This window comes from Phascolarctos cinereus, unplaced genomic scaffold (genome assembly GCF_003287225.1).
Source record: "Phascolarctos cinereus isolate Bilbo 61053 unplaced genomic scaffold, phaCin_HiC Scaffold_8;HRSCAF=390, whole genome shotgun sequence".
Taxonomy (NCBI): Eukaryota; Metazoa; Chordata; class Mammalia; order Diprotodontia; family Phascolarctidae; genus Phascolarctos; species Phascolarctos cinereus.
Window position 1 is genome coordinate 69,175,959 of NW_027556291.1, and position 241,693 is coordinate 69,417,651.

The 241,693-nt window shown below is 47.7% G+C and overlaps 8 protein-coding genes and 2 pseudogenes across 16 annotated transcripts; 8 read left to right on the forward strand and 2 right to left on the reverse strand.

Annotated features, from left to right (window-relative positions):
- The first annotated feature begins 2,914 nt into the window (after positions 1–2,914).
- On the forward strand, positions 2,915–3,358 carry LOC110201540 (large ribosomal subunit protein P1 pseudogene; annotated as a pseudogene).
- A 24,752-nt stretch (positions 3,359–28,110) lies between these two features.
- On the forward strand, positions 28,111–28,850 carry LOC110201562 (neural proliferation differentiation and control protein 1-like; annotated as a pseudogene).
- A 10,109-nt stretch (positions 28,851–38,959) lies between these two features.
- TMEM187 (transmembrane protein 187) lies at positions 38,960–51,859 on the reverse strand. Its single transcript, XM_078147828.1, is given in 4 exon segments — positions 38,960–39,924; positions 47,767–47,778; positions 47,780–47,830; positions 51,743–51,859. Coding segments are annotated over 4 exon segments (978 nt in total). The 3' UTR covers positions 38,960–39,126.
- A 1,191-nt stretch (positions 51,860–53,050) lies between these two features.
- Positions 53,051–82,288, forward strand: HCFC1 (host cell factor C1). Its single transcript, XM_020977225.2, is given in 28 exon segments — positions 53,051–53,326; positions 61,526–61,674; positions 61,988–62,148; positions 62,874–63,082; positions 64,026–64,110; positions 65,304–65,410; positions 65,643–65,822; positions 65,919–66,281; positions 66,681–66,841; positions 67,367–67,564; positions 68,043–68,267; positions 68,534–68,638; positions 69,394–69,613; positions 70,025–70,167; positions 70,333–70,471; positions 71,063–71,283; positions 71,900–72,985; positions 72,987–73,583; positions 73,585–73,660; positions 74,043–74,206; positions 75,278–75,830; positions 76,430–76,765; positions 77,325–77,440; positions 77,527–77,661; positions 78,078–78,263; positions 78,861–79,158; positions 79,802–79,865; positions 80,052–82,288. Coding segments are annotated over 28 exon segments (6,579 nt in total). The 5' UTR covers positions 53,051–53,064; the 3' UTR covers positions 80,092–82,288.
- A 17,430-nt stretch (positions 82,289–99,718) lies between these two features.
- RENBP (renin binding protein) lies at positions 99,719–106,121 on the forward strand. Its single transcript, XM_020977303.2, has 12 exons — positions 99,719–99,952; positions 100,117–100,220; positions 100,630–100,705; positions 101,156–101,231; positions 101,418–101,419; positions 101,453–101,623; positions 101,908–102,132; positions 102,311–102,392; positions 102,766–102,941; positions 103,364–103,495; positions 105,728–105,815; positions 105,907–106,121. Exons 2-12 carry the CDS (start codon positions 100,120–100,122, stop codon positions 105,975–105,977), a joined length of 1,200 nt encoding a protein of 399 aa, XP_020832962.1. The 5' UTR covers positions 99,719–99,952; positions 100,117–100,119; the 3' UTR covers positions 105,978–106,121.
- Positions 106,122–106,461: 340 nt separating this feature from the next.
- Positions 106,462–114,084, forward strand: NAA10 (N-alpha-acetyltransferase 10, NatA catalytic subunit). 2 transcript variants are annotated; one of them, XM_020977280.2, is made up of 8 exons: positions 106,462–106,623; positions 107,378–107,476; positions 108,004–108,062; positions 109,933–109,978; positions 110,125–110,240; positions 110,574–110,618; positions 112,595–112,679; positions 113,744–114,084. In XM_020977280.2, exons 1-8 carry the CDS (start codon positions 106,603–106,605, stop codon positions 113,978–113,980), a joined length of 708 nt encoding a protein of 235 aa, XP_020832939.1. In that variant the 5' UTR covers positions 106,462–106,602; the 3' UTR covers positions 113,981–114,084. The 2 variants fall into 2 exon arrangements, with proteins under 2 accessions (XP_020832939.1, XP_020832940.1); XM_020977281.2 differs by lacking the exon at positions 107,378–107,476.
- Positions 114,085–117,978: 3,894 nt separating this feature from the next.
- Positions 117,979–136,334, forward strand: NUDT16 (nudix hydrolase 16). Its single transcript, XM_020977243.2, has 3 exons — positions 117,979–118,255; positions 118,379–118,654; positions 136,038–136,334. The coding sequence occupies exons 1-3, from the start codon at positions 118,118–118,120 to the stop codon at positions 136,200–136,202; spliced, it is 579 nt and encodes a 192-aa protein (XP_020832902.1). The 5' UTR covers positions 117,979–118,117; the 3' UTR covers positions 136,203–136,334.
- A 267-nt stretch (positions 136,335–136,601) lies between these two features.
- On the forward strand, positions 136,602–160,433 carry ARHGAP4 (Rho GTPase activating protein 4). Of its 4 annotated transcripts, none has more exons than XM_020977240.2 (23): positions 136,605–137,670; positions 146,165–146,372; positions 146,541–146,703; positions 147,670–147,732; positions 148,090–148,281; positions 149,228–149,356; positions 149,446–149,667; positions 151,161–151,262; positions 151,439–151,630; positions 151,733–151,817; positions 152,432–152,459; positions 153,022–153,124; positions 154,198–154,258; positions 154,515–154,592; positions 154,687–154,821; positions 154,939–155,044; positions 155,345–155,575; positions 155,843–155,916; positions 156,127–156,373; positions 156,644–156,733; positions 157,225–157,377; positions 157,510–157,609; positions 160,036–160,433. In XM_020977240.2, the coding sequence occupies exons 1-23, from the start codon at positions 137,604–137,606 to the stop codon at positions 160,231–160,233; spliced, it is 3,027 nt and encodes a 1,008-aa protein (XP_020832899.1). In that variant the 5' UTR covers positions 136,605–137,603; the 3' UTR covers positions 160,234–160,433. The 4 variants fall into 4 exon arrangements, with proteins under 4 accessions (XP_078004099.1, XP_020832899.1, XP_078004098.1 ...); XM_078147972.1 differs by having other exon boundaries at positions 156,148–156,373; XM_020977241.2 differs by lacking the exon at positions 157,225–157,377 and having other exon boundaries at positions 136,606–137,670.
- A 3,255-nt stretch (positions 160,434–163,688) lies between these two features.
- On the reverse strand, positions 163,689–168,343 carry AVPR2 (arginine vasopressin receptor 2). Of its 3 annotated transcripts, none has more exons than XM_020977221.2 (4): positions 167,766–168,343; positions 166,927–167,004; positions 165,006–165,845; positions 163,689–164,633 (listed from the first exon to the last, which is right to left on the reverse strand). In XM_020977221.2, the coding sequence occupies exons 2-4, from the start codon at positions 166,949–166,951 to the stop codon at positions 164,428–164,430; spliced, it is 1,071 nt and encodes a 356-aa protein (XP_020832880.1). In that variant the 5' UTR covers positions 166,952–167,004; positions 167,766–168,343; the 3' UTR covers positions 163,689–164,427. The 3 variants fall into 3 exon arrangements, with proteins under 3 accessions (XP_020832880.1, XP_020832882.1, XP_020832883.1); XM_020977223.2 differs by lacking the exon at positions 167,766–168,343 and having other exon boundaries at positions 163,689–164,156; positions 164,405–164,633; positions 166,927–167,417; XM_020977224.2 differs by lacking the exon at positions 167,766–168,343 and having other exon boundaries at positions 165,006–165,842; positions 166,927–167,417.
- A 21,446-nt stretch (positions 168,344–189,789) lies between these two features.
- L1CAM (L1 cell adhesion molecule) lies at positions 189,790–239,544 on the forward strand. 3 transcript variants are annotated; one of them, XM_020977249.2, is made up of 28 exons: positions 189,790–189,887; positions 200,974–201,024; positions 205,170–205,424; positions 210,673–210,778; positions 211,092–211,288; positions 212,103–212,225; positions 212,382–212,552; positions 214,110–214,221; positions 214,541–214,725; positions 215,052–215,183; positions 215,299–215,442; positions 216,213–216,324; positions 216,793–216,959; positions 217,124–217,280; positions 217,566–217,690; positions 217,889–217,990; positions 220,094–220,291; positions 220,631–220,701; positions 228,976–229,195; positions 229,384–229,496; positions 229,814–230,018; positions 230,099–230,221; positions 230,720–230,896; positions 231,503–231,622; positions 234,829–234,990; positions 235,730–235,864; positions 236,574–236,646; positions 237,972–239,544. In XM_020977249.2, the coding sequence occupies exons 3-28, from the start codon at positions 205,349–205,351 to the stop codon at positions 238,204–238,206; spliced, it is 3,741 nt and encodes a 1,246-aa protein (XP_020832908.1). In that variant the 5' UTR covers positions 189,790–189,887; positions 200,974–201,024; positions 205,170–205,348; the 3' UTR covers positions 238,207–239,544. The 3 variants fall into 3 exon arrangements, with proteins under 3 accessions (XP_020832908.1, XP_078004133.1, XP_078004134.1); XM_078148007.1 differs by lacking the exon at positions 200,974–201,024 and having other exon boundaries at positions 189,795–189,887; XM_078148008.1 differs by lacking the exons at positions 189,790–189,887; positions 200,974–201,024 and adding an exon at positions 204,351–204,374.
- The last annotated feature ends 2,149 nt before the right edge of the window (positions 239,545–241,693 follow it).

Here is a 241,693-nt window from a genome sequence, read left to right on the forward strand (position 1 = left end):
CGAGAGAATGTAGTTCATCCATCTGGGACAGGGGACTTGAATTCATCAAGAACAGCTATGTCCTTGCCATCTCCTTACTTATCTTGGGCATCAGTTCCCTACTGGCCATTTCTGCTGTGTCATTTCCTGGACAAAGGTCATTCTCCTTGGAAGAGAAAACAGAAGCAGAATAACATTTCAGTAGCTTGGTCTTCTCACTCTTGTAATACCTAGCAAAATAACAGCTAACATTTCTAAAACTCTTTAAGGTTTTCCAGTCACTCTACATACACACACACACACATACACACATATACACACATGTAAATGTATTTATAAATGTATACATATACACACATATATGTATGTATATATGTGTGTATATATGTATACATATATAAAATCTCATTCAATCCTCACAACAACACTGTGAAGTAGGTTCTGTTATTACCAGATGAGGAAACTGAAGCTGAGACAAGTTAAGTGACTTGCCCAGGGTCACACAGCTAGTGAGAGTCTGAGAATAGTTCTGAACTCAGGTCTCTCCTGACTCCCAAGTCAAATCTAGCTGCCTAACTGGTATTGTCCCATCCACCCCCAAGCAAAGATCCCTTTTTGGAGCTTCCTTCTTCTCACGGTATTGCTAAAAACCAAACCAAACCAAAAGGATGCCACCTTTATTGTTGTCCTCAGCTTAGAGGCCTTGCCAGCATCAGGCCATTCTGAGTGTTAGCACTCACTCCTGACATTGTTTTTAGAGGACTGTGGCATGTTCATTCATTCATCTTCTGTTATCTGGCTTTGTGGCTATCTTCTGTATGTTTTCTTTTTAAAATTGAAGTTGACTGGGGAGCTCCCTGTCCACCCACATCAGTTTCTTCAGATATCTCTTATTCCCCCCCCACACATTGGAACTGTTTCCATTTGTGCCTTCAGAATTTTACTCTTGAGCATGTCCCACCCCTCCTGGCCTGACTTGCTCTGGAGCATTTGACTCCATCTGAAGCTTTCTCTACTCCGAGCCCTTGGAAGTCTGCTTTCCCAAATCTAGATTTCCTCTTTCTGTATCACAAACTCTCAGGTGGAGTGGCCACTTCTCTCCCCCCCCCCACCAGCATTCCTATCATTTCCACCCCAGCAACCATTTCCTCCCTGTTAGTGACAACTGGATCCAGAAGACATTTTCCCCCTTGTTGGCTCCTCTACCTTTTGAAGGATGAAATCATGACAAAGCCAAGTCAGGAAGGAGAAGGAATCAATTCTGAAGAGAAAAAAAAAACCCTGAAAGTCTTTATGGGCAATAGAAAAACTTGCCAGAGTTTTTTTTAAAAAGTAAGCTTGTTTAATTCAGGAAAAGATGCTTCATAGGCAAACGGTGCTGAGGCTGGATTCCCAGTGTTTCTGCATCCACAGAGCCACCACCCTAGCTCACACCAGCTTCCTAACTGATCTGCACGCTGTGGGTCTCTCCCCTCCCTAATCCATCCTCCACAAAGCTGCCAAATTTAAATTCTTCTAGCACAATGATGACCATATCATTCCGCTGCTCCATAAACGCCATTGAATTCCAGTTGCTGCTAGGATCAAATGTACTTTCTTCTGATTAGCCCTAAAAGACAGTCACGTGGCAGCAAGGTGGCTCAGTGGATAGAGCACCAGCCCTGGATTCAGGAGGACCTGAGTTCAAATCCAGCCTCAGACACATAACACTTACTAGCTATGTGACCCTGGGCAGGTCTTAACCCTATTGCCTAGCCCCCCCCAAAAAAAAAAGACAGTCATGCCTGCCCCTGTCCAACTTTTCTAGCCTTACATGCTTCTTTTCACATGCTCTACTGTCCAAACAAACTGGGCTTCTTACTATTGGTGACACCCAACATCTCTTCTCTCTGTGTCTTTGCACTGGTTATCTGCCATTCCCAGAATTCTTTCCTTCCTTACCTCCATCTCTTAGGTTCCCTGATTTACTTGAAGATTCAGTTCAAGAGCCACCTTCAACATGAAGTCCTTTCTGAGCCTTTCAGCTGCTAGTATTCCCCCCAAAAAAATTCCCTAGCATTTATTTTGAATTTACATATATATGTATATACACATACGTACATGTTGACTCTGCAAGAAAAAATGTAAGCACTTTGAGGGCAAGCTTGGATTGTCATATTTTTGTCTTTGTGACCCCATTGCCAAGCACAGTGCCTGGCACATGTTAGGAACTTGATAAATGCTTATTGGTTAATTAATGTCAGGTCCAAGGTAGGGATCTAGTCAGTGTAACTCATATTCAAGAGGGCATCTTGTGTGCTGTATGTGTGTGACTCCAGATTGGTAGAGAGAGTGATGAATGTAATGTGACTCATAAGGAATGGAGTTGGTGGGAGAACTTTTGAAGAGGAAAGACATTCTTTCTTCAAGAGAAAGATATGTATCTCCACTTCCCTAGCTTTCATTCTCTTTTTAACTCTCTGAAGTCTGGATTCCAACCTCATCCTTCTACCAAAAGCACTCTCTCTAAAGTTACCAGTCTCTTAATTGCCAAACCCAATGGCCTTTTCTCAATCCTCACCCTTCTTGACCTCTCTGCAGCCTTTGACCCTGTCAATCACCATCACTCTTTAGGTTTTCATTACACTGCTCTCTCCTTGTTGAGGGAATTAAAACAGCAAGTGGTTAATTGTGGGAAATGAGGAAACCACACTGACTCCCCTCTTGTGACTCAATTCTAGAGCTAGCTCAACTCCCTTTCTATTCAGCTATGGGTCTGGTCCAAGGTCTGTCCTGTGAGAAAACTTTATTCAATTGTGGGAATTGGGAGAAAATCTTATTGCATTGTTTGAACTTAGCTCTGCCTGGTTGGGAAACCAGACTGTTGTGATTTCATGGTGTGTCTCAAGGAATTCAGAGTCACTCTTCAGTTGTCTGTAAGGTGCTCGGTTCTTCTTTGGAAGCTAAGGTCGCGTTGGGGTGACTCCTCACTTCATCCGGAGACTAGCGGCACTACAAACAAGTCTCTCCTCATCCTTCTGCTGAAATGGCCATCTCCGAGCTCGCTTGCATCTACTCTGCCCTCATCCTTCACAACGACGATGTTGCAGTCATGGAGGATAAAATCAATGCCCTCATTAAAGCAGCAGGTGTAAATGTTGAACCATTCTGGCCAGTATTATTTGCAAAGGCCCTGTCCAATGTCAACATTGCAAGTCTCATCTGCAGTGTAGGAGTTGGTGGACCTGCCCCAGCAGCTGGTGGTGCTGCCCTTGCTGGAGGGGCAGCTCCTGCTAGCAAGGCTGCCCCAGCTGAGGAGAAGAAGAAAGAGGAAGCAAAAAAAGAAGAATCTGAGGAGTCCAATGATGACATGGGCTTTGACTAAATATTTTTTGTAACATTAAATAAAAAGCTTAATTCAACTTAAAAAAAAAGAATTCAGAGTGAGACCACCGCTAATCCAAGAATAGGCATTTACTGAGGATTGATGCCTCTCAGAAGTGGGCTAAGTTCCAAGAGGAACCAGCAACTTAGTAAGACAACACAGGCAAGTTTATAGTATAAAGACACTGATTTTTGTTTGTTTGTTTTTGGTTGGGTTTTTTTTTTTGGCTAGGCAATGGGTTAAGTGACTTGCCCAGGGTCACATAGCTAGTGTCAAGTTGTCTTGGGGTGGATTTGAACTCAGGTCCTCCTGACTCCAGGGTCAGTGCTCTGTGCCACCCAGCTGCCCCTCCCCAATGATACTGGTTACACAGCAGGAATTATGAAGATTAAAAAGGCAGGAGGGGTTTGTTAAGGGATTAGGTAATAGTGGAGGGGTCCCTTCTATGGTTTGGTGGTCAGACATCCTGGTCATGCTGCCCTCTGATTGGCTAGCTATTGTGGTCCTGTCTGGTCAAGATGGATAGTTAGGTATTGTGGTCCTGTCTTGGGCTAAATGGATGATGTGATTGTGGTTGGGTATAAGAACACACCTGTTCAAATATGTGAATTAGATCTGGGGGCAGTAGCTGTATTGAGTCTGGGGGCCTAGGTGTGGCTAAAGCCAGATTGTGTGGTTAGATCAGGACGTGCTTACCGTTCAGTGGGGCCCATAAAGAAGTTAGAATGTTGGGGCTGGGGGAACTTTATTAGGATTCCATCAGGACCACCCCTACCTGCTGCTTAGGGACGCCTTAACTAAGGACCTCGGTTGTGCTGACCAGAAACCCAGTTAGATACAAAGACTGACACAAGGAGTTTTTTGACAACTGTACATCTCAAACAACCCATATATCTTACCCGAAAACTGGCCCCATACTGATCAATCAGTCACTGTTTTCATGTTCCTTTGGCTGTTTGCAGACACTTGGGGGGAGCGGGACACCTCTTTTTCTGAATTCAGGGAATTGTACCTGTTCACTCTACCTCTCCCAACTTGGAAAGTCCCTAATCTTTCCTCCAGTTAGAAATCAGACTACCTAATGTTATTTCCTAGTTGATTGTTTTCTTTAAGTTAATTGGTCTTATTTGATTAATTGGGGTTTTTTCTCATTTGGGGGGGAAGCAATCCGGGTTAAGTAACTTGCCCAAGGTCACACAGCTAGTAAGTGTCTGAGGCTGGATTTGAACTCAGGTCCTCCAGACTCCAGGGTTGTATCCACTGGGCCTCCTAGCTGCTCTGATTGTTTTTAATGCATAACAATCTGTCTCTCTATATATTCAGGGTCCAGCGCCAAAGCTGATTTGTTGGGCAATTGGCATGCATTGCTTAATAAATCGATATGCTCAGAAGCTCAAACCTTTGTTTCCTTAGTCATTTCATCTTTCATCTACCACATGGTTCTCCTCCTACCTCTCTGGCCACTCACTCCTTTTCAGTCTCTTTTGCTGAATCTTCACCCAGATCATACCTACTAACTAGGTATTCCACAAGGTTCTGTCCTGGACCCTTTTCTCTTCTCCCTCTATACTATTTCTCTGGATGATCTCATCAGCTTCCATGGATCCAATCATTATCTCTATGCAGATGATTCTCAGATCTACTTATCCGGCCCTAAGCTGTCTCCTGAGCACCATTCTCTCATCTTCAGTTGCCTACTGGACATCTCAAACTGGATGTCCTATAGACGTCATGTACACATGTCCAAAATGACTCATTATCTTGTCCCCAAAACTAACTTCCTTATTACTTTTGAGGGCACCACCATCCTTTCAGTGAGGTAGGTGTTGTTATCACTCCCACTTTTCAGATGATGAAACTGAGTCCAAGAGAGGTTTATCAACTTGAACTCAGGTCTTGCTAACTCTAAGTCCAACTCTTTATCCATTGTACCAACTAGCTGCTCAAGGCATGTGACTACAGCTTCTAGAAAAAATATGTAATCTTATAGAAAGTGTCAAGTGATTCTGTATGCATGCAAAGGCCGATAACACAAAATCTTAAAGTCCTGTATCAGGAATACATTCAATACAAAAGGAAAAGATGGGGCGAGTGCATGACATAGATGGACAGTCTTCTGGGGCAGCTAGGTGGAGCAGTGGATAGAGCACCAGCCCTGAAGTCAGGAGGACCTGAGTTCAAATCTGGCCTCAGACCAAACGCTTGACACTTACTAGCTGTGTGACCCTGGGCAAGTCACGTAACCCTAATTGCCTAAAAAACACAAAAACAAAAAAGACAATCTTCTGGCCGTCACAACAAACCTAGAAAGCAGGCAAAAGTCAGCACAGTTATAGGCTATTATGGAAGCAGCATGGAAAGGTGGGTAGCCTTGAGTTCTAGTCCTATCAATGGCACATGCTGTTTGTATGACCCTGGGCAAGTCACTTAAACACTCAGCTGCTCTAGGAAGCTCTCTAAGACTCTAAGTTGCAGAGAAGGTTTCTACCTGCATTGGTAGAGGGATTTTCCTCACTTGGAAGTTCCTTATGAATGAAAGCACAATTCCAACTCCTGTCTCCATATGGCAGCCAATATATGCCTGAATTGTGACCAGTTGCTAAGAAGAACAGAATGAGAACATGTTTGGTTGAAGTCAGGAAAATCCAACTTCCACTAACCCTAAAAGTTCCTTTAAAAAAATCTGAAAGTGTGAATGAACTAGAGAAGAAAAACAAGAAACTTGTAATGTCCAAGGATCAGAAACCTGTACTTGGAAATATAAGGGATCAAGAGAATAGAGTCCCAACAGTTGGAAGCAAAACCACCACCACCACCACTGAAGCCAACCAGTAGAGTACGGCCAAAGAGGGAGAGCTGTCTTCTTCTACAACTCTGGCCTAGATGAGCACACGATGATAGAACAGTGGTGTGATGGAGCAAGCTTGAACCAAAAAGCCAACTGTTAAATTTTCAGTGGGAGTATTTACAAACCTTGAAAATCGGCAAATGCTACCAATCAAGGCTTGACTTACTGTTTTGTTAATTATCTAGTCATAAGAAAGTAATGAGAAAAATAGGAAAAATGCAGATTAAACTTAAAACTATCATGCATACATTTTTTTTCTAGAGAGCTGGTTGTTAAACATTTACCAGCACATCCCTAGATAGAATGCAGCATTGCTGAGTCTTTGGGACTAAATGCTTTGGGAAACGGTCAGGACAAGGGCCAGAGGTCTCCTAAGACCCTGAAAACAATAAGCCTTTCTCACTATCAATTGCTTATGGATCTCTTCCATCTAGATTCATGGGATCATGTACAGATGAAATAAAGAAGATTGACTTTGTGGCACACACTGCTGTACTAGATCTTTAGTGACTATTGCATTCCAAACATTTTATGAGAAACATTGAAGGAAAAATGAAAGCGCTAAGACTCAGTGGACCAACTGATGAGGATTGCATGACATTTAGGGTACATCAGAATAAGGCTAGAGTTTCGTAAAGAAGTTGTTGATGCCAACACTATGGCACCAGAACATAGCACAATGCCTGGCACATCATAAGTGCGTTTATTACAAATGCTTCTTGATTGAACTGCTAGCATTGATTGAAACTAACTCCAGCCTAGTCAAGATATTAGCGACCACCTGGGACCCAGGTCAGAACACTTTAACCATCTATACCACCTGTGCAGAAACTTACAGGACGTTAGAGGTAAGTAGGGGCTCAGAACTTCACAAAAGCACCAGCTGGCTATAAGAAATGACTAAAGAGATGGTTTCAGAGAAACTTCTAAAGACTTGACTAATCTGATGCAGGGTGAAATGAACAAGACCCAGAGAGCAATTTATACAGTGACAGCAACATTGTAAAGACATATGACTCTGAAATCAATGGATCGATGCAGTGACCAACCATGATTTCAGGGAACCAATGTTGAACCATACTACCCATGCCGTGAAGGTGATGGACTCAAGATGCAGAATGAGCAGGGGTGTGCTGGTAAATGTTTAACAACAAGCTCTCTCTCTCCCCAGAATAATATGCATAACACATTTTAAAGTTTAACCACCATTATTAATGTTTTCTCCACTTCTTAAATCTGGAAATCAACAAAAACAATAAATCAAGCCCTGATTTGTAGTGTTTGATTATTTCCAAGGGGCGAATGCTCACACCGAAAATTTAACAATCAGCTCTCATCAGCCAATTTGAGCTAGCTCCAGCACACCTATAAGAATGAATTTGGGAACTTATTTAGCTTGATTGAATATTTGCTACAATAGGTTTATTTTTCTTTCACTTGCAGGAAGAGTATTTGGGGAGAGAGGAGGGCTAGTGATAGAGTTACTAAAATGGACAAAATAAAAGGGGGAAAGAAGAAAAACAAGGAAAGAGGGTCATTAGAGTATTTTTTAAATATACAGAAGGGGGGCAGCTAGGCAGCACAGTGGATAGAGCACCGGCCCTGAAGTCAGAAGGACCTGAGTTCAAATCCAACCTCAGACCAAACACCTGACACTTACTAACTGTGTGACCCTGGGCAAGTCACTGAACCCAAATTGCCTAAAAAACAAAAATAAATTAAAAACGTACAGAAGAGGACTAAAGGAAGGTCAGTGGGAAACACAGACTAGCAGAGCTGCTTTGGAAAGAATATGTTGAATCAAAAGAGGCTACCCCCACCCATATGGTATGGGATGCAGAGGGCCTCCATGTTAGACAACATAAGTATGTTTCAAAGGCTACTCTGTGTGCCTCTGTGTTGGGAGACCTGAGCATGCTATAGGTTGTATGGATTTCTCTGTGTTATCCTCTTTTTCCTGTTCTGATTTGTGTATGGAAAGGCTTATCTTCTTTCGTGTTTAAATTCAATAAAAATAATAGTGAGAGCACTGGTTGATGTAACTCAGAAGTGACCTCGAGAAGCCTGAAAAGTAAAAGGATCCATTGAAAGAGAAGCTTGGCAGAAGGATGGTGTGGTATAGGTGAGATCCCATTCTAAGAGGGAGATGTAAGCTATAGTACAGAAGCTATTCTCAGAATCCCCTTCACTGACTCCCAATATTTCTTTTTTTGTTTGTTTTGTTTTGGGTTTCTTTCCTTCACAAGGCAGTCAGGGTTAAGTGACTTGCCCAGGGTCACACAGCTAGTAAGTGTTAACTCTCTGGTCTGAGGCCAGATTTGAACTCATGTCCTCCTGACTCCAGGGCTGGTGCTCTATCTCTATCCACTGCGCCACCAAACCACCCCCCTCCCAATATTTCTGAGGGCAACAGAGAAAGAAGAATCTTTCTCGTAGTGATGGATGACCTCAGGAGACATCTGAAAGAGCTCTAAGTCAATGTTGTCTGCACAGATCCCAACACTTCATGAGCATTGCTTACAGAAGAATGGGTGTTGCCGGGCCCCTTAAACTATAACTACCATGATTCATTTCCCAGTGTGTTGTTTGTGGTTTCTGTGACCTCTTGTATGATGTACATAAAGTTATATTAGCTTCTTAGAATTTTGTAACTACAAGCACCCTCCTTTCTCTGAAGGATGCAGCAAATGAATCGATCTCCTGCAGACGCCCATTCATATGCAGCTCTAGTCATAACTGAGGCCATAGCCTTCACATCACCATTTTTGTGTACTGGATGTTCTCCATAAAATCTGAGTGAGCATTCCTATGAAGAAGAATCCCAGGGGGGAGAGACGCCAATCACCTCCTCCTTTGATTCTCATTCCAGGGAGGAGCCCAACATCCTCCTCTTGGCAATGACCAGTGACTTAGAGGCAGAAGTCCCTGGGAAAACATATGCCATATCAGTTGCCTAATATCCTAGATAAAATGGGATAAAATGGGCACATGATTTAGACAAATGGGTACATGATTTAGACATAAAGGGTGATACTAACATCCTAGATAAATAGGTGGTTTTGTTTGCTTTTGGATTTCTTTTTCCTTAATTCCTCAAACCAGCTGAGAAGGCTTTTCCCATCTCCCCAATTCTAATAGGTAAGGGTCCAAATGGTTCCATTGCATCTGGGACCTTAGATGAGATCCTCCACATCCCCCTCATAAACTGACCTTGAACCAAATCTTAGGTACCTCATCCCTTTCAACTGATTACTGAGCTCAAAGATCCCAAAGTGTAAATTTGGAGGCAAAGGTAACAGAGAACACCTTCCTCCCTACTGATCACCATCCTGGAATGTAGGAAAAAGGAAAAAGCATCCCTGACACACAGCAGAGATAGGACTTTTCCTGTGTACAAAAAAGGGAAAGCTGGGAAGCAGTCTTGGAGAGGTGCCACCTTCCCCCCGCCCCATCTAGATATAGATTTAGAGGAAGCCCAGAACACCCCTCCCATCTCCAGTCCTCCTGAGGCCTCGATCAGAGACCCAGAAAGTCTTTTAATAAATCGCAGAAGTATTGTGCGTGGACTTTCCCCTCTTCCTTTCTCTAGTTCAAATGATCACTCCTTTAGAGAGGCTTTTGTTGGTAAATGTAGGAAGTGAAATGTGTAGACAAGGGTAGGGAAACTAAGTTTTCTCACATTAAAACTTCTCCAATCCATAGGGAGCCCTCATTGGAACTGCTGCAGTGACTGGTCCTAATTCAATGGAAAAATATGAGTCTAATCCTCTCTTCAAAAAGCAGCATGGGATAGTGGAAAGGCACTAGATTTTGTAGTCAGAGGTCCTGGGTTCAGTGGCTCTCTTATTTACTACCTGTGTGACCTTAAGCAAATCACTCAGTTTCTCTGGGTCTCAGTTTCCTCGTCTGTAAAATGAGGAGGTTGTACTAGCTGGTCTCTGAGGATCTTTCCAGCTGTAGATCTATGAGTCTATGAAAGCACAGTAGGCCATGTCGATAACCATGTCGATTATACCCTACAACTCACACATGGGATTGAGAAGGGAAAAGAAAGCGGAAAACAGGCCAAGATAAGTCACTGAGAAGCACCGAGGAAGACACTTTCCCCCAAGATGGCGCTGAAAGCGAAGAAGGAAGCAGTTGTCCCCCCCAAGACAGAAACTAAGTCTAAGGCCTCAAAAGCCAAGAAGGCAGTGTTGAAGGGTATTCATAGCCACAAAAAGAAGATCTGAATGCCCCTCACATTCCTGGCGACCCAAGACACAAAGACTTTGATGGCAGCCCAAAATCCTCGGAAAAGTGCTCCTGGGAGGAACAAGCTTGACCACTATGCCATCATTAAGTTTCCCTTGACCACTGAGTCTTCTATGAAGATGATTGAGAACAACACCCTGGTCTTCATTGTGGATGTCAAGGCCAACAAGCCTCAGATAGAGCAGGCAGTAAAGAAGCTGTATGACATTAACGTGGCCAAGGTCAACACACTGATCCTGGCCTGATGGAGAGAAGAAGGCCTATGTCTGACTTGCTCTAGACTATGATGCTTTAGATGTTGCCAACAAAATTGGAATCATCTAAACTGCGTCTGGCTATCCCGCTCCAACTACAATAAAAAGTTTTCCAGTAAAAAAAGAAAGAAAGAAAAAAGAAAACAGGCCCAGCAGCTGACCCAGAATAACAGATGTGTCCTCAATTAAAATTTAAGCTGCTTGTGACCCTTAGGCGAAAGCAAGTATGGTGTGGCCTCAGTGTGCAGGGAATTCTGCTGGGAAGTAGGGGGAGGGTGCTGAGACTGGAGTCTGGTGAGACCTGAGTTCAAATCTAGCCTCACTTACTAGCTGTGAGACCCTGAGTAAGTCACTTCACCTCTGCCTGCCTCAGTTTCCTCTATTGTAAAATGTCGATAATAACAGCACCTACCTCCCAGAAACGTTGTGAGGACTGAATGAGAAAATAATTGTAAAGTGCCTAGATCAGTGCCTAGCTCACAGTAGGTACTTAAAAGATGCTTAATCCCTCCTTCCTTCCTTTTCCTCAAGGAACTCGAATCTAAGTGGGGGGGGGGAATGAGGGCATACACCCATATAAACACACATACCCAGCTAAAATAATGAAAGTCAAATATTGTTACTGAGAAAAGGGTTGGGTTGCCTGCCTTTGTCAGCTAGGTGCCAATGAAGCTTTTCCTTCCTCCAGACTGCCTCCTGTGTGCCTCTCACCCAGTTCTAGTCTCTGTCCTATTGGCGGCTGGTCTTGTGAAATCTAAAATGTCATCGCTGAAGATTGTGTAAAGCCAAGACAACAAAGTCTCATTGGGTGCTGAGTCAGCAGTGGGGGAAGGTGTGGTCATTCATCACCATGACTCAATAGGCAGCAGGAAGGCTTGACAGTCACGGAAACTGAGCCAGGCTGGTGGTGAGGGCATTTCCTGCTACTCCAAAAAAAAAAACCCTTTAGTAATGATTTTAGGGAAGGGGAGTCCTCCTCGAGGCTGGTCACTATAGATGAGAGCCTGGCATCCCCCTACTACATCTAGGCACTCCACTTAAGCTGAAACAAATCCTTATGAGCTTTTCCCACTAATTCATCCAAAAGCCAAATAGTCGAGCTCTTTTTCAGGAAATTCAGACTCTCTTCTGGAATCATTCGATTTGGAGACCATTGACAGTGAGCTGCTGGTAAATATTTAACAACCAGCTCGCCGGGGGGGGAGGGAGGGAATGTGTCAACTATACTGTTTTAAGTTTCATATGCATTATTAACATTTTCCCCTCCTTTTCTTAAGTCTAGTCTATCAAGAAAACCATCAATCAAGCCCTTTTTGTAGCACTTGCCGATTTCTAAAGGGTAATTGCTCACACTGAAGTTTTAACTATCGGCTGGGAGCCTTTTTGAGGCGGCTCCTGTACGCTCCTGATCGTGAATTTGACCCATTTTTGCCATTGCCTATGTAACCTAGGCATATCGGAGCATGCCCAGTTCTCCTAACATGGAGGTTTCCTTGAGAAGCCTGTTGAGCATGCTCCGTTTTCCTCACGTAGAACTCGCTGCGTCCCGTATCACGTGGTTGGGGTTCCCTCTTTGATTGGCTGCCTTCGGCTCTGAACAGTTCTCACTCTTTTTATTGGGCTCTTTCCGTGTACTCCCTTCCGCAGTCTCCGCGGGCTGAATATCCCATTTCCTCCGCAACGCGGTGACAGCAGAGGCATTTCCTTGCCTTGCAACTTCCCTTTTCTTTAGCTCAGACTCCCAGAAATGAGCCTGGGTGGCTTTTTCTGTTCTGTCCTCCTCCCCTGAAGGTGCCCAAGATGATCCCCGCAGGACCCCAGCGTTCAAACCCTGACGACCTTGGCGCTAGGACTGCGGAGGGGGGTGGGGAGCGGGGAGGGGCTGGTGCAGCCAGCCCGCTGGGCATGGAAGCCCCGAGAAGCCAGGGCGCCTGGGACCTGAGCCCGAGCAGGGTTTGCACTTGGAACGAGGCCCGTGCTCTGTGGGCACCGAGCTAAGCTAGGAAACAAATTCCCTCCTCTCCCCCCCCCCCAAACTAAGCTAGTGCAGAAGGGGCAGGGGAATGGTGTCTCCTCTGTGTGCGTGCGTGCGTGCGTGTGTGTTTGTGAAGTATGTTTGTACATTTGTGACTACGTCTTCTGAAGTAAATAGCCCTTTGTAAAAACTAATCTGATCGTCAGTGGCTAAACGGAACCCAACTTCTACACTTGGGGAAAACACCAAGGAGGGGGAGGAGCTTGAGCTATTTGCACAGAGCCTAGATAGCTTCGGTCTCCCTTTACGGTACTGGAGACCTCTAGGAGGGAAATGGTAAAATCTAACATGCCTAGCCTTTTGGGGGGGGGAGGGCGGCAGGGAGAGGAACTTAGTCGAGTCTGAATTACACGTTCCCTAAAACGAGGAAATCTTAAGTCCTTGAGAGTAAGGACTGTTTCATTTTTTGTGTTTGTATTCCGAGCGCACAGCACCGTACCTGACATGTAACCGTGGCAGATACTTAAAGACTGCTGGAGGATTAATTTGTAGGACCGGAGGCATCATTTCTAAAGAAAAGACATCTTTCTGTTAGGGGGGATTGGGGGGGAGGGGACGACTTATCTAGTAAGGAAAAAAAAATGCATTACCGAGGCCAACTCCTCCCTTCTGCCTTCAGCTCTCAATCTAACCAGGATTGAAAGTACAAAGTAAATAAGGTTAAAATAATAATAATTCTCCACACATAGCTTTTAATGGGAGCAAACTTTGAGTAGTGAACCAAACGTTAGGATCTACAAAGTCATGTTTTCTGCTGAATTGCAGACTTCTTGTCCAACCAGAATCAGTTTAAAATTATTCCTTTTAAACAAATACGAAACAAAACAAATTTCCATGTACACAGCTGAACATAAGAGAGGATTCAATATAAAACAAATTTCCATTTCACGAAAAGCTATGTAATAAATCCTACATATTTTTCAAAGCAACCCAGCTTTTCTATGCTTCCTTATAGGTTTTCTTTTGTTCTCTCCTGTGCACTTTTATTTTTTTTCTCCCTCCCCTGCCTTGGGGAAGGCTACAATTAAACATATATATGCATATATATCATATATATCCATAAACATACACATACATACATATACACACATACATATATGTAAGGCCATACTATGCATATTTCTACTTGTCAGTTTTCTGTTCCTTCATAGGTCCAAATCTTTCCTTCTTCATTTCTTTTTCTTTTTTTTTTTTTTTGGCAATTGGGGTTAAGTGACTTGCCCAGGGTCATACAGCTAGTAAGTGTCAACTGTTGGGTCTGAGACTGGATTTGAACTCAGGTCCTCCTGACTTCAGGGCCAGTGCTCTACCCACTGCGCCACCTAGCTGCCCCTAGCTCATCATTTCTTATATCACAGCAGTATTTCATCACAATCACATACCACAACTTATTTAGCCATTCCCCAATTGAAGGGCTTCTGTCATTTTAGCCAACCAGAATCAACTGATAAATTTATCAAGCCTTTATTATGTTCCAGGCTTTGTGCTAAGTGCTAGGGATATGAGGAAAGGCAAACATAGTCCCTGCCCTCAAAGAGCTTATGTTCAGAGGGAGAAAATATGCACATGTGCAAGTCCAATACTAGGTAACCTTAGAAGTGAAGCATGTCTGTTCTAGCCCTCTCTCTCATCTACAACTCCCCTTAGAGAGGGTGAATGGCCCCTTCCAAGGCTGTAGAGAGATTAAGAAAAGGCCATTGGATTTCACAATTCAGACTTCACTGGTGACTTCGGACATTCACTTTCAGTTGACTGATGAGGTCAGGTCCCAAGCTAGGAAGTGAAAAGGGAAGTGGAGGCACAGACTATAGATACTTTCTCAAGGAATGTGGCTGAGAAAAGGATGTTTTACTTCTCCATCTCAGCCACATTTCTAAGGTCCTTTTATTATACCATTCCAAAGCATAGCTAGCCTGAATAAAGGACAGAAGACAGCTCTTCTAAGAATGTTTTTCCCCCAGCAGTATTGTGGGGAATGTTTTAGACCCGGAGCCAGGACGACCCACGTTCAAATCTTGCCTCTAACAGTAACTGTGGGGCCCTGAACAAGTACTTTTCCCTCTCTGGGCTTCAGTTTCCTCCTCTGTAAAATGAGGGTGTTGAACCAGATGGCCTCTGAGATTCTGACAGGTCTAGATCTCTGATCCTATGCTTCAAAGAGCCAGGGTCTGGGCAGCTAGGTTGCACAGTGGATAGAGCACCGGCCCTGAGGTCAGGAGTACCTGAGTTCAAATCTGGCCTCAGACCAAACACTTGACACTTACTAGCTGTGTGACCCTGGGCAAGTCACTTAACCCCAATTGCCTAAAAAAAAAAAAAAAGAACCAGGGTCTGAGTCAAAGTAAGCAGATGGTCAACTAAAGTAGCAAAGCATACGATGAGCACCAAATGGTCAGTATAGACAATAAATGGAGTTCGTAGGACAGAGAGAAATGACTTGGGCAGGCATTGTCCACTAGAAAAAATCAAAGCCAGAGGAGGTCTGAGAGACCATCTAGTCAATCCCCCTCCTTTTAAAGATGGAGAAACTGAAAGAGAATGAAAGTGACTTGCCCCAAAATCACACAGGTACGTAGTAAACTATCAGAACCAGGATATAAACCCAAGCCCTCTAACTCTATTGCCGAAAGAAGGAACTGAAACTTGAGTAAAGTCTTTGAAGGAACAAGAGAAAATGTGCAAAGTAGAAGAAAAGCAAAAGGCAGGAATTCATATATAGCTACGTCCCAGTTAATGTGAAGATGAGTCATCTGAAATGCTTGCATTATTCAAATGGGCTAGAACCAGTGACCATATTTTACATCATTATAACTTCAAATTTGAATATGTCACCATTTGATGGGAGTCATTGTTCACATTAATCAGGTTCCTTCTAGGGACCAATGAATAGTCAATAAACAATAGTCAATAAACATTTATCAAGCACCTACTATGTGTCAGACACTGTGCTAAGTAAGCACTGGGGAAACAGCTCCCTTATTTTTATTCAACACCCCCAGTTGCACCTGAGGCTACTTACTGCTCCCCTGGATTGATCTGGCACCCCCTAGGGGGCAGTATCGCTCACTTTGGGAACCTATGGATTACTATCTGTATTTTATAGATGAAGAAACTAAGGTAGGCAGAGGTTAGGTGATTTGTACAAGGTCACCTTGCTGCTAAGTGTCTGAGGCCAAATTTTAATTCAGATCTTCTAAGTCCAAGCCCAGTGCTTTATTCACATTCCCACACCCGATCCTTTACTATATTTCAATTCAGTTCAATAAACATTAATGTAACATGTGCTGGGATTTGAAAGAAAAATAAAGTTAACAGCTTCTTCCCTCAAGGAACTTGCATGTTATTAGACTGATATTATTTTATTGTCAGTCAATAAACATTTATTAAAAGTCTGCTATGTTTAAAAAAAAAAAAGAATGTGCACAGCATTGGTGGTGGAGGAGGGGGACTGCATCAGATTTGGGTGGTTCTCAGAGGTGGCAGTGGTCATAGCAGGCAGATGTAGGTGCAGGTGTGAGGGTGCAAGTGTTGGGGTACAGGTGTGGGAGAGTGGTCTGGTCCCAAGGTGTGTCCAGGTGGGGCCGAAGCATGAGGAGAGCTGAATTAGTGACATTCCAGGATGTGGCTGAAGACTTCACCTGGGAGGAGTGGGTCACTTGGAGCTGACTCAGAAGAACCTGTACAGGGATATGATGTCAGAGAACTATTAGAACTTTGTCTCCTTTAGAGCCCTTCAGCCCCCAAACCTCATGTGATCTCCCAGTTGGAGAGAAATGCACCATGGATACAATAGACAAAAGCCCTGAAAGGTATTTGCCAAGACTTTTTTATTCAGAAGACCAGATTTGAAACAGTCAGCTTCAGGGGAGGCAGAGCCAAGATGGCAGAGAAAAGGCAGCGACTTGCCTGAGCTCTCCCTCAAACCCCTCTGAATACCTTTAAATAATGCCATAAAACAATTCCTAAAGCAGCAGAACCCACAAAAGGACAGAGTGAAATAATTTTCCAACCAAAGACAACTTAAAAGGTTGGCAGGAAAGGTCTGTCAAATCTGGATGAAAGTGGAACACAAGGGGCAGCTAAGTGGCGCAGTGGATAGAGCTCTGGCCTTGGAGTCAGGAGGACCTGAGTTCAAATCCAGCCTCAGACACTTGACATTTAAGCAAGTCACTTAACCCTGATTGCCTCACCAAAAAACAGGAAAAAAAAAATTATCAATGAAAACTGCCTTGATACCCTTAAATCACAGGGTAAAATAGAAATTGAAAAAAATCCACAAATTACCTCCTGAAAAAGGTCCCAAAATGAAAACTGTCAGAAATATTATAGCCAAATTCCAGAGCTCCCAGGTCAAGGAGAAAATATTATAAGCAGCCAGAAAGAAACAATTTAAATATCATGGAGTCACAATCAGGATAACACAAGATTTAGCAGCTTTTACATTAAAGGATTGCAGGGCTTGGAATATAATATTCCAGAGGATTACAACCAAGAATCACCTACCCAGCAAAACTGAGTATAATCCTTCAGGGGGGGAAATGGACATTCAATGAATAGAGGACACAGATATTGCAAACAAATGTAAAAAGAAATAGTAAATATACACTTTACAGCCCATAACACAATAAATAAAAATAGTAATTGGTTTAGGGATCACAAACAAAAAACACATACCTAAATGGAGATTAGCAATGAAATCTTAAATAACAAGTGGGTCAAAGAACAAATCATAGAAATAATAAGCATGTGAAGGAAATAATGATAATGATGAAATTAAATACCAGATTTCTGGGATGCAGCTAAAGTAGTCATCAGGGGGAAAGTCCTATCCTTGCAAACATACATTAACAAAATAAGAAGAGAGGATTAATAAACTGAATATACAGTTTCTAATTAGAAAGCCAACAAATAAAATAAGCACAAAAGGGAAGGTTTTAAAAATTAGAGAAGTGGATAAAATGGAAACAAAAAAGCCATAAAAATAATAAATAAAACTAAAAGCTGATTCTTTGAAAATACTAATGAATTTGATAAATCTTTAGCTAATCTGATTAAAAATAAAAGGGCAAAAAAATCAAATCAATTAAATAGCAAATGAGCAAGGTGAAGTCACAACAAACCCAGAAGAAATAAAAAGAATAACCAGAACATATTATATACAGTTATATGCTAACATAACTGAGAACACAGAAGTAGAGGAATACCTTCAAAAATATAAAAGACCCAAACTATCAGAAAACCAGCTAGACTAGATCTTAAATAACCCAATCTCAGAAAAGGAAAATGAACTAGATATCAAGGGACATGAATTCAAAAGAGAGTTCTATCAAACTATTAAAGAACAATTGGTGCCCATACTTTACAAGTTATTCTCAAAAGTTGAGAAAGCACTCTGCCAGAATTCTTTTATGAGACATAGTCCTAATATCCAAACCAGAGAAAGATAAAACACAGAGGGAAAACTATAGGCCAATATTATTAATTAATATTGACCCAGGAATTTTAAATAAAATCTTGTCAGACTATGGTGATTTGTCCAAGAAGTCATTTATTGTGACTAAATTGAATTTATACCAAGAATGCAATGGTAGTTCTACATTAGGAAGACAATCAACATGATCATATTAAAAGCCAAAACATCCAAAACCACATGATTATCTCAAATGATAAAGGTAGAAAAAGTCTTTGACAAAGTACAACACTTTTATGCTAAAAACTCTACAAAGTACAGCCATAGAGGGATCTTTTTTAATACCATAAAAAAAAAAATCTACAGCTAAAAGCAAGCATCAGATGCAGGGGCAACACTCAAAACTTTTCCAATAAATACAGTAATAAAGCAAGGACATCCCTTCTTCCCATTATTATTTGATATAGTTCTAGAAATGCTAGCAAAAGCAATAAGACAAGAGAAAGAAATTAAAGGCAGAGCTGGGGGGAGGGGCAGTGAACTGGGAGCAGGTCTCTAAGCTTATTAACTGGGAACCTTTATGCAGCAAGTTTCACAACAAATCTGGGAAGTATTTATTCCAATTTCCATTTCACAAGTGAGGAGCATGAGGCCTGAGTTAAATAACCTTCCCACGGTCACATTGTAACCCCAGTTCAAGTGATTAGTACATCATAAGACCAATTACAAAGTGCTCCTTAAAGAAATAAAGAATAATTTAAAGAGCTGGAAGAATATTCAGAGTTCATGAGTAAACCATACCTATATAACAAAAATGACAATACTACCAAAGTTAATTTACATTTTTGATGCTATACCAACCAAATTACCAAGAGGATACTTTATAGAACTTGATAAAAGAAAAACAAATTTCATTTGGAAAAACAAACGATTTAGACTATCAAGAGAAATGATGAAAAAAGATAGGGACAAAGAGGGAACAGCACTTCCAGACCTCAAACTACATTATAAAACAGCAGTCATCAAAATCATCTGGTTTTGATTTTAAAAATAAAGAAATTAGATCATTGGAACAGACTAGCCAAGGGAGAATCAGAAACAATGGAACTCAATAACTCAATGTTTGATAAAGTGGAAAACACAAAGCACCTGGGAAAAACCTCCTTATTTGATTAAAAACTGTTGGGAAAACTGGAAAGCATTCTGGTAAAAATTAGGCTGAGAGCAACATCTTGCACTAGTGGTGTCAGCATCAAATAGAAACAGCTCCCTGCAGACTACATATTGACTTAAAGGCACTCAGAAGTTTTGCCGAGCCTCTTGGGACTTATAGGCTACAAGTTTAACACCTCTGTCTTACACCATATTCCATAGTACATTCTAAATGGATATGCAACATTAATATTCAAGACCATGCTATAAAGAAAATAGAAGAGAAACAGATCATATACCTGTCATAACTATGACTAAGAGATGCGTTCTTAGCCAAACAAGGGAGAGAAGCAATTACAAAAGATAAAAGGGACAGCTCTGATGACATGAAAGTGAAACATTAATACATTGAGGATAAGAAGGAAGTGGTCAAATGGGAAAAAATCTTTCTGAAAGGGTTTGGTATGTAAGATGTATAAACAATTAATAAATATATGCACAAATGTTCCAGGCCTGAATCCGGGTTCCAATCTGGGCTGGTCACTTAACCTCTTTGGCCCTCAGTTTTCTCATTTGTAAGAAGAAGGGGTTAGATTAGAAAACCTTTAAAGTCCTTTCCATGTCTTTATCTATGGTCCTATAACAAAAGATGGGAATAGTCAATGTTGGAGGTGCTGTGGAAAGGTAGGCATATTAATACATGGTTGGTGGAGCTGTAAACCGGCACAACCATTCTGGAAAGCAATTTGGAATTAGGAAAAGAAAGTAACTAAAATGTCTGTGTTCTTTGACTCAGAGATCCAATTTTCTAGGTATATACCCAAAGGAGGTCAAAGGCAGAAACAGTAGTACCATATACACTAAAATATTCATAGCAGTGCTTTTTGTGGTAGCAAAGAACTCGTAACAAAGTAGATGCCCATCAATTGTATTATCTTGCTGATCAGAATGTGAACCCAGTGAGAACAGGGACTGTCTGTTTGTATCTCTGAGATTTAACACAGTGCTTGGCATATATTGTTATTGTTGCTGTTGAATCGTGTCCTATTTGGGGTTTTCTTGGCAAAGATACTGGAGAGGTTTGCCATTTCTTTCTCCAGCTCATTTTACAGATGAGGAAATTGAGGCAAATAGGGTTAAGTGACTTGCCCAGGGTCATAATGCTAGTTAGTATCTGAGGCCAGATTTGAACTCAAGTCTTCCTGACTCCAGGTCAGGTGCTATATCCACTGCACCACTTAGGTGCCCACTTGGCACATAGCAATCGCTTTGTAAGTACTTTATTTGTGAATTCGTTCTTTTGGGGAATTGCTGAACAAGTTGCGACACATGGATGTGATAGAATATAACTGTGCCATATGAAATTACATATGTGAAAAATTCAGAGAAGACTACAAAGACATATGAACTGATAAGTGATACATATGTGAAGTAAGCAAAACCAGGAAAACAATACAATGACGTTTTTAAAAAAATAATGCTGTTATTATAATGACTAGGCATGGCTCTAGAAAAGAAGAAATACCTCCTTTCCTTCATTAGAGAGATGGGGGAACTACATTTGGGAATATTGCACCTGTAATCAATGTCCTAGTTAGTTTTGCTCAATGGATTTTTTTTCTTGGGTTTTTTGTTTTGTTTTGTTTTGTTTTTCGTCTTTATTACAAGAGATGGCTCACTGGGTAAGACTGGGGAGGGATATATTCGGAAAAGAAAGTGATATGAAAGCAAAAGGAATCAACAAAAATAAGATAGCATTAAAAAACAAATCGAGTAGGAAAAAACCTGTTTTAGAAAGATTATTTTGGCAATATTGTATGAGATGAATTGGAAGCAGAATGTTAGAAAATGCATAAAAGTCCACACATAAAGTGATAAAAGCCTGACTGGACTAGGATGGTAGCAGTGAGATTGGAGGAGCAGTGGAGTGGAAGAGTGCTGAATTTGCAATTGGAAATCTTGTGTTTGAATGCTGGCCCTATGACGTACTAATCATGTGACCAGGAGAAAGTTATTTAATTCAAGTCTGGTGTACCTCACTTGTGAAATGAAAATCAGAATAAATATTTCCCAGATTTGTTGTGAAAATTGCTGCATAAAGGAATCCAGCTAAGCTCAGAGACCTGCTCCCAGTTCGCTGCCCTCCCCCTAGCTCTACCCTACCTCCACCTGCCACTTCACTGCCCCCTGCTGTGCTGATGCACCCTACAGTCACACCTACAGTGCCTGTACCACATCTTGACATCATGATTGGCCTCTGGGGTGAAAAAGACTTGGTAGACTCAGACACAGCCCCTCACTTGGCATCAAGGAAGTGGGTTCTCACCATGAGCAGGTTGCTGAACAATAGGATAGGGAAGGAATGAGTAAACAGTAGCTGCTATTGGGAATGGCACTACTGGTGTTCCATGAAGTAAAGTGGGAGCCATAGACTGTGGCTGTGGGAGATCAGATTGGAGTAGAGCTGGACTTGAGCAGGAGTGGGGAACCTGCAGCCTCGAGGCCACAGGTGGCCCACCAGGTCCTCAAATGTGGCCCTATAATGTCAAAGGGCTGCACTTGAGGACCTGGAGGGCTACCTGCAGCCTCAAGGCTGCAGGTTCCCCACCCCCGGACTAGAGTATAATAACTATCACAACAACAATAATTATTATTGATAATATATAACTAGCTTCTATGAAACACTTCAAGGTTCACTTGATTCTCAGAACAACTTTGTGAGGTAGATGAGATTTTTATCCCCATTTTGCTTTGAGGATCTTTCTCAGGAGGTGATTGGCAGATTCCTTCAATTTCTATTTTACCCTCTGGTTCTAGAATATCACGGCAGTTTTCCTTGATAATTTCTTGAAAGATGATGTCTAGGCTTTTTTTTTAAGGCAATTGGGGGTTAAGTGACTTACCCAGGGTCACACAGCTAGTAAATGTCAAGTATTTGGTCTGAAGCTGGATTTGAACTCAGGTCCTCCTGACTTCAGGGCCAGTGGTGTATCCACTGCACCACCTAGCTGCCCCCAGGCTCTTTTTTTTTTTTATCATGGCTTTCAGGTAGTCCAATAATTTTTAAATTATCTCTCCTGGATCTATTTTATCCCCATTTTGCAGATGAGGAAACTGAGGCTGAAAAAGATCAAGTGACTGACTTAGGCTCTCACAGCTAGAAAATGTCTGAGGCAAGATTTGAACTCGGTCTTCCTGACTCCAAGTCCAGTACTATCTAGGAGTTATCTGCATCGGGGCAGCAGTTGAACCCATGGAAGCTGATGAGAACCCCTAGAGAGAAGAGAGGGACCAAGACATCCATGGATATAGATGATGATCCAATGAAAGATATGAAGAAGTGGTCGGAAAAATAGAAGAACTAGAAGAGAACCAGAGTCATAGAAACTCAGGGAGGAGAGAAGAATGTCCAGGAGGAGACAGTGGGAGACAAGTGTCAAAGGCTGCAGTGAAGTCAAAAAGGACGAGCACTGGGGGCAGCCAGGTGGCTCAGTGGATAGAGCTCCAGCCTTGAAGTCAGGAGGATCTGAGTTCAAATCTGGCCTCAGATACATAACACTTACTAGCTGTGTGACCCTGGGCAAGTCACTTAACCCCAATTGCCTAGCAAAAAGCAAAAAAAAAAATAAAACAACAAAAAATAAAAAATAAAAAACAAAAAAAAAAGGAGGAGGACTGAAGGAAAAGGTCATGAGATTTGGCAATCAAGAGCTCACTGGTCATCCTGGAGAGCTCCATTTCAGTGGAGGGAGGAGATCAGAAGCCAGGCTACAAATGATGAAGGAGTGGGAGGAGAGGCAGTGGAGGCAAGGCTAGAAGCCACTTTTTTTTTTCTAGGCTTTTGGCTGAGAAATGGAGCACAATGGGATATTGAAGGACTTGGGACTTACTGAGACTTAAATGTAACAGGACTTAAACTATGACTACTGTGATTCATTTCGTAGTGTCCATGACTGCCATGACTTTTGAGCTCACTGCTCAGAATTTTGTAACTACAAGCACCCTCCTTTCTCTGAAGGATGCAGCAAATGAATCGATCTCCTGCAGACGCCCATTCATACACAGCCATAGTCATAACTGAGGCCATAGCCCTCACATCACCATCTTTGTGTACTGGATGTTCTCCATAAAATCTGAGTGAGCATTCCTATGAAGAAGAATCCCAGGGGGGAGAGACGCCAATCACCTCCTCCTTTGATTCTCATTCCAGGGAGGAGCCCAACATCCTCCTCTTGGCAATGACCAGTGACTTAGAGGCAGAAGTCCCTGGGAAAACATATGCCATATCAGTTGCCTAATATCCTAGATAAAATGGGCACATGATTTAGACAAATGGGTACATGATTTAGACATAAAGGGTGATACTAACATCCTAGATAAATAGGTGGTTTTGTTTGCTTTTGGATTTCTTTTTCCTTAATTCCTCAAACCAGCTGAGAAGGCTTTTCCCATCTCCCCAATTCTAATAGGTAAGGGTCCAAATGGTTCCATTGCATCTGGGACCTTAGATGAGATCCTCCACATCCCCCTTATAAACTGACCTTGAACCGAATCTTAGGTACCTCATCCCCTTCAACTGATTACTGAGCTCAAAGATCCCAAAGTGTAAATTTGGAGGCAAAGGTAACAGAGAACACCTTCCTCCCTACTGATCACCATCCTGGAATGTAGGAAAAAGGAAAAAGCATCCCTGACACACAGCAGAGATAGGACTTTTCCTGCACAAAAAAGGGAAAGCTGAGAAGCAGTCCTGGAGAGGTGCTACCTTCCTGCCCCCCCATCTAGATATAGATTTAGAAGAAGCCCAGAGTACCCCTCCCATCTCCAGTCCTCCTGAGGCTTTGATCAGAGGCCCAGAAAGTCTTTTAATAAATCACAGAAGTATTGTGCATGGACTTTCCCCTCTTCCTTTCTCTAGTTCAAATGATCACTCCTTTAGAGAGGCTTTTGTTGGTAAATGTAGGAAATGAAATGTGGCTTTGATCAGATACCCAGAATATCTTTTAATAAATCTCCTTTGGGCACAGAAGTATTGTGCACAGACTTTCTCCTTTTCCTTTCCCTAATTCAGATGATGAGTTGAGCTACCACTTAATCAGTCCTTTGGAGAAGCCTTTGCAGCTATATGTAGGAAACAAAATGGGTGAAAGAAACTGATTAATTCTCCTTCTCATTGAAAAATTCTTCAAAATCACATAGAGGGTCATTATTCAAATTGCTTCAATGAGTGGCCCTCTTTTATAAGATGATAGCTTGAGGGGATAATGATAGGGTCAAGAGAGAAGTTTTTTTTAAGGATGAGTGAGAACTGTGCATGCCTAAAGTCTATTAATAACTGGGACAGACATGGCTCTGCTATTGCGTAGGGCTGAAGGCTAGGTTGGCTTCTCTATTTTAAGGTCAGTATCTATGCTTCAAAATACTTCCCAAACATGGAGCAGCTTTCAACACCCCTATTAGTTTACACACTTTGGGATGGGGCAAAGGCTAAGTTTGCCAGGTACACTCCCATCTGCACTTGTACAGCTATGCCGCCTGACCATGCCGCACACATGGAAAGAAAGAGGCATTTGTCTCTGACTTGTACATCTTCAGAGAGAGGAAACCCATGCTTGGAGGCCAGGAGGGATCCCTGGAGACCCAGCCTTCAGATTTCAAGATCCAGACATTGAGCAACATTTGCTCTGCTGCCAACACTGAAGGACTTCCAATCCTGCCAGTCCTTGTCCCCACTTGTTTTCCATAGGGGTTTGCCCACAAGTTAAAGTTGTGCAAACTTTCCTCTTTCTCTGCCTAGGTCTGGCCACACAGCAGATGGCACTGCCATCACTGAGTCTACCCCTCGAAGCTGACCTTTTTTTCTAGGCTGCTAATTTGCTATAACATTGCTCACAGCAGTATTTCTCTTTGCTCCTGATAGTTTCCATGTTTTTGAGTCAACTCTCTGAAAATTAGACCAAAAATCTAAATTGTAAATACCAAGGGAACTAAGGGAAAAGACCAAGCCACCCAATTCTCAGCTGCCACCTGCAGCATTCAGCCCCACAGGGAGGAACACCTTAGACAAGAAATAACGTTTAGAGCTAGAGTCAATCAAGTAACAAACACTTTTAAAAGCCTACTTTGTGCCAGGAACTGGGAACAAAGACACAAAATGACTTCTTTATGACCTCTCAGGTTCCTCCCAGCTCCAAATCCAACCATCCAATATTGCGCATCACTCAACGATCTCACTTTCCCAGATATCGAGGCAATTATCATTCATGAGGTTGGCAATCCAACTTGCTCCAGTCCTCCGCAACAGAGTTCTGGCTATCATTGTGGGCTAGGAGTATTTGCAAATGCGTCTGCAATTCCCTCAAACAGCCTATAATGGATGTATTTTGTACTGTATCGACAGAAAGCTCCAGAACATCTTTGTCTTGGCTACTGACCTTGCCCCCCCATCAGATAAGAACAGCTTTTTTTTCTAAGTCCAACAATAGCTCTTCATCAGGCAGGTTTTTGAAAAAGTCTTACGGTCCTAATGGGTAGCAGCTGTTCTGGGCTAAAGAAGGATGCTTCAGAAACCACTTAGGGGGATTAAAAGCACATCTGTCGCTCCTGGGTTTGCCACATATAGAAAGGGGCTGCTGAAAGCAGACTGTTTGGGAGAAATTGCAATGGAAGGGCCTCCAGGACAGGAGAATGGTCTTTGAACCCCTTGCACTTGCTAGGGAAAAGCTGTCCAGAGTACTTCTTTATGGACTAGACCCTCAAGCATCCCTTTCCCATCCTTTATTTCTATGGTTGGCTGTTTTGATGTGAATCCCCGTATCTCTGCCCCTGAGGAGTGCCTATGACTCATTAAAGTTGTGTTTTGGGAGGTTCCTACATCAGCAGAGCTATCCAAATAACTATAAAGCTAAAGATGCGGCCTATGAGAGACTGTGAGTCCCTAACGGAGGCCATCTTTAACAAATAAGAAAAGCAAAATGTCAGGTCTCTGTTGTCTGGTTTTGTGTGCTTTCTCCTACTTTTGAAAACAAAACAAAAGAAAACTGTTCTGTTTGGATGATGGCACACATTTCTTCACTGGGAAGAATTATCATTGGTCTTGAAAAACTCAGTCATGGTGGTTTGTTAATCCAGGTTCAATGTAGGAAAGAGGCTTTGGAGTGGACGGGCACTTAGAAGTCACCTAATCGAACTTTCAGTTTACAGAGGAGGAGGCCACAGTGCGGTACAATGGAAAACATAGTGGATTTGAAGTCAGGAGACCTGGCTTTGAATCCCATTTCTATTACTCAACACGTGAATGGTCTTGGACAAATCACATGACCACTCTGGGCCCTGGTTTCCTCACCTGTAAAATGTAGCAGAAATAGGATTTATATCCAGTTCCTCTGACTCCAGAGTAATTGTGTTTATTCCACTGGAATCCTGGAGCATAAATGCAGGGGTAGCTCATGTAGGATCCTGGAGTAGTAGGAACTTTAGCAATCACCTACTCCAACCAAATCATTTTCTAGATTAGGAATATAATCCAAAGGGGCAGCTAGGTGGGCTGCAGTAAATAGAGTGCTGGGCCTGGAGTCAAGAAGACCTGAGTTCAAATCTGGCCTCAGACACTTTCTAGTTGTGTGATTCTGGGCAAATCACTTAACCTCTGTTTGCCTTAACCCACTGGAGGAGGAAATGGCAAACCATTCCTGTATTTTTGCCAAGAAAACTCCATTATGGGGCAGCTAGCTGGCATAGCGGATAGAGCACTGGCCCTGAAGTCAGGAGAACCTGAGTTCAAATCTGGCATCAGACCAAACACTTGACACTTACTAGCTGTGTGACCCTGGGCAAATCATTTAACTTCAATTGCCTAAAACAAACAAACAAACAAAAAAACCCTCCATGGACAGTATTGATGTGATGTGGTCCATGGGGTCATGAAGAATCAGACATGACTGAACGATTTAACAACAAAAAAAAAAGCCCAAAAGGAGAAAATTACTTACCCAAAGTTACACAGCTAGTAAGTAATACAGCCTGGATTTGAACATAGGTTCTTAAAACTCCAAATCCAGTCTTCTTTGCACAATGACACTCTGCCTCTTGGTTTTTGTTTTTTCAAAAGGGAATGTGAGAAGCTGCAGAGAATAGCAGCTAGTGTACCAGACGTGGAAAAAGCAAGACCTAGATTCAAATCTCCCTTGGGACACTTATTAGCTCTGTGACCATGAGGAAGGCACTGAGCCTCCGTTTCCTTATTTGTAAAAAAAGATGATGGTAATACCTCTAGTACCCACTCGAAGGGAAATAATACATGTAAATTATTTTGCAAACCTTAAGGCACTATGTAAATGTCAATTATTAATATGGAGAACACTTTGTATCATTCTGGCTGAAATCTTACGTTTTTACAGAACTTTCATTTGCAAATGTATCCCTCCCCCCAAACAAAGCATGATCCACATCTAGCAGTATATACAATATTTTACATAAAATATATGTGATATGTTTTATAGTATATGCAATGTTGCAATATACAATATTTTACATAAAAATATATGATATGTTTTATAGTATATGCAATATTGCGATATACAATATTTTACAGCCCCTCCCCTAGTTCTGCAAAAGGGGGAGGGAAATGGATTTTCTCAACTCTTCTCCAGGGACAAGTTTGGTCATTACAATTATGAATGTTCAGAACACCTGCTGGCTTCAGCAGCTGAGTGAGGTACTGAGTTGTTGTGCCTCCATTTCTGGTCCTGTAGGTGTAAGTAGTAGACACTCTCCAGCTGTCCAGCATATGGTAAAGAAGGGCATACCAACCCTATGGTTTCTGCTCTTCAAAATTATCCTGGGGGGGGAGGCTGTGCAGTGCCAGACACTTCCTGCCCCCAAAGCTTGGACCGTACCCTGAGGAGGAGGGCCGTATGCCCACCCAACTCTGGTGCCTGTAAGGCCCTGCCTCTGGCCCTTTGTGGAGGATTGCCTTGGTCACTATATCTCCCAAAAAGATCAACCTAGAGGTAAGATGCAGCTCAGAGCTTCCCATTCATCTTAGAGGCCTATGATGTGTGGCCTGTGGATTCCCCCATACTCATCCAGTGACATTTTCATTCTCATGATGATTATGGGCTGATGCCATGGCTATATCCTGTGGCTGGTTGTAGCTGTGGTCTGCTGGTGCAGGTTACAAAAGAAAGTGCATTTGGCTCAGAAAATAGACCACTCCTCCAAGTCCCAGAAAGTATATATGGCTCCAGGCCTAAGGCAGAAGCATGCCTGAGGCCAAGAAACTCACCCAGAGCACCCAGATGCTTCACTACCAGCACCAGAAGCAGCAGATGCTGTTCCCGGAGAAGCATAAAGAGCAGCCTAAAATGATGGTCTCTGGGTCCTCTGAGGAAAAGAATGACAATGGAGACATCTCTGTGTATGAGTGTTCTGGCCTGGCTCCTAGGAATGCCTTGCCTGGAAAGATGGAAGCGAAGAACCCAATATTTGACAACACTGCTCTGGGTCCTAGCCCCAGTGCTGCCTCTAGTCCTCAAGCCACCAGCGGCTCCTGACCTGGCCCTGGCCCCCATCTCAACTTGGGCTCTTATGCAGGTAGGGTCTTGGACTGGCTCCTACCGGCTCATCGGGCCACCCTCCCTCCCTCCAGCCTAGAGGCCCCTAGATCTCACCAGTGACCAGCACCCTGCCTTCTCCTGGCCACTGGCTCCAGCCTGATAAGGGGATCTCTGGAGGTGCTGGGGTTGACCAGGGATGGGGGTGCTTAGGACATTTCCCCCATATTATGAAGAAAAAACTAAAAGCACAAAAGCCCCAATCCCAAGCTTTGCTGTTTGCACTAGTTCTGGTTTCCCTCCTGCTTGGTCTCTCTTCACCTTCCAATGTTAGGAAAAGAAGATGAGGAGGGGGGTGAGGCAGCCACGAGCTCCCCTCCCCATAGGAAGTGTGTGGGTCTGTCCCCTCCCTAATTCTCTTCCCTCCCTAAACCTCTTGGGCCTGGGGAAAGTTGCTTTGTAATAGTCTCCCCACCTAACTCAGAAATCCCTATATCTAGGGCCCTGGCCATGCAGGGGACACAGGACTGGGGAGCGATCTCAGTCTCCAGGAGTTTCTTCCAAGAGCCTCTGGGACAGGGCGTAAAGCCACTCATGGCCTCCCCTTCAGTGACAGAGTGCCCCAATCTTTTCATGGCCCTGTGAACCTGGCGTGTAGACTCTAGTCATTCTGTCCTCCCTTCTCTTCTTCCTCCAATCCTGCCCAAAGTGATTCTGGCTCAGAATCCAAAATGGGACAGGGTGGGCATTGGTGTCAGAGCCTGGGATGGGTGCCTAGAAGGTTCTCAGTCCTCCGGACCTGTTTTCCTCTCCTCTGCATCTTCATCCTTCCCTCTCCTTGGCCCTGTGTCCTCTCCCTGACTATGCCTGTGGCCTGGCCTGTCCATTCCTGCAACTAGTTCTCACTGTAAGACCTCTTCTCTTTTCCCCTCCCTCTGCTTATAGCCAGGATTGTATCCACATCCATTTTGAAGCAAAAATAAATTTTACCAAAACAATGTTTCAAACAAAAAAAATTATGCATATTAAGTTTCTTTCCTTTTTGGGGGGTGGGGGATGGGGGAGGGTGGTTCTTTCCATTTCCATTGACATGGACATTGTGGCTGTTGTTTCCCCAATTTCAGCCTCTCCCCCTGCTTCTCTGAATTTATCATACTCATCACCTCTTATGGCACAGTTATATTCCATAACACCCACATGCCGAAGTTTGTTCAGCCATTCCGAAGTCAGTTGATGAGCATTTATGAAGTTCTTCCTGCGTGCCAAATAAGCTCCGGGTACACAAAGAAAGGCAAAAGACAATCCCTACCCTCAAGGAGCTCCCAATCTTAAAAAAAAAAAAAAGAGCAGCCAGGTGGAAAATGATGAGATAGCCTCTCTCTGCTGGCCACTCTCTACCCTCTCTAATCAGAAGCCAGAAGTACTGAGGAGGTGTGAATTGCAGAGCTGATGTGATCTTGCACAATGAGTTTCTGGAGACCAAACCAAGATGAAGCCCAGGAGAGCAGCCAGGTAGGAAATGATGAGATGGTTGCCCTCAGTGGCACCCTCCAGAAATGGAGGCTCAAAGAGAACCTTTTGATGGGCACCCACTTTGTTTTTATAGATCTTTGCTATCACCAAAAAGTGCTGATATAAATATTTTGGTAGATATGGGAACTTTCTGTATTTGGTTGCCTTGGGGTTTCCTTTGGTTTCCTTTCTGACTAGCAGATTACTAAAGCTGGAGAAAAAGCAATACAAAGTTTGGTGTCTCCTATGTAACAGCCCTTCTGTCAAGGACCTCTCTGCTGGGTCCTCAGAGAACATCTAGGCCAACAGTTCTCAAACACTTTGGTTTCAAGACGACTTTATACGCGTAAAAGCTATGGAGGATGCCCAAAGTGGGTTAATGTGGGTTATATCTATCGATATTTACCTTATTAGAAATTAAAACATATTAATATTATAATGAAAGAGTTTTGACCTCACAGACCCCCCTGAAAGGGTCTTGGGAAGACCCAGGAGTCCCCAGACTGTACTTTGATCTAGCAAACCCCTCCTTTGACAGAGGAGGTAATGTCATGTGACCTGCCTGAGGTCATGTAACCTCCATTGTGATGGAGTTAGTGCTAGAGCAAGTCTAAGGTCCACGTAAATCTAAGTCCAGTATACCCATCAATCAATTGATCAACCAGGAAACATGCATTTCTTTAGTGTTTACTGTGTATCTAAAGGAACTGTGGTAGACTCTGGCCAGCATCCACCCTCAAGGAGCTTACATTCCCTGGAGGACAACAATAAGGACATATACAAGCATATGCAAAATATATACATACATTCAAGATAATTGGGGAAGAAGAGGAAGGCAGTAGCAGCAGGAGATCAGGAACAAACTCATCCCTTTATTTTTAATATTTTCTGTTCTTTACAAGCCATTTCCCAATTGATAAATGGGCAAAGGATGTGAACAGGCAGTTTTTAGATGAACAAATCAAAGTTATCTATAGTCATATGAAAAAAATGCACTAAATCACTATTGATTAGAGAAATGCAAATCAAAACAACTCTGAGGCACCACCTCATACCTATCAGATTGGCTAATATGACAAAAAAGAAAAATGATAAAATGTTGGAGAAGATGTGGGAAAATTGGAACACTAATGCATTGTTGGTGGAGTTGTGAACTGATCCAGCCGTTCTGGAGAGCAATTTGGAACTATGCTCAAAGGCAGATAAAACCATGCATACCATTTGATCCAGCAGTACCACTTCTAGGTCTGTATCCCAAAGAGATCATAAAAAAAGGAAAAGGACCCACACGTGCAAAAATATTTATAGCAGCTCTTTTTATGGTAGCAAAGAATTAGAAATTGTGAGGGGATGCCCATCAATTGGGTACTGGCTGAACAAACTGTGGTATACGAACATAATGGAATATTATTGTTCTATAAGAAATGATGAGCAGGCAGACTTCAGAAAAACTGATACAGAATGAAATGAGCGGAAGCAGGAGAACATTGTACACAGTAACAGCCACACTGTTCAATGACTAACTTTGATTGATATGGCTCTTCTCAGCAACGCAAGGATCTAAGACAACTCCAAAAAGACTCATGATGCAAAATGCTATGCACATCCAGAGAAAGAACTATGGAGTCTGAATGCATATGGAAGCATACTATTTGTTCTCCTTTTCCTTTGTTGTTTTGTTTTATTGCTTCATTCTCATGTTTCCTCTCATTAATTCTAATTGTTCTTTACATCATGACTAATGTGAAAATATGCTTAATAGGAATGTATAAGTAGAGCCTATATCAGATTGCACACCGCCTTGGAAGGAGAGGGAGGGGGAAAAAATTTAAAACTCAAATTCTTATGGAAGTGAATGTTGAAAACTAAAAATAAATAAATTTTTTTTAAAATTGCCTTTACATATAATTGGAAAAATAAAATACTATTAAAAAAGAAAAGAAAAAATATTTCCCATTGTACCTGAGGGTAGAATTGGCCAAAAAACAACAAACAAAACCCTACAGAAAAGCAAAATAAAGCAAAATGTTTCTAAAACCAAACAAAAATCCAGAGATCTTTCTGTTTCTTGACATACAAATTCCTGGTTTAGACACTTGGTTTCATCTGAAAGATCTCACGGATTAGGTCAAACTCACCTTGTGGGGAATAAACATTTCTATAGCACTTACTATGTGCCAGGCACTGTGTTAAACACTTTGAACAAATATCTTATTTGATCCTCACAACATCTCTGTAAAGCAAGTGATATTATTAGCTCCATTTTATAGTTGAGGAAACTGGTCACACAGCTAGTAAATCTGAAGACAGATTTGAACTCAGGTGTCCCAACTCCGGGCTCAGCACTACCAGCTGACAGCTACTTCACTATGGGATATGTTCAGGAGCACTAGCACCTCTGGTGGGAGGACTTGCCAAGCCCTTTTCAGGGCTGCTCATCCACCTTTGGTGTCCACCTCTCACCCAGCCCTCACCTGTGGCTCCAAGAAGCTGTAGCATGCACAGCAGCCACCCCACTGAACTGTGCAGGCCAGGGGTGGGGAACCTGCAGCCTCAAGGCCACATGTGGCCCTCTACATCCTCTGAGTTGGAGTTGGGGTCCCAGACACCTACCTCCCCCCTTTCTCATTATATACATGAGGTTTGGGAATTTTCTGGCCAAAGAACATCCAAAGAACTAGGGGGGCTCTCCAGGATGACCAGTGAGCTCTTGATTGCCAAATCTCATGACCTTTTCCTTCAGTCCTCCTCCTTTTTTTTTTTGTTTTTTATTTTTTATTTTTTGTTGTTTTATTTTTTTTTTTTTTGCTTTTTGCTAGGCAATTGGGGTTAAGTGACTTGCCCAGGGTTACACAGCTAGTAAGTGTTATGTATCTGAGGCCAGATTTGAACTCAGATCCTCCTGACTTCAAGGCTGGAGCTCTATCCACTGAGCCACCTGGCTGCCCCCAGTGCTCATCCTTTTTGACTTCACTGCAGCCTTTGACACTTGTCTCCCACTGTCTCCTCCTGGACATTCTTCTCTCCTCCCTGAGTTTCTATGACTCTGGTTCTCTTCTAGTTCTTCTATTTTTCCGACCACTTCTTCATATCTTTCATTGGATCATCATCTATATCCATGGATGTCTTGGTCCCTCTCTTCTCTCTAGGGGTTCTCATCAGCTTCCATGGGTTCAACTGCTGCCCCGATGCAGATAACTCCTAGATAGTACTGGACTTGGAGTCAGGAAGACCGAGTTCAAATCTTGCCTCAGACATTTTCTAGCTGTGTAAGCCCAAGTCAGTCACTTGATCTTTTTCAGCCTCAGTTTCCTCACCTGCAAAATGGGGATAAAAATCTCATCTACTGGGGGCAGCTAGGTGGCGCAGTGGATAGAGCATCAGTCCTGAAGTCAGGAGGACCTGAGTTCAAATCTGAATTCAGAACAAACACTTGACACTTACTAGCTACATGACCCGGGCAAGTCACTTAACCCCAATTACCTAAAAAGAAAAAAAAATCTAAAATCTCATCTACCTCACAAGGTTGTTGAGGATCAAATGAGATAATGATGTGTAAAGCACTTTGTAAATCTTGAAGTGTTTCATGGAAGCTAGTTATATATTATCAATAATAACTATTGTTGTTGTGATAGTTATTATACTCTAGCCCAGGGGTGAGGATGAGGTTTGGGGAGATAGCTAGAGGCAGATGGCTCCATGTAGGAACACTTAGTCCCCTTAATAAAATGATTTATTCTATAAAACTTGGACTGAGGCAAAGGACCACACTTGAGGATGTAGAGGGCCACATGTGGCCTTGAGGCCACAGGTTCCCCACCCCTGCTCTAGTCCCAGTGGTTCTGTGAAGTCTTCCCTTTCTGCCCCAGCTATCAGGGAGCATATCCTCCTCTAAAACCCTATAACATCGACACATAAGATCTAGGAGAAATATAAGGGAAACATTAAAGACCAATTAGGAGGGATTCAATAGGGTCAAACTGTTTGCTTTGTATATGTGAAAATATTAGTAGTACTCTTATGACTGTCATCATTATTTGGGTAGTTTGAAAGAAAGGCTTGGACTGAGCTGTGTATTATGGGGAAATTAAAAAAAACTGTATAGAGAGATAAAAAGGAGTAATTATCTCATACAAATGAAACATGAAAGGAAGAATCAATACAGAAGAAGCAAATGGGAGAAGGGGGACAGCAGGAAGTGCTAGAACCTTACTCTCATCAGAAAAGGGTTAAAGAGGAAACAACATATATCTCTAGAAGGCTATATTGTAAATAAAAAAAAAAAGAAAGAAAGAAGAGGGCAAGGGGATAGTGTGAGGGGAGAGGATAAGGGAGGGACTCCTAGAGGGGTGGGTAGGTTAAGGAATAGGAGGGCAACGTAGCAGGTAGAAGTAAAGCAGAGGAATGAGGATGGATAGGGTAAACAGGGAGAGAAGGATAGAGAGGAAAAATAGATGGGGGGAAATAAACAATAAGTAATTATAATAAAATGTAAACGGGATGATTTTACGCATAAAACAGAAACAGATAGCTGAATGAATTAAAAATCTGAATTCAACAACATATTGCTTTCAGGAAACACAATAAAAATGAGAAATACAAACATAAAATGAAGAGCTGGAATAGGATTTATTATGTTAAAAAAAAATCAGGGATAATAATCATGATCTGAGACAAAATTAAAGCTAAAATAGGTTTAATTAAAAGAGAAAAATAGGGAAACTACATTATGTATCCCCAATATTATTCAATATTGTTTTAGGCTATTTAAAATAACTAAATAGTATAAAACACTTGAAAAAATACTGGCCAAAACAGACACAGGAACTACATGAACATAAACATAAAACACTCTTTATACAAATAAAGTCAGATTTAAATAATTGGAGAAATATTCATTGTTCATGGGTAGGTAAAGCCAATATAATAAAAAATGACAATTTTACCTAACTAATCTATTTACTTACCGCCATCCTAATTAAATTACTAAAAAATTACTTTACTGAGTTAGAAAAAATAATAACAAAATTCATTTGGAAGAACAAAAGGTCAAGGATTCCAAAGAAACTAAGGGAAAAAAATATAAAGGAAGAAGATTCAGTAGTACCAGAACTTAAACTATATAATAAGGTGAAAGCATTGTTGAAGTATAAAATAGATAATTTCAATTATTTTAAATTAAAAATTTGTTGTATAAATAAAACTGATATAGCCAAGATTAGAAGGAAAGCAGAAATTTGGGAAAGCATTTTCATAGACAATCTCTCAGATAGGATATGATTGTGATGCAATACTGCTGTGATATAAGAAACGATGAGCTGGTTGATGAAGAAAAATAAGGAAAGACTTGGACCTATGAAGGAAGATGCTATCCACATCCAGAGAAAGAGCTGACCTGTAGAAATATGCATAGTATGGTCTTACATATATGTGTATAATTATATATATATATATGCATGTTTATTTGTATATATAAATATACACACACACACACACACACACACACACACACACACACACATATATATATCTCCAAATTTAATTGTAGCCTTCTCTAGAGCAGGGAGAAGGGGGGAGAGAGGGGAAAAAAATACAAAGTGCACAGCAGAAAACAAAAGAAAACCTAGAAGAAAGCACAGAAAAGCTGGGTTGCTTTGAAAACAATACGTAAAATTTATTACATAGGTTTTCAAGAAATGGAAATTTAGGGGCAGCTAGGTGGCACAGTGGATAGAGCACTGGCCTTGGAGTCAGGAGGACCTGAGTTCAAATGTGGCCTCAGACCAAACACCTGACACTTACTAGCTGTGTGACCCTGAGAAAGTCACTTAACCCCAATTGCCTACAAAAAAAAAGAAATGGAAATTTATGGTTTTATGTTAAATCCTTTCTTATGCTCTGCTGTATACATAGAAATGTTCTTTTTTCTCTTCTCATTTTGCATTTAAGTTTAAAAATGAATAAAATTTTAAAAAATAAAATCCTACAATACCAATGGTCTCCAAACTTTGGGGATACTATACTCCTATTGGTAAAAAAAAAATTTGAGCACATTTATAAGTTAAACATCCACAATAATTTATAAAATACATGCAGATTTTTAAAGGATGAAATAAAGTGATTTTCCTAAAATAGTTTTTAATTTTTTCATTAATGATGTTGTTCAGTTGTTTTCAGGCATGTCTGACTCTTTGTAGGCCCATTGAGGGTCTTCTTGGCAAAGATCCTGGAGTGGTTTGCCAATTCCTTCTCCAACTCATTTTACAGATGAGGAAACTGAGGCAGACAGGGTGAAGTGACTTGCCCAGGGTCACACAGCTAGTAAGTGTCTGAGGCTGGATTTGAACTTAGGTCTTCCTGACTCCAGACCAGGTGCTCTATCTACTGCACCAACTAGCTGCTGCAACTTTATGTATATATCCTACTTTTTCAACTCAAAGGGACTATCTTTGTGTCCCCAGCTGCTAGAACTCATAATACATACTCAATCATTCAATTAAACAATAAAACAGTGAGAAACAGTATAGCATAGTGGATACTCAGAGCAAGGAAGAATCGAATTCAAATCCCACCTCTGACGCATACTGGCTTTGTCACCATGGGCAAGTCACTTTAACTTCTCAGTCCCTAAAGCAACTCTCCAAGATGAGAAGTTTCAGAGTATTGGTCTGCATTAATAGGGGAGGAGCCAACCATTATCTTCCAACATTCCCCAATTCCCTCTGCTATAGAAGTCATTGGCAAAATATCCTCCCCACCCCCCCAACCCAGACCCACTCTGACCTCTCAGTTACTTTTGGCTAAGTCAGTGACAGGTAAGAGGCCTGCCCCCTCAATGCCTCCCCACCCCTTTTCATTTTGGGTTTACCAGACATGGAAGGGTTGCCACAGATCCTGCATCTCATTACATTATCTTTCCCCTCAAACACACCCCTCTCCCAAATTGCCCTAATATTGCCCAGGGCACCACGATCCTTTGGTCATCCAGAATCACAACCTCAGTGTTGTCCTCCCTCCCTCCCTCCCCCCCCACCCCACTTAGCCAGTCAATTTTCAAATCTTCTCCTTTCTACCTTCACATCTCTTGCATCTGTCCCCTCTTCTCAATCACCCTCATCATAGCAGCCTTCTGATTGGTCTCCCTGCCTCAAGCCTCTCCCCACTGCAATCCAACCCCCACCAAAGTAATTTTTCCTAAAGTACAGTTCTGAACACATCACCCTACTTATCTGAACTCCAGTGGCTCTGTATTGACCCCAGGATCAAATATTACTCATTTCACCCGTTTAAAACCTCTATTTCATAACATACATGATTTTTAGTATAATAGTACAGGCATGTAGTTTCTAAGTATAGACACACTGGGGGTGCACGCTCAAAAAAGTTTGGAGACCATCTGTCTATGGATTGGAAGGGCGATGCTGAAATGTCTCCCTCATCTAAAGCCTACTTCAGAAATATAGGAGGCATGGAGGCCAGCTAGGTGGCTGGATAGAGCCACCAGCCCTGAAGTCAGGAGGACCTGTGTTCAAATGTGACCTCAGACTAAACACTTGACACTTACTAGCTGTGTGACCCTGGGCAAGTCACTTAACCCTAATTGCCTAAATATATGTGTGTGTGTGTATACATATGTGCAGATATATACATATACATGTGTGCATATGTACATGTATACATATATATAATATACATATACACATACACACACACACATATGAGGCAGCTGGGTGGATAGAGAGCCAGCCCTGGAGTCAGGAATATGCTAGTTCAAATCCAGCCTTAGACACTCACTAGCTGAGTAACTCTGGGAAAGTCACTTAATCCTGTTTGCCTTAATCCACTGGAGGAGGAAATGGCAAACCACTCCAGTATCTTTGCCAAGAAAACCCCATGGACAACATGATCCATGGGGTCACAAAGAACCAGACATGACTGAATTGGCTGACCAATTTCAGAAATGTATTTAATGTCTGGCATGTACATCTGCACTCAAGGGGATGGAATTTCCAGTTCTAGGCAACTGGAAATTGTTAAACATCCCATCCAAAAATTCTAAAACCACAATTACCTGCTCTATTACCCTTCCCACCCATCTCTGCTCTCACCTCTGCTTACAATTTTGCTGTCCCATGCTGCTGATTGAGCTTTCATTTATTCATTCGTCTTTGTAGCAAATGGTTACTGGGTCCCTAATGTGTGTCCAGTACCTTATGTGAGGTAGATTAAAGAATGCATAATTCTTGCCCTCCCTAATTTATGGGTAGTTTTCAGGGAAGGTATGCAAGAAGATGGACTAAGAACCCACCTATATTTCACTACTGACAAAGCTTCCTGAGGGTAGCAACTACTTCATTTTTTAATATCTAAAAAAAGTGTCCTTCACATAGTTAGCCCTTAATGTTTGTTGAGTTGAATAGATTTACACGAACTATACATGAGTCTATATATTTCTCATATAGGTAGATATTTGTATATTTCCAATAAATGTGAAAGTCTAGTGAGGCTATTTTGTTATTCACTTGTCAAACGTGCTAATAGCGTAGGTCAAGATCCAAGTGTAATCTTGGTGTCGTCTGTGGTAAGAAGAGTCTTCATTTTTTAAATTAATACATTTTATTTTAACGGCCATGAAAAACATGGACAAAAGAAACGAGGAAAACAGAAAATGAACTGAGCATAAACATGGAATGAATGTATATACTTGGCTGGAACACTTTTTCAAATGTATGTATTAACTAAAACACTCAAGATAGAGGCTTTTTTAGTTCTTTTCCTCAGCAATACGTCTTTGGGGACAGCTGAAGTGTGTCAAGAACAAAAACGCAAAGTGGAACTGCATGATGTCGCAAGTTTTGGACCAGAAGTGTCCAGTCAGTTCCCTGAAGAGAGGCCACTGAGCAAGCCAATGGTCACCCAGCTTAAGGACAATGAAGCCCAGGCAAGACATCAAAGCCAGGCTGATATATGTGGCAGAGACAGGATCCCCATATTCCTGGTGTACATGTATGGCACTCCATACAGCAGCAAGAATGTGACATGCTAGGGCTATATCAAATCCAAGATGGTGGAACAGGGTAAGGCCATAACTGGCTAGGGATATACACTCAATACAAAGGAACAACCAGGGCTGCCAACCATCCTCTAGGTAGCGGCACCAGACGACTGGCCAAGCAAAAATAGGCAAGGTAAACCACTGGTCCAGAACAGCAGAGTGATGAGTCTGGGTCCAGATGCGTACCCATTGAATAGGACCATATAGCAGGGCCATGCCTGCAAAGACATCTTTCAGGTAATGGGCCTGTCTCACATCTTCATCATTTCCTATGACTTTCTTATTTTTCAGAAGCCAGTAGCATCCCAACAGCAGGTAGCCCAGATTAATGACAGAATTGAAAGGCATGGCTAGAAAGGTCGGAAAGGATTGAACTGGAACCTCTGCATAATATTCATAGCCAACTTCAGTGAAGATATCATCAAACAGCCCAGTGCTGATAATGACAATACATAAGCAGACTGTAAGAAGCACGTGGATCAAGGCCAGGTAACACTCTCGTTTCATCTGTAACAACAATCAGTGCAAATCCTTATTACATGGTCAAATAGAAACCTTTGTTAATTCTTTCTGAATTAAGATCAAAGGTTTATCATAAAATATATTACCCCTACAATTAAATCTGCAGGGAAAAACAAAGTCTTTAATAAACTGAACCTTCTAAGTTTTCTCATAGACAGAAGCTGTGGCAGCTGGTTAGTGCCAAAACAGAAAACTTCCTTCTCTTTTTCAGGTTTACTTAAAGTTTATATTATCAAAACAAGAGCAAGTGTCTGTCCACACAATGCCTCAGTAACCCCTCACTTTTTTATAATTGGAAAAAAAAAACAAAAGTGAAACTAAACCTACACAAAACATTTAGGTTTCATTTGTTTTTTCTTCTCATGAAACCTAGTCTTTACTTTCTTAGAAGCTTTACCAGGTTCTTTCCTATGACATCTAAAATGTCTCCTTTTTTGCCTCCATCAAGCTCATGGTCTTATTTTCCTGTCTATGGAAGACTTTAAAATTTTCTAGGTATCTGTTGCTTAAAATCTATTGCTAAAAAATTAGATATATTTATTCTCAGAGGATTTGGCTTAAGGGGAGAATCTATCTTACCCTACAGGAAGATAAGGGGGGAAGGGGACATGAGAGCAGGGGGATGATAGAGGGGAGGGCAGATTGGGGGACGGGATAATCAAAAGCAAACACTTCTGAGGAGGGACAGGGTCAAAAGGGAGACTAGAATAAATAGGAGGTAGGATAGGATGAAGGAAAATATACTTAGCTTTTCACAACAGGACTACTATGGAAGTGTTTTGCATGACTACACATCTATAGCCTGTATGGAGATGCTTGTTTTTCCAATGAGGGTGGGTGGGGAGGGAGGAAGGGAGAAAATTTGCAACCCAAAGTTTTAAAAACATGTTAAAAATTTAAAAAATTAAAAATTAGAAAAAAATAATTAGATATAGATAGGTGGATAGATATATACATATAAGTGTGTACCACTGATACTTTTGGCAAGAAAAGCCCAAGACAGTCCAGACTTGTGGTCTCTTCAAGTTTCTCCCTTCAGGTATGCCAACATAAGGCAGTCCCTAAAACTTGGAATTCCTTTTCTCATGGAAACAACATTACAAATAGTGGTAAAGTTCCCAGGGCAGCCTACAAAAGCTTTTTAACCCATAATGCAGTTGAATTACAGTAGTAGTCTAAATCCTGGGTCCTAGGAGAAAGGTGTTCTTCTTCTTTTCTGATCAGGATCAAGCATAGCGAAAATTTTTAAATATTTATACTCCTGGCACCCTCTCTCCTCAAACTGCTATCCAATGCCACCCTAATGCCCTAAGTCCAATGTTAAAGCATCCCACTCAGACCAACTTCCCTTCACAAATGACTCTAAACTTCAAGATCACTGATCTTCCTTCCCCATCCCCCATCAACATTTCCATTTCCTCAGTGTGAATACATCATCTCATTAACCTTACCAGAGTCATCAGGATTTTTTTGAAGGATGTTTTTTAACCCAACTGAATATCTGATCAGTAGAAATTCAGGCAAAAAAACCAAACAAGTGAAAAAAATTCAGGCACTGGGGGCATGATGAAAAGAGATATTCTTTGGGGGGTGGCTATCGCCCTAAGCAAGTGAACCCCACCTAGCAGTCACTCCCCAGCGTCAGATCCTCTGCTGTATTTCTGAAATTTAGATTACTCCTTTGGAGGCTACGACAAACACATGATGACTATCAGGTGAGCTGGTTGCTTAAGCAGTTTCCTGTACATAAAAGCAGCAGCCAGACCATGTGAGAGAAGCTGAGACTTCAGTGTACATGCAGCCAAAGTATATAAAACAGAATAAAATAAATATCAAGTTACTGTCTACCTAACAGATGAAAAGGTCTGTGTGTGCATTGGCCTCCTAACATTCTACAAAGCAAACACTGACATATTATCAAAAGGACCAATAGCCATGAGCCTAGGAAGCCTCTAAACGGCTTTGCTTTTATCCTGCCTTCTCAAGTATATTAAGCACAAAACCAAAGCAAGAAATGCTCAAGAGTTTGCTTTATGACAAATTGTTAGGGGTTGTTTTTTTTTTTCCCCTTTTCAGGCTATAAATAGTTTTGGTATTGTCACTGGAGAACAGAACAGGAAACACAAGCCTATCTTTCCTGGACAAAAATCCTAAAAGGTTACATTAGAAATTCCTTAATATGAAAGTGGCTTGGGCCAGGAAAAGGACAGGTAATTTGTTGCTGGAAATGAAAATATTTGTTGGAATCACCTCTAGAAGACTGACAGGACCACAATATAAAAGGGCTCAAGTTCTGATCCCAGGGCTAAGAGAAAGCATTATGCTGAAGCTTCACAGTTGAAGATGGCATTCCTCACAAACAAAATACTTGTCCAGAGACTGTTTATCCAGAAACTACAAGCATACAGAATATTGTACAAATGGCCTCTGTTCAGCCAAAACAATCTCACAAAGTTCAAACACGAAACCTAATGCACTATACTCAAAGGAAAGTCCCTTGAAATTAGGGTTAATAAGCTGCCAATCAGATGGAGTGAAAGCTGGGTATGCCTGCAGCTGACAAGGATGGAAAAAACTGAAAATTTCCCAAAATAAGCCTGGAGCCCTAATACCCTGCAGGCTCTGTAGCCTTTGATGTTATACACTGATATCTAACAGCAGCAGCAGAAAAGGTCCCGGCCTTAGAAGTCAGGAGATTTGGGTTCTCATCATGGTTCTGCCACCAAGTAGCTGTGGGATTCTGGGCAAGTCACTTGGCCTTTCTGGGTCTCAGTTTCATCATCTTCTTTGTCTTTAATAATCAATTTTTTTATTTTTAAAATTTATTTTATTCTGAACTTAAGAAATAAATTTTAATTTTAATAACAAAGGAGGGGGAAAAAATCTTATAGATAATTTCTCAGATAAAGGTCTCATATCTCAAATACGTAAAGAACTTTGTTACATCTATAAAAATACGAGTCATTTCCTAATTGATAAATGGTCAAAGGATATGAATGGGCAATTTTCTGATGAAGAAATCAAAACAATTTATGAAAAAATGCTCTAAATCATTATTGATTAGAGAAATGCAAATTAAAACAACCTTGAGATACCATTTTGCACCTATCAGATTGGCTAAGGTGATAGAAGGGGAAAGCAACAAATATTAGAGAGCGTTGGAAAAATTGGGACACTAATTCACTGTTGGTGGATCTGTGAGCTGATCCAACCATTTTGGAGAGAGATTTGGAATTATGCCCAAAGAGTTATTAAAGTGCCTATACCTTTTTTTTTAAGGCAACTGCGGTTAAGTGACTTGCCCAGGGTCACACAGCTAGTAAGTGTCAAGTGTTTGGTCTGAGGCCGGATTTGAACTCAGATCCTCCTGACTTCAGGGCCGGTGTTCTATCCACTGCACCACCTAGCTGCCCCTTGTCTATACCTTATGACCCAGAAATTTATTGCACCTGAAATTGCAGATCCATTACATACAACTTGTTATTCCTTTCAAATATACAACAAAGTTATCATGTGACTTTTTTCCCCCTTCCCCTGCCACCCCAAACTTTAAGATAGCTACCATCTTACCACACATACAAATCTATATGCACACACACATATATATATGTGTAAATGACATATATACATACATGCACACATACATATACATACACATATATATGTATGTATGTCAGTTCTTTTTCTGGATTCAAACAGCATCTTCCTTCATAGGATCTTTGCAGTTAATTGGGGTACTTCTAATAGTCAGAATGACTTGGTTGCTCAAAGCTGTTCTTAAAACAATATTGCTGTTACCGTATATAGTGTTCTCTTGGTTCTGCTCATTTCACTCTCCATTATTTCATACAGGTCTCTCCATGCTTTTCTAAAATCAGTGAGCTCATCATTTCCTATAGCACGATAATACTCCATCATGAACATATACCACAACTTGGTTCAGCCATTTCCCAACTGACAGGTATCCCCAAAATTTCCAGTTCTTTGCCATCACAAAGAAAGCTGCTATAAATATTTTAGAACATGTACGTTCTTTTCCATTTTTCCTAATCATCTTAGGAAACACACCTAATAATGGTATTGCTGGGTCAAAAGGTATAGGCAGTTTTATAATAACTCTTTGGGCATAATTCCAAATCTCTCTCCAAAATGGTTGGATCAGCTCACAGATCCACCAACAATGAATTAGCATCCCAATTTTTCCACACGCTCTCTAACATTTGTTGCTTTCCCCTTCTATCACCTTAGCCAATCTGATAGGTGCAAAACGGTATCTCAAGGTTGTTTTAATTTGCATTTCTCTAATCAATAATGATTTAGGGCATTTTTTCATAAATTGTTTTGATTTCTTCATCAGAAAATTGCCCCTTCATATCCTTTGACCATTTATCAATTGGGGAATGACTTGTATTTTTATAAATGTAACAAAGTTCTTTACATATTTGAGATATGACACCTTTATCTGAGAAACTGTCTATAAAATTTTCCCCCCAGTTTTCTGCTTTCCCTCTGCTCGTGGCAACATTTGTTTTATATGCACAAAAACTTTTTACATTTTACATCTCACAACACTATTGCTTGTTTGTTCATTAATTTTTTACCTATCCATATGTCTAATAGGTCTTATGTTCCATGTTCTTCAAATGTTCTTGTAATATCTCCCTTTATATCTAGGTTATGTACTCATTTTGACCTTATCTTGGTAAATGGTGGAAGACATTGATCCACGCCCAATTTCTGCCAGACTGCTTTCCAGCTTTCCCTAAAATGTTTACCAAATAATGAATTCTTATCCCAAAAACTTAAGTCTTTACACTTGTCAAACACTGAGTGACTATATTCGTTTGCTGCTGTAGATTGTATGGCTACTCTGATCCACTGATCTACCTTTCTATTTCTTAGCCAGTACCAGATAATTTTGATAATTACGGCCTTATAATATAGTTTAAGATCTAGTACTGCTACACCTCCTTCCTTTACATTTTTTTCCATTAGTTCCTTTGATATTCTTGACCTTTCGTTCTTCCAAATGAATTTTGGTATTTTTTTCTAGCTCTGTAAAATAATTTTTTGGTCTACTTTCCTCATCTTTAAAATGAGATGGTTGGGGTGTATTCTCTCTAGGTTCCTCCTCAGCTCTACCAGCCTATGACATGATGGTTCAGAATTAGGGTCCTTAGTTTAGCCCCCTTCCATGAGTGCTGCTAGCAGTAAAATGGGCAGCTAGGTGCCACAGTGGATATAGCATCTGACCTGGAGTCAGGAAGACCTGAGTTCAAATCTAGCCTCAGACACTTACTAGCTGAGTGACCCTGGGCAAGTCACTTCACCTTGTTTGCCTTAATTTCCTCATCTATAAAACGAATTGGAGAAGGAAATGGCAAACCACTCCAGTATCTTTACCAAGAAAACCTCAAATGGGTCATGAAGAGTCAGACATGACTGAAACCACTGAACAACAGTAGCAGTAAAATACCTCACAAAATCTTAAAAGGGTCATTTATGAGGATGCACTCTGTTCTGTAACAATGATTGAGCCACTATAGGAGAGAAACCTGACTGGAAAACATGGGGTTATGGTACAGCCCAAGAGAAACTGGTGGGGAAGGAGAGGAAGAAAATAAAGGGAATTGGGTCTCAAGGACAAGGGGCCCTATAGAGTTCCCACTAACAAGAGGCCTTACAGCCCCAAAGCTATTTACCTTCCCCTCAGTCCCCTGGAGCTCCTGCTTGTCACTGCTTACACACACACACACACACACACACACCCTCCTCACAACCACCCAAGGGCTCTTCAACGTGGAGGAGTCTCCACTACCCAGGGGACTGTGGGCCTGAAGCCAGAACTACATTAACTCAGGAGAGGGGACTTCTGAAATATCCTCCTGAAACCCTAGGCTGGGATTCTGAAAATATTTTGCCACAGAAACTTTCTTACTCATTGTAGTTAAGGTCCAGTTACTATCAGTACAATAATATTTTTCAAGTATATTATTAAGGAGACTGCTGTGAGAACCTTATGTTTTATTGAAATGTCTTCCAAATTCTAAACAACTTAGTTACAAACTTTTTTTTTTTGGCTAGGCAATAGGGTTAAGTGACTTGCCCAGGGTCACATAGCTAGTGAGTGTTATGTGTCTGAGGCTGGATTTGAATTCTGGTCCTCCTGAATCCAGGGCCGGTGCTCTGTCCATTGCATCACCTAGCTGCCCTATATTTCTTACAAATTTTCAAAACACAACTTTTTGTTAAGCCAGGGACTGACTGTATTTTAAGGAGCTAGGGAAGTATGCCATATTTTAGAAATATTTCTGTTTAAAATGGCTTACATAAAAAAAAATTTAGTGAGCTTCAAAGGAGTAAGTTCATATTCTCCTCAAAAGAGAAATGAAGAGGCAATGCACCCTCTTCTTTGCAAAGGTGGAAGCCTAAGGGCATGGAATACAGCTTGCCATGGAATGAGTTGTTCAATGTGTTGATTAGTTTTGCTAAACTTTTTTCCCCCTCCTTTTTATTCTTTCTTACAAGGAATGACTCTCTGGAAGGGATATACTGGGAAACAGAAGTGATGTAAAAATAAAAGATATTAATAAAAAGTTAAACAAAGAACAAAAAAAGGAATTGGCTTTAGTTATCTGGGAAACTTATTTATTATTCAGGGGACAACCTAGGATTGTCGAGAGTTAAGTAGTTCTACGATATCTTTTCCTTCTGAATCCTCAAGTTGCTTGAGCTTCTTATGGTACTTGCCATATTCTGCTTTGAACTATAATTATTTGTGTATTTGCCTCTCCCCCAATAAACTCCCTGAGCAAAAGGATTTGTGTCTTACTCATTTTTATATCCTCTGAAACACCGCACCAAAGAGCTTTCTTCGGGTAGGTACTCAACAAAAAGCTGTCATGGTGAACTGAATAAATGAGGTATTGCTCTACATGACAGTAATAAGAGGCAGCAAGGTAGAGTGGAAAGAGCACTGGATTGGGATTCTGGAAAAACCAAATTGTGACACTAGCTAGGGGGATAATAATAGCCAAGTCACTTAAGTTGTTAGAGCCTCAGTTTCCTCATCTACAAAAATGGAGTATCTACCTTGTGGGGCTATAAAGATCAAATGAGATAAATGAATAGAAAATATTTCATGAAAGTTCAAGTGCTACATAAATTTTGATTATTTATTATTATCCTATGAGAGGCAGTCATGGCTTAGTGGATAGAGAGGTGGCCCTGGAGCCAGGAAGACTTGTGTTCTAGTCCTGCCTCTGACACATACTGGTTGGGTGTCCTTAGGAAAGTCACTTAATTGACCTTAGCCTCAGTTTCCTTTAAAATGGGAATAATAGTACCTACCCCAGGTTTGTTGTGAGGATCAAATGAGGTAATATAGATTCAAGCACTTTGCCAACCTTAAAGTGCTGAATATATGTTAGCTTTTATCATTATTATGTATTATTATTATTATGAGAGGCAGCCAAGTGGCTAGAAAGCTGGTCTTGGGGCCAGGGGGATCTATCTCAGTCCCATATCTGAGACCCTCAACAAATCACTTAACCTTTCACTGCTCTGGGCAATTCAGTCTTCCAGAACTAGAAGAGAATGGAGTTGAATATACAAGAAAACCTGTGGAGAAACCATTTTGGCTTCAACTAAAGTTGAAAGTATTTACAAATAAGTATCTACCTTTGTGTTTTAGTAATAATGTCTCTTGAACATTTTGTTTTAAAGATTCAAGATTTTATGGGGTTTCGGTCATCATTATCATCAATGATTACCATAGAAGACTGTAGCTATAGAGGGTGAAGAAAATTGGGCTGGGCATGTACTGACCCTATAAGTTAAGTCTCTTAAATCCCTGAAGAATGATGGTTTTCTTGTCAGTTGCCTCTTTCCCCTAAAAGAAAAAAATTCCCATTAAAGATCCCAGTAAATCAAATTTCTACTGTATTATTAGTTGCATTTTTTTAAACATGGGGAATCTGAGGTAGAACCAGTGGAAGCAATCTTATTAGACTTTCTTCCTCAACATATTTAGTACAAATGCCCTTTGGGATGATGTTTGCCATTTCTGCACTGCCTTTACTCATCCTATCCCCTGCTAGACATTTTAAATTCTTCACTAGGGTTTGAATGAACCTTCCTTTGGTGATCTGGTTCAGTTGGGCATCAAGCCATCTGAAAGAAGTTCCCTCCAATTTTCTTCAGGGAAATTATCCTGGAGTCCACAGTTAAGACATATCACTTCTTCTACTAGAATGCCCCTTTATTTCAGGTTCTTAGATTTCATCCCACCTTCACACTTCCCTTCCTGCAGTTTTCTGCGCCCAAATATATGTCATTATTTCTGGATTACCAACTCTTCTGTTTTCTAACTTCCCAGGAGCACTTAGTCTTGTGCCCTCCTCTCATTTTAGCAGATGAAGGGGCCTCAACCTGAAGATCTAGTTCTTACTAAAGGTACAGTCCCTAGAACACCCATAGACATCATACAAGGTGAGGATGGCCTTAGAGGCTGAGGACCAAACCAGGCTCCTGGGACGAGTGAGGTGAAACCTGAAGTTCTAGGGATGAAAGGGGTGGGAGGAACGGTAAGGATAATACTGGGATGTCCCTGAAGCCCCCAACTGTTCATTCCCCAAATCCAAGCTTGCCTGTGGGTAATGAAACTTCCTCAGATACAGCTGAGAGCTGAATTCAGCCAGGTACGTAGTCTCTCGTTCGCTTCCTTTGCTGCTGACGTAATCAAATGGAGCAACCTAGGACCCCTAGGTACAAAGAGAAAAGTGAGAGAAAAGTTCTGACTTGGCAACTGTTGGTTATGGCAGGTTTGGGGGGCAGAGGCGCCTGGAATCTGGGATGATGGATTTAGAACTCGAATCAAAAGTTTTCTCACGTAATCTAGTTCAACTCCCTCATTTTCCACAAGCACCGATCAGAAATCAAGTAATTGGGGTCAGCTAGGTGGCACAGTGGATAGAGCTCCAGCCTTGGAGTCAGGAGGACCTAAATTCAAATACTTACTAGCTGTGTGACCCTGGCAAGTCACTTAACCCCAATTGCCTCACCAAAAAAAAAAAAAATCAAGTAATTGCTTATTTTCGAGGCATGCGGCACCTGTGGAAGCAGCCTCCTGCTTCCTAGATCAGCACTCTTTCCACTAGTGCATCCAGTCTTCCAAAGCTCGTCCAAATGGAGGCTGCTTCTAACGGGCCTCACTAGCCCAGCCCTAGCTCACACTCGTCCACTTTTATCATGAACCACCGGAGTCTCCCAACGACTTTCTCAGCCTTTAATCTTTGATCCGTTCTTCGCCCAAGCAACCAAACTGCTCTTTTCTAAGGCAAGATTTAGTGACTGTTTTTTTACTTCGGGGCTCAAAGAACCTCGCCTCCCGACTGGCTTGGCAGTCAAGGCTTTTCCCAAACCTTTGCCCCATCGGGACCTCCCGGCGGCAGCGGAGCCTCCACTGGTCCCCACAAGCCGGTTCGCAATCACTTTTCTCCCGGAGCCTGAGCCGCGCCGCCGCCCCCCCCCCGTCCCGACGGACGGCACCCCGGGGCGGCGTGAGGGTGGACCCAAGTTAACTGGACCGTGCGAGGCTAAGCCCAGCGGCGGGGTGGGGGGAAACGGGGGCAGCTCCACCAAGGGGGCGGGGCGAGCACTCCACTTAACTGAAGGGGCCTTACGTCAGTGGGCGGGCTACTACCTCCAAGGCCCAGTTAATCGAAGGAGGTAGCTACCTCAGTCGGTTGGCGGGCTCCAGTCAAAGGGGCGGGGCTTACCCAGCTCCGTTAGTAGCCTTCAGTTAATGCGGGGGGGGGATTACATCAGTCAGTTAGCCGGCTCTAGGTAACAGGTGGGGGGCACGGTTTTTCAGGAGGTTACCCTCAGCGAGGGCTCAGGGGTCAGGCCGGGAGGAGGGCGCTGTCCACTGCAGCCTGGAAGGGGCGCCCTCGAGGGCCCGGAGCTTACCTCAGAGGGGCTCCGGCTCTTTGGGCCCGCGGTGGGCGGCACCCACCTCAGTCTCAAGGAGAGGGAAGGAGGTGGTGGCAGCCAACGTAGCCCCCACAGGCCTCCCTTCCCTTCCGTTTAACTTCTACACACCTGTCAAAGAAGAGGAGCGGTGTCAGGAAGGGCACCCAAACGATTCATCGGCGCCCGACCTGACCGCCGCCCTCAGGGAAAGCAATCCCGGTTGGAAGTTCGAATTCGAAAATTGTTACATTTTGAGGTCACGCACGCGCAGAACCCGGGTGTGTGTGGGGGGGGAGAACCACTGTCGCTAGGCAAAGTTGGCAGGGGTGAAGGGTTGTTGCTAGGAGGAGAAAATGGCGCCTGTGGCCGAAGGAGAACGGGGATTTGCTGAGTGCTTGTGAGAAGAAATTCCCGAGAATGCTCCCCCCCGCCCCCCACAGCTTCTGAAGGAGAGGGAGCAGTCCAACGGACGGTAGCCCGGGACCTGGACTGCATCCTACTCCCTATGTGCCCCTCCCCATCCGCCAACATCCGCGGCCCGCACCGCCATTTTTGTTCCGGTGAAGGGAAGAGAGTTTGAGAAGATGGCGGCTAGCCACTTACTGCCTCCGCCCCTCCCCCCATTTAGTTGGCGCGCAGCGATTCAGCTAGTCAAGGCTGCAGCCTTCTCCACGAGACTATACTCCTTCTTTCTAATGCCCTGGTATAGAAATAAATGGTCCTGAGCCCGTCAGAATGAGGCAGCCCCGACGTTCACTACTGGGGCTCGCAGGAAAATGGCCGGTGGCCTGAAGGGGGCGGGAAGGAAGAGAATGGACAGGGCTCCAAGACCACCATTTTCTTCCCTAAAAGGGGAAATCCAGGGTTCGCAAGGCGTGGCGGGAAGGGAGGAGTAACGGTCGCGCACCCTTGGGCAGCTCCAATCTTTGTTGGCAGCGAAGGAAGGCGGGGGCAGGGGGGAAGGCCGGCCCTAGGGAGTGGCCAAAATGGCGGCTCCCTGTTAAGAACGTGAGAAGTAGCCAATAAGCCGGCCGCCCTTCCGGCCTCCGCCAGGTGTCGGCTTAGGGGGACGAGCTCTGTCGCCGAAATCAGGCGCAAGGACGGGCAGCGTGGCATCCGCTTCGGCCATCTTCAGCCGCAGTGGCGCTGAGGCGCTCCACATGGGCAGCTAGCCGCCATCTTTGTTATGAAGAGCTAAAATGGCGGCTCCCAGGCAACCGAGGCTACGTCCATATCAAATTGCAGCCCATTTCTTTGGCTCCACCCTCCCCCGCCTCTTAATTTGGGTATAAAGTAATGAAGTCCCTCCAAGTGGGAAGGTGGTGACACGTATGTCTCAATCGCATGCCCAGCTCCATCCAGAGCGGCCTTGGCAACGGCAGCTAGGGATGCCACATCCTGGCACTTGCACCAGCGCAGCCATGTTTGTTTTCAAATGCACCCACATCACGCCCGCTTTCCTTCCCACAAACTTGACCACCCTCATCCGGGTAGTTCCATCACTGCCATGTTTGTTTTGAGAGGCGGAAAAAAAAAATATGGCAGCTCCCAGCTACAAGGCATGACTCCAAATTCGCTTTGCGTTTGGCACTGAAGTAACTCTGACCCCCTTGTTTCTAAGTTGCCTGCTCAACTCCCAGTGACTTTCAACACTTTTCATAAGGCGACTGGCCCGGCCGAGGTCTGTCACTAAACTTTTCTACTAGTGTTCATCCGGGTACTCCGGAGCGCGCATATATAAACACAAAAACACACACACACACACAGACACACACACGCGCGCGCGCGCGCCCCCCCCATCTTCCTAGTGTTGTTGGAGGAAACTACTTACTGTCGCTATAGGAAAGAGGGGCGGGGCTAAAATGGCGGCTCCCAGGGAGGAGGCATGAAACCCCGCAGGATGACATGGGTCCAAAAGGGCCCTGAAGGGGAGGAGCGGATAAAACATTGCTAAGCTTCAAAAAGTCCGCTGCGGAATTGCCGAAAGATTTAGGGTTGCCGGTCCCTTTAAGGGCCCTAGCAGGGAGGGAGGAACGAGGGCTGGGGGGAGTGACGTTCCTCAAACCCCGCCCTCCCGACCAGCCGCCGTCGCCATGTTTAGTTGTTGCTTCTCCACTCAAGATGGCGGCTCCCAGGGAGGAGGCATGAGCGCCCTGAGTCTACCGCTTTCTGTGCCGTACAGCTGCTACCTTCGGGCTTAACTTCAGCGCTCTGCAGGGCGCAGAGAGGGGAGCAGGGGATCCTCGCGAAGGAGGACGCGGCATTGCCGTTGTCCTTCTTTTGCTCTGCTGCTGGGGAAAGTGAGCCAGGAGGAGAGCAGGGGGAAAGGAGGAGCCGGTCCCAAGATGGCGGCTCCCAGGGCAGTGGCGGCGGCCTGAGCTGCAGGGCTGGGCTGGGCTGGGCTAGGCTGGGGGTGCCAAGTGGCCGCTTCGGGCTCCGCGCGCACACGGGCCAGAGGGTCCGGAGAGCTCGTGGCCGCCCCACTGGCTGCCCTCAGGCTTAGGTCAGGGTTGTAGCGTAGGCGGTTGCGTCAGGGAGCCCGAAGCGGGCGCGGGGCCGGCGGCCAGGGGAACCGTCCCAAGATGGCGGCTCCCAGCAGCGCGCTCTGAGCGTCAGAGGCGCCCGCGGGAGCAGGGCTCGGCGCGTCCTGTCGGCTGCAGCGCCCGCCCGGGGAGCCGAGCAGCCAGTGCAGCTCAGGGGGAGGTGGGCGGGCTGCCGGGGCTCGGCCATTTCCGGCGGAGGAGGGCTCAGCCCGAGGAAGGGAGGCGAGAGCGCGGCTGCACAAGATGGCGGCTCCCAGGGCTGGCTTGTGAGGCGGAGTCGCCGGCCGGGCCATTGGGGCCTCAGAGCCGAGGCGGACGCGCTCTCAGGGGGCCGAGGCTGTTGCTGCCGCCGTCGCTGCTGCTGTTGCTGCCGCCCCTATTTACCGAGGGCGTCGCGAGTGCTGAGAGAACGGGGAGTCGGGCTTGAGTACGGGGGGGGTGAGTAACATGGCAGCCTCCATAGAGGCGGCCGTTGCTGTGTGAGCGGTTTCGCTGGCGCCCCGAGCTCCGCGGCGCCCACCGGACTGAGACTGCTAACTTTTCCACCGCCTCGGCCCGACTCGAGCACCCCTACCCTTCCCCTCCGGTGTGCCTGCCCCTGCCCCGGGCCATGGCTTCGGGCCTGCAGCCCGCGGCGGTCTCCGCCTCAGCCGCCTCCGCCGCCTCCTCCTCTGCAGCCGCCGCCGCTACCGCAGCCGCCGGCAGTTCAGTGGCTCAGCTCCTGCAGCCGCGCTGGAAACGTGTGGTAGGCTGGTCGGGACCGGTACCGCGACCCCGCCACGGCCACCGCGCCGTGGCCATCAAGGAGCTCATCGTGGTGTTTGGTGGTGGCAACGAGGGGATCGTGGACGAGTTGCACGTGTATAACACTGGTGAGTGCGCCCTGGGGCTGGGGGGGGGGGCGCGGGGCAGCGTGGCGGGGCCGGGCCGGGCTGTCCTGCTGCTGCTGCTGCTGCTGCCGCTGCCGAGCGCCCGGCTTCCTTCCCGCTCCCGCCCCCTCCGCCTTAACCCTGTCCTTCCCCTGTAGGCGAGAGTGCGCCTGGGCTGCGGGGAGGAGGCGGGAGTGGGAGCGGGAGCGGGGGCGGGGGCGGGGGCCGGGGCCGGGGCGGCAGCGGGACTGGTGGGGCTGATGCGTCCCGGGAGCCGGGGGTGAGCGCGGGCGGGAAAGCCGCTGTTTTGCTTTTCCCGCCTCTGAACTCTTGCTGCTGCTGCAGCCGCCGCCGCTGCTACTGCTACTACTGCCGCCGCCCCCTTTTTATCTCTGTCTTGTCTGCCTTAGCAGTGAAACAGTGACAGCTGCCCCCCACAAACACACATTCCATGCCTGGGGGTGGGGGTCGGGGGGGGGGTGGAGAGCAGTGATGTTGGGCAGGTGCAGATCTGCTGCAGGGCTCAGCCCTGGAGGCGCGCGACGCGGGAGCCTCAGCTCCTGGCTACTTTTTCCAGCTAGCTTTCCTTGCTTAGCACGACTTTCCTGCAGTTGCTTGCACTGCTGGGGATAGCCATTTGCTAACTAGAAATCTGTTGCTCCAAAAGGCTAAACTCAGGTTGGCGGGTAAATGTTGTGAGGGCATGCATCTTGGCTCAATAATAAAAGCCACAATAGCACTAGCTGGCCAGAAAATGGGCCTCCCATCACTGTGCAAGCAAAAGTCCGTAACAGGGAACCTCCATTCACTTGTCACTAAGTCATTTCCCACAGCCCTATCTTTGGAACCCCTTTGAGGTTTAAATAATAGTATTCTATGCTGTGAGGAAACTCACTTTTGCCATCAGGCTTCTTGTACCTCTGCATTGGGGGGTGGTTATCTTTTCCTACCCCTGATGTGTCCAGATTAGGGCCGGAGTGTATCCTTCCAGCCTCCTAGTTTATTAAACAAGGCAGGCCTGACATCTCTGGCCCAAAAACTGAGAGCTTTTCTTCAAAGCTGGGTATGTCCTTCCTGCCACTTGGACTGATTTAACTGGAATTAACCTACGTGAAAGGACTGCTTAGCACGTAGGATAGCTGTGAGCCAAAAGTTGGGGGTCAGGCTGTGCAAAACCTCTATTAAGAGAAGGGTTAAGCTTTGCAGAAGACAGTGGGTGGAGTTTTGTGGGGTATATGAGGAACAATGCTTAAAGACTAAGGAGAGCAAAGAAAGGGAAGGCTGGCTCCACTGTCCCTTTTTGGAAAAAGTGCTTCATGTTAATTGGCGTGGAACTAGGTTAAAATGCACACAGAGAGGAATTGATCCCACCTTTTTTTTTTTAAACCAACTTAGAAATAACTTTTCTTCCATGTTCCTTAAGCTCATCTTGTTAACAAAGCCTGTAACGTACCAGGGCACAAATGGGTGGTCAGGCCTGGCAAGAGATGGGTTTGGGAATATCTTTGTGTCTGGGTTTTAGGGGTGCTCTGAGGACAAACCCTCTCCTTCCTTGAACTACCTGATGACGCTGTGATGCCCAGCTGCCTTTGCTGCCAATGTACAATTGACTGGCAGGCACTCAAATACCCTGTTACTTTGTGTGCCTGGCATCATTGCCACTAGTGCTGGCTTTGGTTTGAGGGGGAGCTAAGAGGAAGAGGTTTTGAGCTAGGCTAACAAGACTGCTAAATAGGCAGCATAGTTAGAGTGCCAGACTTAGAAAGACCTAGTTTCATATCTTGCTTTTGACCTGTGACCCTGGGCAAGCCCTCTAACCCCTGGGAACCTCACTTTCCTCATCTGTAAAATGAATAACAGCTGTGACACTTACTCCCTGAGCAGCTGTAGAGTCAAATGAGATAATGTTTTGAAGTTCATGTTCCCTGTGGCGCTCTCTGTCCCCCCTTCTTCCCTCTCTCACTCTCCTCTCTCGATTTCTATCTCTCATCCCCACCTAACCCCCCCCACACACACACACCCCTAGCTATCATTGATACTGTTCAGGTTCTTCTTGCCCCATATTACAAGGCAGTTCTTTGGTTTGTACTTAGGCATTCACCCCTGCCAATGTCAACTTTCTCTCTCTCTCTCTCTCTCTCTCTCTCTCTCTCTCTCTCTCTCTCTCTCTCTCTCTCCCTCTCTCCCCCCCTCCCTCCCTCTCTCTCTTTCTTTTTTGAGGCAGTAGGGTGAAGTGACTTGCCCATGGTCACACAGGTAGGAAGTGTTAAGTGTCTGAGACGAGATTGGAACTCGGGTCTTCCTGAATCCAGGGCCTGAGCTCTATCCACTGCGTCATCTAGCTGCCCTAATGTCAGCTTTCAAGTGCAGATTGCTTAAGTTTTTGGTTCCTCATCCGAAGCATCTCTGCACACTCCCTAGAGAAAGGGACCTTTGTTTCAGGGGACAGGGTGCAGTACAAACCCAGCTGCAGTTAGAGGAAATAGTGGAGCAAAATGAGATAGGAACAAAATCAACTTCTCAAGTACCAGGCCTGTTTCAGATATAACTTCTGAACAATGAACAGTTCTGGAAATCCTATTCAGATGAAGTCTGGAGCAGCCTCCCTAACATCCAAGCTCTCTTCTAGAAAGTCAGATGGGAACCTAATTAAAATGGTTCCAAAACCAGTGCTCACCCCTTTCTGGGCCTCCTGGGAAGTGTGCATTTTCATCAACATCTGAAAATGGGGCACTTGTCTAGGGTCTTGGGGGCTTTTTAGGTTAGATGCAGGCCTTGACCCTCTGGAAGTTCCAAAGTGAGACAAAAAAAATCACCATTGCAAGGCATGTAGGGCCTGTAAGTGCATTATTAACTAACACACACACACACACACACACACACACACACAAAATCTTTGGGTACCCTAGGTAGTGGGCACTTGAATGTAAACTGTCAGAGAAGAGAGGGAATTTACTCTTTCACATAAGGACTAACTTCATGCAGGGCTAGTCCAAAGGAAATTGGAAAATTAAATAGAGTAAACCCACATAAATCATCAGCATTTTTGTTTGCTAACAAAGCCCAACAGCAAGAGACAGAAAGAAATTCCATTTAAAATAACTATAGACAATATAAAATACTTGGGTTTTTTTTTAATTTTTGTTTTATTTTGTTTTTTGGCTAGGCAGTGGGGTTAAGTGACTTGCTCGTGGTCACATGGCTAGTAAGTATTATGTGTCTGAGGCCGGATTTGAACTCAGGTCCTCCTGAATCCAGGGCCGGTGCTCTATCTACTGTGCCACCACGCTGCCCCACAATATAAAATGCTTGGGAGTCTACCTACCAAGACAAACTCAAGAACTAGATAAACACAATCATAAAACACTTTTCACACAAATAAAGTCAGATCTAAAGAATTGGAAATTGAGGAATTAAGATGATAATAGGAGTTCATGCTTATTACTAGAGTGTTTCACTCATGAGGTGATGGGTACAATAGATATCATCCCTATTTGATATGTGTGGAAACCAGGTATAAGGAGCCCAAAGGAGTTGACAGGAGGTGTTAGAGGTAGGATTTGAACCCAGGGCTCTCCTACTCAGTGCCTAGTACTCTTTCAGCATGCACTGCTGCTGCTGCTTCTCCTTCTCCAGATGGTCCTTGGTTTTGCATATTTGAAGAGGCTTCCTGTAGATGACAGAGCAGATTGCTTCTCCAACCAGGATTGGGAGGCAGCAGTGATAAAGAGTGAGCTCTCTGTTTCTGCAGGTATCTGAGCAGAAGCTAGATGATACTCTGCCAGTATATGAATTAGAAAATTGATGAATGACCCAGTAGATTAAGCTGTAGCATTTTTCAAGATCCCTGCCAAGCCTAAATCTGTCATTCAGTGCTTTAACATGTGGTACCTATGGGGCATTTATTTTCAACCTAATAGGTACAGTTGAGGACTGGTTAGCTCAGTGCATTGCTTGACACTTTTAAAAGATCTGTGTTGAATTGGAGGTGAGTGAAAGGAGCATGATGCTGCCATAAGTTTAATCTCAGTCTGGCCCAGTTAGTTTTGCCGTTTCCTAGTCACAAATTACATCCCTAGCTGATCATTCCAAAGTCGTGTGGAATCACTTGAAAGCTTGGACACTATTAGAAAAAATAACTTGAAACACATATCTTCCTGGTGATAGGGTCAGTAGCAGACGACCCCTTGTTTGATATGGGGAAGGTAGTATATGCCATTCTGGCCATTCTGACCTGGGGAAGATATCCATCCTTTTCCCTTCTCTTCTCCACCTCCCCCCCCTTCGTTTCCCCAGCTATCAAATGAATAGGGTTGAACTAAATAACTAAATGTCCTGAGGTTCCTTGTAGCTCTGAGACCTAGATGATTGATAGCTTCCTGCTTTCGTTCTGATCAGTGCCAAAAACTCAGTGTTTTGGACCTCATAGGGTGGGCCTATTCTCTTTCTCCCAAGGGTGGGTGAAATTGCTTTGACTCATTATTTACAGATTGTTTTATACCTGCTTTTATTGTTTGGCTCATCTATCTAGAAGATTGTGGGAATTTGCCTGGTAGCTTTAGCATTTGTGGCTCTCTGGGACAGGGGTGGATTTGTTCTGTGAAGTTTGGATTCAGTCAAAGGGCCGAACTTGAGGACCTAGAGACTCACATGTGTGGCCTCGAGGCTGCAGGTTCCCCACTCCTGCAGGCCTAGGAAATATGGGGAGAGGAGGTATCTTGGGCGAAGAAGATGAGAAAAATGTTAATATAGATATAAGCTGTAGAAAAGCTATTTAATTAATGTAATTAAGGTGGGGGGGGCTGTTACCCAGCATGCAATAAAGGAGTATGTAAACAAGTCCAACTGAAGCTATTTGGTTTGGAAGAGTTATACTCACCCAGCTGCTTCCCCCACTCCCCGTGAATTTTCAATAGTTCAAGATGGCTGCAACTTTGAAAATCTAAGTGATGTCCTGAGGGCTGCCTATTTTTAAAATAAAGTTGAAATGTTTGTGTATGCTTCCTGAGACAGCCCTTCCACAGAGATTTTGCACTGGACCTTTCTTCAGATATTCTTCCTGAATCTTGTGAGAAACTTCTTTAGGAAAAAGGAGGGGAAATAATTCTCCAAACCTTATTCAAGGGATTTTTTAATGCATATTTTATTTTTCCCCCAATTACATTTTAAAACAATTTTTTAAAAGTTATGAGTTCTAAAATCTCTTCCTTCCCTCCCCCCCATAAGCTATCAGATAGGTTATACATGTGCAATCGTGTAAAACATTTCCATATTAGTCATTTTTGTACAAGAAAACTTGAAAAAAAGAAAAAGAATGAAAGTGAAAAATAGCTTGCTTCAGCCTGTATTCTAACAATATCAGTTCTTTCTCTGGAGGAGGATAGCATGCTTCATCATGAGTCCTTTGGAATTTTCTTGGATCATTGTATTGCTGAGAATAGCTATGTCATTCACAGTTCTTCATCTTTCAATATTACTGATACTGTGTACAATATTCTCCTGGTTCTGCTCACTTCACTTTGCGTCATTTCATGTAAGGCTTTCCAGTTTTTCAGAAACTGTCCTGCTTGTCATTTCTTATAGCATAATATTCCATTACAATCATATACCACAGCTTGTTTAGCCATTCCCCAATTGATGGGCATCTCTTCGATTTCCAATTCTTTGCCACCACAAAAAAAGCTTCTGTAAATATTTTTGTACATATGAGTCCTTTTCTCTTTTTTTATGATCTCTTTGGGATACAGCCCTATCAGTGGCATTGCTGGATCGAAGGGTATGCACAATTTTATAGCCCTTTGGGCATAGTTCCAAATTGTTCTCCAGAATGGTTGGATCAGTTCACGACTCCACCAGCAGTGCATTAGTGTCCCATTTTTCCCACATCCCCTCCAACGTTTATCATTTTCCTTTTTTGTCCTATTAGCCAGTCTGATAGGTGTGAGGTAGTACCTCAGAGTTGTTTTAATTTGCATTTCTATTAGAGGGATGGGGGGGGGCAGGGGCAGGGCTCAGCGCTGCCTAAGAAAAGGAGTTGTTTGGGTAGAGAAAGCACAGGTGGTGAAGCTGAGACCTCCAGGCAACTGTGGTAACTCCTGGTGAGGCTGCTGGAATCAGGTCATGACCATGGGCTTCTTAATCCCACCAACCCTAGCCTTCACAGCCACAGTCAGAAAAGAGCAGTTTATATGTGGCTCAAAGCAGCAGCTTCAATCTATCTCACTGTCCGTTTACTCTGCCTTTGAACACTAACTCAAGGGCTGAGGATGGAACACTTTATTTCTTTTGTGAAGCAGTTGGCTTGTGGTTCACCCTGGCTCTTTGTACCTTTCCCCTCCCACCCCCAACTGGAAGCCACATAAGCTTTCAAAGATGTTTGGCTGGCCTGTTGAGGTGCTGGTCTCTCTGACAAGGTGGGATGATGAAGCTCCTCCAGGCCTTTCACCATGGTCCCTGCTGATCTCACTGGTTTATTGGTACTCCGGGTAGTAGGGTGCCTTGATTTAGTGCAACCTAGGCTGTTCTGGTGGTGGTGTGGGGAGATCCCATTGGAGATGTGTGTGTGAGCATACAAACACTCATGAAACACACACACACACACACACACACACACACACACACACGATGGGAAGTGGTTTGTGGTATATTGTCACCACTGAACAGTCACTCTGCTCTTGTGAGAAGGGGTTGATTAGTCCTTTACTCAGCCACAAAAAAAAAACAAGCTCTCCACTTAATTTCCCCCTTTTCTTCCATTTGCTTAGTCTCCTGACTGAACCCCTGGAAAAGAAGCAGTCTGCTTCCCCTTGTGCTCAGCAGATGTGCGGACACCATTGATTAGCTGAGCATCTCTGCCTCATGACAGAGAAGAAGACTCTTTAGCTTCCAAGTACAGAGGATTTAGGCCCTGAGTACTCAATTAGGCAGCAAGTGTTTTTAAGTGCCTTCTGTGTGCTAAGCACTGAGGATACAAAAAAAGACCAAAATAGCCCCTGCCCTCATGGAGCTCACATTCTAGTGGGAGCAGGGAACAGCGTAGGAATATTGAAGAAGGTAATCACTTCTAGCTTCTGGAGCCTGGGAAAGGCTTCTTGTAGTGGGAGGATTTGGAGTTACGGGGGGAAGGGGGGGTCATTGCCAGCATGGAGTACACCCAGAGAAAAAGCATGGACACGGGAGCTGGAGTGCTATGTTTGAGGGACTGCAAGGAGGCCAGTCTAGCTAGATAGAGAGGGTGTAGAAGGGAGATTGAAAGGGTAATGAAGAACTTTAAAGGCTGAGCAGCAGAGTTTCTATTGGTGGTGTGAAGGGAATTAGGATTCTTACATAAAAATCTAATCTATTAGTATATTCATCACACATATAACCATTATTATGAAAATCCTAATTCCTGACTCTATCCTATTCCCTTCACAGTGGTAATAGGGTACTAATAGATCTCATTGAGCAGGGATGGCAGAGGCCAAGCTAACTTGAGAAAAATCACTAATAGCCAAGTGGAAGCTGGATTGACGTGTTGAAAGACTGGAGGCAGGACAGTTATTGCAGTAGTCTAGGTGAGAAGAGAGGCCGGCCTGAGCTAGGCTTCTGGTTGTAGATGACTGGAAAAGAGATGCATTCAATAGAGGTCTTTAGATAGAAAGGACAAGATTTGGCAACAGATTGAATATATGGAGTGAGTGGGAGAGCATCATTGAGGTTGATGCTGAAATTTCAAGCCTGAGGGAATGGGTTCTGTTGGGCAAACTATTGAACATTATAGCAAGATGAGTAGCCAGTGGTAATCCAGTGGAGAACAGGAGAGATTCGGGGAAGAAGATTCCCAAAATCAGGTTATGTTACTCAGTAGCTTTCTTCTTACGAGGAACTTGGCATGAAACAAAGTCATTTTCCAGGCAGAACTAGCTGGGCGTTGGAGGAGAGGGGTGTGTGTGTGTGTATGTGTGTTGGGAGGGGCACTACTTCAAGACTCTGAGTGGGAGGAGTCCAAGCTGACCACCCAACTACCACCACCTACCACCCCTGAAATCTGTAGTGTAGCAACATCTTCCTGTGTGGTTTATGAGGTCAAACAAGGGGTAGTGGTGGAATGGTTTTAATGCCTTGGTCAGTAAGGGACAGAGAAGAAATGGTAGGATCTTCAGCCTCTCCCCAGCCCAGAGTCTTTCCTGAGCAGTTCTGACTGTTCCTGCTTCTTTCCAGCAACCAACCAATGGTTCATCCCCGCGGTTCGAGGGGACATCCCTCCTGGCTGCGCAGCCTATGGCTTTGTTTGTGATGGGACTCGCCTGCTGGTGTTTGGTGGGATGGTGGAGTATGGGAAGTACAGCAATGACCTCTACGAGCTGCAGGTAACAGCCTGGCCTAGGGACCTTTCAAAGGTTGGAAGGATGGGGGGGGGGGCAGCTAACTTTCTCAGACATGGCGAGTAGGTGGCAGAAGTAGGGAGGCTCTGAAAACATGCTGAACCAATGTTCCTCAGCTAGCTCGGCTCGCCCAAATGAGGGCCTCCTTGGCGGGGTGCAGGACCTCAGAATCTCCCTGCTCTAACAAGCAGGTGGCTGTTGGGTTTCCCTGGGGGCTACACCCTCTCTATCATGCTTCTCCTCTGGGCTCTGACCATTTCTTCAGTAGGACTTGATACCCTTTGTCCTCTGGTTACAGGCAAGCAGGTGGGAGTGGAAAAGGCTTAAAGCAAAAGCCCCCAAAAATGGGCCTCCTCCGTGCCCTCGCCTTGGGCACAGCTTTTCTCTCGTGGGCAACAAATGCTACCTGTTTGGGGGTTTGGCTAACGACAGTGAGGATCCCAAGAACAACATTCCGAGGTGAGGCTTTTCCCTTTGGCCGCAGAGTCCTCTGAGTCAAGGCTCCAAGGCCTCATGGTCCCAGACATGAAGCCAGGAGCCTCAGTTGGTGAGGAAGGACCTCAATTGAGGTGTAGTGACTAGGCTAGGATTTCTTAAGGATCTCTCGTGCAGCTGCCTTGGCACAGTGTCTTTGTTCTAATACCTAGACACTCAGGCCTTTCAGAGCTTGAGAATCATGGAACAGCTGAATCATGATTCGAAGCTATGAAGTGAGGAGGTGGGCCGGATCTCTGAACGTCCCTTCCAGCTCTGACCTACATGAATTGACAGTCTAGCCTGGGGAAATAGAATTTCAGGGATGCAACCCCTCCCCACACCCCCATAGAGGTCTAGTTTGCCTTTATGCTTAGCCTTGGCTGCCTGCAAGTGTGGTATTTTCCAGGGCCTTAGGCCAAGGGGCCTTCCTGTCTGGAGATGTTCTTGTCTCACTCTGTACAATGCCTAGCTCTGTGTGTCGGAGGGGCAGAAAGCTACCTGGGGCTTCAGCTCACTTTGGGAAATTGATGTGGGACCCTTCCCAGGGAGAAGGTGGAATGGGAAATAGGAGTGAACTTGGACTTCTGGCTTTTCATAATTCTCTATGCAGCCAGGTCTGCTCTAGAAATATCTGGCCTATAAAACCTACTGCCTAGGTGGACGTATCAGTGAATGTTACAACTTAATCGGACTGCTCTCTTTTTTAGGTACTTGAATGATCTGTACATCCTGGAGTTACGACCAGGCTCTGGCGTAGTAGCCTGGGACATCCCAATCACTTATGGGGTCCTGCCACCCCCCAGGGAGTCCCATACGGCTGTAGTCTATACAGAAAAGGACAACAAGAAATCCAAGCTGGTTATCTATGGGGGAATGAGTGGCTGCAGGCTTGGGGACCTCTGGACCTTAGATATCGGTAAGGATCTAAAAGGAAGAGTTGGCTTCTAGCTAGTGTCTAGCATCTCTGGAATGTAAGAGGCAAGACTTTGGGCAAACAAAAGTACGTCTTCGTTCTCTTTTGCTGTTTTGGGCAGAACTTCTCTGAGTGGTTGTGTTTTTGTGTGGTGGCCCTTATCCAGTCAGTTATCCTTAGAACAAAGATTTCCAGCACTTCCTGAGGTCAAAGAGCAAGCTTTTCTACCTGCCCCCCCATTGCACATCTGCCTAAAGAGGCTTCTCTGATGCTGCTAACATACTTTCCCGCTTCTGGAAGAGAGCAGTGTCAGGAGGAAGAGGGCTGGCTTCACACTGGCCTGTTGGCTTATGTGGAATCAGCCTGAGATTGGGAAAGAGTGTACATAGATCGGGGCCTCCTCATGCTGTCCACCCCACCATCAGGACTGTGGTCACTTAACATGCAGCTGTGCCTAGAGAAGGCTAGCTGAGCCAGGAAGGAGCTTGGAGACTAGGCTAGGGGGGATGGAGGGGGGGGGAGGGCGGTATCCTTGAGAAGAAAATACTTGATGGGGCAAGGGGATGCCAGTCCTTCTCTTTGAAGGGTTGGCATATAAAAGAGAGGGAATAAAGTAGCTTTGGGTTGCCAAAAAAATTTTTTTAAAGCAGATTTTCAACTTAACCTGAGAGTATCCTCAAAACTAGAGCTGGCCAACAGCAGAATTTGGGTGGGTAATGTTTTCCATCAATTGAGTTGTTCAAGTAGAAGTGAGACAACCAGTTAGGGGTGCTATGGAAGGAGTTCTGCAGTGGATGGGAGACTGGACCAGGTAATATCTAGTGATTCTACATTCAGTGCTCTCCTCCCCACAGAGAGTGTCACTCTGGGCCAGCAGGGCTCCCTGTAGATTAAGTGCATTTTCTTAGAGGTTGGTAGAAAATTAAACTCTCTCTTGTGTGTACAGAGACCCTGACCTGGAATAAACCTACTCTCAGTGGGGTGGCTCCTCTTCCTCGAAGTCTTCACTCTGCCACCACCATAGGAAACAAGTGAGTCAGTCATCTTCCCCACTGCCAATTCCTTCCCTTTTATGCCTTGTTAGCCCACTGTCCCAGCAGACCCTGAAGGCCAAGGATGAATGTCTTCATTCAGTGAGCAGCTTCCCAAGGCTATTGGTTCTGTGTTTGGGGAGTTGTAGGATTGTATCCCCATGGGATTCCACGTCTTTCCAGAAGGGGGCATGCTTGGGCCTGGGCTTTCAGAAAAAGTGAATGCCCCACTTACTGAAATACTTAAAGTAAACCCAAATAAAGAGTCGTCACATGCACAGAGAAATGAAAACCAACAGGCCCATTACTGGGTCATTGAGGCAATAGTGAGGCCAGAGCCTAAGAGAAGCAAATAGCTTAGGGTAATGGCGTGGGAGTCAGGAGTCTCAAGTTTTTTAACCAGGCAGTGAGACTGTGGACAAGTACCAATGTCTCTGGACCCAGTTCTGTTGCCCATAAAATAAAGAGGTTAGACTTAACTATCTCGGGTTACTTCTGGCTTTAATGTTTTGTGTTCCTATGAAAAGACAAGGAGAGAAATAGAGAAGCTATTCTGTGTCATGTATAGTGGGCTGGCCTTGGAGTCAGGAAGACCTGGGTTCAAATGCCGCCTCTCACACATTCTGACTTTGTGGCCTTGGGCAGGTCACTTCATCTCTGTGTGCCTCACCCAATTCACTGAGACCCTAAGTTGCAGACTAGCTGCATTAGTAAGAGTTTTCCCACTGAAGAGTTCCCTATCCCAAATAGAATCACCAACCCAGACAAAAAGGAGCTTGATTCTCTCTGGAGAGAGGGTTAGTTAGGGAGAGAAGTGGTCAGTAGGGAACTGTTAGGATGCCCTGCCTACATTAGAGGCCTTGCGCTCAGTCTCAAGTTGGCAGATTAGGGAACAAGCCTACAGAACTACTGGCAGGATGCTACCTGAAGACCTTTGCCCCACCCCCAGGCCCTCTGGCCAAATGGACTCAGAAGGAATTCAAGAATGGAGGGGATTGGCACTATTGTCAGGAAGTGAAGTGAATGAGTGTGTTCATAGGGATTCAGTGAGGAGCTTTAAAATTCTAGTAAAAGACTCAGGCCCAGAGGTGAGGAGGAGCTGAGAAGTCAGCACGCCAGGAGGCAGGCTGAAGGCTTTACCCTGGGAGAGTCTGGCAGCCCGTCACCTACATGTCCTGTCCTCCTTCCTCCAGAATGTATGTGTTTGGTGGCTGGGTTCCTCTTGTTATGGATGACGTCAAAGTGGCCACACATGAGAAGGAGTGGAAGTGCACCAACACACTGGCCTGTCTCAACTTAGGTATAACTCTTAGGCAGGTGGGCTCAACGTTCACCCAGGGAGGGCAAGGAGTAGGGACACCCTCCCTTTTCCCCATCCACATTGGGCAGGAGGCAGTGCGGGGCCTGGGCCCAACAGGACAGTCGGACCCTGTTTCCCCTAGAACCAGTCCTGAATTCTGCTGCAAAAATTCACAAGACTTAGAGTCTAATGCACACTGATGGTTTCCTCATCCTTCCCTCCCCTGCCCCAGACACCATGGCATGGGAGGCTATTCTGATGGACACACTGGAGGACAACATCCCCCGGGCTCGGGCTGGGCATTGTGCTGTGGCCATTAACACCCGACTCTATATCTGGAGTGGGCGAGATGGTTACCGAAAGGCGTGGAATAACCAAGTCTGCTGTAAGGACCTCTGGTACCTAGAGACAGGTAAGGTGACTTTCTGAAGCAAGCCAGATTAGGCAGGCCCAAGGGTTTCACCAGAGGCATTCCACTCACTGCTTTCTGATGTGTTTGCATTTATAGAAAAGCCTCCTGCCCCATCCCGGGTGCAGCTGGTCCGAGCCAATACCAACTCCCTGGAGGTGAGCTGGGGAGCAGTGCCAACAGCTGACAGCTATCTCCTGCAGCTCCAGAAGTATGACATTCCTGCTGCTGCTGCTGCTGCCACCTCACCTGCAGCCAACCCAGTTCCATCTGTGCCTATCAATCCCCCCAAGAGCCCTGCCCCAGCTGCAGCAGCCCCTGCCGTGCAGCCACTGGCCCAGGTTGGCATTACACTGCTCCCACAGGCAGCTGCAACCCCCCCAACCACCACCACCACCATCCAGGTCTTGCCGACAGTGCCTGGCAGCCCCATCCCTGTGCCCACCACAGGTCGGACTCAAGGTGAGCCATATGGCCACGTGTTGAGCTGGCCTCTGCCTGGTTGGGGAGAGCAAGGGAATGGTCTAAGGGAGACCTGACTCTGTGGACAACTGAAATCCTTAGCAGAGGATGGGTCACTTAGTCAGATCTTAAACTGTGTAAGCATTGTGTGAAAGGAGGAAGTGGTCCAGTCTCTACCCTGAGGGTGATTTCAGTCTGAGAATGGCGCAAACAAAACCAGGCACCCAACTAGGAACAGTGGCCTAGAGCTTTAACCATCCAGGGGGGCAGTGACACAGGGGCACAGCTCATTTGGTGGGGTCAGCCTACAGAGACTCCAGGAAGGGGCCTCTGCTTTGCAATCGTGTAGTAGGCGTGTGCTCCTGAAGTCCAGCATACCCAACCCACCTTTGTTGGCAGGTGTCCCTGCTGTTCTCAAAGTGACCGGCCCTCAAGCTACATCAGGAACTCCCCTGGTCACTGTTCGACCAGCCAGCCAACCTGGAAAAGCTCCAGTTACTGTGACTTCGCTGCCTGCTGGTGTCCGAATGGTTGTGCCGACACAAAGTGCCCAGGGGACAGTGAGTTGATGCCCAGTTGGCTTTGCCACGAAAGGATATTGGAGAGAGATCCTCTGTTGCCCTTGGAGGAGAGCTAAGAGTCTTTCTGGGACTTGGGAGGAATGGCTGGTGCCCTTGGAGGAGAACACAGAAAGAAACTAAAAGCCTTTGCAGGCCTTGGGAGGAATGGCTTGTATCTGATTGAATGGTTCTTGATAATACAAATAGGGAGTTTGATGATTTAAAAACCTTGTAGCCAGAAAAGCGTCCAGCCTAGCCTTTGAAATGTTACTTTGGGGTCAGGAGAAGGACATAGCAGCCATAATGCAGATCATTTGGGCCCCTCCCCTTGCTCCTGGTTGTGCTGAGGGGAGAAAGGAGAAGGAAATTCTAGGAGGTAGCTGTTTTACCGAGAGCCCGTTGAAATACAGGAAAGTGGCCTCTACGTCCTAGACCCATAGGCCCAGAAGGCAAGGCAAGGGACAACTCGAACTCAGGACTCCACCCCAAGCCAGATCTTCCTTTTTGTTTCTCTCTTTTTTTCAGGTGATTGGCAGCAACCCTCAGATGAGTGGAATGGCAGCCCTGGCTGCAGCAGCTGCAGCCACCCAGAAGATCCCTCCTTCCTCAGCTCCCACAGTACTGAGTGTCCCTGCAGGGACCACCATTGTTAAAACAGTAGCAGTGTCTCCTGGCACCACCACACTTCCAGCCACAGTGAAAGTGGCCTCCTCGCCAGTCATGGTAAGCCCTTGTCTGCCTCTGAAGGCAAATAACCTTGTGGCTTCTCCCTCTTCTGAGTGGAAGTAAGATGTTCCAGGCACTACAGTGATCCTCCAGGCTTAGGAAAAGGAAGCAAGTGTTCTTGGAGTTCTGAAGGAGAACAGCAGGCTTTAGTGAGCAGAAGAAAGTTTGTGATCTGAGAGAGCTTCTAAATTGGGGATATGGGAGTTTCTACCACATGGAGTAACTTAGGCTTAGTCCTTCCCTAGGATTCAGGGAAACCTAGACTGAACTCTGTCCCCAAACTATGGTAGCCATGACCATTTGATTGATATGTCTGCCTTCCTTCCACCCAAAACCGTTGATTGTGAATTAGCCACAAAGGTCTTATAGCATAACATCTGGAGCTCTTATTTTTAATTTTTTTTTTTGAGCCTACTCAGGTATTATCTGTCCGTAAAATTGGTGCTTCACATTGTCTCTCTTCTCTCTACCTCAGGTGAGCAACCCAGCCACCCGGATGCTAAAGACAGCAGCAGCCCAAGTGGGCACATCAGTGTCCTCAGCTGCTAACACTCCCACCCGCCCTATCATCACAGTCCACAAGTCAGGCACTGTGACTGTGGCCCAGCAAGCCCAGGTGGTGACCACCGTGGTTGGTGGGGTCACCAAAACCATCACTCTGGTGAAGAGCCCCATCTCTGTCCCAGGGGGCAGTGCACTGGTGAGTAGCAAGCTTCAGTGGGCCAGTGTCCAGACCAAATTCCCAGTCAGGGGCTTAGGACCTGGGTCAGCCTGACTGTAGCTAGATGCTACCACTTGGTTTCTAGTGAAGCCTCTGCCCTATTTGTCCTGACTTTTTTTTTTTAATCTTTTTAAAAATTAGATTTTATTCTTTTTCCACTTAACAAAAATAGTATATATAAGCAAAACAAATGGCCTAATTGGCCATGTCCAAAATCTCTATCTCATCTCCTCTTTACTTTACAGATTTCTAATCTGGGCAAAGTGATGTCAGTTGTTCAGACCAAACCGGTTCAGACCTCAGCAGTCACAGGCCAGGCTTCTACTGGCCCTGTGACTCAGATCATCCAGGTAAACAACAGCCTAGGGTAGCAATGGGGGAGATGGGGTGGTGGGTTCATCCTTGTAAAAGTAATTTTGCAAAAGGATCATAACGGGTGCCTTTCCAGATTTGTGGCACTTCCCTAGTAAGTGACCGAAAGAGAATTATAGATGATTTCTTTTACTAAGACTGATTATCAAGATTTGAGTGTTTGCTATGGAAACAAGGGGGTGGGGGGTGGGGAGGGTGGTAAAAGGCAGGGAGAATGAGGAGGCAAGTGTCTGCCCTGGAGTAGCTCAGGGGAGAGACAAGGCTAATGGGGGTGGATGCTAAGTGCCATGTGAACTAAGATCAGTGAAACTTGTTTCTTCCCAAAATGCCCCAGGCCAGGCCATCAGCACGTAGCAGTAGCAGGAACAGCTAGCATTTAGACCGCGTGAAGGTTTGCCAAGCCCTTTACAAACGTGATCTCATTTGAAGGAAGAGAAAAGGAGAAGAGTGAGTGGCCTGGGCTGCCATTCTTTACCTGCGACTACTACAAACATCACTTGTTACATTTTTTCCAATCAAAAGAGGTTTGGAGCTAGGGCAGGCGCACATGTGTGTATGTATGTATAGAGATTGTAAACAAAAACTGGCAAGAAAGATTCTGATCAGTTCTCCAAGGTGATAGAGCTGTCCCATTCCCTGCCCCCAAACCCAGGCTAAGGGATGCTAAAGAGCATCGGTGCCTGGCTAGAATGGTATTTTCTCTCTCACACCCTACTTCTGCCCTTACTCTCAGACCAAAGGACCCCTGCCAGCGGGTACCATTCTGAAGCTGGTAACGTCAGCAGATGGCAAACCTACCACCATCATCACCACCACCCAGGCCAGCGGGACTGGAACCAAACCCACCATCTTGGGCATCAGCAGTGTCTCCCCTAATACCACCAAACCGGGCACCACCACCATCATCAAAACCATCCCCATGTCGGCTATCATCACCCAGTCCGGAGCGACGGGTAGGGGCGTCGGGCAGGGGCCGCGCGATATGTACCCGAATACAATTACTCTCCAAAAGTCACCCGACACAACATCCTGGGTGTCCCCCAATGGGCTGAATTCTGAGTCGGGGTATAAGGTCCAGGCTGGTGAGTAACTGGATTACGAGGCTGGAGAGAGCAAATGGGGCAGTTTGAAGTTGTCTTATTTTCCCTTTTTCTTTTTTTTTTCAAGCTTTTGGGGGGAGGTGGCAGGGTAGCTGTGACTCTTCCTTTTAGGACACTTGGAGGGGTGGAAGGTAATAGACTTGGGAGTAAAGCACCAACTGAGCCACAGTTGGCTGGAGGTGGGTTTTAAGGGCAGAGTTAGCAGTTATCTTCTACCAAAGCCTGACCAGGTACCGGCTTTCTTTTCCTGTCCTCTCCTTCCAGGTGTAACTAGCAGCCCTGGCATCAAATCTCCCATCACCATCATTACCACAAAGGTCATGACATCAGGCACAGGCACACCTGCCAAAATCATTACTGCTGTCCCCAAAATCGCTACTGGACATGGGCAGCAGGGCGTAACCCAGGTATGGCATTCCTACCACCCCCCTGGCATCATCCTAATTCAGCATTAGGATGCTCTTGTCTTCTTCCCACCCTTTGAGAATATCTTGAAGCTTCTTCTGCCTTTCTTGGGGCATTCTGGAGTATTTGCCAACGATTGCTCAGCCCTCTAAACTTTGGCATTATAGGTGGTGCTGAAGGGAGCCCCTGGACAGCCAGGCACCATCCTTCGGACAGTTCCCATGGGTGGGGTGCGGCTCGTCACCCCAGTCACAGTATCAGCTGTCAAGCCGACTGTCACCACTCTGGTGGTGAAGGGCACCACAGGTATATGTCTGGCAGACAGGAGGGAATCAGGTTGAGCAATTGGCCAGCCACTGCATTCTGCTCATCTAATCCTCCTGCCACCTCACAGGAGGGGAAAAGGGGAGAATGGCATGGAGGCCATGTGTCCCTAGGTTTGTCTGGCCACAGAATCGGGTGTGGGACCCAGGTATCCTCCCTTGAGGGCACCATTGAGCCCTTAGATGCTCCCAAGCCCATTCCGATATCATGCCTTCACACTCAGCTCACTTTCAAGAGCTTCTTGGGTCTTTCATTTTTCTCTTGCTTTTTCATGTCCCACACTCAGTGTATTTACCATTACAGAATCCCCCAGGGGACTGTTTTCTCCTGTAAACTTAGATTCCTGCCAGTCTCGACTCCAGGAGGCAGATATTTTTTCCCTGGTACCTGCCATGTCAGTTATGTACTTGCAGGAACAAGACCCACCAAACCAGTCTTAGCTAAGAGGGAGCTGAGAGAGAGAACAGGGGGCTCTTCAGCTCCCAGGGGTGGGAAGGAGAGGCAGGCAGGTAAGCTGGTAAGAATAGCTGGGAAGAAGTGGCCCCATTTCATCTGTTTTCCCCTTCCCTCCAGGAGTCACAACCCTTGGCACTGTGACCGGAACAGTGTCCACCAGCCTCGCTGGAGCAGGCGGGCATAACACCAATGCCTCCCTAGCCACTCCAATCACCACCCTGGGGACCATTGCCACCCTTTCAAGCCAGGTGATCAATCCTACAGCCATTACTGTGTCAGCTGCCCAGACCACTCTGACAGCGGCAGGAGGGCTCACCACCCCCACCATTACCATGCAGGTAGGCCCTTCCTCCACTGCCACTCAGCCAAACAGCTCACCACAGAACTGATCAGTACAGTAACATGGTGAGCAGGCCAGGCTGGATGCAGGAGAGCTGAATTCTCACTGTACAACCCTGGGCAAATCCTTGGCTCTTAGCTTCCTGTTATTATCTCCCATCTAACCTCACATGGCAGCATTAAGTAAGGTGAGGGGAGAAAACCCCAGTGCCATGTGGATAAGACTTTCAACATTTCACTAGCGAGTGGGGTATGGTCTCCTGGATTGGGGGCGGGAGGAACACCTGACTTCTGTGTTTGTGTAAGTGACTTCCTTCATTTCTCCACTCTTCTCTCCCTCCCTGTGCACCCCCCCCCCAATATCTTCCTGGACTTCAGAAGTAGGACTCCCAAATGAGCCTGAAGGGCTGGGGTTGGCTTTCTCACAGTGCCATATCCACTGCACATGCCAGCACTGTGCATCCCCAAGGCTAGCACCACAGAAATGTAGGAGACTGGCCTGGCCTCAGAGCTGAGCCAAGATGGAGAGAACTTGGGAGGATGGGAAGAGAAGGGGATGGCGTGGGAGAAGAGACTTGATGGACTCGGGGGGTTTCTACTTGTGTTTTTTCCTAGCCTGTCTCTCAGCCCACTCAAGTGACGTTGATTACCACACCCAGTGGAGTAGAGGCCCAGCCAGTACATGACCTCCCTGTCTCCATCTTGGCCTCACCTACAACAGAGCAGCCCACAGCCACAGTTACAATCGCTGAATCAGGCCAGGGCGATGTGCAGCCCGGCACTGTGACACTAGTGTGCTCCAACCCCCCCTGCGAGACCCATGAGACGGGCACTACTAATACAGCCACTACAACCGTAGTAGCAAATCTCGGGGGTCTCCAGCAGCCAACCCAGGTCCAATTTGTTTGTGACAGGCAGGAGGCAGGTGCCTCATTGGTTTCTTCAGCAATGGGACCGCAGAACGGCAGCGTGGTGCGGGTCTGTTCAAACCCCCCCTGTGAGATCCATGAGACAGGCACCACCAACACTCCCACTGTGGTCAGTGCCAACCTAACAGTCCCCACACTGCTAGGGGCAGGGCAGATTGTGTGCTCCAACCCCCCTTGTGAGACCCATGAGACAGGGACCACCAACACGGCCACTTCTAGTATGGCTGGGCAGCACATGTACTCCAACCCCCCAGGCCAGCCCCAGGAAACAGGTCCCGCCAACATAGCTGCATCGAACATGGCTGGGCAGCAAGTATGCTCAAACCCCCCCTGTGAGACCCATGAGACGGGTACCACCAACACAGCCACTACCGCCACATCCAACATGACTGGGCAGCGTGTGTGTTCAAATCCCCCGTGTGAGACCCATGAGACAGGAACCACCAGCACTGCCACCACTGCCATGTCCAACATGGGCTCAGGGCAGCCAGCAACTGCCAGCCAGCAGCGTGAGACACATCACACTCACACAACCAACACCCCCATCACAGCCCGATCCAATATGGGCACTGGGGAGCCTGAGGGAGCGCAGGTTCCCACCCAGGCCCCGTGCCAAACCCATCAGACCAGCGCAACCAGCACCACCATGACTGTGAAAGCTACAGAGGCACCATGTCCAGCTGCTCCCCAGGTTTGCCCCAGTCTAGCCTGTGAGCCTGGTACCACCACCACAGGTTCTATGGGGCCACCAACTCAGAGCAGCTCAGCTAGTGGGGGGTGGTACCAGCACAGGCTTAGGGCAACTAGCCTTCATCAGCCGGCAGTCTGAGGTACAGCATACCCATACAACAAACACCCCGACTACAGCCCGGTCCACCATGGGCGCTGGGGAGGCCAATGGGGTACAGGGGCCCACAAAGCCCCCATGCCAAACACATCAGACCAGTTCCACCAGCACCACTATGACTGTGAAAGCCACAGAGGTGCTTTGCCTGGCCGCTGCTGCCTCCTCCACCTGTTCCAACCCACCTTGTGAAACGCATGAGACTGGTACCACCAACACAGCCACTACCTCGAATGCAGGCACTCTCCAGCAGGTGTGCTCCAACCCACCCTGTGAGACCCACGAGACTGGCACCACACATACGGCCACCACTGCCACCTCCAATGTAGGCTCCAATCAGCCTGGGCAGCAGATACCTGCTAGCCCTCGTTGTGAGACTCACCAGACCACCTCCACTGGCACCACCATGACAGTCAACTTTGGTGTCCCACCCTCTGGGGCCAGCCCCTCCCAGAAGACCCTGGAGGCAGCCTTAGATTCTGCAGCAGCACCAGCCCCCTCCCCAGGGCAGAGGGTGTGTACCAACCCCCCCCTGTGAAACCCATGAGACAGGCACCACACATACGGCCACCACTGTCACCTCAAACATGAGCTCAAACCAAGGTGAGTTAGAGGCAAGTGATCTTCCATTCAGGCCCCCAACCCTGATTTTAGAACAGCAGTCTTTGGAATGGGAGTTCCCCAGGGGGAAGGAAACTTGGATTTGCTAGACTCTTGGCCCCCAAGTCACATCTTAAGATACCTCTGTGATGAGCTGGGCGATGAGGAAACCAGCCGAAAGTCTTAAGGTCATGTACCTCCAGAGTGGCACCATAGGAACTAGAACCTTACTTCTAACTCAGGCTTCTTCCTTTGGGCCCCACGCCTCTTGTCCCACTTCTCCAGAGTCTCAAGGGAGAGGTGGAAAGTATCATTAGGCCCTTCCTTCACTGAGTGTACCCCAGCCCAGCTTTCATTCCCAGCCCACCTATTTCCCTTCCCACAGACCCACCGCCAGCTGCAGGCAATCAAGGGGAGCCGGAGAACCCCCAAGGAGAAAGCATGGCCACCACCAGCTCCGGCACCATCACCACAACAGTGTCTTCCACCCAGACCCGAGCTGTGACCACTGTGACACAATCCACACCAGTTCCTGGTCCCTCAGTGCCGGTGAGAAGCCATTAAATATTAGCTTTCCCTTTCCAAACCAGAGGGCTTGGGGCATACTCCTGGGCAAGGCTCTTATTCCTGGCTCCTCATGTCCCGTTCTCCGTGAAGGAGCAGTGTACTTCTGGCTACCAGTGGGGCTACCGTGGGCCTCGGAAAGAATGTTTGGGTTGAACCAAGGGACGACCTGAATACAGGCTGAGATCTAGCCCTGGCCTGGCTATCCAGCATCCCAGCATACAGTTGGCATCCCCTTGCCCTGTTCCCAAGAAGCCCCCCACTGACCACGGGCTCTTAGTTCTCCCTTAGCCATACGGATGGATTCACTCTTGCCATTGTCCCCAGCTGGACTTTTAGCAGTCCCTTTGCCTTAGTTGTCTTTGGAATTGCCATTTAGCAAATTCTGAATCTGCCTTTTCCCCAACCCCATGTGGCCCCTGGGGTGTTGAGTGTTGACCGTGCACTGGTCTCTTTTGTCTAGTCTATCACTTCTTCCTCCTTCTAGTGTGACATCTCTTGTCTCCAATCCTTTATCTACCGTGTGTGACACTCAGTGCTTTCTCCCTGGGTGTAGAGGGCAGGGCGCTACACACCCATGCCATTATTTTGGCAGGAAACAGATGGGATGGAAGAGGAGCAACTTGGGTGGGGGGAGGGCTGCCAAGCCATGCCCAGCAGGTCAAGAGGCCCGAGGGCCTAGAGAGGCAATCATTGCTAAGCAGCAGTGTTGGCTTTCTTTCCTAAGCCCCCTCTCATCTCAGCAGCAGCTTAGCTACAAGGAGGCAGGATTTGGAACTTCCATTTTGTAGAGGTGAAGCGGCAGAAGCTCAGGGGTTACTATGGTTACAGAAAATGAGTTACCAGAACCTTGGCACTAGAACTTATGTCCCCAGCCCTTTTATCCACATCAAGGCCCTCCCAGTAGGTCGGTCTTGCAGCTTTCACAAGTCTACCTCCCTACCTCGTGCCTCAACAAAAGCATAGCATTTTAACATTTCCGAGGAAAACCTTAGGACGTAAATGGTTTGCTATTGTTGCATCTCATCTGACTGCTGCCTCTCTCTAACCTTGTAGAACATTTCAGCGATGACGGAGATGCCTCCTGATGCCATGGCTACAGAAGCGTCTGTCTCAGCCACAATAGCGGTGGCTGTGACTGGCACAGACGCACAGGAGGTGGCCCTCTCGGCCACAGACATTCTCCAGCCCTTAGAGGAGATCCCATCTGAGACAGAAGCTCCGCAGCACCTCTTACAGCCCCGCTCTGCTCCTGGAGGGGAACAGGCTGAGGGCCCATCAGCTACTCACAGCCCTGACCTACAGGCAGCGGTGGACATGAGTGGGGCTGGGGCACATTCCCCAGGCCAGGAGGCTGCCAGCTCAGCAGTAGTGACTGCTGTCATGGTACAGCCACAGCCGCAGCCCGAGGTGGACCAATTGTCCCTGCCCCAAGAGCTGATGGCTGAGGCTCAGGCTGGCACCACGACCCTTATGGTTACAGGCCTTACCCCAGAGGAACTGGCAGTGACAGCAGCAGCTGAGGCTGCAGCCCAGGCAGCAGCTACTGAGGAAGCCCAGGCCCTGGCAATCCAAGCTGTGCTCCAGGCAGCCCAGCAGGCCGTGATGGGTAAGTTTCTGGCAGAGGGAATGTAAGTAGAAAGGGACTCTGGAGCCACCCATACTTGTTTTAGGGTGCTGCCATGCCATCTCTGCTGACTCCGGAGTCAGTGAGGTGGCAGTGACCTATTTATTAAGGGGCAGTGTGATATAGCAGCCTGGCATGGAGGCCTGAGAGAGGGCCTGCTATAGATAGGCCAAAGCTCAGAACCAGCATACGCAGAGATCGGAGCCATTTGAGATCCTTTTGGCTCTAAGGTTTCAGGGGATTGAGTGGGTGGATGGCAGGCAAGAGAGACCAAGTGTGGGTAGAGGTTTGAGGATGAGGTAGCAGTCTGAGCAGATAGACTAAGCAGAAGAAGCTGCCAAGAGCAGCAAGAAATGAGGGTGGTAAGGTGCACAGTGTTAGTTTGCATTGTCCTCTCATTAGGTGGTGGGTGGCACTGGAATGGGGTGGTCTCTGCTGCCAGCCTGGCAGCTTAGCTCTCTTCCCCAAACCTGGGGGAGATAAGGGACCAAGTGTGCTAACTGCCACCTGGGGAGTTGGGTCTGATGTCATTCCTGACTTGGCTAGAGCTCTGATTGGTGTTCCCTTTGGCTCTGGAGCAGGTGCTGGTGAGCCAATGGACACGTCAGATGCAGCCGCAGTGGCACAGGCAGAGCTGGGGCACTTGACAGCAGAGGGCCAGGAGGGGCAGCCTACATCCATCCCCATTGTGCTGACCCAGCAGGAACTTGCTGCTTTGGTGCAGCAGCAGCAACAATTGCAGGAGGCTCAGGCCCAAGCCCAGGCTCAGGTGCACCATCACCACCACCACCTGCCCACTGAGGCTCTGGCCCCTGCTGACAGCCTCAATGACCCAGCCACGGAAAGCAATGGCCTCAGTGACCTAGCCAGTGCTGTCACCAGCACTGTGGCCCTTCTGCCTTCCACAGCAACAGAGAGTAAGTGGGCACCTTGGCCACCCGAATGGAGTGTTGGCCAGGAGTAATGTGGGGATCACTCTGGGATCCTTCCAGTGTTGGGGCCTGGAATCGATCTTAGGGAACACAGTTCTGGTTGCCTGCTGTCAAGCTCCCCCCCACCCCCTGCCATCACCTTCAGACCTAAGGTGACTTTCAGCCCTTTCCTCAGGGAGCAGACAAAGATAAGAAGCCCCTGGAGGCGGCCGGCCTTAAATGTTTGCCTGTGTGGGGTGGAGTGATTTAGAGGGAAGAGACCTGGATTCAAGACTCACACCCCAGGTTTCTCTCGAAGTCCTCTTCGCAGTGAAGTCCACTTCACAGTTCTTCACAATGAGAAGAAAACTCATTTAAGGAAGAAGGCGACAGCCTGAAAGCATGTGCCCTTACGTGTCAATGGCAAAGGCCCTGCCCCAGGGGCCTGTTGCCTCTGGCAGTCTCCGCAGGGCCAGGATAGCGGCTGTGGAAGAAGGTGCGGGGCGCAGGATGTGAGAGCCAGGTCACCTTAGGACCTCTTTCATCGGACACTTTGTTTTCCCAGGTTTGGCTCCGTCCAACACATTTGTGGCTCCTCAGCCAGTGGTGGCTAGTCCAGCGAAACTCCAGGCAGCTGCTGCCCTGGCTGAGGTAGCTAATGGCATCGAGTCACCAGTGGGGGTGAGTTGGGTGCGATGGTCCTTAAGGGAACACAACCCCTCCAGATGTCCTTGAGGTTCACTCGATCCCTTGATTGTCTTCCCTAGAAACCAGATCCCCTGCCCCCACCCATGAAAGCCACAGCGAAGAAGGAAAACCAATGGTTCGATGTCGGGGTCATCAAGGGCACCAACATGATGGTGATGCATTATTTCCTGCCTCCAGATGATGCCCCGAGTGATGTGAGTGCCCCCAGGAGTGTTTGTCCCCTAACCTCAGGCCTGGGCCTGGGTGTGACACAGAGTTACCCAAGGTTCACTAGTAACTGAGTTCTTCCCTGTTCCACTGTCATGTTCCAATCCCCGCCACCTCTTGCTAATGAATAACCCCACTTGACTGGAGTCAGATGTCAGAGTCTGTTCATTAGGTACAATGGTGGAACCAGAGAAGAGTTTCAGCCACTGTCGTTTAGGTGCTAAAACAACTGGGGAAGAGGGGCAGTTATTCCCTTAGTTGAGGCAACAACTTATAGGTCCTTTTTGTATTAACTCAGATTATCAGCTTCTTTCCTCTATCCTGCACCCACTGAAAGGTGGGAAGCCAGGCAGGTAGCCTCAGCTGGCTAACAGTTAGCTATATTTTCCCTTCCCTTACCCAGGATGACTCAGGCACTATCCCTGACTACAACCAGCTAAAGAAGCAAGAACTCCAGCCAGGCACAGCCTACAAGTTCCGTGTCGCAGGTATCAATGCCTGTGGCCGGGGGCCGTTCAGCGAGATCTCAGCCTTTAAGACTTGTCTTCCTGGCTTTCCTGGGGCTCCCTGTGCCATTAAAATCAGTAAAGTAAGTATTAACCTGAATCAGTCCTCTGTACAAAGCACCAGAGACAGCTGGGAAGGCTTATGGTGAACAGAAGTGGGTAGTGTTTGCTTGGGAAGTTTCTGAGCTGGGAGTTGGAGGGGTGCAGGGATGGGGTTGAATGCAGGAAGTATGTTTGTCTGCCTGGAACACAGTCATGGGAAGGCTGAGCAGCAGTGTGGTGTGTGAGCCCCAGACTTCAGACATAGTCCTGGTGGGATTACTGGTCCTACTAATCAGTTGCATGATCTCAAGCGAGCCACCATCTCCTTTTTAAGCCTCAGTTTCCCTACTTAGAATGTGAGGTTGAACTAGATCACATCCCGTCTATGAGTGTCTTGCTATGATCTAGCGGAAAGTGGGGTAGGGGAGCATGTAGCTGCATTTCAGGGTCCCAACCTGTCTTAAATTCTGGATCTTTGGTTAGTTACTGCTTGTTCCCTCTTCTATAGTAAAAGCATTTGTGTAGTGGCATTTTCAGGATGACAATGGTAGCCTTGAGCCTTTGGTTTTTTACTTCTCTCTTTCTCTCTCTCCCTCCCTCCCTCTCTCTCTCTTTCTTTCTCTTCTGCCCCCCCCAAGAGTCCAGATGGTGCACACCTCACCTGGGAGCCACCTTCAGTGACCTCAGGCAAGATCATTGAGTACTCAGTATACCTAGCCATCCAGAGCTCCCAGGCAGGTGAACCGAAAAGCTCAGCCCCAGCTCAGCTGGCCTTCATGCGGGTCTACTGTGGGCCCAACCCGTCCTGCCTGGTGCAGTCGTCCAGTCTCTCCAATGCCCACATTGACTATACCACCAAGCCAGCCATCATCTTCCGCATTGCTGCCCGCAATGAAAAGGGCTATGGCCCTGCCACACAAGTCAGGTGGTTGCAAGGTAGGCACTGTCCATGGGAGGGGAATCAGGGGCATCTGGGCAGGGTCTGGCAATAGGTTGGGCTTCTGTCAGACAAAGAGGTTTGTGCTCTGTAGGTCATCCATTATGCCATGGTGCTCTGCCTCCCCTCCATGGGGGCAGTAGAGGGTTATTATCTTAGGAGAGACAAAGAAGATCTAATCTTTCCCCTTGAGGAGCTTGTAGTCTCATGGAGAAGACATTTGAGGAAGGGAGAGGGCAGATAGAAGGAGACTAGGGGAGGGAGGCAGCAAGAGCCCCGTTAAGGCTGGGGCTGAGGTTACTGATTTTTTTTTTTTTTGAAGCTAGTGTGTGTGTGTGTGTGTGTGTGTGTGTGTGTGTATAAAAAAAATATGTGTTGATCCAAGGTGATTCCCAACTTGAGTCCTGAATGGAGAGCCTGAAGAAGGGGCCGTATGCTCTGATGAGGGAGTTGGGGTGCCAGCACATGGCATTTTATGTGCAAATGGAAATGGTGGAATTGAACAGGTTTGAGAACAGCACAGCACCAAACTGCTGTCAAACTTGTGTCTGCCTTGAGGCCTGATCTCCTCATGTGTCCATGCCACCTCGTCTCACCACTCCCATTTACCCCCTTCTTTCCATCCTGTATCTTCTGTTGTAGAATCTAGCAAAGACAGCTCCAGCTCAAAGCCTGCCAGCAAGCGGCCCTTGTCCTCGCCAGAAATGTAAGTGGGGCCTCCTGACTATGGCTCGTGAAGGCTTGGGGGGTGGGGTGACGGGATGGATAATGGGGGCGTAGATCTTAGCTACACTTGCGGGGGGGAGATGCTGGACACTATTGATAGGAAGGTCTTGAAAATCTGAGAGAAACATTGGGAGCCTGTCCTAATTCTTCTTTCCCTTCTCCCAAGGAAATCTGCTCCAAAGAAATCCAAGGCAGATGGCCAGTGAACGGCCCCTTCTCCCAGATGCCCGCCCCTCTCCCCGGCCCCCTGTTCTGCTTCAGAGATGCTGCCTGCTGCGCCTTGTGCAACTTCTCCCTCCCCTGCCCCTCTACCCCGGCACCTTTGGAGCCTCCCTCTGCCCAGTTTTCTTGCTCTCCGTTTTTTTGTTTTTTTTAAGGGGTGGGGAGGACAAGTTATTATGAAGAAAGCACATTTTAATGTTGGGTTGGGAAGGGAGGAAGAGGAGTAAAGGCCTTCACACACCCTGGCCCCCTATGCTGAATTGTGCATGCAGTCCCAAGCCTCAGAGACAGTAGGGGGGCCCCTTGGGAAGGGGAAGAGGACAAGGGGCCCATTGGCAGCCTCCCTCTGCCCATGGATGCTTTCCACAGCAGCAGTCCCATGTAGGTTTTATGCTTGCTCCATATTCATAACCTTTGAAAGAAAAACTAAAATTCCTTTTTAAAACAAACATTTCTTCATTCTTGGTTTCCCTGGGGTTGTAGAGGAGACAGGTATGGGTAAGGAGGAGGAGGAGGAGGAGGAGATGAGCCACAAGAAAAACAGAGGGCACCTAGCCTTCCTCCTTCCCCTCCTCCTCCTCCCCATCCCTCCCTCCCAACCTCACGGGCATCTTTTGTCTTTTTATTCTTTTAGTTTGCAGCCACCCAAGTTCCTTAAACTCGCCTCAACCCTGTTCCCTCCAAGCCTGTGATTCCCCAGGACCCTGGCATCACAATCTGCTCCCCTCCTACCCCTGCACAGAGCAGAGGGCAGTGTGGGGGGTATGGCTTGGTCTAGAAGCTGCTTTGTAATGCCACACTAGGGTGAGGGAGCCCCAGACAAGTTAGGGTCAGGGGAAGGGAGGAACTGTCATCATTTTTTTTTTAAGTAAAAAAATTGAAGAAATGAAGCTCATTTTTATTACTATCTTATAGTATGTGGGGCTTTTTTCCCTTGGGGGGGGATGTCTTTTAGCAATGTACAAAATAGATTACTTTTTTTTTTTCTGGTTTAGTGTCAGTCTTGGCAGGGATATCCTGGGGGCACTAAACTGGCCAGGCTGAGGAGAGAATGGCACCCCTAGTTAGTGCCCGCAGAGACTTTAGATAACTTTGGTTTCTCTTGACTGCAAACACATTGCATGTTGCTGGTCCCTTAACCTTCTGCTGGTCCATTCCCCTGAAGGAAGAGGGTATGTCAGGTTAATTGGAAGGAAGGAGGCAGTAGCAACAAGGCACACAGCAAACCCAGGCCCCCCGATTCACCAGGCAACTTGGAGGAAATAAGTGAACCCTAAATTAGGCTGGTTTTCAGCAAAGGTGTTAGAATATGCTGCCTCCTCTGTCACCCCCAATCCCTTTATGTTTGAGCTTCCTCTAGACCCTGCCCTAACCATCTAGGGCCACTTCAAACAGGAAGTGTTTCTGGTGCAAATGGGGTCAGAGTAGACAGCTGCCCCTTTCTTTCCCCTCCCCCAAACTTTTGTATTTTGGGGAGAGAGGGGAATTGAAAGGGAAGAGTGGAAACTTGGATTGGAAGAGGTTGGAGTTTGGTAATTGGAGGGGGTTGGGGTGCTCTTTCTCAAAGCCAGCATCTCCGGCCTACAGATTCCGTGAATTTGTAGGCCTTGCTCTTCCAGCTTCACCCACCTGCTCTCCTGAGGAGTAGAGCCAGTGAGTCGGGAGCCAAACTCAATGTAATAAGGCAGGATGACTGTGGGGAGCCAAGCTCCCTAGTGCCCAAAATCTGCGTTGGCAAAGTGAGCACTTTGAAAAATGCCATACAAAAAGAATTTCAAACAAATAGCCAGACTCAAGGACCTGGCTAGGGTCTCTCCTCAGTTCTTGGGCCAGCCTGGAAAGGTAGTGACTGATATCCTTTTCCCCACTCACCCAAGGTACCCTCTTCACCCCTCTGCTGTTGGGCCCTACAAAACTGCAGGGCCCCTGTTCTTTTGTATTATAGTATATTTCACTGTGGACGACTTTACTGTTTAGTCTCTTAGATTCCATTTGCCTGGTCCTGCCATCTGTTTTTCTTCATCTTCTACCACCCACCCCCTTTAATTTCTCGCTTTTTTTTTTTTAAGAACAGCTGTTCTATCTTCCATTGTAGAGCCCCCTCTCCCTGTGACTCAATATTACCCTAGTGCTATGTTGTTTGTGCTATTTTGAACAATAAAATACGTTTTTTTGAAATAACCATGTGGTTGTCTTCTCCCCCACCCACAATCCTGGAACTCTCCAAAGATCATCCCCAAAGGCCCAGAGGTGGAAAACATATGTTCCCGTGCTCTACCTCTGCTCTCCAAATGGAAAGTACAGTGCTTTGTTTGGGTTACTCAAGTCATGGGGCCCAGCTTAGAGGGAGTTTCTAGCCTTCCTTTGGAGTAAAGCTTGCTGGGTATGCTTTGATACCCAGGAAGACTAGCTTCAGAGTCCCACTTCTAACCAGCTATTTGGCTTTGGACAGGTCACTTTCCGAATCACAGTTATCCCATCTGTGAAAGGGGGGAGGTGACAAAGGTGACTTTTAACATCATCTAAGGGGCCACTTTAGGTTATATCTTGAAGAAGTAATGTCTTACAATCCATTGGGTCCGAGTTCCCCTAGTATAACATGGAACTGAGCACATGGACCAGGAGGAAAGGGGTGGAGGACAGGGTCCTGGGTGTGGGACAGAATGTCCTAGGGTGTCTGGGGGTGATGTAACTAGCTGCTTTGCTACTTCAACTTCCCCTGCTCAGTTCCCTCTTTGCATTCTGCTCTGAGGAAGAGGGAACCAAGACAGGGACCTACCAACATAACACATTTGGGGACAAAAATGAGTTACACTCTGGAGTTCCCTCCTCTTCTTGCTTATGTCACCTGCTGTTCCTCAGTTTCCCAACTTGATCAGGGAATGCTAGAGGCAGAAGAAACAGATCATTGAGTCCAATCTCATCTTTCCCCAGCTGGTTAAAAAGTGAAGGTTTCATACCATGTTGATTTCAGAGCTAGGTCTAGATTAAAGTCCCTTTTGTACCTGAATTGGGCTTCGAGCTATCCTGAAGGCTCAGGATGCTTCATTTCCCTTTAACAGGTCTGAACCCACAGGGAAGGATTTCAGCTTGCCCAGTCTGAAGCTGGGATCCCTCTCTGACCTATCCAGAGCCTTCCCTTGCCCTCGTCCCCTCAGTTGCCTCTTTCTGAGGCCCAGCCGAGGAAATCCTTCCTCCATCACGTGGGCTTCCAGTCATCTCCCTTCTGTGCATGCTGCAGCACTTGCCACTAGCACTGTCTTGTTTCTTTTGGGATTTCTCTTATCTCCCTGTCTTCCTGACCCCACCAGTAAGCACTGGGCTAGATTCTCCAGATTCTCAATAATGTCACCTGAGAAGCCCCTTCCTCTCTCTGGGCTAATCCAGTGAGGTTAGGCTAGATACCTGGCTTCTGAGATGCCTTGCAGCTCTCCTCCCAGGAGCCTACACCCAGCACTGTTGGGGAAATAGAAGGGGGAGCCCTGGCGCCCCAGAGAGCTGTCAGTCTGGCTGGCGAAATGGGATTCACCCATAGGCATCAGTCCAAAAATAGTGCGGTGTGTGCTTTGGGCCAAGCTTGTCTGGAGGGGCTCAGGAAGGAGACCAAGTCAGCCGTTGGGAAGGCTTCGGAGCAAAAAGTACTTTAAGCTGGATCTTGAAGATTGGGGCAGGTAGGAATTAATAAAGAGCTGGGGGTGGGGAACAAAAAGGCAGAATGAGGGAGATATAAGTGGCTTCGGGAGAAGGTACGTGAAAGGGAACAAGGGGATGTAAAGCTGGAAAGGTGAATTAGGACCAAATCATCGTGAAGAGCCTTTAATGCCATGCTCCAGTGGTTTGGACTTTATCCTGCAGGCAGCAGCAGAAGCCATGGAAACCTGAGTAAGAAGGGGACATGATCAAATCTGTGCTTCAGAAAGATGGGGTAATCCTTGGACAAAAGGATGGCCTATCCCAGTCCCTGGGCCCTGTTCCCCATGTCTCCCCTTCCTCATGGTTATCTGCACCACAGCCTGGAAGACAAGTGCTCTGTAGATTGATTTCTCTGGGCATGGGCAGTGCTGAATTCCTTGACCTCCCAAGAAGAAAGCAAATACAGCTCATTATTATAGGCCAAAGAAGAAGGTTCCTCACACAAAAGCACTGGAGAAAGGTCCCCTTCTCCCTCAGCCTAGGCCAAGAATGTCAGTAGCCTAGGTAAATATCTCCATCCCAATCTATTGAGAATAAGTGGTACCCTTCCTGGCCCTTGCCAACTACACTGGTGACTCCCCTGTTAGTGGTAATTGGGCTGCTGCCCTGAGGGAGTGTTCCCCTGAGCACCGTGATAGGGGTACTTTTTTTTTTAATTTTAAACATTTTTAAATTTTATTTTTAGTTTTCAACATTCACTTTTATAAGATTTTGACTTCTAAAATTTTCTCCCTACCCTCCCCAAGACTGCATGCAATCTGATATAGGCTGTACGTATACAATCATATTAAACATATTTCCACATTAGTCATGTTGTGAAAGAATTGGAACAAAAAGGAAAAACCACAAGAAAGAAAAAAAAAAGAGATAAAATGTGTGCTTTGATCTGCATTCAGACTCCGTAGTTCTTTCTCTGGATATGGACAGCATTTCATCATGAGTTTTTTGGAATTGTCTTAGATCTTTGCATTGCTGAGAAGAGCTAAGTCTACCAAGGTTAGTCATCACACAATGTGGCTGTTACTGTGTAGTGTTCTGGTTCTGCTCACTTCACTCAGCATCAGACCATACAAGTCTTTCCAGGTTTTTCTGAAATCCGCCTGTTCATCATTTCTTACAACACAATAGTATTCCATTACATTCATATACTACAACTTGTTCATAATTGATGGACATCCCTTCGATTTCCAATTCTTGGCCACCACAAAAAAAGAGCTGCTATAAATATTTTTGTACATGTGGGTCCTTTTCCCTTTTTTATGATCTCTTTGGGATACAGACCTAGTAGTGGCATTGTTGGGTCAAAGGGTATGCACAGTTTTGTAGCCTTTTGGGTATAGTTCCAAATTGCTCCCTGGAATGGTTGGATCAGTTCACAACTCCACCAACAATGCATCAGTGTTCCAATTTTCCCACACCTCCAACATTTATCATTTTCTTTTTTTGTCATGTTAGGCAATCTGATAGGTGTAAGGTGGTAGATGGGGGTGCTTCTTGATCACAAATGAATGAATGAATGAAAGAAAAAGTATTTACTAGGCACTTGCTATGTGTGAAACATTAAGGATACACATAGAAAATTAAGACAGTTATGGTACTAAAGCAGAGGCAGTTAACAGGTTACATCTCTGAAAGGTCTAATGGCTACTAGATCAGGCTGAAAGAGGGCCAGTGGGGGAGGGATGAGGATGTCCGTAGGCTGTTGTTCCCAGGGATTCTGGGCTTACCTGCCCTATGGTGTCCACCAACCCTCTGCTCAGTCAGCACTGTGACACAGTGGGTAGAGTTCCAGGCCTGGAGTCAGAAAGGCTCAATTTCAACTCTGGCCTCACATATTTACTAATTGTGTGACCCTGGGCAAGTCACTTCACACAGTTCACCCCAGTTTCTAGTCTGTAAAAGGAGCTGGGGAGGGAAGTGGCAAACCATTCCAGTATCTTTGCCAAGAAAACCCAAGTAGGTCACGGAGAGTCAGGACATGACTGAACAAAATAGGAGGAGCCTTTGCTCATCTCCATTAAATCTACAAGATTTATTCTGTCTCTGGGGAGGTTGCACACAAAGATAATGGTGAGTCTAGATTGGAGTTTGAGTTATTATGGATGGACATGAAGCATGAACCAGCACCCAACTTGCAGATTGGTTTTGTTCCCAAGCAGCGGGAGTGGAAAGTGCTCTTGGGAGGTGAAGGGGGGAGGGAATGGGTGACAGCCCGAAGCAAGAAGGCCTTTTTCCTTCAGGTTTCCAGCATGGAGAATCTGTAGGAGCCCTGGTACAATTCTACAAGCACAGAGCAGAACCATTCTGGCCTTGCTATATCCCAGACTGATGCAGGGCAGAGAAGGAGATCCTGCAGTTATAACTCCATCCTTCCTGTTCTCAACCCCTCATCCCACAGGTCAGTTGTCCTTCGTCCTTGAAGAGGACCAAAATGACATCACTGTGTTAGAGTCAAGTTACAGTGTGTCCAACTGCTGCTGATCAGACCAATACGAGCTCGGAATGTTCTACCACAGGTTGGGCACAAATAGTTCATGGGAACATTTGGGGTAGATTCTCTAAATTTGCACATCTCATGTTTCTTTTGAGCTGTTTCGATTCTGCTTTTTTTTTTAATTTTATTAATTTATTTTGATTTATCAACAATCACTTCCACATGCTTTTGAGTTGAAAATTTTTCTCCCCCTTCCTCCCCCCAACCCTCCCCAAGATGGCACACAATCTCATATAGGCTATACATTTGCATTCCTATTAAACATATTTTCACATTAGTGAAGTTGTAAGTAAAAATTAAAACCTATAGGAAGAACCATTAGAAAGAGGAAACAAAACTCAACAAAAGGTAAACATAAGTGATAGCGATTTGACTTCCATAGTTCTTTCTTTGGATGTGGATAGCATTTTCCATCATGAGGCCTCTGGGGATGTCTTAGATCCTTGTATTGCTGAGAAGGGTTAAGTTTATCAATATTAGTCATCGCACAACGTGGCTGTTATTGTGTACAAAGTTCCCTTGGTTCTGCTCACTTCACTCAGCATCAGACCATACAAGTCTTTTCAGGTTTTTCTGAAGTCAGCCTGTTCATCATTTCTTATAGCACAATAGTATTCCATTACATTCATATACCACAACTTGCTCAGCCATTCCCCAAACTGATGGGCATCCTCTCAATTTCCAATTCTTTGCCACCACAAAAAGAGCTGCTGTGAATATTTTTGTACATGTGGGTCCTTTTCCCATTTGTATGATCTCTTTGGGATACAGCCCTAGAAGTGCTATTGCTGGGTCAAAGGGTATGCACATTTTTATAGCCCCTTGGGCATAGTTCCAAATTGTTCTCCAAAATGGGTGGATCATTTCACAACTCCACCAACAATGCATTAGTGGTCCAATTTTCTCACGGCTTCCCCAGCATTTATCATTGTCCTGTTTTGTCATGTTAGCCAAGCTGATAGGTGTGATGTGGTACCTCAGAGTTGTTTTGATTTGTATTTCTCTAATCAATTATGATTTAGAGTATTTTTTCATGTGACTATAGGTGGCTTTAATTTCTTCATCTGAGAACTGTCTGTTCATATCCTTTGACCATTTATCAATTGGGGAATGGTTTGTAGTCTTATAAATTTGTCTGAATTCTCTATATATTTTAGATATGAGGCCCTTATCAGAGAGACTGGCTGTAAAAATTCTTTCCCAATTTTCTACCTTCCTCAAAACTTCTCCATTTGCTGTAGCCAATGGTTCCATGTATGGATGGTGTGATGTCGGCTGATGGAGCACCTGTGTTTTCTTGGTGTACATTGTTAGGCCAATATTAGCACAAGCAGCAGAGAAATGATCCATACTTTGTTGCATCTCAGGTTCAGAGGCCACACTGAGTACACAATCATCTGCAAACAAAAAAATCATGCACCAACACTCCCTCCACTTTGGTCTTGGCTTGTAGCCTTTTCAAGTTGAAGAATTTACCATCAGTGCAGTAGCTGTAATGATGCTGTGTTTGTCCTCATTGAAGGTGTTTGACAACATGGCTGAAAACATCATGCCAAAAAGCATGGGAGCAAGCACACAGCCTTGTATCATTCCATTGGTGACTGGGAAAGCATGAGAGCATTGTTCAGTATCCAGAACCCGGGCAAGCATGCTGTCATGAAACTGATGCTGATGAACTTCTCAGGGCAACAAGATTTTGGCCTAATTCTCCGTAAGCCCTCATGACTGACAGTATCAAAGAACTCCGTCAGACCTACAAACATTGTATACAGACCTCTGTTCTGTTCCTGACATTTCTCCTGGAGTTGTCAGGCAGCAAACACCGTATCGACCATTCCTTGGCCCTTTCTAAAGCCACACTGGCTCTCAGGTAGATGGCCATCTTCCAGGTGAAGGATCAGCTTATTATGGAGGACACTAGTAAGAATCTTGCCAGCAATGACTAAGAGAGAGACCCCCTGTGATTGCCACAGGACAATCTATTTCCTTTATCTTTGCAGAGATAGACAGTGGAGGTGTCCTTGAACTCCTGGGGGATAATCTCCTCTTGCCATATGACCTGGAAAATTTCGGTTTGAATGAGCATGAAATGAAATGAAATGAAATGAAAATTTGAATGAACAATGGACCCCTCACCTTGTAAATCTCACCTGGAATAGAATCAGCACCAGGTGCTTTGCCACATGAAAGGATCCTGATGGCATTCAAAACATGCTCTTCAGTTGGAACTTCTGCTAGAGAGGGATTAACTTCAACCTGAGGTAAACAGTCACTGGCTTCAGCATTGACTGATGATGGTCTGTTGAGAACACTGTGGAAGTGTTCAGCCCATCTCTGTAGGCTCACGTCCTTATCACTGATCAATGTGGCTCCATCAGCACTGAGTAGTTGAGATGCATCATAGGTCTTTGGCTCATAAATAGCTTCAGGGCATCATAAAAGCACTTTGAATTGTTACTATCAGCATAAAACTGAATTTCATCTGCCTTCTTACTGAGCCAAGGATCCTGCAAATCTCTAAGATTCACTTGTACTTTTTTTGATGGAATTAAATGCTGCCTTCTTAGAGAAGGATGAACTATGCTGCTGGTAAACCCTGTGGAGTTCTCATTTTTCATGTAGCAGCTTCTGAATTTCCCCATCATTTTCATCAAACCAGTTTTGATGTCAGTGAGTGTTCTGACCCAGATGGGCACATGCAGTGCTGTAGACCAAATCTCTGAAAAGCTGCCCACTGCTTTTCTGCTCCACCATTACCAATTGTGTGCTGGGTCAACTTTCCCTCCAAGTTAGCAATAAACTGTTGCCTCTCAGAGAAGAGCTCTAATCTGTCGACATTAATTCTTCTGATAGTCATTTTGCCTTGGGGCCACCACTTTTGTTGACTGAATATTTAGCTTGGAGAGTATAGGTCTGTGATCAGTCTAGCATTCTGCACCACACGTTGTCTTCATCACTCTCACATCCTGTCTCTTCTCCTTACAATCATATAGTCTATTAAATGCCAATGTTTGCAACTATGGTGCATCCACGAGGTTTTATTGCATTTAGGTAAACGGAAGATAGTTTTGGTGATGAGGTCATGAGATGCACAGGTCTTCAGTAGTAAGTAACCATTGCTGTTGTTATTTCCAACACCATTTCTCCCTAGGACTCCTTACCAAGTATGGTAATCTGAACCTACTCTAGCATTAAAGTTACCCAGAATTATAAGCTTGTCCTCTTTTGGCATATTGATGATAAGGGTCTCCAGGTCTTCATAAATTTTTTCTTTGACCTCATCAGGGTTGGTCATGGTGGGAGCATAGGTGCTGATGATGGTGGCGGGACATTTTCCTGCAAGTGGCAATCGAGGTGTCATGAGCCTGTCATTCACTCTTTTTGGGAGGCTTGTTGACTAGATTAGTTTTGATTGCAAAAGCTACACCAGCTTCTTGACATTCCCCATCACTGTGGCCACTCCAGAAAAATGTGTATCCAGCTCCAACTTCAGTAAGCTGGCCTTCATTTGCCAGCCTTGTTTCACTCTGTTCATCTTTCAGGTCTACTGGATTTTGTGGTATCTATAAGTGTGCGTACATTCCATATGCTGATGGTGAGTAGAATCATCTTTGCAGAAGTTTTTGTGCGTTTTTTTTGTGTTTCAACCACAGTGGGATCCCCACCTGCCTTGGTAATCAGGCCAGGGTTGGGTAAGCAGACAATCTATCCCTTTCCTCACACAGGGAGGTGAGCAGTGTGATCCTTAAAAGGCTGCTCAGACACCCAGGGGGGCTGCTGAATCCCACCTCTGCTTCCAGTGAGAAGACGACCCTATGGTCTGGGCCGCCTGTGTGCAGGGATGTAACTACAGCTCTCACTGTATCCTCACCTGCTGCTTCATCACTTGCCTGTCACCATAGGACTTTGAGAAAGGTAAAAATGGTAAAATGGTATGGGTGATGTCTTTTGATTCATGTGTAAATTGGATTTAAGTGGGGCAGAGTTGCACTAAATCATAGGCCTCACTCTCTCCTCCAGACTCATCCAGTGGCAGGACAAAAGTCAAGATGACTGGTGATGGTCCAGGATGCAGTGGATGACCTTGGCATCTTTGATGTCTGACCAAGCTCTAAGTGCTCCACAGAGCCTCCTTCAGCCACCTTCATGGCTGTTGGAACAAATTGTTCTCATCCACCCACTCCGCAGGGGAAGTCTTCACATGCTTGGGGTAGACACTCCGCTAGCTCTCTAACGGGTTTGAGATCCCTCGGTTACCCTCAACCTGGTTTAGCCCGTCTGCCAAAACGGTTTACCAGGGTGTGGCCGCTGCCCATGCCACAGCTTCATGGAGCCACAGCTGAGAGTTAAGTGGAACAGTTAGACACCAAAGGTGGAAAGTAGCCCTGGAAAGGGCTCAGCAGCCCTCACCCCAGAGGTACTAGTCTTCCCTGGACACAACCTATACCCCATCCCACAGGTCAAGGCTACCCTGACCCACCCACTCAGCTCCTGGAATTCAGGCTAGGTCAAGCAGTAGTGAGCCCAGGCACAGTGGTAGTTCAGGGCTGGAGGAGCCTGAGCTGCTAACTAAGCTGGGCCAGCCACTAGGGATACAAAACCAAAATGAAATCATTCCTTCCCTCAAGGGGCTTACATTCTTGTACTTTTACAAGGGATTTACAAATGTATACCATGTATGTGGATTTAACTGTTCATGGACTGGTCCTTGAAATCCTGTAAGCCTTAGCTAACTGACTGTCAGTAGGCCCAGGTCCAACATATCTCCTTGTTGAAGATTGAACAATAAAGCACCTTTTTGAAGTGTATACACTGTGCCAGGCAGTGTACTAGGTCAAAGTGAAAAGTTTCCTGAAAGTGAAACCCTCTGGGGTCTTCAAGAAGCTTAAATTGTAATGACTTTGGCTCATTTAAATAAATACAGGATCATTTGAAGAAAGAGAGCATGAATAATTAGGGCCTCAGGAAAGGATTCACTTTGACGGCACCTGATCTGAACCTTCAAGGAAGAAAGGAATTTGAAGAGGCAGAGATGACAGAGTGCATTCTTAGCTTGAAGGGACAGCCTGGGCAAAGATGCACAGGTGGGAGAGGGAATGGCAAATTCAGAGAACAGCAAAATAAGCCAATTTATCTGCAAGATACAGTTATCCCTTCCATATTGTGAGGGTTAGGGACATGGTGCCCCAAGATCTGGAAAATCACTGTAAAATTCTTTTGGCCCTCTCTTTGTTCCGGAGACATTTGATTTTTCTTTTCTTTTCTTTTCTTTTTTTCTTTTCTTTTCTTTTCTTTTCTTTTCTTTTCTTTTCTTTTCTTTTCTTTTCTTTTTTTATGGGGTATTTGCAATACCTTATTGTAAAATTTGGGTTAAGTATTTGGTCATAGGCTCTGTGTCATCTGTTGGCCTTTGAGTGTTGTCTGTGGCTTCCACAAAATTTCCCAAAAATTCCTATTTAATTTCTTTCTTTCTTTCTTTTTTTTTTAGTGAGCAATCAGGGTTAAGTGACTTGCCCAGGGTCACACAGCTAGTAAGTGTCATGTGTGTGAGGCCAGATTTGAACTCAGGCCCTCCTGACATCAAGGCTGGAACTCCATCTACTGTACCACCTAGCTGCCCCTCCCATTTATTTTCTTATGCTGACCACAATATATCGAGACCTGCAATGGGGAAAGTTGAGATGTGGAAGGGACAACTGTAGAATGTATGAAACAGAGAAATGTGCCCTAGGCCTGAAAAGACAGGTTGGGGTTAGATTTGAAGGTCTCAAAAATGCCTCATTTTCTTCATTCACAGAATTAGCCTAGATCCAAATGCTGAATATAAGATCCAGCCTTGTCCTTGAGGAGCTCAACTGTGTGTGATCTGGGGGAAGCCTGAATCCCCACAATATAGGTCAAGTTCTCTTTGGCTCATGAATGTTCCACCTTACTGTTCTAGGAAAATTTCTCTAACTAATCTTAGGCTTTCCCTCTATGTGGGTAACAGGTCAATCAAGGTGGGTGGTAGTGGTGGTGACCTCATTATGCAATATGACCATCAGATAGAGGACAGCTATTTATTTCCTCCATTGCAGAAACTGCATAAAACACACACACACACACACACACACACACACACACACACACACACACACACACACACACACACCCCTTAAAAAGGGTTCATGAAAAAAAATACAGGAAACAGGAAACATTCAACAACTCATTATCCTATTTCCCATTCACCTCAGATCTGTACTGTCTAAGCAACTCACAGTAGTTATCAGGGAGGGCTGTTAAGAACCAAATCTCCCACCTAGCGTGGCATTGCTTTCATCTGCCAGCTAGAAAACAGAATGGTTCTCCTATTGGTGGTCCTTTTTCTCCTCCAAGAAATGTGTTGTTAAGGAAATTTTCATTTGGTCAGCTGGTGCTCAAATCCTCAAATCTGGAATTCTCAACCCATGAGGTAACCAAGAAGGTTAGAAACATTCATTTATCAAGATCGCTGATTGTTGACCTGTGCTCAGAAAAGGAAACAGAAAACCAGAAAACAGTAGGCGACAATTGTTGGTTCAGGAAAGCTTGGCCTCATGTTCACCATGAATGAGCCTGAGTAAGCCTGTCTCCTACTGAAATACGCATCTGCTATAAGACACCACCATTGGCAAAGGTGGTGTTGGGTGGGTGGGTGGGGGGCCGGTGGACAAATCCTTCCTTCCCCCATTGACAGCTGCACTTTCCCACAGCACATTATTACAGGCCAAAGAAGGGAAGCTTCATTATAAGAGGGTCCATCCCCACCCCCAGTCACCAACAATGCATCAGCAACCTTCAGTTACCTAAGACCTTAGTATTCTATTCACTGCATCCTCCCAGCAAGGTTTGTGCTCCTCAGTAAAGGGTTCATTTTTTCTCCTTTCTGAATTTGATTATTCTCTTGCCCATTGTGACTAAAACCCTGATAAACTACCTCTTGTGAGGAGGATATGGGGTGAGAAGAAGGAATAGATACCACACCAGGAGTGCCCTGGGCAGCATTCCCCACAAGTAGGCAAGGACTCTTTGATCTAAGCATCCAAGGATCAGGGTCCAGCTTTCCTCCAGCTACTGTTTTCCCCGCAATATAGTCAAGGCCAGCCAGGGAGGGCTCAGTGAATGCTCACCATTTGATTAAGGGTTTAGAAGAGTGAACTAGAACTCAATCCTGGTTCCCCATGACCTTCTCTCCCTGAGCTTTAGGAAAGGGATGACTGTTCCCCTCAGTCACACAGACTGATGGGAAATTGGAGGGAAGGATAAGACTGACTCCATTTGGGACACACAGGCAGCTCTATCTTTTAGGATTTCCTATACCCAGCCCAGATTCCAGCCTCTAGAAGTAACATACGAGTTTTTTTCCCTCTCACATGTTTCCTTATTTCTGTACATTTAAATAATTGTCATTGATATAATTGAGTAATTGGCAATCTGAACCAGCCTCCCCTACCCAGAGTGCCAGCTCTTTATTGAAAATTATGATGTCTATCCACATCCAGAAAAAGAACTGTGGGATCTGAATGCAGATCAAAGCATACTATTTTGCTCTCTCCTTTTTTTTTTAAAATTTTATTTTTTCTTTCTCATGGTTTTGCCCTTTTGTTCTGATTCTTCTTTCACAACATGACTAATGTGGAAACATGTTTAATATGATAGTACATGTATAGTCTATATCAGATTGCACACAGTCTTGGGGAGGGAAGAGAGGGGGAAAAGTCACTTATAAAAGTGAATGTTGAAAACTAAAAATAAACAAACAAATAATGAAGTGGAGGAGGGGAAGAAAAATTATGCTGACTTGGTAATCTTTATTCCCAAGAATTTTGAGTATTTCTTTTCAGCACTTCTTGGATATGGTTCTATCCTCTGTACTGTTCTGAATTATTGGCCATTATTTGATTTTGTGCCCCCCCAAAAAAAAGCTTTGCTGTGTTATAGAAAACAACATACTGATTTTTTTTTTAATTTGGAGAGAAGATGTTATGGTACTAAAATATGGTCAGGTTATGAATGTAAATGTATAAAGCCTTCTTAGTGTTTTCTCTGTTACAATCATTTTCTATTTGCTAGCAAAAAGATTTCAGGTTCTTTTTTTTGTTTGTGTAGACACTAATTTCTATCAAGTTGTTACGATTTTTTAATCAATGTTTCCATTCTCTTAATGTTGGCTAACTTTTTTTTTGTGCCAAATGAGAAAAAAGTCCCCTACTCCAAAAAAAAAAAAAAGGAAATTATGCTGACTCAGCAATCCAATGTTCCCTTTCTTTTCAACACCCTGTAACAAAGAACTAGAAAGAGGCCAAAGCATCCATTTAGACAGCTAGGTGATGCCATAGTGCTGGGGCCTGGAGTCAGGAAGATTGTTCTTCCTGAGTTCAAATCTGACCTCAAACACTGGCTGTATTACCCTGGACAAGTAGGGAACAGTACTTATATATCTAGAAGAGTATAAAAGTCTTCTAAATTCAGAAATAAATAAAACATTAAGGGGATAGGGAGGCGGGAGGGTTTGGTAAGGGAGGGATCTCTAGAGGAGAGAGTGAGGGAATAGGATAAGGGGGGTATGGAAGGGTGTTTAGATTAATGAGAATGGGAAGATAAAGGAGGGATCCTTGGGGGGGGCAGGTCAAGAAATAGGAGGGCAAGGTAGCAGGTAGAAGTAAAGTAGAGGGGGCAGCTAGGTGGCGCAGTGGATAGAGCACTGGTCTGGAGTCAGGAGGACCTGAGTTCAAATTCAGCCTCAGACCAAATACTTGATATTTACTAGCTGTGTGACCCTGGGCAAGTCACTTAACCCCAATTGCCTTGCAAAAACACCAAAAAGAAATAAAGTAGAAGAGTCAGGAGGGATAGGAAATAAGAGATGCACAGATATGAAAAGAAAGATCAGGAGTAGAATTTGTTAGAGGAAAAAAAAAAGCATGGATAGTAATCATGATCTCAGACCAAGTTTAAACTAAAATAGATTTAATCATAAGCTAAAAATAGGGAAACTGCACTACATGTCAGCCATATTAATCAATATTGTTTTAGGCTATTTAGAACAACTAGACAGTATGAGGTGGGAATATTGCTGTGATGTAGAAAATGACGATCAGTGAACTTAGAAAAATATGGAAAGGCTTGGACTTACGAAGAGGTTCTCCACCCTCAGAGAAACAGAGGACAAGTAAGCATAGTACAATCTTGCATAGATGCATATGAATGTATATGTCTATATATGACTATGATTATAGATATCTAAGTATATGTATGTGTATGTGCATGTATATATCTTTGTATATGTGTGTGTGTTTGGGTATATGTATAGGTGTGTGTATATACATATGTATATATATCTATATCTATATATATATCTCTATCTGGGCTTAATTGTAGACTGGGGGAGGGGAGGAAGGAGAAAAAAGAGCAAAGTAAAATGTGCACAGCAGAGAACAAAAGAAAACTCATAAGAAAATAAATAAAAGATGGGGCAGCTAGGTGGTGCAGTGGATAGAGCACTGGCCCTGGAGTCTGGACCTGAGTTCAAATTTGGCCTCAGACACATAACACTCACTAGCTATGTGACCTTGAGCAAGTCACTTCACCCTGTTTGCCTCAGTTTCCCCATCTGTCAAATGAGCTGCAGAAGGCCATGGCAAACCACTCTAGGATCTCTGCCAAGAAAACCCCAAATGGGGTCACAAACAGTCAAACCTGACTGAACGATAAAAAAGTGTCAGTTCAGCAAAACTGACCAGACCAGCAAATCAAGCTGAGTCTTAACTGTGCAGCTCTGAAAAGAAAAGAGATTCATTTTCTCATCTCTTCATATACCACCTTAGTATCCCCCAAAGCCAGCTGGCCACCTTGTCATCTGCCTGGCTGCTGCTGACCTCTCTAGACCTGGACCAGCCTCCTCCAAGCCAGACCTCCTGAATCCCAGCCCCTTATGTGTTCTAGAACCCTGGCCTTGGGAATGAGCCATCTTGATTATTGACTGACTGTAGACAAAGCAGACCACGCTTCATTGAGCCTACCTGGCAGCGTGCCCAGGTCACCTTGCCATTTGCTGCTTTACCACAGTAAGTACACCTCCCCCTCACCCCTACCCCTTCTCACCACAGCTCCTTTTCCCCTCTAGCTAGGTACTCATTCTTTCTGGAAACCTTGACAGCCTCATGGCTCAGTTTACCATTGCTGGGAGTCTCCATCCAAAACTACCTTCCCTGGCCACCATTCCCAGAGATTGGTAATCTTTCCTCATTAGAATATAAACTCCTAGAGGGCAGAGAATGTCTCTTTTGTACTTGAGTCAATCCTTACTGCCTAGCACACAATAAGCACATAGTAAATGCTTTCTCATTCATTCATTCATTCATTCATTCATTCATTCATCTTTTAGGGCTAAGCTTGGGGTTTTTGTACATTTTAAAGGCCTCTCTCCTGTAGTTTTTATCTTGTTCTCAGGAACACTTTAAGGGTTGTTTTATCTCTATGTAAAGCCTAGAAAAATGATGGAATGATTCATTGGAAAAAAGATTGGATTTGAAAAATTGCTTTTTTATTTTCTTGTTTGGGATCTCAGCTTTATCATTAACTGTGTGTGATCCTGTACAAACCTTTAAACTTCTCTGGGCCTCAGTTTCTTCATCTGTAAAATGAGGCATTTGGACTAGATGATCTTTGAGGTCCCTTTTGGGTCTAAAACTATGATTCTCTGACTGGTTTCATGCTCTCTCTCACCCGCCTTGCTGGCTCCATGATTAGGAGTGGAGTTGACTCCATACTCCAGGGCTTCAAACCCTAGGTCTCCCCTTCTTCTCTTGGAAAAGGAATCTGGGGGGCAGCTAAATGGCACTGCAGTGGATAGAGTGCTCTGCCTGGAGTCAGGAAGACCTGAGTTTAAATCCAGCCTCAGACACTTCCTAGCTGTGTGACCATGGGCAAGTCATTTAATGCCAATTAAGAGAGAGAAAGAGAGACAGAGAGACAGAGGGACAGAGAGAAGACAGAGACAGGAAGGAAGGAAAGGAAGGAAGGAAAGAAAGGAAGGCAGAAAGAAAGTTCTGAGGCTTCTCAGCAACTCAGGTTCACAAAGACTAGAGATATGCCAGGGAGGAAGATGGAAATGATGGGGTGCTTGTACCCCAATTTCTCCCTAGTCTCTGACAATTTCTCCCCAGCCCAAGGACACTGTGCCTAGCAATTATTCATGCGTGGGCCCCAGCACGACCCTTATGTCTCTCCCTGGTGCAGCTACACAAAGCTGGGTGAGAGAGTGCTGGGCTGCTCAGGCCCCAGCCCTAAGGTCATGTCTCTGGGAGCCTCCCAATTCCTTAGTAAGCTCCTGTCTTGTAAGAAAACTTCCCTTTGTTGCAGAGCATTCTCTAATCAGGACAGAGAGAGGGATGTCTTGTCTGGTGCAAGGAGTTTTGTCTTTGGCTGGCCCAGACACTCTTCCTACTGCCAGATTCCCAAGATCCATGCCTCTGACATCTCCCTCTCTGTCTGGTATACTCCCTGTACTTTCCCATCCATAGCTCCCAAAGACACCTGGACCCTTAGATTACCTAATCAGTATCCCTGGCATTCCTTTCCCATGCCCTTTTCCATATAAACCCTAGCTCCATCATCAGTCTCTCGCAGGTTCCTTAAGAATCTTTGCCCCCTGAAAAGTGTAACAATAAACTTTTTACCAATTTCACTTAAAGAATGCTTGAGTCTGTGAATTCATTACAGACGACCCTGTACCTCTTTGACCCTCTTTGAGGGGTCTCAGACTACAACAAAAAGAGGGAAAGGAAGGATGGTAGGGTTATAGCTTGTTAGAACTGGAAGAAACCTTAGAGATGATCTAGTTCCATCTCCAAATCCTTCCTCTGACTTTTCTCTCACACTGAGCAATAGATAAGGAAGATCTTGAGTTGAGGTGGGTCTAGGTAGGTCATTTGGGTAATCTGGACAGCTGATGCTCTTCAAAGAGGGGGAGATAATGAGGGGGAGTGGCTGCACACCCCCTCCCTTCCACTTGCCAGAGGACAAAGTCCCAGCTCACTTGGCTGCTCTGCTGGTCATCACCCACACTGCTGGGAGATCTTAATATGAGGCTTTCTAAGAGCAGAACCTGGCTTGTCACCCTCCTCCATGGCCATGCTTTCCTTATTGAAAACTAAGTAGCAAATTCTCTCTTTTTTTTGGGGGGAGGGAGGGAGGCAATTGGGGTTAAGTGACTTGCTCAGGGTCACACAGGTAGTAAGTGTCTGAGGCTGGATTTGAACTTAAGTCCTCCTGGTTCTAGGGTTAGTGCTCTAGCTATTACACCACCTGGCTGCCCCAAGCAGCCTTTTTTTTTTTCTTTTTTGGAGGCAATTGGGGTTAAGTGACTTGTTCTCTGGTCTTTGTGAGCCTGAGTTGCTGAGTTGCTGAGAAGACTCAGAACTTTCTTTCTGCCTTCCTTTCTTACCTTCCTTCCTGTCTCTGTCTTCTCTCCGTCTCTCTTTCTCTCTCTCTTAATTGGCCTTAAATGACTTGCCTATGGTCACACAGCTAGGAAGTGTCTGAAGTCGGATTTGAACTCAGATCCTCGTGACTCCAGGGCCGGTGCTCTATTGCGCCCCCTAGTTGCCGGTAAGCCGTCACTTCCTGCAGGCTTCATCCTTCCCCCGGACAGGTAAGACGAAATGTTGGGAGTGGGGATACGGATGGGGGTGGGGGCGCAGGGGAGGGGCGAGGGTGTGAGGGGTGGGGTGTTGGTGGACAGGAACTGGTATTGGGGGGGTGAGGGGCTAGGGATAGGATAAACGAGTTGAGGGCATTTATTGGACTTGAAGACTGAAGCTATCTGTATCCGCCATTTCAGTCCCGCCCCGTCCCCATCTTCTGCATCGATAGGGAGACGCGGTCATGTTCCCCTTCTTGGGGGCGTTACATTAGAATCTTGAGGCCATTACATTAGAGTTTGTATGGAATTAGCCTCTTGTGCATCCTTTCATCCAATCCCCTCATTCACAGCCCAGAGTTAGAAGGGATCTTTCAGTCCCTTCATTTTTACAGCCGGGGGAACTGAGGCCCAGAGAGATGAAGTGACTTGGGCAAGGTCATTCAGGCAGTGTGTCAGAATTTGAACCCAAATCCTCTGACTCCATATGTAGTGCTCTCTCTTTTCCACTCTGCCAAGAGGGCTCTCTTTCCTCCCTATCCACACCCCAGGGGGTAGAGAGTCACTATGTCCCTCCTCCTCCTCCTCCTCCTTCTAAACTCTGCTTGGGAAGGAGAGGGTTAAAGAGCTGGTTGCGGGGGAGCTGGAGAGAGGGGAGGGAGGGAGGGAGGGAGCAGGGGATAGGGAGAGAAAGGGAGGGAGCCTCAACTTTAGCCCCTCCCCAGCCCTTCAAGGTTATAAGTTCAGGGCCCCCAGCCTAGGTCCTGGTCTTTTCCCCTTCCGGCTTCAGGAACTGGCTTTAGTCAGCTGAGTAGTCACAGGATCAGCCTCCAGTCCCAGTCTCTCTGCCTCCAGCTCAGGCTCAGCCTCTAGATTCTGGGCTCTGAGTGTTGCAGCAGAGAGGGAGGGCTGTGAGGGGCCTGGGCTCTTCCCATCTGCCTTCTGCTCAGCCCTTCACTTGGCCTAGGGTAGGGCTCCCTCTGGGGGTCTGAGAGGGGTAGGTGTGTGTGTGTATATATAGATATATAGATATATATTATATATACGTATATATGTGGGTGTGTGTATGTGGGGGGGTGGGGGTGGGGGGGTGGGGGAAAGGAGGGTGCTCTAGTTCAATGTCTGCCTCACAACTCAGGGTCTGTTCCTTTCATTCCCTAGGAGATGGAGAGGGCCGCTCTGGCCACCTGGAAGGAGCGTGTGGAGCACGAACTGGACAGAGTGGTAACATTCTGGACCAAGTACTCCCATGATTCAGAGCACGGGTAATGATCACCTCTGGGCACCTGTCCTTTGTTCCCTCATTCCAAACTTTAACTCTTCTTGCCAATTCATTGCCCCTACCAACAGCAGAGCTCCAACATGGCCGCCCCTAGCCCTTCCCTTCCCCCAACCAGGCATCAGCTTCTAATCCCTCCCCAGCCCCCCCCCCATCATGCTCTACCTTCCCCTCTCTAGGTCATGGCTGCCACCTCTTCCAAATCTCCTGTCTCCTCACCTTTTCTTGAGCTCTAAGTGCACAAACATCTTTCACCATACCCACAATCCACCCTATAAAGTCCTTCCCTGCCCCCATCCCACCCCCTACCCCCCCCTCTCTCCATGGTGGGGTTTGTTGCTACGGGAACTAGAAGCAGCCTCCTCCCTTTATTAATCTTCCCTCCTTTCTTCCAGGGGCTTCTTCACCTGTCTCACCAGGGAGGGCCAGGTGTATGATGACCTCAAATATGTGTGGCTGCAGGGAAGGCAGGTAAGGCACCCCTCACCTCAGTGGAGATCCACATACTCTGGCCCCACTGTGGCAGTGGGCCCCAAGACAGGCCTGACCATGGCACACACAACATTTAGAGGCCTAGCACCTCCTTGAAGGGAGATACTCTTAGCCTAGAAATTATGTAGAGTGACATAGCCTCTTCTACTTCCAGATTCAGGTAGATTCTAGTCTAGGGGTGGGGAACCTACTACCTGAAGGCCACCTGTGGCCTCCTAGGTCCTCAGGTGGTGTGGCCTTTTGACTGAGTCCAAATTTTACTAGAGCACCCTCCTTTCCCCCACCCCTGCACCTGAGGACCTAGAAGAACACAGGTGGCCTCTAGACCACAGGTTCCCCACCCTTGGTCCCTGTGGTTGAAGGAAGGGTGGAAAGGACTTGATTTCCCTCTCCCCCCACCCCCACCCCATACTGGCTTTCTCACTTCAGGTATGGATGTACTGCCGTCTCTACCGAAAGGTGCAGCGTTTCCACTGGCCTGAGATCCTGGATGCAGCCAAAGCAGGTACTTTAATACTATTTTCCCCATCCCCCCCCCAATTCCCCTTCTCCCCTCCCTTGTTCAGATTATGGCCTAGCCTAGCTTGAGAGGCCTTGTCCTCTGTAATGGCCCCTACAGAAAAGGTCTTTTCGATCCCTGGCCCTCCTTCTTCCTGGAGAAGGGTTTGGGGATGTCAGAGTTGGGAGTAAGGGGTCAGTTTCCTCACCTGGCTCTGCTTCCAGGAGGGGGAGTTCCTCATTCGCCATGCCCGAGTAGCCCCCCCAGCAAAAAAGTGTGCCTTTGTGCTGACCCGAGATGGCCGCCCTGTCAAGGTTCAGCGTACGATCTTCAGTGAATGCTTCTACACCATGGCCATGGATGAACTGTGGAAGGCCACTGGTGACCCCCGATACCAGGTATGTGGGGTGGGGGTGGCAACATCATCTCCCCAGGGATGGAAGTAACTTGTCCCAAGTTCACACAGCTGGAGTTGAGCATAGGAAACACCAAGTCAGTGCAGCTGGCCGAGGTGGATTTTCTGAGCGAGGGAGAGGAGAGAGGGAAGGAGGGAAATGCTGCCAAGATTCAGGGATAGGGGCCTGGACCAGGTGAATTAGAGAGGAGGAGGCTGAGGAATCGGCAGAATCCTGTGGCTGACCCAGGAGACTTGACCTGACCCCATTTCCTCCTCCTTCCCAAGAGGGAAGCTGTGGAGATGATGGATCAGATTATATACTGGGTGCGAGTGAACCCCACTGGCCTGGGCCAGCCTCAGCTCTCGGGAGCCCCGAAGGTTGACTCTATGGCCGTACCCATGATGTTACTCAACTTGGTGGATCAGCTCGGGCAGGATGATAACAAGATGTCTCGTAAATATGCAGAGTTGGGAGAATGGTGTTCTCAGCAGATCCTGAAGCATCTCCAGGTTGGGTGCCTTGGGGGCTGAGGGTGGAGGGAGGTATGGCCAGCAAATTGCAACTGGTTTAGGAGGGTGTGGGGTTGGGTAGGGCTAGGATTCTCTTCTCTTTGAGGTGGGTTGTGGGAGGAAGCCACTCGGGAGATGAAGTGGAGGATTTCATATAAGCTCCCCCCCAACCCGACAGAGGGATGGACAGCTTGTGTTGGAGAATGTATCTAAGGATGGCACAGAGATTCCTGGTTGCTTGGGGAGACAACAGAACCCAGGTGAATGGACCCTTTAGATCCATGTTACTGGTGCTGGGTGGTAGGTGAGGGAGGCAAAGGGCTGAGGCAGCCCCAGTACTTTAAGGAGCTTTCTGGAGCTGTGTGGCCAGTGGGGGCACAGAGGGTACAGAGTCCTGAGATGGCTGGGGAAGGAAGGAGGGCCTCCCAGACTGGGGAACAGTTTGAACAAATGCAGAGCTATGAATGAGCTTTCCATGGCAGAGGATGGTGTCGTGATTTACGTGGCTGAAGCAGAAGAGTGTAGGGAAGTAGAGTCAAAGGATGTGGGCCCTTTGAATGTCCACCTGAGAGTTGGAGTACAATACCTGGGAGGGAGATATGGGGATTTGACTGCATGGCATCACTACCTCAGGTCATGCCCTGGAAGCTGGCTGGTTTCTGCTCCGGTATGCTATCCGCCAGCGAAACCCTGAACTCAAGACCCACATCATTGAGAAATTCATGGTGCAGCCTTTTCATTCTGGCTGGGACAATGAAAATGGAGGGATTTTTTACTTCCAGGATGCAGATAAATTCTGCCCCACGCAGGTAAGGAGCCCCAGCAAAGGTCCCTGAATTTATGAAAGAGGTTAGAATTCTGTAGCTGGTATGGCTGTGCCCAGGGAATGGGGAGTGGCTAGCCCTAGGGCCTGCCAAGGGATGATGAAGGAAGGGGAAGCCTTGTCACTCTAAATCTGATGGGGGTGACATGGTTCCCACCCTTGGAGAGACAGGACAGCAGGGGCAGTGGGATGCAACTCTGGACGGGCACAAGTGTTTAAATAGAATTTGGAGAGATAAGGAGCATACTATAATAACTGGAAAAGGGGTGAGGCTCAGTTGGGCTCAGGCAAGCCATCCTAAAGAAGTGAATATAGAGTAGGGCTGGGGGGGAAAAAGGAGACCAAATTGGGGGAGGGGTGAGGCTTAAAGATGAGTGGTTGCAGATTGTCCTTCTCCCCCCTCCCCAGCTGGAATGGGACATGAAACTCTGGTGGCCCCACAGTGAAGCCATGATCGCCTTCCTCATGGGTTATAGTGAGACCAAGGACCCCAACTTGCTCAACCTTTTCTGCCAAGTTGCCGAATATACCTTTGAGCGGGTGAGAAAACTTTTCAAGGCCAAGCAAGTGAAGGTTTGCATGCTTTGCTTAAGGCTTGGTTAGTTTGGAAAGGGCCAAGGAAGGAGGGAGAGACTGAGATGGGGTAAAACTGAGGGGCATGTCTGCCCACATGTGACTCCCAGCCTTGCTTGGGTAACAGTCCTTAACTATGTAGGAAAAGATGATGAATCATGCAAAAGAGAAAGGCCAAATACCTCTAATGGTAAAGGCAGGAGGTATCAAAGGTTGGCCTGGTATGGATACCAACAGCTGCAGGAATTGTAGGCAGGGGGCAGCTAGGTGGTGCAGTGGATAGAGCAATGGCCCTGAGTTTGAATTTGACCTCAGACACTTAGTAGCTGTATGACCCTGGGTAAGTCACTTAACCCCAATTGCCTAAAAAACAATTGTAGGGAGATATTAGTCCACATTTAGAGGATTTTTTCCCCCAATTTAGCTTTTATTTTTTATTTTTTTATGCTTTAAACAGTATTTTATTTTTCCCACAATTGAAAATCAAGAATATTTTTAACATTCATTCTTTATTTAATGCATTTTTTAAATCAATTTATTTTATCAACAATCATTTCCATAAGCTTTTGACTTTTAAATTTTTCTCCCCCTCCCTCCGTCTCCAAGACAGTGCGAAATCTGATATAGGCTCTACATATAGATTCCTATTGAACATATTTTCACATTAGTCATGTTGTAAGGAAGAATTAGAACAAATAGAAGGAACCACAAGAAAGAGGAAACAAAACAAACAAAAAAAAAACCAAATAGTATGCTTTGATCTGCCTTCAAACTCCATATAGTTCTTTCTCTGGATGTGGATAGCATGAGACTTTCAGAGATGTCTTAGATCCTTGCATTTTTAGCATTCATTCTTACAAGATTTTTGAGTTCCAAGTTTTTCTCCCTCCCTCCCCTCCCCCTTTCTGAAAATAGTAGGCAGTTTGATGTAGTTTATTCGTGTTGAAGTAGTGCAGCGAAACTCAGAATTGTACATAAGGATCCCTACCAGCTCCATCCTAACTTAGAAAGCCACATACATTTCCCATTTACTTTTTGATCTGCTTCTGGGGCTGCTCGCTCATATTTGATATCTCTGTTCTGGAGACCTAGGGCTGTGGTGGACAGGGAAGGAAGGCATTTTTGCTGAGCTAGGACCTGAGCTGGATCTTGAAGGACAGAATGAGTGGAGGGGTAGGAAGGCCTTGAAGGCTGAGGTTGAGAATGTGTGTGCTGGAGGAGGCAGCCTTGGCTGGGACTTAGACTTTAGTTTCAAGGAGAGTTCGTTCCCTCTTCTATTTTATCCTGTTCCACATGCTCCTTCTCCATGAAACTGTCCCTCACTACTCCAGCTCCTCCTGTTCCCTTCTTTATCTCCTTTTCTGCTCTCTGGCCTCAGTCCTCACATCTGTGAAATGGGAATCATAACATTTACACATGGCTGTTGTGAGGATCTGTGAAGTTATAATATATATTAAAGTGCTTTCCCAGCCTTCCAGTACCGTATGCTTGAGAGGGGTATCTCAAAATGGCTCTCTGACCATTTTCTCAGACTCTCTTTTAGCTTGACATCATAAGATTCTACCTATCAGGTAATTTGTGAGTAAGCCTTATCTCTTGCTTCCTCATGGCGCTGAGGGCAAGGCTGGCCTTTGCAAACGAGCTGGTTTATTGAGCTTTAAGGAAAGGCAATCCTTTTAGAGCTGGGGCTTTGAAATCATCTCTCTGGGTACAGAAATGTGGTACAGTGAAAAGAGCAGGAGATGAAGAGTCAGAGGACCTGGGTTTGAATCCTGCCTCTGTCCCCCTTTATCTGGGTGACTTCCAACAAGTCATTTTGTTTCTCTGGGCCTAAGCTGGTGTCTCATTAGGAAAATGAGTGGGTTGGTCATTTTCCAACTTTCAAAATCTCTGATTCTTCTGAACCTTAGAGTTTTCATGAGGAAACTGAAGCCTAGATTATAGGCAAAGCTGGGATTTGTTGCCTTTTTCCCTGACTCTAGTGCTTTTTCCATTATACCTCAGCTTTAAGTTGAGGGAAGTGACAGAGAGCTGGATTCCTCAGATGGCCTGCCTCTCCCTGCCTTTTCACTCTACCCCACTCTTATTCAGTTGATAGGTCCCAGGGCTGGGGGCAGGGGGTGATCAGCTTTTTCCCTCTCTCCCACCCACCCCTGGGCCAGGCACCTAACTCATTCTCCTCCTCTTTCTCACCCTCAGTTCCCAGACATGAAGCATGGAGAATGGTATGGCTATCTGAACCGTGAGGGCAAAGTGGCTCTCAGCTTCAAGGGAGGACCCTTTAAAGGTGAGTGGAGAGGAGGAGGGGGGGGTCGGGGTGCCAGGGGCAGGGCGGGCTGGGATGCCCCCCATCTCCCTGCCCTGGGCTCTCCCCGCAGGTTGCTTCCACGTGCCCAGGTGCCTCTACATGTGCGAGGAGCTACTCAAGGCCCTCCTTGTGGCCTCCTAGAGGCCAGCGCCCGAGCACACCCGAGAGCAGAGCCCCGGGCAGCAGCCGCACCCAGAGGACTCTGCCCGGGGGGGACCCAAGGGGCCTCGGCTCCTTTTCTCAGTCCCCCCTTGAAACTCTTCAATAAAGTTTGTCCAGCATCTCCCGGAGACTCCGCGTGTCTGTGGGGGGCGGGGCCCACCTGCGCACTGTGGCGGGGAGGGGGCGGGGCCTGAGGGGCCGCAGGGAGCTAGCCAGGTGGCGGTGGAGGCGGGGGCGGCGCTGTCGCCCCGCCCAGTCCACCGGGCTTCCAGCCACTTGGCCTCTGTAACCGCTCCTGCCCCGGAGCGGCCCAAAGACTCGGGGAGGGGGGGGGGGGGGGAAATCGGGGTCTAGGGGAGGACGAAGCGTTCAGCGCCGGGCTGCTGATTGGGTAGCACTTCCGCAGCGGGGCGGGAGTCCCCCGCGCTGCAGGCGATTGGACGATGCTGCGGGAGGCGGTGACTGATTGGCTGAGGCCCGCCCCTTCCGTAAGTGCCTAGCAGCGGCCTGGATCCGGCAGCGGCGGTCGCGGCGGCTCGGAGCGCTCTAGTTACCTCTCCTCACCAAACCTCGGCCGGGTTAGGTCCGCTTGAGTGTAGGCGCCATGAACATTCGCAACGCACGGGTAAGGGAGGGACGGAAATCGGGAGCCGAGGGCAAAGCAAGGAGGAAAAGGGCTCGGGCCGCGTGGATATGGAGGGGCTGGCTGCTTGTGAGCCTGCGCATGCGTCAGTAAAGTGTCTGGAGGCGGGACTTCTTCATTGGGGTGGAGCCATGGAGGGAAGGAGCCTGCCCTCGGAGGGCCGAGCTTTCGGGTGTGGACCCTGGAAGGAGTGACCTTGGTCCAGTCACAGGCCCTGGCCCTTAAGACCCCTACTCTTTGGAGGGGAGAAAGGCATTTCGTGTTTCTTCTCTTGGCCTCATTCCCATAAGTTTTATCTATACCTGCACCCATAACACCCCACTCCCAACCCCATTGCACAATCTCTGTCCCCATGCTGGGGCTGGTGGGCCCTTGGCCTCCCCTAAGTATGTTTTTGGGGCTGTTAGGTGACAAAGTGGATACAGGGCCAAGCCTGGAGTCAGGCAGACTTCATCCCTCCTGAGTTGAAATCTGGCCTCAGACACTTAGTAGCTGTGTGACCCTGGGCAAGTCACTTCACCCTGTTTGCCTCAGTTTCCTCAATCTGTAAAATGAGCTGGAGAAGGAAATAGCAAACCACTCCAGTATCTTTGCCAAGAAAACCCTAAATGGGGTCACAGAGAGTGGAATACAACTGAAAAAATGACTAAACAACAGCCAAATGTTTTTGGTGAGATCTCCAGGGACCAAAGTCCAGGAGTTGACACTTGATCTCTTTTCCCACCCCACCGCACAGCCAGAAGATCTGATGAATATGCAGCATTGTAACCTGCTGTGCCTTCCAGAAAACTATCAGATGAAATACTATTTCTATCACGGTCTATCATGGCCTCAGGTGTGTGTTTGGAGGGAATGGAGGAGGAGACGGGACTTTAGTGCTGAGTGGGTTGGGATCCAGTGGGAAGGAGAGATCACAGGTTTCAGGGATGAATAGGAGACCTGGGTTAAAGCACTGCCTCTCCTCTGGTCAATCTGTGTGTCCCTGAAGTTTTCTTATAAGAATTCAGTGGACTGGGGTGGGGTGGGGGGTGGCGGCAGAACCTGCAGCCCCAAGGCCATATGTGGCCCTCTAGGTCCTCAAGTGTGGCTCTTCAGCTGAATCCAACCTTCACAGAACAAATCCCCTCAATAAAAAGATTTGTTCTGTAAAACTTGGACTCAGAGGGCAGTACCTGAGGACCTAGAAGGCCACATGTGGCTTCAAGGCTGAAGATTCCCCACCCCTGGGCTAGATGACCCTTCCAGGTCTGACATTCTATGATTCTCTGTATGGACAAGAATGTGGGGTTTGGGGTGAGATTTATTCTTTTATTTATTCTTTTTCCATTCTCTTCCTTTCTTCACCTCCCCATTCCCTTGTAGCTCTCTTACATTGCTGAAGATGAGAATGGAAAGATTGTGGGCTACGTCCTGGCCAAGATGTGAGTTTTCTTCTTAATCCCTAATCCCCCCTTTCCCTCTATGGTCAAAGTCTCAGGCCCAGCTCCCATCAGTCCCTGGTACTGACCCTTATACTTGTCCCCATGGTTCTCTAAGCCAGGAACTGAAGGTTCCTGACTATTCTATGTACCTGTCAGCCCTAAGCCTGTGTGTAGGACTTGTTCTCATAAGAGCTGTTTACCCCTGCTGACCAGGGTTCCCTGCTGCTATGGGAGTTCTCCAGAGGCATTCTCCTCTTAATACCCCTTGTTTGGCTGAAACTTATGCTCTGCTCTAAGTCTTCCCTTTAGCTCTCCTCTCTGGTGTCCTTCTCCATAGTCTTCTCTACTAGTTAAGCATTCAGCGCACATTAATGAGCATGTATGTTGTATGTCGAAAAGGGCTTAATGCCAGTACCATGGGGGAAAGAGAAAAGATCCGGGATCCAGTTCATGTTTGTAAAAAGTACTCAGCACAGTGCCCAGCACTTAGTAGGCAATCTAAAAATGCTCGTTCCCCTTCCCCTCCCTTACCCCTTTGGGAACTGCCAGTTTACTTTCAGGGACAGGTATCAAACATGCAAAACAGTCAACAAACCAGTGAGTACTAGACTTCAGATCAAAACAGCAGATGTCCCCAGAGTTTTGGGCCTTGAGGTCTGGCAAAATATGGATGTATGTTTTAGAGAAGAGGAGAGAGCATTCCAAAGAGAAGGTATTAAAGCAAGAATGAATGTGCACAGGATTGTGCTAAAAATGTATATGTGTACACGTGCATACATATATACACATATGTGTATAGATAAATATATACACACATACATAAATGTGTGTGTGTGTGTGTGTGTGTGTGTGTGTTTGTTTCATAGGTCCCATGGGGGAAATAATGAGTATTTACCAAGTTTACTGTATACCAAGCATTCTGCTAAGGGTATTCCCCTTTATGTAATGTTTTCTCCCATCAGCCTGTAAGGTCCCTGAGGGTAAGGACAGCTAGTTCACACAGCATGGGGCCTGTCTGGCACATAATATTTTATCTAGCTTGGAACTAGAGTACAACTATGAATGAAACAATTTCTGCTCCCAAGGAGCAGAATGTAAATTCTAATGAGGTGGCGACAAGTGTGTGTGTGTGTGTGTGTGTATATATATATATATATATATATATATGCACGTGTATAGAGCTAGTGAAAAGGAGTGTGTAAACGTACATACAAAGTGAAAACCCTTGGTAGGGGTAAGAATGAGCATCCCAGTAATTGGGGGGATCAGGAAAAGCTTCCAAAAGACCAGGAGCTCTTAACTTTTTTGATGTGCATGACTCCTTGGGTAGACTGGTGAGGCCCAGGGATTTCTTCTCAGAATCGTGTTTTTCAATGTCTAAATTAAAGTACATAGGGTTTCGAAAGAAACCAAGCATATTGAAATTCAGTTATGAAAATATTGAGCAAATAAGATCCTGGACCCCTGGGAGGGTAGAGGAAAGAGGCAAGAAGGACCTAGGACAGAGCCTTGTAGAACACCCACAGTTAGGCAGTCTGGTGTGTGTGTGTGTGGGGGGGCTGGGGGGAGGGGGGAAGGGAAGCTGGCCAAGGACAGTGAGTCAGAAACAATGGAGGAGAACCAGGAGAGAGCAGTATCACGAAAATGTAGAAAGGAGAAAATACCCAACAGAAGGTGAGAGATTGCCAGTGTCAAATGCAGCAAAGAGGGCAAGAATTAGGACTTTAAAAGGGCCATCAGCTTGTGCAGTGAAGAGAGGGTATCTTCACTTAACATCACACATCTGTGTTCTTCTGAGCCAGTCATGTATTTCTGTACTCACAAGCACATTTCTGACTATGCTTCATCTTCCCTTCCTTTCTGGCCCTAGGGAGGAAGATCCAGATGATGTCCCCCATGGACATATCACATCCTTGGTATGTAGACCCCTTTCTTTTGGTACCTCTGGCCTAGGACTGCAATTTCTGCCTCAGGGGTAAAGGGAGTATGGACTCAGCTGATAGGTCCTGTTCTCTTCCCCTCACGGTCTCTCAATAGTGATTATTCTCGTTCCAACTCTTAGGCTGTAAAGCGGTCCCACCGCCGGCTAGGTCTAGCACAGAAGCTTATGGACCAGGCCTCAAGGGCCATGATCGAAAACTTCAATGCAAAGTATGTCTCCCTGCATGTCAGAAAAAGGTGAGAGCCAGGAGCGAAGGATGGAGTGAAGAAGGGAAAATGTAGTTTCTGATTCAAAGGGAGAATGTTAAGTCGGGAGGAAGATAGAAGGCTCCATGAACAGGGCCCAGTGTAAGCAGTGAGGCCCGGCTGTCATCCTAGGAGGCAGGAATGTGTCAGTACTATGTCAGAGGGGTCTGCATAGAGGGTAGAGGGGTGGGGTGAGGTTTTGAAGTGGGAGGAGAAGGTCTTGGTTTGGGGTGAGGAGTGGAGAGGTGGTGGGGTTGGGGGGCGGGGGGAGGGCGCAGTGTTGACTTTCTTCCCTTCTACATTCTGCTCTTTGTTGTCTTACAGTAACCGCGCAGCTCTGCATCTGTATTCCAACACCCTTAACTTTCAGTAAGTCATCCCAGGCCCTCCTGAGGGAGATGGGAAGGCCTGGGCCAGCACTAGGCAAGGTGGGGCATAAGTGAGGGGGAGACCAGGAAAAGACTCCTAATCCTCTGACCTTCCATATGGCTGGAGTTTAGAAAAGCAGCAACAACAACAACAGCAAAAAACTGCTCGGAGCCAGCCTGGCTGCAGCACAAATGTTGCTGGCCAGCGCAGACGCACCCCCATTCCCACAAAGAGATTGGCGGGGGGATCGTGCAGAAAGATTCCGAAGAGCTGGGAAACTTGGGTTCTCACTCCACCTGGGCCACTTCCTAGTTCAGTGACCTTTGGACAAATCCTTCCCTGCCTTTGGGCTTCGTTCTCCTCATCTGTACCATGAGATAGTTGGACTCCGTGACTTCTGAGGTCACTTCTCATGCTCATGTTCAGCATGATGAAACAAAGAGACCACTGGTTTTTGGAGTCAGGAGAACTTGAGTTAAATGCCTGCCTCGGACACTTACTTGCTTTGTACCCCTGGACAAGTGTCTGAGCCTCAGTTTCCTCATCTGTAAAGTGGGGCTGCCTGCCTCACCAGGCTGCTGTGAAGAGAGTTTGGAATCCTTCAAGTGCCGTAGAAATGTGAATGATGTGGATGGTGAATGACGATCCAGCTTTGGTATGTGTGGGGTCTTTGGTATGTGGAAATGTGTTGTGGGGAGCTTTCCCAGGGCAGGGTGACAGCTGCTTTGTGCTCCTCGTGTTTCTTTGTGATTCCCTGCAAGAGTGATCTAGTGATGCTTGCTGGGTAGAGGGATGACCTCTAAACTGCTCCAAATAGACTGATGCCTGGGGGGGGGGAGGGGGGAAGGGGTGAATCAGAAAGGCAGAGCCAGGTGGGGGAAGCTTGGCGGGAGGGTCTTAGGGCAAAGCTTGATGGGAAACAGAAAGCCTAGAGTCCTGGGAATATGGTACTCCAGCCACTGCTTTCTGGACAGCTCTGATTACCAGGGAGTTCTTATGATCAAGCTGGAATTGATCTTCCTCTACTGTCTTCTCTGGTGCTCTTAGATCTGCCCTTTGAGAAGAAGCCAGTCTACATGACTGTTCTCCCCCCCCCTCCGGCACTTGGATGTGGCTGCCATTTTCCATCCTCCCTCCCTTCCCCCCAGGCTTTTTTTCTGTAGCTAAATTTAGGGGCTAGCTGCTAAGTTCACAGTCAGCAGCCCCCTTGTCATCCTAATGGAGATCCACCTTGACTACATTGTTCCTAAAAGTTCAGCCCCGAGACCAGATATATTCCAGGTGTGATCAGATCATAGGTCAGGACTAGGGAACCTATGCTGAGCTAAGTAAGGGAGAAAGGGGAGGGGAAGAGAATAAGTATATAGCACAGTACTATGTACTAGGCACTGTGCTTAGCACACATTTCATCTTCACAATAGCCCTGGGAATAGGTGCTGTTATCCCCTTTTACAGATGAGGAAACTGAGGCAGAGGTTAAGTGACTTGCCCTGGCTCCTACAGCTAGTAAGTGTCCAAGGTGGAAATTGAACTTGGGGCTTCCTGACTCCAGACTCAGTGCTCAGTACGTGGTGGCACCACCCAGCTGCCTAAGGGGGAGCAGGAGGGAAGGGTTTTCTGTTGGTGGTTCAAGAAATGTGAGCTGTGCGTAGCTCTCTGAGCTATTCCTTGGAGACCCTTCAGCACCCGTGACCTTAATTTGTCTTCATCTGAAGTTGAGAACTAATGCCTTATGGGAACTTGCATTCTTCTGCACCTCTCCCCCCAACTTTCCCTTTGCTTTTCTCTTCTTGGCAATTGCGAAATATACTTGGCCCTACATTTGGGTGCTAGTGCCTAGAGTGCTAATGAGCACCCACTGTATGTTGGAATCAGGTTGTTGGGCTCTGTTCTCACATGGCGAGAGAGAGAAGGGAGACCAGGGAGAATTCCTCGTGCCATGCTCCCTTTCTCCCCTTTCCTGTTCTCTTTTCAAGGATTAGTGAGGTGGAGCCCAAATACTATGCTGACGGAGAAGATGCCTATGCTATGAAGCGTGATCTGACTCAGATGGCAGAAGAGGTAAGGCAGTCTTAGGGCTTTGCTGCAATCCGAGCCAGGGGTTAGGGGGAGGAGACCCCAGATTTTAAAAACTCCCTGGGGTCCACACAGTGGGGTTAGAGTGGAAACATTGCCAATTTGGGAGACTTGGGTCCTAGACCTGGTTCTGTTACTTACTAGCTATGTGATTAGGTTTGGGCTAGATAAAATGAGGTCTCTGCCAGCTCTGACCCTTTATGACAAGAGAAACGGGTACAACTTGGCTCTCTGACAAAATAAGGGACTTCCCAGAAGGGGAAGGAAATGGAGGGAGACAGGTATTGGGCGTGGCTCCTGGTCCAGTGTGGAGGCCCACGTGGATGCCTGTGGCAAGAGCAATCCCCTCAAGCAGTTCTTAACTTGGGGTCTGTGGGCGGCTTTCAGGGGGTTGGCAAACTTGGACGGGGAGGGGGGGAATGACTGTCTTTATTTTCACTTAACTTTTAACAGAAATGTAGCATTTCCTTCAACTATTTAAAAACTTGTGATTGACAGAAATGTTCCATTAAGTTTTCTCAGACTGCCAAAAAACGATTTGGAAGCCCTGCCCTAGAGGATGGTTAGCACGAGTCTTGAGGGTAGAGCAGCTCGAGTCCACTGGCAGGTGGGACTGTCCCTGGAGGGGGTTGGGCCTGGGCCTGAGAGAGGTGAGAAAGGCCTTTACTTAGATGGATAGTTCATCAAAGTGTACAAATCGCTTTTACCTCCATCTTCATTTACTCCTTGGGACAGGTCTGTGAGGGAGGCAGGCAGGGCAGGCATTATTGTCCCCATTTTACAGATGAGGAAACTGAGGCCCAGAGAGGTGAAAGGACGTGCCTAAGGTCACAGCGACAGAGCCAGGACTAGAACCCGGGTCTCCTGACTCCCTCCTGGTCTGGTGCTCTTTCCACTATGCCACATTGCCTCTTCCTAGAGACACAGGATGGTCTTTGTTTCCCCCTGATTCTCTGTTTCCCCCTTTTCCCTGCCTCTTCTGTCCTCTCACTGTCCATCTGTTCCTCCACCTGTCCGTCTACTTGCTCGTCCTTTCACCCTCATGGTAGCTGAGGAAGCAGCTGGAAGTGAAGGAGAAGGGCAAACATGTGGTGCTGGCCTCCCTGGAGAACAAGATGGATCCCAAAGTGAACCATGTGGGAGACTGCTGCCGTGAGGAGAAGGGCCTAGGCCCCTCCACCGAGGACAGCAGCGGCGGCGACAGCAAAGACCTGAGCGAGGTCAGCGAGACCACGGAGAGCACCGATGTCAAGGACAGCTCGGAGGCCTCTGACTCAGCCTCCTAGAGTCCCCAGGCTGGGATTCTGCCGTTCATAAGCAACCCCCATCTCTCTGTCTCTCTTCCCCTTATTCCCCATCAGTTCTTCCAATTAAATAATTTGGGGCCGTGGGGGTTGTGGATTTCTGTGAGCCAGTGCTACTTTGCCTTTGTTAGGGAATTGGGGTGAGGGGGGAACAGAGTGAGTATGTGTGTGTTGTGGGGGGACTGCATTTGGAGGTCCTGCACTTGTGTTTACAAGAAACAGCTTCAGAATACAAGACAAAGGAGGGCTTTGGATGACCAGCTCAGTGAGTTAACTGTGATGTGGCAGTCCCCAAATTCAGTGCTCTTCTAGTCTGCATTTTAGAGGCCTGGGATGTGAAAGGAGGGAGGGGGATAGTTCTGCTCTTCCTTGGCTGTAGGCAAACACAACTAGAGCACAGTGGGCTGTGCCAGGCACTTCATTTTAGAAAGGGCATTGACAGATGAAGAGACAGTGTGGTGTGGTGGGTAGAGAGCTGGCCAGGTATTCCCCAGGTTCAAATTTTGCCTCTTGACACATTGGCTGTGTAAGCCTGGGGAAATCAGTAAGCCTGGAACTTCTCGGTGCTCTTAGTAACTCACTAAGACTGTAGGTTAAAGTGAAGGTGCCAGCTTGCATTGGCAGAGAGCTTCCTCATCTAGGGCTTCTGAAATCGAAAGCCCTGTCATTACATTCTCTCTCTGGTTGTCCCCTATGCCTGGAACACTCTCCTTCCTCCCCTTGAACTACCAACCTTCTCAAATTTAAGGGTCAATGAACATTTATTAAGTGCCTACTGTGTGCCACAGACACTGTCCTAAGTGCTAAGGTTATAAAAAGAGGTAAAAGGTAGTCCCTGCCTACTAGGAACTTAGTGATCTGAAGGGGAATATGTGTGAAGGGGCAAACAAATGCATACAAACAAGTCCTGTACCGGATAAATGGGAAATAATGACCAGAGGGAAGGCTTCCCATAGGGGATAGTGTTTTAGTTGACACTTCAATGAAGTTGTGGAGGTTGGTAGTTCCAGGAGAGGAAGGGAGTGTTCAGACATGGGGGACAAGTGGTGGAGCTGAGAGATGGTCTTATGAAAACAGCCAGGACACCAGAGTCTCTGAGCCAAAGGGTACGTGTTGGGGAGTAAGGGTAAGAAACCTGGAAGGGAGTGGGTGATGAAGGGCTTTGAATGCCAAACTACTTTGTACTTGATCCGGCAGGCGATAGGAAGCCTCTGGAGTTTGGGCGGGTGGGGAGGAGTGTGTGACGTGATCGGACATGCTTTAGGAAAAATCATTTATGACTGAATGGAGGACAGCTTGAAGTGGGGAGGGACTTGAGGCAGGCAGACCCATGGGCAGGTTATTGCAATAATCCAGAAGATGAGGGCTTGCACCAGGGTGGGGGCCCGTCGGAGAGATGTTGCAAAGGTGAAATCGGCAGCCATGGCAACAGATGGATAAGGGGGTGGGGTGGGGGGGAGTTAGGAGATGAGGATGACTCCTAGGCCGTGAGTCTGAGGGACTGGGAGAGGATTGTGCTACCCTCTGTTGAAATAGGGGAAGTAGTAGAATTTATTAATTTATTGAAGGAACTAGAGCTGTGGTTAATTTGGTGCAGGGAAAATGTAGAGGCCCGTGAAAGCTGACAAAGTATCTGAAGGGCTGGCACGTGGATTTAGATTTAGGAATAATCAGTTGTTGAGAGGCAGATCTTGGCTCAACGTAAACAAATTTTCTTAAACTCTTCCTGAGCTCTGAGGTCCCTAAATGTATGACTGTAAGAGCTGGCCCAAAGTGGAATAGTTTGCCTCTGAAGGGCATGAGGAGGCTGGGTGACCACTTGTTCATGGTCTTGTATAGGAGATTTCTGTTCATACATGGACTGGACGGCCTCTGATACCCTTGCCCCACTCAAGAGTCTGTGATTCAGGTGGGCAGCTGACCTGAAGTTCCAAATTTGCTATCTCAAGCTGGGATCCTTGCCAGGTGACCGATGAGAGTGGATGCCCTAGCCCTGGCTTTGCTCAGGGACCTGGTTTGGAGACTACCTCTCTCCCAGGAACCTGTTACCCAAGAGTGTCCTGTTCCTCTGCCCTGACTTACTTCAAGGAAGCTACAGTCCTTAAGAAAGACTGGGGCTGGATAAACAGATATGAGAATCATCTGTGTAGAGATGATCATTGAATTCATGGGAACAAATGAGATCATGCGTAGTGGAGGTGCTCTCTGTTCAGAGATGATAACTGAATCCAGGAAAGCTGATGAGACCACCGAACTTGCACCACCATCCTTCCAGATCCTGTAGATTCACAACCTCAAAGTTCCATTTGATTTTTCAACCTCATCACACGTAGCCATTCAGCTGTCACCTGCCCTGCATCTCCGTAACTAGCCCCTCCTCTCTACTCATGTGGCTATTACCCTATTTCATAAGGCAGGATTATTGCAGCAGCTTCCTATCTGGACTCCCTTGATTTCATTTTATTCCCCTTCTCTTCCACGTATCCTCATTTTCATTCAGTCATTTTCAGTTATCTGTGACCCCATTTGGATTTGTTTTGGGGGGGGCAAAGATACTGGACTGGTTTGCCAGTTCCTTCTCCAGCTTGTTTTACAGATGAGGAAACTGAGGCAAACAGGGTGAAGTGACTTGCTCAGGGTTACACAATTAAGTGTCTGAGGCTGGATTTGAACTCCGGTCTTCCTGACTCCAGGGCTGGTATTCTATACACTGTTGCATATATCTTCACTATCATTGTCCAAATAATCTTAAGCCACAGGTCTGATTGTGTCAGTTCTCTGCTCAAGAAGTTTCACTTCATTGGGCAGCTAGGTGGCACAGTGGATAGAGCACCAGCCCTGGAGTCAGGAGGACCTGAGTTCAAATTTGGCCTCGTACACGTAACACTAGCTGTGTGATCCTGGGCAACTCACTTAACCCCATTTGCGTAGCAAAAAAAAAAAAAAAAAAAAAAAAGCAGCAGCTTTACTCGACTGTTGCCTCCAAGGTAAAATATAGGCTCTTCAACTGGTCTTCAAAGTCCTCCGCAATCTGCTTCCAGCCTCCCCATTCTACACTTACTGCACACTCCTCCATTTCTAAATCTGTCCCAAAGTGTGCAAGTGGAGAGCTCTTCCTCTTTGGACCAGGCTTTCTTTGGGGGGTGGGGGGGGCACGGGTTGGACTAACTGGCTCCTAAGGTCTGTTCCAGCCCAGATTTTCTGATACTGAACAATCCCCCTTCAAGGCTCAGTTTAGGTATTCTATCTCTATAGTTCTGTCTCCTCTCTTCTAATTACCTTATGTGTATCTATGTTCGTTATCTTTTCCGTAGAACGTAAGGTCTAGGAGGGCAGGGACGAATTTCCTTTTTGTCTGTCTCCAGCACCCATCACAATGCTTGGAGTGGGGAAGATTATTTAATAAATGCTTGCTGAATTCAATTGCCTTGGCTGGTATGTCCATTCCAGCCCGTAACTACAGGGCAAGGGGACACTCTGTCCCCATCCAAAGCAAAATCACGTTGCTCTTTTGAAATGCATTCCTTCTTGGGAAGGCTAGGGGGTCTGATGGAATGATAACTTTTCCAGGAGGCAAATGGCCCAGGGGGGCTTCTGGTCCTGGCTCGGGATGCCCTTGGGCAGTCAGTCCCTTTCCTCTCTGGGGCTCAGTCTCCTCATCTGTCAATCAGAGTATTGGACTTGATGCTGGCTAAGGGCCCTCTCAGTGATAATAGTAGGCTGCTAAGCCTGCCTCCCATGTGTGTTGGGGCCATCTCAACGCCTAACGGAAGGAAACCATAGCGCGGGAATCGGCCTCCAATGGGCCCAGTTCGTGGACTCCCAGGGTCCGGGGTGATTGACGGACCATCAGGATGATCGACGGACCATCGAGGTGATTGACTGGCCTTGGCTTCGGCCGGAAAGCCCGCCTCCCTCTGCTGTTTCCCCGCCCTTCCAGGCTACACCCGTCTCCGATTGGCCCGGGCCGGCCGTTGCGCGATTGAGCGGCGGGGCCCGTGGGGGCCTCGGAGATTGGCTGAGCGCCCTGGGGTTGGAGCTGAGCCCCACCCCCTGCTTCCCGCCCCTGCCCCCTGGCGTTCTGCGCCTGTACCCCAGGAGCCGTCGGGCAGCCGAGGCATGGCTGGGGTGCGGCGGATCAGCCTCTCCGAGGCCTTGGACTTGGGGCCCAGCTGGCGCCACGCGTGCCACGCGCTGCTCTACGCGCCAGACCCAGGTCGCCTGTTCGGCTGCATCCCGCTGAGATACGCGGTGCTGGTGAGGGGGCGACAGACCGGGATCCCCGCGAGGATCCCCGCGAGGATCCCCGCGCGCAGGGAGGAGGGGTGGCGGGCGGGGATCGCGGGGGGCCCCTGCTCACCCTGCCCTCCTTCTTGGCAGATGCAGATGCGCTTTGACGGGCGGCTCGGCTTTCCGGGCGGCTTCGTGGATCCCCAGGATGGCAGCCTGGAGGCGGGCCTGAACCGGGAGCTGCTGGAGGAGCTGGGCGAGGGGGCAGCTGCCTTCAGCCTGGGCCCGGGAGACTACCGGAGCTCCCACGCCACGGCCTCCCCCCCGCCCCGCGTCGTGGCCCACTTCTACGTCAAGCAGCTGACGCTGGACCAAATGCTGGCGCTGGAAGCAGGTGCCCCCCGTGCCAAGGACCACGGGCTAGAGGTGGGCCAAATGCGATCCCTTCGCTCGTGGGGTACCCCGCCCCTCCCTTCCCTCCCCCCTCTCTCCCTTCCTCCTGTCCTATCGGGAGCTCAGCCCCACGTCTTACAGATGCCTGCTCCAGCTGAAAGACCCCTTTCCTTGGGTCACCCTGGGCTCGAGGACAAGACTACCCTTCTGACAACTCATCTTCATTTTTTCCGTTCACCCCACCACCACCTTCATGGGTGCCTTTCCGGGCCCGAGGTAGAAGGCAGATCCTCCAACCCTAGCCCCTCCCCTCCTAGCGTGCACGGTAGCCTCTCAATTGCCTCTAGGGACCAGATTTCTTTTCTCAGTGGTTTCTCCCTAGTCCTGGCTCTTATTCCATTTCCCCTGGCCTGGGGCTGTAGTCCTCCTAACCAGTCTTGTCATCTTCAGTCCTTCCTTCCCTCCAGGCCATCTTGCATTTGGTGTCAGGGTAAATCTTTTTTTATTTTTTATTTTTTTTTCAATTTTTTTTTCCAGGGTAAATCTAAGGATTGACTGCACGCTGCTACTCAAAGGGCCTCCTCCCATTACCTCCCAAAGAAAGGTCAGATGACCTGGAATTCAGGTCTCATTCCCAACCTGCCTTATCAACTGAACTCATTTCCCTCACCCCAACCTGCTTGTCTCCTGTTCTAGCTACACTGACTTCCTTAGGTCTTCCACCCAATTGACACACATTTCCCCTTCTAATCACTCATAACCTCCCCGACACCTCTCAGCCCTTTCTGTCTTGTCTTCTCTGGCTACTCTAGATTTTCAGGGAAGGAAACCTTACAGATTGATTGTCTAGTCCAACCTTTACAAAAACCAGAGAATAGTGACTTGTGCAACATCCCAAAGATATTAAGAGCAGAGCAGAGATTTGAACCCAGGCTCTCTGACTCTGAATTCATTGTTCCTTTGCAGTACAATATTGCCCGGTTCTTCAGGTAACTCTTGCCTGTTCGGAGTCAGATAGTACCTGTTATCTTTGCCTAGGAGTTGGATTTGCCATGCTGGAGGCTCTCCAGGTCAGGAAATGGGTTCTTTCCTGCCCCTTGGATTCCCCTAATAGCCAGCACAGGTATCAGAGAAATGCTTTACTCCAAGCAGAGGCTAAACCTGTCAGAAATAATTGGATACCAGGTGGTCTCAGATTCCGTGGGGATTTATTAAACACCATGGATGTCATGGGCATTGTGCTAGATCCCGAGGGCACAAAGGCAAAAAAAAAAAGAGAGAGAGAGATTCTGATTCTGTGCATCTAACCCTAGGCTCTTTATGTCCGATCTTGTATTACCAAATACTTAGGGGATAGCTCTATCTCAGTGTCTCATAGACCTCTTGAACTCACCGTGTCCAAAATAGAACTCTATCTCCTCCCAAAGTCACCACTCCTCTAAATTTCCCATTTTCTGTCGGGGGTGGTAGGGGTGGTGGTAGGGAACCACCATCCTTGGAACTGTCCTCAGCTCTTCCCTCTCCCATCCAATTAGTTGCTAGTTGCTGTTGATTTCGCCTCCGTGGTGTCTCAGCTTTCATCCTAGCTCAGACCCTCATCACCTTTTGCTTGGACTATTGCTCTCCCCTCCTAATTGCTTTCCTCACCTCCAGCCTCTCCCTTAATAATCCATCCTCCACTCAGCTACTAGGGGATGCCCCTAAAACACAGGTCAGACCATGTGACCATAATAGCTAGCATTAAGATAGCACTCGAATGTTTGCAAAGCACTTTACAAATATGATCTCATTCAATTCTCACAGCAACCCTGGGAGACAAGTGGTGTTATTAATCCTCATTTTACAGGTGAGGAAACTGAGGCAGATAGAGGTGAAGTGACTTGCCCAGGTTCTGAGGCTGGATTTGAACTCAAGTCTTCTGGGCTCCAGGCCTAGTGCACTGTGGCATGCCCCACCTCCCCGCCCCCCTCCAGCAGCCACCATATAATTTTTCTGTCCCAAAAGCTGTAGCGCTTAACCTGGGGTTCCCAAACTTGTTTTGAATATTTGTATAACTGTATTCCAGTATCATTTGCTTCCTTTGTAATCCTACATATTTTATTTTATGCATTTAAAGCTTGATTCTGAGCAGCTTCTCCAGACTGCCAGAAAGGGTTCACAACCCAGCCAAGGCTTAGAACCCCTGGGTTAGGGGTTCCATCTTTTCCCTATGCTCACATGACAGCTCCTCAGTCTTGCTTTTAGAACCTCACTCCAGCCTCCCTTTTCAAGTTTGGGCACATTACTCTCGTTCATGTACTGTGTCTGTGTTTCAGCCAGACTGGCCGTGTTGTTTCTTCAACGTGACAGTTCATGCCTTTGAACTGGCAGTCTCCCATGCCTAGAATTTATTCCTTCTCATTTCCACTGCTTGCAATCTCTAGTTCCATTCAATGTCAGCTCATGTACCTAGTCCTAAGGAAGCTATTGTGACCTATGGATGCCTTCCTTTCCTCTGGAAATCTTTTCTTATACAATTTTGATTTGATTTTCTGTGTATCCTTGTCTTCCCTCAAGAGAATGTAAGCATCTAAAGGGCAGAGACTTTTTTGTTTTTGTTTTTGTTTCCTCAAACACCTGGCACTGTGCCAGACACTTAGTAGGTGCTTACAAAATGCTTGTTGAATGAATAACAATTTTCCCTGCCCTCAAGAAACTTACCTTCTCCTGAGTGGATTACTCCATTAGTATACACAGTTGGGGGCAGCTAGATGGCACAGTGGATAGAACACCGGCCCTGAAGTCAGGAGGACCTGAGTTCAAATCCGGCCTCAGACCAAACACTTGATACTTACTAGCTGTGTGACCCTGGGCAAGTGACTTAACCCCAATTGCCTTAAAAAAGAAAAAAAGAAAAAAAAAGGACAGATTAGTGTACACAGTTAAGTATTAATTTCCAGGTAGGGGCCCTAAAAAAATGAGGAAATCACAAAAGGTTTTTCAAAGGAGGGGGCATCTGAGTGGAACCTTGAAGGGAAGCTATTGATTCCAAGAGGTGGAGGTGAGGAGGGAAGGCATTGGGGGTGGGGGAAGCCCAATAGTCTAGTCTGCCTAAAAGTATATGGTGGTGGAAGTTCCAATGTCTCGTTCCAGAAATATCGAGCAGGTCAGTTTACCTGGAACAGGAGAGTTTGTGAAGGAAGGTGATGGGCCTGGGAAGGAAGGTTGGAGCCCTACTGTGAAGGGCTTTAAAAACCCAATAACAAGAGGAGTCTATTGGATCCTGCAGTTAAGAGGAAGCCAAGGGGGCATCCTGAGGAATTGAGTGTCACACCTGTACTTTCTAGTATCACTTGGATGGCTGTGTAGATCAGTTGGAGGCAGGGAGACTAGTTAGGAGGCTTAAACTGGGGTGGAGGCCTCATGAAGGGAGAAGAGGTGAACAGGAGAGAGGCTGGAGAGGAAGAACACCCAAGACCTGGCAGCTGATTGGCTCTGGGGGGAAAGTCATTGAACATACCCATTCCTGTGCTGAAAGTCTGTAGTTGGAGGAGAAAGCACAGATCCTTTCCCTTTGGGTTAGTATTCCTCTGCTGGTGGTCTGTGAAATTCTAAGCTAAGGGTGGGGAACCTGTGGCCCTCTAGGTCCTCAAGTGTGGCCCTTTGACAGAATCCAAAGTTCACAGAACAAATCCCCTTCATAAAAGGACTTGTTCTATAAAACTTGGACTCAGTCAAAAGGCCACACCCAAGGACCTAGAAGGCCACTGGTGGCCTCTAGGCCGAAGGTTCCCCCCCCCCCATCTAGGCCCAGCCCAGTATGGAATTCTTTTTGTGCTGGTTGGGTTATACCTTCATAATAAGCCATTCATAGACTCACCTCCCACTTCCCCCTGGTGATCGAGATAGCCATGTTATAGCGATAAAGATCAGAAGGAGCCTTAAAAATAATTTGGTCTCATCCTCACATTTTACAGGTGAGGGGATTGAAACCTAGAGAGGTTGTGACTTGCCCAGGGTCACACTGAGTCAGTGACAGAGCTTCTAGCATTTGGAGCTGGGTCCTTCAGCCAGAGACACAGCATGCAGCTGAGCCCAAATGGGGACTGGTGTTAAGTTACAGGGTAGAGGGATCAGAATAAAGCACAGGCCCGCCCAAGGCTGGAGCTTGCCCTCTTGCCCAGCCCAATTAAGTGTGTAATGTGATCTGCTCACAGTTATCTGTCAGAGTCAGCATGGCCCAGTAGAAGGAATGCTGGACCTGGGTTCAAATCCCACCTCTGACTCTCACTGGCTGCATGATCTTGGGCAAATCACTTCATGGCCACTGGCCTCTAATTCTTATCTGTAAAATGGGACTGTTGGAGTATTGTTGAATCGTTTCAGTCGAGTCCAACTCTTTCCGACCCCATTTGGGGTTTTCCTGGCACAGATACTGGCATAGTTTGCCATTTCCTTCTCCAGCTCATTTTACAGATGAGGAAACTGAGGCAAACAGGGTGAAATGACTTGTCCAGGTTCACACGAACTAGTAAGTTTCTGAGGTTGGATTTGAACTCTGGAAGAGGAGTCTTCCTGACTCCAGGATCGAGCACCCTATCCATAGCTCTTAAATAGATGACTAGGGCTATAATAATCCTGGTTAGGGTCCCCTTGTGGGGTTTTGGGTGAAATGTATGTAAAGTACTTCGTAAATCTCAACTCACTATGGAAATGCCATTACTTATGGGGATTGTTCCTAAAGTGCTCACCTAATTCATGAACTTTGGTGTTTGGAATGTGTCTTGTGATGCTGGATTTGAGATAGTGAATTGAGTTTGGGATTTGGGAGTGAGGAAGACCTGGGTTCTAATCCTGCCTTAGACTTTTACTAGCTGTGTGACCCTGGGCAAGTCATCTCATTTCTATCTGCCATGAGTTTCCTCCTCTGTAAAATGAGGTGGGGGTTGGCTTGGATTGTCCTCTGACGTCCCTTCCAGCTGTAAATCTAGGAGCTTGTCATTCTGTTTCCCTCTTGCAGCTGTTAAAATCAGTCTGCTTTCCCTGACCCACTTGGTGTTCTTCATGGGGGGAGGGACTGGGCCGGTGAGATCAGTTGTTCAGCCCTTGTTCACAAAGCAGTTGGGGCGTCCAAGCCCCTGTGTTCTGCTGTGACCAGTTGGAGAGGTGAGAAATTCAGAACCCCCAGGGGTGGGGAACCTGCAGCCTCGAGGCCATGTGTGGCCCTCTAGGTCCTCAAGTGTGGCCCTTTGGCAGGATCCAAACTTCACAGAACAAATCCCCGAAGTGGCTAGGGCAGTCAGGGGAAAATCGGAGGGGGCAGAATAGTGAAATTGATCTGAGGATTGTGTCTCTGAATGTCTTTAGGGCTAGCCTGTGGAAGAGGAATAGGCCAGGCTAGGGGCATGGGAACCAGGGCCAGTGAGTGGGGAGAAGGTGCAGAGAGGTGGATTTAGGGTCAGGTTTAAGGGAAACTTCCTAACCATTTGACCTATCTAAAAGTGTGGAATGGGCTGCCTTGGTGTTCCCTTTCATTAGAAAGGTCGGTCAGGCTGAGGTCAAGTGACCACACTCCTCTGCAAGATTAGAGGAAGGAGGGATTCTTGCTTTGTATGCAGTATGGACAGGTTTGACCATCTGGCCTATGGGGACCCTCCCAGCTCCACTCGGCTGAGATAAAAGCCGTCCTCCCAGTCTGACAGACAGTTAAGCTTGTTCTGCTTGACTCCTGAGGGCAGAGCCTGGAGCAGTTCAGTTCCTGTTCGGTTCTAGTGCTTTCCGGAAGTATTCAGGCTGCAGAGAAACAACACAAAAACTAAGATAGGGCCTGCCCTCAGGGAGCTTATATTCTTTTTCTTTTTTTTTCTTTTTTTCTTTTTGCTAGGCATTGGGGTTAAGTGACTTGCCCAGGGTCACACAGCTAGTAGGTGTTATGTAACTGAGGCCAGAATTGAACTTAGGTCCTCCTGACTCCAGGGCCAGTGCTCTATCCACTGCGCCACCTAGCTGCCCTCAGGGAGCTTATATTTTACTAGGGTAGAAACAGCATCCCTACAGATGCCTACAAATTGGGGTGGGGGAAGGGACCAGAGGTGACTTTTGAACTCTGCTTCCTTTGAGGCTGAGGATTCTGAGACAGATGAGGAAAGAAAGCCTCCAGGTACTGGGGACAACCTGTAGAAAGATGTATAGGTGCAACGTCATGTTCAAGGGACTGCAAGCTGGTCACTTTGGCTAGGAGGAGAATGCTTCTGGTCAGGTCTAGTCAACTCAAGTCGTGCATTTTTTAAGTGACTGCTATGTGCCAGGCACGGTGTTAAGCCAGGTAAAAGACAATCCCTGCCTTCAAGGAGCTCACAATCTAGCAAATGATTATGTATAAACAAGATGAAATGGAGATAATCAATTAAGGAGGAATGACCTACCTGAGAAAGGCTTCTTTCAGGGGATGGAATTTTAGCTGGGATCTGAAGGAAGCCAGAAGGTGGAGGTGAAGAGAGGGCATTCCAGGCATGGGGGATGGGCAACCAGGGAAAATGCCACTATAGTGTCCTGTGAAAGCAGCAGTGGGGTGGCCAGGGTTACATGGTCACAGAGTATGTGGAAGGGAGTTGAGAGCTGAATATGTAGGGTAGCTGGAGTAGGGAGAGACTGGAGGCACTGAGACCAGTCAGTAGGAGTGAGATGATGAGGGTCCATGCCAGGGTGGTGCCAGGGTCAGTGGAGAGAAGAGATGTTACTAGGGAAGAAGCAACAGGATTGGCAGTGGATTCCATATGGGGAGTGGCGAGTTGAGAGCCTAGGTGACTGGAAGGATGGTGGTACCCTCAATGGTAAAAGGGGATTTAGGAAGAGGGGAGGGTTTAAGAGGGGGTGATGATGATATCTGGCATTTACGTGGCACTTTACAAATAACATTTCATTTGATCCTCACAACACCCTTGGCAGGTGAGTGCTATTGTCCCCATTTTATTTTATTTATTTATTTTACTAGGCAATGGGATTAAGTAACTTGCCCAGGGTCACACAACTAGTGAGTGTTATGTGTCTGAGGCCAGATTTGAACTCAGGTCCTCCTGACTCCAGGGTCGGCGCACTATCCACTGGGCCACCTCGCTGCCCCCTTATCATCCCCATTTTAGAGATGAGGCAGCTGAGGCAGGCAGAGGTAAAGTGACTTGCCCAGGGTCACACAGGTAATATCTTAGTCTGCATTTGAACTCAGGTTTTTCTGATTCCAGGGCCATTGCTTATCAACTGAGCCACCTGTCTGCCAGAGAAAGCTAGAGTTCTGCTTCAGACATGTTGAGTTTAAGATGTCTATGGGCTAGTCAGTTCCAGATGTCCATTAGACAGTTGGAGATGGGAGGGAATGAAGGGGAGTATAATGTGCAAAATCAGTCTGGACTTATAAAGTTGGAGTCAGATTTTGAAGAATTTTGAATTCCAGACTGAAGGTATTTGCTCCTAGAGGTACTGGTTTGTAAACAGAGGAGTGATGTGGGCAGACCCGTGTCTTAGGAGGACCACTTTGGCTGCTGGGTGGGGAGGCTGGCTTGGAGAGGGGAGACACAAGACAAGAGTGAGAGAGTGGTGATGGGGGCCTGAACTAGGCTGGTTGTGATATAGGTAGAGAGAAGGGGGATGTAAAAGAGATGAAGGTCCACTTGACAAGACAAGCAGTTCTTATTGTGGAGTCAAGTTTAGATTTCATTGAGGAAAAATTTTGCAACAGATCGAATTATCTGGATGTGGGTGGAATGTGTTGCTTTGAGGAGTAATGCCCCCTCCCCACCCTCCACCCCCCAGGTCTTCAAGTAAAAGCTGAAAGAGTACCTTATCAGAGGTCAGATACAGGTTGGGCTGGATGGTCACTGAGGCTGCTTCTTTCTGCGGCCTCCTGGGTCTGAGCTGGCCCCAGGAATCGGAATGCCTGAGTAAGGGGAAGTTGGGGCGGGAAGCAGTCTGGATAGTGGTCGGGGCCAGTGGGAGCAGATGGTGGCTTTGAGGGCTTGGAAGTGGTTAGGTATATAGAGGCAGTGAGGAGACCCACCTGGGACAGGCTGGCTGAAGGAGAAGAGCAAGAAGAGAAAGCTGGAAAGAAAGGCTGTTTGGAGCCAATTTGTAGAACCAAGGTAAGGAGTTGGCATTTTATCTTCTAGGCAACAGGAACCATAGAGGGGTCTTGATAGATGTGGTCAGATGTGTGCATTGACAAGATGAATCTGTCAAGCCTGGATGGGATAGCCTAGCTCATTAGACCCTCCACTCTACAAACTCCCCTCTTATTGTTGAGGGCACCACCATCATTCTAGTCACCTATGGAATCTGTTGCCAAGCCTTATTAATTCTCCCTTAGTAACATCTCTTCTCTTCTTTCTTTCTTTCTTTCTTTTTTTTTTTTAGACATTTGGGGTTAAGTGACTTGCCCAGGGTCACACAGCTAGTAAGTGTCAAGTGTTTGGTGTAAGGCCAGATTTGAACTCAGGTCCTCCTGACTTCAGGGCCGGTGCTCTGCCCACTGCTCCACCTAGCTGCTCTGTAACATCTCTTCTTTCCACTGACTTTGACACCACCTTGGCCCTGGCCCTCATCACCTCCCTCCTAGACTTTGGCAAAAGAGGCTCATTTGGAGGCTTTCGAGGTGCTTGAATGAAGGTGGGTGCAGGGGGAGTGACTCCATAGATGCCACATTTATTAAGTGCTTGCTGGATACCAGGTACAAAGTTAAGGTAACACATGACCTCTGCCCTCAGGGGAGTTCTAACACCAGGTCCTAAGTGGAACAGGGGTTGGGGGAATCTTTCCTGAAAGAGGTGGTGTCTCACTTGGCTGCAGCTGGTGAAGATGGAGAAGGGAAGGCATTCTGGGAAGAATCAAGCACAGCACAGAGGCAGGAGAGCACAAGGTATTTTCTTTGGGGAGAAGAGATGCTAAGTTCTCCAGTGTGGCTGGCACAGAAGAGTGTGTGTAGGGGGATAACATGAAGTAACAGAAGGTTGTGACAGGCCTTGTATGCCCAGTATGGTATGCCAGGGTTATGGAGGATGAATCCATCAGAGGTACAGGACACTAACTTGCATTGTCAAGGACAAGTTCATGTAACAATGTTAACAGATGCTGCGGAAGAGGGAGGAGGAAGCTGAATTATTTACTTTTTGCACCTTTATTTTCTCTGCTAAGGACAATGATCTTTGGATTGGAGAGACTTAGCACCCGAATGGTTAACAAGGAGTTGAAACCCAGGATAAGTACAGGAATATCTAGCCCTCAGTGAGTTCAAGTCACAAGACCAAGTGAGACCATATCTCAGGGTACAGAAAGTACCCTGTGTGTGAACTTTGCAATACTTCGACAAGGCCGCTGGCCTGGAGAAGATCACGTGTCCAATTTTTTACAAAGGGAAGAAGGCAGTGAGTGGGGTCTGCAAGCCATCAGCTGGTGAATTTGGTGGATTCTTGGGAAACTCCCAGGCTATGTTATTAAAGGAATGGTTGGTGAGCATTTAGAAAAGTCAGTGGTGATCTCTAAGCATCAGCATGAAGAACTGGCCACACTAGACCCCTTCTCGTTTCCTTTTTCCACAGGGTCACGAGAATGGAAGAACAGGGGAGAGATAGGTAGATCTATCTGCAGACAGATTTTGGCCAAGATTTTAGCAGAGCATTTGACAAAATGCCTTCTGCTCTCCTTTGTAGATGAAGAGGAGAGATGTGGCCTAGATCAGGAGTGTCACACTCAGATAGAAACAGGAGCCATTAATCTGTACATAGGAGGCCCTGTGGGCTGTATATTGGCTTAGTTTGAAAAAGTGATATTATCTGTCTTCTATTGTACTTGTATGTGTTTTGTTAAATATTTCCCAGTTCCATTTTAATCTGATACAGGCTGTTCTGGGGGGAGTACCCAAGGGATGTATCTGTGCCTGACCTCCCATGGTGTAGCATTTTAATCAGTGCCTTAGAGAATGAAAGCACCCAAATCCTTTGGTGGGAGTAGCAGTTAACATCTAGGAGACAAGAGTCTCCGAGTGAGAACATCTCAATAGGGAAGATGGGCCGAACCTACTAATAAAATGGAATCTAATGTCCGTAGGTTAAGAATGTGTAATTCGTTTTTTTGGGGGGGGACTGCCTCCCCCAACACAGCACCACTAGCATCATTGACGCCTTGGAGTTTCTGAGGCTCCAGAGTCACACAGCTAATAAGGGCATTGAAAACAGGATTTGAACTCAGCTCTACCTGATTCTAAGCCCAATTTGTAGTGCTGTACTTGAGTTTTAAAAGACAATCCCTAAGTATAGCATGAGAGACAAGCATAGGTAGGCAGGAGTTTCTGTTGGGGAAGGGTTGGTAGTTTTAGTGATTTGGCAACCAGAAAAGCTAGAGCCACCCTGGGCTACCTAAAGAGGTGGTCAGTGCCCTGGCCTAGGGAAGTGACAGGCTCTGCTGCCTCTGGCTTTGGCCTTTTGGGAAGGCTTGGGATCCTGAGGAGGACAACTAGGATGGAGAGGGAACTGGAGAAAATGGATCTGAGTCTGCTAAGACTGAGAGAAGAAGAGAAGGGGTTGGGGTGGGGGTGGGGGGAATGATAGCTGTCATGTGAAAGGGACCTGTTCTTGAGCTCAGAGAAGAGAACCAGGAATGCTGGGTGGAAGTCCACCTAAAGAGACAGATGATTACAGCGTATCAGGAAAGATTTCCCAATAATAAGAGCCATCCCAAAGTGGAAGGGGTGACCCTGGAGGTAGTGAGTGCCCCTTCACCAAGAGTGAGGGGAGAATTCCCCACTGAGGATTCTTGGTCAGTTATAGCCTGAATCTGGCGGCCTTTGAAGCCCTTTTTAGCTTGGGAGATTTTTTCAGTCCTGCCAGCTAAAGGAGTTTGAGCTTTACTTGGGAGACAATAGATTTTTGAGCAGAGGAGTATTATGACTAGATCTAAGATCTAAGAGTAAGATGGAATTACAGAGTTGGGGAAACCCTGAGGGAAGCTAGTGGTAGTGAGGACTTCGGCTAGCTTGGTGACAGTGGGAATGGGTGAAAAAGAAGGGAGGGGTGAAATCAAGATTTCGGAGACAGAATTGACTGGGTCTGGTAACTGCTAGGAGGTGAGAGGAGAAGGAAGAGACAAAAGATCACATCAGGGTTTCCTTCTTCAACTCTATTGATGTTTATAATCCCAGGGTCATTTAGTAGACTTATTTCTGTTGTTACACCTTTCAGAGAATTTTTTCTTTTGGGCTAGGCAATGGGGTTAAGCTTGTCCAGGGTCACACAGCTAGTAAATGTTATGTGTCTGAGGCCGGATTTGAACTCAGGTCCTCCTGAATCCAGAACCAGTGCTCTATCCACTGTGCCACCTAACTGCCCTGAGAGAATAATTTTTGATTGTGAGATGTGTGTATGGAAGACCCTTTGCTGGGGGAGACCTCTACTGAAGCAAACACATTTACTTATTTATTTTTAGTTTTTAACATTCACTTCCAGAAGATTTTGAGTTCTAAATTTTCTCCCCTTCCCTCCCCTCCTATTTTCACGTGAGTCATGTTGTAAAGAAGAATTAGAACCAATGGGAGAAATCACGAGAAAGAAGAAACAAAAAACAAAAAAACAACCAAAAAAAGAGAGGGAGAGCAGATAGTATGCTTTGATCTGCATTCAGACTCCATAGTTCTTTCTCTGGATGTGGATAGCATTTTCCATCAAGAGTCTTTTGGAGTTGTCTTAGATCCTTATATTGCTGAGAAGAGCTAAGTCTATCAAAGTGAGTCACTGCACAAGTGTGACTGTTACTGTGCACAATGTTCTCCTGGTTCTGCTCACTTCACTCAGCATCAGTTCATATAAGTCTTTCCAGGTTTTTCTGAAGTCCACCTGCTCATCATTTCTTTTTTTAAAATTTATTTTTTTTATTTATTTTAAATATAAATTTATTTATTTTTAGTTTTCAACATTCACTTCCACAAGTTTTTGAGTTCCAAATTTCTCACCCCTCCCCCCACCCCAAGATGGCATGCATTCTGAATACCCCTTCCCCTAGTCTGCCTTCTCTTCTATCTCTCCCCCCTCCCTTCTCTTATCCCCTTCCCCTTCTATTTTCCTGTAGAGCAGAATAGACTTCTGTACCCCATTTCCTGTATTTCTTATTTCCCAGTTGCATGTGAAAACATTTTTTAAAACATGTGTTTTTAAAACTTTGAGTTCCAAATTTTCTCCTTCCTCCCTCCCCACCCACCCTCATTGAAAAGGCAAGCAACTCAATATAGGTTGTACATGTGCAGTTATACAAAACACTTCCATAGTAGACATGTTGTGAAAAACTAACTCTATTTCCCTTAATCCTATCCTGCCCTCCCATTTATTCTATTCTTTCTTTTGACCCTGTCCCTCCTCAGAAGTATTTGCTTCTGATTACCCCCTTTCCCAATCTGCCCTCCTCTCTATCATCCCCCTGCTCTCTTGTCCCCTTCTCCCCCTATCTTTCTGTAGGGTAAGACAGATTTCCATACCCAATTGAATGTGTATATTATTCTCTCCTTAAGCCAAATCCTATGAGAATAAGATTCCCTCATTCCCTCTCACCTTCCCCTGTTTCCCCTCCACTGTGAGACACTTTTCTGGGTTTTTTTTGTGAGATAATTTACCCCATTCTACCTCTCCCTTTCTTCTCCGAGTATCATCCTCTCTCATCCCTTAATTTTATTCTCCAGATATGACCCCTTCATCTTCAACTCACCCTGTGCCCTCTATCTATCTATCTATCTATACATACATATAATTTTTTTCCTTCAACTACCCTAATACTGACAAAGTTCTCATGAGTTACAAATATCATCTTTCCATGCAGGAATGTAAACAGTTCAATCTTAATAAGTCTCTTATGATTTCTCTTTCCTGTTTACCTCTTCATGTTCCACTGGAGTCCTGTATTTGAAAGTCAAATTTTCTATTTAGCTCTGGTCTTTTCATCAGCAATGCTTGAAAGTCCTCTGTTTCACTGAATGACCATTTTTCACCCTGAAGGATTATACTCAGTTTTGCTGGGTAGGTGATTCTTGGTTGTAATCCTATCTCCTTTGCCCTCTGGAATATTATATTCCATGCCCTGTGGTCCTTTAAATTTCTATTTTGCCCTCTGGTTCTACTATATCAGGGCAGTTTTCCTTGATAATTTCTTGAAAGATGATGTCTGGGCTCTTTTTTTGATCATGGCTTTCAGATAGTCCAATAATTTTAAAATTCTCTCTCCTGGGTCTATTTTCCAGGTCAGTTGTTTTTCTAATGAGATATATCACATTGTTTTCTAATTTTTCATTCTTTTGGATTTGTTTTACAGTGTCTTGATTTCTCATCAAGTCACTAGCTTCCAATTGCTCTATCCTAATTTTTAAGGAAGTATTTTCTTCAGTAATCTTTTGGACTTCCTTTTCCATTTGGCCAGTTTTTCTTTTTAGGGCATTCTTGTCCTCATTGGGTTTTTGGACCTCTTTTGCCATTTGGGTTAGGCTATTTTTGAAGGTGTTAATTTCTTCAGTATTTTTTTGGGTCTTCTTTAGCAAGCTGTTGACTTGTTTTTCATGATTTTCTTGCATCACTCTCATTTCTCTTCCCAGTTTTTCCTCTACTTCCCTTACTTGCTTCTCAAAATCCCTTTTGAGCTCTTCCAAGGCCTGGGACTGATTCATATTTTTCTTGGAGGCTTTGGATGTAGGAGCTTTGACTTTGTTGTCTTCTTCTGGTTGCATATTTTGATCTTCTTTTTCACCAAAGTAAGATTCTATGGTCTGACTCTTTTTGTGCTGCTTGCTCATGATCCTGGCCAATTACTTGAGTTTTAAACTCTTTGTTAAGGTAAGAGTCTGCTTCCATTGTGGAGAATGTATTGTCCCAAGCTTCGGGGGTTTGTATAGCTGTTTTCAGAGATACTTGTAGGGACCTGTAAGTTTTCAGTTCTTCCAAGGTGGTATGATAAGGGGCGAGGTGTTTACTCCTTTCCTGGCCTGTGACCACAAGTATTCCTTTCTGTCCCATAACTGTGAGGAGGGGTTCCTCTCCACAGCCACTACAAGCTCCACCATGCCAGCGCTCCTCCTCACCCCAGCACTGCCGCCCAGAACTGTGACCCAGATCCACACACGGGCAAAGCAAGAGATTCCTGCCTCAGCACTGGCAAAGAGATTCCTGCAGTCCCTCTCTGATCAGCCACTGGATTCCCCCTCAGTCTGTGGGCCCGAAGCTTGGGAAGCAGCTGGCCCCTCCCCAGGGCCGCGCTCTTGGGGAATGGAAGCTGAAACCCTGCCCTTCCTCTCTGACCACCAACAGAAACAGACTTTTCCCACTGACCTTCTAAGTTGTCTTTGGCATTAGTGGATTGAGGAGTCTGGAAACCTCCACAGCTGCCCGCTATTCAATCCTCTGAGGCCTGCTCCAGGTTTGCAGTGGCCTGGGCGCCCACACTGCGCTCCCAGCCCGGCGCGATACATCTTTCTGATCAATCATCCAGGTTGTCTTGGGCTGGAAATTTGTTTCACTCTGTCTTTTTGTGGGTTCTGCTGGTTCAGAATTTGTTTAGAGCCATTTTTTATGAGTATTTGGAGGGGTTTGGGGGAGAGCTCAAGCAAGTCACTGCTTTCACTCTGCCATCTTGGCTCCGACCCCTCCTCATCATTTCTTATAGCATTTCTTATAGTATTCCATCACAATTATATACCACAACTTGTTCAGCCATTCCCCAACTGATGGGCATTCCCTCAATTTCCAATTCTTTGCCACCACAAAAAGAGCGAAGCACTTTTTCTTTTTTTCCATGTCACCTTCAGTGTAATTCAACAATGTTAATGCCAAAACATTTTTTTTTCTCCAATGAGCAGGGAAGCCTTGAAATAGTGGGAGGAAACTCCTTTGAACAGGTGTTTACAGGTGTGACTACTCAGACATGCAATCAGGAAGCACACACAGGATATTTACACCTTCCAATCCCCAGCCATCAGGGCAAACACTTCTTCAAAAATAGTAAAAAACTCAACAAACCTGTCTATGCACAAGAGAAACTCTTTTTCTCTACATCATCCAGTCAATTATGTGATCATAAAGATGTTACTGGCTGAAGAATATTGTTCCGGAAATCCTGCCACTTCCCTTCCTTCTCATAGCATCCTCAAGGCTCCCTTCTGGCTTATCCTTATCAAGATTTTGTAGAGATGGGAAAGTAGGCATGTGGGTTTGTGAGTATTTTGACTTTGATTTAGAAGGGATTCCCTCGCAGGTATGGGCTGGGCTAAGTGGCCTGGGGGATTTTGTGAATTTAATGAATATGGGAGACCGGGTGCCATAGACAGAAGGAAGAAGGAGCACTCTTTGGGGACAAAGTGATGTGCTTTGTTTGGGCCATTTGGAAATCTCCTTTAGGGAATAGCAAATGTGGCCTCAGAGGTCTAGGTGGGATGCAAGTCATCTGAAAGGAGGTGGCCATTGAAACTGTCAGAGTGAATAAGATAGTCAGGGAAGGGAAAATCCCAAGGCTTAGCCAGACCCTCGGGGAAGTGTATCAGGGGGTCAGTAAAAGGACAAGGAACCTTTCAAGGAGACAGAAAAGTAATTCAGTCAATCAGTAATTTAATTTAGTGCTTATTAATGGGCCAGGCACTGTACAAGGCACTGGGGATAGAGGTACAAAGAATGAAACTATCCCTCCTCCAAAGAGCTTCTGTTCTAATGGAGGAGACAAGTATGGATAAGAATCTATAAAGCACATAGATATCTATATACACACATTCACACAGTTAAATATGAGGTACTAAGGGAGGGAGGGCACTAGTAGTTGGGGCCATCAGGAAAAGCTTTATGCAGAAAATGCTGTCTGACCTGCAATTTTTTTTTTTTGGGTGGAGGCAATCGGGGTTAAGTGACTTGTCCAGGGTCATACAGCTACTAAGTGTCTGAGGCTGGATTTGAATGCAGGTCCTCTCAACTCCAGGGTCGGTGCTCTATCCACTGCACGCCCTAGCTGCCCCTCTTTTTTTTAAAGGGATAGTGGGAGTCAGGTGACAGGAAGGAGGGAATGAATTCTAGGCGCAGGGTCTGACCAGTGCAAAGACTGGGATGGAGTATTGTGAGGTAGGAACAACAGAAAAGCCAGTCTGCTTGGATCGAAAACTTCAGGAGGGGAAGTCACGTCCAATGAGGCTAGAGAGTAGGTTGGGCCATGTTGTATGAGGATTTAAAAACTAACGAGAGGATAGTAGTTAATTATTGAGTAGGGGAGCCACGTGGTCAGTTCCCGAACTTGAGCGGGGGAAAAATTCCTTTGGTAGCATCGTGTAGGGTAGACTGGAATAGAGAGAGACTTGAGGTAGGGAGAACAAGAGGTGAACAGGGCTAAGAAGAGCTAAGGTGGTGGCTGTGCCAGATGGGAGAGCTGTTGTGAAGGTACAAATGGTGAGACCTGCAACTGACCGCTCTGTGGGGTGAGGGAGGGTGACTTGGAGATTGTGAACCTGGGTGACTGGGAGAAGAGTGGGTTGGGGGGAAAGATAATGCAGTGCGATCTGAGATGCAGATCGCAGCCCATCCTTATCTGCTATTCACGGAGCCTCTTTGCCCCACCCAAAAAGAAAAGATGAGGGGTGGGGCTCTTGCTGGTCCCTGCCCTTTGGACTCACCTGCCGGGGCAGGGAGGTATGGGGATACAGGCCCCAAACGTTTAAGCTGGGGTTAGGGGAAGGGGATTTTCCTGATAGCCCTGTGGGTACCCGAATAGAGTTAGTTACCTTGTGAGCCCAACTTGGAAGGGGGAGGTTGGGAGTTTACATAGTCGGAGGAGGGGGCAAAATGGGGAAGTGGTGGGGGCTGAGGGTAGGAGAGGTTGTGCTGGAGACGAGTCCCACTATTGGCTATCGAGGAGAGGGTGGGATCCAACCCATCTTCCCACTGTCTGATTGGTTGATTATGTATCCCGTCGAGCTCAGGCCATAGGCCCCAAGCTCCCCGATAGCTTTAGAGCCTGATGATCTCTAGGTCATCCCGTATGACCGTCTTTTGAAGGATGGGGGGTGGGTGGATGATACATTCTGGAGAAGAGAAGGCTCTCCTGGAGTCTGAGGGCAGGGAGCAGACTGGGCTTGGTTGGCGTGGTCCCAGAAGGCAGATCTAAGAGCAATAGGGGGGAGTCGGAGAGAGGCAGGAGAAATGCTCCAGGAGAAATACTAGACTGTGCAAAAGTAGAGGGGCAGCGGGGCCCCACGTGCTTATCTCTCGAGATCTTAGAACAGGCTGGCCGGCCCCTGGCCAGGTCTATTGCATTGTTCCTGTCCCGTTCTGGCCCTCCCGCCCTCAGCTGGGGGGTAGTTGGATCAGGACGGAGCCCTGAGTCCTCAAGTCACTTGTCTCCTCCCTTCCCTTTCCCCACCCCCCTTCCTCTGCCAATGTCTCCGCAGGTGCTGGGGCTCGTGCGAGTGCCTCTGTACACGCTTCGGGATGGGGTCGGAGGCCTCCCTGCCTTCCTGGAAAACTCCTTCATAGGTGCGGCCCGAGAACAGCTGATGGAAGCCCTGCAAGGCCTGGGGGTCCTGGAGGAGCAGCTGCCCCCTGCTCGCCACTAGGGGGCCTCCGGATGAAGGCCTGGGGCCCCGAAGGGGTCGTCCTTGAGCAGTGCTGATCGTGGGCAGGGGCGGGGAGAAGAGGTTCCCCTTTGTGGTTGATGGTGTTGATTACAGATTTCCAGGAACACAAAACGTGTGGGGTTCATTCTGTGCTCCCTCATTGCCTTCCCGTCTTCCTTCCCCCTCACCTCTTACACGGCCCGATCCCCTTCACAGTCAGAGGAACCGGGAAGCGAGCTCATTCTGGTCCTTCTGTGCCTGAATCTAGACTTCCTTCCCTCCTCGTCCCCAGTCTTGGGTAGCTGTAGGGCTGATTCTAACCCTCGTGGCCCAGGAGAGTGGTTGAGATGGGGCTGGGGTCCTGGGGTGGGAGTGTTGGGGAGGAATTCTCCAACTTATTTATGCCCTTAAAGGGCCTCAGCCACTTTGCTAGGGTCCTGTGTGGTGCCCCCTGGCCAGCAGTCTTCTCTGCCCCCTCCTTCCTCTCCCCCTCCCACTTAGGAGGAGGGCCAGGGCCCCAACCGTTGTCAGAGGAGGCGGAAGAGCTCCTTCCGCTGGCAGGAAGTGGTTACCACCTTGGAGGGGGGGGCGGGGAAGACAGAAATAAAGCAGCTTTTCACACCCCCCAAAGGGGGATGGGGGCACTGGGTGGCAAAGGGCACATCAACTTGCACGCCATCTCTCCTGTCACCCCAAACTGCGGTCCGGGGCAGTAAAAGAAAGTGCCTCCAACGCTTTGGAATAATCCTATGCTGTCCTCTTCCCCCCCAGGGGCTGATAGCGGGTCTCCACCTCTGCCACTGGGTTTGTGGGGGTGTGTGGGGGGGAGGGGAGTTGGTTCAACCGCCCTACGGCAAGGTTTGAGTAGCAAACGGGGTGTGTGTCTGGGAGTGGGGGAAGAGACAGTGAGAGTGAGTGCCCCAGCCACGGACCCTTGTTAGAGGGGGCGGCCACTCGCAGGCACTAGCTGCACATCGGGCAGGACAAGCCAAAGCCTAAGCATCTTCCCGGCTGCCCCTCCCCTCTTGGGCCCCGGATCCTCCCCCTCTTCTCCCCTGCCCTCCCCTCCCCCTGCTTCCCTCCACGATCTCATTTCTGTTTTCTCTCTGACTTCGGCGGGCCCCACTGGGTGCTGAGCCGAGGAGGGGCAGACCCGGGGCCGCGAGAGAGGGGAGCCTGCTCAGGGTGCACAGACTGGCAGGCAGCGGTGGCACTCTGGGGCCAGCGTGCCCCCCTTCTCCCCGGCGAGAGCACGTGCGGAGCCCGAAGCCTTAGTTCTATCCGTCGGAGAGACGGAGTGGCGACCTCGGCCAAGGCGGGGAGCGCTCGCCAGCCTCCGCTCCCCGCAGCAATACCCGTCCCAAGGCACCACCTGCCATCGCCGTCTCCCCGGTCACGGCCATGGCCTCTCACGGCAAACTGAGGAAGGAGCGGGGATCGCTGACTGACTATGAATCTCAGGTCAAAGGTGAGAAGGGCAGGAGGCCGTCTTTGCTGTCCGGCTCCCAGTCCAGGTCACTGTCAGGGTCGGGAACTCAGGGCAAGAGAGAGACAGTTACCTGTGACGCTTTGCTCCTCCTTTCCTCCTTATGCTTGCTCTCGTTCCTCTTTGGGCTCCCCGGGGCCTGCCACCCCCTTCCCCTTTCCCTTCCCCCCAATTTCCCCGGGCTTATCTTCCTCCAGGCCTGGCTTCGATTTGGGGCCAATGAACAGGCAGGAAGAATTTGAGCGTAGGCATCATTCCGTAAGGGTGGGGAAGGGAAGGGAATAAGTATTTGATCATCACCTGTTATGTGCCAGGCACTTGTTACAAATATTTTCTCATTTGTTCCTCACAACAATCCTGGGGAGGTAGATGCTGTTATGATTCCCATTTTACAGTTGAGGAAACTGAGGCAAGCAGGGGTTAAGTGCCTTGCCTGGGGTCCCACAGCTAGTAAGTATCTGAGATCAGATTTGAGCCAAGGTCTTCCTGACTCCAGGCCCCAGGGCTCTGTACACTGTGATGCCCCCAGCTGCCTCTACACAGCCTTGGGAAAGGCTGAAGTGGGGCCAGGCATCCTCCCTCAAAGCCTGGCCTGGGAGGCTCACAAGTTATGACCTGCTAGTCTTCTTTGGCTAAACCTCCTTAGACCTCTGTGTCTCCCTGCTTTGCCCCACAAATGAGCATAGAGGCGGCCCATAGATACAGATGGGAGAAAGAGGAACTCGGCCTAGCCCCTGGCACCTCTGGCTGAACCACTCCAGAAGTTAGCCTAATTCTTCCTCAGAACCCTAAAGGCTCTCCAGTTGCTATGGTGATGCTTTGGACACTGTTGTCTCCCACCTTCCACACTTGGGCCCCACCCCCACCCCCAAGAGAGCATGACCCTGGAGGGCAGGGGGAGAGGAACTCACCTCCCTTTAGGGCTAGTCTTCCTCCTTGCAAATCATATGCAAATCACATGAACATCTCCTTTAAAGGTTCAGAGAGGCAGGCAGGACAATGGGAGCAGGCAGGTAGGCCTGCCGTTTGTATGGGATGCAGTGACTGGGTATATAGGAGGCATCTGACTGAATCTTGGTACCATCATACCTGATCAGGAATCAGCATTCCCAGCAACACTGAGGTCATCCAGTGTCCACTCAAGGACATGCAAAATGCTAGACATGGAGTCAGAAGACGTTGGTCCCAGTAGCAACTGAGTAACCACTGGGCTGGATGGCCTTGGGCAAGTCAGAGCCTTGGTTTCCTCATTTGTAAAATGAGAGGGTTGGATTATGATCCCCAAGGTCCCTTCTGTCTCTTAATCCTGTGATCCTCTGACCTCTGGAGACAGCCCATTCTGATCTTGGACAACTCCAACTGAGCCAAAATCTGCCCTCCTGCAGCTTCCACTCACTGCACCTAGTTTAGCCAGAACACCAAGTCAGATCCTTCTTTGCCACTTCCCTTCAAATACTTGAAGCTAGCTAGCACTTCCTCTGCCCCCTCTCTCCTTTCTTCTCTAGTCTTTAACAGTCTTACGTGTTCTTTAGCCAGATTACTCTCCTGTTCTCCACTCTGATTTCTCATCATCTTTGTTGAAATGTGGTCTTGGCATTAGGCCTACTGGCCTCTTCCTAGCTATCCCCAACATGGCTTTAAAAAAAAGAGGCCCTTCTTTTGTCATTGGGCTCATTCTGGGTATTAGCCCTGGGGCCACTCTTCTCCCCTCATTCACCAGCCTACAGTGCTTCGTAGTGGACCTACAGGCACATGGCTACAGGTATAACAAATGGGTAGGAGAGCAGTGGTTGGTTACCCCCAAGACCCTTGGGAAATTTGAAAGGGCCAGGATTGTTCTTGGGCACCCTCTTCCTTCCCTTTGGGGGTCTATCTCCCTAGCCCTCTAATGCCTTCAAACCGCCTGAAGCCTGCTCAGAGTTTCATATATCACACTCCCTGCAACTGCTAACACAGTCCTGGTGCCATTAGTGCCAAATAAATAGAATCGGTCTGGATGTCATTATTTTGTTTGAATTCACAAATCTGCTGCCCTCCAGGCCCAGGCCACCTAAAGCATTCTGGAAAATCCTATTTAACCCTTGGGACTGAAGACTGAACTATTTGCTAATAAAGTTTGCTATTGGTTTTCCTTGCTAAGGGGATTAAGCAGTTTTAGCTCGTAAGTGTCCACAGAAAGTGCGTTTATGGTGTATCTATATAGAGAACTATTATCAAATATGTGTTATAGTGTACTCTGTGTGTGTGTGTGTGTATATGTGTCGGTAGCAGTGACCAACTGCTAGTCCACCATTTTCGCCATCTGTCACATTGTCTCAAAGAGGAAGAAAAGGTTCTCAAAATGAAGTTATTTTAAGTCACTTTTTTGGGGGGGAGGGTGAGGCAATTGGGATTAAGTGACTTGCCCCAAGTCACACAGCTAGTATTATGTGTCTGAGTCTGGATTTGAACTCAGGTCTTCCTGACTCCAGGGTCAATACTCTAGCCCTAGCTGCCCTATAAGTCGCTTTTTATCTGAAAAAAAAAAGTGCACATCTCTTTAGGGCCTAGGGGAAGGTGGGGTATAGGCAATTAAGCATGTAGAGTTTAGAAATTTCCCCAAGTCTTGGGAACATGGAGGGTGGCCTTCTAACAGCATATAAAGTGCAATTAGGGTTCAGGTGTGGGTATCCACCAAAGAAGACTTGAGTATCAAATTCCACAATCAGGTAGTATATATAATATTCTGTATATTATATATTATATAGTATATTATAATATATAGTATATACTATATATTACATAGTATAATATACTATATATTATATAGTATGTACTATATATTATATAATATATATAATATAGTAGGCACCTTCCAAAATCTCCGAGGCAGGTGGGAGCTCAAAGGGCCCCTGGTCCAGCTCACACCTGAGGCAGTAGCATCCCCCACCACTCCAAGATCTTGTTTGATAAAGCCTCAGCAAAGGTTTGGCAGTCTCCTGCCTTCCTTACAAGAGGATTCTGCCTGTCAATGGGAAAGGGAATGTGTCTATTTCACAACTGTAGAGCTGGAAGGGACTGCAGGGGGGGGAAACTGAGGCCCAGGAAAAGAAGTGACTTGCCTAAGCTCCTGCAGGTGATAAGCATCAGAGGCATCTTTTGAACCCATATCTTCTGACTCTGAAGCCAGTGTACTCCCCACCGTACCATGCTCTCCCTCTGCTGGAGATGTGATTCAGTATTGACAGAGACTTTGGCAAGGGAACACATACTAGTTGGGGCTTTTACTTGAGCTAGCAAATGACTCTCTGGCCTTAACAACAGAACTTATAAGCCTGGAATTGGAAATCTTATTTTTGCCAAAGTTCTTCCTTAATTGGTAATTTGGCCAGCCTTATCTTGGTGTGATGTAGGCACCGTAAGGTGGCAGTGGAAGGAGAGTTTTTAGGGCATCTGGTGGAAGCAGGGGGCCTAGGGGGTCCTGCTATGAGGGGAGGGGGAGGGAGATGAAGTAATGAGACCAGCTTCAGGACAAGGGGGGCTGGGGGGAGAGCCCTGGCTGGTACCGAGGGGAAGGAAATCGTAATGTCTAGGAAGGCAGCCCAGGGGCTTTCCAGAGCTTAGGGACAGGAAATGAAGGAGGAAGGGAGTTTGGCTGGGGCAGGAGGCCCAAGGAGGTCTCCTATGGCCGGGCTTCTTGCCCAGTATGGTCACTCTTACCTTCCTGTAGGGCAGAGCAAGAGTCCTCTTTGGCTTCAGATCTGGAGTGTGGTGGCCCAAGGGGAGGGGAAGGCAAGGCAGAGCCCCACCGAATCTACTTGGAGGCACTCAATAAAATCCCCCTGAATTTGGATTTCAATACACACTTGGTTTAATAGGAAGCAATTTAGTATAATGGCAGAACTGGGGGGACTTGGCCAGAGCCCTGGGTTTTAATCCTCTCTCTTTTTGTGAGCAAATCATCCACCATCAATGAGCTTTGGTTTTCTGATCTGTGAGATGGAGATAATATACCTCACAAGGTTGTCATGAGGGTCAAATGAGATAACGTTTGGCAAAGCCCTTTGCAACCTTGAAAGCGTGATGATCGTTTGGAGGGAGAGAACAGAGGCAAAGAAAGGAGGCCCTGAGACAGCATCTAGCTTTCAGAGCCCTTCGTAACCCCCCCCCCCCAGCCCCTACATGCTCTGTGATTCAGTGACTCTGGCCACCAACAAGACCCTCCCCCTCCTCGGCCCTGACCACTGACCTCCCTGGCTTCAAGTCCCACCTAAAACCCCACCTCCTACAGGCAGCCCTCCCCACCCCTCTTCATTCAGAAGCCTTCCCTCTGTTCATTATTTCCTGTTCATCCTGTATAGAGCTTGCTTTCTATATGTTTGTTTGCATGTTGACTGCCCCTTTAGATTGAGAGGTCCTAGAAAGCAGGGCCTGGCTTTTGCCTCTTTTTGTATCCCAAACGCACAGTGCCTGGCACACAGGAGACATTTAATAAATTCATATGGACTGACTGTTAGGAGGCTCCTGTAATGGTTCTAATAAGATGTAACGGGTTAGGAGTAAGGATGCTGGGAATAAGAAGAGATAGAATAGATAGAATTGGACTTAGCCCCTGCTATTGGAGGGGGTGGTGATGCCAGGAGTAGACCAACCAGTGATGGATGCCTCTGGCCTTCCTAACCCAAGCCTCAATGATACCTCTGAGGCTTCACCGGCAGAAAGGGGCAGGTTAGGGAAGCAGTCAGGTTTGGACCCGAAATGGAAGTTCCAGAGGCCCTCCAGGGGCTGATGCAAGTCAACAGTTGGGAATGATGTTCAATTTTCAGTGTGAACCTTTACACCTTGGAAATCAGCAGCCCCTGAAAAGCAGGGCTTGATTTATAGTTGTGCTGATGGTACCAGGGGTGGGGAACCTTTGGCCTCGAGGCCCCATGTGGCCCTCTAGGTCCTCAAGTGTGGCCCTTCACAGTCAAAGGGCCACGCTTGAGGACCTAGAGGGCCACATGGAGCCTCGAGGCCAAAGGTTCCCTACCCTTGGTCTAGATTAAATAATGTTATTAATCCAGAGTAAGTTTCCAAGTGTTTCCTGCCTAGAGACAGTTAAACATTTACCAGCATACCCCAGACTAAGGAGAAAGTGCTTTGTAACCCTTTGAGGGCTGTAGAAATGAGAATTCTTTCTGTTAAATGGGACAAGAGCTGGTAAGATCGGCCACCAAGGAAGACTACAGCAGGGCTAGGACAGAACTGGGGGACGTAGACATTTTTAAGCAAAGAGCCACCGAAGGCTCTTTGAGAGAGGAGAACGGTGTCATGAGCAGCATTCAGTTGGGTATTTGCTGTGAGCAGGTCTCTGTGCTAGGCACTAGGGACAGTATTTATGGTTCAGTTGTTTTCAGCTGTGTCTGATCTGACCCCATTTAGGGTTTTCTTGGCAGAGATACTGGAGCGGTTTGGCCATTTCCTTCTCCAGCTCATTTTACAGATGCGAGAAACGAAGTGAAGTGACTTGCCCAGGGTCACCCTTGAACTCAGGAAGAGAGGAGTCTTCCTGACTCTAGGCCTGGCACTCTAACCACTGCAGCCCCACCTGGCTACCTAGAGACAATATAGAATCGGCCTAAAACCTCTTCTCTGCCCTCAGGGAGCTCATACACTGTGATGGTTAGAGGACACAGGAAGGTGGGGTGGGATGAGATAGGTCTGGGAAGCCTTCCTGGAGAAGGTGATAAGGGGTAGCTTCACTGGGGAGGGGAGGGAAACAGAAGGTATCCTGTGCCTAGGGAAGAGCGAGTGAGAAGATTTGGGCTCCCTGCACCCCTTGGCCTGGGACTGGGAGTCAGGGCATCTCTCTCATCCCTCGTCTGCAAAAGGAGACCTTGATACTATCTACCATTTGCACAGGGCAGTTGTAAATAAAGCATTTTGTAAACTTTTAAATACAGTAAACACGAAGCCTATTATTATGCAATCCCATGAATTTTTATTAGTAATAAGAGCTGACATTTATATGATGCTTTAGGGTTTACAAGGCATACGTTGTTACAGACATTCCCAATCGGTCCTGGCAATACCCCTCTAACTTAGGTACTATTGTCCCTATTCTATAAATAAGAACACCAAAGTTTGGAGAAGGTACAGGACTTGCCCAAGGTCACACAGTTACTAAGTATCAGAGGCAGGTTTCAAACCCAGCATTTTCCTGTCTCCCAGGCTTCTTGCATGGAGGCTTCATCCTAGACTGAAATTCTTGAAACACAGGGACTGAATCTTTTTTCGTCTTTGGGTCTCCCACAAGGCTCTGCTTAGGATGCTACACTCAGTAACTGGGTGTTGGCATCTGACATTAGACCCAGTATCTCACTGAAAAACTTCAGTGTGCCCAAAGATATCAGGGAGCTTCTGACTTCCTGGCAGCCCAGGAGGAGAAATTTAGGCCTTAGGTGCCTAATATATGCAGAGTACTGTCATAGGATTTGGAGAGATGGGAACTTTAGGTAAGACACAAGATAATAGGATTGGTAGCACACAGGCCACAGGTCTCAGGCAGAGGGGGACAGGCATCATCAGGTCACTGTTCCCTGTCCAGTGGCAAGCGGATCATGTGAAGGTCTGAAAAAGACCTCAGAGGTAAGCTAGTCCTACCCCCCCACCCCCTATTTTCAGAAAAGGAAACAGGTCTGGGGTGGGGAAGGAACTTGCCCAAGGTCACATGCCCAGAGCTGGAAGGGACCCCTTATTAGGTCCCAGTGAAATTTCCTTCCACTCCATATTTATTAGATGCACGTGGGCGTACTACTCAGGACTGGAGAGGGCCAGAGATTACATGGCCTCTGGTGACAAGGCCTTTTACAAGAATCCTCCTCTATTCTGACTCTGGTGAGTGGGCATCCTACCTTCCTGAAGCCCTCCAGGGACAGGGGAGCCACCAGGTCACTTCTGGAGAGCCCAAATCATTAGCAAGTTTTTCCTGACATCAAGCCTAAAACTGCAAATGTTACCCACTGCATACTTCCAATTCTGCCCTCCCTATTCTCATGTTCCTCTCCCATGGCCCTCTCAGGTGTTAGGCCTTGTCTCTTGACTCCCTGGAACCATGTGGTGACGTTGTGAGCAGCCTGTGCGGCCTGGTATCCCATGTTCCCTGTTGTGAATCACGATAGTTTTGAGAGACAGCTAGAGAAGCTGGGCCCCAAGCCATCGGTTACTGTGGCAGAAGATGGTGCAGGGGTCAGGAACCTGCGGCCTTGAGGTCCTCAAGTGCGGCCCTTTAACAGAACCCAGACTTCACAGAACAAATCCACTTCATAAAAGGATTTGTTCTGTCAAACTTGGACTCAGTCAAAAGGCTATACCCAAGGACCTAGAGGGCCACATGTGGCTTGAGGCCACAGGTTCCCCACCCCTGGGAGAAAGATTGTAAGCCTGGGCCTGAAATACTTAGAGAAAGTGCCCTGGAAGTCACTAGATACCTGCAGCAAATATGACGAGAGACCATCGTCCAGTTACTCCTTCCTTCCACATCGTGGGGGTCCATGATTGGGAAAATCTCTGTAATCCAGAGTAGTCTGAATTTTGTTTTTTTTCTTTTATGGAGTGTTTACAGTACCTTATTGTAAAATTTCGGTTGATATTATACAATACTATACATATACTTTATGTATTTCTGAGTTTCTGTTTAGAAACTCAGTTTTTAGTTTTTCTGTATTGTTTGCTGGCCTTCCAGTATTGGTCTGATGCTTCCTCAAAACTCCCCCCAAAATTCCCATTTCTTATGCCAACCTGTGATATAGTGAAACCAAAAGTTGTGATGTGGAAGGCATAGCTGTATAAGGGAAGAAGAGGAAGTGTTGAGTGTATTACTGTGTGTGTGGGGAGGGGGGAAGGTGCTGGGTAGGTTTGTATGGACCTGGAGGACAAGGCCCCTGTAACCTCATCCTGCCTCTTTATAGCTCATTGGACCTCAGAGAGCAGGAAAACATCATAATAAGTGGGCAGCTAGGTGGCGCTGCAGTGGATGGAGTACTGGGCCTGGAGTCAGGAGGCCCTGAGTTCAAATTTGGCCTCAGACACTTACTAGATGTGTGACCCTGGGCAAGTCACTTCTTTTTGGGCCTCAGTTTCCTATAAAATGAAGGGGTTGTATTAGATCAAGGCTGCTCCTTTTAAAAAATAATAATTTAACTAAAATGCATTTTGATTGACATCTTTTGTTTTTATGTAGACCCATGCTCCTGTGTGTGACCTTGGCCAAATCACTTAGTTTCTTCAGGTGTCCAATGAGGGGCTTGGACTCTAGTCCTCTGGGGTCCTTCTAGCCCTAGATCTGTGAGCCTCTGAGATGAGTACCCACACAAGGAATACTGATGGAAGCCAAGTCTGCTCCTGTTCTCATTATCAGCCCATGCCACCCCTGGTCGCCCCTTGCCCCGCTGTTCCTCCCTGCCTTTCTGTACCTGTGTGTGTCCTTAGCGCCCTCCCCACTGTGCCCCTGCAGAGATCCGATGGCAGTTGGCAGAGCAGCTTCGGAGCCTGGATGGTCTAGGGGAGCTTCGGAGGGAGCTGCTTCAGGATCTGGGCGAGTTCATGCGGCGCAGGGCTGAGGTGGAGCTGGAGTACTCCAAGGGACTCGAGAAGCTCAGTGAGAAGTTCCTGGCCCGAGGGGGCCGGACCAGTGGCAAGGACCGGGACCAGCAGAACTTCCGGTATCAGGGCAAGACCTCATCTGAGGACTGACCAGGGAATGGGGTTGGGGGTAGGGTCCCACCCCAGAGTGCCTGGCCTTAATTGGGTGAAGCCAAGGGCCCGTGGGTGGTGATGGGGGGCCTTGGGTCCTCAATGCCCCTGGCCCATCCCTTATGTCACCCCCCCAGGAAGGAGCCGTCCCTTCTGTCTCCCCTGCACTGCTGGTATGTGCTGCTGCAGCAGACTCGGCAGGAGAGCCGGGATCACGGGGCCCTCAGCGAGGTGCTGGCCGGGCCCCTGGCCCAACAGCTCAGTCACATTGGAGAGGACGTAGGGCGTCTGGTGAAGAAGGTGACCGCCCGGGCCTGGGCGGAGGGGGAGTAGGGGCAGAGAGGGCTCAGTGCCAGGGTGAGGATGGTCAGCAGACATCTGAGCTGAGAATGGAGACCAGAGGAACAGGAGGGTGTGGCCCAGAAAAGGAGGCTGGTCCTGCTAGGCAGGCAGGCCATGTGTGAGTGTGTGTGTGTGTGTGTGTGTGTGTGTATATGTGTTCTGTGAACGTGATATAGAGGCCTGCTTGGGATAGAGGGTACTGTTCTCGGCCCAGCAGCCTCCAGGAAGGAGGAGGTGGTACCTCAACTGGGCCTTGAAAACCAGTGGGCCTGACACAGAGTAGCTAGGATGACATTCCAAGCAAGGGAAACAGTATGAGCCAAGGTACTGCAGCAGTAATGAACTTGGTATATTTGTGTGTGTGTGTTTGAGTGTGTGTTTTTGGATGTGTTTGTGTGTTTTGTGCATGTGTTTTTGTGTATATATTTGGGTATGTGTATGTTTGTGTTTGTGTATATTTGAGTGTTTATTTTTGTCTGTATATATGTATTTATGTGTTTATTTGTGTATTTATGTGTGTTTGAGTGTATATGTGTGTATGTTGTGTGTCTGAGTGTGTGTGTGTATTTATTTTTGTGTGTATATGTGTATAAGTGTGTTTGTGTATATATTTGTGTGTATGTTTGTGTATTTGTGTGTGTATGGGTGTATATTTGTGTTTGTGTATAAGCGTGTGTTTTAGTATTTATGTGAGTGTGAGTGTATTGGAAGATTGTGATGATTCAGAGAAGACACTGGTTAGACTGATAGGAGTGTAGGGTGGGAACGGTGGGAGCTGTAGGTGATGGGGCTAGATTGTAAAACTTGGACTCAGTCCAAAGCCTCCAAAGCCCAAAGCCTATGGCCTTGATCAGGTAGGCTGGAAACAGGTGGGCCAGAACCTCTCTGTGGTCACTGATCCCCACTTCCCTCCTTCTTCCCTAGAGTAAAGATCTGGAACAGCAGTTACAGGAAGACCTGCTCAAAGTGGTGTTAGAGCTGCAGATGGTGAGAAGGGGGTGACCTGGGGGAAAGGGGGCCCACTTAGGCCTTTAAGGGCAGCTATGACCTCATCCAGTGCCTTTGCTCTCTGGTCTCTAAGGACTCTCCCCGTCTCTAAGGCTCTGGAGTCTGGCCCTTTATGACACCACTGAGTTCTGGTCTAATCTGACCCGTCGCTGCCTGGACCAGTTCATTGCACTGGTCCTGGAGGGAGTGGTCTTGAATTACTGGCCCTCCTGGCCCCCTAAAAAAGAAAGATTAAGGGCGTGTAGCTTATGGGTGAACGAACCTCTTGTGGAAGGAGGTGCCAAAGAGTTGAGTGGTCAGTGCCTCAATTGTACTTCTACTTCTGCTTTTCCTCAGGCCATGAAAACCTACCAGACATACAGGGCAGAGAGCGTGACCTCTGAGGGAAAGCTGAGAGAGGCCGAGCGACAAGAGGAAAAGCGAGCTGGCCGCTGCGGGGAATTCAGCACCTCGCAAGGTGTAGATGGCTATGGCTGGGCTCCTCCTCGAAGAACCTCTCTCAAGAAAGGTGGACGCCTTATAGAGAAGGTAGGGAAAGGGGCTGGGGGGCCGGGTAGCCCAATGGGCAGGTCTTGGGGGTAGGGGGAGCCCACTTGCCTTTATGGGGGCAGCCTGGCCTAGTAGAGAAGAGAAAGGGAAAGATTTGGGGGGCAGGGGGAACCCATTTGCCTTTATAGGGGCAGCCCGGCCTAGTAGAGAAAGGAAAGGGAAGGGGTTAAGGAGCCGGGGCAGGCCTTGGGAGCAGTGGGAGGCCTGCTTGCCTTCATGGGAGGCAGCCTGGCTTAGTAGAGGAAAGAAATGAGGAATTCTGTGAGGCATATGTGTGTGCTCCTCAGTCACTTTAGGCAGGTCAGAGGTCACAAGAGCTGCTTGCGTGACATTGGTCTCATTGGTCTCTGTGAACCTTTTTCTAAAATGGTGCCATTGCTTCTTTCCCTCCCTCCCTCCAGTCCTGGGAAAATTGGGGGAAAGTCTCTAAGAGCTCAGGAGAGGAGTGCTCTCAGGCAGAAACAGAGGCCCCTCTAGCCTAGCCCATTCAAGGGAAGATCAGTGATTCTATTTTTCTCAGTTCTGTAGCTTTGGGGAAAGGCTCTTCCCCTCTATGACATTCTGTTTCCCCTCCTCAGCCTTGTGGAGGTTGGACTCAGTGCTTTCTTCAGGGTTCTCCTGTCTCCAGGGTTCCAGGCTTCTATGACACCCGCTGTGTTGTGTCCTAACCCGCCCCACTACAGTGGCAGTTAGACATGGTGGAGTTAGGCCAGTGGCCCTCTTTCTGGTGGGCATTTTTAGCTGCCCCCCAAAAGGGAAACAGCTAGAGATGGATAAACCTGGGAGTGGGGGTGGTGCCAAGAAGATGAGTGTGTGCCCCCTGGCCTTCCCTCTGCCCCCTTCTGCCCCCTGCCCTGTGGGATTACCAAAGGTAATCCCCCAGGCTGCCAAGCTCCATCGGGGCTCCTCTCTGCTTCCTGACCAGCGCCAGGCCAAGTTTTTAGAACACAAGCTGAAGTGTACCAAGGCGCGGAATGAATACCTGCTCAGTTTGGCCAGTGCCAATGCAGCCATCAGCAACTACTACCTGAGAGACGCTGTCGCCATCATAGATGTGGGTGCCTGGGATGGGGGCTGGGGGGAGGGTGGGCCAAGAGGGCAGGCCGGCCTGCTTAGGGGCTCTTTGGGTTCTGTCCCCTGTAGTGCAGTGATCTGGGCTTCCACCTGGCTCTGAGCAAGGTTCTTCGTGGCTACACAGCAGCTGTGACCCGGGCCAAGACCTCCCCTGGGCAGGGCCCGAGCAAGCTGGATGTAGCCTTGGACACCCTGGACCCAGAAGGAGACAAAAGCAAAGTGTTGGAGCTCCACGCCTCTGCCTACTGTCCACCTTTCCGATTTGAATACCAACCCTATGAAGGGGATGAGGTGAAGAAGGCTCTTGTCCCGGAAAATTCCTGAGCTCCAACGCCCGGGTCCCCATCTCTGACCCCTTAGGAAGAGTCCAAATGGGCCCCTCCCCCATGCCAGTGATCTAGAGAGAGAGGGAGGAAACTAGCATACAGGGCCTGCCTTTATCTGAGCCTCAGTTTCCTCATCAATAAAATGCAAGGATTTTTTTCTTATAAGAAATGGAAATAGAAAAATAGTCCTGGTCTCTACCTTGATGATGGGCTCCCTGCATTTTGGAAATGCTGCCACCAGGTGGAGGTAGTAAGCTACTGTCACTAACTACCCTTCATAGAGTCCACAATGGGTAGCTCTCTCCCCAAGTCTAATTGAACTTGACAGTGAATATCCCACATCCTCTCTCTCAAATATGTAATCTCCTTATTCATTCAGCCAAATATCACACAAATCCTTTGGGATGGTGCGTTCTCAAAACAGGCACCTCTGGCAGAACCTCTGGTCCAAGTACTGAATCTGGTGCTATCAAAAACTCATTGTCACTGGCGGTTCCTCAGATTCTATCATTCAGACCAAACCCCTGCAAGTTTATGATTAAGAGCATATGGGGAACTGGGCTGGTCATCGGGAAAGGTGACCAGCTGTTAAGCCCGTAACCCCGGGCAGTAGGATAGGGTGACCTTTAGTGGGTGGGCAGGTAGGTACTCGCCTCTTCCTTCCTTCCTCTCTCTTTGCCCTTCTCTCTCTCTGTCTCTCCCTCTTTTTACCTGGTCCTTGATTTCTCACCCCATTCCCCACCTCCACCCCCCCCCCCACACAAAGAAAAGTCACTTGTTAGTTATCTTTCTTATTTCCCCTTGGGTTTTCCTTTAGCAGCTTATAGGAATAGCAATCTCATACAGAGACCCTGATTAGAATCACAGCCTTCTGAATGCAGTACAGTTTCTGGGTTTCTGTTGATCCCGCCTCCGTCCTGGAAGCAGGAAGCTATCGTCTGTCTCATGATGGGCTATCTCTCTCAGACTGATCAGATACAGATATTTTTTGGATTCCCTTCCTGCTCTAGGAGGGGAACTGAAGTAGCCCATCGCTTCTCTTCACGGGGCCCACACAATTTGTTGTCAGTTGGGTTTTTTGTCCAAGCTACAGACTTTCTTCCTTCATCTTCAGTTTTTTGTTTCTTGTTTTAATTTTTTTTTTTTAATGTGAGGCAGTTGGGTTAAAGTGACTTGCCCAGAGTCACACAGCTAGTGAGTGTTATATGTTTGAGGCCGGATTTGAACTCAGGTCCTCTTGACTCCAGGATGGGTGCTCCATCCACTGTGCCACCTATCTGCCCCCTGACTTTCTTCCTTCAGAAAGTTTGAAAGTATTCTATAAGCTAGACTGGTAGATAGCGTAGCTTTACCAAATAGAACTTGAAACAAGTCGCATTCCCCTCTCTTCATGGTCTGTCTTGAGTTCTCCATGTTTCTGACTGGCTGTTTGCTGTTGTCTCACCTCCAACCTTGCAGGTGTCTGAGGTCCAGGTGCCTGTAGACCTGGAAGATGAAATTCTTCCTCGAGCCAAGAATATTCAAGCCCGCCTGGATCAACAGAACATTGAAACTGGGGAGGTAGGTGTCTCAGTGGCTCAGTGCCTGATAGGAAGGGATGGAGCTGGGCGCCCATGGCAGGGTACCAGACCTTCTACACTCTCTCTGCCTGATATAACCTCTCTCTCTCTCAAGCCTCTTCTCCTTTCCTCTACCCAATGTGGCCCTCAGAGCTATTCTTTGCTTCCTACCCTCAGGTCAATAAGACGCTGAAGGCAAGCCTGCAGTCCCTGCTGGATCAGGCCTCCTCGGATGACAGTGATGTGTTAGATGCCTTCCAGGCCAGCCCATCCACCGAATCACTCAAGTCCACGGGATCTGATCCTGGCTGTAGGCAGCTCTCACGGAGACGTGGCCAGCAGCAGGAGACGGAGACCTTCTATATCCTGGTGAGGGCTGGAGGAGTAGTGAGTGACCTCAGAAACTGGGGCTCCAGGGCTGGCAGGGTCACAAGATTCGTGACCAACCACTCCATCCCTTGGGCCCCATAGAAACTCCAAGAATATCTGAGCTGCAGAAGCATCCTTACCAAGCTACAGGCAAAACATGAGAAACTACAGGAGGCCATTCAGAGAGGTCAGCCTGCTCCCCAGACCTAGCCCTAGCACTTGTCTCCCCTGGCCCCTGCCCCCCAGCTTCTGCCTCCTAGTCCTTGCCCCCCAGCCCCAGTCCCGGCCCCCCACCCCGCCCCTGCCTTCCAGCCTCAGTCTCTGCCTCTCAGCCCTAGTTCCTTTCTCCTAGTCCCTCCTCCCACCCCTGCCCCCCCCCCCGCCTCCCGGCCTCAGCCCCTGCCTTCCAGCCCCAGTCTCTGTCCCCCCAGCTCCTGCCTCCCAGCCTCAGCCCCTGCCTCCCAGCCCCGGTCCCTTTCCCCTAGCCCCTGCCCCGCAGCTCCTGTCTCTCAGTCCTCCCCCCCACTGCCTCCCAGCCTCAACTCCTGCCTCCCAGTCCCAGGCCCTTTCTCCCAGTCCCTCCTCCACCCCCAGCCCCTGCTCCCCAGCTCTCCAGTCCAAGGCCGGTTCTAGTCCATTTGTTTCTGGCCCAGAGGGCCTAATCCTCACTTTTAGAGATTGCTACAGGATGCCACCCAACCTCAGATATTCCCCACCTTAATCCTTTGGGCTCAGTGTGTCCTGAAGAAGCTGGAGCACAGAGGACACCAGTGCTAAGTTGGTTTTCTCTTGTCCTCACAGGCAACAAGGAAGATTGTGATGGGTCTCGGTAAGTCTCCCAGAGGAATCCCCTGGTTTATGCTGAAAAGGGAATCACAAATTAAAAGCCACAAAGGATCTTAGACATCATCTAGTTCAAAACTTTCATTTTGCAGATGAGGAAATTGAGGTCCAAGGTCTCAAAGTGGCAAATTAAGTGGCAAAATCAGGATTTGAATTCAGGTCCTCTGACTCCCAAGCCAGGACCCTTCCCACTATCCATACTGCTTCTGAAGGGGAGGCCTGATCTTCCTCTTTGCTAGGATTCTAGTCCCACCTTTGGCTTTGCCTGACCTTGGGCCACTCCATTTTCTTGGGCTGCCTCAGCTTTCCTACCTGTAAAATGGAAGAGTTGAACTTGATTCTGTTTCAGCTGCATTTGGTGAGGGTGACAGGGTTTTCCAGGGCCCTTCATTCAACCACCTTCCCTGGGCTTCGAGCTCCAAGGGTGGAAGGGGAAGAAGGCCGAGGTATTTGGGGTGGGGGGTGGGGCGCAATCTCCCCAGGTGGTCCCCTTTGACCCTGCCAGGCTGCAGTTTCAGCCCTCCTACTCTCTTCCGCATTGATTTCAGGGCCCGCTGTTCTATGACTAGATCCCAAAGGAATCGGCGTCCTCGGCCTAGCTCCCAATACAACCACAAACTCTTTTCAGGAGACATGGAGAAATTCATCCAGGTACTAGCTGCCCTACCCCTGCCAGGTTGGCTACAGAGAACGGGGCAGGGGCTCCACTTCTCTCTTCTGTCTAGGAGTCAGGACCAGGCCCAGGGGCTTCTGGAAAAGGCTGAGGGCTCAGGGTCAGGCCTCCAAGTGCCTCTGTGTAGAGACATGTCTGTGCCGGAGGTCACTGCAGAGAAAGTGTATGGTTAGTACAAGTGGAAGGCCCAAGTGAGCAACAGGCATTTATTAAACACCTACTGTGTGCCAGGCCCAGTACTAAGCTCTGGGGGTACAAGGAAAGGTCCCTCAGCCCCTGCTTTCGAAGAGCTCATGTTCTTTTTGTTTGATTTTTTTTTTTTTGTGAGGAAATCGGGATTAAGTGACTTGCCCAGGGTCACATAGCTAGTAAGTATCCAGTGTCTGAGGCTGGATTTGAACTCAGGTCCTCCTGACTCCAAGGCCAGAGCTCTATCCACTGTGCCACCTAGCTGCCCTGAAAGTGGTTTTTCAATCATTGTCTTCACTTCTGTCACTTTTAATTTTTTTGGCTAGGCAATGGGGTTAAGTGACTTGCCCAAGGTCACACAGCTAGTAGTGTTATGTGTCTGAGGCCAGATTTGAACTCGGGTCCTCCTGAATCCAGGGCCAGAGCTCTGTCTACTGCACCACCTAACTGCCCCTAGGAACTCATGTTCTAATGGAGAAGATAAGATATAAATAACCAGATACAGAGGAGATAGGGATGGTAGCCTTAGGGAGGCATTACCAGCAGAAGCAATGGGAATAGAAAAATGGCCTGGGTGTATATGTGTCAATGCATTTGTGACCCTCTGGATGTGTGTATATGCATCTGCTGGGTCCGCACACCCCCTTCTCTGGAAGATTCAGTTCTCCCATCTGGATAACAGGGCTTGTCTTCTCCCCTCCCCACAGCCTGGGGTCCATAATGGGCCCACTGCTATAGGAGGCCTAGGAGATAGATAGGTTGTTGGCTGTTTTGGGAGAGGAGGGGCTAGACATCCAGAGAGAAAGGTTCAGTCAGCATGACATTAGTCCCCCTGGCTCCTCTCTCCTCTTCCCACCTCCAGAGTTCAGGTCAAGCTGTCCCCTTGGTAGTCGAAAGCTGTATCCGCTTCATCAATCTGCATGGTAAGGCCCGATGTGTTCCAGCTGCCGGCCTAGCCTCTGCTCACCCCTTGGCTCACCTCTTTAGGCAGACCCTGCTACCCTTTCTTTTCCCTGCTCCCCCACCCCCACCCCAGGACAGGGTAAATGCCTGTCTCAGACTGTTAGGAGGGGGAAGCACCATGGCTCTAGGTGGCTGGGGGCCTCAGGACCTGGGATTTGGGGGGATCCCCTCCTCTTGTCTTAGCCACACATAGGGTGGCCCTTCCAATGCCTCCAGGTCTCCAACATGAGGGCATTTTCCGAGTACCTGGAGCACAACTTAGGGTTACAGAAATCCGGAATGCCTTTGAGAGAGGTAGGTAGACAGGGAGGGAAGCAGGGGTGGGACAGTGGCTGGGACAGAAGGCTGGGGCTGGGCATCCCTGAATTACCCTTGAATTTGCACCCAGGCGAGGACCCCTTGGTCGAGGGCTACTCGGCCCATGACCTGGACTCCGTGGCTGGTGTACTGAAGCTTTATTTCCGTGGCCTGGAGACACCACTTTTTCCATCAGAAATGTTTGGGGAGATGCTGGCTGCTGTGGGTGAGTGAGGCAGGGGGGCTAGGCTGGGGAGGGAAGGAGAAAGAAAGGGGGCTGGGAGAGGGGAGAGGGAGCAGTTTGAGTAATGAGGCACCTGGGATGGGGTATTGGGGCCTCCAGAGCTGGAGAACCCTGGAGAGAGGGCAGAGCTTGTGAAAGGCGTCCTGGGCCGCCTGCCAGGGCCCGTGTTGGTGGTCCTCCGTTATCTCTTTACCTTCCTTAATCAGTGAGTAGCATCCCCCTATGCCCATCCCTCAGGGCTATCTTCTTCCCCACCCTCACCTGGGGCGCCATCCAGAGGGAGCTGGGAGGGACTTTAGGGTGATCTCGTTTGACCCCTGGAGATTTGCTCTGAGTTTCTCAGCCAGATAAATGGCCCCTAGTTTCAGGAAGGCAGAAGGTGGCCAGAGGGGAATGGGGAGCAGGGATGGTGAGGGGTGTCTGCTTGGTCTCCCCCTGATGGCAAGCATCCATCCGTGCTCTGTTGTGTTCATCTTGGTTGTTCCTGTGTCTTGCTGGTGCTCAGCCTGGCCCAGTACAGTGATGAAAACATGATGGACCCCTACAACCTGGCTGTGTGCTTTGGGCCCACACTGGTGGTTATTCCACCTGAGCAAGACCCCGTGGCGGTACAGGGCCGGGTAAACCAGCTAGTTCAGATGCTCATCCTGCAGCCTGACCTGATCTTCCCAAGCCCCGCTGTGCTGCCGGGGCCCCTCTATGAAAAGTGCATGACTCAACCACACGATGATTTTGGGTAAATCTGGGAAATGTGCATGTACCACAGCCTCATCCCCTCCACCTTTGTCAGAAACCAGGGGGAGAGGAGGGCTGTCCCATGGGTGATCTCCTGGGGGCTGGAATATAAGGTCACCCCACCCCATCCCCAAGATGCCTACTGACAGCCAGTACAGCTTTCCCCACTTGTAGAGACGCATCTGTGTCTATCTCTGTATCTATATGCAGAGGAGGCAGGGATTCTCCCCTCACTGTCTTGGGTCTGACCTTCTGACTTTTGTCTCAGGGATACTCAACTGGACGCCACGGCAGAAGAGAGTGAGCAGGACGTGCCCACGGAGACATCGGCTAATAAAGAGGGTGAAGCAGGGGGCCTCGTGCCCTCGTCCCTTCAGAACATCATGAGATGGTCCTTAGAGCCCCCATCTTCCTGGACAGGGTCCTATCCCCCACAGTGTGCCAAGCTTCATCCAGTGTCTTCCCCTGAATGTCCTCTACTCCCTCAGAGTCCCCCCAACACACACACTGCCTGATATTTTCCCCCAGAGTATCCCATCTTCTTCCCCACAGAGACTCCTGTTCTATCTCTAGAGAGCTCTGGGTCGCCCCCAGAGAGTTCTGCCCCAGTCCTGGAGTGTGAGGGGTCTGTAGAGGCTGTGGCTTGCTTTGACTACGTGGGCCGGACGCCCCAGGAGCTGACTTTCCAGCGTGGGGACTTACTATGGCTGCATACCCGGGCCTCTGGAGAGTGGTGGCGTGGGGAGCGGGCAGGCACCCTGGGGCTCATCCCCCACAAGTACATCAAAGTGCCCGAAAAGTGAGTGAGATCAGCCCAGAGCAGCTGGGAATGGTCCCCGAGCCTCACTGCGGGTCCAGGGTCTTCCAGTTTCCTCCACCTGCTGCTGCCTCTCAGTCTGTCTTTTAAGAGACGTGACCCCACTGCTTAGAGGCCGAGTGATGACTGAGCACACTCAGCTCCTTCCCTTGGGTCCCTTCCCCATCTCCATGTTCTGCTGTCCATCCCGCTTGGGGCCTAGCTTTTTCTGGGGACTGAATCTTCCCCCCAACATCCCCCTTGTGTTCCTAGGCCAGGGAATCGAGTGGTTTTACAGGAGGGACAGGGAGAAGGTGAATTGGTCTCCAAATCTGAGGACCTCACAATGGAGCCAGTGAGCCGGTGAGTGAAAGGGGAAGGAGCATGTCTCCCCCATTCCCCCCTCCCCGTCTGGGCTCAATGGACAGTGTGGTGGCAGGGCCCCTTATCACGCCAAGGGTTCTTCTCACCAGGAGAAGGCAGTGCTCTGGTGTGATGGAAAAGGCCCAGACTGAGAGGCGGGAGACAACTAATCAGCTGGGTGAACTTGAGGAGTGCCCTGCCCCCTTCTCTGGGCCTCCATTTCCCCATCTGTGAAATAAGCAACCTGAATCCTCTGGGTTCCGAGGAACCTTCAGCCCTGGCATTTGAGGATTCTCAAATTCCATGGGAAACTGACTCGGCAGGAGCTAACCAGACTCCTAGCTGTCAGGTGGGGGAATCAGATCTTGGAGAGATTTGGGGGACAGCAGGGTGGAAAGACCTCCCGGAGAAGGGAGTGATCCAGCCTGGGTGTCAAGGGGTCAAGGGATGGCAGGAGGCTCTCACCTGAGGCCCCCCCAACTCCATGCCAGCATGCGCACAAATTCAGAAGGTGGCTATGGCAGGGCTCGCCCCCAAGCGAGCAGTGGCAGTCCAGTTGGCAAATTGACTTCACCTTTTCTGGATCCTACCCACCACCCTTTGACCTTGACATCAGCTGGCCGAGCTGTGATACCTGGTGACAGGTCAGCCCGTGGGGCATAAACTCCGTGGGGGAGGGCCCCTAAGGGAGAAAGGCAAGCTCACTCTTTCCTTTTGGGACCGTATTGGGTGGCCCCAGGGTGACTCTCTGTGCCCACCCCCACTTTCCATTTCAGACCAGAGCGTCGAAACACGATGGAGATGCCAGGACCCTCTGGGTGCAACTGGCGCTGCCCAGCCATCATCACCAGTGATAAGAAATTGGAGGTTGACAAGGTGAGCCAGCCGGGCTTGCAGTGGGCGGGGTATTCTCTGGGACTTGACATGGATGCCCCTTTCATCTTGACTCTCCTTATCCTCCCCCTTCTGATCTCCCCCTTTCTTCCTACTCTCCTCTCCTGGTTCCTTTCTTCTCTCCCAATTTTTCCTCTTCCATTCAGCAGACTGAGTCTTCACTGATTGCCTGTGCTGGGGAGTGCTGGGAAGGGAGGGAAGTCATAGACGAGATGATACTCAAGGCCTGTCCCTGGGGAGCTCCCAGTCTGGCTGGGGCCATTGGCCTCACCCTCAAGCAAAGAGGAGTAGCAAGACTACTTAGGTGCTGGGTGCTGGGCTGTAGAACACAGTGCCTAGGTGGGAGCCTTCAGAATGGTCAGGAAAGGCTGTCTATGGGAGTCGATAGTTGGATTGGGCCTTGAAGAATGAGCAGGAAATTGGGGAGGGAGAGGGAAGGGAACACATGGTGTGAGCCCAAATGAGTCTGGGATGTGAAGAGATGGGCTTGGCTGGAATAAGGTAGAGGAGAGAGGGCCACATGGGGAGGCTGGCTTGAGGTGGTGGAGGGTCTCCCGCTGGCAGGCTGCAGAGTCATGATCTCATCCTAGAGTTTCTGGAGCCAAGAGGTGACATGGCCAGACCTGGGCTTTAGGAAAATCACTTTGGCAGCTTATGGAGGATAAATTAGAGTCGAGACTCTATGGGGCAGAGAGAGACCCATTAGGAGTCTATGGCACTGGTCCAATTGAGAGATGATGAGGCTCTGGACTAGGGGGGTGGCTGAAAGAATGGAGATGGCTGCAAGAGATATTGACAGGGTATGATTGGGGGAGGGAGGGGGAGCCAAAGATGACTCAGGTTGTAAGCCTGGGCTAATGCGAAGATGGTGGTGCCATTAAGAGAATCAGGGGATTAGAAGAAAGGGAAGGTTTGGGGTGAGGGGTGGGGGAAAGATGATCAGATGTTACAGTTTCGAGGTGCTCAGTGGGGCTAGCCGTCCAGCAGACCACTGGAAGCCTGGACCCAGTGCTAGACCACAGTAGAGCTAGAGATGCAGATTTGGATGTTCTGGAACCTCCTGCCTAGGGCTGTGATCGCTGAAGCTGTGGGAGTGGATGAGACTCTCCAAAAAGAAAAGGGAAGAAGCAGCTAGGTGGTGCAGTGGATAGAGCACTGGCCCTGAATTCAGGAGGACCTGAGTTCAAATCCAGCCTCAGACACATAACACTTACTAGCTGTGTGATCCTGGGCAAGTCACTTAACCCCATTGCCTAGCAAAAAAAAAAAAAAAAGAAAGAAAAAGAAAAGGGAGGGATCTGGGGGAAGGGGTGATGCCTCCTGGAAGGAAGAATCATGAAAGGAGACAGTTGCCAAAGGGGAAGGTGTGAAGTGGAAGAAGGGTGTTTCCCAAAAACCAAGGAGGGAGCGTTTCGGGGGGGCGGTGTCGTGTGTGTGTGTGTGTGTGTGTGTGTGTGTGTGTGTGTGTAAGGACGAGAGGGTGGGCATGGTCATCAGTACCAACTAGCTTCCGAGAGGTCAACCCAGGAGAAAAGCTTGCTGGATCTGGAGGTTATCAGGGACCTCAGAGAGAGGTGGGGAACCAAAGTCAGACTTCAGGGTGGTGGGGGATGAAATAGACCGAAATGGCTCTTTCTAAAAGCCTGGCGGCCAGAGGGCCCATAGAACACCGTGGTCTGAAAGAGCAGAAAGTTATAGGGAGAATTCTCTCATGGGTGTCTACTTCTCCAGGCTAGCTCATTCAAGCTTCCTAATGGATAGGCCTGACCAAGTCACTCCCATGAGCCAAAGCCTTTCTTTTACTGCCTACAGGATGAAGTCAAAATGGCTTTAGAAATCGGCTCCTTATCTTTTGATATTTGTTTAGAGCCATTTTTAAAAATAGGTATTTGGAGGGGTTTGGGGGAGAGCTCAAGCAAGTCACTGCTTTCACTCTGCCATCTTGGCTCTGCCCTGTCTTTTGATATTTGCCTACCTGACAATGCCCTCTGCTCCATCCAGACCTTGGCAGCTCCCTGCATAGCAGGCTTATTAATTTCCATCTCTGTGCCTTAGCTCACGCACTCCTCCCCGATTTGTTAGGCCATTTCTCTTCTCTTCCTGTTCTAATCCTAGCTGACCCAGGCTCACTTAAGTGGTGGATGGGTGGGTGTGAATATGACTACTTAAATCTCAGACTGCTAGACCAGAAGGAGAAGGAAGAAGAATGAAAGAGGGGCTGATTGTTTGGGTGATGGGCTCAGAGGCCCAAGAGGAGGGGGCATTAGCAAGGAGGAGCTGGCCTCTTTCTCAGACACTGGCAGGCAGATAGAGAAATGGGCCAGAGTAAGAGAAAGGAGCCCTCATCTTCCTTGATCTTCCTCGATGACTGACATCTCCCCCCCCACACCTCTCCGCACCCTCCCCAGAACGTGGCCCAGAGGATGGAATCTGTCTTTAAGGAGCTCTTGGGGAAGGCCAATGCCCAGCAGGTGCAGAAGACTTCTGATACCCTCTTGAGTTCCTCTGAGGTCTCCAGCTCCATTCAACACAGCAGGAGGCCCATGGGACCCACTCGAACCGGGAAGAACAAGGTTTTCTTCAGAGCTACCGGGGGCCAGGACTGATCTTGAGCTCCTCATCTGCCATTCTGCTGTGGCTGGGCACGTACCCGCCATCACGCGGGTGTTTCTTCATAGGTGTATTGGGCCTCACCTGTGTTCTTCACTTGCCTTTCTACCCAAACCCCTCTACCCACATCCTTTTCCCTTTTCTTTCCCTCAAGAAACCTGAATAAAATGGAAGGTACCGCTGGGCAAATACCTCACCTCTATGCCCATCTCTTTGCTGGTGCAAGAGAGATTTTACAGCCTCATTAGAACAGAACAGATTGAAGCTTCCATTACTCTGAGCCAATAATAGCCGGCATCTCTAGTGATTTAGGGTTTGCAAAGTACTTTGCACACACCTCATTTGGTCTCCATAACAACCCTGTGTATTCGACCTCCACAGAAAACATCACCTAATTGTAGGGACTCTGGCATCCTGGCTCCTAACCAAGACCAAAGCAAAGGAAGAGTTACAGGAGTCTACTTCATTAGCCTGGGTGGGGGAGGGGGGAGGAAGGAAGGAAGCATTTATTGCCTACTAGGTTCCAGGTACTGGCCTAAGCACTTTACAAATATCTCATTTGTACCCTGGGAGGTAGATGCTGTTATTGTCTCTGTTTTACAGTTGAGGAAACTGAAGCAAACAAGTGCTTTGTCCAGGGTCCCATAGCTAGTGAGTGAGGATGAATTTGAACTCGAGTCTTCCTGATTTCAGGCCCAGCTCTCTGTCCACTGAGCCACCAGCTGGAAGCTCCAGACTTAATTACAATTAGTACCAGGAATACTATTAGCATTTATATAGTGCTTTAATATCATTGGAGAATCGCAGTGTCTCTGGGAGAGAGATGCTGCTATGATCCCGGCCAGGTCGAGGTGAAGTGACTTTGCCAGGATCACAGGGTTAGTAAATGTCTGAAGTCACATGGGAACTCTGGTCTTCCTGACTCCAGGCTTAACTACTTGGCCACCTAGGAAGAGCTTGACGATTCAGGTGAAGGAGCCCTAACCCCTTAGGGAGCAGGTACCCAAGTGGGAAGGTGAGGGAGATTTCCATAGACATTCCTGGAGGGTACTGGGAATGGGCAGAGGTTTCCAGATGTGTAGAAAAAGGGCACCCTACCCTCCACCTCCACCCTACCTCTACCCCACCACAATACCATCTTCAGCAGCGTGTATGTGAAGCAAGCATTACTTGTTGGTTGGAGAATAGAGGGTAGGTATGGGGAGATCGATGTGCGCAGGAGGGCTGGTGGGGCAGGTGGTACATGTGGTGGGTGGCAGGGAGGGCAGGGAGACCAGGAAGGAGATGGTAACCCCTGGAAGCAGGTCACATTGAAGCACTCAACAGCAGGGCCATTCCCATTCAACCTCTTAAGCTAAGGCCTACAGCTGGTGGGGGTGGGATGATTCCAGTCCTGAGAGCTCAGAGTTGGGGGCAAGGCCTCTGGGGAGTGGATTCTGGGAGAAGACACTGAGGGAGAGGTCCCCAATATGGGAGATGAGTCAAGGGGCAAAGACTGTTAGGATCAAGCAAAAATGCCATCACTCCCAATTGGCCCAGATACCAAAATGCTGTTAATTCAACTTCCCTAGTGTGTTTCACGTCCGTCCTTCCTCATTATAGCTCATTGGGATTAGTGTCGCAGCGATCTTTTGGGTCTCCTGCCTCATAGAATCACAAAATCTCAAGGGTTGAGAGTTCAGAGGTCATCTGGTTCAACCCCACCTGACCAATAATGTGCTTTCTACAGTATCCCCAATAAAGAGTCATTCGGCTAACCTAAAGTATACAGGAAACTCACCTACCAATACTTGCAGTTCTGTCCCTTGGGACCAGATAGAACAGGTCTAATCAGGCCTCAAGACAGTGGTCTGGATGCTTGAAGACCCCCTAACTCCTCTCTTTCAGCTGATCCTCATGGGGCATGCGTTCCAGGCTCTTCCTCAGCTGGCCACCCTCCTCTGATCAGGGAGGGGGGACTATCAGCTTCTTCCTTCTGAACACTCAGCCTCAGTTAATACAGCCTAATAGCAAATTAGCTGCTCTGGCTGCTTCCACTGTCTCCTCTCCAGGCTAGCTCATTCAAGCTTCCTAATGGATAGGCCTGACCAAGTCACTCCGATGAGCCAAAGCCTTTTACTGCCTACAGGATGAAGTCAAAAAGGCTTTAGAAGCTCTCAGAAATTGGTTTCTTGTCTTTTGATATTTGCCCACCTAACAGTGCCCTCTGCTCCAGCCAGGCCTTGGCAGCTCCCTGCATAGCAGGCTTATTCATTTCCATCTCTGTGCCTTAGCTCACACACTCCTCCCCAATTTGTTAGGCCATTTCTCTTCTCTACCTGTCCTAATCCTAGCTGACCCAGGCCCATTTAAGTGGTGGGTGGGTGGGTGTGAATATGACTACTTAAATCTCAGACCATTCCATCTGGGAATGGGCAGTAAGTAGGCTGTGAGATTTTTCTGGGGGAGTGGGGCTGGGGAGGAAGGGGTCAGGAACCTCAGGCCATCAGGTAAACTGGCAGGGGAGAAGAGGGGTGGAGTGGCCAGCCCTGACGTCAGGGTCAGGGCCAAGTCATGGAAAAAATATTTCAGCAGAGGCTGAAGCTGCCATAAACAGGGTGAGAACAATAGGATGAAGGTAGTGGAAGCTGGGGGAGGGGGGCCTGCGTGACTCCCAGATGAAATCCATAGAGGCCCTGCTAAGGTCTTCACTCTCATCCTCCCTCATGTGGGCAGACCCCTCAGGCTTCCTGGACAGAGGGATGGTGCAGAGTGTGTGTGTGTGTGTGTGTGTGTGTGTGTGTGTGTGTGTGCACATGGAAGCTTTGCCCTGCGTTTGGCTCAGTGTTGTCCTTATGCCTATGGCCTTGTGAGTAGGTATTTCCTTACCGTCTGTGCTCAACAATATGTCCGTGTGTCTGTCCGTGTCCGCCTCCATGCACCCAACCCACCTTTCCCAATGAAAGGAAACCCACAGGTTGTGAGGTCTTGATCTGGGGAGAGTTGATGCAGCTAATACCTCAGAGTGGGCCATATATAGATGGGAGGTGGGAGGCTAGAGGCTTGGGAAGGCCTATGCATCAGGGTGAGGATTAAAAAACGAGGCAAGGGGTGGCTTACAGATGTCTTGGACAAGGAGGCCTGAACAGGCCTCTAGTCCCAGGGGACAGAAAGAGCCAACCCTTCATCCCCTGAGCCATAGGAAGTGACATTCCTTCTCTCATCTATACCCCCTGCCCCCAATCTTGGCCCCTATCCACAGTCCAAGGGACAATAACCAGAGAATGGCAGATGGGAAAACTGAGTCTAAGTGAAAGGAAGTGATTGACCCAAGCAAGTCAAAAACAGATGCAGGATTAGAATGCAGAACTCCTGATTCCCTGGTACAGGGCTCTTTCCATCATGCCTAATTCCCAGAAATTCCAGGAGCCTCTTGTCCTTTCCCCCCAACCCCCATCAATCAATCAATCCATCAATCAGTAAGCATTTATTAAGCACCTACTATGTGCTAGGCACTAGAGATACAAGTAAAAAAGTGGGATAGTCCCTGCCCTCAAGGAATTTACATTCTAGGGATATGACATGTCCCCTGAGAAGTAAAAATGGGAAATATAGATACATATATAATAAATACAGAGTTTGGGGGCAGGGCACTAACCTGGGAGAACCAGGAAAGGCCTTTTGAAGGAGGTGGCTCTTGAGCTGAGCTTTCTAGGGGGTCTAAGAGGCAGAGGGGAAGAGGGAGGACATTCCAGTCATGGGCAACAGCCTGTGTAATGGTACGGAAGGTAGAGAGCAGTGATGGTAGGCAGCGAGGTGGCGCAGTGGATAGAGCACCAGCCCTCAAGTTAGGAGGACCTGAGTTCAGATCTGGCCTCAGACCAAACATTTGATACTTATTAGCTGTGTGACCCTGGGCAAGTCACTTAACCTCAATTGCCTAAAAAAAAAAAAATGAGAGCAGTGATGGATGATTTGCCAGAAATACGGGCTGGAGCCATACTGGGAGGGGCTTTAAATGCCAAATAGAATATCACGTTATCCTAGAGGCACTGGGGAGCCATAGAAGCTTACCCTGAGCAGGGGCATGACAGGGGCAGATCTTTGCTTTAGGAAGGACAAGTTGGCACCATATGGGAGATGTTGGCTTTGGAATGGAGCTTTCTGGAGTCCGGGAAGAGAGCTGACCTGCCTGTGGTCTGTCCAGGACCTCAGGAGGATGTGTCCTTGGTGAGAGAGGAGCTGGCGGTTATGCAGGAGTCATCAGGGGGACCAAGGCTGGCCAAAGCTGGTGCCTGGGAGCAGCAGAAGAGGCTGCGCAGCTCTGAGGAAACACTGCTGCTGAAGGAGGCGTAGATCCAAGGGTTGGTGAAGCTGTTGAGGCTGGCCAGAAGCATGAGTAACACAAACGGTGGCCCTAGGAAGAAGGCAGAAGCCAGAAGAGAGGTGGGCATGCAGAAGGGACAGGCAAGAAATGACAGAGCTATGGGAATCCTGGGCCAAGGGGCAGGAAGGGTGTGGGGGCATAGGATAAGGGGCAGAGCAGGATACAGAGCTATGGACTCTTCCCTGTCTCCTCCAAGTAGACCAAGGAGGAGGCAAGGCTGGGCACAGGGATAGGGGAGAAGGATTTGGGGGAGTCTATGAATGTGTGCCTGTGTGTGTAAGGGTGTCTAGAGGCAGACATACCAGTGCCCATCAGCACAACCCTCTGGGCACATCTGTATGCCTGCCTGCATATGTGTGGTTTTGTGTGCCTTCGTCTGAGTATATGCACCCTTAAACTTACCTTCACGAGGTGCCTGGGGGTCCCACACTGACCATAGTTGCACCAGGAAGAAGGGTGCCCAACACAGCACGTATACAATCACTATCACCAAGGTCATTCTCACTGTCTTGGCCATGGCTGCTGAGACCCGGGCACCCTCACTAGGCCCCACGCCACTTGCCCTAGGGGACAGGCTAGCATGGATCTCTCGGAAGATGAGCACCTGGCAGGCAGCAATGCCTGCAGCTGGTGCTACAAACACCATGAGGGCGATCCAAGTAACATAGGCCCGGGCCCCCCAGGGCTCGATAAAGAAGGCCCAGCAGTCAAAGGTCCCAGCCTCATCCTCTACCTCCTGTTGGCTGAAGATGAAAAGTTGGGGCAGGCTGAAAATCAACGAGAGGGCCCATGCAACCAAGATGGGTCTATTCCAGCGGGCCCCACCATGGCGGAATGCCAACATGGGGTGGCAAATGGCTCGATGGCGGTCCAGGGTCATGGCCAGAATCATGTAGGAGGAAGCATACATGCCCACCATCTGCAGATACTTGACAGCTCGGCACAGAAAGTCAGGGCCCTGGAAGCGGTCTGTGATGTCCCAAGCTAGCTGTGGAAGCACCTGGAACAGGGCCACAGTCAGATCAGCCAGACACAGGTGGCCAATGAAGACATGCATAGGGGCCCACCGTCCTCGCCTGCCCCTGCGGGCCAGGGCCCCCAGCACCAGTATATTGCTCAACATCACACACACAAACATGGCCGCCAGCAGCGCCACCTCAACCTGGGCCAACCATGGGTCTCGAGATTCACTGCTGTTGTTGTTGTCAGGAAGGCTGCCATTGGAGAGGGGCCCAGGGGCTGCTGGGAAATGGAGAGAGACAGGGAAAAATGAGGACCCTGGCGCTGGATAAAAGGGAGGTGGGTGAGGATCTTGGTCTAACTCTGCCCCACATTGAACCACATTGATCACCTTGTGAGGCTGAGCAGGGGCATTAATTTAGAGAAGTGGGGGGGGGTGTGTGGCCCTGAGTACCCTTACTTTCCTCCTTTGTTCTCACACCAAATAACAACTGCCAGTAGTCTGAGCCAGCGGTTTCAGAGAATACATTCCCCCCTCTCTGGGCCAGAAGTAGAGGTTAGGATGATCAGGGAACCATAATCAGGCTAACCTTGGAGGGGGGAGTTAGAGAGTGGGGGATTAGACTCAAACCCATTTATAGGCTCATGACACCGTAGACCTAAGAACTAGAAGAGGGCTCAGAGGCGGTTGCGTTCAACCTTCTCATTTTTACAGAGTAGGAAACAGAGGCCCAGCTAGGAGAAGGATCTTGCCCAAACATCACTCACAGGATCCAAGTCCAATCTCCTCATTTTACAGAGGAAGAAACTGAGTCCCAGGTAGGGCTTGCCCAAACCCACCTAGGTAGGAGATAGCTATGGCAGGATTGGAACCCAGGTCCAACTCCAATACACCACACACATTAGTCTCCATGCCCACCTACTTCACATCTGCCCAGTAGACATGCCTCATCTCTGCCATCCCATTAAAGTTGGGTGGACAGGACAGGAGGCAGAGTTTTGCCATTGTGCATTGGGGTGTGGGGGGCAAGAATCCACATCTCTAGAATCTTTCTTCCTCACGCTATGCTCCTACCTTACCCCTCCCACCCCATCCCTCCCCAACAAATTTTGGAGTGGCCATAGGCCTCCACCACATTCCAACTTCCAGGAGAATGGAATCTAGGTAGGACAAGGTATGCTGAGACAATTGGGCGTGTTAGGTGGGGTAGCCGGCCCGACCTTGGGCTCTTTGACTGCCTCCCCACACACTCCTCCCCCTAAACCTCCAAACAGACCCTAGGCTGTTTCTGTCCCTCACTGCCACCCCTCTCTCTTTGCCTTTGCCCGCTTGGCCATACCACACAGGTGGTGGGAACCTTACCTGACACTGTGGAAACTCTCAGCATACTGGATACAGAGGGGATCCTGGTGTCCAGCCCCTCTCCTCCACTTTAGGGGCCTGGAAGGGAGAGAACCCTATGACGTGCGCTGAGCTCAGTCTGACCTCCAATCCCCCTAGATCCAGTCTCTGCCACCCGACCCCGGGGGCAGCTGAAAGGGGTTCTTGGGTAAGAGTGCCAATGAGGGGTAGAGAGGGCAGAGCTGTGACAGACTTGGAAGGGTAGGATGCTTGAGGCCCCGGGCCGCTCCCACAGTTCTCACCAGCCCCCAAGGTGAGAACAGGTTAAAATGGATGAGGGCCTCTGTGTGTGCTGGGAGGCAGGGTGCTGTCTGTCGGTATGGATGTTGTGTGAATGGGTGAGGGAGAAGGGTGCCTGGAAAAAGGCTCTGGAGGTGAATGAGGGAATGTGCCTGTGTCTGCTCTCGCTTTAATATGGTCTCTGCGGGTTCAGTTGTAGCCAGAGACCTCCCTTCCCTTTCCCTCCCTTTCCTCCCCTTCCTTCCCCTTCTTTCCCCTTCCCTTCCCTCCCCTTCCCATCTCAGCCTGATCTGGCCCAGAGCTGTGAATGCAGAGCCAAGGACAGGGAGGGTGCGTGTGTGCGAGTGAGTATGCATGTGTGTGGGGAGGGGGAGGGTTGGGGGGAGCAGAGAGGTAAAGGCACTAGATCCAGAGAGACTGAGACCAGTGAGAGACACATTCAGACATTAAGACAGACACCAAAGAAATCACCAAAGAGCAGAGGAAGAGATCAGAGACCCCGAAACCCTGAGATGAGCCAAAGTCAGCCACTGAGGGACGACAGACCTCGGGCTCCTCACCTGTTTCAGCAGCTCCTTCTCCGCCTGGCTCTGATTGCTTTCCATCTCCCCATCCAGGCAGGGGCCCAGCTCCGCCCTCCACAGGCTGCCCCCCCAGGTTCCCCGGTGAGCAAGGAGGGAGGGACGTCAGACCTGCTCACACACACCTGCCCTGCCCCACCCACTTCCTGTCCAAGATTCCCCACGCCAGGGGGAGAAGGATTGGGGGAGCCTCCATACCCAGCTGCCACTACCACCACCGTCACCATCACGCTCCTAGCCAGCATTGACTTCCTCTCCCTGGAAAGAGTCAGAGACCGTCTCAGCCAGACTCCTTGTTTTTCAAGTGGGGAAACTGAGGCCTAGACAGGGGAAATTATTTTGCTGAGTTAGTATCAAGAAGCAGGGCAAGAAATCAGCCCTCCAGACTCCTACTGCTGGTCCTAGACTGTTTCTGGGACACCGCTTTCTCCAGAGTTCCCCCCTACTCCAAGATAAGGGTGCTCAAAGGTACAGGCAAGCACAAATACCCTCAAGCACACACACACACACACACACACACACACACACACACACACACACAGGGGAGCATGGAAGGCTAGACCCCTGGGTCTCCTCCTCCTCCTTGTCTCTGGGATTGCCATCAAGCTGGGGAGGCTACCCCACAGTTAATGATGGGAAGAAGGTGTGGTTGGCTGGGGGTGGGGTTTTATTCCCCCTAAGGGAGTTAGTTAGCTTCCTTCTTGGGGGAGGCAAGAATTTCAGCCTTCCTAGAATGGACCCAGGACCCCTCCCCTGCCCTGCCCTGTTTTCCTGTGCTGTTGTTGCCCCTTCTATCCTCCCTGCCAAAAAAAAAAAAAATAGGAGCCCAGCCAAGGGGGTGGTAAGGAAGAAGAGAGAAGGCTCCACTCTCCAGGCAAGGCCTACTCCGGTGGAGGCATGTAAATTGTGCCCATATCTATCCCTAGATTAGTTCTGCCAAGGACTAAAGTCTTGCCTTTAACATACTGCTCTGCATTCACTGAATCTGGGAGGGGCACTTTTTCATTTCAGTCTAGCAGATGGCATCCAATTCTAACTCTGTGACTTACGGGTCACATCACTTCCCTTAGAACTCAGCCTCCTTCTCTGGATGAGATGACCTAGTTCCAAAGCTATGAACTTGTAAAGTCACTCTACTTCCTGAACCTCAGCTTTCCTCCTCTGTAAAATAGGGGGCTTGGATTCAGTGACTGCTAGGGGCCTTTCCTGTGTTGATCATCCTGCCCTCTGGTTATCTAGCCTTTGCATGTGAAGGATTATTAGTAGAAGGCAGAGGAAGACACCTTCAGGTACATAGGTCCAAAATACTCAACTGGGAAACAGGCAGGAGAGCCACAGAGCCTCATGGGGAACAATCCCAACCTGGGTACTGCCAGGGGCCAGTCTGAGTCGTCTTTGACATTGGAACTTTCTGTGGCCTCCATGACCTCAATGACGTCCCTGCTGTATACAGTTATCCCTTCCACATTGTGGAGGTCAGGGGCATTGGTGAACCCCCTCTTCCTCCCCTGTGATCTAGAAAATCTGCGTAGAATTTTTTGGCCCTCCCTTCATACCGGAAGTCTGCATTTTTTCTTTTTCTTTTATGGGGTGTTGATATTAGACAATCCTATACATATATTTTATGCGTTTCAGAGTTTCTAAACTTTTTTCTGTGTTGTCTGCTGGCCTGCATATGTCATCTGTGGCTTCTGCAAAACTCCCCCAAAGTTCCCATTTAATTTCTTTCTTTTTTTTTTTTTTAGGCAATTGGGGTTAAGTGACTTGCCCAGGGTCACACAGCAAGTAAGTGTCAAGTGTTTGGTCTGAGGCCACATTTGAACTCAGGTCCTCCTGACTTCAGGGCTGGGGCTCTATCCACTGCTCCACCTAGCTGCCCCCCCCCATTTAATTTCTTATGTTGACCTGAGATATATGGAAGTCACGATGGGGAAAGTGGCGATGTGGAAGGGATAACTGTACTCTGTTGCTGGTCCTGGGTCCCTCCATCCCCCTCATAGTGGCATTTTCCAATCTGGTTGTCTTTGGAGTCTAGGCCCCTTTGGGCAGCTGGAATTGCCAAGAACTACAGAAAACAAAATAATCCTTCATACCTGCTAAGAGGTAAGCACAACTCGGTGAGACTGCTGAACAGAGACATGCATTCACGTCAGCTCTAGACTGCCCAAGGAGCTTACAAGGTCCAGATCTAGTGGCCAGGCTGTGACTTGGACTTGCACGGTCCTTTGGGCTGGTGAGAAGTGACATATTTACAGGAAGTATCACCTGTAGGGCAGACAGATGTTAAGTGACCTGGCCAGGGTCATCCAGCTAGTAAGGGTCTGGGGTCAGATTTGAACTCAAATCTTCCTGATTGCAGGCCCAGTGCCCTCTCCACTGCACCACCTAGCTGCCTTAATGATATTTCACTGGGGACCAACATGCACATGGTTGATCCTGAGATTAGATCTGAAGTCCCTGGCTCTCTCTTCTGTTTTGTGTTTCTTTCTCTGAGCCCAGATCACTGAGCTCATTCTAAGACATGGACATTTCTAGCGCTGGCTGTACCCTCAGGACTCTGAGAGAGCATTAGGTCCTGAGTCAGTGCTGGCTGTCATTTCTCGTCAGGATGATGCTGCAGCCAAAGGACTGTGCAAGTCCAAGTCACGGCCTGGCCCACCAGATCTGGACCTTGTAAGCTCCTTGGGCAGTCTAGAGCTGACGTGAATTCATATCTCTGTTTAGCAGTCCCACCGAGTTGTGCTTACCTCCTAGCAGAGTATAATAGGTATAAAGGGTTGTTCTGTTTCCTGTATTTCTTAAAAAGCTTTTGAATCTTTTGTGTTCTAAGAATTTCTTTTGCGGTAGAGGAAATAAATAGCTGTCCTATACCTAATCTCTATTTTGCACACTGAGTACATTTTCCAGACAGAACTTTGTTAATTCCTTCCAGGTAGACATTAGACATGAACCATACCTAAGCTTCCTTTGTTTTATAGGCTTTTTTTTTTTAGGCAATTGGGATTAAGTGACTTGCCCAGGGTCACGCAGCTAGTAAGTATCATGTGTTTGGTCTGAGGTCGGATTTGAACTCAGGTCCTCCTGACTTCAGGGTTGGTGTTCTATCCACTGTTCCGCCTAGCTGCTCCCCACCCCTTTATTTTTTGTGAGGCAATTGGGGTTAAGTGACTTGTCCAGAATCACACAGCTAGTAAGTGTCAAGCGTCTGGTCTGAGACTGGATTTGAACTCAGGTCCTCCTGACTCCAGGGCCTGCACTCTATCTACTGTGCCACCTAACTGCCCCTTGTTTTATAGGCTTTCATTGGAATTCTAGTCTGAGGTGAGTGTATAATGATCCAGCGAGTATGAGAAAATTCAGATTCCCTCCCTTTGGGGATAGCCTGCCCCAAGGATAAATATAGGCTCTCTAGGAGTTAAGAGCTGAGGCCCACAGGGGCAGCTAGGTGATGAAATGGATAGAGCACCAGCCCTGAAGTCAGGAGGACCTGAGTTCAAATCCAGCCTCAGACCAAACACTTGTCACTTACTAGCTGTGTGACCCTGGGCAAGTCACTCAACCCCAATTGCTTAAAAAAAAAAAGAGCTGAGGTCCATTGTGAAAGGTGTTGTAATGAGTGGAAAAGAAATCAAAGCAGCTCAGCAAAATGAATTAATAATCAATCAAGTGTGACAGGAAATGCAAAGTTCTATACTCAGTGCCATCCTCTACAAAGAAGGGAGGGAAAACCATTTTCTCATCTCCCCTCCAGGACCTAACTTGGCTGTTCTAATTTCATTAGTGATCAATGTCCCTGTTTTGTCCTTTCCATTTAGATTGTCATAGTCATTGGGCATACTGTTTTTCCTGGTTCTGCTTACTTTGTACAGTATCAGTTCAGATAAGTCTTCCTATGTTTCTCTGAAGTCTTCATATTTGTAATTTTCCAGTGTAGTAATAGTTCATTATATTCTTGTACCCCAATTTGTCTAGTCATCATCCAATCCATCCTTTCTTTCAATCAATGAACAAGGATTTTTTTTCTTTTTTTCTTTTCTTTTTTCTTTTTAAATTTATTTATTTTTAGTTTTCAACATTTACTTCCACAAGATTTTGAGTTCCAAATTTTCACCCCATCTTGCCCCTGCCCTGACCCCAAGATGGCATGCATTCTGAATACCCCTTCCCCTAGTCTACCCTCCCTTGTATCTCTCCCCCGCTTCTCTTATCCCCTTCCCCTTCTGCTTTCCTGTAGGGCGGAATAGATTTCTGTACCCCATTTTCTGTATTTCTTGTTTCCCAGTTGCATGTGAAAACATTTTTTGAAACATATGTTTTTAAAACTTTGGGTTCCAAACTTTCTCCCTTCCTCCCTCCCCACCCACCCTCATTGAAAAGGCAAGCAATTCAATATAGGTTATACATGTGCAGTTGTGCAAAACACTTCCATAGTAGTCATGCTGTGAAAAACTAACTCTATTTCACTTAATCCTATCCTGCCCCCCAATTTATTCTATTCTTTCTTTTGACCCTGTCCCTCCTCAGAAGTGTTTGCTTCTGATTACCCCCTTTCCCAATCTGCCCTCCTCTCTATCATTCCCCTGCTCTCTTGTGCCCTTCCCCCTATTTTCCTGTAGGGTAAGACAGATTTCCATACCCAATTGAGTGTGTATGTTATTCCCTCCTTAAGCCAAATCCTATGAGAATAAGATTCACTCATTCCCTCTCACCTTCCCCCATTTCCCCTCCACTGTAAAAGCCTTTTCTTGTCTGTTTTATGTGAGATAATTTACCCCATTCTACTCTCCCTTTCTCCTTCTCCCAGTATAACCCTCTCTCACCCCTTATTTTTATTCTTCAGATATGACCCCTTCATCTTCAACTCACTCTGTGCTCTCTCTCTCTCTCTCTCTCTCTCTCTCTCTCTCTCTCTCTCTCTCTCTATCTATCTATATATATATATATCTATATATATATATATATATATATATATATATATATATATACATACATATAATTTTTTCCCTCCAACTACCCTAATACTGACAAAGGTCTCATGAGTTATAAATATCATCTTTCCATGCAGGAATGTAAACAGTTCAACCTTAATAAGTCTCTTATGATTTCTCTTTCCTGTTTACCTCTTCATGTTCCACTTGAGTCTTGTATTTGAAAGTCAAATTTTCTATTCAGCTCTGGTCTTTTCATCAAGAATGCTTGAAAGTCCTCTATTTCACTGAATGACATTTTTCCCCTGAAGGATTATACTCAGTTTTGCTGGGTAGGTGATTCTTGGTTGTAATCCTATCTCCTTTGCCCTCCGGAATATTATATTCCATGCCCTGGTCCTTTAATGTAGAAGCTGCTAAATTTGTGTTATCCTGATTGTGTTTCCACATACTTGAATTGTTTCTTTCTGGCTGCTTGTAATATTTTCTCCTTGACCTGGGAACTCTGGAATTTGGCTACAATATCCTAGGAGTTTTCCTTTGGGGATCTCTTTCAGGAGGAGATCTGTGGATTCTTTCAATTTCTATTTTGCCCTCTGGTTCTAATATCAGGGCAGTTTTCCTTGATAATTTCTTGAAAGATGATGTCTAGGCTCTTTTTTTGATCATGGCTTTCAGATAGTCCAATAATTTTTAAATTTCTCTCCTGGATCTATTTTCCAGGTCAGTTGTTTTTCCAATGAGATACACATTGTTTTCTAATTTTTCATTCTTTTGGATTTGTTTTACAGTGTCTTGATTTCTCATAAAGTCACTAGCTTCCAATTGCTCTATTCTAATTTTTAAGGAAGTATTTTCTTCAGTAATCTTTTGGACTTCCTTTTCCATTTGGCCAATTTTCTTTTTAGGGCATTCTTCTCCTCATTGGCTTTTTGGACCTCTTTTGCCATTTGGGTTAGGCTATTTTTTAAGTGTTATTTTCTTCAGTATTTTTTGGGTCTCCTTTAGCATCACTTCATTTCTCTTCCAGTTTTTCCTCTACTTCTCACTTGCTTCTCAAAATCCTTTTTGAGCTCTTCCATGGCCTGGGACCAATTCATTTTTTCTTGGAGGCTTTGGATGTAGGAGCTTTGCTTGTTGTCTTCTTCTGGTTGTATGTTTTGATCTTCTTTGTCACCAAAGTAAGTAATATAGTCTGACTCTTTTTGCACTGCTTGCTCATGATCCTGGCCAATTACTTGAGTTATAAACTTTTTGTTAAGGTAAGAGTCTGTTTCCAGTGTGGAGAATGAACTGTCCCAAGCTTTGGGGGTTTTGTGCAGCTGTTTTCAGAGATATTTCTAGGGACCTGTAAATTTTCAGTTCTTCCAAGGTGGTATGATAAGGGGCGAGGTGTTTACTCCTTTCCTGGCCTATGCTCTGGTCTATGAGTGACCACAAGCACTCTTTTCTGCCTTGGAACTGTGAGGAAGATTTTCTCTCCACAGCCCCTACAAGCTCCACCATGCTGGCACTCCTCCTTGCCCCAGGACCGCCACCCAGAACTGTGACCCAGATCCAAGCACAGGGAAAGCAAGAGAATTCTGCACCAGCAGAGAGATCCCTGCAATCTTCCTCTGATCAGCCACCCTATTCCTCCTCACTCTGCGGGCCAGAAGCTCGGGAGGCAGCCGCTGCCCTGGGCCTGTGCTCGGGGAATGGAGCTGAGACCACTTTGCTTCTCTCTGAGCACCAACAGAAACAGACTTTTCCCACTGACCTTCTAAGTTGTCTTTGTAGTTCGTGGGTTGAGAAGTCTGGAAACCACCACAGCTGCCTGAGATTCAGTCCTCTGAGGCCAGCTACAGGTTCGCTGTGGCCTGCATGCCCACGCCAAACTGTGCTCCTCTTCCAGCATGGTGTGATATATCTTTCCCATCAACCATCCAGGTTGTCTTGGGCTGGAAATTTGTTTCACTCTGTCTTTTTGTGAGTTCTGCTGCTCTAGAATTTGTTTAGAGCCATTTTTTGTAGGTATTTGGAGGGGTTTGGGGGAGAGCTCAAGCAAGTCACTGCTTTCACTCTGCCATCTTGCACAAGAATTTATTAATAATCTGTGTGAACATCCCAAGAACTGATGGAGTCTGAATGCAGATCAAAACATACTCTTTTCATTTTTTTTTCAGTTTTTCCCTTTTGTTCTGTTTCTTCCTGCACAGCCTGACTAATATGGAAATATTTTTTACATGATTACACATATGTAACCTGTATCAAATTGCTTACCGTCTTAGGGAGGAGGGAGGAGAGGGAGGAAGAGACATTTGGAACTCAATCTTATAAAAAAGTTGAATTGTCTTTACATGTAATTGGAAAAAATAAAAAACCATTAAAAAATCTATGTGATCCAGGGCAAGTCACTTAACCCTGTTTGCCTCAGTTTCCTCATCTGCCAAATGAGCTAGAGAAAGAAATGGCAAACCACTCTAGTGTCTTTGCCAAAAAAACCCAAATGGGGTCACAAAAAGTCAGATGTGCCCAAACAACAATAAAAGAAAATGTAATAGGTAAACAGATAAGAAGGGGGAGACAAGCAAACTGAGTTGTTGTTGTTGTTGTTGAGGGCAATTGGGGTTAAGTGACTAGCCCACAGTCACTTAGCTAGTGAGTGTTATGTATATGAGGCTGGATTTGAACTCAGGTCCTCCTGACTCCTGGGCCGGTGCTGTATCTACTGCGCCACCTAGCTGCCCCTAGTGAATTGAGTTTTGAAGGAAATGAGGGATTTTAAGAGGTAGAGATTAGCAGTGAGGACATTCCAGATATGGGGGAGACAGTCTGCAAAGGGTTAGATTTGAAACAGCCACAGTTGGGTGTGGAATAGAGATTCGGTTACAGAGGAATTGCCTTGCGGCAGTGAGGGCCCAAGTGAGATTAGATAACACAACTTTATAGTTGTTTCTCACGATTTCCTGCTGTTCCACTCAGCAGCACGTGAGTAGGAAAGAAGGAGGCAGATAGTGTTGGGTTGTGGTTTGGCCAGGCGTGAAGCAGCTGTGGGACAAAGAGGAAAGACATTTGAGAGTACAGTGCAACATTGAACTGAGTAACTAGTGGGCCAGGAGATGGAGAAGGAAGGGAAATGAAACCAGAGCCTAGGGAAATACTGAGGGATGAGGGGGGACTGGCAGTCATGAGGAGGACAAAGGATAGTTTTAGGACTGGTGAGGCATAGGGAGAGATGGAATGAGAGGAGATTGTGATGGGATAGAGAAGTTTCTGAATTCTTGATCATGGAAGTGTGAGTGATGGGGAGATCCAGGGTTTCCCTGTGTGACTGAGATGAAGCGAAAGCATAGGTCGTGGGAGTTCAGTAGACTGAGGAACTTGGAGGAAAACACCAGCATGAATGTCAAAGTCCCCTAGTATACAGGCAGGAGTGTGGGTAGAGAGGAAAAACCACAACCCAGATGCTTGGCTTCTTGGGAAAGGAGGGAAAATGGCTTTGAAGCTGGTAGATAACTGCCACTGTGATGTGGACTGTGTGATGAATCTGGACAGGAGAAAGCTCAAGGGAGGATTGGTTACTGAATGCTGGGGCCAGAGGGGGATTGGAAAATGGCAGATAGGAACAAGGAATAGTCTGACTCCCCTTCCAGGACGTCTTACTCCATGGTATTCTCTTCATTGCCTCCTGGTTCTGCTTCTGACTTTCTGGTCTTCTACCCCCCCCCCCAAGAAACCTCTCCCTCCATCATCTATGGCTCCACAGGGCCTGCCTTGCCTGGGCCCTTCCATCTTGCTGCAGACAGGCACTCCTGAGGCCACCTACAACTCTGTAGAGCCTGCCCCAGCAACCTCTGTGGCCCCACCACCCTTTTCCTGACACATACAATTGCCCAATGCCTGGGTCAAGCCAGGGAGAGCCTCAGTGGACAGTGATAACTTAGCTGAACTCATTCCTGGACTTCAACAAAACACCATGTCTCCCCTCCTTTAAAGCTCCCTTCCCCCATTAGAATTAGAAATTAGAAATGCTCCTTGAGGGCAAGGTCTATCTTTTTGCTTGTATTTGTATTCCTAATGCTTAGCTCAGTGTCTGGCACACAGGAAGTGCTTAATAAATGCTCATTGTTTTGCCTTGCCATGCATATTATGGTCCAGTCAAACTGGTCTTCTTACTGTTCCTCAAGTAGCATATCCCCACCTACCACCTAATCTTTGTACTTGCTGTCTTCTTTTTTCTTTCTTCCTCAAAAAAAAAATTTTGGGGGGGGGGGAGGTAATCAGGGTTAAGTGACTTGCCCAGGGTCACACAGCTAGTAAGTGTCTGAGGCTGGATTTGAACTCAGATCCTCCTGACTCCAGGGCCAGTGCTCTATCCACTGCATCACCTAGCTGCCCCCCCCCTTTTTAAACAGATAACTGTCTTTTATTGTGTACATTTTGAAGTGATTTCCCAATTTCTTGTTTCACGGAAAACATTACATATATGTTGTAAAGCTGCCTTGCTCCCTAAATAAAAGAAATCATTCCACTAATTTATCTAGGAGGCCATTTCATTTGACATCCTCCAAGGAAATGCAGTTGGATATGATAGACAGATTGCCCCCACCCCCACCCCATTTGCACCTTCATTGATCACCACTCAATATCCTTTCTTCAGTGCCAGTTCAACTGCACTTTTCTTGCCAACAATTATTAAGTGTCCAAGAAGATTTTTGTTATCGTCTCCTGCTACAGCTGGATAATGAGTTTCTTAGGTATCCCCATTACTGCTGTGCCAAGATTCTTCATCAGTCTTCTGCAGTCATGATGGGCCATTACATTCATCAGATTCCTTCATTATTTCAAGGTTCTTCGTCTTCACATTCTTGTATTCATTGTCATTGGTTCTCCTGGTCACTCTCTGGGTCTCAGTTTGCTGCATCAGTTCATAGAAGTCTTCCCAGTTTTCTCTGAATCTTTTCCTCAGTTCTTACAGAACAGTAATGTTCCATAATGTTCATATACCCTGATTTGTTCACCACTTCCCAATGTGTGTGTGTGTTGGGGGGGGGGGGCACCACTTTTGCTTCCAGTTCTTGGACAAGACAAAAAGAGCTGCTATAAATGTTTTTTATATGTATGGGTCCTTTTCCTCAATCCCTAGCTTCCATTAAGACTCAGATCAACAAAGAAAGAGGAAGAAGACTCATATGTACAAAAATATTTATAGCAACTCTTTTCATAGTAGCCCCTAACTGGAAACTAAGCGGGGTGGCGGGGGGTGGTGTGGGATTCCCACCTATTGGAGAATGGCTAAACAAATGATGATATGTGCATTATTGTTTTGTAAGTAATGAGGAGATAGATATGGTTCAGAGGAACTGAGAAGATCTGTTTGATATAATACAGAAAGAACAAAGTGAGTAGAATTAGGGAATAATTCTTACAATAATAACAAAATTTTGGAGAAAAAACAACTTGGAAATGCTTTAGGATTTGCATCAGTTATATGATAAGCTAGGAGGCCAAGAGATCCACTTGCCTGCTGTGGGAGTAGGGATAGGCCTCATAATGCAAGCCTAGGCAATGTGGGGATTTGTTTTGCTGCACTATGGGGTTTATGATGAGGAGCCTGGTTTTTTCCTTTTTTTTTTTTTTAAATAAGAAATACCTCCATGTACCTGTTTGTTTTTCATGTTTAAATATCTCCCTTCAATCTCTGGGCTCCCTTGCTGGGATGGACAATGTCTGGTAGCTCCTCCAGTCCCTCATCCCAGGAAAAAACAGAAATTAAAACAAAAACAGCCTGGGAGTATGGGAACCAGCAGACCGTGTACACTCAGTGCCCTTCCCTCCCTACCCCATTGAAAATGCTGCATATTATGTATATGTCTATTCGGCATTGCAAGCTTCTCTGTGTAGGCCTGGAATGAGCTGAAAGGGGTCGGGAAGCCTGGGTTCCAACCCCCAGCGCTGCCAGTTTCTGTGACCTTGGGCAAGTCTATGCACCTCAGTTTCCTCCTCTGTACAATGGGAATGGGGGTGGGGACCAATGGGGAGGGGTCCCCACCCTTCCTTACCTCACAGGCATGTTTCTTTTTTTTTTTTGGCTAGGCAATGGGGTTAAGTGACTTGTCCAGGGTCACACAGCTAGTAAGTGTTATGTGTCTGAGGCTGGATTTGAACTCAGGTCCTCCTGAATACAGGGCCGATGCTCTATCCACTGTGCAACCTAGCTGCCCCATCACATGCATGTTTCGAGAATAAATAGGGTCATGTGTGAAAAAAAAATATCTCCCTTGGTTTCGGTCTCATAATCTACATGAAGCCTTTCTGGATGCCCCCAGCCCCAACTCAAATCAGCTTCTATCTATTCTGTATATGCTTGTGTAGTGGGGGAGGAGAGCAGACAAATTGTTTCTTGATCCGGATCAAGGCCTAGAATATAATCACAGCAAGTAAGAAACAGATAAGGAAGAGGTCTAGCTTGCATTCATTAAGTGCCTGCTACAAGTCTGGCACTGTGCTAAGTGCTAGGGATACAAAGAAAAGTAAAAACAGTCCCTTCTCCTCAAGGAGCTTACAGTCTAATGGAGAAGATAACCTGCAAATGAGTGTGTACGAACACAGAGGATAAATTGGAGTTTATCTCTGAGGGAAGCCACTAAGATTGAGGAGGACAGATAAAGGCTTCTGGTTGAATTGAAGGAAGCCAGGAAGCTAGAAGGCAGAGATAAGGAGAGAGGGAGAGGGAGAGAGAGAGAGAGAAAGAGAGAGAGAGAGAGAGAGAGAGAGAGAGAGAAGAGAGAGAGAGGAGAGAGAGAGAGAGAGAGAGAGAGAGAGAGAAAGAGATATGAAGTGTCTTGTGCAAGGAACAGCTAGAAGGCCAATGTCACTGGATGGCTTTGATCAATTGGGCATCTGAATGGAGGATGGGCAGAAAATGAAGCTAAGTGGCTTGCCTAGCAGAAATACTGTGCCTGGCAGGACCACTGTGAGGATTCTATGTGAAGAGAAAGGCAGGGAGGCCTTGAAATATGGTAGGATGAGTTGTCTTGGCTGCATGAGTGTCTCTCCACATTTCACTTGTTTGTGTCCCTCCTACCAGAAAGGCTGTGTATATTTGTGGGAAATTTTTTATGGTTTATGAGGGGGAAGATTCTCTAGCTATACTCCTTACTAGGCCATCTTAGTAAATATTGCTTTGAGTTGTTTGTGTCTTCTGGCTGATTGTTAAGGCGAAGCTCACCAGTAAGGGGTTTGTGAGCTATAGTTTTAGGAGTTAGGACCCATAGAATGCTATTTGAATCTAGAAAGGAAATATGTACCTGGTACATAGCAGGCACTTTATAAATGCCGGTTAACTGACTGAATCCTATCTCAGGTCCTTACTAGCCACGTGATCCTGGGTAAATCCCTTATCTCACTGAGGGGACCCCGTAGCACTTTCTACATCTGCAATCAGATTACTGGTGAGGACTTCCTCATCCCCAGAGAAGCTCTCTTCCCTTCAGTCTCTGCACTGGAAGCATTCTAAATTTCATTTTGCTTTGTATTAATGATTTGAAACAATCTTTCATATGCATCTTACACCACTTCTTTTTCACCATTCATTGTAGGTAATAGCTTACTACTGAACACTGCATGTATGTCCCTCTATTTCATTCTTGCTGTCCTACAACTGCATGGCACAGACTGAACGACAAACATTTTTCATTCATTTGGTTTTGATCCCATGGACAGTGTGGAATTCCATGATTTATAGCATCACTAGGAGGATATTGATATTCAAAAGATGGCTTTTTTTTTTTGCAAGGCAATGGAGTGAAGTGACTTGCCCAGGGTCACACAGCTAGTAAGTGTCAAGTCTGAGGCCAGATTTGAATTAAGTCTTCCTGAATCCAGAGCTGGTACTCTATCCACTGTGCCATCTATCTGCCCCAAGATGGCCTCTTTGGGTGTGTGTGTGTGTGTGTGTGTGTGTGTGTGTGTGTGTGTGTGTGAAGTTGTAGCTTGGGAGCTTGGAAAGGAGTTCTCTTTTTTTTTTTTTTTTTGCTAGGCAGTGGGGTTAAGTGACTTGCCCAGGGTCACATAGCTAGTAAGTGTTATGTGTCTGAAGCTGTATTTGAACTCAGGTCCTCCTGAATGCAGGGCTGGTGCTCTATCCACTGTGCCACCTAGCTACCTGGGAAAGGAGTTTTCAAGGGTAAACTAGCCCATTTTTCTTCCTCCAGCTCACAGTCCAGATTATCATATTCTAAGCCCTCTGATCCTTTAATATAGAAGCTGCTAAATTTTGTATTGTACTGATTGTGGCTCCACGATATTTGAATTGTTTCTTTATGGCTGCTTCCAATATTTTCCCTTTAACCTGAAGCTCTGAATTTTGGCTCTAATATTCCTTAGGGTTTTCCTTTGGGGATCTCTTTCAGGAGGAGATCTGTGGATTCTTTGCATTTCTATTTTGCCCTCTGGTTCTACTATATCAGGGCAGTTTTCCTTGATAATTTCTTGAAAGATGATGTCTAGGCTTTTTTTTTGATCATGGCTTTCAGATAGTCCAATAATTTTTAAATTCTCTCTCCTGGATCTATTTTCCAGGTCAGTTGTTTTTCAATGAGATATTTCACATTGTTTTCTAATTTTTCATTCTTTTGGATTTGTTTTACAGTGTCTTGATTTCTCATAAAGTCACTAGCTTCCAATTGCTCTATCTAATTTTTAAGGAAGTATTTTCTTCAGTAATCTTTTGGACTTCCTTTTCCATTTGGCCAATTTTTCTTTTTAGGGCATTTTCTCCTCATTGGTTTTTGGACCTCTTTTGCCATTTGGGTTAGGCTATTTTTAAGGTGTTATTTTCTTCAGTATTTTTTTGGGTCTCCTTTAGCAAGCTGTTGACTTGTTTTTCATGATTTTCTTGCATCACTCTCATTTCTCTTCCCAGTTTTTCCTCTACTTCCCTTACTTGCTTCTCAAAATCCCTTTTGAGCTCTTCCAAGGCCTGGGACTGATTCATATTTTTCTTGGAGGCTTTGGATGTAGGAGCTTTGACTTTGTTGTCTTCTTCTGGTTGTATATTTTGATCTTCTTTTTCACCAAAGTAAGATTCTATGGTCTGACTCTTTTTGTGCTGCTTGCTCATGATCCTGGCCAATTACTTGAGTTTTAAACTCTTTGTTAAGGTAAGAGTCTGCTTCCAATGTGGAGAATGAACTGTCCCAAGCTTTGGCGGTTTTGTAGCTGTTTTCAGAGATACTTGTAGGGACCTGTAAATTTTCAGTTCTTCCAAGGTGGTATGATAAGGGGCGAGGTGTTTACTCCTTTCCTGGCCTGTGACCACAAGTATTCCTTTCGGTCCTGTAACTGTGAGGAGGGGTTCCTCTCTACAGCCACTACAAGCTCCACCATGCCAGCGCTCCTCCTCACCCCAGCACTGCCGCCCAGAACTGTGACCCAGATCCACACACGGGCAAAGCAAGAGATTCCTGCCTCAGCACTGGCAAAGAGATCCCTGCAGTCCCTCTCTGATCAGCCACTGGATTCCCCCTCAGTCTGTGGGCCTGAAGCTTGGGAAGCAGCTGCCCCCCGCCAGGGCCACGCTCTTGGGGAATGGAGCTGAAACCCCCCCTTCCTCTCTGACCACCAACAGAAACAGACTTTTCCCACTGACCTTCTAAGTTGTCTTTGGCATTAGTGGATTGAGGAGTCTGGAAACCTCCACAGCTGCCCGCAATTCAGTCCTCTGAGGCCTGCTCCAGGTTTGCAGCGGCCTGGGCGCCCACACTGCGCTCCCAGCCCGGCGCGATACATCTTTCTGATCAATCATCCAGGTTGTCTTGGGCTGGAAATTTGTTTCACTCTGTCTTTTTGTGGGTTCTGCTGGTTCAGAATTTGTTTAGAGCCATTTTTTATGAGTATTTGGAGGGGTTTGGGGGAGAGCTCAAGCAAGTCACTGCTTTCATTTTGCCTTCTTGGCTCCGCCCCCGATAAGTTCTTGAAAGATGATGTCTAGGCTCATTTTTTGATCATGGTTTTCAGGTAGTCCAATAGTTCTTAAATTATCTCTCCTGGATCTATTTTCAAGGTCAGTTGTTTTTCCAATGAGATATTTCATATTTTCTTCTATTTTTTCATTCTTTTGGTTTTGTTTTATTGTTTTTTGATGTCTCATGAAGTCATTGGTTTCCACTTGCCCAATTCTAATTTTTAAGGAATTATTTTCTTTAATGAGCTTTTATACCTCCTTTTTCATTTGGCCAATTCTGTGTTTTAAGGAGTTATTTTCTTCAGTATTTTTTTGTGCCTCTTTTACCAAGGTAGCTGACTCTCTTTTCATGATTTTCTTGCATCACTCTCATTTCTTTTCCCAATGTTTCCTCTACCTCTCTTATTTGATTTTTAAACTCTTTTTTGAGCCCTTCCAGGAATTCTTTCTTTGGGCCTGTGACCAGTTCACTTTTTCCTTTTTAAAGCTTTGCATGTAGTCCTTTTGACATTATTATCTTCTTCTGAGTTTGTGTTTTGATTTTCCCTATCAACATCATAACTTTCTATGGTCAGGTTCTTTTTTTGTTGTTTGGTCATTTTCTTTCTTTCTTTCTTTCTTTCTTTCTTTCTTTCTTTCTTTCTTTCTTTCTTTCTTTCTTTCTTTCTGGCAATTGGGGTTAAGTGACTTGCCCAGGGTCACACAGCTAGTAAGTGACAAGTGTTTGGTCTGAGGCTGGATTTGAACTCAGGTCCTCCTGACTTCAGGGCTGGTGCTCTATCCACTGCTCCCCCTAGCAGCTCCTGTTTGGTCATTGTCTAGCCTATTTCTTGACTCTTAATTTTATATTAAAGTTGGGCTCTGCTCCCAGGGTAGAGGGGGTCCCAGGCTTCAGGCCTTTCTTGCTGCTGTTCTCAGAGCTCGTTTTGGGGGTCTGTAAATTTTCAGTTTTTCCAAGGTGGTATAATCTAAGGAGAGGTGTGTTTGCTGCTCTCCTGGCCTGGGCTCTGGCTTGTGAGTGATCGCAAGTACCCTTCTCCACCCTGGAACTGTGACCAGGGCTGCTGCACCCCTGCAGCCTCAAGCATTAGTGAGTTAGTGCTCCTTCTTACCCTGGGACTGCGACCCAGAACCACTTATGGGCTGTGCAACAGACTTCTGCACCCAGTGCCAGCAAAGGGGCCCCTGTGACCTCCTGACCAGTTGTCTGACCCCCTTACTATCTATGGGTTGAGAGCTCCTGAAGCTGCTGTTGAACTACCTTCAAGGTAGTGAGATCAGTGAGATCTTTTCCTGTTGACCGCCTAAGTTGACCTGGGCTAGAAAATTGTTTCACCTTGACCTTTTGTTGGTTGAGGGATTGGTTGGAATTTGATTTGAGATGTTCTTTTGAAATTTTCTGGAGGGGAATTTGGGAGCACTCAGGTCAGTTTCTCCCTTTACTTCACCATCTTCACTCGTCCTTCCCCAGCTCACAGTCCAAATACAGGGTCTATATAAAATCTGTGTACTAATGGCCCAACTTCATGGGCTGCCCATCCAACAGCATGGCACATGCTGGACAATAAGCATTTTTCATCCACTTGGTTTTTCCCGTGTGCATGTGTTAGGCTGATTCATTTTGAGTGGCTAGGTATCTTATTAAGGGGCCCTGTAGCCAGGAGCATCTGTTACTAGGGACATCTGGAGGACCTTGCCATCCCCAAGGAAGTTCTCTTCCCTTTGGACTCTGCAGTGGACACCCTCCATGATAGCAGTGGACATTTTGAGCAAGCACATGTCTCTCTGTTTATACTTAGATGGATACTGATAATCAGAGGATTGTCAAACAAAATTATCTGGTGTCACATGGTTTGAAGGAGAGAGCTCTTATCACCTGAAATTCTCTTTGGTAATTAAAGAATAAACATAATTTGGAAAGGCTCATTTGACCTCACTGCCATTTTGTAGATGAGGAAAATGAAGCCCAGAGAGACCAAGGCACTTGCCCAAGCTAAGAATGAAGCAGAGCTGGTATGTTGCGAAAAATCATATCCCGTTTCTTTCCCTGGTCAGTTCAGCTTTTTGTCTCCTCTAAAAATGGCTCCTACCCATCAATTGGAGAATGGCTGAGCAAGTTGTGGTATATGAATGTAATGGAATACTATTGTACTATAAGAAATGATGAACAGGCTGACTTCAGAAAAACCTGGAAAGAGTTATATGGTCTGATGCTGAGTGAAGTGAGCAGAACCAAGAGGACTTTGTACACAATAACAGACACGTTATGCAATGACTAATATTGTTAAACTGAACCCTTCTCAGCATTACGAGGATCTAAGACATCTCCAGAGTCATCGGGATGGAAAATGCTGTCCACATCCAAAGAAAGAACTATGGAAGTTGAATTGCTCTCACTTATTTTTACCTTCTGTTGAGTTTTGTTTCATCTTTCTGATGGTTCCTCCTATTGGTTTTAATTTTTACTTCCAGCTTCACTAATGTGAAAATATGTTTAATAGGAATGTAAATGCCAAACCTATATCAGATTGTGCGCCATCTTGGGGAGGGTGGGGGGAGAAAAATTTTCAACTCAAAAGCATATGGAAGTGATTCTTGATAAATCAAAATAAATTAATAAAATTTAAAAAAATTTAAAAAGAAACATTGAATATACTGTTAGAATTGAAAAAATAAATAAATAAAAATGGCTCCTGGTGGCAATCCCCTTATCTTCCTGCCTTATCTAACTACAATCTTGCCCTTAAGGAGTGAAGAGGACTAGGCATAGCGGGATTCTCCACTCCCTCCTACCCCCATCTTCTATATAAGGGTACGATCAGGTGACGATGTCCAGAGCAGCATAGAAGGAAGCAGGGGGTTATAGAACCGTAGATTATTAGCCCTGACAAATCATGAAATCATTGGATCCTAGACCCAGAGCTGGAAGGGACTTGAGAGACTGAGTCCAACCCCCTTCATTTTACAGATGAGGAAACCGAGGCCCAGAGAAAGAAAGGGACTTGTTCAAGGCAATACAGGTAGTAAGTAATGTTGCCAGGATTTGAACACAGGTCTTCTGTCTCTGAACTCATTGTTCTTTTCCTTGTACCATTCAGTTCTTCCCTTTTATGAGTGGGCATTAAGTAGTACATACCGGTGAAGGTGACTTGCCTGAGATAACATTGCCTGGTTTCCAGCATCCTTGGAAAATGTGGAGGGAGTGGGAGAGGGAGGGAGAGTTACAGCATGTGAAGTATGAGGGAATGAATGCCCATCCTGGGTAGAGCCACCCAATCCCAAATGCAGACTATGTTGACTAGAGCCTAGCCATGCTTTTGAGTGGAATAGACAGATTCACTGTCTTTCCTCCCTGTTTTGGGGTTTGGTTGTGTAGAGAGGATGAAGAAGGAAGTGGGACCACCAAATCTCTGAGCTGAGTGAGATCTCAAAGTTCATTTAGTCTCATTCTCCCTTTACACCATCTCTCCAGTGAAGACCTCCAGTGAGGAGGAGTCCCTAACTCCCAAGGTGGTCCTCCCTCCCCACTTCGGAGCATCTCCTGCTTGAAGGCAGGAAGATGGATGAGATGACCTCTGCTGGTGGTCTTGCAGTGAGGAGGACCCTTTCCCCATCCAGGGGAAAGTTCAGGAGAATCTCCTCACCCTTCGGAGTCAGGCAAGATAGATGTGATTTTCCCCCTTCTGAAAGCTATGGAAAATGAAGCGTAGCAGTTTCAAGTTTTGTACAAATATTGCAGGGAAAAAGGTGGCGAAAGTAGGAGTTGTGGATATTCAGATCCCTGTTTTGTGGGTCACTTTTTGCACTATCTTGGGCAAAGCCCTTCGACTCCTGGGCCCTCAGTTTCCTCTGCTGTAAAATGAGGGAGTTCGGTTGTGTGATCTCTAAGGTCTGCTCTAGAGGTAATAGTGAGGAAGTCCATGTGGGGAAGAGACTTGTCCATATTCACCCAGTGAGTAAATCAGCGACTGAGCAGCTCTTAGACACCAGGTCTCTTGCCTTGCAGGACAGACCTTTTTGTATGGCAAAGGACAGCAGTGGGGAGGTTAAGGGAGTGGGGTGAAAGTGAAGGCCAAAGGCTGTGGGGGTGGGGTGGGAATGTTTCCTTGCTGCTCTGTGGCCTAGGCCCCTACCCCCACCCCCTCCTTCTACCTGCCCTCAGGCCACTTCCCCCTCTGGACCAGTGCTGAATTAGCTCAGGTCCTGCGCAGCTGCCCTGGGTGACTGAACTGCAGGGGAGCTTTTGGGGGCAGTAGGAATGGAATGGAGCCAAGTGGAGGGTTGAGGCTTAGTGAGAGAATATTTTCCAAGAGTTCTGAAGCTACTGAACTGTGGTTGGCTTTCTGCCACAGACCCTGATCTGGCTCAGATAGTAGAGGAGCCTGAGGAGGCTGGGGGTGGGAAATTGTTAGCCATCTCTGAGCATCCAGGAGGACCATGTTGCCTTTGGCTTGGTGGGGGCCACCCCTACAATCCGAACTTCCCTCTCGGCTGGACCCCAGCCTGTTTCCCAGCACCCCCAGGGACCTCTGCTTGGCTAATACTCAGAGATTAAGTGGCTTTCCTTCCCAGGGAACAGAGGTACTTTTAACATCTGAGTGGCATTCTAACTTGGCCTTCAATGCCATTTGAATAAGTCAATTTTGGATGGTGGAAACTTAGAATCCGGGGGCATGCATGAAAATGGCTCTGACCTGAGTATCACTTGACCTAGCTTCTTTCTGTCCCTAGCTGTGCTATTAAATTGCTGTGTGACTTTGAGCAAGTCCCTTTGCCTCTCTGGGGCCCCAACTGTCTCATTTCTCCAATGAGGGGCTTGGCCTCTGAGTCCCCTTCTGGTGTTTCCAATGATGGGAGAACATATGTTTCTATGGACGTATGTACCGTTTACCTGGGGCCAAGTCCAGTTTAGTCCAATCTAAGTCTCAGGAGGAAGAGATGAAAGAATGGCAAAGGTCCTAGGGGATGGGCAGCAGGGGGTGAAGCCTGGTAGGTGCTTTCAGTATGTTGGGCCAGCAGGATTGAGTCTCTCCTTCCTGTTGCTTCCTTGGTAACTCTGGCAAGGAGAAGGTTGATTGGGGGGGGAGCGGTGTGACCTACTAGTCCCTAGAAAAATAGCAAGCCCATCTCCTGCTCAGTCACTGGACAACAGTGTCCTCAGGACTTTGGAACAGGTGGTGGTACCTGTTGGGTGTCTGTGTGTGTGGCCCTGGCTGTTTTAGGGCTCTCCCCCTTCTTCCCTCCCTCCTGGTAAGTAAGCATAAGTGGGGGGGGGTTGTGGGGGGGTGAGGGGTGGCTGTAGGGGAATGATTGAAAGGAAAAAATGGGGCCTGTACCCCCTAGGCCTGACTCAAGGCATCAAATTCCCTTCATTTCCCTCACTCCAACTCTTAGAGAGGAAAGAGAAAGAGGGGAGACTGCTCTGGGCCCAGAGGCATTCAAGGCCTCTAGGGCCAGGGGGTCCCCTAGTAGACTGAGGGCTGGACTCAGGCCCCACCCTGGCCTCACTGAGCACCAGGCATGCCCATCAAAATGCCTCCTGCCTCCAATCTTCCCATCTCTCCCCCAGGGGCCTTCCTATCCCAGCAGCAGATGAAGCTTTGCTGATCTAGAAGATAAGGTGGGTGGGGTCTGCTGGGAGGGAGCAAACCTCAGCATTTGGTGAGAGGAGGACTGGGCCCTTTTGGGTTCCCCTACACTCCCCAGGCCATTCGCCCCTTTCTAAGCCCCAGTTCTCCTGTTCCCACCTCCATGCTTCTCTTGCAGCAGATAAAGGGTTAAATTCCCCTCTCTCCCAGTGGAGGGGTAAGCAAGTCTGTTTGGGGGAACCCCCCATTTCTCAGGGAGGGAGGCAAGATAGGAATGGGGCCCTTCACAACAGTTCCAAGATAAGGAATAGCAGGAACTCTAGGAAAGCTGGAGTGGGTGCTGAAAGTGGGGAAGCCTGGGGCATACCCCATCTCCCATTCTAGGCCTCTTTAAGGGAACAGCCCCTCAATAGCTTGGGTAGATGGGGGGGGGAGACATAGGCAAGTTCTCCCCTCCCCCAGCCCACAGAGAACAATCTCCTGTCCCTATGCTGCAGCCTGCTGGTGGTCTGAGTAATTGCAGCCCGACTCTGGTGGGGCCAATACTGGATGGGGGCTTCCTGGGGGCCTTGTTTGAAGACTCCGGGAATGTGCTTCTCCTTTTCTGGTGATCCTATCTTCCCTGCGTGCTCCAGGAGGAGAGTCAGGTCATGCCTTTTCCTTCTTAATTTCCTTACCCTTCTCCCCCCAGTAACCAATCAAAGCAGAGAATGTCAAGGCCCCTTAGGATGCTAAAATCCTCCATCTCCACTCCCTAGAGAAGAAAGGAGGAAAAAGCAGGAGAATCCCACCTTCCTTGATCCTACCCTTCCCCCTCAAGGTGGTTGACTCCCTTTTTCCCACCAGAGTATTGGCATGTACTGGGCGTGGAGCATGAATGGAGACTTTGGGAGTGTATTGCCTGGGAACAGTTCTTAAGGGGGGGGGGTAGGGGTTAGGGAGGTGAAAGTAGAGGAAATTATTAAGAAAAGGATAGGAGAAGTGCTGGGTTCTGGCCAGGGAGGAGGAAGAGGCAGAAAGAGCTAGGGGGAAACTATTCTTGGGATTTCCAGAGGGGACTCCCCCTGAAGTAAAGGGAGAGCCTCAGGTTTAGGGGTGTGCTAGTTGTTTTCCTTCCTACCATGGCTTGGCTCTAAGTATGGGGAGTTGGGGCATCCCCCCCCCCATCGAGGACATCCAGGCCAATTGCCCCTCTCCTCACAACCTCACAGCTGCCCCTTTCTTCCTCCTCCCTCCACAACATACAGCCATTTTAACACCACCTGGCACAGGGTGGTCCTGGTGGCTTCTAGCTCCATAGGTATCTTCTGGGCTGCCAGAGCTGGAGGAGGGAGAGGGGAGGAGAGGAGACAGGCTCCAGCTGTGCTCCAGAGGTGGCCCAGGATGGCTGTGATGCTCCAGAGCTATGAGGAGGGGGCGGAGGGAAGCAGAGAGGGGGGAGGGACTAAGCAGGAGCTGGGGTGGTGGCTGGGGAGGGAGGGAGGAGGAGAGATGAGGAGCGAGCAGACTGGATGTGAGTGTGAGGTAATCTTACTCCCCCCCCCTTCCAATCTCTCTTCCTGCCACTGCCGCTGGTTGCTGCAGACGGTACTTGGGAGCTGCTGAGGCTGGGCGAAAGCAGGGCGGGCACCCGGAGGTAAGGCGTGGCGCCTGGGCATTGCCCAGCTCAGGGCATCCCTGGCTCTCTCCCCTCCAGCCAAGCACTGCGACATCCCCAACTCCACACACGCAGCTGGGCTAGATGCCTGCAGAGCCCAGAAGGCTGGGCATGAATGGGAGCCCTGGCATGGAGGAGCCCTTGGAGGGGGCAGGCTGAGCCCAGAAAGAGGGGAGGGGACATGAGCTGAGGTGGGAGAAAAAGACCTGTACCCTGAAGACCTGGCATCAGCTGGAAAAGGCACAGGGCAAGGGGAGCCTTGCTGGGACCTGGGAGCAGGTGGAGCCCAACCAGCTAGGGATGGAGCAATGATGGGGCAGCGGGATGGGGAGTGTAGGGGGGGAATTGGGGGTGGTGCAGTGACATGAGGGGAGATTGGGATGGAGCAGGGATGGGGTGGGGTGGGGGAGCCAGGGGATTGGGCTGGGCAGGAGAAAGCCAGGGTCACCCTTAGCTCATCCCTGAACCTATGTCTCTGTGTGTTCCCTCATGTTTGAGTCTGTGCATGCCTGTATTTCTGTGGGAGTCTGGTGGTAGGTGTGTGTGTGTGTGTGTGTGTGTGCGTGTGTGTGGGCAGGTGTCAGTGTCTCAGTTCTGTGTGAGTCTGGTGGTTGGCGTGTATGTGGGGGCAGGTGTCAATGCCTCTGTTCTGGGTTCCCCTGAGTGTTTATTTGTGCATTTGGGTGTTGTCTATACATGTGTGCGTGAAGTGTGTGTGTTTAAGGCTATGAGTATCACCCGCCTGTGTGACTTGCCAGTGTATGTGTGTGCTTGTGTGTATCCAAACGTGTGTGTGTGTGAAGTCCCCTCAATCCACCACTGAGTGATCTCGAGGTGTCTTGGCATGTGCGCATGTGTGTGTGTGTGTGTGTGTGTGTGTGTGTGTGTGTGTGTGTGTGTGTGGATGCAGGGTGTGGCCCCTGGGTGTGGCTTGCTCCATCCTGGGAGGAACACCCTGACCGATTGGTCCCTTTCCCTGTCCCTCTAACCCCCAGCAGAGGTCTCCCCCCCCCCCACTGCCTCAAGGGAGGATTCTGGCTGGGGGCCACCTCAGGCAGGTGAGAGGCCTTTCCAGTTGTGTTGGAAACAGTGTGGGAAGGTCTCAGGACACTACCCAATCCCTAATGCTCCCAACCCCAGGGCCCCTCCCATCCCACTCCTCTCTAGCATCCAGACCACATAATGGAGAAGGGGCAGAGATGGGTGTCATTCTGAGGCTTTAGGGAAGGGTTGAGAAGGAGGAACAAGGCGGGGGGGGGGGGGCGCAGAGAGGATCATGTGTCTGAGGCGGAAGGCAAATCTGTTCTCTTCCCATCCCCCAAGAATGATTTTTTTTTGGTCTGTCAGGCAGTCTGGCCATCAGGGTGGAGGGGGCTTCCTGTCTAGTGTCTATCAGCCAGTGTGCCAGCCTCCCCCCAGCCCTCCTCCTCCTCTGCCTCCCCCCTTCCCCTCCTATTCCTCTCATTCCTCCTCCTCCTCCTCCTCCTCCTCCTCCTCCACTGCTGCCTCTTCAGCCACTGGGGTGTGTCTGTTTCTCCATATCTCTGTCTCTTGTCCCTCCCCTCCCTCCATAACTCCTTCGATCTCGATCTTTGCCCCCTCCACCTGCCTCTTTCCATTCCTCTTTCTAGCTTCATCTTTCCCTCTTCTCCCTCCCTCTCCTTGGGAAGCCTCTCTGCCTCTCTCTAATTCTGTCTCCTTGTGTTCCCACCCCCCACCTCTTGCCCAACAGGTTTAATTAACATCAGGGATGTCAAGTGGCCTGAGAGACTGGGGGGGATGTCAGGAAGTCATGGAAGCATCTGACCAAATTTTGGCCTTCACCTGCTGGGATTAAGGATCTCTACTCTTCATAAGGGGAGGCAGCATCAAGCTGTCCCCCCACCCCCCACCTCAGGGGCCCCAGCCTATTCCCAGTCCTCCCCAGAACACAGAGGAAGGAGGTTGCTTTGTGTGCCCTGGAGGAGGTGGACAATGGTGATCATAGAACCCACACCCCATTCCTTCCAAGGCCCTCTCTGGTTCATTCTTCTCCATGAAGCTTCCCTGTTAGCTCTGCCACCCCCAGCTCCTGAATCCCCAATGTTTTCTTCATGTAGGCCTCCCTACATACTAATCACTAAAGGTGCCTTTGGGTAAGGCCTCGTTCCCTAGCCCTGGGGGATTCCAGACTCCTCTCCCTGCCTCCCCCCCCCCAGCCCCCAGTATAGCACAGCGTAAGAGCTTCGATGTAATAAAAGTACCAGGAAAAAGTTCCACTTGTTTCTCCAGCCTGGTCCCCAGGGCTGTAGGTGCCGTCCACTATACAAGCTACAGGGATCACAGGGTAGGGCCTCAGGAATTCCCTTGGTCTGACCTATACCTCAGGAGGAAGCGCTTCAGCATACATCCTAAGTGGTCCTCCAGCAATGGGTAGCTCACTACTTCCCAAGGCAGCCCACTGCATTGTTGAGGGGGCACTGGAAGGTTTGGTTAAGAGGCATTTCCTGAGCTTATCTATAATCTCCCTCTCCAAAATGCTCCAGATTGTCTGCCCTTTGGGACCCAGCAGAGCAAGACTAGCCCCAGTCTCACCTGGGGCCCTTCACACAAGTCAGCTAGCACGTCCTTCTGCGTCTTCTCCAGGCTAGCCCTCCCCTGCCTCTTCAACTGTGCCTTCCTTGGATGGCATGGTCTCTAGTCCCCTCCTCATTCTGGTCATCCTTCTCTACTCCATCTCTGGCTTGTCAATGACCCTTCTGAACTGAAGTCCCCAGAACTGAACCCGGTCTTTCAGAGGGTTCTGGCTGGGGCTGAAGGCAGTGAAACTGTCCCCTCCTTTGGCAAAGAACAATAACATCGGAACAGTGCTTCTGCCCAAACACATGTGTTTTTAATGGTGGGATTTTAGGCAGCATGGCAGACAGGGGCATAGTGGACATAGCACTGTTGTAGCCACTTATTGGCTGCTTGAATTCCGGCAAGTCTTTCCCCTTCCCTGGGCTTCATTTTCCTTGGCTGTCAAATGGGGAATGAATGTCCAGTTTGGATAATATGGCGCAGGCAAGCCTGACAACCATTGGGAGGGCTTTCTTAAAGAGGCTAGGAGCTGTGCAGTGGATGAGGAGGAGGATGGGAAGCCTATGTTGCTCAAGCTGATCCAAAGTGTATGGACAGCTCCCAAGGGGCCAGGCTTCACATTCAAACATCTTTCGAATGTGAGCAGCTCCTTCAGCTTTAAAGCCCAGAGGACAGGCTGAGGATGCTGGTGGTTTCTGATTCTGGGAGGATGAAGGAGCCAGAGCCCCCAAGCTCCTCAAGCTTCGAGATCTGAGTGGAGTGACTGGGGGAAGGGGATGTTATGGCTGGCCCCAGTGCAGACCCGTCCTCAATACAGGGGAAACAGTTCAGGGCTTGAGGCCTGTTCATCTGCTGTGGGTTCATTTAGAGGAGGCTGGCACATGGTTGGGGTGTGTGTGTGTGTGTGTGTGTGTGTGGGTGCATACACAAATAAACTCGCCTGTGTGGGGGTAGGGGGGACATTGGGGTTGGGCAGTTTCAGGAAATGATAAGGGTTCCCAGCCAGGTTTTGACTCCCATCCAGCTACGAGCTCTTCTCTGAATCTTCTGAGAATGTGCTGTTACATGATCGTCCTTCCTGGGACCCATCCTCCCAGGGACCCCACAAGCACAATGAATTTCAGAGGCCTGGGAGTCTGGATCTCCTCCTCTGACTACCTCATCGAATCCTTTAGGGAGCAGAAGTGGGAAAGTAACAGCATTCAGGACTGGAGGGAGGGGGGAAGTAGAGACTATTCCTGTAATCCTACAGGCCTCCCACTGACATGACCACCACCACCACCACTTTCAGAGGCTGCTGGCAAAAGCATGGGCCCACTGCCCTCCTACTGTCTCACCCCTGGGGCCAAAGCTTCCAAAGAAGGGATTTAGGAAGCCAGAGCTAGGTGCTAGAGAGGCACCATGGGAGATGGAGGCTAGGGCCAAGTCGATCTGCCATCTGCCACTGTCAGGCTCTCAGACACCTCTCTTTCTTTCTCTTTCTCTCTCTCCCCTTCCCCTTCTCACTTCCTACTCCTCCTCTTATTCCCTCCTTCCCCTTCTGTCTTTCCCCCTCTCTCTTTCCCCTTTCTTTTCCTCCTCTCCCCTCTCTTTCTCTGTGCCAAAAGGCTTCTCCCCACTTCCAGAGGTTTCTCCTCTTCCCCACTTCTCTCTCTCTCACACCCTTCCTTCTCCCCTCTAGCCTCTCCTTTCTTATTTGTCCCCTCTATCTCTCATCTCTCTCCCCTTCTCAGGTGCTTTTCTCTTTCTCTCCTTTCCCATTCTCCCTATCCCTATCTCTCCTCCTCCTCCTCCTCCTCCTCCTCCTCCTCCTCCTCCCTCCTCCTCCTCCTCCTCCTTCATTTTTCTTCCTCTTCCCCCCCTTCTCTTCTCCTTGTCTTTCTCTTTCTTTCTACTTTTCCTTTTTAAGTCCCAGAAAGGGAGAGTACCATCTGAACCAGGATCTTTCTGGTTAGTAGACTTACACCCCACCTTCCTGCCCATCTCCAAAAGAAGGTGTGTGAGGATGAGGAGACAGGAGTAACCTTCCCCCTTCCTCTCCTCCTTCTGCCCCCATATATTTGTCTCCCCCCTTTCCCTTGCTGCCCCAATTCTCCCCAAGTGTGAATCCTGGGATTTTACTCCAGTATGGACTGAGATATCAGGAACAGAGGGAGGGCCACTGGTTTAACCAATGGGGGGAGCACATCCTTGGAACACCTTGGCTTTTGTCCCCTTATCTCTTAGCCTCCACTCCCTTCCATAAGCGTCTCTCCTACTTTTTGGGGTGGAGTCCTAGACATTGAGACCTGAGGCCTGGGGCCTCGGAAATAGGGCAGTATAGGACTGAAAGACAGGGGAGCTTTCTGGACCTCCCACCCTGCCCGGGATTATTCCCTTAGTTGGTTTTGAAATATGTGAAGTTTTTTCACTCCTTAGGTCCCCTTCTCTCCCCACCTATGACCTAAGGGTTCCATACCAATCTGCCACTCCTTCTTTCCCCAAACTCAGTTTCCATCTCTCCCCTAGGACCCTAGCTTCTAAGGGGTTTTGGGATCCTTACTGTAGGAAAGAAGAAACCTCAGGAAGTAAGGGGAGGCTGTCTGGCAGAGACAACAGGCATCCAATTAACTATAGTACTGGTAACAAGCTAATGATAATAATTAGCTGTCTCCCACCCAGACAGCAGGCTGAGTTGGCACCCTGCTGCTTGGGGAGGGGGAATCTAGGACAGGGATTGGGGGTGAGGTGGTAGCACCTAGGTAACTCAGCTAGGGGACTGGAAGGGGAAGGCAAGGGGCCCAGTTGTCAGGGCACCTTGATCCTTGGCACACACTGATGCCATATGCTCTGTCCTCCACCCAACTGGGGCTGCCAAGGACCCAGGAACTCTTTCTGGCCTAGCCCTGCTGCCCGATCTCCCAGATGGCTTGGCGCTAGGGGAAGGGGGAGGGGGTGCCTCAATCTTACCATTATGGCAGTTTTCATGGTAGAAGCTGGCAGGATATTATAATTTGTGCAAATTTTGTTGTGGATGTGGGGGAGGGAATGCTGCCTTTATTATTTTTTCTTTCTTTTTTTCTGCCTGTGTGTTTATATGTGCTTGAGTGCTTGAGTCCCTCCCCTGACTGGTGTACGTATCTGTGTGTACCTTGTGTGTCTGTGGGAGTCTTTGGGGATCTTGGTGAATTGGTCCCCGATGGGCCTGAAGACTCAATGGGTGCTGGTGTGCCCATGGTAGTTGGAGGCTTCCAGTTCAAGCCTGTGTCTTGTGCTCAACTGTGATCTCAGCTGAGTGATGCATGAGCTTTGGGCCCCAGATAGGGGTGGGAAAAGGGATGGACTGGGGTTGGGAGACTTCTGGGATCTGTCTGGCATCCCTAGGCCAGGTCCACCCCACCTATGATAATTTTGTGAATGTGTGTGTGTACCTGTATGTGTCATCCATGTATATGTATGCATGTTCATATGTGTCTTTGTGTAGGACCAGAGGGGAGGGGCAGCTTAGTGCTTAGGGCCAGGCTGCTGAGCGGGGCCAGGGCTGGGGATTTCTGCCCCTGTTTTATTATGTAGCCTTCCTCCTCCAGTGGAGGCCTGTAGCTTCCAGAGAGGGGGGATGGGGACAGAGTAGCCTTTGACCCCTCTGGCCCTCTGCTCTCCCCCCTTAGGAATCTGAGGCCAGGGTAGACAAGAGGACCCATTGTTGGGGCATCCCCACACTTCCTCTCTCCTTGGGGTGACCTGGGGAGGGGAGGGAGCAAGAGCTTGAGCTGTTTAACCCTTTAGGTGGCAGGAGCCCCAGGATGCCCGGATGTGTGATGCCCATGTTGTACATGTATGTGGGTACCCTTGGTAAAGCAGGACCAGGGTCTGCCTGGGTCCTCTCAGCACTTCCTTCCACTCACCCTCTCCCTCTGCCCACTTGGTTCTCCCTCACTTCCCTTCCCATCTGCCTGTCAATCTCTGTCAATCTGTCTTTCATTAGACACGTGCTGGGGTTCCCACCTTGTGGCATTCTCTGGGTCTCTCTGCCTGCTTTTGCTTTTCTCCTCTTTCTTCTTGTCTGTCTCTAATGGTCTGGCTTTGTCTTTCGCTTCCTTTCTCTATCCATTAACGTTCCTCCCTGGCTCTGTCTTTTCTTTGTCTCTCTGCTCTGGCCAGTCTCTACATCCTGATGTCATTATCCCTGCCTGTTGCTGTCTCTGCTTTTATTCAGCCCTACAACCACCTATCTCTGTGGCTCTCCCTCTCTGCTGGATGTTTGTCTCTCTACCTCTCTGGGGTATTCCCAGGCTTGCTCCTCTCTCTGCCTCCCCCTCCTCGCCCCTTTCAGGATCTTGGTTGTTCCCCCCTAGCTCTGCCTGCTCCCTACAATCACCCCTTTCCCCCTCTGCCCACCTAGCCTGACCCCTGGGGGTCTCCTCTCTGTTGTAGATGGGAAGGCAGAGCTTGAGGGGAAGAGAGGAATGGCATAAGGGAAAATACTTGGGCCCATCTTTCAGCTGCACTGGGTTGTAGTCTTGTGTGCCTTGGGGTGGGATTTCTCAAGAGCTTGAGGCCCAAGGCCTATCTCAAAGGTCACTGGTGGGATACAAGTGCCTTGGCAGGGACAGCTATTTTGGGGTCAAAGGAATGGTTATGGGACCAGGAAAGTGACAGATGGAGGAGAGGGACAGGAATAGCCAGGCTGGGCATCAGGACAGGGGACAGAAGAGGGCACACACTTGGCATTCGTGTTGGGCAGGAAAGGAAGGAAAGGATTTCTTTGGGAGAGTGGAAGATTAATGTCTGTCTCTGAAATTGGGTCTCTGAGAGGAAAATGGGAGATTTGATGCAGTGAAATGGGGGAGGGAAGGGAGAGAGAACAAGCCATGACTTCAAATATAGGCATAAGACAAGAACTTGGAGCTAAAAAAACTCCCTTAAATTATAAGGAAAATAGGAAAAAGCCCAGAAAACCACAAAGATGGAAGTTAGGGAAAGAAATTGGGAAGAGACATGACCCCACCCTGGGGGAGCCCCCGGCCTGTGGGGGAGATGTGGTCCCCGCCGTTGGGGAGCCCCCAGTTTTGAGGGGGAGACACAGCCCCACCCTTGGGGAGCCCCCAGTTTGAGGGGGAGACATGATTCTCCACCTTGGCAATCTCCCACTCTGAGGGGGAGTCTGAGGGGGAAACGTAGCCCCACCACTGGGGAGCCCCCAATTTGAGGGGGAAGACATGGACACTGAGGCCAGCAGCTGGCGTGGTGCAGGACAGAGCGGTGAGAAAACGGAGAAAGAAAAGTTGGGCTAGGCGAGTCTTAGAGGTTCATGCTCAAGACTAGTTTATTTCAGTTTTCTCATTATATACTCATAGAAAAACAACTTTGTATCATGAGAAATGATTTACAAGTTCTGTGAAGCCGTATTAATAACATAAACAAACTAAACAGCTAAAGCTCATCTTTTTCTCAAGGGAAAGCGGTCAGTATAATTTTAATACAGGAAACATTGTCTTCAAGGTAATGATCATATCTACAAATAATTCAGTCACGAGTAAGGCCTTGGAATCAATGATCAGTAACAAACAGGAAGTGGGGCAAAAGTCAAGGGAGCATTTATCCCGAGGCAAGCCTCTGTATGTACCGACCCCTTAAGTCACTGGCTCCCGACATCCTGAGCTCAGGGAGCCCCTAAGTCTGAGGGGAGATATGTCCCTACTCTCAGGCACTCCTTATATGAGGGGGATACCCAGTCGGGGGAGACAGCCCCATATTTGAGGAGTCCCTAGTCTGATGGGAGGACATAGCACCAAGCTCAGGAAGCCTCCACTTTCAGTTGTAGCTCCCCTGGGTGGCCCCCATTCTGAAGGGGGAGATTATAGAGACGAAGAGACAAATCTCTTCCCTCACTGACCTCTTTCTTCCTCTCTCTGGGGTTGTAGCACACACACACACACACACACCCCTAGAAATTTGCCTGGCTTTATATATATTTGCTTGACATCTGCCTAACAAATCAGTCATTCCTCCCTGGGGGTGGGGTGGATGGGGGTAGAATTCTTCATGGCCTTGTTTAACCCTCCCTGAGATACTACCCTCCAACTCCCAGTGAGCCTTATGACTTCCTTGCCCCCCCCACCTCCTCCATGCACTTATACCTCAGCCCAGGATGGGAACAAAGCCTGTTAGCTGTCAAGAGTTGATATACTTCCATAACCCCAAATAATACTAGTCAGGATGAGGGGATATTGGCTCTCTTTTTTCCTGTCCCCCAACTTCCTCATGGCATTAAATCTGGTCTCCCCCACCCTGACCCTCTTTGTACCTGTTAAAAGACTTCACTGGACCCCTAGGCAGGTGGGATAACAGCTCTAGGATCAGAACCCAGGTCTCTCAATCCATTTTCCATCCTCAGGGGATGTTGGGGAGGGGTCAGCCCCAATGGAGGATGAGGAATCCCCTGGCTTCTAAAGTTGTGTCCTTGCCTCCTAGAGGAAACAGGGGTCAGCCTGCGTTTCTATCTGCCTGACAAATCTCAAAGGGTTAACCTCTGGGCTTCCTTTCCCTCCTCCCCCCAGCCAGGACCACTTTAAGGAGAATGGTCCATTACAGGTGAGCTGCTGTTGTCATGGAGACCACAGCATCAGCACCACTCACCAGTGGTGAGGGGATGGAGGAGACTGTAGATAGGGGTGAGAGGGGGCTGTCCGAAGAGCTATGCCCCATCATTTGCAGGTCCCCATTTCGCTCCTCTCCCTCCCTTCTTCCTTTAATAAGAGAGGCCCAGGGGAGTGGGGAGGGCAGAGGTTTGAAGTCAGATGAGGGTCAATCTGAGGCAGAGCAGGATATCTTTGGGGAAATGGGACAATGGGCTGAGTGGGAATTGGGCAGGGAATGGGGCGGGGGGAGGAGGAAGAGCTCCAGATGCCTTTAAAGGGAATGGGGAAGGGCCAGAACAGGTTGGGGCTCCCTCCCCCCAGCTGCTCTGCTTGTGCCTGGAGCCTAGGTCAGCCCACTGGGATTAGCTCCGCCCAGGTTGAACTCCCACAGTGCAGCCCCCAGGTAGGGCCCTTTAAGGGTCTCGAGTTCTCCGCCACAGCCCACAGGCCCCCTGTTGAGCCACCTCCTCCTTTCGGAATTATTTAAATAAGAGGGAAAGTGCTCCTAGCTCCCCTCTCTGCAGAGCTCTCTTAGCTCTGTCGCCATGGAAACTAGCCAGCCGCAGATTGGGGGGGGGCGGATCTGTCTTAAAGGCACATGATATGTAGGTGCCCCCATCAGACAAATACCCAGATAACACACTGACACACATAGTCATGCACCCAAAGCCACATCCCTCTACATAATGTATCCACAGACATCCACATCCACTCCCCTCCTAGATACACACACACACACACACACACACACACACGCACGCACGCACGCACGTAAGCAAGCACACACGCTCGTCCCCTCCACGACTAGAGGTACACAAACGGGGGGAGGCACACGTAAGGCCACCCAAGTCAGATTCCTCCCCAGCCCCCATAGAAGCCTCCTTCCCAACAGAGGCTTGTGGAGCGGGGGAGGGGGAGGAGAAGACTGAGGAGGGAAGGGTTGGAGGTGGGGTTCCTTCCTGGAGGGAGGGGTGTGTATGTGTGTGCGTGTGTGTGTGCGTGTGTGTGTGTGTGTGTGTGTGTGTGTGTGTGTGTGTGTGTGTGTCTCGCGGGGGCGAGGGGGAGGGATCGAGCTCATTCCCCCGAGGGCTGAAGGAAGAGGGATTCAGGTCACCCCAGAGGACTAACTTCCTGGCAGTCTGGGGAATTCGGAGGGCACTGTATGGCCCAGGATATTGTGAGCCCGGCAAAGGTCCTTTTACCTCCCATCCCCCCCCACCCCGGCCCTCATTTGGCTACGCTGTCTAACTAGAGAGGGGAGGGGTGATCGGGCTGGAAGGGACCTCAGAATTCTGAGGGCCAAACCTCTCCTTTATTGGGGAAGCATTGCACCAGGTCACGTAGGCAGTAAATGGAACTGCTACAATTTGAACCCAGGGCTTTGGATTCCAAATCCTGGCCTATTTCGAACACCTTCTGGATTGTATCCAGGCCTCGATTGGCCTGGTAACAGCCTCAGGGCCCTCAGCTGGAGCTGTGCATTTTTTGCCCTGAGCCCTACCCTAAAGGGAACAGCCTGTGTGAATGTGACCCCCACCTTCTCCCTTCCCCACAGATGAATGCCCTTTGACTACTCTTGTCAAATGCTTCATTAATCCTGGAGTTTGGGGGAGAGGAGGAGGGAAGGGGAGGTTTTCTTGTCTAGAGATAGGAGGGAGATGGGGAAGGGGAGGCCCAGTTGCCTAAAACTCTTCTCCTGGGGATTCCTGCATGACCTGGCATGTCAGGGTAGGGCTGTTGGCTTCTGTTGGCCTACAAATAAATGTGCTTACACACATGGGTATGAGACACTAGATGCGTCTAGTGAGACATACCTATTGTATAGATCTCAGGGCTCAGAGGGCCCTTAGAAACCACCTAGACCAACCTCCCCCCCCATTTTACAGATGAGGAAACTGAGGCTCAGAGAGGGGAAGTGACTTATCCAAGATCACCAGGTGAGTTAGTGGGAAAGCTGGGGCTGGAGCCCAGGGCTCCTGACTCCCAGGCCAGGGGTTTCTTGATTATATCACTCATATTGTGCACACATATCTTTCATACTCCCAGCATGGATACTCCCTGACCAAATGCATACAAATACACGCATAAGCTACATGAACACCCAACAGGCATACCAACCCAGCTGAGAGTATGCCCTGACTTAATGCTATATGTCCATTGAATAGACAGGCGCCCTGCACACATCCATAATCACATGCTCATGTGCTCTTTAGGGAGAGACTAGCATTCAGGGGCTCTCACTCTCCTTCCTAGCCTCCAGCTCAAATTGTTCATTAATTTATTTGGAGTCACAATGCTGTATCTGACTGCTCCTCCCTCCCCCCCCAATTATCTGTCCCCTCAGGACTGGGACTGGGGAGACAGGCAAACTGAGGGCTGGAAGGAGCTGTGCCCTGCCCCCAAACAACACAAGGTCGCACACTTGTCACACACCATCACCCATCCTGGTGCCACAAGTGGTCTATTTCTCCCTGTCTCTGGCCTTATTATGACAGCCTGCTCTCTCTACCTTTTTCCTCCTTAACTTCTCTCTCTCTCTCTCTCTCTCTCTCTCTCTCTCTCTCTCTCTCTCTCTCATCTCTTCTCTCTCCATCTCTGTCTTTTTTATTCTGTCTCTGTATTTGCCTCTTTCTCTCTGTTTCTCTCCTTCCTCCTTTGGTCTCTTTCTGCCTCCCTGTCTTTCTTTCTCTTCCTCTATCTCATTCCCCAGCCGTCACTCCCAGAGATAGCCCCTTCCCCATTTCACTGACCTGAGCCCCATCATCATTACACACACTCCTAGAGACATGCACGTACACATGGCTCATTCACTGGCTTCTCCCTCCTCCCTTCCCCCTGCCCTGGCACACCCACTGTGGGGACAAGGACGAAGCAAAGGCACCAGCATACAGAGACACTCACACAGACAGGCAGACACAGCAATACACAGATCCACTTATTCACAGATACACAGTCTCTGCCTCAAGCTGCCTAAATCTTCCCCAAGTCCCTCAGTTTCTCCTCAGTGTTTCCTACTGTCTCTGACCCCTCTACACCTCACTTGTCTTCCCTTCCTTCTCCCTTTCTGTCCTGTAGTGCTGATTTCTCTCAGTCTCTGGATTTCAGTCTCTCTCATTTTTTTTCCTTCCTTGTGCTTTCCCCTCTTTGGTGTCTCTGGTTCCATTTGTGCTTGTATATCTTTGTTGTCAAGACTCCCTCCCTGGCTCTGTCTTTCTTTCTCCCTTTTTTTCCCTGTCCTCTCCGAAGTCAGTCTCCCTCCTTGTCTTTTTTCTCTCCCACCTTGATTCGACCCTCACCCCAAATTCCAAGGTCTCTCCCTCTCCTTTGCTTTCCTCGTCTCCCTGTCCTTGGGTTTCTCTATCGTCAGTGAAAGAGCTGAGCTCCATCTGTTCACCAGCTTGTGTGAAGCCCCCTCCTCTTCCCCCTCCCCCTCCCTTCCCCTATGAGGGGTATAGGGGTGAGTGGGTGGGAGCCTGCTGAGCTGACAACCTCAGCCCTTTGCTCTATAATTGCCTGATGAATAGTGAAAAATTGGAGGTAGCAGCAGCAGGGGAAAGTGAAGAGGGGAGGGGGATAACACCCCCCCCCCAAGCTGTCAGAGGCCTCCCAACCTTCTGGCTTTCGAGTGTTCTGGGACTGGAACACCAAGTTGGGTGGTACATGCCAAGAGAGAAATCTGCAATGGGCAATTGGGAGGGGTGGACTGGGGAGAGCAGAGAGCTGCCCAGGAGGGAAAGGGGGCTCTGAGGTTGGAGGTATCATATTTCTTTGCATATTTCATTCCATTTCTCCCCATTCAGCTCAGAGGGAGCAGCAAACAGCCTTGGATTTGGGGGTGGCAGGGGTGGGCAGGAAGAGGACAAAGCTGAAGTCCAGCCTTATATGAACAAATGCAGAAATAACCTCCTTTCCTGGCTCCTCCTCCTCCAAGGCTCTCTCCTTCTCCCCTCCTAAGATACTTGGCATTACCCGAGCTAGTGTTTGATTCCCTACTCTCTGATCCCAATCCTCCTCTGGGACACCCACAGAGCCTTGAAGTCCGTTGCCCCCTCTGGCTGCCTTCAGTCCTGAAATAGGCGGCTTGCTGGGGGAGAGAGGAGGCGGCTGGCTGGAATGGCTCCGCCCCTGGGCCCTGGGCAAGGTCAGCCAGTGTCTCTGCCTTTGTTTGATGGGAATGGAGGATGGGTCTAATTGGGTCTCCCTCCCCCCAATTCCCTCCCCCTTGCTCTGCAGTCATACCATCTCTACATCCTCACTCCAGCCTCTGTCTGTGTCCAGTCCCAGCCATCCTGCATCGACTTTGTGATCAGGCTCATTCACACTATGATTGCTCTTCCTCCTCTCCCCTAGCTCAGGCCTCAGCACCTCTGTGGAGGCTCCCCTGCCTGTCTACACTTGGGGACTCCCCAGGGGCAGGGCTTGGGTCTCTTCTCTCCCCTATCTCCCCCCTCCCCCCGCCCCACCATTGTAGCCAGGAGATGGGAGAGCTCACTGCAGATCATGAATGAATCTGTGTTCCTGCCTTCCAGGCCCAATCCGGGGTAGAGGAAACCCCATCAATCAATCAACCAAGATTTATTGATTCCTTGCCTGTTTATGTCCTTCCTCCCTTCCCCTCATCCTTATACCTCATAAAAGGATAGGGGTTTGAAACCTGGCTCTGTATGACCTTGACAAGCCCCTTCCCCTCTCTGGGCCTCAGTGTCCTCTGCTGTAAAATCAGATGACCTCTAAGGTCCCTTCTTGTTCTAGCATTCTGTGATCATGACCCCCTTCAATTGGTCAGGAGCCAATTTCCTCTTCTGGCTGTTGGCAGAGAAGAGAAGCTCCCATCCCTTTGATGTAAGCTGTCCCTTTATATCCTCAGAGACTTAGGCAGGGTGGTGGTGGGGAGGGAAATGGTATCACATTACTGTATCTCCCTTGCGGGCTTTTCCCCTCCCCCTCAGACTGGGGACTCCCCATGGACCAGGAAGTGATTTTGTGTACAGAAGGGATTTGGCAGCATAACACTGGGTTCAGGACCCTCTGGCTTTTCTCTGGTTCTAGGAGGGAGGAGGTGTGTGCTCCCTGGGCATGGGATGGGAGCACCCCTGGGTATGCCCCCTGAGCAGAGAGCTGAAGACCCTGCTCATTGCTCTCTGAAGGAGGGGGCAAACCTTAGGCAGGAAAGCTGGGGGCTGGGGCTGAATCCAGATCTCAATGCTTCTCTTGCTTCTAAGAGATCTGCCCCAATCCTGGGTCCTGGCATCTCTGAGGAAGGAGATAGGAGCACCTGCCTGGTGAGGTCAGTGCTCAGGCACCTGGAAGACTCTTGCTGTTGTGATGAGAATTGAGGAAAGCTGGTGTGGTTGCTTGTGGCCATCCCCTCTCCCCTCCCTCTCTTTTGCTGATCTACCCCCTCCCCACTTCCCCTCTCTGCTTCCTGGAGATGAATGGCACTCAGAAGTCAGGTTGCCTTGAAACCCACAACAATAAGGCTGTGAGGCAGGAATATTTCCTACACACAGACATATATTCACACATCCACTTGCTCTCTTCTCCACTCCTCCCCATCCCCCATTCACACAAACACACATGGACATGATGCACCTGCTCACACACACACACACACAGATGCACATATAGAGATACAGCATGTACTTGCACACCTGCTCACAGACACCTGCTTGTGCACTCACAGCCACAGCCCTTTCCATCCTGTCTCCCCCCACCTCCCCAGGCAGGCACATACAACAGCCTGTGGAGTGGGAGTGGGAGGTCCGTTGGGGACAACAAGTTGATGAGAGGGGGAGGGTGGGGGGAGGCAGAGGAAGGGAGAAGAAATAAATAAGGGGAGGGGAGAGGGAGGGGAAAGAGGGAAAAACAGTGGACAGGAGTATAGGGGTGCAGGCCAGAGGCTGCCTTTCTGACTCCCAGATTCCTCCCTCCTCTAGGGGAGGGGTTGGGGGGGCGGGACCAGGAGCCCTGGCTCACAAAGATATTTGTCACTAATGGTCCATTTTCTCCTTTCTCCTGTCCCCTTCCCCTCCTTTCTCCTGGTGTCCCCCTGCTGCCCCCCTCCCCCATCTCCTCTCCCCAGCTCTGATCAGCACTTTTAGCACAGCTCCCCCTTTCCCCTCCCCCCTTTCCTTTCCTTCCCTTCCTCCCCCAGAGGGAGGGCAGGAGCTGTGCCGGAGCCTGAGTGGAGCTGCCTGCCCTTAGCCTGGCCTGTGCTGTCCAGCCTGGCCTGGCCCTGGGTGTGGCTGCAGGACCAGGAACATGGCTGTTGTCTTGAGCTATTTGTGGACACTCCTTCTGTGGAGCCTCGGACTGTGCATCCAGATTCCGGAACATTGTGAGTATCGAGGGTGAGAGGGAGTTGGGGTTCCTCCCTAGGCCTGCTGCTTCTCTTTGCTCCCAATCCCCAGTGTTCTATCAGCCTTTCCATCCTGACCCCTGTCACCCCTTATCTGCCTCTCCCCTCCCTACCTCATCATTCTCTCCCTCCTTAGTTCTCTGGTCTCTCCTCTCCTTTATCTCTCTCTCTCTCTCTCTCTCTCTCTCTCTCTCTCTCTCTCTCTCTCTCTCTCTCTCTCTCTCTCTCTCTCTCTCGGGTCTCGGTAAGGAAAAAGGGGGCAGGAGTGGAGCTGACAGACTGCATTGGGTGGGTGAGGTGGCATTGCTTTTAGCACCAGGGACAGCAGAGAGGAGATAAGGCAGCATAGTACAGCTATTCCAGTACGCTGGACAGCAACCCCGAGAGATCCATTTACCTCAGCAGCAAGGGGGGAAGAGGGGCGCCACCCCCCCTTCCCCAGTATGATGAGGAAAGTGGGTATTGGTGAAATATCTCCCCTCCCTTGCCTCTTCTCTATCCTGCCCCAGTCTCCATCCACTCGATTTTTCCCTTCCAGTCAGCAGTAACAGCAGTAATCAAATAGAAAGTGGGTCAGAAGACTTGGGTTGGGTTTTGGTCCTAGCTCTGCCAGTGACTAAGTGTATGATGGTAGGCAAATAGGATCCAGCCTTCAGTTTCCTGATCTGTAAAATGGGAAGAGTCTAGCCACTCTGGCTGATCTAGCCACAGAAAAAGGGATGATTCAATGAGAGCATAGACAGAAAAGGTCACCTTTAAAATAAAAGGCACTGGACCAACATGAGGCATTATTATAAATTATTATTATTGCACTTGTTATTATCTATGAAGGGGATGAGAGAATCTAGGAGGCTGTATGGGTGCATCATGTGTCAATGCTACTATACAAAAGGTGTGTTGTGAATGCCTGTAATTGTGACTGTGATGGAATGTGAGTGTGGATGTTTGAGAAGGTGTGAGGGACAGTAGATGTGAATCTGTGCTTGTGAAGGTATGGAAGGGTGTGTGTGTGTGTGTGTGTGTGTGTGTGTAAATGATTGAATGTGAGTGTGTTTGGGTGAGCTTGTGGGTACCTGCATGTGCTATATGGTTGTGATCTACTGTGAATGTGCCTGTTCATTGTGAAGTTGTTCAAATAAAAGCATACACTTATGATTGAAGGTAAAAATGCAGAAATGTTTGTGGGTGTGATGAAGATAGAATGGCAGGGTGGCTCACACCTGTGTATGTGTGTGTGTGTGTGTGTGTGTGTGTGTGTGTGTGTGTGTGTGTGAGACTGAACTTGTTTGCCCTGGACCATGAATGTCAGTCAGTCAACAAGCATTTATTAAGTGTTAAACAATGGGAGGACAAGAACAATCAAAACATTCCCTGCCCTCAAAGAGCATAATAGGGAAGACGACATAAAAGGCTTGGGTACCCTTCTTAAATGAAGGTGTGTGCAGACAATACCAGTCTGAAGCTATATGCAGGTTGCATGTGTGTCTGTGCATGTTTAACTAGGGAGGTTGGTTGTGGGGTGTGTGTGTGTGTGTGTGTGTGTGTGTGTGTGTGTGTGTGTGCTGCCCAGACTCATATAGTTGTGTTTAGAATGCCCTTCTTAGCATTTGTACACTACCCTAGGTGAGGTAGCTGTGTTCCATCCACTGAGTTGCATGAGAATAAGTGGAGAGAGGGCAGATTGATGGAGAGGGAGCCTGAGAAGCCAGGTAGATAGGGAGGATATCTGGGGTTGGGATGACAGGAGGTGAAGAGAGAATCTGGACATCTAAAGATTAGGGGTATTGGGGCTGGAGAAGGCATATATGCATCCATACAGATATTCACATACACACAGAAACTCAAATGTGAAGGCCAGTGTAATCATAGTGGATCAAGGCCTGACCTGGGCATTAAGAGATCCAGGTTCCAGTCCCACTTCAGCCATGTACTGTATGACCTTGAGTCAGTCATTTTCCTTCTCTGGGATTCAGTTTCCCCATATGTAAAATGGGGGAGGGGTTGGATTTAAGGTCCTTCTAGATATGTGGTTCTATCACAAGCACAAAGATGTAATTGGGATACATATACTGGGACTGAGACATATATAAAAATATAGGTATTATATGGAAATACACTTAGAAATACAAAATTACATAGAGATGTTCATATATTCATTCAGGTCTCCATATGCAGATACAACTCGGGTGTGTAGGGAGACATTTAAATATGTAGAGATGCACACCCAGACACACCTGTGTTTCCTTTCATCCCTCTTGGTTGCAGCTACCTACCACACCCAAGCTGGGGCATTGGGACACCTGAGTCCCTCTCCTAGTTTTCTCACTGATTGTGGCTGGAAGAATCCCAACTAGGTCTGAGCTCTCACCCAAAGGGTAGGCATATATGTGAAGCCTGAGCCCTGGACCAAATCTCAGCCTGGCTTCCTATGTTTTGTTGAAAGGGAGGAGTAGATTAGGAAGGACTGGGAGGAAGGAGGGCAAAGTTTTCTCTATAAAAGGAGTATTGAGGAGAAAATTACAAGAGGAAATGAGCCTCCCCTCTTCCCATTCAAAGCTCCTCTAGGAGTTTGGGGGACTCTCCTTCCCCAAGTATAAGAACCTTCGCCCTCAGGGTCTCTACTCTCCTCTCTTTCTTCACCCTCCTCTGGCCCTCTGCCTCCTCCCAACCATTCCACTTTCTTTGTGTTTCCTTTCATTGATTCTCTTGCCTATTCCCCACTCTCCCTCCCCATCCACCTTTCCACTTGTCTCCATTTTCCTTAGTGGGGCTGGGTGGTCTGATATGGCTTTCCCAGAGGACGTGGAATTTAAGCTGGGCTCCAAGGATGAGTTGAGTTTAGCTAGGGGGAGGAGGAGGGAATGTTCCTCTCTTTCCCCCTCCCTCTTCATCCCCTCCCCCACAAGCTGCTGCCTAATTGCTTCTCCAGCCCTCCCCCCTCTGGTAATTGAAGACAAGGAGCCAACCCACTGTGGTGCTAATTGGATTAAGAAGGATGCGCCCGAGGGGGAGGGAGCAGAGCTTCATTATCCTTTTCCCCAAACAACTGGGTGGGGACGGGTGAGTGGGTGGGTGGTGGGGATGTCTCGGTCTGTCTTTCTCTCTTTCAGTCATTCCTTTGGTCCCTGCTCTTCTCAAGTCCTCTCTCTTTCTTTCTCTTCCACTCTCTTTCTGTCCTTTCCTCCTGCTTTTTCTCCTCTGCCTTGTCCTCTCTCTCCCTTTCTTCTTTTCCATCTTGTTTTCTGTCCTTTCTCCCCCTTTATTTCTCCTTTCCCATCTGTCTCTTCCTATCCTTCTTTGTCTTCTCTTCCCCTTCTTCCTCTTTTCTTTCTCCTTCTCTCCATCATTTCTTTTGTCTTTCTCTCTGACCTGTTCTCTCCCTTACTTTCTTTTTTTACCACCTCATTCTTCCTGTTCTTTCTCTCTTCACCCTTCCTATTTCCCCCCCCTTTTTTTCCTCCTTCTTTGCCTCTGTCTCTTCTGTACGGGCTCATAGCTCCCACAGTCTTTACTGTCAAAAAGTCCTCCAGAGCTCCCAGAGGGTATACCTGCATCCCCTGACACTGGGGGCTCCCTGTAGGCCTGTATAATTTCCTTGTATTCCAAAATGTCTCAGTAGGATTCCACATACTCAAGCAGAGTTCCCTGATATATTTGGATGTATGTGTTATGTTTTGTAGGATGAGTGAGCATACTATATAGAATTTAACTCTAGAAGGAATTTTAGAGATAATCTCATCTATTGCCATTCCTCCCCTTCCTCTCCCCCTCCATTTTTACAAAGGAGGAAACAGGTTTCAGTCCAATCCACGTGGTGTGACATATCTCTCCACACCATATCTTTCACCCTAAGATTCATGTTTTACCTCTGCCTCTCTTTCCTTCCCATACTCCTGCATCCTCCAACATGCTTCCACACATGTGTCCCCATCCCTGCTTCTTCCTGGTGGTGATATTCCTTCTTCTCACACTAACCATGCCTAATCTTGTGTCTTATGCTGTCTCTCTTCTTGCGGGGATCTCACAGACAACAAACACAGTAAGTATCTGTTTAGAGGTCAGGGGTAATATAAAGGGTTCCTCCACAGCCATATTGTTTGTACTTATTTGCTTCTATCTGGTTACTACTTTCTCCTCTAGGCCCTTAGATATACCCCCTTCAAATAGGTTTGAAGAGGGTCCGTCATCCTTTTCCTTATCCCATCAATCAATCAAACATTTCACATTTATTAAGTATCAGACTCTGTGTTGGGTGTTGGGGACATAGAGACAAAATTGGGGGAGGGAGGCAACACGTAAATACTTGAAGAATAAATAGCAGATAGGTAGGGATGGAATGCACAAGCAGGTGGGAGGATTAGGCAAGTTGTTTTTTTTTTTTTTTTGGTGAGGCAATTGGGGTTAAGTGACTTGCCCAGGGTCACACGGCTAGTTAAGTGTCAAGTGTCTGAGGCCAGATTTGAACTCAGGTCCTCCTGACTCCAAGGCTGGAGCTCTATCCTCTGCACCACCTAGCTGCCCCTAGGCAAGGTTTTGTGTGGGAGATTGGACTTGAACTGTGTCTTGAAGGAAGGCAGACATCAGGAGGGAGGGTATTACAGGCACAGGGGAAAAGCCAGTTTAAAGGCTTGGAGATGGGAGATGAAGTACCCTGTGTGAGGAACACAAAGAAGACCAGTTTGGTTGGATTGTAAAGTGTTGGAGGGAAAGTAATATAGAATGAAGCTGGGAAGGTAGGTTAAGGCCAGGATAGGAAAGGAAAGGATAAACACAGGAGTTTAGATTTTAGCCTAGAAAGCAATGGAGAGTTCCTAGAGTTTTCAGAGAAGGGGAGTGCTAGGGCCAGAGCTGTCACTGTTCATCCCCCCCACCACTTCCCCATCCTGTGCTGAGACTCACAAACATATACCCCACCCCAAGCAAGCAGGTGAGTAGGAGACTCCTCTCTCCTCCTCACAGCCAAGCACACACTTCCCACTAGTTGCTCATAAAATACAGGACTGAATAGAGTGTTCTCACACAGCTCATAGGTGTGACTCACTCTATAGGCTCAATCACACACACTTACAAACTATACTGTTTAACTCCAGGGGGGAACAGAACAATGGAAGGACAGGAGGGGGCCTGGAACCTTCATGGGAGCTGGAGGGATCAGGTAGTGGTATCATTTCTAGACAGTCCTTGCTCTGACTCTCCTGCCCCCATCTCCCCCCATTTTTCCTGGCAGTGATGCAGCCCCCTAACATCACAGAGCAGTCCCCAGAAAGGCTGGTTGTCTTCCCTACTGATGAAATCAGCCTCAAGTGTGAAGCCAGTGGCAAACCTGAAGTCCAGTGAGTAACTCTAGACCCAGTCTGCACCCTGACCTCAGACTTCCCAGGTCCCCTCCCTGATCTATGACCCCATTTCTCTTGGGCCTCTCTGACCCCTGACCTCTGACCCCAACTCCTCTGGGTTCATTCTCTAATCTTTTTTTTTTCCATTCCCTAATCTTGACTTGTGAACGGAGCCCCCCTCCCCCACCTCTTAGCAAACTCCCCACCTTGAGGATTCCTTTTCCTTCCCCTTCAGATCCCTCTATGCCACCCCTACCCTCTCAGCACCTTTCAGTCTTGTCTCATGCTTCTCCCATTCTCGTGGGTCCAGGTTCCGTTGGACTAAGGAAAACATCCGCTTCTCTCCTGAGAAGGAGCCTGGTGTGATCACACATATGAACTCTGGCTCCTTCACCATCACCGGCAACAACAGCAACTTTGCCCAGAGATACCAGGGCACCTACCGATGCTTCGCCAGCAACAGACTGGGCACGGCTATGTCCCATGAGATCCAGCTTGTGGCTGAGGGTGAGGGCACTGAAACGCTGGGGGAGGGGAAGGAGCCGTGGGGCCTGCAACAGATGCTTTTCCCTGAGACTTCAAGCATGGGTAGTGGGGGTCTGGGCCTGAATCCATAACAAGCTTCTAGTTCTGGTGTGGTCACTCCTCCCTACGCCTTTGTTTTCTTCTCTTTGTCCCTCATCGATTCTCCTGCTTTGTCTCTCTCTCTCTCTCTCTCTCTCTCTCTCTCTCTCTCTCTCTCTCTCTCTCTCTCTCTTTCCGGTTTCTTGTTATCTCTCATTTTTCCCCTCCTCTGACCCCCCCCCCCCAATCGAACCACCTCCCCCCTCTGTCCCCCTCCCTTTCTCCTGGGCTTCTCCTTTCTTTCTCCATCCTCCCTCAGTTACTTACTTCCCTTGAGCCCTGGCCCCCCTCATGTTGCTGTGGCAACGGTTGCCATGGTTTCTGTGTCAGGCTGATATAAAGGAGTCTTGCCATTCCCTGCAGGTCTCCTCTTGGACTGCCAGCGGCTATAGCCCCCACCCACAAACTTGTAGCTGGAAAGAAAGGGGAATGAGGCTTGGCGGGGAGAGGGTGGTGGCTCAGAGCTTGATGCTGGCTCATTCACAGCTTCAGGGAGCACGACCTCCCTGGAGACTGTCAGAGTCTGCACTAAAAGGAGCTGCTCCCATCCCAGGGCCCCGGCTAGTCCTTCAGCCTAGTTCTGCCCCACGGATCTGCCCAGTGCTCCCTGTCTTTGCTGGGCCTCTCCCAGTGGCCCCCTGAGTCTTCACTTTCCCACCCCTCTCCAGCTGTGCTTTTTCTCTCCGCCTCCTCCCAGGCGCCCCCAAGTGGCCCAAGGAAAAGGTGCAGCCTTTCGAAGTGGAGGAAGGTCAGTCAGTGGTCCTGCCCTGTAATCCCCCAGCCAGTGCTGTGCAGCCCCGCATCTACTGGATGAACAGCAGTGAGTGGGTGCTCCCTCCTAGAGGGCAGGGTGGCCTTTCTCCTGCCCGGAGTCAGGGGGCTGGACGAGATGACAGAGTGGAGGGAATGGGCCTTCAGCGGGGTTAGGGAGTTTGGTGGCAGTGACTCATTTCTGCTCTGACTCTTCCCTACCCAGGAATCTTCCACATCGCACAGGATGAGCGGGTGACCATGGGCCAAAATGGAAACCTTTACTTTGCCAACGTGCTCACCAACGACAGCCACTCGGACTACATCTGCCATGCCCACTTCCTGGGGGCCCGAACCATCATGCAGAAGGAACCCATTGACCTCAGGGTCAAACCCAGTAAGTCTCTAAAAGAGTGTGTGTGTGTGTGTGTGTGTTGGGGGGGGGCTCACTGAGTCCCACTTCACCCCAACTGTGAAAGCAATGAATCTTCAGGATCTCCCCAACTCCAGGCTCCAGCAGATTGAGTTTCCTTGGGCCCTCCTCTTATTCCTATCTGTAAGCTTCCTGTGCTTTTAATTAGGATCTTTTTTTTTTTTTTGGTGAGGCAATTGAGGTTAAGTGACCTTCCCAGGGTCACACAGCTAGTAAGTGTCAACTGGAGAAGAGAAGATTGAGTGGCTACAGCATGAGAGTTCCTTCAAGTGAGGAGCTAGCTACAAGTGAAAAAGGCTTTTGGGAGGTTGGGAGCACTCCTCATTTGAGCATATTATTCAGGCCTAGGACTGAGGTCCCTTCCAACTCTCAGGGTCTGTGACTTGGTAATTCTACGATCTCTCCTTATGACCCACAAAATCAGGATGTAATACCTCATTCTGGCATTCAGTACCCTTCCAGGCCTACCTTTCCAGCCTTATTCCTACTATTCATGCATCTTCTGTTCTAGCTAGCCCTCCTCACCATCACTCTCACATCCCAGCCTCCTAGCTTTTCCACTTTGGCTCAGACCACACACACACACACACACACACACACACACACACACACACACACACACACACACAATGTGCTCCTCACTCTTCTCCACCTATTCCAGATCTTCCCCATTCTTCAGACCCTACCCTAGACCTCAGCTTCCTCAGGAAGCTTTCTCTGCCTTCCCCAGGGTCCAGAACTCTTTCCCACCTTTGAGTCACCTGGGGCCTCTTCCAGTACCACACTTTGTTTAGCAGAGACTTGTTCTCTGTTTCCTTCTTCTTCTCCCAAGACTGTATGCCTACATCTTATCCTTTTTAGAAAATCCCTCTTAGCACCTAGTAGAGTTGAGCAGAAAGTAGGTGCCCAGAAAGTGCTTTGTTGAACAAATGGGTAAGTGGATATCCGCCTTTGGCCTGGGAATGTTGGCTGTTTGGGGCCAACTGAAGCTTACACAGTCTCATGTAGATTTGGGGGAAGGAAGACCTCAGTTCAAATTCTCCTTCTGAAACTTCTTGGCTGTGTGCCCCTGAGCAAGTCACATCCCTTCCTTGGACCCCTCGGATTTTTCCTCCATAAAATGAGAGGGTCAGGCTCAATGGCCTCTGTGGTCCCTTCCACCTCAAAATCTATGAGCCTGTAACCTTATGGTCTATCCCATGAGGGGTTGAGTACTATGGGCAAGGCAGGAACTTGGGCAGCCTGAACCAGGCCCAGGAAGCCCAAGAATAAAGGCAGGGAGTCCAAGGACCCAAGGTAGTTTATGGGGGCTCTTCCTGTTTCCCCGACAGTGATTGGCACAAGATGGGGTACACAGGGGGTTCAGGGAAGTTTGGTTGATTGAACTGTATTCATTTATCCCTCTCTGAGAATCCCTATTCCTTAGCACTATGGGTCTGGCAGGCCAATCAGACTCTGGGCTTGGGGGAAGGCTACCACTAGATATAAAACCAACCACACACTCGCCCTTGCCCTCTCCAGCTAACAATATGATTTACCGACGGCCACGCCTGCTCCTGCCTGAAGGTTTGACCAGCCGCCTGGTGGCTTTACGGGGCCAGCCCCTGGTCTTAGAGTGTATCGCCGAGGGCTTGTGAGTTGTGGGGTACCTGGGGGAAGGGCTGGGCACCTCGCAGAGCACCCAGGGCTTCTCAGACAAAGTTGCCAATTTCTCTCACCACTGGGTACTGGTTGGATCTTTGACTTGCCCCCCCTCCCCATTCCCTGGAGTCCCTTAATCCTATACCAGATTGGACTGGAGATGGGAGATGGAGAACTCCAGAAACAGGGTTGGGAGGGAGAGGGGAGTGGTACTACTTTAGGGTCTGAAAGGGAAATTGGTGCCAGCTGTGGGGGAGGAGTGGGGGGTGGGAAGGGTGACTCATACCGACCCTTCCTCTTTGCCTGGGCAGCCCCACACCCACTATAAAGTGGTCATACCCAAGCAACCAGATGCAGGCAGGCCGAGTGACCTACCAAAACTTCAATAAGACACTGCGTCTGGTGAAGGTGGAGGAGGAAGATGATGGAGAGTACCGCTGTTGGGCTGAGAACACGCTAGGGAGTGCGCAACATGTCTACTATGTCACTGTTGAGGGTATAGCACCCCTCACCCTTCTCCTCACCTCCCAGCTAGTATTTCATGTTTGTTGTCATTAGTATGTGACCCACTTCTGTCTATTTGATATAACCCCTACCCAACAAGGCACAACTTAGTCTATTTCCACTCAGATTCTTAGATTGACCTTACCTTATCTACTGGCCTAGACTCCTCAGTGGCATCCTGGGTGGGCAGCTAAGAGCAAGGTCAATGATTCCACTTCTGCCCTGGTTTAGGCCATATGTGCTTTGTGCCAGTGTGGATGGGAGGGTGAGAACACGCTGTGCCAAATCACTCAGTACTTACCCTTGCCCTCCCACCAGCTGCCCCATACTGGTTGCAGGAGCCCAAAAGCCTCGTGTTGGCACCAGGGGAGACTGCCCGACTCAACTGCCAAGTCCAGGGCAGGCCCCGCCCCATGGTCACTTGGAGAATCAATGGGGTCTCGCTGGAAAGTGAGCAGGGGCTCTGAGGCTGGGGTGGTGGGAAGGGCATGATGGGGGTGGAGGTGAGAGGCCTGGGCTTTGGCCCTATGTCTTCCTGGCTCAGCATGGCCCACTCTGCCTCTAGATCTGACCAGGGATGACAAGCTCAGAGTCCAAGGAGGGGCACTGATCCTGAGTAATGTGCAACCTAATGACACCATGGTGACTCAGTGTGAGGCCAGAAACAAGCATGGGCTCTTGCTCGCCAATGCCTACATCTTTGTTGTCCGTGAGTGTCTTTGCTGGGCCCACCAGCCCTGCTTCCTTCTCACCATTCCCGTTACCTACCCTACCCTGCCCCTAAATTTTGTGCCCTATCACTGTGTCTCTCCCCTCCCTCCATGATTTGATAATTCCCCTAGCTGCTTGGTTCTCAATTCCACCCCACCCCCCATCTTTTCTATCCTTGGAGTTCAACAAATGAACCAGGCACTGGACTTGGCTCTAGCATTCTACTTCTGGGCTAGGTGATGATGGGGGTGGGGGGGAGGCAGGAAGTAGTGGTTTCACTGAGTCACAGGGTAACATTCTGAGAGAGGCAGTTCATGATCTGGGCTTCTCAGAGACGGGACATGAAGGAAGACTTGGAGAGTTGGCTAAATGTGGAAAGGAGGAGAAAGGGCATTCTAGGAAGGGGGGGTGGGTCAGAATGCCATGTGAGCAAATGTACATCGGCGGGGCAGGGTACAGCAAAGAGATCAGACTGAGGAGAGGCAGAGAAGGGGCCAGACTGTGAAAGGTCTTTAATGTTAGGCCAAGGGCTCACAGTGGGGAGTCCTTGAGGATTCACAGGTTTTGAGCTAGAAGGGACTTTAGAAATCATGGCCCCCCCCCCCATTTTATAGATGAGGAAACTACAGGCCAGAAAAGCTAAATGATGTGGGTGCTGGATCCCAGCGTCCCCTCTGCCCTCTCCCTTCCATGATCTCCCTCCTTCAGCCCTGAAGTCTCTCCAGGACCCCTGATCTGTCTGTCTCCTGTGTCTCTCCCCATCCCCAGAGCTGCCCACCAAGATCCTGACTCCAGACAATAAGACTTACCGGGAGGTTCAGGGTAGCACTGCCCATCTGCTGTGTAATGCCTTTGGGGTGCCCATGCCCAGCATCCAGTGGTGAGAGTCCTTACTGTTCCTTTTGGGACACTCAGAGGGGGAGGGCTCGTGGAACCATAGGAGGGTGTTAGAGATAGAGTTCAAGTCCTCTTTTGAGGAAAAAAACCACAAGCTCCAGGCAGAGAAGGAGGGGGTATGTAGCCCCTAATGTGACATTTGAAGAGGCTGAGGCCCAGGGTGACTGGCCCAAGGTCATGCAGCCAGTCAGTGGTGTGAATCAGAGTCCCTAACTGTGAGCATTTATATTGTTATCCAGAGAGGGACCTGCATTAAGGTTTAACAGAAAGCATGCCCCTGGGGAGCTAGGACAAAGGCCGCAGGTGTCCATTTTAATGGTGTAGGCTCTTGAATGCTACCCAGGGTCAGGGCTGAGCAGCTTGGCGCATTGGGGCCCGCAGCAATGAAAGTAAGGAGATCGAGATCCCTATGCTTTTGTCTCCCCCCATCCCTGTCTCCTTCCACCCTCAGGCTAAATCGGGATCAGGCCACGGTCCTGCAGGATGAACGCTTTGTCCCCTATACCAATGGGACTCTGGCTATCCGGGACCTGCAGACTAATGACACAGGATCCTATTTTTGTGAAGCTGACAACGATCAGAACAGGGTTTCTATCCAGGCTCATCTTCAGGTCAAAGGTCAGCACTCCTTTCCCACCCACCTCTAAGCCTCTGGGCCCTAATCCCTTCTAGCTAAGGCACAGTCTTTCCTTGTCCCCATCTCTATGACTAGAGCTGCCCTCAAGAAGAGGGGCCAGGGCTGCCCAGATGGGGCCAGGGTAATCCTGTTCTCTCTTTCCCAGAGGCCACCCGGATCAAGAAGGGTCCCCAGAACCAGATTGTCAAGAAAGGCTCCAATGTGAAATTTCCATGCCACGTGTCCTTTGACCCCTCCCTGGAAATCCAAATCGATTGGTACTGGAATGATCAGAACATTAAGGACGTCTCTGAGGGTGACAAGTGAGTTGAGGGAGTTCCTGGGGCTGGGCTCACTTTGCAATGTCAGGACCTGCTTTAGGCCCTGGGGGGAGGAGGGAGGGATGGAAAGTACAGGAGGTCCCTGCCCTTGGAATGCCCCCACCCCGAAGCTGGGAGCAAAGACAGCAAGGAAGGGAAGGGAAGCCTGATGAAGAGAGGAAGGGATTGTGGCTTCCTTTTCAGACCCAGGCTCCCTGACAGTGAAGGGCAGTTTTTTGGAGGGGGCACCATTGGACAGCAGCCAATCTGTGCCCTCTCTTGTACCAGGTATGTCCTAAAGGAAGAGGAGCTGACCATTAAAAACTTGGACTATACTGACCAGGGAAACTACAGTTGTGTGGTCAAGACTTCCTTGGACTCAGTAGAGAAAAAGGCTATGCTACTGGTGGTAGGTAAGTCCTAGAATCAGAAGGCAGAGTGGGTATAGAGCTGGGAACCACTGTGAAGGGCGTGGTGTTTGTCCATGTAGTTGGATGGTGCTAAGGGGCTGTGACGGGAGTGATGGGGTAGAGTGGCTGTTCTGGGCCCCTCAGAGCACCGAGGGCACCCTACCTACCCCCTGGACTCACATGTTCACCTTCCATTTATAGGGAGCCCTGGGCCTGTGGGCCAGCTGGAGCTATATAAACAGAAGGATTTTCATATCCAGCTGTCTTGGAGCCCAGCAGAGGAACATAACTCACCCATTGAGAGTAAGCTCTGACATCTATCTTGCTACATTGGCCCCAGCCCATCCTGCCCTCCTTCCTTATGCACTAAAGATTTCACAGAACACCGAGGGGCTCAGGCCTACCCTGTAGGGAACACCCAGCCTGGTCTCACCCACAAATAACATGCCGAAGAAGGGCCAGGCTGTGATGGAAAGACATGCTGTATTGTATAAATCAAAGGCAGTAAAACAGGGGTGGGGAACCTATGGCCTTGAGGCCATATGTGGCCCTCTAGGTCCTCAAGTGCAGTCCTTTGCTCCGTGAAGTTTGGATTCAGTCAAAGGGCCACTCTTGAGAACCTAGAGGGCCACATGTGGTCTGGAGGCTGCAGGTTCCCCATCCCTGCTATAGGGTCTTAATAGAGAAGTGAGCAATAAAAGGAGAGGGAGGCCTAGGGGGGACAGTGGAGGGGAAAGTGGAACCCAATTCCACCGTGCCTGGCTATTGTCAACCAGAGACAACCTTGAGCAGCCCAAGCAGTCAAGAGTGGGCACAGATATCTTGGCACAAGTATTATTCCTTCTTGACTGGGGCCTGGAAAGGCCAGAGGGCAGAACTGGAGGAGAGATGGAGGAGAGAAAGACCTGAGAGAAAAGCTTTATCATCCACTTCTCATCTGCACCTTCTACATTTCTTGATTTTTATCTCATCTCTATTCCCATGGCTCCCAAACTTGGTTCAGGCCCTTATCATCTCTCTCCTGGACTTCTGTAATCACCTCCTTACTGGTCTTCTTGCTTCTAGTCTCTTCCCGCCTCCAGTCATCCTTCATGCAGTTGCCAAAACCATCTTCCTTCTGCACAGTTCTTGTATTTCTGCTCACCAAGCTTCAATGGCTCTCCACTGTCCTTAGGATAAAATTCAAACACCAGAGCTTAGGCCTTCCCCAATGCCAATGGTACCCTGGCCATCCCAGCACCTGAAGACCCAAAGTCTGTGGTGGTGATTCTGTCAGGCCTCCACAACCTGGCCCAGCCTCCCACTTCAGTCTTATCCTTTTGTTTTAAATATATATATTTATATTTATATTGGTACATATTTATACACATACATATATTTTTTATTGACATCTTTTTTACATCGTCGTATTTTCCCCAGTACACCTTCTTTCCCACCCCCAAAGAGCCAGCCCATATTATAAATGGTATTTTTTGTTTTGTTCTGTTTTTTGCTGAGGCAATCAGGGTTAAGTGACTTACCCAGGGTCACACAGCTAGTAAGTATCAAGTGTCTGAGGCTGGATTTGAACTCAGGTCCTCTGGACTCCAAGGCCAGAGCTCTATTCACTGTGCCACCTAGCTGCCCCACAAATGGTATTTCTTTAAGAGAAAAAAAAGGTGAAAAAAATCAGCACAACCTATCAATACATTGGAAAAAGTCTGAAAAACGTGCAATGTCCAACACTTATGAACCTCCTATCTCCAGGAAAGGGTGGGTCGAGAATGTCCTCTTCTATCTCCTTCTTTGGAATCCTGCCGAATCTTTGTAATTTTGCAACATCTTCAGCTTTATCTTAAGCTGTGTGACCCTGGGCCACTCACTCGAGATCTCTGAGCCTCAGTTTCCTCATCTGTAAAATGGGGATGATAATAGCACCTACCTTATAGAGTTATGAGGCTCAAATGAGATAGTCTATGATATAGTACTATATAAAGGTAAGCTATTATTGGGATGACTTTTGCCTAACTCTGGTTCTCTTTGAGCCACCATCATTCCAGCTGGGCTGGACTCTTGACTTTTCCTTGGATGTGCCTATATATGTTTTGCTCCTGCCTGAAAGTCTGTCCTCCCTCCTATCTACCTTTCTAGAATCTACTTACCTTACAAGGCCCAGCTCAAGGGCCATTTCCCTTCCCCTTCCTCCTCTGAGCCCCTAAACCCTTAAAGTCTGTGCCCTCGTCTCACCCAAAGTCATATAGAGTGTTGTCTTGGTCTCTGAGTGTTGGGTGTGGGTGAGACTTGCTGCCTCTCCAGCCATCCTGGAAGATCCCAATCAGTAGAGGGCCCAGGCCCTCCTCCTCTGAGTGGAGTGGGGGCCCGGGCTGGAAGCATTCATTGACTGACTGTTGTTTTGTTCCCTGGCAGAGTACAACATTGAGTTTGAGGACCGGACCATGGAGCCTGGAACCTGGTACCCACTGGCCACAGTGCCTGGGAATGAGACCTCAACCAGGCTCAAGCTGTCTCCCTTTATCCACTATAACTTCCGTGTTATAGCTAACAATAAGTATGGTGCCAGTGAGCCAAGTCCCGACTCGGAGCCTTTTGTCACTCCCAAATCAGGTAAACTGGGGTGCAGAGGAGGGAATCTAGTGGCAGGGAGGTGCTCACAGACAAAGGAATAAAGAGTGGTGGAATGTCAGAGGTGGGAGGACCCTTAGAGATCGTCTAGTTAACTGTTTCATTTTACAGGTGGGGCAATGGCTCTTGAAAGGGGAAAGGACTTGCTCAAAGCCACTCAGTAAGTGGCTGGGCCTATGTCCTGGCCAGGTTGTCTAGTGCCTTAGATGTTAGAAGTGGGGGTGCCTATCCTCCCTTCCTTTCCCCTCACTCCCACTTTCTTTCCTCCAACAGGGCAAGGGGTGGTGTGGGGCATTAATGAATGAATATTTTATGTTTCAGTACCAGAGAAGAACCCTACAGATGTCAAGGGGGAAGGGAATGAGACCAATAACATGGTCATTACTTGGAAGGTGAGTGAGTCTTGGGTAGAAGGCCTTTTTCCCAATGTCATCGAGAAATTAGTACAGCTGGAGAGGGGCCATCTAGGGTTTTTAACTCAGTTGGAGAGGGAGGCAGTCTCAAAGGTTAATGAAATGAAGTGATGGTGCCCAAAAGGGTTTGGCCCTGGGCCTTGCTAGGGGAGTCAACTTCCCAGAAGACTAAGGCCTTCTTGGAACTGATATAGGGACAGTATCCTTGGCCAAAGTTTGCTCTATTACAGCCTTCTAAACCTCACTGATCTCTAACCCTTGACTTACAGCACTGAGTCCCCTTGACCTTTGTGGTGTCTGAGTTTACTTTAGCTCCTTGAGTTCCAAAATCTTTATTACCTGCTCCCTGATGACCTTTCCTCCTTCTTGGTGCCCAAATCTCATACTTATTCCCTCTTTCTTCTCTTGCCCCTGCCACCAGCACATTCTAAGGCCAATGCATTTCCTAGGGTTTATTCACAAGGGAAAAGGATAGGATATTTTGTTATTTCTGTCAATCTGATGGGTGCAAGTAGAAGCTCAGAGCTGATTTTATTTTCATTCCTCTTCTTATTCATTCATTCATTCATTCATTCATTCATTCATTTATTTATTTATTTTGGCTAGGCAATGGGGTTAAGTGACTTGCCCAGGGTCACACAGTTAGTAAGTGTCAAGTGTTTGGTCTGAGGCCAGATTTGAACTCAGGTCCTCCTGAATTCAGGGCCGGTGCTCTATCCACTGCGCCACCTAGCTGCCCCCTCCTCTTCTTATTTAAGTGATTAGGAGTATTCCTTCTTGTAGCTTTTGATAGCTGACATTTCTCCTTTCAAAAATCTGGCTGTTCATATTTTTCAGAGTATTAGGAGAATGACTCTTGCTTCTATGTGGTTGTATCAATTTTGGCAGATACATTCACAGTAAATGTTTTTCCTCCAATAAACAACCTCCCTTCTTGTTTTAGCTGCATTGATTTTGTTTGAGTAGAAGCTTTTAAATTTAAAATAATGAAAATGGTCTTACTTTTTTTTTTTACCTCCAAAAGTCAATGTAATAGTAGATAGAGGGCCAACCACGGAGTCAGGGAGATGTGGGCTTGAGTCCTATCTCTGGCACATACTGGCCCTGTGACTTAAACAAGTCATTTAATCTCTCAGTCTCCAAGATGATTAAGACTAAGTTACAGAACAGTTGCAAGTGATCCAGATTAATAGAGGGAGTTTCCTCACTGAAACCAAATGAAATCACTGTTCTGGACCAAAAAAAAAAAATCATAGCTATCTGTCTGATTAAGAATTTTCCCTCTAGCCATAGATGTAGAAGATGCCTTTTTCTATTCTCCTTTTTATGTTTTTATGTCACCTTTTATATTTAAGTGAAATATGCATTTGGAGCATACTGTAGTATGAACAGAGCAGTAGACACAAACTCTAATACAAATGGGGGCCATTAAACTGCAGACTGAAGATTGACATAGAAAACCACAGATTAATATTATCTGTTTTAATATATTTTTATGTATTTTTTAAAATATGACATTTTAATCTGGTTTGACTGTACTAGGGAGTGTTGGCTTTGTGTTTGACCCCTGTGGTGTAAGATACCGATCTAAACCTGATTTCTGTTGAAATCTTCTGTTTTCCTAGCAGATCTTGTCCAATAGGAAATCCTTACCCTAGTGGTTTGTATTCTGGGGTTATAATACTCCTGCTACCAACACATTTCAGGTCATTGTGTTTCCCAGGGTTTATTCAGAAAGGACAGGAGTAGAGTACCAAGATATTAAGAACAGTGCTTCAAAGTCCAAAGTACAGCTCAAAGATTTTAACCAGTTTGGATTGGATAGTACTTAATTTGCAAATCTGCTAATCTAATTTTAGCTAAATCTCCTTAGGTGCCCATGCTGGAATCCTAGCTCCATTGTTTTGCTTCGCAATGGAAATGGTATTTCCATCCCAGAACACCCCTGTACCAATTTAGGATTCAATATCTCCCACCTCCAAGGTACCCTGAACCCAGTTTGTCTGGCCATTTACAATTCTAGTTTTTCTATTAGCTAATGAGGAAGCCATTGGGGTCTCTGTTCACATTCTTACTTGTCCCTCAATAACTCCTTCTTCCTCCTGGGGGTGGGGAGGGGAGAAAGCTCTCATAAAAGATTTTATTAGGGTTATATGCGTCACTCAGAAAACAGAATAAGCTACTTCAGGAGACAGTATAAAGCAGTGGATAGAGAGCCAGTCTGGGAGTGTGGAAAACCTGGATTTAAGTTCTGACATTGACACACATCGGACTGTGACCCTGGGCAAGTTATCTGACCTCTCAGGACCCTGGGCAGCTCTCTAAGGCTCTAGGTTGCAGATGCTCTGCACTGATAGAAGGAGTTCCATGCACTAATGAAGTGGCAAGTCCACCGGAAAAACCAAACCAAACCAAAACCAAAACCAAACCCCTCAGAGTTCTTCCCTGCCTCCAAATTCCTTTTTTAAGAGTGGGGTATATAATAGAAACTAACCCATTTGGCTCTGGTGCTTTGACTAGGTGCAAATACCTTTTTTTTGATTGAATCAAACAGTCAGAAATAAGTGTGAACAGGGCCTGTACATCTTCTTGAAGCAATCAAAGCCATTGTATGAAAGACTGGATCACCCCTCCCCCCAAAAAAACCCCCAACACTTTGTTTAAAAGGGAGAAGCTTTCTCAGAATCAGGGAAGAAGAGATTCTGAGCTTCTGAATTCTAGAGATTGGAGCAACCATGGAACAAAGGGAGAACTGGGCTGGGGCAGAGAAGGGAAAGAACAAGGAGAGTTCTTGGCTCTGTGGGCAATTGTGGACAGGAGGATCCAGGCTGAAGGGAAGAAGTCCCAAGAAAAAGGTCAGATCTTTCCCCAACTTCCCCTCCTAATACCTGTCTATCCACAGACACTATAACCTGCTGTGTTACCCAAATGTTTCCAGTAAACTGCATTGTGCCTCAACCACAAAGAGGCTGGGGGTCCATATAAATATAAGGTTAGGCAGAAAATGCAACTTCTGCCTAGGTATTAGGAATTTTTCCCAACTAGGGGCTTGGAGTGACTGAACTCAGAACTTCTCAACTAAAGTAAACTCCCTAAAGCTAATAAGAAAGAAACCAAGTGGACCTTAGATTGCCCTATAGGGCAACTTCAAATGAGTTAATTATAATCACAGGATAGTACAAATTGGGGGTTTTTCCAGAACAATTTTTTTCTTTGTTGTGTTTGAAAGTTTAAATATTATGATATTTTTTTAAAAAATTGTTTTGTTCTTTATTTGATTGCCTTTTAAGCAGAGTTTTCTGTTTTATTATTCTGTTATATTTATTTTATAGTATTATATTTGTATATTTTGTTATATTTATTATTAATGTATTATATTAATATTATTCTAATATATTTATGTATTATTTTATTATTCAAAGCATCATTTATTTTAAGTATTCTTCATATAAGAATCTTAGTTTTGAGCTATTTCTAATAGAATAATTGTTTTATAATTACTATAACCTAATAACTGTGATTGGTAGTGTTAGTACTATTTCACATTGTTGGAATCAGTCAGATTGGTAGTTGGGTAAATTATGGGGCAATATTGTGAGGATACAAGAATCATATATGGAAAGTGTCGTCCATTTGTGGAGGTTGAGATTCAGAAGGGATGACTGATATAGAACATGTGTCTAATGAGCAGGATTCATGAACTTCATGAAGGTCCTCCTTCATGGAGAACTGTAGAAAAGTATATATGAAATCAAGGTCAGGAGCATTTATGTATGGTATGCTCTGTGAATGGCCAGAATCATTCACACATTCAAAAATACCGGAAAAAAAACCCACAGCAGTGGGATTGAACTCAATATTGATTTAGAAAACCACAAATTAACATTCTTTATGTTGTATTGTATTTTTATTTATTTTGTTAAACATTTCTCAATGGCGTTTGAATCTGGTTTGGACCCACTTGGGAGTTTTGTGGGCTATGAGTTTGATGCCTCTGGTATGTAGTGTAGTACTTGAAAATTGATTCAAAGTCCTCATTTAAGGAGGAGGAGTTATGTAATACACATGCAGCATTAATGAATAGAAATGATGACTTAGCACAGCAATTGAAGCTTGAATTTGAAAATAGAGATTTCACATATGTATGATCTAGGACCTTTCCGGGCAGAAATCTGTTTCATTGATGCTTCAGTCTACACTTTATAAGCCAACCTACCCCTGTGTAGATGTTCACGGAAGGCAATCTCCCCCAAATCAAATAGCAGGGTCTAGTTAGAAGATCCAAAGGTAGTTTCATCATGACTGACAGAGCTACCTTACTAGTATGTTAAATGGTGACTAGGTCCTCTGAAAGGCACAGAAAGGCTTCCTCTGGAGATAAATTGCAAAGTGTATGCATTGATATAGACAGCAAAGATAATCAAGGAACATTTTCTGGGAAGATCTCCAGTCCCATTAAGAAAGACTCTGGAGAGGACTGGGCTGGGTAAGCCACAGAAATGTTACAATGACAAGACAGATTGCTTAATGAAAAGCCTTAAAGGCCCTGCTTTTAAGCATTGGTAGTAGGTAAGGACACAGAATCCTAGACTCACCTACTTAGAATGCATCTATAAACTCGAATTATTTCATGGCCTGGGCCAAACTACCTGAGAACGAAGATTTGACCAGAATCACCCAAGTAGCCACAGGACTATGGTGCTGGCGTGACCTCAGAGGATCTACAAGACTTTCATAGCCATTGAAATGAATATTAACTTGGAATAAACTGGTCAAATCATTTAAGCACATGGATGCTGAGTTAAGAAATGTGATATATGACAAATATACTTGACTCCAATCATCTAGCAGACATTTACCCATTTGTGGTACTGAGCAGGGCTATTGCCCTGTAGGTGCTGACTCAGCTGAAGGAGCTTGTAGAAACTGTGGGGAAAATCAGACCCAGGGACAAATCCATCCTCACCTGGAAAAGTAATGAGACAAGGGAAAGGAAGGCGAGTCATCCCAATAAATGAACATCGCGAGAGACAAAAAGTATCTATATTATCGAAGATCTGATTTAAAAAATATTGAATGAACTCACTAGCGAATATACGATTGAAGAGGCACAGAAGCAAGAAAAGAAATATAAAACTGGCTTCAATCCAACAAAACCTTTCAGAGACAAATGGACAAACAGATGTAAACAAGCTTTCAAAGACCTGGTCAGTCGTCTTACCCAAGGCACCAGTGTTGAGCTATGCTAAAGCAAACGTTTTGCCCTGCCTATAGATGCCAGTTGGGGGAGATTGGGAGCAGCCCTATACCAAGAGAATGGTGGTCATATGAAACCAGTTGCATTTGCCAGCAGAGACCCATTACTCCATTCACAAGTTGGAGTTCCTTTACATTGAAATGGGCAGTGGCAGTCACTGAGAAATTCAAAGACAGTGAAAGGAGCGAAGTTACAAGTTTGGAGTGATAACAGCCCGTTGATAGATTCTGACCAGCACCAAATTGGATACTGTTTGCCCAAGATGGTGGCTTCAGTCCCTACTCTCTGGACTTCCTCTACTATACCATGTAAGCCTCCTCACCTTGGAAGGTCACTCCACTCTTGTACTTCTCACCCTGGAAGTCCACTTTGTCCCTGCAGCCCCTTCCTCTGATTGGCTGGTTCCTTCCAGAACCTCCATTTTAAGGAAAGGGCCCAGGTCCTTCCTCCCAGGTTGGGTTTCTGCCCTCTTCTTTCTGCTCATGTTTGTATTCCCAGCACTTAACACAGTACCTGCTTAATAAATACTTGTTAACCTGACTTGACTCTATGAGTTCAGCATTCACTACCAGCCAGGGAAGAATAATGAGGATGCAGATGCCCTATTCAGAAGATCATGTGACACTGAGACTGTGGTAGTATCTGAAGAATGAGGAAAACTTTATGTAATGCCCAAGGAGCTGGAATGCAACAGATGGCGGTTTGCAGCTGGAAGTTGGGGACTTCCACCAGACAGCATGCCAACAGCATATGTGAACCTCGCTCCATTGAGCTAACCCTAGTTACTTTAGTTGTCTGTGGATGACTGGCACAGGGAGCAGATGGCTGACAGACTGTAAATATCCGGTGACAATAATTAGCTCATTTGAAGCCTAGGGGGCAATCTAAGGTCCACTTGGTTTCTTTCTTATTAGCTTTAGGGAGTTTACTTTAGTTGAGAAGTTCTGAGTTCAGTCACTCCAAGCCCCTAGTTGGGAAAAATTCCTAATACCTAGGCAGAAGTTGCATTTTCTGCCTAACCTTATATTTATATGGACCCCCAGCCTCTTTGTGGTTGAGGCACAATGCAGTTTACTGGAAACATTTGGGTAACACAGCAGGTTATAGTGTCTGTGGATAGACAGGTATTAGGAGGGGAAGTTGGGGAAAGATCTGACCTTTTTCTTGGGACTTCTTCCCTTCAGCCTGGATCCTCCTGTCCACAATTGCCCACAGAGCCAAGAACTCTCCTTGTTCTTTCCCTTCTCTGCCCCAGCCCAGTTCTCCCTTTGTTCCATGGTTGCTCCAATCTCTAGAATTCAGAAGCTCAGAATCTCTTCTTCCCTGATTCTGAGGAAGCTTCTCCCTTTTAAACAAAGTGTTGGGGGTTTTTTGGGGGGAGGGGTGATCCAGTCTTTCATACAATGGCTTTGATTGCTTCAAGAAGATGTACAGGCCCTGTTCACACTTATTTCTGACTGATTCAATCAAAAAAAGGTGTTTGCACTTAGTCAAAGCACCAGAGCCAAATGGGGTGGTAGATAATAGAAATATTATATACTCTACCCTTGCACTTTCATTATGCATGATCTGAGGATTGTTAAATAGGAGTAGGATGCTAGGATCTGAGAATTATGTCAGTCAATAGCATTTGTCAAGCACCTACCATGTATTGGGCGCTACACTAAATGCTTGGAAGTCAAAGAAAAAAAATGAATGACTCTTTGTCCTCTAGAAGCTTATGCTTTTTCGAATGAGATTTTGTATATACGTATATCCATACACACACACACACACACACACACACACACACACTTTAAAGTGCTATGTAAATACTAGATTATTATTATTATTATTATTATTATTATTATTATTATTATTCTACTGGATTAGAGGCAGAGTAACAGGTTCTGGAGATTTTAAAATAAAAGCAGAGTCCAAAGACCTTGAGTTTTATTATATGGGTCCATAGTTCTAGAGTAGGGGGTTTGAATGCCCCCATAGAAGTCAAAAGATATTTTCTTTTTTTAAAAATAAGTTTCTTATTGATGTCTTAAAATTTCTAACATCATCATAGTCAGTATCCCTCCCCTTACCCTTCCCAGAGAGCCATCTCATATAACAAATGGTATCTCCTCTTTGGAGGAAAAAAATTAGCGCAACTGATAGAAACATTAAAAAACTCTGAAAACATATGTAATGTGTAACACCTGTGGACCTCCTGCCTACACGGAGGGGTGGATTGGGGATGTGTTCTCATATCTTTTCATTTGAATCCTGTTTGATCTTTATAATTTTATTATATTCATTTTTTATTTTTGTTTTTGGTATGTTGCTCTTTTTATTTACATTGTTGTAGTTACTGTATATTTCATTTTCTTGGCTCAGCATGCTTAATTCCTCTACATCAGTTCATGTAGCTCTTTCCATGCTTTTCTGTATTCATTACATACATAATTTCTTACAGCATTACATTACATCCATTACATTCATGTACCACCAATTTGTTTAGCCATTCCCAAATCCATGGGCATTTATTTTGTTTCCAATTCTTTGCTACCAGAAAAAGTGCTGCTATAAATATTTTGGTGTGTATGGGGACTTTCTTCTTATCTATAGCTTCCTTGGGGTATAAACCCAGTGATAGAGTTTCTGGTTCAAAGGAGACATTTTGATCAATTTATTTGCATAATTCCAGATAACTTTCCAAAATGGTTTTCATTTCACAGTTCCACCAACAATGTATTGGTTTGCTTATCAATCCACAACTTATCCAGTGTTGACTACTGCCATTTTGGGGTCATCTTTTTTGCTAATTTGCAGGGTGTGAGGGTGATCCCTTAGGGTTCTTTTGATGTGCATTTCTCTTATCATTAGTGATTTAGAACATTCTTGCATGTGGTTGTAAAATACTTTGCAGTTTTTCTTTTGAGAACCATTTGTTTGTGTCTTTGGTCAAAGGTATTTTCTCATGCACCCCACTCACCCTTCTTCCTCACCCACTCATTCGCCCACAGCCCCTAAAATGGATGGATTGGAATGCGCCAGAATTGAAATATCGAGTACAATGGCGTCAAAAAAATGAGTCAGAATGGCAGGAGGCTATGGTGAGAGCCTCCAAATTTGTGGTGTCCAACACACCCACCTTTGTGCCCTATGAGATCAAGGTCCAGGCAGTCAATGAAGTGGGGAAGGGACCTGACCCCCAGATTGTCATTGGCTACTCTGGCGAGGATGGTGAGTACTCGGCCCATGGAAGAGGGTGAGTGGGTATAAGATAAAGCTAGGAGTCTGTGAGTGTATGGGTAAGAGAAGTGGTTGTATGTGGGAGGTGAGAATGTTAGGTTGCTCTTCTCTAGCGCTGGGGTCAGTGGCAGTGAGAGGAGGGGGGCACACTCCAACTTGTGTCCATGGGTTGTGTCCAGTTCCCCAGGCCACTCCTATAGTAGCTATTGAGCTACTGAATGCAACCACAGTGAGAATCAAGTGGGTGCCTGTGGATCTGAATGAAGTCAGAGGGCATCTTCGTGGATATAGGGTAAGGAGCCCAAAGAAGATGAGTGGAAATGGGGAACTGGAAGGAAGTGGGAAGTGAGGAGGCCTGCTGGGGAGGGGCCAGGGAAGAGACCATAAGGGATGTTGGAAAAGGGGGAGGAGATTGGCCCAGCTGAGCCCCCTTCCTCCCAGAGTGGTCCCCTTCTGAGATTCTCTGAAGTACAGGCCCGAGTCTACACCCTTGGGAAGGAAGGGAAGGGTAGAGGAAAGAGGGTCTATCTGGGCCACCAGAGAGGGAAAAGCAGGGGCCTGAGATCCAGGAAGAAGTACCCATCTACTCTACCATTTCCTTCCCCTTAGGTGACATACTGGTGGGTGAATAGCCGATGGAGTAGGAGCAAGAGACATACCCCCAAAATATTCATCGACAGACCCGCTAGTGCCACAGAAGCTGTCCTCCCAGACCTGCGGCCATATAGCATCTACGGGGTGCAGGTCCAGGTGTTCAACGGTCGGGGCCTGGGTCCGCCCAGTGAGACCATACAGTTCCATACTGATGAGGGAGGTGAGCCCCATGTCCACTCCAGCCCTCCCTGCTCCCTGGGTCCTTACTAGATTCTGACTGTCTTCTGCCATGCCCTGCAGTACCAGACCGCCCACAGTCACTGCATCTACGCCGCCTGTCAGACACAGCCCTGCAGCTCTCATGGAGACCCCCTCTCAACCCAAATGGGGAACTCAAAGGCTATCAGCTTCTGTACAAGCCCGGTAAGTACTCTTTTTAACCCCCTCTGGCCCTGGGGTGGAGGGGTGGGGGGGCTCAGCCTATTGTCTGAGGGATGTAACTAGCTAAAACTGTGCCTGGGCAAATTTTGTGGGGTTTGGGGGAAGGATGGTAGGGGCAGGTTCTGGGACCCGGGGAATCCTGTGTGAGTGGGGCGGTTGTACATCTGGAGACCCTGAAGATGAGGTTTGGGGACAGCATGCACTGATAGGAGGAAGCCCTCCAAATACTGCCACCCTTAGGTGAGACCCAGTTTGCTCCATGCTAATTATGGCCCTAATAATGAGAGAAGAACCTCTCGAACATATCCATCATAACTGATTGTGAGAAGCCCACCCCCTGTGCCCACTTGGAAGGTAGAGAGATGCCTCTAAGGCCTGCTTGCAGCTTGTATGGAGTGAGATGGCCATCATGGGAGGAGGTAACCTTGGAGGGGGGAAAGGTGATGCCGGTTTAGTGCACACTTTGGACCATCCCTATAGTTAACCAGGAGACAGAAGAGGAAGAGATAGTGACCCAGTTTCTGCCTCCCACGATCCTGATGCTCAACCTGAGTGGCCTCAGCCCCCAGTCTCTGTACCACTTCCAGCTTCGAGCCACCACCAAAGTGGGCCCTGGTGAAATGATCACCCAGCAGGGAAGCACCATACTCAAATCAGGTGGGAGCCTGGGGCAGAGGGAGGGGAGGGGAAGGGAGGAAAGGAAAGGAAAGGGAGAGGAGAGGAGAGGAGAGGAGAGGAGAGAGGAGAGGAGAGGAGAGGGGAGGGAGGGGAGGGAGGGAGGAGGGGAAGGGAGAGGAGGGAGGGGAGAGGGGAGGGAGGGAGGGAGGGGAGAGGGGAGGAGAGGAGAGGGAGGAGAGGAGAGGAGAGGAGAGGGAGGGAGAGGGAGGGGAGGGGAGGGAGAGGGGAGGAGAGGGAGGGAGGGAGAGGGGAGGGGAGGGAGGAGGGAGGGAGGGGAGGGGAGGGGAGGGGAGGGGAGGGGAGGGAGGGGAGGGGAGAGGGGAGGAGAGGAGAGGGAGGGGAAGAAAGGGAGGCCTGCCTGCCACTTACTACCTGCTCAGGTGGAATGAAGTAGGCTCTGTTCCAAGTGGACCAGGAAGCCCTGATTCCTGGAGGTCATTGGGATGCCGATAGTGGTGAGGGGGCTAAAGTTGTGGATGCCCAAGGGGGGAAGGATGTTAGAAGTGGAAGGATGAGAAGAGAGGGGGGATACCGTCTCCTAACTCCCCCACAATATTTGTTTCTCTCTTCCTGGCTGTTCCACAGGGATCCCAACTTTTGGCAACATCTCAACTGTGACCAGTGAGAATGCGAGCACTATTTATTGGTCTCCAGAGGAGGGACAGCATGATGTCACGTTCCAGATATGGTTCAAACCCTTAGGAGGTGAGGACTGGCTCAGGGTACTTCAGGTGTGTGTGTGCCAGTGTGAATGCCAGTGTGTGTGCGGGGGGGGGGGAGAGAGAGAAAGAGAAAAAGGGGGGAGAGAGAGAGAGAGAGAAAGAGAGAAAGGGAGAAAGAGAGAGAAAGGGAGAAAGGGAGAAAGAAAGAGGGGAGAGAGAGAGAGAGAGAGAGAGAGAGAGAGAGAGAGAGAGAGGTGGAGGGGGCAGGGAAGAGTTCTCCAGAATACAATTTGTCCCTCCTGCCCCCAGGGCACAGGCATTCAGCCAGCCCTGCCTTTGAGAGATCTCTGCAGCTGTCCTTTGCCTTACTGATCCCTGCTTCACTGGCCACCTCCTGCACTAGTCACCCTCCATGGCCCTGCTCCCCAACTATCCCTTTCATAGGCACTGAAAAGGCTTCCCCCCTCTTTGATTTTTAATTTATTCATGCAAAAAGTATAAAGGTGATATTGCATTTAGGGCTTTTGTTGGGAGTGGGGGGATAGGCTCTAGACCTGGGTAGGGAGTCATCATCAGGGTAAGGGAATTCCCTGAGGAGGAAGTCCATATACTAGTTCAGGTCAGCACTGGCTGCAGTGTCTTTGGGTCATGCAGCCTGGATGGCTCAGAGGTGGGGCTAGAACCCAGGCCTTCAGACTCTGAGGCTGCTTCTCTAGCTCTTATAGCCAGGCTGGCTCTTTATTTACTTATTTAATTGTATGTTTAGCAAATTCCCTTTATTGGGATGGTTACAAATACAAAATGGAGTGAAAACATCTCTTGGTGTCTACACAGTCATTTTCATCTTCCCCCCACCATTGCGATCAGTGCTGTGAGACCTTGGCCAAGTCACTCACCTTCCCTAAGTCTTGGGCTCCTCATCTGTAAAACAGATTTATGCTGAAGCTCAAATTGAGAATGTGCATAAAGCACTCTGCAAACCTTAGAGCACGAAAGAAATGCCCCTTCTTGGGGCAGCTAGGTGGCCAGTAGAGCACTGGCCCTGAAGTCAGGACCTGAGTTCAAATCCAGCCTCAGACCAAACACTTGACACTTACTAGCTGTGTGACCCTGGGCAAGTCACTTAGCCCCAATTGCCTTAAAAAAAAGCCTCTTCTTTCATCTTCCATCATCATCATCATCATCATCATCATCATCATCATCGTTAATGATGTGAAGTATCACAGCATGTCGGCTCCAGAAAAGGGTTCTGAGGATCGCACAGTTCAACTGTGTGTGAACAAGCATGACACAATAGATAGGAGTGCTTAGATTTGGAGTCAGGAGACCAGGGTTCAAATTCTGTTCTAACTGTGTGATTTCCCCTCCCTGGTCCTCAGTTTCCCCATCTATAAAATAAGGGTGTTGGAGTAGCTGGTCTCTAAAGACTTCCAGCTCTAAATGTAGGATCCTGTATATTTCCTTGAACAAATCCCTTCCCCTTGGTCTCTAAGGTCCCTTCCAACTTTGGATCTAGAATCCTATGACAATTTCCCTGATAGTGTTAGTAATCGATTCAGATGATTGGGTGAGATCTGGGGGTTCCACTGGTTCCTGATGACTTTTCATTCCCTCAAGCAGCTATGATGACCAGTCAGAGGCCTCATTTGTGTTGTCAGGCAGGGGAAGAATTCAAGAATATTCTTTCTGTTGGAAATATCAATGCATTCCACCCATTCCAATTACATTCCAACCACATCCTGCCATTTCTGTGGCAACTTCCTCTTCCTTTGTTCAGCTTCATTAAGATCTGACTTAAGGATCTAAAGGTCATTATGAAATTCATCTGGATGAATAATGGGAGACTCTTTTGAAAAGATTCCTTGTCTTCCCCAAAGCTTTTCATTCTGGGCTCTCCTCTCTCCCTCCCTCCCTTCTCCCTCCACCCTCCAACCAAATCCAGGATGGTAGAAGGCAGTGTGGTGCAGTGGAAAGAACCCTGCCTTTGGAGTCAGAGGACTTTGGAGGCTTTCGAGTCAGTTCAGTCTTGGTTCTGCCATTTTCTAGCTACGTGAGCATAGGCAGGTTTCAGCTTCCTCTTTTTTTTTTTTTAAAGCAATTGGGGTTAAGTGACTTGCCCAGGGTCACATAGCTAGTAAGTGTCAAGTGTTTGGTCTGAGGCCGGATTTGAACTCAGGTCCTCCTGACTTCAGGGCCGGTACTCTATCCACTGGGCAACCTAGCTGCCCCTTCAGTTTCCTCTTTTGTAAAATAGAATTTCCCAGGTCATTCATAGCTTGTCTTCTAAAAGTCTATGATCTTCCAGACAATAAGGTGTGTTCCCCACAACCACCCTGTGAATGTATGGGTGTGTGTGAAGGGAAGGGATTAATGCAAAGATTGGCAGAGAAAAAAAACTGAGGCTAATAGGTAGCAAAGCTGGGACTTGAATCTAGACCTCCAGACTCAGTGGCCTTCTGGTGACAGTCACCGTCTCCCCTGTTGCCTTGTTCTCTAGCTCTAGAAATGTAGAAATTGCAGCAATGGGCTTCAGGGATGAGGAATGAAAAAAAGGCTAATGGATTCAATAATTGGATAGTTACTGGTGACCTATAAGAGCAAATTCTTTTCTTGTCAAAAAAAGTTTCATCAATATGTTTGATTTTTTTATACCCCTTCACTCCTCAATATACATCCTTCTGCCCCAGAATTCTTTTTTGTAATAAAGAAAAATAGTTGAGCAAAACCAATTAACACAGAGACTGCTCTTTATAGAGTATGCTACATTCCACACCCATAGACCCCCACCTCTCTACCAAGAGGACCAAGGTATGGTTCATCATTGCCATACCTTGGGGATGGAAATTGGTCATTACCGTTGATCTGAGTTTGGCTTGCCTTGTCTTTACTTTGTCCTGCTTCTGATAGCTTTTTGACTGTCCTACTCATTCTGAGGGCCAAGTGAGATTGTATGTCAAATGACAATGATTAATTATTAGTACTCTTGTTGTCATCATTAGTTTCATTTCATCAGTTAATGGGGGAGCTCTGTTAGCAGATCTCAGACTCGACTGACACATCAATTTCTCTTGTCCTGCTTTCCAGCTTGAGTTATTCAATTACTGACTGGTTTGTTGAAGGGACTTTGGGGATGTTTTGATGGTTTGTGGGGATGGCAGGACCAAATATTTGAAGTTACTATACCTTTGGGGATATTTACCTGTTGTCCTCACCTTCACCCTCTCTCTTTACCTCTGCTGTTGCCCAAAGATAAGAAGAATCTCCTGCCCCAGCATGTCAATTACAGTCAGAAATTCTACATTCAGGAGAACCTTGAGCCTGATACTCAATATACCATCTACTTCTATGGCTACAACTACACAGATGAGATGGTGCTTTTCAGGGAGATGGAAGTGAAAACTGGTGGCACAGGTGGGTCCCCAAGCCCAGACCTGCATCTGGGTCCTTTGATACAACACAAGGTGGTGCTGATGAGGTTGAAATGTGTGATTACAGACCAAGCCCTGACCCATTGACTGAGCCTTGACCCTGGCCACATACTGAGCACTGACCATGGTCCTTGACTGAGCTTTGACTCTGGCCACAAACCAAACACTGATCATGGTTCTATACTGAGCCTTGACCGTGGCCACATACTAAGCACTGACCATGGTCCTTGACTGAGTCTTGACTGAGCCTTGACCCTGGTCACTGGCAGAATGCTCACTCAGGCTCACAATGGATGCCTTCCCTGCCTCAGAGTAGAATGTACTCCTCACACTTAGTGTAGAGTACCATCTTCCTTTATAAAATATCAATTAGAGGATTAATCTGGCTTGGAATCCTGGTTTCTGGGCCTAGCTCATTCTAAGTGTGTGCAAATCAAAGCGATTGGGCTCTGTGTGAGGGCCTGCAGATCTCTGGGCATGGAAGCCAGGGGCTGTTCCCTAGCCCTAGCCTCCTGGGTGGGGTGTGTGGTGAGTGTTTGCCGTTTCCTTCAGAACATGAACTCTTCCTCATGTGCTGGGCAAGGCATTCCTCTGGGTTCCCTTCAGTCATGCACTTTAAGGTATTCACTCAACATAACAGTCCTTAGAGTTTCTCAGACACATATTTTGTTTGTTTCCCGGCTTCGGGCTACTTTCTGCATCTCTGTCCCTTCCCACCTCAGATCGAGTGAAGCTGCCATCTGGGAACTTTGCCACCAGGAGCTGGTTTATTGTCTTCATAAGTGCCATGATCCTTCTCCTCCTCATCCTTCTGATCCTCTGCTTTATCAAGCGCAGCAAAGGCGGCAAATATTCAGGTAAAGAGATCTGCGGGCTCTCTTCCCCCGCACATGAACACGTACCTATGTGTGCTGATGCACACCCACCCACACACATGCTCTCACATGTGCATATGTACACACATGTGTACACATATACACATCCACACGTGGGCAGGCACATATATATTTTTGGAAGGCCACTCAGGGCTTTTGGATACTGTTCGCTATGCATTGGGGGAAGGGGTGGGGAGAGAACAGAAGACATGGGGCTAGGGGAGCCAAGGAGAGGCAGGCAGGGCAGGATGGCCACATTTGGAGGCAGCATGAGCCAAGTGCTGGGAGAAGTGTCTGTAATGGACCCAGTCAGTGATGGTGTGTGTGTGTGTGTGTGTGTGTGTGTGTGTGTGTGTAGGGGATGGGGCAGGTGGGTTCAAAGATAAAGAAAATAGTCCATAGCCTCCATGAAGAGCACCTGCCTCGCAGAAGTATTGTAAAGATTAAATGAGATGATGTTTTTAAAGAGCTAGAAAAATGTCATCTCTTGGTAGACTCTGGCAGGCAAAATTGGCTCTGCCCTGGGATTGTCACGCTTCACACAAGGCTGTGGGCACTCAGGGGAGGATTCTTGGAGGTGGGAGTCTTTGAGCTTTGCCTGGAGGGTTGGAGCAGGTTTCTGGAGGTAGAGATGGAGAGAGAGAGAGAGTAGGAGAGAAGGTGTAGAAGCCACCTTTTCCTGTGCCCACAGTCAAGGATAAGGAAGACACACAGGTGGATTCTGAGGCCAGGCCAATGAAAGATGAGACGTTTGGCGAGTACAGGTAAGAGGGGAGTGGGTGATGCTGGTATCCAAATTTGTCCTTGGGTGGCCAGCTGGCTGGCTCAGGCTGCTGTTGGGTGGGCCTCAAGAGGGGCGTGGGAGCCTATCTGATCCCATGTTTTTCTTTCTCTTCTTTGCTGCTTGGGTCCTTCAGGTCCCTGGAGAGGTAAGGCAGCAGGGAGGGGGGTGGGATACAGGCCAGAGTCAGAAGAGCACTGCTGGGGGTGGTATTTTCCTTCTAGGGGTAAAGGGCACTGTCCTATATTCCCATTCCCTGACACTTTTCTCTTGTTCTCCCCTGCCCACACCAGCTTCTCTATTCTTAAATATAGGTAACTGCCTCCACCCCAGGCTTGCCTCCGGAGCAATCTCCTTGCTTTTGTGTCCTTTCTTGGTCCCTCCTCTCCCTATATCCCTCCATGGCTCCTAGTCTCAGGAAGAGCTTGACCCTGATCTCCCCTCCCCTCCCCTCCTTCCCTACTCCATTCCTACCTCTTATCCCCTGAACCAAGCTTTGGGGTCTGCATGTCATATTTCTGCTCTCCTGTCTTAGAGCTGGGCTACCCCTTTTCCCCTTTTGATGTTCTGCCCCCCTAATTATGGGCTATTCCAGATACCTGGGTGAGGGGACAGGGAAGAGCTAGTGAGAGTCAAAGGTGCTTCTGATTAGAGGTGATGTTTTGCTTACGCGTGTACCTCTGGTACCTCTAAGGTTGGAGCCAGCGCCTCTGAGTTCAAATCCTGACTTTGCCACTTACTCAGTTTCCTCATCAGTAAAACCAGAAGGTTGGACTAAAATGACCTCCAACGCCCCTTCCAGCCCCAAATCTGTGATCCTATGACTCAACCTAGATATACTTTATCTGGGTATCACTGACCTTGGCAAGCCCACAGGCACGACCATTTTCTGAAACACATGATGGACATTATATTATCGTTATATATATTATTATGGCTATGAACATTCTATTGTTGTTATATATATCGTTATACCATGGCTGTGAATAAGTACTTATTACCCCCCACCCCCACAGAGACACATACATGCACATTTCTCTGGTTTCCCAAATGCATCTACGGTCCTATAGGCATGACTGTGGGACCACATGAATGAATCTATTGGTCTCCCCAAACTCCACTAACATGCATGCTCCCCTTCCCCATGAGCTGGGCAGGCTCCTTGCACGTGCTCTTTGGGCATGGGAATGCACAAAGTACTCACTCTGAGAGGGGAAAGGAGGGGAAAGCCAGGGAATGTTCTCCAGTCGAGGTGCGGGTAGGGTCTCCTTTTCCTGCCGTCCACCCAAGCCTCCCTTCTCTTTTTAGCGACAATGAAGAGAAAGGCTTCGGGAGCAGCCAGCCTTCCTTGAACGGAGACATCAAGCCCCTAGGCAGCGATGACAGCCTGGCTGACTATGGCGGCAGCGTGGATGTTCAGTTCAATGAGGATGGGTCCTTCATTGGCCAGTACAGCGGCAAGAAAGAGAAGGAGGCTACTGGAGGCAATGATAGCTCTGGAGCCACGTCCCCCATCAACCCCACTGCTGTGACCCTAGAGTAGCCCAGCAGTGGCTCAGCGGGGGAGGGAAACACACCCTCCCACCAAGCCTCCTAAATGAGGGGTTTCCTCCATGCCACTCCAGTGGGAGCCCCTGCCCCTCCTCCTCTGTCCCTAGGTGGGTGGGCTACATGGATTTGGGGGCCAGGGTCTCTCTGGCTTCCCTTTTCCTCACCCCTTCCCCATATAATTGCCAAAAATACAGTCCACTCCTCCCCCATCCTTCCACCCAGGTTTGCTCCAACCCAGGGACTGACCCCTAGATGTAAAGTTACCACAGCTGGCCCTACCCAAATCCCCTTCTAGCTCTTTTCTCTGAGTGGTGACAGTTTGGGAGGGTATGAAGGGTGAACCCCAAGCAGTGTCTTCCAGGCCCTGTGACCCTCACCCTCTGGAAGGGCTGGGGAGTGGTTTGGGGGGGGGGGAAAGCCTGCCAGGCTGATCTAGGGGCTGTGCAAAGTGGGCCTTTTTAGGACTGAGGCTAGAGCCTCATCCCCTGCCTTGCCTCGTAGGCCAGGAAGGGTGTGCCACTGTATAGCTGGAATGCCCCCACCTCCTTACTCCCTCAGTTGCTTTCCTCCTCTGCAGCTGGGCCAGGGCTGGGGAAGGGAATCAGACCTATGGCTGGGCCCATCTCCACCACTCAGATGACTCAAGAGAACTGAGTCCCCCCATACCAGGACCCCGAACCCCTCCATCATCTTCCATGCCTTCCTCACTTCCCCCCAGGTCCCCTTCACACTGCTTCCAGGTGCATCTCATACACAAGCTGCCTTTGTTACACATACAACGCTGGACAAGAAGCCGAGTGGCCTCTGTCAGTCGCCCATCAAGCGTCTGACTCCCTCCTGCCTCACCCAGGACCCGGTGCCCTGGCCATATCCCTCTCCATTCCCCAGTCTCTTGGGTTGGGACCCAGAACACACAGACACAAACTCTCCTCTAGTCTGTCACCCTCCCCCTGGTTTCCCCCCCTCCCCCCAGCCAGTGCATCCTTTCTCAGTGTAAATACCTTGTGACTTTGGAAAGTTTGTAGCCTCTTCCTCCCCCACTCCCCCCCCCCCACTGCTAGTGTGTAGGCCCATGTCTGAGTCTAGGTGGTTACTAGGTTTCCATAGCGATTAGCTTTGATAATCCCATCCCAAGAAAAGAAAAAACAGAAACAAAAAATGAAAAGGAGAGGGGGGAAGTGGACACTGTCACCCCTCCAGCAGCGCTGTGGCAGCCTCCGTCTGTACACGTCCGCTTGGTCTGTTGACAAACTCCAGTGCCCTCTTTTTTATATATATATGTACATATATGACAGAATTATAACAGGCAAATAAAAACCTGGAAATCACATTGACACACTTTGGCTGTTTTTGGTGATGAGGGTTGCTTAGCCTGTCAAGCAAGGTTTCCATGGTGGGCCAGGGGACTGGGGAAAGTCAAGGAGGGGAGTATGTCTTTGGGCCTCAGTTCTCTCCTCTGCTCCTTAAGCGCCTTTCTCCCAAATGAACTGGGTACAGGAGCTGAGATCTTGGCTACAACCTGGACCTGGGTGGGGAGAAGGGGGAGGTTGTTTTTTCTTTTTTAATTTTTAAAAAAAATTTTTTTTGGGGGAGGTTGTTTTTCTTTTTTAATTTAAAAAAAATTTTTTTTTGGGGGGAGATAATTTTTAGAAGCTTGGAACTTGAGTGGTTGGTGTATGAGCACCTGAATCTTCATTTCCCCAATACCCCTGGCCAACTCCTGATGCAGCTCATAAGGAATGTCCTGCAGAGAGCCTCAGTTTCCTGGAGGAGAAGGTCATTTGCAAATAAGAGACCAAGGCACTCTCCCTTTGGCTGTTGGTTTCCCAATACTGCTCTCCGAGTTACTCTTCTCCAAAACCTGTCTCCAGGCACTCATCTGACCATCTTTTCACGAAGCTGGATGACTTCGGTGTACTCAGAGATTTTGCCTACCTTAATCATTCCGTGAAGGGCAGGCCTGTAGAGGAGGGGTTCAATTTGTTCTGTTTGTTCCCAGAAGGCAGAACCAGGAGCAATGGGGGTGATTCCCATTGGAGTAAGGTGGGGAGTGGTAGAGAGGCAATGTCAGGAAAAACTTCCTAACCAGTGTACAGTGGGCTGCCTCAAGAGGGCAGGGGTTCAGCCTTCTGGGGGTTTGCAAGCAGACTCTAGTCTCTGAGGGTCTTTGCTTCTCAGACTGATTCTTTCATGAAGTCAAACTAGGCCATCTTTTGCCTCAATTCTTACCTAGCCTTAATCACTGAATGGGTGTTGCCTCAGACAGAGACCTGAGAAAGATCTTAGCTTAAAAAGGCCTCACTGCATGAGGGCTATCTCCAGTTGTCCTGACATATCTTGCCGCTGGAGTCCAGTGACCCTGGAGGAGACTTTGCACAGCCCTGCCTCACTTAAATCCAATTCACGGGCAAGTCAAGATGTCACCTTCCTGACGCCATTGGTCCTCCTAGAGAACGAAGGACCACCACCAACAGCACTATATTATTTATATAGTCAGGATTCCTTTTGTGTATGGATTACACTAGATGACTTCTGAGGTCCCTTTCAACCAGGAGTTGCTGGTAAATGCTTAACTGAATGTCTAAGGAAAAATGCACATACAATATACTTTTAATCTTAATCTGAATGATTAAAATTTTTGCCATTGCTTTCTTTTTTTAAAAAATATTAATTTATTTTTAGTTTTCAACATTCACTTCCATAAGCTTTTGAGATTTAAATTTCCCTCTCTCCCTCCTCTCCTCCCTCCCCAACATGGCACGCAATCTGATACAGGCTCTACATATACATTCCTATTAAACATATTTTCACATTAGTCGTGTTGTAAAGAAGAATTAGAACCAATAGGAGGAACCACAAGAAAGAAGAAACAAAACAAAACAAGAAAAAAAAAGAGCAAATAGTATGCTTCGTTCTGCATTCAGACTCCATAGTTCTTTCTCTGGATGTGGATAGCATTTTCCATCATGAGACTTTTGGAGATGTCTTAGATCCTTGCATTGATGAGAAGGGCTAAGTCTATCAAAGTTAGTCATCGCACAACGTTTGCCATCACTTTATAGACATCAACAAAGCAATAAATCAAGCCCTGGTTTGTAGCATTTTCTGATTTCTGAGATGTAAATGCTCATATTAAAAATTTAGCAATTGGCTCTAATGAGCTGGTATGAGCTGGTTCCCTAGTTCCAGTTCTCAAATTTGGTGATTTTCAGTGTGGTTAAGCATTAATTGAGTAATTACTTTGTACCAGGCGTTGTGCTGAGCACTGGATTTGCCACTGTTCTAGAGCTGGGTGCCCGAGTGTGAGCACATCCAGCCTCATTCTCCTTTGGTTACACACTCTAGTGTTACACACATCATAGATAATTTCCAGAATTGATCCATAAGAATCACATTTGGATACAGATCATCAAAAGGAATCTGCCAAACAAGTATAGTATGGTCTTATATAGATGCATATGAATGTATATGTCTATATA

Coding starts and splice junctions, on each gene's coding strand:
- NUDT16 (XM_020977243.2), top strand. CDS start 118,118: ATGGCTGGGGTGCGGCGGATCAGCCTCTCCGAGGCCTTGGACTTGGGG. Junction 118,256..118,378: donor CGCTGAGATACGCGGTGCTG/GTGAGGGGGCGA, acceptor CCTTCTTGGCAG/ATGCAGATGCGCTTTGACGG. Junction 118,655..136,037: donor CCAAGGACCACGGGCTAGAG/GTGGGCCAAATG, acceptor ATGTCTCCGCAG/GTGCTGGGGCTCGTGCGAGT.
- ARHGAP4 (XM_020977240.2), top strand. CDS start 137,604: ATGGCCTCTCACGGCAAACTGAGGAAGGAGCGGGGATCGCTGACTGAC. Junction 154,822..154,938: donor GGAGATGCTGGCTGCTGTGG/GTGAGTGAGGCA, acceptor TGGGGCCTCCAG/AGCTGGAGAACCCTGGAGAG. Junction 157,378..157,509: donor GCTGTGATACCTGGTGACAG/GTCAGCCCGTGG, acceptor TTTCCATTTCAG/ACCAGAGCGTCGAAACACGA.
- RENBP (XM_020977303.2), top strand. CDS start 100,120: ATGGAGAGGGCCGCTCTGGCCACCTGGAAGGAGCGTGTGGAGCACGAA. Junction 101,624..101,907: donor CTGGTGACCCCCGATACCAG/GTATGTGGGGTG, acceptor CTCCTTCCCAAG/AGGGAAGCTGTGGAGATGAT. Junction 105,816..105,906: donor CAAGGGAGGACCCTTTAAAG/GTGAGTGGAGAG, acceptor CTCTCCCCGCAG/GTTGCTTCCACGTGCCCAGG.
- L1CAM (XM_020977249.2), top strand. CDS start 205,349: ATGGCTGTTGTCTTGAGCTATTTGTGGACACTCCTTCTGTGGAGCCTC. Junction 205,425..210,672: donor CATCCAGATTCCGGAACATT/GTGAGTATCGAG, acceptor TTTTCCTGGCAG/TGATGCAGCCCCCTAACATC. Junction 215,184..215,298: donor CAATGGGGTCTCGCTGGAAA/GTGAGCAGGGGC, acceptor CTCTGCCTCTAG/ATCTGACCAGGGATGACAAG.
- AVPR2 (XM_020977221.2), bottom strand. CDS start 166,951: ATGCTGAGAGTTTCCACAGTGTCAG. Junction 165,846..166,926: donor GAGAGTTTCCACAGTGTCAG/GTAAGGTTCCCA, acceptor TCCATTTCCCAG/CAGCCCCTGGGCCCCTCTCC. Junction 164,634..165,005: donor CCCCCAGGCACCTCGTGAAG/GTAAGTTTAAGG, acceptor CCTTCTTCCTAG/GGCCACCGTTTGTGTTACTC.
- NAA10 (XM_020977280.2), top strand. CDS start 106,603: ATGAACATTCGCAACGCACGG. Junction 106,624..107,377: donor TGAACATTCGCAACGCACGG/GTAAGGGAGGGA, acceptor CCCACCGCACAG/CCAGAAGATCTGATGAATAT. Junction 107,477..108,003: donor ACGGTCTATCATGGCCTCAG/GTGTGTGTTTGG, acceptor ATTCCCTTGTAG/CTCTCTTACATTGCTGAAGA.